Below are 288,358 nucleotides of genomic sequence, written 5' to 3' on the forward strand. Positions count from 1 at the left end.
GTTTCATATTGTGTATACTTTGTAATAAATTCTTATTTTATTATCATTCATTGTGTATGTGCTTACCTCAGACACAGTGACATATCGAGGAAAGTCCCGTCACCTGATGGGGGACTGGTGCTCTCTCTATTGTTTTAACCAATTTCTCTCTCTCTCTATATATATATATAGCTATATATATATATATATATATATATATATATATATTGTAAGGGATCTTCCCGGGGTAGGGTGTGTTTGGACACAGTTCACAGCAGACTTGGAATTTATAAAGCAGATCTTGGCGTTTATTCGTGGTACAAACAGTCCAGCAAACAAAATATACAGCAACACCGTGCTTTCTAAGTACAACAAAAATAAAAGTCCTAGCCCGGCTGGGCGCTTACTAATAGGTTCTGCTCACCTATCTGACACTTACAAACACAGCGTCTTTCGCCTGGATGTCGCAGGGTGAGTTTTAGCTCCAGCAGTGGCTGTGCTTACAGCTTCCTTCAACACACAGATTGTTCATTCCCTGGCTGAGAGCAACCACCTGCAGACCCTGCAGTGCCTTTAGCTTCCCAGGCTAATTAGGATCAAAGCTCACCTGATCCCAAACCCAGAACTGGATCGGGGGATGTGGAATGACAGGTCCCTCTACCAAACCTACCTGCCATTCCATATAAACCCAGGCCCGGCAAAATTAAATAACAATTCAGCAGCATATCGCTGCTGAGAAACTGAACCATCCTGGATTTACCATCTCACACTGTGTAGCAACCTAGGTGAGATGTACACCCCCTCGATCACTTCTCCAGTGACATGTCTACATATCCCCCCCCTCTTTTTCAGACCGGAGGGCTGAGCCTTTTGTCCCCACAGACAACTTACCCTTGACAATGCGTCAGCATTTGCCTGTAATTTCCCTGGCCTGTGTTCCACAGTGAAATTAAAGTTTTGTAGGGAGAGAAACCATCTAGTCACTCTTGCATTTCTCTCCTTGTTTAACTTCATCCATGTTAGGGGGGCATGGTCTGTCACCAACTTGAATTTCCTGCCTAGCAAGTAATACTTTAACGATTCTAGGGCCCACTTTACTGCCAAACACTCTCGCTCCACAATGGCATAATTTTTCTCGGCCGGGGTTAATTTTCTACTCAAGTACGTCACCGGATGCTCCTCACCATTCACTACTTGTGAGAGTACTGCACCTAAGCCTGTGCTAGAGGCATCTGTCTGGACCAGAAATTCTCGCCTGAAATCGGGGGTGACTAACACAGGTGGTTGGCACAAGGCAGACTTAAGGCTTTGGAAAGCCTCCTCGGCCTCTGGGGTCCACGTGACCATTGCTGTCTTTCCGCCCTTTGTCAAGTCAGTTAGCGGAGCAGCAACTGAGGCAAAGTTCGGCACAAATCTACGGTAATAACCCGTAATACCCAGGAAAGCTCTAACCTGTTTCCTTGTCAGGGGTCTAGGCCAATTCTGTATTGCCTCAATTTTATTTAGCTGTGGCCTAACCAATCCTCTTCCAACAATGTAGCCCAGATATTTGGCCTCTTCTAGGGCTAGAGCACACTTCTCGGCATTTATGGTCAACCCTGCATCACTTATGGCATCCAACACGGCCTGTACCTTACAGAGGTGACTTTCCCAATCAGGGCTAAAAATGACCACATCATCGAGGTAGGCGGCTGAGTAATCACGATGTGGTCGCAGAATCAAGTCCATCAACCTCTGGAAAGTTGCAGGCGCTCCATGTAACCCGAACGGCATCACTACATACTGGAATAGCCCATCAGGGGTGGAGAAAGCAGTTTTCTCTTTAGCCTCGTCAGAAAGTGGAATCTGCCAATAGCCCTTTGTGAGATCGAGGGTGGTTATGTACCTGGCGTTACCCAACTTCTCAATCAACTCATCTACCCTGGGCATAGGATACGCATCGAACTTGGAGATCTCATTCAACTTTCTGAAATCGTTACAGAACCTCCAAGTTCCATTGGGCTTTGGGATTAGCACAATTGGGCTGGACCATTCACTCTGTGACACCTCAATTACCCCCAGAGCAAGCATACGTTTTACCTCGGCAGATACGGCTTCCCTACGTGCCTCGGGTATCCTATAGGGCTTAAGGTTTACTCTGCTTCTAGGCTCAGTTTCAATGTGATGATGGATGAGGTGTGTATGCCCTGGGAGGTCAGAGAACTTGTTTTTGTTTTTCTGTAAAAATTCCTGAGCCTCCTGTTTCTGTGAAACTGATAGAGCATCACCTACCTTGACTGGAGGGATTGGTTGTGACAAATTATTAACAGTATTTGTCGCCCCCAAGGATTCCCTGTCTTTCCAGGGCTTGATCAAGTTTATGTGATAAACTTGGAAAGGCTTCCTTCTACCTGGTTGGTGCACCTTGTAGTTCACCTCACTGATCTTTTCAACAATTTCATAAGGACCTTGCCACTTCGCCAAGAATTTACTCTCAACAGTGGGGACTAGTATAAGGACCCTATCGCCTGGGTTGAATGTCCTGATTCTTGCGGACCGGTTGTAAATTCTACTTTGGGCCTCTTGAGCTCTCTGGAGGTGTTCCCTTACCAGGGGCATTACAGTGGCTATACGGTCCTGCATTTGTGCTACATGCTCAATAACACTCTTGTATGGGGTGGACTCATTCTCCCATGTCTCTTTTGCAATGTCTAGTAGACCCCTAGGGTGATGACCATAGACCAACTCGAATGGTGAGAACCCTGTGGACGCTTGGGGCACCTCCCTAATAGCAAACATGAGGTAGGGTAATAAATGATCCCAGTCACGACCATCTTTTGCCACCACTTTCTTCAACATATGTTTCAAAGTTTTATTAAATCTCTCCACCAATCCGTCCGTCTGGGGGTGGTACACAGAGGTACGGATGTGTGAGATTTTAAATAGTCTGCATAATTCCTTCATTACTTTCGACATAAATGGCGTACCTTGGTCAGTTAGGATTTCTTTGGGGATCCCAGTCCTAGAGAATATATAAAACAACTCACGTGCAATTGTTTTAGATGCAGTGTTTCTTAAGGGTACAGCCTCAGGATAGCGGGTCGCATAATCCAGGACTACCAAAATATACTGGTGTCCTCTAGCTGACTTTACAATGGGACCCACTAAATCCATGGCAATACGCTCAAAAGGCACCTCTATAATAGGGAGCGAAACCAAAGGACTGCGAAAATGTGACACTGGGGCACTAACCTGACATGTGGGGCACGACTCACAGTATTTTTTAATGTCATCATATATGGCCGGCCAAAAAAACCTCTGGAGAACCCTCTCTCGCGTTTTGTCAGTCCCCAAGTGTCCCCCAAGAACATGGTTATGTGCCATGTCAAGCACCTGACGCCGGTACGGCTTAGGTACCAGAAGCTGTTCCACAATCTCATCTTTAACCTTATTGACTCTATAGAAAAGATCATTAGTCACCGAAAAATGTGGAAATCTTTTTTCAGCATCTGGTTCCTGAGGTACCCCGTTCATAACAGCAACCTGCTCTCTCGCATTTTTGAGAGTGGGGTCCTGTAATTGTGCAGTCCCAAAATTATCGCTAGACACCTCTAAGTCTAGTATATTTTGCTCAGTGGGAGGAGCCTCCTCCTCCCCAGCCAGGACCTGCAAAGGAAAACAATCATTTTCATCCTGCACATTTTTATCATTCACAGTGGACAAGGCAACCCCCTTAGAGGTATCCTCACTCCTTTTGGGGATTTTTCTTTTTTCCCAAAGAGCCCAGAATAATGGAAAATCGCGCCCCAATATTACATTATGCATGAGGTTTTTAACCACACCCACTTCATATTGTACGGTGCCTTGTTCAGTCCCGACTTTAGCCAGCACTATAGGGTACACTTTTGTATCACCATGTATGCACACAACACTCATATGCTTTTTAGACTCTAAGTCCCCAGTCACCAGGCTAGCATGCACCAAGGTTACAAGGCTTCCTGAGTCCATTAACGCTTTAACAGGAAAGTCATTGATTGTGATGTTGCAGATTTGCGGTTCAGTCTCTAGTCCAGGAACTGCAGCACAAGATGGTTCCGCAAATAGCGACTGACGCCGGCTAGCGTCACACTCCATGGGTTCAGAGGTAAGAGGGCAATGGGCCGACACGTGTCCCGCCTCATGGCATCTCCAACACTGGATAGGGCCTGGTCTCTTTGGCAAGGAGTCCTTTTCAGAGCCCCTTAGCCACCCGGGACCATCACCAGTCTTTTGTCCCTGAGACACCACTTGAGCCCTTTTCCCTCTATCAGCACCCCTCCACACTCCCCCAATAGATGGAAGTCTCTTACCAGCTGACGGCACAGATCTGGCGCTCCGGGGAGGTGAAGATGCTGCAGGAACATCACGGAGGTAGTCCTCAGTCGCCTGGAACCTCTCCACAAGGTTGACAAGTTCGTTTGCGTTCTTAGGATCACCTTGTCCCACCCAGCGTTGCAGGTCAGTAGGAAGCGCTCGGAGGTAGCGATCCATCACGACCTTCTCTAGGATTTGTGCAGGAGTAGAAGTGTCTGGCTCCAACCACTTTCTTGCCAAATGGATTAGGTCATACATCTGGGACCTCGCTGATTTGTCCAGACTGTAGCTCCAGTTGCGTACCCTCCGGGCACGGACTGCAGTAGTAACTCCTAGTCGGGCAAGTATCTCCTCTTTTAGCCGAGTATAGTCCTTAACCTCTTGCTCACTGAGGTCATAGTAGGCCTTTTGGGGTTCACCTGTTAAATAGGGCGCAATTACCTCTGCCCACTCAGCGGCTGGTAACTTCTCTCGCTCAGCCACGCGCTCAAATACTGTTAGAAAGGCCTCAACATCGTCCTCAGCAGTCATCTTTTGCAGTGCTTTCTGCACAGTCCTTCTCCCAAAAAAAATCTCTGGAGCGGCTCCCATCACTATGGGTGGATTAGTAACCACAGGCGCCTCTCGCATTACTATCAGGTGCTCGATAAGTTGTTGTTGGCTTTGGCGCAAAGCTTGCAACTCTTCCTTATGCATCTGCTGTTGTTCAGCCATGGACTGTTCATGTCGTTTCTGTTGTTGCAAACTCACTTGCATAAACTGCTTCAGCATCTCCTCCATGTTGCTGGACTGTTCCTGGAGTGTCATTGCAGCTTTCACCCAAGACATAAGCAGCTGTAGCCAAGTCTGTCCACACCGTTGCCCCTAGCAACCGACTTTGCCCGCATTCGAACACCAATTGTAAGGGATCTTCCCGGGGTAGGGTGTGTTTGGACACAGTTCACAGCAGACTTGGAATTTATAAAGCAGATCTTGGCGTTTATTCGTGGTACAAACAGTCCAGCAAACAAAATATACAGCAACACCGTGCTTTCTAAGTACAACAAAAATAAAAGTCCTAGCCCGGCTGGGCGCTTACTAATAGGTTCTGCTCACCTATCTGACACTTACAAACACAGCGTCTTTCGCCTGGATGTCGCAGGGTGAGTTTTAGCTCCAGCAGTGGCTGTGCTTACAGCTTCCTTCAACACACAGATTGTTCATTCCCTGGCTGAGAGCAACCACCTGCAGACCCTGCAGTGCCTTTAGCTTCCCAGGCTAATTAGGATCAAAGCTCACCTGATCCCAAACCCAGAACTGGATCGGGGGATGTGGAATGACAGGTCCCTCTACCAAACCTACCTGCCATTCCATATAAACCCAGGCCCGGCAAAATTAAATAACAATTCAGCAGCATATCGCTGCTGAGAAACTGAACCATCCTGGATTTACCATCTCACACTGTGTAGCAACCTAGGTGAGATGTACACCCCCTCGATCACTTCTCCAGTGACATGTCTACAATATATATATATATATATATATATATATATATATATATATATATAAAAAAGGAGCAAAAATCTTCATCTTCCTTTTACCCATGCTGTGGTATGGGTAAACATTTTCTGAGAAGAGAACAGAATTATTCCCGCACTAGTCCTTGCAGATACAGTTGACATAAAAGTCCTTTCTCAGGAGGCAGCCTAGCATTGTAACCCTCTAACAGGAAATTACATGCAGCAGAGACCTCTGGCAGGATCAACAGGCATTGAATAGGATTTGCAAGGGGAATATGAAAGTAAAGCATACACATAGGAAGACCTTTTATACTGAACAACATATCAATTTCTAATAGTTCTAATTTATGTTTTGGATAGAGTGTGGGAGTTTAAAAACCCCTATCAAGTGCTTATTGCAATCTGTGTCCCATTGGGGAAATTTAGCCCTCTGTTCCTCTGATCATTGTCACCGGGACAGAAAATCATCAGAGAAATCCAAATTTCTTGTTGTCACCAACAGGAATCATCGACCTATTTAAGTGACAATTGACGGGCGATTTCTACTTATATGTGAAAAAAAAAAAACAAAAAAAAACATCAAAAGGTTTTAACTAGTCCTTATGGTTATTCAATTCTCAATGAATGGTCTTCTGTATATATCTATCTATCCATATATAATCAATCTCTCTCTCTCTCATATATATATATATATATATATATATATATATATATATATATATATATATCTCAGTAGAAACAAACACTATGATCCATCACAAAAGAACACAGGTAGGATAAGCTGACCTTCAAGCGGTATTAAACCCACGACCAAAAATGTATTATATTGCAGCTTACCAATCATTAGATGTGATGGCTGCTTCAGTTTTCTCTTTTTTTTTTTTTTTTTTTTTTTTTTTTTTTAAGCCTTTCCCCCCCCCCCCCCCCCCCCCCCTCTGTTTTCACTTCCCTCTGGTTGGTGATCTGGCCAGTAACACACCTCCTGTATTAGAGCGCCCCCACTCTGGATGAAGGAGCTGTAACCTTTGGACAATAGCATTATTATATGGGGGAATGGGAGTATTAGATGGACTGGGAGATTTAGATACACTAGTAAACTGAAGCCAAACTCCAGGTCATCACTTTATAAGTAGTTACAGCAACAGTTGTTTTTTTTTCTTTATGGGATAAAGGTTTTACATAAATAATAATACAAGCTGATTATTGTAAGCACCTCTGTCAGCGGTAAATAGTTTGTCTCCACACTCTAACTGCTACATTTGCAGGAGAGCATTTTCTATTGATAAAACAACAGACTTACTTGCAGGATCACCAGGTGAAAATGAAAGTCTAAAAAAAGAAAACAAATGCAGTCATCACATATGAATTGGTAAGCTGCAATATAGTAAATGTTTGATTTTGGGTTTAATATAGTGTTTTATAAAGTGCCTAATAGCCTTTTTGTTTAGGGGGATCAACTGTGCTGGAAAAAACTTGTCAAACCTGTCATGATTTAGCCCGCAGTTTTCCTGCCTGTGTATTCTGACCTCCTTGCTGCAGCGTTTCTCCTAGTCCTCTGATTCTTTCACATGTGTTGTTGGCTTCTGTGCTCACCTATGGGGGTCCCTGCTATTCTCTGGGTTTATATTTCCTTCCCTTCCATCACTTCCTGGCCCGTCTCCCAGTTTGCTTCCCTATATATACAGTACTGTGAAAAAGTAATTGCTGCTAAACCTAATAACTGGTTATGCCACCCTTGACGGCAACAACTGAAATCAAGCGTTTGCGATAACTGGCAATGAGTCTTTCACATCGCTGTGGAGGAATTTTGGCCCATCCTTTCTTTCAGAATTGTTTTATTTCAGCCACACTGGAGTGTTTTTGAGCATAAACGGCCTGTTTAAAAGTCACGCCACAGAAACTCAATCAGATTTAAAGTGTTTCTAAATCCACAACAGTAAAATCAGTCTGTATATGCAGCCAAGTATGCTTGTTATACTCAATGTGGAACCAAAGGGGTTAATCCTCTGCATTGTGTAAAAAAGGCTGTTTGATCTTGGCTTCTCTGATCCTCCCCTTCTTCAAGTGTCCCCAAACCATTTCCTGATAACAGTCTTTTGAGGCACTCTGCACATGCTCAGTTTGCTGTGTATTTCTAGAGATTAATTTTTTCTTGGGAGGGTGCATGTGATCGGCACAGGGCCAATCAGCACTGTCCAGAGGGTCAGGGGTCCTGCAGTTTCACAGGACAATCAGGGGAGAATGAAAAACATATACTACAAGCTTTAACCATTGCTCTGCTGGACCCTGATAGAAGTCACAAGACTGCTCTAACTGCTGATGAGAAAAGGTATTTAGCAGTTCATATACTGTATACTAAAAGTATTGCATTTCCATGTTCTGTGGGAGACCAGATATAGTGAATGTAGAGTCCTGGGTTGAGTAACACTTAAATGTCCAGACTTTGACTAGCCCTGTTAAAGCATTCACCCACTCTCCCCAGCCATAGTGCCTTGGATCAGGCTCAGTGGAATGGACTCTCCGTTGGACCTTCCAGAAATGGTACGCTACAGTGAACAAACCCAACACAATGTTGGGCAACTAAGAACATTTTCCTCCAAACATGCCCCAATTAGACATGCTAGCGTGTTCCCCACGCTAAGATAAGATATTACAGATTTGAATCTCCTTTGTTTCCTATCCAGAGAGGTACCAGGCATTGTTGCCCCTCTCACCTTTGTTGTTTGTTTTGACTATTGAGCCTTTGGTTGAGACTATACATTGCCATATTGATATTATAGGCTTGGAGGTAGCAGGTTCTTCCCATAAGATCTCACTTTTTGCTTCTGACATTTTTGTGTCTATTACTTCCCTCCATCTATCCTTGCCAAACCTCTTTCGATTCCTAGATATATTTGCCTCCCTTTCAGGCCTACATGTCAACCCTACCCTGTTAAGTCATGTCGGTAACCCTTTCAGCAACCACCAGAGACAAGCCTTTTTCTTCCACTTTATTGTATCTGGGTATCTGCTTTACGCCAACTTCCAAGGCTCTATACCTGGCTAACTACCCTCACCTACTTTGGAAATTGTCTTCCATGCTTGATTCGTGGTCTCATTTTTCCGCTGTTACAGTTCGGCAGAATTAATGCTGTCCGGATAATATAGCTTCCTAAGTTACTGTATGCCTTTCGAGTCCTTCTAGTTCCCATCCCCTCCCACATACTCCGAATATATCAGCAGAAAAACCTACACTTTAATTGGGGTTTCTCAGCCTCGTATACATAAACAGATACTCTTCACATGTAAAAACATCCGTCAGGTTGTCTGACCCTACCCTACAAGCTTACTATTTGGCGGCAAACATTGTCTATCTCTCACACTTGTACAACATTTCCCATTTACTGCATTGGGACTCCCTTAGATCTTATCGAGGTCCATCCAGTCCCGCTGGCCTCACTACCATGGCTCCCCCGACTTTCCAACCTAAATCCTTGAATCAGATTCTGACCTTTACTCTTAAGCTTTGGGACTCCCTTAAATACTCTGCTGGCTTAATCTCTTCACATTTACCCTTATTACCTTTACTCCGCTGTCCCTCATTTCCTCTAGGTCTTGATCATCTGACCCAATTTGACTGGTGGACCAATGATGGTTTTGATAATGTCCATTACCTTCTCACCCCCTATTCAGATACTTACCTTCTATACTTTCAGATCTTCCCATGATATTCCATTGTGAGAGCATTTTTACTTAGACACTTTGTTTTTAACTTCATCATACACAAACTCCACCTTATAGCTTGACGTCTTTTGAAAGAATCTGCAAATCATGCCCATACTCTTCGTGTATCGTCTTCCTGGTATGCTCCAATATTGTCTCTCGGAAGAAACCTCCGGTAACTATCAAAGCCAATATCAAAGTGAGTTAGGGGCTGTGCTTGATCCAGAGGACTGGCAGGTCATGGCACAGAATATTGCTAAATGTTCCAATAACATATTTATTTAGCAAAATGTGTACAAAATACCACACCCATGGTACTATACTCCAGCCTGATTTGCACACATTATTCCACAGTAAACAGTATTCTTCATTATGCTTTTGTGGTTATACCCAAACAGGAATGATGGTGCACATTTGGTGGACATGTCCAAGGGTGAGCAGACTGTGCATCAGGGTTTATGTGCTACTACGTACACTACTTCACTCCAATCTTAAAAACAAAAACTCACTTCATAAACAAATTGACTCTCCCTTCCACTCAGAATGCCAATTGGCTACACACCTCTTTACAGCTACTAAAATTAAAAAAGCTGGGCCTGGAAAAATCATACCCTTAGTTTCGAGGTGGTAAAATACTGCATGCATAACATTATGTTTAACGAATAGTTGACAGTGATCTTGGCTGATTCCCATAAGTTCCTTCGGACCTGACATCCCTGGATTGAGTATGCCCATACATCTAGATTTGATCACCTTCTTTTTACATATCTGATCCTATGCTTATCAAGATTCCATGGGACCTCTCCTATTCTTATTCCTTCCCCCCCCCCCCCTCTTTTGACTTTTCTTCCCCTCCTATTCTTTTTTTCATTGTCTGAGTTACGGTAAAGATATCCTTTGGTTTAGGCTGCCCATTTTATAGAATTAGTCTCTCCCCATTTATTTCTGCTGGATACTCTCGCCTGCCATTTACACCTGGGTCTTTACTTGAACACTTTGGGGGTTATTTACGAAAGGAAAATCCACTTTGCACTGCAAGTGCACTTGGAAGTAAAGTTGCTGTAGATCCGAGGGGGGACATGCAAGAAAATAAAAAAACAGCATTTTAGCTTTCACATGATTGGATGATAAAATCAGCAGAGCTTTCACTCATTTCAGATCTACCCCTTAGATTTAGGGCGACTGCACTTCCAAGTGCACTTTTAAGTGCACTTGCAGTGCAAAGTGGATTTGCCTTTTTTTGTGTTTTTAGCATTGAATTCTACTTAGCAACCTTTAGACCCCTTTCACACTGGGGCTCTTTAGCGTTAAAAAAAGTGCCTGTAAAGCGCTTGAAAGAAGCCTCATCTGCAATCCCAATGTGAAAGCCCAAGTGCTTTAAGAGCCCTTTCATAATGTCAGCGCCCAAAAAACGCTCGTAAAGTGCTGCTTAAACTAGCAGCGCTTTACCAGAGTTTTTCGAGCGCTATTGGGGCGCTTTTAACCCCTGCTAGTGGCCAAATAAAGGGTTAAAAGCACCCACAAAGCGCTGCTGCCAAAAGCGATTCCCATTGATTTCAAATGGGAAGGGGCACTTTAGGAGCGGTTTCACCGCTCCAAAAGCACTGCAAAGAAGCCGCTTGCAGGACTTTTTTTTTTTTTTTTCACACCCTACCAGCGCAGCGCCTCAGTGTGAAAGCACTCTGGCTTTCACATTGGGGTTGCAGTTGTGGCTTCTTTCAGGTGCTTTTTTTAAAGCTAAAGCGTCTGAAAAACGCCCCAGTGTGAAAGGGATCTCAGTGTGAAAGCACTCAGGCTTTCACATTGGGATTGCAGATGAGGCTTCTTTCAGGCGCTTGACAGGCGCTTTTTTTTAACGCTAAAGTGCCTGAAAAACGGCACAATGTGAAAGGGGTCTTAGTGTGCCCCACGTTTCCACCCAAAAACCTGCTTACATCAATGGAAGGTCCTCCCGCAGCTTGTCAACCTGTAAATGGGTCTCCTATTGAAGTGAATGGTGTTTAGGGAAAGCACTCTGGCTTTCACATTGGGATTGCAGTTGTGGCTTCTTTCAGGTGCTTTTTTTTAAAGCTAAAGCGCCTGAAAAACTCTCCAGTGTGAAAGGGATCTCAGTGTGAAAGCACTCGAGCTTTCACATTGAGGCGCTGTGCTGGCAGGGTGTCAAAAAAAGTCCTGCAAACAGCTTCTTTTCAGCGCTTTTGGAGCGGTGAATACAACGCTCCTAAAGTGCCCCTTCCCACTGAAGATAAGGCTTCTTTCAATCGCTTTACAGGCACTTTTTTTTATGCTAAAGTGCCTGAAAAACACCCCAGTGTGAAAGGGGTCTTAGATTGTGTGTTCATAAGTGGTTGTAAACCCCATTCATGAAATTTGACCTAAGCACATATACATGTAGTGTAAAACTTACCCCCCATTGTATTAGGATAATGCTGTAAATCAAGGCTTAAAGAGGAAGTAAACCTTAATGAGTTTACGTCCTCTTTGATTCCCTGCAAAGGCAAAGCATAATGGACTACTATGCATCGCATAGTATTTCATTATGTGTCACTTACCTGACACAGGAGCCAGCTGTCCCCTGTAGTTCTGAGCGTCTCCTGCGCTGTAAATCGCCGGAGCAACGATGACGTCACTCCCACGCATGCGCATGGGAGCCGACATTCGCGGCATATCACCGCAATCTGCGGCCTGCCCAGTGCGCCTGCGCGCCGCTGTCTTCGGGTAAATATCTCCTAAACCGTATAGGTTTAGAAGATATTTCTTGGACCTACAGGTAAGCCTTACGATAAAAAAACACCACAAGATACTAGCGCTTTAAAAGATACTGGTGTGTCCTTTTCAGTTCAGTCTGTATTGTTCATTAAAATAAATTCAAAACAGTTTTTATCAAAGCAAGATGTTTTTTTTTAAAAGTTATCTGAGAAAACAGTACTTGGAATTTGCTGAAAATCCAGAAAGGTTGCTTGCTGTCCTTAGAGGATAAGGGATGTATGTGCACAATCACCTGCGGCAGCTGCTTCTTTAGAGTGAAGTCATCTAATGAATAGGATACCAATAAAGGAATATATAGAAGAGCGCCAAATCAGTAAAAAATGCATTTAATTTATACAATCAAATAATATTTTTTATTTATTATTGATTGTATAAATAAATGCACTTTTTACTGATTTGGCACTCTTCTATATATTCCTTTACAGGTAAGCCTTAATCTAGGCTTACCTGTAGGTCAAAGTGGTTTGTAAGGGTTTACAACCACTTTAAACAGTGAGCACATGAGCTTATGTTGACGTTGAGAAGAAAATAAGAGATTATATATTACTTCTGGCTAGACAGGATTGACAACTATGACAAAACACGTGCACTGTACATTAGAAAGAGTCACAAACAAAATTAAATCTCCAACTTGTTATTTTACTGTACCTCCACCAAATTGCAGAACATAATAACATTCAAGTTATAGAGACTTGAATCAAGAGGTAAACATTTCACAATTAGGCTTTTCAACAAGACAGCGTGCAATGTGCACCAACCTATAAAGACCAATCAAAATTCTATGTTTACTGACCTGAAATGTAGGTTCACTGAAATGAGATAGGACTCTATTTGCAAGTCATTTAAGGAGAAGAACAATGTTAGAAGAGTTTAATAAATCTGGAAGCCTTACTTCTACGCTTGAATGGCATATTAGTTCATCATTGAACTGTATCCAATCCAAAAAGAAAAAATGTTATACATAAAGTTTACCAACCCATAGACATGGTGGCTTCTTTATTTTTCTGTTTTTGGGCTTTATTATTTTATTTCCACCAGGTGATCTGACCAGTAACATTTCCTCTTTTAGAGTGTATTCTATGGAGGAGCAACAGAGACACCCATTGGCAGCAGCATGGTATGGAGAGGGTAGTATTTGATAGACTTTTAGATAAAGTTGGTCTTCACATAAGTGACTAATAAATTAAAGCATAGATCCCGCTAATACTTTCTAATCAGTTGCAGAAACCTTTTTTTTTTTTACTGTTGTATAAAAGTTTTAACTAAATGAATAAAAGTTGGCGGTTGTAAACACCACTGTATGTTGCGTAGTTTGCCTCAACCCTCTAACTTACACTTTTTGTGTGGAAGTTAAGGTATAAAACTGGTCTATTACAGAAAGTTTAAAAATAAACTTATTAGCCAGATTATCAGGTTGGAAAAAAAAGAAGAAGCCTAAAGCGATATTAAACCCAAAATGTATTGTATTATAAATTATTATTGTATTAAAAACTTATATTGTAGCTTACCAATAATAAGTGGTGGCTACATTCATTTTCTTTTTTTAGGCCTTTCCCCTCTGCTTTCACCTGGTGATCTGGCCACTAACACACCTCCTGTATTAGAGCACCCCCACTCTGGGTGAAGGGGGCACCTTTGGACAGTAGTATTGTTAATATGAGGGGAGGGGTGTGTTAGATGTAGCAGCAGATTTAGATACAGTAATAAATGGAAGCTGAACTCCAACTTTATAAGCAGTTACAGCATAGAATTCACATAAATATATCTTTCCGCCTGTTGGCTCTTGTGATATAAGTGTCATCAATCCCAGGAGTCAATGGGCATCCTCCACAATACAAGTGTGCCACGCTTTGTACGCAATATGCATGGGTGGGATTGGGAGGTGCATGCTGGGAGGCCAGGAGCACTGTGTCCTGGAAGATAGGAGCGTGCTTGCTAAGGAGGCGACAATGAGTAATTTGCAAAACTATCCAACAAAAAAAAGTGAATTTACTATTAAAGTGGTTGTAAGCACACTCCACTATAAAGAAAAAAAAAAAGCTGCAAGACAAAGGCATAATGAGTTAGTATGCATAGCACATTAGATCGACGCCCCCGCAGCGGTCCCTGTACACTGGTCCGGCCGGTGACATCGCTCCCGGAGTTATTTCCAGATATCGCGAGCTACGGCACTGTGATTGGACAGGGCCGCAATGATGTTTCCCATGCGCATATGAGACGCCAGTAATGACACGTCAGCTGAAGCAGCGATACGAACGTGCCGTTGCTTCAGTGCACATGTGCCGATGACGTCAGCACATGCTGATACAGGGGATATCTCCTAAACCATGCAGGTTTAGGAGATATCCAGGGTAGCTACAGGTAAGCCTTATTAGAGTCTTACCTGTAGTAAAAAGTGGGTTGTAAGGGTTTACAATCACTTTAAAGCGGAGGTCCACCCTAAAATGGACCTCCGCTCATCGGAATCCCCCCCCCCTCCGGCGCCACAATCGGCACCTTTCAGGGGGGAGGGGGGTGCAGTTACCTGGATAATCCAGGTAACTGCACCCACTTCCGGGCTAGCTCTCTGCGGAACGGGACGTACGTTACGCCCCGTTCCGCAAGCGCCCGCCCCCTTCAGCAAGTGCCCCGCTGCCTGCTGGGAAACACACAGCTCCCAGAGGCAGCGGGGACCGTCCGGATTGCGCCGCGCGGCTCGCGCATGCGCAGTAGGGAACCGGGAAATGAAGCCGAAAGGCTCCATTTCCTGATTCCCATACCCAAGATGGCGGCGGGACCCGGCAGCCGAGCGAGCGATCGGCTTCGGGTGCCGACATCGCGGGCGCGCTGGACAGGTAAGTGTCACTATTTAAAAGTCAGCAGCTGCAGTATTTGTAGCTGCTGGCTTTAAAAAAAAAAAAAAAAAAAAAAAAACGCGGAGTCCCGGTGGACTCCCGCTTTAATGTCGGAATGTATTATATAATGTGACCATCGTGGGGTTTTTTTTTTTATTTTTTTTTTAAAAGGCTGCAATTTTGCTTTAATACCACTTTAAAATAGTAAATGACTGCAGCCACCACATGTAAGAATTAGTAAGCTGCAATATATTACTTTTGGATTTAGATACGCTTTAAGCACAACCCTGATGGAAATGGTCAGCATGGTGGACACATGACCAGCTGTTTAACTGAAATGTAGCTATAATAGATAACACACATTAATAAGGTCTGTGTAAGGCCAGCTTATAGAGAAACTGATGGTGGTTGTCCATCTGCAACATGAAAGAGAATGTGCTAATATACAGAGAAGATATACTAGTCCTTATAGTATAAAACTATGATACACCAGTATATGCCCATCTTTTTCAACACATCAGAGTAAAGAAAAGGACTGCAGAATCCAGAAAATAGTAAAATATTTTAAAGAGTCTGGAGTGATGAGCATCTGTGGACCTCATTCGAAATGAATGCTGATAGGTGGTGGCAGAACGTCTGAGGCACTGATGAATGTCACAGCTACTAGTCCGCAGTTTTTCATGGTGAAATGCTTCTGCTGTCCTCTTGGCATATACTTCAGAGTGAGCCAAGGGGAATTCACATTATTGGTCATATTTATCTTTCACAGTTCCTCGTAGTTGGTTTCTTTATTCATCAGTCATGTCTCCTCATCCTCCTCATCATCACCTCCCCTGAGTAACATCTCCATATCCGTGCTGAGAGACACTCTGTGTTCCTTGTGGCTGTCCTCTCCTGGGTAAGAAGACATCAGTACTTAAGAGCTAAAAATCAGTGCTAACACAGTGACAGTTCTAAAAAAAAAATTCCATGATGCCAAATTCGTTCATTAAAGCACACATTTTCATAAAAAGTTGAGATCATGCACTACAAATGTGTCCACAAGTCTGATAACTGCCCTTTCGTCACATCAACAGAAGGTACAGTGAAAATAACAAAACGTTTTCTTTCACCTGTAGTGTACAAACTTGGAAGCACTCACCTCTGAGCACTTCTAAAAGACCCCTGATGTCTCATGAAAGAGGAATGCACTATGTTATCACATAGGAAGCTTCGCAGCCCCCCTTGTGATAGCAATAAGGTTGTTAAATTAATGTTTAATAAAATAAATTGAAAAACTCGAAAACATTTTAAAGCCCCCTACTAGGGATGAGCTCAGGCGTGTTCGCATGGAACACGTGCAGAACCCGCCAGGGCGCTGCGCTAATCACAGGCAGTGAGACATTGCCCCGATGTGCGGCTGCAGAGATCGGGCAATGTCTCATTTCCTGTGATTAGTGCAGCGCTGCGCCAACTTCCTGGCGGGCTCTGCACGTGTTCCACACGAACACGCCTGAGCTCATCCCTACCCCCTACCATCACATACATTTTAATGGCTGCATGCATCAGGTGTGCACATGTAAAAAAATAAAAATAAAAAAACTGTTGTGTAACACATATTAAGCATCACCGTCAAGGTAAAGAAATAAAAATAAAAAATAGTTCTAGGGCGATAATTCAGGGTTAACACTAAACTGGTGAGCAGTAAAGGATTTTAAAGAGTTGCCTGTGGATAATTTTGGGTACTGCAGTACTTTTCCATTTCACGGGCACATGCAATTTTGAAAGCTGAAATATTTGATATCTATTTACTCAACATAATCTCCTCTTTTAAATGTTTTTAAAAAAATGGTGGATTATATTGTGTTTGCAAGCCCTAAAACAATTTTGAGTTATTTTTTAACCACTTTGGCTTCAGGATTATTTGTTTACATGTAAAAAAACAGTATTGATCTGGTGTTCACAGCAATACCTCACATGGGTGGAATGATCTCTGTTTGCGTGCATGATCGATGTGCGCATTCGCCTTTGTGGGTTAGCATGGGGGGACGGAGGCACTTTTTTATTATTAATTTAATTTTTACACTGTTGTTTTTTTTAATCACTTTTATTGATGTCATAAGGAATATAAACATCCTTTGTTACAGCAATAGGCATGTGACAGGTACTCCTTATAGAGGGATCTGCGGTCTATACTGTGAAACCCCAAATCCCTCCCCTGCCCTTAAAAGCAATCAAAACACCAAGATCGATGTTTTTGAATACTTCGATTTTTTTTTAAATGGCGTTGATTGTTTCTGAGTAAACTGGAAGGGATGTCATTGCTTCTGGGTTACTATCGTGAACAGCTGATTAAAGCCAAATCTAGACTAACATTTTATTATTTATTTATCACCAAACGATATGTCTGGCAGAAATCCAATACAGCTCACCATCCAAATAACACCATTCCTACAGTGGAGGTGGTAATATCTTGTTATGGGGGTGTTTCTCTGCAGAAGGGGCAATAGCACTTGTCAGGATAGAAGAAAAATGGGTGGGGTAAAATACCATTAAATTTTCGAGGAAAATCTGCTTCCCTCTCCCAGAACATTGTCAATGGGAAGAAGGTTTACCTCCCAACATGATAATAACCCAAAGCACACAGCAAAAATTACCATACAGTGATTGAAGGAGAAAGGGGTAAATGTTCTTGCATGACCCAGTCAGAGCCCAGACTTAAACCCCGTTTTGGGACGCTTTTGAAGTGCTTTTCAGGCGCTTCAGATTCATTTAAATGGAGAGGGCTGTTTTTGAGGTGCTATTTTTTTTTTTTTTAGCTCTCCAAACATGTTTCAAAGATGTGCATGCCAGATTTTTTTCGTGAGATTTTAAGGCGCTTGTTTAATACCAAAATGCTTGAAAAACTCCTCAGTGGTAAAGGGGTCTAAGTGATAAAGTGGATTTCAGAACATACCATGAAATCTTCCTGTAGCTCACAAAGGGGCTTTGAAAGTCTTTAACCTTTGGGTTATACTGCCAACCATAGGATGACTGGACAATGGCCAAAAAAAAGAATTGTATGCCAGCCCACGATAATTTCTTCGATGACCATCATGCATCAGTGTTGTAGGAAAGTGGTACAAAAATCTTATTTTATTTCTTTTCTATTGAGGGATACAGGAAGTCCTTAAAGTTCAGAACTCTGAACTGCTTGTAGCTCATATTGCCATCTGAATGCCTTACACATAAAGCTGGCAACAACCACCGGGTAGAATTTAGAGAATGTGTGAACAGAAGACCAGGTGGCAGTCTTGCAAATCTTGGAAACAATTGCTTGATGCCAAAAAGCTCAAGAAGCACTCAAGTGCAACTTGACAGGAAAGAGTGGAACCTGATCCTTGAGACCATACCCTTGATGATGGTCTGCCTGAACCACCTAGAGATTGTGAACCCTCATAGGATTCATCCAGGATGACAAAAAGGGAATCAGTCTTCCTGAAAGAAGCAGATGTTTAGAGGCAGACTCAAATGGTGGTTTCTGAAGCAAAGATAATAGTAGTTTCAGATCACATGGAGGCACAGGGAAACAGACTCCCGATTCCTCCCTGGGGAATGATCCTTGCCATCGCGAAGACGTCCTCTAGGACTAAACCAGTTGAGGGAGCCTATGCACTGACATCACTGTCTTAGGATCCTGGCAGTGACTCTGCATGTGCTGTTTTTTATTGCGTTTTGCTTTAAAGGAGTGATTGTTTGGCTTCAAACAATACTACACAATGGGATCATTTCATCTGCTTTGTCTTTGAAAGAGACAGCAAAACATTCTTTAGGTGTGGAAGTATCCGCTTGGCAACCAATAGAGAAAACACCATTCAGGAGCTGCTTGTATTCACAGTGGAGGAGAACCAACTGACTTGGGGGTGTTGGGGAATACATGAGAAGATCTGTCTGATTGAGCCTAGAATATTCTGGGCTAGTTAGAAAACAAAAAGAAACCCCCAGGATCATACTTTAAAGGCAAACCTATATTTTATTATACACATATAGAAGACATAAATATAGATATTTCCACATAAATGGACATGATTAAAAAAAAAAAAGTATTCACATCTTGTACAAAATATGGCCTACCATGGCCAATTGTATTCAAATAAATTTTACTGCGTAGTAGCGGATAAGCGAGCCCCTGTGCGTCAATGCATTTTGCTGATTTGCTTCCTCAGGACACACAGACAGATGACACAAGATGAAACAGGCCTCACTAAATGAACAAAAGAATATACAGCATATTTCAAAGATGTCTGTGTGTTACATGTATATAGTTAATATGCATCATAAAGAATGTATTTACTTCCATTTTAAAGAAAACCAGGGTTTCCTTGTACCTATAATATATGCTGAGACTGAGTCTTCCATAATTTCTATTATGTTAGCCCCTGACTGTTCACATGTAGCAATTTGGGATCGTGAGCAGAATATCGCCGTGATTCTGCCCGCCGTCTTGCCGAATTCCAAATAACACTGTAATGCTTGCAAAAATGTAGCACGTTTGTGTTCCATACATTTTTAGTGGCACCAAAACAGTGTGGTTTTGGATGCTTGTTGGGCAATAAATCGCGCAATGATCACAGCAAAACCACACCCCATTTTGGTGCCAGTAAAGAGGGTGATTAAATAGAACCACCCCTTGACCACTTCTGAATGAACATAGCACCTGCATCGTTGTCTACACATTGCTGTGACATCAATGCTTAGCTTCACAGTGCAGCAACCCGACATTTCAATTTTCACACCATTAAACTTGCCCATTGAAGTCACAGTCGCTGCAGTCAAACCAAATGCACAGAAAACCAGAGATTGTGGATGGATTACAGGAGATAACCAGAGAGTGCGGATGGACTACAGAAGATAAAACAGGAGATAACCAGAGATTACATGAGCTAACCAGAGAGTGGGGATGGACTACACCCCTCCCTGCTACTACAGCCTCCCTCAGTCCAAGCCGAGCCCGAAAGGCCTGGCCCAGCAGTGTAACCGCAGGCCAGCACAAAAGGTGGGTGAATCAGTGCCGTGTTTGGCAGCACACAATAATTACTACTTATGCTTTGGGGGGGTTTCAACCCCCCAACCCCCCATCTACATCCCTACTTTCCATAGAGGAATCGGTGGATAACTAGATGCAAAGGGAAGGTCTTCGTGGGGTTAAGAGTTTTAAATAATGTAAGACTGAAAATAGCACAGGTAGAAGCAACAGGCTGATTATTCTCTAGTTCCAGAGTGGTATGCACTACATCAATAATAGCTGAAATGGTCTCCTTTAATTTTGGTGTAATAGCAGAAGATGGCGACTCCTCAGGGATAAGCTCATAAATCAAAGGCTTGAGCCAATGAGAATCTCTGTAGCCGATTGTTAAAAAGCTGCCAAGTCTAGGGGAAAATCATATTATTTATATATATATTAAGGGCACCCAGTGACCTAAGTAAATAAGGCAGCTCCAGGTACGAGGCCTGACGGGCCTACTCACTAGGTGAGTTTTCAGAGACAGGGCAAGTAATGAGTTAATGTCAGTGACTTTGCACCTGGAAAATGTTCAGCTTTAAACTTTTACCAGAACAGAGCCTGGACTGCACCCAATGCAGAGCCCAAGGTCATTTTTCTGCAGCAGTCAGTCCAGCAGGGTATGGACTCAAAAGCAGGTCTGGGGACAACAATACTGGAAAGCTGAAATTGAAGAAACAAAGCTCCACCAGTAATGCAGAGAAAAGTCTTAAAGAAAAAAAAAAAAATAAATTGAAGAAGGAAAAAAGTGCTAGCAATAAAGGGCTGGGGACAACCACACCGGAAAGTTGAAATTGAAGTAACAAAGCTCCACCAATAATGCAGAGAAAAGTCTTAAAGAAAAAAAAAATTGAAGAAGGAAACAAGTGCTAGCAAAAAATAATTTTAAAAGCACAGCTGCAGAAAAGATGTTCATCCTCCCACAGCACTATAAAAAACCGAGCCATGCTGGTATTAGGAGGAGTTTTATTTAGGACTGGTGTACATTATTGTCCAATCCTCATGTAGGCAGCAGTATAACCCCAAGGAAAAGACTTTCTGGGTCCTTCAATGTACGGGAAAGACAGGCAGAGCAAACCTGTGCAACAATTTCTTTTTATTGCCAACCTCCCCAACAGTACATAATGACCCTTGACTGCCTACCCCAACTGCTTCATTCAGCTGCTAACAGTAAAGAACGATGACCTGTGCACAAATAACATACATACAGTGGGGAAAGTATTCAGACCCCCTTACATTTTTCACTCTTTGTTATATTGCAGCCATTTGCTAAAATCATTTAAGTTCATTTTTTCCCTCATTAATGTACACACAGCACCCCATATTGACAGAAAAACACAGAATTGTTGAAATTTTTGCAGATTTATTAAAAAAGAAAAACTGAAATATCACATGGTCCTAAGTATTCAGACCCTTTGCTCAGTATTTAGTAGAAGCCCCCTTTTGATCTAATACAGCCATGAGTCTTTTTGGGAAAGATGCAACAAGTTTTTCACACCTGGATTTGGGGATCCTCTGCCATTCCTCCTTGCAGATCCTCTCCAGTTCTGTCAGGTTGGATGGTAAACGTTGGTGGACAGACATTTTTAGGTATCACCAGAGATGCTCAATTTGGTTTAAGTCAGGGCTCTGGCTGGGCCATTCAAGAACAGTCACAGAGTTGTTGTGAAGCCACTCCTTTGTTATTTTAGCTGTGTGCTTAGGGTCATTGTCTTGTTGGAAGGTAAACCTTCGGCCCAGTCTGAGGTCCTGAGCACTCTGGAGAAGGTTTTAATCCAGGATATCCCTGTACTTGGCCACATTCATCTTTCCCTCAATTGCAACCGGTCGTCCTGTCCCTGCAGCTGAAAAACACCCCCACAGCCTGATGCTGCCACCACCATGCTTCACTGTTGGGACTATTGGTCAGGTAATGAGCAGAGCCTGGTTTTCTCCACACATACCGCTTACAATTAAGGCCAAAAAGTTATATCTAGGTCTTGTCAGACCAAAGAATCTTATTTCTCCCCATCTTGGAGTCCTTCAAGTGTTTTTTTTTTTTAGCAAACTCCATTTAGGCTTTAATGTGTCTTGCACTGAGGAGAGGTTTCCGTTGGGCCACTCTGTCATAAAGCCCAGACTGGTGGAGGGCTGCAGTGATGGTTGACATTCTACAACTTTCTCCCATCTCCCAACTGCATCTCTGGAGCTCAGCCACAGTGATCGTTGGATTCTTCTTTACCTCTCTCACCAAGGCTGTTCTCCCCCGACAGCTCAGTTTGGGACGGACGGCCAGCTCTAGGAAGGGTTCTGGTCGTCCCAAACATCTTCCATTTAAAGATCATGGAGGCCACTGTGCTCCTAGGAACATTAAGTGCATCAGAATTTTTTTTTGTAACCTTGGCCAGATCTGTGCCTTGCCACAATTCTGTCTCTGAGCTCTTCAGGCAGTTCCTTTGACCTCATGATTCTCATTTGCTCTGACATGCACTGTGAGCTGTAAGGTCTTATATAGACAGGTGTGTAGCTTTCCTAATCAAGTCCAATCAGTATAATCAAACACAGATGGACTCAAATGAAGGTGTAGAACCATCTCAAGGATGATCAGAAGAAATGGACAGCACCCGAGTTAAATATATGAGTGTCACAGCAAAGGGTCTGAATACTTAGGACCATGTCCTAATGTTGTCAACAATTCTGTGTTTTTCTGTCAATACAGGGTGTTGTGTGTACATTAATGAGGAAAAAAATGAACTTAAATGATTTTAACAAATGGCTGCAATATAACAAAGAGTGAAAAATGTAAGGGGATCTGAATACTTTCTGTCCCCACTGTATATGTGATATCACCATGAATGTCAGAAGGGGAATTTTGGTGGGTTTTTTTTTTTTTTTTTGCTGGTGGATCATCGTAATGGCAAGAAATATACAGCTAAAGTTGATACAAATATTATTATTTTTACTACTTTGGGCCAATTGTCTCTCAATAATACACAAAAAAAAAATCACCTGAATACACCAAGTAGTTGCAAAGATATATACAGTGTTTAGGCATTAGGATTTGCTTTAAAGGGCTCATATTTACCTTTTGAGTGTGTAGTTCTGAGAGCGACATGCAAAGTAATACCCGAAATACAGACTGCAAACCCCAACCAATTAAGCAGACTCATTTTATCACCCAACAGGTGTGTTGCCAACAGAAGTACACAGAGTTCCTGAAAATAAGAGAATAATCACCAGTTAAGATGCTACATGCAGCTGGTTTATTAGAAACCAAACATTTTTGTTGCTGGGGGTTCATAAACATTTCCAAGTAAGAAAATTGTTATTGAACTGGGACACGTCTAAGTCCTTTGTCACATTTTTGAAAAGATAAAATCAGATTGCCCTAAATGATATAAAGCTATCTGAAGTTGAGAACTCTGAACTTTCAACTGAAGGTCAGACTATTAAAACTTGTGCATACATTGTAAGGGACCACTCAGACCCTTTGATTACACTGACAATTGGATTTATGGGTTGGGGTAGTGCACCTATGATTATACATCAAGAACTCTCTCCACTGAAATATGCCGGACATTATTGGTATCAAGACATTTTAGTAATTAAAATACTGTACTTATTTAGAAATCATTAAAACCCATAAAAAGTATATTTGTAGGAGTCTTGATTTGTTTTTGTAGAGGCAAGAATCTCTATCCTTAAAATTTAGGCGCTTGAACAGAAATGGCCGCAGAGGCTCACGGGGTCTGGGAGGCTTAGCAGGTACTCTGTGAGCCCTCTCCACAGCAGACATTGGAGGAAATGATTCTCTCCCAGAGGCATTGCTAAGCCAGTTTTTAATAAAGGCAACAAGATTTTTCCCCTCTGTCTTCTCGGGAATACCCACCGGCCGGACGTTAATACATCTTAGGCCGCGTACACACGGGCGGATTGTCTGCCCAACTAAGTTCGTCAGACAATCCGACAGACAGTCCGTTCAACTTTTGAATGAACGGACTTGACCATACACGATGAACAGACAGTCCGCTGAAAGCTTGCGCGATGACGTGTACAGCACGTACGACGGGACTAGAAAAACGACGTCCAATACACTGCAATGCAACCTTCGGCCGTGTAAATCCTTTCTGAGCATGCGCCATACTTAGTCCGTCCAACTTGCCTACTCACGAGCGGACTGTCCGCTGAAACCAAGTTTGGACGGACAAAACCAAGTTTGGACAGACAAAATTACGGAAATTCCGAAAGACTAAGTCCGTCAGACTGTCCGCTGAAAAAGTCCGCTGAAGCCCACACACGAGCGGATTGTCCGCTGAAACACGGTCTAAGTTGGGCAGACAATCCGCCCGTGTGTACGCGGCCTTAGCCTGTTCTCCATGTATTCCAAATGGGTCGCATGGCCTTAAGGGATTGAACATGATGCACGTCATGCTGTAGTGGTGCCATCTCATCTTCCACATTGCCCATTCTATCCTCTAAGGCTACTCAGTTTTGGCATATCTTGTCTCACAAGATTAATCTCTATTTTAACCCTTTTTATTTCAAAGGTTAAATCAATGACTGCATTGCAGGATGTGACTGCAGTAAAGATATTTCTGTGTGGGTTCAGGGACAGGCGTACATGTTCAGCATATATGGCTGTAGGGTCTGAGTTATTCATTGTGTACAATGCAGGTGAATCTGCTGCGTCTTCAGGCCAGACAGCCTTTGGTTCGGTCAGCATAGAGGTAGAGTCACCAGGCTCCTCTGGTAAAGGGATTGCCTTAGCAGGGGTGTCCTTTACAGCGGATTTGGCAAAGAGCTTCAATGCTGAATCTCTGGCCGAAGTTAACGGCCAGCCGCCATCTTGCCCTGCATGGTCTGCTGTAGCCTGGAGCCTCTTTCCCTGCCGCAACATAATTTCCCGGGAGATGACGAGCCAGGAAGGGAGAGACAACACTGGAGATTGTGAGCAGGATATGTGAAGATCAAAGAAGCAGGCTCAGGAACAGATTGTCCGGATAATTATCAGGATCAATAGTGTAGAGAGTGCGCCACACATCCTACCTCGTGAGCTGCCAGCCACACCCCAGTGATTTGTTTAAACATACAGCATAAAAAAAAAAGTGCTGATACTTCAGTGGAGCAAGATGCTATAAATTTCAGAAAATAAATGCTCATCCTCCTTTTGGAGCAAGCATTTAGCATCCAAACTTGATGCTACCTGGACTCTGACTTTAGCATGGTGAATTTACTTCGGACACTAATCAATTACCTAAAGCACCTTGGTCTCAATACCAACCTAATTATATGCACCCAGCAGTGCATCTCTACTCAGTGGTTGAACACAAACTAACACATTTGAACGCAAGGCCCCTTTCACGCGTGCGGATCGTTCAGGTGCGCCTGTCAGTTTTTTTAAGCGGAGCTGAACGGACGCTCCATACAGGTCTATTGACCGACGGATGTGAGCGGTGACATGCGCTGACATCCGACCCGCTCTGATCTGCTAAAGTGTGACGAGTGGAAACCCCATTTTTCCATCCGTCTGGCAGATCGGATGAAAACGGACTCTACGGTCCGTCTTCATCCCATCGCCCATAAAGCAGAGCGACGCTCTGACAGGTACGTCCCTGCACAGTGTGCAGAGACGGACCTGTCATCTGCCTGCTCAGTGGGGATCGACGGTGCGGAGCAAAGGGGAGCCCGTACATGGACACATACGTGTAAAAGGGCCCTAACAAGGGGAATAATTCTAATAATTGGGAGATTTTATTCAGTTCTTTAGGAGACAGTTTTTTTTGAGGGGATGCCCATCTGTCCTATTAGTACCCCTGCATTTACTACTGTCATGGGTTTTTGGTTCCAATCTATGGCATGCTTAGGATTGCAAATTATATCATATCCTTTTTCATATGCTAAAGAAACATGCTATATGTTACCTCTGAAACACAGACTCCTCTTCGCTGCTCTGAAGTTTCAACACTTTTTATGTAAAGACAATAACATATGCCTTCTGTGCATGAAAGGTAAAATAGACACGTGACATTCAGATAATTACATAATGATAGTTAATCAGTGGCAATTTGAGACTAAGCTTTCAGGGACTTAAAGTTTAATTTCTGCCTAACCACAACTATTTTTAAATAATCCAATAGCTATAACTTAATAATTTATCAATCCTATGCAGAAAAGTTTTAAGTGCAAGGAGATTAGAGCAATCACATAAAACTAAAAAGTGCTGAATCTATGAAGACAGCAAATATCACTCAATATTGTTCATAAAATAGGAAATAACTGTTTAGTTAATACCAACTATACCTAAAGATAGAATTAGGTAACAAATATATATCAAAACAGTGAAGACACCATACATAATAATGAATTATCCTAATATGATGTGAACATTCAAAGAAAGGAGCAATGTGACATCCAATGACCAATTGCCTTAAAACATTAATAAAACATCAATATAAGTGAAAGAAATCATAACATTGAATATTAAAGTGTTCATAAAGTCCATGAAAAGTATCTATTTTCAAAATATTCCACGGTGATATGGTGACAGCATAAATCTCCAAAACGAACGTGAACCATGCACAACCTCCACCACAGATATTACTGCCGCTTACCGAAGGTGTATGGTTCCTTATTACAGAGAACCATGCAGAGCGGATGACTGATTCCCCCAGTCCAGGGTTTTCACAATGGATACAAAGGAACTCTGGAACCCGTTCGCCTCCAAATACACTCCCTCTCACCGGTTTACATAGAAAGTAATAAAACTCACAATAGTGTAAAACCTGAGTAAATTTTAATCGAATGTAAGAGACAAATGCGCACTTACAGAAATAATGTTTAAAACGATCGTTAAGCAAATCCGAGCCGGCCGGTCTCGATTCGCGCCCAATACTTCCGCAAACAAACAACGCGAGCTGGTGGCGTCAGGACGTCGCTCCTCCTCCCTACGCGTTTCGTCACTATGGGACGTGGTCACGGGGTACGGGCGGCATCCTGACGCACCGCTTAAATAATACAAACAATAAACCAAGCCTCAGTTTGACCCCGGAACTGAGACGGAAAACGCCATCTTGGTTTAGGGAAAAATAGCAATAACTAGTGCTGCCGAAAACGGCCATCATATTGAATAGATAGATTTAGCAAATAAATAAAAAATGCAAATTCGAAAGACTATGCAACAAAACAGGAAGCATACATACGATAAGAAAAGAAAAAATAAATAAATAAAAAATTGAAAAAAGTCAGCCCCCAAAGGCATATATATTAAAAATGAATATAAACTAATTGCCCATATGGTCACATTAAAGAGCCCATATAATACATTAAAAGAACCTTACAAGGGCTCCATATACAATTAATTAGATCGGGTAAGCCATCTAAATGTATTAACCACATGTGTGATCCACTCAATACCAAAGGCCAAAGAGTTCCAGGGTTCCTTTGTATCCATTGTGAAAACCCTGGACTGGGGGAATCAGTCATCCGCTCTGCATGGTTCTCTGTAATAAGGAACCATACACCTTCGGTAAGCGGCAGTAATATCTGTGGTGGAGGTTGTGCACGGTTCACGTTCGTTTTGGAGATTTATGCTGTCACCATATCACCGTGGAATATTTTGAAAATAGATACTTTTCATGGACTTTTTTTTTTTTTAACCAGAGTAGAGTTTATTGAGCATACATAAAAAAAAAGGACTACAGAGCAATACTCAAACATAAGTGGGGGGGGGGGGGGAAGGCGCAACAAGCGCCAAGCACCATGGAAAAGCAAAAAAAAACACACACATTCCATGTCAAGCAGGATAGCCTGGAAAATACAGTGTACATAATAGCATGACCATAGGTAATACACATATACATGTAACAGGGTCTCAAGGCGAATATATCAAGGGGAAATACTGCCCCCAACCACATACGATATTTATCCAGTGCAGCAATGAGGACTATTCATCCACTCATCCCAAATCTTATGAAATTTCATAGGGCAGCCTCGGTTAGCATAAATGAGTCTCTTATAGGGTAGCGTTTGGTTTACAGCTCTCAGCCACTGCTGGAGCGTTGGGGGATCCGGTCTGAGCCACAATCTGGCTATCTGCATCCTGGCAGCAAAAAGGGTCTCTTGTAGGAATATTCTAAGATATTTACTTTCATCTTGAAGGGGAAGGAGACCGAGTATACATTGTCTTGGGCAGAGCGTGAGGGGGGACCCCATATGGTCATGTAGGAACTGGACTATCTGAGCCCAATACCTCTGGACGGGAGGGCAAGTCCAGATAAGATGATAAAATGTACTGGCCTGATCACCACAGCGGGGACACGCAGGGTCAAATCCTTGTCTGTATTTAGATAACCGCCCAGGGGTGATGTAGGCCCGGTGAAGTACGTATAAATGCGTCAATCTATCCGACATTTTGGGGGACACCTCCACCGATACCGATAGTATCTCACCCCACTGCTCATCCTCCAGAGGGCCAACATCAACTTCCCATTTAGGTTTGAGACTATATGCGTGGGCCGTAACCCGAGGAGCAAGGAGGTGTGCATAAATAGTGGACGTAAGCTTATAGGAGTCGTTGCCAGTAACCAGGCCCGCCAAGGGGGTACATTCCAGAATCGGAGGCGAATTCCCAAATTGAGCCTGTAGGGCGTGGCGGACCTGAAGGTAACGGAAAAACACCTGATTCGGGAGGCCAAACTCATCTTTAAGTGCCTGGAAGGTCTTAATACCCTGAGGTGTGTAGAAGTGAGAGACATAGATAACCCCTTTACATATCCACAGTTTATAATCCGGGATTCCCAACAGCTCCGGGATATCGAGGTTATCCCAGAGAGGCGTATGTGCATGCAAGGGGGGTGCCCCGGACCTAGACCGCGCCACACCCCACAATCGGCAGTGGTGCGCAATCATGACACGCTGGCAGTTCGTAACAGGGCTAGCTCTATGTTTACAAAAAAGTATTTGAAAGGGGTGCGCAATGATATCCGCCACCGAGGTACACACCAGGAGGGAGTATCTCAGCTTGTCATGCATGTTCAGGTAATAAAAATGAGAGAGTTGGGAGGCCAGGTAGTACGTCTCTAGGTCGGGAAGCGCCGCGCCGCCAAGACGGACCGGACATTTGAGGGTCTGCCAGGCCAGCTTGTGCCTGGAAGAGCCCCAGACAAAGGAGTTAAGGATCGATTCCATATCACGGAATAATCGCGACGGTATACGGATTGGGGCATGCCAAAAGACGTACAGGAGTTTGGGGAGGAGAATCATTTTGAAAAGACCCAAGCGGCCCATGACCCCGAGAGGGAGCCTGGACCAAACCTGGGTCTTCCGTTTCAGCAGATGGAAAAGGGGCTCGAGGTTAAGATTAATGTAGTCTGTGAGGGAACGAGAGCAGTGAATGCCGAGGTACTTAATGCGGTCCGTGCGCTCGAGAGGCAAGGAGGCTTGCGTACACGTGGGGGCGGCGGGGTCGATAGGGAGAATTTGTGATTTTGACCAATTAATGCGTAGACCCGAAAAAACCCCAAAACGACCAACCACCTCCAAAACCGCCGCCAAGGAGGGGCCGGCATCCTCCAGATATAGCAACATGTCATCCGCATAGAGACTAAGTACCTCCGATAGTTGACCCTTGCGGAGACCGTGGATATCCGGGTGTGCTCTGATGGCCAGAGCCAAGGGCTCCACCGCCAGCGCGTACAGCATGGGTGAGATGGGACATCCCTGCCGGGTGCCCCTCTTCAAAGGGAAGGGACTGGAGATCTGACCATTGACGAGAACTCGGGCAGTGGGGGCCTGATAGAGAAGCTGTATCCAGCGCACAAATTTAGGGCCAAAGCCATAGCTGTGTAGGCACTTCCACAGGTACCCCCACTCCACCGAATCAAATGCCTTTGCGGCATCCAGACTAACAACCACCCTAGTACCCACGTTGTCATGGGAAGCCTGTAAATTCATAAACAGTCTGCGTAAGTTGAAGGCCGTGTTTTTGCGGGGCATAAAGCCGGTCTGATCAGTGTGTATGAGATGGAGTATCACCTTATTAAGCCTGAGGGCGAGGATTTTGGCCAAAATCTTCACGTCCAGCTGCAGGAGCGAGATGGGGCGGTAGGAGTCAGGGTAGAGAGGGTCCTTGCCAGGCTTAGGGATGAGGACAAGCAGCGCCTCACTCATGGAACGGGGGAGTACACCGGTTTCAAAAACATGAGCGTATAGCCGGCAGAGCTTAGGGAGTAGGGTCTCCTGAAATTGATTATAAAACTCCCTGGGGAGGCCGTCTGACCCCGGGGCCTTAGAAGGTGGCAAACATGCTATAGCCTCCGCTATGCAGTCCTCGGTAATGGGAGCCTCCAAAAGCTCCACCTGCGATTCGGAGAGGACAGGGAAATCCACCGTCTGCAGTAGGGCACGCAAGTCATCCAAGGAGCCAGAGGCCTCAGAAGTGTACAGGTCGGCAAAAAAGCGCCGAAACTCCTGGGCTACCTCCTGTGGATCCGACAGCGTGATTCCCGCCGCAGACACGAGCTGGACCACAACCGGGGGGCCATGGTCCAGGCGAGCCAAATAAGCCAGTAGACCCCCTGCCCTCTCCCCATATTCATAGACTTTTTGTTTGGTAAAGAAAATCTTTCTCCCCGCTCTATCCAGGTGTAGTTGGTCAGTAAGCCTAGACTGTAGTCTTAACTTAGAGGAGTTGGAGGGGGTGGGATGCGCCAAAAATGCGCCTTCCAGCTCCACCAGCAGCTCCTCAGCTTGCTGGATAGCGAGCCCCGAGGATTTCTTGAACTGGTTAATGCGTGTGGACATAAACATACGGGCATGCAATTTAAAAGCCTCCCAAACCAGCCCGAATGGTGCAGAGTCCGCATTTGTCTGAAAATAATGAATCCATTCCTTCTGGACAGCCTCCAAATCAGGGAGAGCCGTCAGCCAGAACGGGTTCAATCTCCACAAACGGGAAGCCGGTGTGGAGGGCAGGCGAAGCCGAGCCCAACACGGCGAATGATCAGACAAGACCCGAGTCCCAATCTCCGCCTCCAAAAGACACGGAAGCAGGGTAGGGGAACACAGAATCAGGTCTATCCTGGACATTGCATCATGTGCTGGCGTGAAACAGGAATACTCCCTGCGGGAGGGGTGTTTATACCTCCAAACGTCCGTCAGAGCAAATTCGGCTAAAAAGTTGCCGAACCTGGTCCGAACCGGGGGAGAGGAGGGGGCTTGGGAGCGGGTGAGTCTATCCAAGGCAGGGGACACCACAGAGTTAAAATCCCCCAACCATAGCGACGGCAACGTTGGGTGCCGCAACATAAAATTAACACCGTGCTGGAGGACCTCAAACTGGAAGGGTGGGGGAATGTAAAAAGCTAAGAGCAAAAATTCAAGACCCCCTGCCGTGATGTGCAGGAATAAATAGCGACCCCGCCTGTCAGAGCATAAATCATGAAGGCAAAACTGAACGGACTTGGCTACAAGTACAGCTACCCCGCTGGAATTACTAGTAAAGGGGGCATGGTACATCCACCCCACCCAAGGTTTTTTAAGGGATAGCTGTAACTGACCCGTGATATGTGTCTCGGTAAGTACCATGATATCAGCCCTCATCTGTTTAAGATGGGAGAGCACCGCAACCCTCTTTGATTTTTCCCGCAGGCCACGCACGTTCCACGTGACTACCTTAAGGGAAGCCATAACAACTGGAAGATGCAATTCAGGAATAAGGAGACATATGTTGGCCATAAAGACCCAGCCACCCCCATCGGGGAGCCCCCGCAAGGGAAAGCGGCTAAGGCTGACGCGCCACCACCACCCTGCGCAGGGGCTGCCCGTCTAGTAAATACCAGGGTCAGGGACAACCCCCGCAGCGGTGAAGGCACAGGGGCAAACACAAGGACAATTAGCAGACATGGATTAGAGAATACAAACATAAAAAGGGCATGGTGCATAAACATTGAACAAAAACTATAACTGGTAGAGTAGAGCAGAACAGCGCCTACACTGGACCGGCAAGGCAGGCAAAACACACAGTAGTCCAGTAGCCACATGGAAACTGAGGCCGGCCAGGGAAACACACTTTGGAGTGACAGGAGGGACCGCGCCCAGCCATCCCGGACCGCAGGAGGAAAATCCAGATCCGCAGAGCGAGAATGGCCAGACACACTCCCAAATGGGGGAAGGGGCGAACAAAAGTCAACTGTGCTGTGCAGCTGGGTAGGGGGACACGGCATGGGAAAGTCTCAGTCAATACCAGTGCCCATTTTCCCGGCTGCCAAAATGTCTAAGGAACGGTGGGACCCATGTTTAGCAAAACAAAAGGGGAGAACATGCGGCTGAAGCAGGGGCATGCAAATATTGATCAGGGGCACACGAGAAAGGCAGCCAGGGATCAAGGAGAGGGAGGGGGGCCAGCAAAACGGGGGAAGGTGGCAAAAGTGCAAAGTTACTCACTGCATGGGATGAAGCCGGCCATCATAAGGAGACATTACAGACAGGGCCCAGACACACGGAGGCCATCAGTCAAGCAGGGGTACCATCAGGGCGTTGTTCCAGCCAGGAAAGGGCAGCCGAGGGATCCTCAAAAAAGTGAGCTTTGCCGTCCCGCACTACACGGAGTCGTGCAGGGAACATCATAGCGTATACCAGATGGCGGGTGCGGAGCTGGCGCTTGACTTCCGTGAATTGAGCCCTCTTCTTCTGGATCTCCGCAGAGAAGTCTGGGAACACCGCTATACGCTTATCTTCATATGGGATGTTACCTTTCTCCCTGGTGAGGCGGAGAACCGCGTCCCGGTCGCGGTAATTGAGCATCTTCGCGATAAAAGTGCGTGGTGGAGCACCAGGAGGCGGGGGTCTAGAGGCCAGGCGGTGGGCACGCTCGACCGCAAAGGTAAGTGAGAAGGCCTCCCGACCAAAATTGGCGATCAGTAGACGCTCTAGGAATGCTGGGGGATCATTGCCTTCTGCCTTCTCAGGCAGCCCCACAAAACGAAGGTTGGAGCGTCTCATCCTGTTCTCGAGCTCGTCCTGCTTAGCTAGGACAGTGGATAGCTGATGCTGCAGTCTTTCGGTAGATATTTGGAGGGGGGGGATGTCATCCTCCACCTGGCCCAGCCTGCGCTCCGTCTCCCCGACCCTCTCGCGCAGCTTGTGCATGTCCTGGCGAATGAGGGAGATGTCAACCTTCACCTCCTCGATCCTGGAGGTGAGAGAGGTGCGGCAGAGGGTCACAGCCTCGAGGATGCGTGCCGTGTCGCCCGACGGAGGATTGTCAGCAGCCGGGCCCGGAGCGACGCCATCTTCCTCCACGAGGTCCGGGGCATCAGCACGGAACCTTCCCAGCTTCGCTAGGGCTCCCTGGGACTTTTTGGGCGGCGACATTCGGGCTCACGGTGCTCCCGGTGGAGGTAGCGCCGCTCTCCGGGTAAAGGATCCAAAGGGGTCCGCAAGGATAGAAGAACGGATAAAGGGCAGCCGGAGCTCACAGAAAGAGCGTCCTACTCCATGCCGCTGCAGGCCACGCCCCCCACTTTTCATGGACTTTATGAACACTTTAATATTCAATGTTATGATTTCTTTCACTTATATTGATGTTTTATTAATGTTTTAAGGCAATTGGTCATTGGATGTCACACTGCTCCTTTCTTTGAATGTTCACATCATATTAGGATAATTCATTATTATGTATGGTGTCTTCACTGTTTTGATATATATTTGTTACCTAATTCTATCTTCAGGTATAGTTGGTATTAACTAAACAGTTATTTCCTATTTTATGAACAATATTGAGTTATATTTGCTGTCTTCATAGATTCAGCACTTTTTAGTTTTATGTGATTGCTCAAATTTCCTTGCACTTAAAACTTTTCTGCATAGGATTGATAAATTATTAAGTTATAGCTATTGGAGTTTTTCACACAGGTGTATTTTTTGTTTAGTAACTTTTTTTAGCGCAACCCACCCTTTTTTCCTTTATGCCAAATGTAGTATAACATTTGGGTTGCTGCTTTTCCCTAGTTTTTTATTTGATAAGCGCGGTTTTTCCTCTTTTTTATTTTTAAATAATGTCTTACTACTCCTATCCTCCTTAACCTATGTAAAAAAAAAAAAAAAGTGTATGCTTCTTTTTTTTAGCCCACTCTGGTCCGGTCACATGATTCCTTGTGCCATTGAGTGACTGGCTGCAGGGGAGAGGAGTGAGCACTCAACAATGGCTAGGATTTCTTGGAGCTTTGACGTCACACCCATAAGCTCCCATGGCCCAGGCGATGTTGGCACTCTCTCTTCTCCTTTGCAGCTGCCCGATTACACCGACACAGGGGAGCCAGAGCTGTGTGATTATATGACCAGGGCAGGCTGAAAATAGGTCTGTATACAAATCTTTTTTACATAGGGTAAACGGGATAGGTAGCAGAAGGGGGAGGAAACATTTTTAGGACTAGTTATGGGTAGGCATGAATTCCACTTTAATTTTGATGTCATACTTCCAGTGTCTTGGTAACCCTTAAGTGCGACATTTTTCGATTAAGAAAGTTATTTTCATTATGTGGCAATGCTTTAATATAAGCATGTTAAAAGAGGCTCTGCCGTAAATTAGCCCATTTATTTTTCACAACTCTGCCCCGAGCTACATCACCAATCTTGTCTCCAAATATCACCCAAATCGTCCCCTCCGTTCTTCTCAAGACCTCCTACTCTCAAGCTCTCTCGTCTCCTCCTCCCATGCTCATCTCCAGGATTTCTCCAGAGCCTCTCCAATCCTCTGGAACTCGCTATCTCCACTAGTCCGGCTATCCCCTACTCTTGCTACCTTCAGGCGATCCCTGAAAACTCATCTATTCAGGGAAGCCTATCACGTCTCCACCTAATCTCCTACCACTTCCATCAGCTCATTCCCGACAGTTATAACCTTTTGTACCACCTGCCCCACCCTATTAGATTGTAAGCTCTTCTGAGCAGGGCCCTCTTAATCCGCTTGTATTTTATTGTATTGTAACTGTACTGTCTCCTTTTTATATTGTAAAGCGCTGTGTAAATTGCTGGCGCTATATAAATCCTGAATAATAGTAATAATTTTCAACAGAGCACACAATAATGACATGTTAGCAAGAACTGAGTTTGCTAGGTGCAGGATACCATTCAAAATAAATGACACCCCAACACGTATTATGCCATACATACACGTAGGTCTGAATGGGCCCTAAATATGTGTCCAATGTTATAAAATGATCGTACTCTGCACAAAACAATATACACCTAACTTTACCTTGAAAATACCAGCTATGGACAGGGTGAGACCAGATGTTTTTGAAACTAGTAGAAACTCTGAATATCCCAGACCAAATGCCAGGAGTCCACCCAACCCAAGTGTGCCGAAAAGTACAAGCGACTCATTAATGTCATGATAGCGGAACAACTGCTGTGACGTGGACATATGAAGACCTGCAGAAGAAAGATATATAAAAAGAAAACCCAGGTCAGCAAATAAGAACATAAGGCAATCACCGGAAAGCTGACCACACACACACATTACAATATGATTGCACAATCCGCTTTAACGGTGGTCATACAAGCTTTTTTTTTCCACCTGATCGATGTGTGATTCAATAAAAACAACTAAATCTGCAAACAATGGAATAATAGCCATAACTTCCTTCCCATTTATTGAGGCTCAATTTCATTTAGATTCAAATCAAACTGAGTCGATTGGTCAGGGCAGAAAACTATCAATTGTTTTGCATTGATTGGCAGCACTGTGATGCTTTGCCATCATACTTTGATCAATCAGATTATGAGATTACATGGTGGAAACATAGATGAGAGTGATGGTTTATGATAATAAAATTATGATCATATCTCATCTATTGATCAAAATTTACTTCCCCATATATGGCATATCAATAGAACGGTTTGTCGACTATAAAAGGATTACTCCTATCGAGAAAGAGATTGACCAGAAAAGAAATCGATCATTGATTGAAGTGTGTATTGGCCACTATTAGACTTAAAGTGTTTGTAACCCTAAAAAAATAAAAATAATAATAATATAATAACAACTTTAACCACTTTCAGACCGGACCATTTTGCTGGCTTAAGACCAGACCACTTTTTGCAATTCGGCACTGCATCGCTTTAACTGACAATTGCGCGGTCGTGCGACGTGGCTCCCAAACAAAATTGACGTCCTTTTTTCCCCACAAATAGAGCTTTCTTTTGGTGGTATTTGATCACCCCTGCAGTTTTTATTTTTTACGCTATAAACAAAAAAGTGTGACAATTTTGAAAAAAAAGCATTATTTTTTACTTTTTGCTATATTAAACATCCCCCCCCAAAAAAAAAAAAAAAAATATATATATATATATATATATATATATATATATATATATATATATATATATATATATATATAAAAATTCCCTCAGTTTAGGCCAATACATATTCTTCTGCATATTTTTGGTAAAAAAAAAAAAAAATAAAAAAAAAAAAAAAATCGCAATAAGCGATTGATTGGTTTGTGCAAAATTTATAGCGTTTACAAAATAGGGGATAGTTTTATGGCATTTTTATTAATAATTTTTTTTTTACTAGTAATGGCGGTGATCAGCGATGTTTATTGTGACTGCGACATTATGGCAGACACATCGGACATTTTTGACACATTTTTGGGACCACTGTCATTTATACAGCAATCAGTGCTATACAAATGCACGAATTCCTGTGTAAATTACACTGGCAGTGAAAGGGTTAACCAGGGGGTGGCAGTGTAGGGGTTAAGTGTGTCCTAGGGGCGTGTTACTAACTGTGGGGGGCTGGGCTGTGTGCTAGTGAACACTGATCTCTGCTCCAATCACAGGGAGCAGAGATCAGTGTCACTTGTTGCTAGGCAGAACGGGGAGATGCGGTTTACATCGTCATCTCCCCGTTCAGCCTCCCCGTGAGACGATCGCGGGTATGCCCATGGCGACCGAGTCCACAGCACCCGCGACCGGACTCCTGGGCATCCTGACTGGCACGCACGCACGCGATGGCAGGGCGGCAATTTCAACTGGACGTACCTGTACGCCAGCTTGCCTGCCCTTGCCATTCTGCCGACCTACATAGTCGTGCGCCGGTCGGGAACTGGTTAATTGTCACTAAACTACTCCAGTACTACTAATTCAAATACTCCTATTGACATCACACACCAACTACACCTAATGATGGTACTGTAGTTCTACTGCAATAGCAAAATCAACTGCATAAGTTAGCACATTCTCACCTTCAATACCCACAAACAAAGGGAACAGGCTGAGGAACATAAGAGGTTGTAAGTGAAACATGGTGTCTATGGGATTCTGTAAACCTGGGGGGGGGAATAATACACACAATAAATACACTTTACTGATTAGCTGACTATTCAATGCATCCTTTTCTCTGCAGAAAGTACCAAATTTACCTTAAAGTGGATGTAAACGCAAAATGTTTTATTTGTTTTGTCTGGCACAATATAGAGTATGGGATTTCAGATCATCTGTGCCCAGTCTTGCCACAAAGAGTTAATCCAGCTCTGAGCAATCCTCATATCTTTTTTCAGTGAAATAAAACAAACTGTGAAATCTTTGCCTGTTCTTCCCCCTTGCTGTGAGTGACAGGTGATTTACATATCTCGTGCACTGGCCTAAGACATGCATTATTTTTTAATTCCCTCCCACTCTTTTCTTCAGAAGCTCTGCAAGGATTGGCTGTTCCACACCTCAGCACGATTTGGCATGCTGAAGTCATGTTGGGACTTTTCTGGGTTTTGACTGGATGTTAGTGATCATAGCAGAAGTTCAGTGTAAGAAATACACAGGAGAAAATGCATGTTGATAAGGGGAGTGTAGAGGTGGGCGGGGAGTCTACTGACATCATGACTCCACCCACTGAGCCCTGGAAAACAGACCCACCCACAAAATCTGCAGTTTTTCGGGTCTCATAGCAGACAGAGGGGAGACATTTGACAGATAAATATACATGCAGGAGGCGTGTATATCCTTCTAGATAACCAATATTGCAGTCATTTAGAAAGGATGAGAGTGGGTTTACATCCAATTTAATTTCACTCCCCTTCCAGTACATACCTATTCTTTGCTCTTTAGTGGCTCTGTTCACCCACTGGGAAAGAAGAAAATGCCTAGTACTTATGGGTATTAAAGGGAACATGTGACTCACTCCATGTGAAAATACTGGTGCTTGAGGATAGGTCCAGTGCTGTCACGTTGAGGAGGTGGGGAATCCTCTGCTCTGGGTAAGCTCAAACTGCAGCAACTCAGTACTTACAAAGTGCTGTCTTTCTGCGTTCTTGACAGCTGAATGGAACAGTGGGGGAAGTGAGGTAAATGTACTGCTAATGAGTGCGGCATTTAAGTGAAGCATGAGCACAACACAGATTTACGTTAAGACCCCATTCACACCTGAGCGTTTTGTAGCTTGGAGCCTTGAAGTTACAAAACGCTGGAGGGGAAAAAAAAAAATCAATTATTCTCTATTTAGATGGTTCACATCTCCACTCCAAAACGCCTGGAGCCAGAAGATACAAAACGCCTGAAGCTTTAACAAGTTCCAGAACCTTTTTTTTTTTTTTTTTTTTTTTTTTTTAGGCAGATTTTGGCGTTTTTCTTCTTTTTACATTGGTGACCTTTTGCCCTGCACAAAATCGCTGCAAAACACGACGCAAAATTGAGGTAATATCACACGATTTTCTGCCTGAAAACGCTATGCTCAGGTGTGAATGGGGCCTAAAGCCTAACTTTAGGTTTTGGTGAACTTTAAATAGTAGTTTGAACCAAGCTGGTCCAAATAAACTATTTCCTTCACTACAGATCCACTGTACAGCCAAGCCTGCCAGATAACTGCTGCTCGATAAGTGCCAAAGGCTATACCCGACAGTGCTGATCATTGTATTCTGATGGCGGGGAAGTCTCTGGCTGTCAAAATACAATAGCTTAGTAGATGTGATTTCCCCATCCACCTTGATTATGTGGATGGGAATCAGGTCAGTTTTTTTCAGTCAACCTGCTGGTTGACCGAAAAAAAAACAACAGAATAATCTATGGGATGCTTAAAGCGGTAGTAAACTCGATATAAAAATGAAAAAATAAATTCCCCCTGCAAGGCAATATCATAATGTGCTAGTATACAACACATACTAGCACATTATGTGAAACATACCTTTAAACAAAGCCCTCCAGTGGGGAAGGATAAGCCACGATAACGAGCGGATGCACACACTCAGCAGCCAGTGGCTTAGCACAGACTAGAGCTGTGTGTGTATTCTTACTTAAATTTCGGTGTCCTTTGTGTATTTCTTCCAGATCTGTGCAGTAAGAAAGCATTAAACAACTAATGGACACTTTGGGGTCGATTTACTAAAGGCAAATATACTGGATAAATCTTCACATGCAAAGAAATAAAAAATAATAATATTATTTTTGCTTGTACATGATTGGATGATGGAAACCAGCAAAGCTTCCCCTCACATCTAGAGCAAATGCGCTTAATGTACACTGGGTTTTTTAAAGGTATTTAGTGCACACAAATTGGACTTACTGTACATTGTATCGTTGAGGAATATATTTAAAATTAGGGTTGCACCGACACCACTTTTTTAAGACCGTGTACAAGTACCAATACTTCCCCCCCCCCCCCTCCCCCCAAGTACTCACCAATACCGATAACTGACACTTTTTTTTAATGTCATGTTACAGTGGCACTAATATGCAACACTGATGGGCACTGATGAGGCATGGACTGTGTCAGTAGTTTTTTAAAAAAAAAAAAAAATTATTTTTACAAATAATTTTTTTAATTTTTTTTCCATTTTTTATATTTTTTTACAATGCTTTCTTTTTTGGGAGGGGACGGTATCAGTGGTGTTTTTTTTTTTTTTTTTACAATTTAACTTTTTTTTTTTTCTTGTTGAAAAAAAGTTTTTATTAAAGTTTGAACATATTTCTGCAGGTTATAAGGCGATACTGAACTAATGCATATAACAAAGTTATGTAGCTTGTGTACAAGTAAACACAACATGTCAGGAACTTATGCAGATTGAACAATGGACTCAGCAATTGGGTAGAAAACCTTCTGTCTATACTATTCATGAGATTCCACGCTGGGAGGGGGTTATGACTTTACGAGCCACCAGTGCATGTGTCAGCGGACGCAAGCCACCTATCCCAGATTTTGTTGTACTTATCTGCACAACCTCCGTTAATGTATTTGAACTTCTTGTAAGGAAGTGTCTTATATATATCTATTTTCCAGTCATTGAAGCTGGGGAGAATGGGTCTCATCCACTGTCTGGCTATAATTTTTTGGGCAGAAAACAGTGTTTAATGCCGAAATGCTTTAGTGAATTTGTCTATCTTAGAATCGGGGAATATCCCCAGTAGGCATTGTTTGGGGTTGAGGGTTAAAGGGGATCCCATGTCATCATGGAGGAAATCTGCTTCCATAGACTCCGAAGGACCGGACACGCCCAAATTAAATGGAAAAATGTCCGTCGCCTGATTACACATTGTACACGAGGTAGAAGACTGTTGCTTAAAGCGGGCGACTCTTAGGGGGGGGTAAAGATATGCTCGGTGCACAATATACAACTGGGTCAATCTGACGGAAAGTTTGGGGTATACATACAATTTAACTTTTAAATATTTATTACATTTCTTTGAGACAGGAAAAGGGACTAAGGACACAGATTCCCCAGTCCCTTTCTTTTCAGCCTCAGCTGCACTGGAGATGAATGGACAGGAGACGGAGGCTCCTGTTCATTCATAAACTGAAGCATCATAAACCATTTACGATGCTCAGTTATGAGTGGACAACAGTTAGTGATCATTCAGAAAAAGGAAGGAGCCAGTAAATTACATATTTATTGGCTCCTCCGTTCTCCATCCTGACAGATCTGAGACAAAGGAGGACACGGAGGGGGGCCCCCGGAATAGGGCACAGAGGGGGGGGCCCCCGGAATAGGACACAGAGGGGGGGGGCCCCGGAATAGGACACAGAGGGGGGGGGCCCCCGGAATAGGACACAGAGGGGGGGGCCCCCGGAATAGGACACAGAGGGGGGGCCCCCGGAATAGGACACAGAGGGGGGGCCCCGGAATAGGACACAGAGGGGGGGGCCCCCGGAATAGGACACAGGGGGGGGCCCCGGAATAGGACACAGAGGGGGGGGCCCCCGGAATAGGACACAGAGGGGGGGGCCCCCGGAATAGGACACAGAGGGGGGGGCCCCCGGAATAGGACACAGAGGGGGGGGCCCCGGAATAGGACACAGAGGGGGGGCCCGGAATAGGACAGAGGGGGGCCCCCGGAATAGGACACAGAGGGGGGGCCCCTGGAATAGGACACAGAGGGGGGGGCCCCCGGAATAGGACACAGAGGGGGGCCCTGGAATAGGACACAGAGGGGGGCCCTGGAATAGGACACAGAGGGGGGCCCAGGGGAGGACACAGAGGGGGACCCAGGGGAGGACACAGAGGGGGACCCAGGGGAGGACACAGAGGGGGACCCAGGGGAGGACACAGAGGGGGACCCAGGGGAGGACACAGAGGGGAATCCAGAGGGAGACAGGGACGGGGAGCAGAGGGGGACATGGAGGGGGTGATCGGTGCAGCGGTGGTGACAGTTACAATCACCGGTCCCCCTGTATAGCTTTCAAGAAAGCAGCTGAAAGCTGGGGAAGGGAGAGGAGGAGAAGCGTCTGCCAGCTGCTTTATTGAAAGCTACACGGGGGGAGTATGGTGATGGTAAATGGCTGCACTGATAATCTCCGAGGCTGACCAATTATCGTATTAGGCATCGCAGCATTTGCACGAGTACAAGTGCTCAGTATCGGTGCAACCCTAATTTTTCTTTTTTTTTATATGTATTCTTTATTAAATATTTGAAATACTTTGACAAATACAATAATAATTTTTGTTAAACATTCTTATTCTGTCTCACGTTTTAACATAAAATAGGAGGAGTAGAGAGAGCGTTTTACATAAAGCAAAGAGGCACAGTGAGTGATCGCAATTGTGGCGATTCATCTCTAAGCTCACCCCTATTTCCATTTAATTAATTTAGTTTCCTTATCCCTCCACCCTCCCTCCCTTACCAGTATCTACAAGGTTATCTTCCTACTACTGTTTTCCATATTCTAGTTATTTTTACTGTAGGATATTTATAGGTGCAACCCTAATTTAAATGAATATTTTTGTGCCCGAACTTCAGCTTGAAATTTTCAGAGGCCACCAAAAAGCAAAACAAAAAGGCTATTTATGATGGCCCAGCAAAAAGCTGCACTTATCTCATATGATATAAAAATATAATTGCTACATAAAAATTAACATACCTGTCAGCCATCACCCAGTACTTACCCAGCTCTGCCTTCTGCATGAGGATCTGGGTCAGAGTCCATCTGATCCCACCAAGACAGGAAGCAGCAAGTACCAAAATGAAACCCCTGGTGTCAAACTGCGTTGACTTGAATGTGAACATAAAAAGGCCTCCGGAAATGAGTAAGACCACCAGAATAAGGGCCGGTCTCTGCAGAAAGCAGGATTGATAACACAGGTTATAGTGCATAGGTCACACAGAAAGAGTTTACTATCCATTTACATTTTGCTGTGAATAATAACAGTATAGTTATACAAGTGTGTACACAGTACCAGTGGAAAGAACTACCAACATCTAAGGTAATCTGTATATTTGTCTTCTCAAATCTTTTAGGATTAAAGTCTTTTTAAAAAGAATGGAAAAATAAGTGTTATGGTATGTTGCCATATTGGATTAAACAAGTACTAACTTGAGTCTTCTGAAATAAAACTGCTTTTTTGGATCCGTGGAACCGATCCTATTCCTTTAGCAATATTAATGTGTTTCATCAAGCCGGAGAGCTTGTTTGTGTGAAATGTAGAAGTAAACATGGCTACATTTGCAAGGCATCAATCACAAAAATGTTGGCAGATTGGTGCTGTTGTGTTGCCTAAAGGTAATTTAGCTGTCATATGATAGCCAGATCCCTATGTATTCCCGTTCACTCCCTCTCCACCCTGCACATTCCTCCAGTGACTCACCAGTTCCTCTAACTTAAAGAGGAGGGAGAAGAAAAGGATGAAGAGAACTGCAGAGGACTTCGTCATGGTGTACCTGGTGGTAACAGAATAAAAAAAAACATAATAGCACTTGTACAAATATTGTTCTCTCTGATGATTAGTGTAGGTCTTACCAACTCACAGTGACACAGTGATGTACAGGAAGCTCCAATTAGAAAGTCCAATGTCCAGAGCAGTGGCCAAAGCTGAACATAAATAGCAATAGTTAAAATTCTGCCATGAGCCAACACTGTCAGGAACAAGTGTAATTTTCTATTTAAACTATATGTCGGAGTAAACTAAAAAAAAAAAAACAAAAAAAAAAAAACAAACATTTGCAATACATCTCTGCAATACCAAGGATATGTGTGTGAGCCGCTCCAGTTATATGGGAATGAGGTCCTGTGCCTACTACTATGAGTGCTGGCTGGGAAAGGAGCTTGTCTAAGCTCCAGGCAAAGGTAGAGAGAGTGACCTAAAAGTCCCAGGAGCCGTACATCAAGTCAAAACTTGCTGTATGATAGTGAATGAGTTTCAGCCTGGGCCCCCACCAGGCCATGACCCCAACACATTTCACTCCGGCCACCGGAGCTTACTCATGGGGACTCCCCCCCCCCATGAATAAACTCAAGTGGCCGGAGTGAAACACGGTGCGGGGCGTGGCCTGGCGGGGGTCCAGGCTGAAACTGCCATTCACCATCATACAGCAGGTCTTGACTTGATGTGCGGCTTCTGGGACACTTAGTCACATCTCTGCAATACATGCATAATGCTTTGACCCCTTAAAAACAATGCAAGTACAGAAAAATACCTGGTGATCCTTCCAGACAGGATCCAGTAAGCTCTTAAAGGATAAGTTCGCCTTTTGTAACATGTTACACCAATATTCAGAATGTAACATGTTACAAATGCACTGGCCCCTGCATTCCCCCCCCCCCCCCCCCCAGTGCCCATTTGGACAGCTAGTGGGGGATCTTATTTCCCCCGATAGAGGTCAACCGCCACCCGCCTGGCTGTGTCATCCAGTTACAGTGTTCTGTGAATGGGAAAAGTGCAAGTACCAACAGCCTTTGTGGCTGTCAGCTTGTAGTTCTCAAACTACTAGAGTTCTGTTGAGCGCTCTTGGTAGTTCATTGAGATTCCTGTCAGAGTGGAACTGCCTGACCCTATTGGAAGTACAGGCAGATCTGATCGTGGGTACAATGCTTTACAGGTCCCTAACAAAAAATAATAATAAATGTATATTTTTTAACCTGCAAAAAAATGTGCATTTATTTTTTTGTAAAAGTGAACTTCCATCAAAGGGTTTCCAATGCTGCACTACAGAACTCCACCTAGCCCTACCACCCCTACCCTCTCCAAAGGCATACATGGATTTCTTTGCCAGCAAAACAATGCTGCTGCTTTGACTCCCAAAAGCTTGCCCACACAATGGGGTTGATTTACTAAAGGCAAACAGGTTATTTACTTTTCAAGAGAAGCACTCTGCAGGGGAACTTTCCTCACAACTTAGTAATTGGATGATGTAAGTCAGCAGAGCTTCACCTCATTCACTCATTCAAGCTCTGGGGATACTTTCCTTGCAGTGTGTGACTGCACTTGCAAAGTGAACAGTCTATTTGCCTTTAAATCAACACCACTGTGTGCATGGAAAGGGCTCTTGAGTGAGTAATGTAGATCTGGGAGCTTTATTGCTTCTCTAGGAACTGAAAAAAGCACCCGCAGATTCCTCCTCCCAGCAGCTACTGGTGTAATGAAAGAATGAGGGGGGGGGGGGGGGGTGGGGGGTGGAGGGTGGGTTTAAACATTAAAGATCTGTACACAAAGGAGTCATGAATATCAGAAGCATTTGTGCAAGTAGCAGCCATAAGCTTGTGTTTGTTTTGTTCAGCCTGCTCCTGGCTGTCTGGATGGTTGGCACACCTAATCACTTTTACAGTGCATGTGGTGTGCCCACTCCCTTCTCTCCATGGTTCTAGGGCTCTCTTGCTCTTCCCTTGAGCCCAATACCACAAAAGACGGTTTTCAGGATGCCAGGTGGAAAGAGATTTAGGAACATCCATTCCTCAATTTCCCCTGCTGTTTATGAAGCCAGAAGTGCTCAGCTCAGAAGAAACAGAGAAAATGGGCACAGGTATACTTCTCTCTCTCTATATCTTTTTTGTAGAATACTTTGCGATAGCTCATTGAGCAAACTTATGTAAGAGGTGGGCTCATCAAAATATATTCACAGGTTACACCTTCAATGTTTCTTGAAACTTGATGTATTGTTATTATATTTTGATATACTATCTTTCCTATGTTTATAAGTATTGGAAACACGTAAATCTTTTTTGAATCTTCAATAAAAATAATTAGAAAAGAAACCACAAACTATAATATATGGTACTAAACAAAGGATAGAATGTTGCCTGTACCTGTAGGCGCCACTTTTTTGAGGTAGTCTGACCACGGTAGAATAACGCGTGCACGGCCGCTATAGCAGGTCATCAGTACTCGACTTACCGCTGACATAATGAAAATCATGAGCAGATGCACAAGAGTCATAAATAGAGGCAAGTGAAATCTCTGCAACAAAGAAAATAAAGGAAGTACGGAAACATGAATCATAACGCATATTTTGTTTTGTACAGTACACTCTAGTCAAACATGAAAATGTTGCATCTACACTGGCCCAGGATGCAGCCTGTCTGCTAAGTGACTAATGTTCAAGCTCTCACTCACCTTCGCAGTGCTCATTACACCCCTATAATTACCAATATTTTCTGAGTCAGCAATTTCCCTGGTTCTGAGCACCACCCTCTGCGGATTTCAGCGAGGATATTTGCACACGTTCAGAAGTATGGAACAAGAGCCTACAATTCCATCCAGGATCACATTGACAGTCTGAGGAATCTGGTTGATATGGATTTTAGAACAGAACTGTCTTCCAGGCATTTGGGAGATGGCAGAGACTGGAAGCATGTCTGCACAAATCCTACCAGCTTCTGGTAAACAGGCACTGCACATGCAACATTGGTGCGCATGTGCACACATCCGTCATGCCTGTGCAAAAAATGCAGCTTATTAACAAACTGCCTCCTGGAATAGCTGTGACGTAGCAATACCAAAAGGCAGCGGGGCCTGTCCTAGGACAAAACTCAGAAGAGAAGCAACATTTACCAAAAAAAGAAAAATATAAAAAATGTTTAGTATTTGCAAAAGGGGAGGTGACAAAGTAAGCGAATGCTTAGTGCCGCTTTAAACTCAAATTCTAGTTAATAAAAATCAATCAGTACAGTGCACAACAGCAATTGATTAAACACATGTCCAATATATCAATAGTACACAAAATACAAATATTCGTATTCTATTAAGGTTAATAAGCGACTTGAGTTCATAAACAAAATCCTGGTGCACTGTGAAGTGAATCATTTATAGATAGTGGGACATGAGATAGACTTGACCACGTGAGGCCACCATAACAGAGAGACAGGAGGCTTAGAAGTCTGCATTGTGGGTAATATTTATTGGCTAATTAAATTAAACCAATTACAGTGCAAGCTTTAGGGGGGGGGGGGGGTAAAGCTGTCCCCTTTTTATAACTGAAAAAGTGGGCAGTGTGCCTTGAATGCTTAAAGTAAAATCAGTTTAGTTGGCAAAGAAATAGTATCATCCTAAATCCAAACTTTTACTTTATGCAATTATATACATTTAGAAATGTCCTATAAACATATGTATGTCATTGCTAGTCTCAACGAGGCATAAAAATCTATAATCATTAAAATGGTTGTAAAGTCAGATTAGAATTACTGCCAACCCCTATAAAAATATCTTATTTCAGATGTTTTCTGAGTGGTCACATGGCCTCCAGCCGCTCTCCTCCCCCTGATCTAAGGGATACAGCTGACATCAGAAATCCCCCTCTGATGTCAGCTGGGAGGTCATGTGACTGCTGTGCTGTCCACTCAGCCCTTCCCACTGTAGTCCTCACATCAAGAGAGGAGTGTGACGGGAAGTCACATGACCACAAAGAGGAGATCGGAAAGAAGGTATTTAGCAGTGTCATTTTAAACAAACATTCAGGCCCCTTTCACACTTTTGGACAGTATGTCCGTATTTCATCCATCCATTTGCTATGGGATAGCGGGTGTCTGCGGATGAACATCCGCAGACACCCACTATTGTCCGCCTCCGCAATTGTACGATTCTGCAGACGGAGGAAAATCCTATTTTTCTATCCGTCTGCAGAGCGGATCGGATGAACACGGACAAACGGTCCGTGTTCATCCGATCCCCCATAGAGGAGAGCAGAGAGCTGACAGGGCGGTCCCTGCACAGTGTGCAGAGACCGCCCTGTCCGCCGCCGGCTCAGCGGGGACAATGGAACGATCCCCGCTGAGCAAGCGGATCATCACGGGGCGGATCATTACTGATCCGTCCCGTGTGAAAGGGGCCTAACACTGGAGTTGATTTACTAAAACTGAAAATTGCAAAATCTTGTGCCGCTCTGCAGAGAAACCAATCAGGCCCAAAAGGCCCCTTTTTTCTTTATTTTTTTTTTTTTTTTACAAAAAAAGGTTACAACCTCTTTAAAGCTACTTTTCAGCCTGGGGTTAAAAAAATAAATAAAATAAATCTAAACTATTATATATTCCCTTTAACATCTGTCTGAACTTTTACCATTCTTGGCATTTTTCCAAAATTAAAAATGCTCTTCTTTGTATCTCTGCTTGTCATGTTCATGAAATTTGAATTTGCTTTGCTGGCTGTTTTGCTTAGATGAAACTAAACAAAAAAATGGAAATGAGACATTTGACTGAAAAGTCAACAAAATATTCGGCTTCCTCACTGAAAGCTTTTACCTTCTCTTGTGAAAATCAGAAAATGTCTTCTTTTCAAATACAGCTCACCGCTCTGGTGAGGATTTAGATGGACTATGTCAGAGAATCTGGGAACACTAGATTCATAGTAGAATATGAAGAAATATAAAATGTTAAACCAGGTTCAAAATCTAAAATATATCGAAACCAAAAGATCAAAAACGTAATATTTTGCAGCTTACCAAACCTTACAATACATGTGGTGGCTGCATTTGTTTTATTTTTTTTGGCTTGGTACATTTTCTGTAAGTACAAAAAATACCTTTAAATCCCGTCAGAATACCAGTGTACGTGAAAATGCTCCCGATACCCAAAACCCCTACTTTGCGTGCGATTTGCATCCATACAAAATGAATGGACGCAAATCGCACTGCAACAAATTGCATGTGATTTAAACAGGAATGCGGTGCGATTCCTGTCTGAATAACATGTGGTTTTTCTGTACCACTCCCGTGTGAACCCAGCCTTGTCATAGTGATTTTGTGTGATTTCTGAGTTCACACAGGAGCAGTGCGGGAAACCTCCCTGTATGATGGGTTTCACCATCTCCGGCTCCCAATATGACTGTGGACATCTGCATTTTCCAGCTTGGGCTCCTCCTGCCTCTCCCATGGCCTGCATAGCCCTTACTGTCGGCACTGCAAGGAGAGGAGAGAAAGCCACGGGGATTTGAAATTCCCAGACCGGTCAAGTGGGTTTTCGGAAATTGACAGCGAGGGATTGCGGAAATGTGGTACTGCGGGACCAGGGAGATGAGGAGGGAGTTCAGTGGATGGTTGAAACCCCTGGAGGCTGGGGGGAGAGCTGCTGAAGATGGAGGAACAAAGCCATGGGAGAGACAGGAGGAGCCCAAGCCCGTCATGCAGGGAATGTTTCCCGCACTGCACCTGTGTGAATTCAGGCTCAAAATCACTATGACAAGCTTGGGTTCACACTAGGGCTGCAACTAACGATTATTTTCATAATCGATTAGTTGGCCAATTATTGTTTCGATTAATCGGTTAATAACCTTAAAAAAAAAAAAAAAAAAAAGTGGGTCAAATTGACGTTCCTTTTTTAACCACAGTGACAGGAAAATTTGGAAATAGAAAACTTCTTGGTTAAAGGAATTTTCAGACAGTGTATGTGGTTTTTGTTTAGAAATGAAGTGAAAATATCAAACAAAATTCTTCCATTCAGCGAATGTACAAAGATTTTTCATCTGAATATTCTCACCTGAAAATTGATCCGTGAGGCCAGCATAAGGCTCGGTACACACCTATGCAGTTTTTACTTTTGATCTGTTTCTGCAGCGATTTTTGCTGTGCGTTTTCATTTTTGCGCACGTGATTTTACTGCAATTTGCTTTTTTGGGCAGATTAAAAAACACAAATTGCTGCAAATATGCATTACATTCTTTTCTGCAGCTTCTCCATTGAAGTATATTGAAGTATATTGAACCAAAAAAGCACCGCTTTGCGTAAATGTCCCTTACCCTTTCCAAATATGCAGGCCCTGAAAAAAGCACAGATATGAACGTGTCCCATAGGAAACCACGTAAATGTGAACCAGGGCTAAGATGTTTAGTAACATAATGGGGTTAAAAAGACTAAAATTAGCCCTTTATAGTACAAAAAAGGATATAATCACTACTGGAAGGGGTTCATTTTTTATACTGTAGAACAGTGAAGGTAATATTTACAGTAGTGATTATATTGTTGTACTATAAAGGGCTCATTTTAATTATTTTTTAACCCCATTATGTTACTGGCCGATTAATCGATTATGAAAATAGTAATCGATTATGAAATTAAGCGATTAGTTGTTTCAGCCCTAGTTCACACAGGAGGGGCGCGGGAAGTCGAAAGTGGACAGGAATCGCACTGCATTCATTTTGTATGGATGCAAATTGCAACACAAAGTACCGGTACTTGTTATCAGCAAGTACTTTACTAAAAGTATCGGTACTATAAGAAAAGGGTATCGGTGCATTCCCTACCTGTGACATCCTATGCACTGACCTGAAAGTTCAAACAACTTTTTAGGTTTTCCCGGTTCTCTTCTGTGGACTACAAAACACCTCCTCTTTAGGGAATGGAGAGGGGGAGGTGTTCTGTGGTTATGCCATAGGGTGACAACACTGCTTTTCCACAAATACAGTACAGTGAGTGAATGTCATCATCCTAGGACAAGAATGTGTTACTGGTAGGACTACCAAATAAAAATCACGGTAAGCAAGCCTTAAAAAGGAACAAATGCAGCCACTACGTCTCAGGCCTTGTAAGTTGCAAAATATTACATTATTGTTTTGAGGGATTAGATACACTTTACATTGTGGAGGGAATCGGATCTCAATCCCTACTTGGTCCTTTACTGCCCTCATTGGCTGCCAAGTATTTATTTTCAACTTCAAGTCCATCCATGAAACCACATCTGAGGTTTACACTGGACCTGTATTAGATGTCTTGTTTAATGCAAGTCACATTTAAAGAGGAATTTCAGGTATGGATATTTTATACAGTTAAGTTGGTCTAGGTTGGACTAATGTACATAACTATGTATACACCATAACCTTGTCAATGCCCCTGGAAACTGGAGATCATTGAAGTAGACATGACTACTCCAGTGATGCTCCATGGCTTCTGGGTCCCGCGCTGAGCAGCTGCCCTCTTGTATTCTGAACACAGAAGTTGGAGAGCTTAGCATGGGTGCTATTCAGACAATGCTGATCCATAAAGACACTCATACAGTAAGGAATAAATACACATTTCCAAACACCAATAAAGCAATTCAATAAAGTTCAAGAACAAATATACTTACCGTATATACTCGAGTATAAGCCGAGATTTTCAGCCTCTTTTTTGAGGCTGAAAGTGCCCCCCTCGGCTTATACTCGAGTCATCGCTGTCTGCCTGCTCGATCAGCGTGTCGAGCAGACAGACAGCGGCCATTCTATAATTCAAAAGCCGCGCCTCCGGCTCCGCCTTCGCCTGTGATAGGCGGAACACTGAATTTCCCAGCAGCCTGTGTTCCGCCTATCACGGACATCGTCTCATCCTCGTACTACGGACGAGGATGAAAGGATGTCCGTGATAGGCGGAACACAGACTGCTGGGAAATTGTGTTCCGCCTATCACAGACAGGGAGGCGCGGCATTTGAACAGGGGAATGGGCGCCGACGAAGAGCGGTGATCCTGGGACGGGACCGGACGGAGGCTCGGCTCGGGACGGGACGGGACCGGACGGAGTCTCGGGACGGGACGGGACCGGACGGAGGCTCGGGACGGGACCGGACCGGACGGAGGCTCGGGACACAGGTAGGCTGGACACACAAGGCCACACACACACACACACACACACACACACACACACACACACGGATGGATGGACACACACACAGGGATGGATGGATGGATGGATGGACACACACACACACAGGGATGGATGGATGGATGGACACACACACACACAGGGATGGACACACACACAGGGATGGATGGATGGATGGACACACACACAGGGATGGATGGATGGATGGACACACACACACACACACAGGGATGGATGGATGGACACACACACAGGGATGGACAGGCATATCTCACCCTCGGCTTATACACGAGTCAATAGGTTTCCCAGTTTTTTGGGGGTAAATTGGGGGCCTCGGCTTATACTCGGGTCGGCCTATACTCGAGTATATACGGTATTATGCAATACAACAGGCACCTTTGTCTACTAAAATTACTAAACAGTTAAATAATAAATGTAAAGAAATAAGACATTTTGATGTTAAAGTTGACGTTTAGTTTTTTTTTTGTGTTAGTTATGTGTGTATCCCATTACCTTCAGGCAGCTGTCTCTGCTTTCATGGGCCCCCTTTGTTATGAGGCCCATAAAAAGCTCTGGGGCAACCAATTACCTTCAGAAGTCACATAATTAGTGAAATGATGTCCACCTGTGTGCAATCTAAGCGTCACATGACCTGTCATTACATAGACACACCTTTTTGAAAGGCCCCAGAGGCTGCAACACCTAAGCAAGAGGCACCACTAACCAAATACTGTCATGAAGACCAAGGAACTTTCCAAACAAGGGAAAATGTTGTTGAGAAGTACAAGTCAGGGTTTAGTTTTAAATAAATATCCAAATCTTTGATGATCCTTAGGAGCACCATCAAATCTATCATAACCAAATGTAAAGAACATGGCACAACAACAACAAACATGCCAAAAGAGGCAGCACAGAGACCTAAGGTAACCCTGGAGGAGCTGCAGAGTTCCACAGTAGAGACTGGAGTATCTGTACATAGGATGACAATAAGCTGTACGCTCCATAGAGTTGGGCTTTATGGCAGAGTGGCCAGAAGAAAGCCATTACTTTCAGCAAAAAACAAAATGGCACGTTTTGAGTTTGCGGAAAGGCATGTGGGAGACTCCTAAAATGTATGGAGGAAGGTGCTCTGGTCTGATAAGACCAAAATTGACCTTTTTGGCAATCAAAGAAAACGCTATGTCTGGCGCAAACCCAACACATCACCTAAAGTACACCATCCCCACAGTGAAACATGGTGGTGGCAGCATCATGCTGTGGGGATGTTTTTCAGCAGTTGGGAAACTGGTCAGAGTTGAGGGAAAGATGGATGGTGCTAAAAACAGGGATATTCAAGAGCAAAACCTGTACCACTCTGTGTGTGATTTGAGGCTAGGACGGAGGTTCACCTTTCAGCAGGACGATGACCCCAAACACACTGCTAAAGCAACACTTGAGTAGTTTAAGGGGAAACATGTAAATGTGTTGGAATGGCCTACCCAAAGCCCAGACCTCAATCCAATAGAAAATCTGTGGTCAGACTTAAAGATTGCTGTTCACAAGTGCAAACCATCCAACCTGAAGGAGCTGGAGAAGTTTTGCAAGGAGGAATGAGCAAAAATCTCAGTGGTAAGATGTGGCAAGCTTACAGAGCCTTATCCAAAGCGACTTGGAGCTGTGATAGCCGCAAAAGGTGGCTCTATAAAGTATTGACTTCAGGGGGGTGAATCTTTATGCACATTGACTTTTTCTGTTATTTTGTCTAATTTGTTGTTTGCTTCACAAAAAAATAAAAATAAAAATGATATACATATCTTCAAAGTCGTGGGCATGTTCTGTAAATTAAATGATGCAAATCCTCAAACAATCCATATTAATTGCAGGCTGTGAGGCAACAAAACACAAAAAATGCCAAGGGGTGAATACTTTTGCAAGGCACTGTAGAGGCAGTCTCCCCCCAAGCTTAGATCACTTCTGCCCTATACCTTCAGGGTCCAGAAACTTCTCCTTCAGCCATGTGAGCACCTCCAGCAGCCCTGATTTCCTGCCACTGGTAAACCGAGACACCTATGTAGATTATTTTGCATGTGGCCAGATATGTACTATGAGTTATATTAAAAAAAAAAAAAAAAAAAAAATTCAACTGCCCACTAGATGGCTCTTTAATTCCTTTTTACACACAAGCATTGGTATCGATGAGTGCTTGGCCGAAAAAATTGGTACGCATACTCACCGGAAAAAAGAAATAGGATTTTTAAAACAGCTTACCTGTAAAAATCCTTTTCTTGGAGTACATCATAGGACACAGAGTTTCAAGTAATTACTTGGTGGGTTATAGGCCTACCTTCAGGTGTTGACACTGGTATAACCAATACAGGAAGTTGACTCCCCTATATAACCCCTCCTCCTTCCAGGTGTACCTCAGTTTTTGTAGCCAAGCAATATAGTCTCACCCCATAAAACAGAGTGGCAGGAGCTCTGTGTTCTATGATGTACTCCAAGAAAAGGCTTTTACAGGTAAGCTGTTTTACAAATCCTATTTTCTTTATCGTACATCATAGGACACAGAGTCTCAAGCAATTACTTGGTGGGATGTCCCTTAGCAATGCTACTTGAGAGGAGGGAGACACAACCCGTAGGGTAACCCCCAGACCTGAGGACTTATACTGCTGTCTGCAGCACACTGCGCCCGAAGGCGATATCCTCATTCCATCTTACATCTATTTGATAAAATGTTGCTAATGTATGTACTAAAGACCAAGTTGCGGCCTTGCAGATCTGAGACATGGAGGCCTGGTGACGCACTGCCCAAGAAGCACCAACCGCTCTGGTGGAGTGCACCTTAACTTGAAAAGGGGGGAATCTTTCCCTCTAAACCATAAGTTTGAATTATAACTTGCCGAATCCACTTGGAGACAGTGGATTTCGACGCTGCCTGTCCCTTCTTAGGACCCTCTGGCAGAATGAATACGATGTCAGTCTTACGAATCTGAGCAGTTTTCTTCAAATAGATCTTCACTGCTCTCACTACATCAAGACAATGTAGAGATTTTTCTTCCCTGGAACCTGGTCTCGGAAAAAACGAAGGAAGGACAATATTTTCATTCAGATGAAAGCCTGAAACTACATTTGGCAAAAAGCCTGGAACGAGGGCGTAACACCACTCTGTCCTCATGAATAACCAAATATGGCTCTTTACAAGAGCAGCCAATTCTGACACCCTCCTTGCTGAAGGTATAGCAACTAAAAATACCAGCTTCCTTGTCAAAAGGACTAAAGGAATATGCTGTAATGGTTCAAATGGCTGTTTTTGTAACACCGACAAAACTAAGCCCTTGGGATCTAAAGGAGATCTAACTGGCGGATTTATCCGCAGCACTCCTTGCATGAAACCCCAGACTAAAGAATGCGTAGCAAGCGGTCTTTGAAACAAAATTGATAAGGCCGAGACTTGACCCTTAATAGTACTCAGGGTCAACTTCATCTCTACGCCTAACTGTAGAAAGGCAAGAACTCTGCCTATAATATATCTCAGAGTGTGCCAACCCTTGGATTCACACCATGAAACATAAGCTTCCCAGACTCTATAATATATAGCTCTAGAAACTGGCTTCCTAGCATTAATCAAAGTAGAGATAACTGACCTGGAAAGTACACGTTTCTTCAGAATGTGGGTCTCAATAGCCAAGCCGTTAAATTTACCGTTTGTAAAGTAGGATGAAATATAGGCCCCTGCGATAGCAGGTCTCGCCTTAGTGGAAGGGGCCAAGGACCCTCCACTGTCATCTTTACGATCTCCGCGAACCATGACCTTCTGGGCCATGCTGGTGCTATCAGAATCAGCTTGATCCTGGAAAGAAGCAGAGGCAGCAACCGGATTAGGGGGAAAAGCATAGATCAGTGAGAACTGATCCCAGGGGGTCACCAACGCATCTGTTCTGTATGCGAGTGGGTCCCTTGTCCTGGACACAAAGTTGACTATCTTTGTGTTGAATCTGGACGTTAGAAGGTCTACGTCCGGAGTCCCCCATTTTTGGCAAACAGCTCCAAACACTTTTGGATGAAGAGACCATTCCCCCGGGAATAGCTGCTGGCGACTTAGATAGTCCGCCTGCCAATTTTCTACTCCCGGAATGAAAACTGCCGATGGGCGGAAGAGAATGTTCCCTGCCTAAGTTAGAATCTGGTTCACCTCTCTCTGAGCTGAGAGACTTCTGGTGCCCCCTTGGTGATTGATATATGCCACAGCCGTGGCATTGTCGGATTGAATCCTGACAGGAAAATCCTTTAACCTGGAGGTCCAGGTCTATAGGGCCAGATATACTGCTCGAATCTCCAGGATATTGATGGGTAAGGTACCTTCAGTTCCTGACCATCGTCCCTGGACAGTCGTTTTCTCTAGTACTGCTCCCCAGCCTGAAAGGCTGGCATCTGTCGTCACTACCTTCCAGATAATTGGTCTGAAGGCTTTTCCCTTCAGCAAGTTCTGGGACAGTAACCGAGGCTCTGGGATACTCTTGGGGACAGCCGCATTGGCAAATCCAAAGTTTGATTCGTCTTGTTCCAAGCAGACAGGATACTGCTTTGAAACAGTCTCAAATGGAATTGGGTATATGGAACTGCTTCGAATGAAGCTACCATCTTCCCTAACAATCTCATGCAAAGGCGAATTGAAGGATTTTTTTCTCGACCTGATCATCCTCACTAGCTCCTGTATGGAGCTGATCTTTGCCGGCAAGAACGCAGAAACCTCTGGTGAGGAGGGAATATAGGGACATGCAGATATGCATCTCTGATGTCAATGGATGCCAGAAGTTCCCCTCCTTGTAGGATAGATACGACTGATTAAATTGACTCCATGCTAAAGGAGCAGATCCTCAGGAACTGATTTAGATTCCGTAGATCTAGAATTGGTCTGATATCTCCTTTCGGCTTTGGCACCGTAAATAGGTTTGAGTAAAAACCCAAACCTTGCTCTTCTTTGGGAATCTGCATGATCACCCCTTGAGCCAATAATCGGTCCAACGCTTGCAACATGGATTGCTTTTTGGTTGGATCCCTCGGAACGTTTGATCTGAGAAAACGGCCCGGTGGAAACTCTCAAAATTCTAGCTTGTATCCTAGAGATACAGTGGAGAGGGCCCATCTGTCCTGAATTTCCCTCTGCCAGACTTCTGAGAACTTCAGAAGTCTTCCCCCCACCTTGGTGAGGGGGGATGCCTCTTTATGATGAGGCCTTAGTATTCTGCTTTGCAGACTTGCAGCCCCAGGTCCTCCTCTGTGCCTGGGTCTGACCCTGGGATCTTCCCGTGGGGTCCGACGGCAAAGGCCGTCGCCCCTGCCTAGAGGAGGATACCCTTGGTGCTGGGGAAAAAGTCTGTTTAAACGAAGGACGTTTATATTTTCTTTTAACTGGTAAAAGAGTACTCTTTCCACTGGAAATAGTCTGAATGTATTTATCCAAGCTATCTCCAAAAAGGCGTTCTCCCTTAAAGGGGAACTCAGTTAGAAGATTTTTACAAGGCGTTTCAGCTGACCAACCCTTTAACCAAAGGGTCCTTCGCATGTGTACAAGTACAAGCGCCAGACGTGATGCCTGGTGAATAGAGTCCTTTATAGCATCTATGGCAAAGCACAATGCTTTAGGTAGCTCGGCCAACTCCTGAGCTTGTTGTGCAGGGAGCTCTTTGAGGGCATCTGTAAACTGGTCCTTTAAAGCGGGAGTCCGCCGGGACTCCGCGTTTTTTTTTTTTTTTAAAGCCAGCAGCTACAAATACTGCAGCTGCTGACTTTTAAAATAGTGACACTTACCTGTCCAGCGCGCCCGCGATGTCGGCACCCGAAGCCGATCTCTAGATCGGTACTCGGGTGCTGCCGCCGCCATCTTGGGTATGGGAATCAGGAAATGGAGCCTTTCGGCTCCATTTCCCGGTTCCCTACTGCGCATGCGCGAGTCGCGCTGCGCAATAAGGACAGTCCCCGCTGCCTCTGGGATCTGTGTGTTTCCCAGCAGGCAGCGGGGCACTTGCAGAAGGGGGCGGGCACTTGCGGAAAGGGGCGTAATCTACGCCCCTTTCCGCAGAGAGCTATCCCGGAAGTGGGTGCAGTTACCTGGATTATCCAGGTAACTGCACCCCCCTCCCCCCTGAAAGGGGCCAATTGTGGCGCCGGAGGGGGGGAGGATTCCGATGAGCGGAAGGTCCATTTTAGGGTGGACCTCCGCTTTAAGGACTGACAGATGCCTATGGCTGCTATTGCAGGCTGAGTTATGGTCCCTGCTAAGGAAAAGGAGGTTTTTAACAGACCTTCCAACTTTTTATCTGTTGGATCTTTAAGCATATGTGCATTGTCCACTGGACAAGTTAAACTTTTATTCACATTGGAAATCGCAGCATCTACTGCTGGAATTTTCCACCTTTTAGTGAATTTTTCCTCCATAGGATAGAGATTAGAGAATCTTTTAGGAGGGCTGCTTATCTGGATGATGCCATTCGGAATAAATTTTCAAGTAATGCGTGTACTGGAAACGCATGTAAAGCCTGAAAAGGTTTTAAGGATCCCAAAGAGGATACCGGACCTTCAGCTGACTCCGTTAGAGGTAACATGAAAGTAGAGCGAACCATCTCCGTAAGGCTCTGTACTTCAGTTTGTGAAGGTGAATTTCCAAGTACTGTTTCCTCTGAAGAGGAATAACCGGCTTGTTTTTCTTCCCGATCATCTGTGGGAAAGACCTTGTCATGTCCCTATAGTTCTTTAGGACCCTCCACCAACTGTAAACAGTCTAAGGAGGGGGATCTAGGACGTTTCCTATCCACCTGGATGGATGATGTGATTAAAGTCGCTAATCTTCCTTCTAAGCCCTGCAGGGCAGAGGAAAGTGCTTCTTCAGTCACAAACATGGGCTGAAGTGTGTGAAGTAGTTGCACCACCGCTAGCTTCCAATGACTCACCCTGGCTTGCCATATCTGATCTCTCTGAAGAGGAAGACAGTGTGGAGGCATGACTGGGGTTCCCAGCGCCTGAGGGTGACACCTTAAATTCCTTTACGTAGGTAGGTCTGGAAGACATAATGCTAAGTACAAAAGCAGAGGTACACACAATATTATCTGCTAAATAATTCATCCAAACAATGAATGCTAACAGTTCTTTTCCTGTACTGGAAATGCCTGCTTTACACCCTTACGCGCCCCGCACTAAATGTCTCTTAGTATAACAGACTCCTCTCCTTAGTGAACTCTGGCTGCGAAGGCTGAGTTTTCTTGTAGCAGAGTGCTTTAATGTGTGAGCCTCAGGTGGACCTGATTGGCGTTGACAGCGCTTCCCCCTCAGTAATCAACGCTGTATGGATAGACCTGTGTCTCTGTCAGGAAATGTTCCATCCGCTGATAATATCTGTCTTTTGGCGTGCAGTACTGTGGTCCACCAGCAGGTGTCTCCTGTCAGTTTTGAGCTGTCAGGAGAGCTTTTCCCTGCTGATGTTATATCATCTTTGGGCTGCAGTACTGGCGTCCCCCAGCGGATGGATCCTGGCAGTATGGAGCAGGCAGCACCTCCTGCAATCAGGTGTGACTTGAGGCCAATCACAGGCCTATAAATAGCTGGCAAGCACTCATATGTTTGCCCTGGTATTGTTCCTTGTAATCCTGAGCCTGATTCTGAACCTGTTTCTGCGCCCTGAACCTGTGACCCGTGGTTCTGATCCTGTTTCCTTGTCCTGGTCCCTACCCTGTCCCACCTGTTACCATTATCCCTGCCCTGCAGTCTGATCCGTCCTTCCTCTCCCTGTCCTGAGTTCCTTACCCCATCTGCTGATCTCCCCGTGTATGACCCTGGCCTGCCTATCGTTTACGATCCTGGTATTTCCCATTTATTGTACATATCTGTCTGTTGTTGTTTGGGGGTCTCTGTTGGTTGATTTATTGCACTGTGTGGTTGTATTTATATTATTTACTTTCCTTAATAAATCATTATATTTCACTTATACACGTTTGGGTTTCATCTGTTGCAGTCCACACAGTTCTGGTCTTATCTGATACATGACAGTCTCATACCTAGCGTCATGTGACCTACGACCAAGCCCCTCTGTGTCCTCCGGCAACCCCCCCATTCAGCTGGAATATGCTTAGCTCGTGCGCACGAGCGCGAGCGGCATACGGGTCTGTATTATGCAGACCTGAAGAGAGAGGGAACCCACGCTGCTTTGAAAACAACTGCCGGTTTTTGGCGCACCACAGCAGGCTAGGATACCTACCATAACTGTGAGTAATATATATAAAAAAAAAAAAAAAGACGCCAAACAACTCCTAAGGAGGAGAGGGGGAGTGGGAGGAAAGGGGTGTTCTGTCAGCATACTGCCTAAACTCTGCAGAAAAATCGCATAACTTTTTTTTTTTTTTTTACACCTTATCCTCGCTGCAGGATACTGCTGAAACAGCAGATGCAAAACTTCACCCATCACGGCGGGCTGCGTTAACACACGCTCAAAGACTGGGGCCCTTTTAAAAGGGGTTCCGCTCCTTTGAGCCTTGTACCCTCAAGACAGCTTTAGGAAATGTAGCAAGACCAAAAAGCGTCCTGGTTCCTAGGGTCCAGCTCTCAAAGAGAAGCATTACAGGCAAAACCTCGTTCTTGCATCGAGGTCCAGGTACCATCCTATGGCCTCAGTGGCGAGGATGGATCTGATTGTGGAGGTTTCTTTAAATCCAGCATAGATCCCTCCTGGAGCTCCTTAGAGCACATCTTCACTCGTGACCAACACCTTTAGACACTGGCGAAAAAACTGAGGTACTCCTGGAAGGAGGAGGGATTAGATAGGGGAGTCAACTTCCTGTATTGGTTATACCAGTGTCAACACCTGAAGGTAGGCCCATAACCCACCAAGTAATTACGTGAGACTCTGTGTCCTATGATGTACGATAAAGAAAAAAAACGGTATCGGTGCAACCCCAGTAAACATGGATATAAACATTAAGCAGTTCAGCTTGGTCACCAATCTGTGCCTAGTCCATTCTTGGACATTGAAGGAGTAGCCACACAGTAATAAGTTTATCACTGCTCTCTCCTCCTCCAAACATATTTGAACTATTAACTGATAGCATGGTGTGTATAAAGGTTTAGTATACTAGTTCAGAGTGCTGCCAACCGTTCTCCTGGTGTTACTGCGGCTGTGCAAGTTGATATCAGGAGATTCAGAATGGTATGGCAGTTCTATGTAAAAAAACATTTATTGATTTTTATCCCACCGATCTGCAGATGAAAAGAACAGAGATATAACATTGTAACAATAATGTAATGCTGCATCTCTGCATAGCACCCTAAACAGTGTTCACAAATCTGGAAATCTTCTTAATATGAATGCACAGCATTCCAGCCTATATCTCCCAATCCACTCCGGATATACTCTATGTCATGGGTGCTCAACATGTGGCCCTTCAGTTGTTGCGGAACTACAAGTTCCATCCCTTTGGGAGTCATGCTTGTAACTGCCAGCCTTGCAATGCCTAATGGGGCTTGTAGTTTCGCAGCAGCTGGAGGGCCACAGGTTGAGCACCCATGCTCTATGTCTATAGTGCCATGAAATAAAAAGAATGCCTGTGCTCTACAGAACTGGTCATATCAATTCTGCAAGTTGTTACGTATAGTTCCACCAAGTATGGGAAGCAAAGATGTACCTTTTCTGTAACATACAGCAGTGAAGAAGCTTTTTTTTTTTTAAGCTTTTAAGGAGATACATTTGTGGGTGCAGTTATGAAATTAAAAACAGGGCCTGGCTAGAAAGGAATCTTGCACATGTTGATCACTAAAAAGGACAGTGGATGTAAACCCAAAAATGTTTTTTTTAATTAAGACTCATATCAGAGGATGTCATTTCATCTGTGCCCAGTCTTGCCATAATAAGTTAATCCAGCTCTGTAGAATCCTCTTATCTTTCTTCAGTAAGATAAAAACAGACACACAGAGAAATAGGTGTCTGTTTCTTCCCCCTTGCTGTGAGTGACAGGTGATTTCCTTATTTAATGCACAAGTGTGAGAGAGGCATTCTGTGTACTTCACATCCCCCCTCCTTTCTTCTACAGCTCTCGCAGGATTGGCTGCTCCACACCTCAGCATGATTGGGCATGCTGAAGTCATGTGGTGACTTTCCTGGGTTATGACTACATGTTAGTGATCATGGGGCATAATCCACAAGACTAAGGATGAGCTCAGGCGTGTTCGCACAGCCCACGTGCAGAGACCACCAGGAAGTCGGCATTGTCCTACGCTAATCACAGGCAGTGAGACATTGTCCCGATGCACGGCTGCAGAGATCGGGAAATGTCTCACTGCCTGTGATTGGCACAGCGCCAACTTCCTGGCAGGCTCTGCACGTGGGCTGCGTGAACACACCTGAGCTCATCCTTACGCGAAACCAGAAGAAGTTCAATGTAAGAAATATCGATGTCTGGCCAAGGGGAGTGTAGAGGTGGGCGGGGAGTCTACTGAGATCACAACTCTACCCACCAAGCCCTGGACAACAGACCTGCCCCCAGAATCCACAGTATTGCAGGGTTCCAAACATATAATGGGGAGATATTTGACAGGTACATGCAGGAGGCATGTATATCCTTATAGATCAGCACCATGGAAGTAATTTATAAATAAGAGTGGGCATACACCCACTTTAAAAAGAATATGCAAGGAACACATAGGCTGGTTACAACAGTAACTCAGCTGAAAATCAGATTTCTCCATGCCAAGGGTAGGTTGAGGATCCCCATAGGAGTCCTAGACATCTATGAGCACCTGCAGGGAACCAAACCTCCCCCAACGAAAGGTTTCAAGCAATCTGTTTTTCTGGAGTTCTGCTTCATATTTCTATTAAAATAAAAGCCTCACCTTGAGCAGCCACTTGTTGTAGAAGGTGATCCCGATGGAAAAACAGTAGTAAAAAAGGACCAATCCCACTGTGAAGAGTATTTTCCATAGTATGGCCCAGCAAGGTAAACCCATATTGTCAGCCACACCAATACTTTGTTGCATTACAATGTATAGTGGCAAAATGAACCTATAAAACATAAAATACAGGGTTATGTCTGAAAAGTCACTCATTCATATTGCTACCTTCCTTGTATGATCTTAGATGAAAATCTTTCATTCTACTGGTTTCCCAGGGAGTAGACAGAAACCTTCAGGCTGAGTTTACACTACTGCAAATTGATGGCTCCCCGCATCCAATTTGCAATAGCAGGAGATTTTGACCGGCTCTCTATAGAGCCAGTTCACATATCTCCGCTGCGGCATGGTGCGAATTTGCACAGGAGTCCTGTGCGTCTTTTGGCCCATTTTAGATCTGAATCCAGACAAAAATTTGGGTTGTAATGAGACCTAAATTGGTGACCGGGGAAGCACCGGACCTCTGCTGTGAGCCACATGCGAAGATAGTGTGAACCCAACCTCAAACAGCTCTGAATGCCCCAGCAGCTTACATGCAAACAGCTAACCAGAGGCAGACACAGCCAGGAGAACACTGGCAGAGCAGAGAGCCAGTGACTGATATATACTAGCTCTCTGCTCATGCAGCACTAAGAGCTGAGCGATCAGTAGTGTTTGATCACTCAGTCTTAGAGGTGGCAGGGGACCAATGCAGCACCTACCTAGGCAAATATGATTAAAAAAAAAAAAAACAACCATGCCGTAACTTCTCTTTTAATGGGGTTGTATGGGTTTTTGGTTATTGTTAATAAATCTTACCTTAAAGTGGTTGTAAATTTCAGACAAGGAATATGAACAAAGCATATCCCTCTATAGTGTGTACTTGACTTCTGACAAGTTTTCCTGACACCAGGAGAAAAAAGGTGACTGGGGAGGGATCTCCAGTAGATTGACAGCCTCAGCTCTGTTCCTGTGTGCTGTGTGAAGGGGGTGTGCCCCTTCCCTCCGATCAGCTCCCAGAGCTCTCCAGAGTGTAATGTCAGCTCTCCGCTCCCTTTTTTTTCTAGCACCTCAGACAAGCTTTAAAATTCAGCAATTTTAATGACTGTAGAGGAAAGAGGACTGCAGATAGATGGGTACAACTTATGTAGGAAGATTTGTTTCATCTCTATGTATCACCTGAGGCAAGTCACTTTACTGGGTATCTGTAAGGGTTTACTACCACTTTAATCATACTCAGTCTGACCCCAGCTTTCTTAACTGCAGTATACTGTTCTGATTATCCCAGCTATTGCTGGATACTTATGCTCGGTATTCTAACAGGGGGGCCTCATTGACCAACTGATAAGCTCAGGAGGTTAGGCCAGACTCAGCATTTACAGGAATAATCAGTTTCTTCTCCTAACACCAATAATGGGGCACTATTCCTCCCACTGACATTACGATGGGTCGCCAGTCCTCCCACCAACACTAATGATGGGGTACTATTCCTACAACCAACAATGATGGGGGTGCTATTCCTCCTAATGCCAGTAATGATTAAAAACTATTCCTCCCACTGACACGAGTGATGGGGCACTATTCCTCCCACTGACCTATGATGGTGTACTATTCCTCCCAATGACACTAATGATGGGGCACTATTCCTACAACCAACAATGAAGGGGTCCTATTCTTCCTAATGTCAGCATTGATGGGGCGCTATTTCTCCCATCGACACCAAGGAGAGGGCACTATTCCTCTTACTGATCACAACACCGGGGAATTTGTTTTTTTACCCATATGACCACAAACCCCTGAGACATTTCATACTCCAAATATAACCAACACTGTGCCTCCTTGCACTGACAAACCCATCCTTGCGGCATTGTTCAGCACTCATTTATTCTGTGTTTTATTTGAACACAAGAGGAATTGATCTTGGGAATTGACCTTTTATTTCCCAGGTCAAGTTCTCCTGTATGAAATGTCTCTGTTCTTACATGCATTTAATTGCATAAACCAGGTTAAAGGGCCCCAGGATGCACGTATTTCTCCTTTATGTATGTGCAGTTAGACGGAATGCACCCAGACACCGCTGAATGTCTAAATGTGCCTTCAGGCATAGAAAAGAATTCCATGCTTCCAAATGCGTTTAGAAATTGGCTCCAACCGCTTCCCGCTCCCAAGCCCAACTCTTTAATTACGTGAGCTACAAGATGGGAATGATCCCGCCCACAGCTCATTGGAGTATAAAAGAGAGAGGAGCTCAGAGGATGGCTGGGCTTATCTCTGCTATCCACCAACCCTGCAAAATCTATTACTCCTACTAAGCACTGACTTGCAGCGTTTATTATTCCCACATATTGATTTGCAGGATTGATTACTCCCACCAATCATGGACTTACAGTGCTTATTACTCCCATAAATCAGTGACTTGGAGCATTTAAAACTCCTGCTAATTATCCATTTGCAGCGTTTATTATTCCCACCAATCACGGACTTGCAGGATTGATTACTCCCATCAATCATGAACTTACAGCGTTTATTTCTCCCACCAATCACTGACTTCCAGCGTTTATTACTCCCACCAATCACTGGCTTGCAGCGTTTATTACTCCCGCCAATCACTGACTTGGTTTTATTACACCCGCCAATCATTGGCTTGCCGCTTTAATTACTCCCACCAATCATCTGCTTGCAGCGTTTATTACTCCCGCCAATCACCAGCTTGCAGCGTTTATTACTCCCACCAATCAACGGCTTTCTGCGTTTATTACTCCTATCAATTGACTTGCTGTGTTTATTACTCCCGCCAATCACCAGCTTGCAGCCTTTATTACTCCCGCCAATCACCAGCTTGCAGCGTTTATTACTCCCGCCAATCACCAGCTTGTAGAGCTTATTACTCCCGCCAATCACCAGCTTATAGCGTTTATTACTCCCGCCAATCACCAGCTTGTAGCGTTTATTACTCCCGCCAATCACCAGCTTGTAGAGCTTATTAATCCCGCCAATCACCAGCTTGTAGCGTTTATTACTCCCGCCAATCACCAGCTTGTAGCGTTTATTACTCCCGCCAATCACCAGCTTGTAGCGTTTATTACTCCCGCCAATCACCAGCTTGCAGCGTTTATTACTCCCACCAATCAACGGCTTTCTGCGTTTATTACTCCTATCAATTGACTTGCTGTGTTTATTACTCCCGCCAATCACCAGCTTGCAGCCTTTATTACTCCCGCCAATCACCAGCTTGCAGCGTTTATTACTCCCGCCAATCACCAGCTTGCAGCATTTATTACTCCCGCCAATCATCGGCTTGCATCGTTTATTACTCCCGCCAATCATCGGCTTGCATCGTTTATTACTCCCGCCAATCAGTGGCTTGCAACGTTTATTACTCCGACCAATCAGTAGCTTGCAGTGTTTATTACTCCCATCAATCAGTAGCTTGCAGTGTTTATTAATCATCGGCTTGCAGCATTAATTACTCCTGCCAATCACCAGCTTGCAGCGTTTATTACTCCCACCAATCAACGGCTTTCTGCGTTTATTACTCCTATCAACTGACTTGCTGTGTTTATTACTCCTGCCAATCACCAGCTTGCAGCCTTTATTACTCCCGCCAATCATTGGCTTGCTGCGTTTATTACTCCCACCAATCACCGGCTTGTATCATTTATTACTCCCGCCAATCACCAGCTTGTAGCATTTATTACTCCCGCCAATCACCAGCTTGTAGCGTTTATTACTCCCGCCAATCACCAGCTTGTAGCGTTTATTACTCCCGCCAATCACCAGCTTGTAGCGTTTATTACTCCCACCAATCACCAGCTTGTAGCGTTTATTACTCCCGCCAATCACCAGCTTGTAGAGCTTATTACTCCCGCCAATCACCAGCTTGTAGCGTTTATTACTCCCGCCAATCACCAGCTTGTAGCGTTTATTACTCCCGCCAATCACCAGCTTGTAGCGTTTATTACTCCCGCCAATCACCAGCTTGTAGAGCTTATTACTCCCGCCAATCACCAGCTTGTAGCGTTTATTACTCCCGTCAATCACCAGCTTGCAGCGTTTATTACTCCCACCAATCAACGGCTTTCTGCGTTTATTACTCCTATCAATTGACTTGCTGTGTTTATTACTCCCGCCAATCACCAGCTTGCAGCATTTATTACTCCTGCCAATCACCAGCTTGCAGCGTTTATTACTCCCACCAATCAACGGCTTTCTGCGTTTATTACTCCTATCAATTGACTTGCTGTGTTTATTACTCCCGCCAATCACCAGCTTGCAGCATTTATTACTCCTGCCAATCACCAGCTTGCAGCCTTTATTACTCCCGCCAATCATTGACTTGCTGCGTTTATTAATCCTAGCAATTGACTTGCTGTGTTTATTACTCCCACCAATCACCGGCTTGTATCATTTATTACTCCCACCAATCACCAGCTTGTAGCGTTTATTACTCCCGTCAATCACCAGCTTGTAGCGTTTATTACTCCCGCCAATCACCAGCTTGTAGCATTTATTACTCCCGCCAATCACCAGCTTGTAGCGTTTATTACTCCCGCCAATCACCAGCTTGTAGCGTTTATTACTCCCGCCAATCACCAGCTTGTAGAGCTTATTACTCCCGCCAATCACCAGCTTGTAGTGTTTATTACTCCAGCCAATCACCAGCTTGTAGCGTTTATTACTCCAGCCAATCACCAGCTTGTAGCGTTTATTACTCCCGCCAGTCACATGCTTGTAGCGTTTATTACTCCCGCCAATCACCAGCTTGTAGCATTTAATTACTCCTGCCAATCACCAGCTTGTATCGTTTATTACTCCCGCCAATCACCAGCTTGTAGCATTTATTACTCCCGCCAATCATCAGCTTGTAGCATTTATTACTCCCACCAATCATTGACTTGCTGCGTTTATTAATCCTAGCAATTGACTTGCTGTGTTTATTACTCCCACCAATCACCGGCTTGTATCATTTATTACTCCCGCCAATCACCAGCTTGTAGCGTTTATTACTCCCGCCAATCACCAGCTTGTAGCGTTTATTACTCCCGCCAATCACCAGCTTGTAGCATTTATTACTCCCGCCAATCACCAGCTTGTAGCGTTTATTACTCCCGCCAATCACCAGCTTGTAGCGTTTATTACTCCCGCCAATCACCAGCTTGTAGCGTTTATTACTCCCGCCAATCACCAGCTTGTAGCGTTTATTACTCCCGCCAATCACCAGCTTGTAGAGCTTATTACTCCCGCCAATCACCAGCTTGTAGTGTTTATTACTCCAGCCAATCACCAGCTTGTAGCGTTTATTACTCCAGCCAATCACCAGCTTGTAGCGTTTATTACTCCCGCCAGTCACATGCTTGTATCGTTTATTACTCCCGCCAATCATCAGCTTGTAGCATTTATTACTCCCACCAATCACTGGCTTGCAGCGTTTATTACGCTCGCCAATCACTGGCTTGGTTTTATTACACCCACCAATCAATGGCTTGCAGCCTTAATTACTACCGCAAAAAAACCAAACCCATCCCCACATGTCAGGGTGGTAGGTGTTATCCTGGACTCTGAACTCTCCTTTCAGCCCCACATCCAATCACTTTCCAAAGCTTGCCACCTCAACCTCCGCAACATCTCTAACCACTTGAGACCCACGCTATAGCCGAATGACGGCTACAGCGCGGATCTCCTTTTCCGGGACTATGTCTATTGACTTAGTCCCGTGCACGAGCGGCCTGCGTGCCCCCTGAGGGGCGCGCTCTGTGATCGGCGAGTCTACGAGACTCGCCTGATCACCGATCCGTGCAAGGGGTCGATCCCGACCCCTTATCACGTGATCAGCTGTCAGCCAATGACAGCTGATCATGTGATATAACGGAGCCGGTAATCGGCTATTATTCCTCCTCGCGCTGACAACGCGAGGAGAAAAAAAAAAGGCTGATCACCGGCGGCCGTGATCGGGACATCAGTCCCGATCATGGCCAGCCCTGCCAGTGCCCACCTGCCCCCTGCCAGTACCCACCTGCCTAAATAAAAAATGTGTCCCCCCCTGTCAGTGCCACCCAGCAGTGCCCACAGTGCCACCCAGCAGTGCCCACAGTGCCACCCAGCAGTGCCCACAGTCTGCCTAAACAAAGGTGCTGCACCCCAGTGCCACATATCCGTGCCCAGCAGTGCCGCCCAGCAGTGCCACCTATCAGTGCCCAGCAGTCCCATCTATCAGTGGTACCTATCAGTGCCCCTTAGTGCCACCCATCCGTGCCATCTTATCTGTGCCCGTCTTTGCCCATCAGTGCCGCCTTATCTGTGCCCATCGGTGCCGCCTTATCTGTGCCTATTAGTGCCGCCTTAACTATGCCTATCAGTGCCCACCAGTGCAGCCTATCAGTGCCGCCTCATCAGCGCACTTCAATGAAGGAGAAAAATGACCTGTTTGCAAAATTTTATAACAAACTATTAAACATGATTTTTTTTTTTGCATCTTTTTTTGTTTGTTTAGCAAAAAATAAAACTCCCAGCTGTAATTAAATACCACCAAAAGAAAGCTCTATTTGTGGGAAAAAAATGATAAAAATTTCATTTGGGTACAGTGTTGTATGCCCGCGCAATTGTCATTCAAAGTGCATCAGCGCTGAAAGCTGAAAATTGGTCTGGGACTGAGGGGGGTTTAAGTGCCCAGTAAGCAAGTGGTTAAAGAGGAAGTAAACCCTGATGGGTTTACTTCCTCTTTTTTTCCCTGCAAAGGTAAAGCATAATGGACTACTATGCATCGCATAGTAGCTCATTATGTGTCACTTACCTGACACAGGAGCCAGCGAAGTCGCCGCTGATCCCTGTAGTCCGGCGCATCCATCTTGCTGGTGGCGTCTCGCAGCTCCGACCAATGACAGCGGCGAAGCCGCGATGACGTCACTCCCGCGCATGCGCACGGGAGTCGCGTCTCGCAGCTCCGCCTCTGCCATTCGGCGAAGCCGCGATGACGTCGATCCCGCGCATGCGCACGGGAGTCGACAAATTAGGCAAATCCATTCTTGGATTTGCCGCATTTAGTGCGCCTGCGCGACGCTGTCTACGGCGCATGCGCCGTAGACAGCGGTGCCCATTTTCGGGCAAATATCTCCTAAACCATATAGGTTTAGGAGATATTGCTTGGACCTACAGGTAAGCCTTAATCTAGGCTTGCCTGTAGGTCAAAGTGGTTTGAAGGGGTTTACTTCCTCTTTAAACTACGTCCCTTTCTAACCAATGAAACCACAAAGCTCCTGATTCACTCCCTGGTTATCTCTCGCCTTGACTACTGCAACTCCCTCCTCATTGGTTCACCTTTAAATAGACTATCCCCCTTTAGTCCATCATTAATGCTGCTGCCAGACTCATCCACCTTACAAACCGCACAGTGTCTGCTACTCCTCTCTGCCAATCCCTCCATTGGCTGCCACTTGCCCAACTAATTAAATTCAAAATACTAACACTTACTTAAAAAGCCATCCACAACTCTGCCCCCAGCTACATCACTAGCCTAGTCTCAAAATAGCTACCTAATCGCCCTCTTTGTTCCTCCCAAGACCTCCTGCCCTCTAGCTCCCTCATCATCTCCTCCCATACCCGCCTACAGGACTTCTCATGAGCCTCGCCCATCCTCTGGAGCTCACTACCCCAATCTGTCAGAATGTCTCCAAATTTATCCACTTTTAGGTGATCCCTAAAACTTTCCTCTTCAGAGAAGCCTATCCTGCCTCCATCTAACAACTTCACTAGTGTCTCCATTAGCTCATCCCCCACAGCTATTACCCTTTTGTATAACCTGACCCTCCCTTCTAGATTGTAAGCTCTAACGAGCAGGGCTCTCTGATTCCCCTTGTCTTGAATTGTAATGTCTACCCCAATGTTGTAAAGCGCTGTGTAAACTGTCGGGGGTATATAAATCCTGTATAATAATAATAATAATCACCAACTTGTTCATAATTTCTACTGATCACCAACCCGGGGCAATATATATTTTTTTCTCGTTACAGACACTGGCTACAGTCAGGTTCTATAATGTGGCCCTGTTGTTTATAAGGGGCCCCATTCTAGGAAATCTTTCTATTCTGGGTATAAACATCAGTAATGGATGTGAGATCACAGAGGGTCACTATCAGTACCCCACCCCCCATCACCACTCACACAACTTACCCACACTGTGTCCAGAGGTGTCACCGCAGGGAGACATGTGTCCTCCAACATCTGTCCAGTCCTGTCACCTGCACAGATCACACTGATTAGTAATACATTGATCAATGCACTCGCACCCCTCCTGCTGTATTGGACTGTGAGCTCTTGTTTATTACTGTATAGAGCCGGAGATTTGTACACAATGACCCGCATGTAGTCACAGCCTCAGGCTACACTTACAGACTGCAAGGTGTGTGCAACAGATGGGAGAGGTTCTGAGCCATGTCTCCTCACACCTAGTAATATGTCCGTGTACACCGACCTCACCGGACTACAACTATACTCCAAGTGTCCTCCCATTGTACCCTATCAGACCCCTGTACCTCCTCTACTCAGATCTTCAACAAGACGTGGCTCACCGCGCACAGCATGCTGGGAGGGTTCTCTGCTTCACATGCGAACGTCCTCATCCCGCCGCCATCTTGGTGGTGGCATGTGATGAATCTCATTCCAATTTATTACACTGACTGGCTGTTCTGTGTGTAGTACGACAGTAATGTTTTGCCTTACACGAAGACAAATGTACAATGTAAAGTCTAATATTACCTGTCAGCTATTAAAAGTAGCACAGGGTTGTCAAATGCCCCCTGTTTCTAGGGAAGGGTCCTGTGGTACACCATGTAATGGCTTACAACAGTCCTTAATTTGAAGGGACTGTCCCCATTTTGGAACTAAGTCCCTCATGATTTATCATATGTCCCCCTTACAGTACTGATGTAGAGATTTATATGAGAAAATAGACTATTTAAACCAAACTTGCTTATTTTGCACTAAACTTTTTAACTAGTTGAAATACAACTTCGACCCCTTTCACACTGAGGCAGTTTTCAGGTGTTTTAGCGCTAGAAATAGGGCCTGAAAATTGCCTCCCATGCCGCCCCGAATGTAAAAGCCCGACATTAGGAAATGTTCTGCAAGTAGCATCTCTTGGGTGGTTTAAAACGCCCCTGCCAATTGGAATGAATGAGCGGCGCTTCTGAAGCGCTGCAACATGGGCATTTTTAACCCCTTCTTTGGAGTTAAAGAGGGGGTTCCAGCCAAAAATGGAACTTCCTCTTTAAGTGAAGGTGACCCCCACATTTGGCATGTAATTTTTTATGGGGGGAGAGGAAACCCTCTTTTTAGAGAGTTCCAACTCCCATTTCCTCCCGGGGTACCACGGCGCCGGAAGTATGTTCACCTCTCCCCCCTCCCTCTCGGCAATCATCTAGAACACGTCACAGGTAAGGATGAGCTCAGGCGTGTTCGCAAATAGCACGTGCAGAGCCCACCAAGAAGTCGGCACTGCGGAGCACTAATCACAAGCAGTGAGACATTTCCCAAACTCTGCAGCCGCACATTCAGACAATGTCTCACTGCTTGTGATTAGCGCTCCGCAGTGCCGACTTCCTGGTGTGCTCTGCACGTGCTATTTGTGAACACGCCTGAGTTCATCCTTAGTCACAGGTCCCAGATGATTGCCCAGTCAGTCAGTGCACAGAGCAGCATCACTGGACCCTGGGACAGGTAAATGTCCAGGGCTCGAGTCCTACGGAAAACACATGGGAACGGCGTCCCTGCACTTTTTCACAGCAGGAATGCCGTTTCCTTTGCAGGGCTAGATCAGGAATGCAGTCCGCGGCGATCTACCCATCAACCGCCGACAGCTGGCGCCTGACGGGTAGATCGAGATGCATGCAGAGTAGCGCAGGAAGTGCAGAGTAGCGCAGGAAGCGTTTGTCTGTAGTAAGTTCTCTCTCATGTCACGCAGCGCTGTTCGCTCCCCGGTGGCTCCTCCTCTCTTCTCATCTATCTCCATTGGCTGTGAAATCATGTGGGATAGACAAGAAGAGAGGAAGGGCCGCCAGGGAGCAAGCAGCGCTACTCTGATCCCCTAATGTGCCCCCTGATGTGCTATGTTCCCCATTATATGCCATGTGCCCTGATGTGCCATAATGTGCCCTGATGTGCTATGTGCCCCATAATGTGCCCCTAGCCCTGATGTGCCCCGTGCTCTGATGTTCCCCATGCCATGATGTGCCCCGTGCCCATATGTGCTATGTGCCCTGATGTGCTATGTGCCCCATAATGTGCCCCAATGTGCCATGTGCCCTGATGTGCCATGTGGCCTGATGTGCCCCATGCCCTTAGGTGCCCCTTGCCCTGATGGGCCCCATGACCTGATGTGCCCTATAATGTGCCATGTGCCCTGATGTGCCATAATGTTCCCTGATGTGCTATGTGCTCCGTGTCCTGATGTGCCCCATGTCCTGATGTGCCCCATGCCCCATAATATGCCCTGATATGCCCCATAATGTGCCATGTCCCCTGATGTGCTCGATGTGCCCCGTGCCCCGATGTGCTATGTACCCTGATGGGTCCCATGACCTGATATGCCCCGTGCCCTGATATCCTATGCCCTGATGTGCCCCATGCGCTGATGTGCCCCGATGTCCTGTGCCATGATATACTGTGCCCTGATGTGTTGTGCCCTGTACTCTGATGTGTTATGCCCTGATGTGCCCTGTACGCTGATGTGTTGTGCCCTGGGCTGGTCTGGATGAAGTCCAGGGCCACATTTCTGTCACAGTCCAGCCCTGGAGCCGATCCTTCACTAAGCGGCGATGCGCAGCATCGCCACATAGTGAACGACGGTGTCCTCCCCGCCCTCAGTCCTCATCCTCCAGCAGCCACAGCTATACTATACAGGACTGTGCCTGCCAATCTGCAGCGCTAGATCCCCGCTGCAATACTGTCATTGGCTGCTAGAACCGCCATTGTCCTAACAACCAATGAGATCACCTGTGCATCCCGCCCTCATCAGCAAGTTCCCCCGCCCGGCTTTAGCCCCACTGCAGCATGTTCCCTCGTCAAGGACTTATCCAGGTACATGTTTTTCTACTTTGTGATGGCTGCTCTCTGGTGGAAGGAATAGTCCCCCATCATTGGTGTCAGTGGGAGGAATTGAACGAGGGAAAGAACATCACCCATTGTGGTGATTATTCTGTTAGTTTGACTTATTTTGTTTTTGTAAACTGGCACTTTACAATAAATGTTGCACTGTATTTTCTGTGAAATATTTGGTTGGGGAGTGTATCTTGGGTGGGAGTTCCCACACTTTTTTCCCCTGGACTTGACCCCTGTAAGTGTCCGATTATTAAAAGTCAGCAGCTGCAGTATTTGTAGCTGCTGACTTAAAATTTTTTATTTTTTTTGTCGGAGCCCCCTGAAAAATGCAGCTTAACCACGTCCCGACCAGCGCACAACGATGTACGTCGACAGAATGGCACGGGCAGGCATATTGGCGTACAGGTACGTCCAATATTCAATGCCGCCCTGCCATCGGCGCGCTCCCGCGCTGGTCGGGACCCCCGTGAGTCTGGTCGCGGGACCCGCGGACTCGATCGCCACGGGCATCCCCGCGATCGTCTCACGGAGCGGCCGAATGGAGGAAATGCCGAGTAAACAGCATTTCTCCATTCTGCCTAGCAACTAGTGACGCTGATCTCTGCTCCATGTGATTGGAGCAGAGATCAGTGTTCACTAAATGAAAGCCCAACCCCCCCACAGTTAGTAACACACCCCTAGGAACACTTAACCCCTACACTGCCACCCACTGGTTAACCCCTTTACTGCCAGTGTCATTTACACAGGAATCACTGCATTTATATAGCAGCGATTACTGTATAAATGACAATGGTCCCAAAAATGTGTCAAAAATGTCCGATGGGTCCCCCACAATGTCGCAGTCACAATAAAAATCGCTGATCGCCGCCATTACTAGTAAAAAAATAAAATAATAAAAAATGATTAATAAAAATGCTATAAAACTATCCCTATTTTGTAAACGCTATAACTTTTGCGCAAACCAATCAATAATCGCTTATTGCGTTTTTTTTTAACCAAAAATATGTAGAAGAATACGTATCAGCCTAAACTGAGGGAAAAAACATTTTTTTTATATATTTTTGGGGGATATTTATTATAACAAAAAGTAAAAAATAATGCGTTTTTTTTCAAAATTGTCGCTCTATTTTTGTTTATAGCGCAAAAAATAAAAACCGCAGGGGTGATCAAATACCACCAAAAGAAAGCTCTATTTGTGGGAAAAAAAAGACGTCAATTTTGTTTGGGAGCCACGTCGCACGACCGCGCAATTGTCAGTTAAAGAGACGCAGTGCCGAATCGCAAAAAGTGGTCTGGTCTTTGACCAGCAAATTGGTCCGGTCTGAAAGTGGTTAAACAGCAGTAAAGCGCAGATAAACGAGTGGTGCTTTACCGCTAATGCACGGCCGGCCCGAGTGTGAAAGGGCTCTAAGGCTGGGTTCACAGTGCAGCACGCTCCGGCTCACAGCAGGAGTCTGGTGCATCCCCATTCACCATTTCAGGTCCGATTTCAGTCTGAATTTTTGGTTGAAGTCGCAACTGAAATGGACCAAAAGACGCACAGGACTCCTGTGCAATTCGCACCAGCATTGCTCCGGAGATGTATGAACCAGCTCCATAGTGAGCTGATCACAATCTCCTGCTATGCAAATTGGTTGTGGATTTCTCTGCATCCAATTTGCAATAGTGTGAACCCAGCCTTAAGCCTTGTTCACACAGGCGTACTTAAAGCGGAGCTCCACCCAAAAGCGGAAGTCCTGCTTGTCTGCCCCCCCATCTCCGCTGCCACATTTGGCACCTTTTGGGGGGGAATGAGTACCTGGTTTTGACAGGTACCCACTCCCACTTCTCGGTGAGTCCACCGCGGCAAACTCAGCAGTAAGCTCGGCCCCCCTCCTCCTTCCCCAGCTGCCAAGCCATTCACAAAGTGTAGCGCGCTTGCGCAGTAGGGAACAGGCTGTGAAGCTGCAAGTCTGCCTTAGCCGAGGTGGCGGGCAGCACCTGAGAGCCGATTGAAAAATCAGCTCAGGTGAGGACATTGCTGGATTCATGGACAGGTAAGCATCCTAATATTAAAAGTCAGCAGCTACAGTATTTGTAGCTGCTGACTTTTATTTTTTTCTAAAGGAGTTTGAGATCCGCCTAAAGTGTGTGAGGACCCTGTTTGCACCAGTGGCAGCCGCTTCATTAGGAGTACCACCCCCTAATCCATGCCCCGCCACCTAATCTCATTGATTTCAATGTTTTTTTTTTTTTGAGGCTCTAATTGGCTTCTAAAAGGGTGGGCTTGAGGCGCAGAGCACTGCGCCTGATCCCATCCACTTGTGTGACAATGGTGAATTAAAGCGGAATTCCACCCAAAAATAAGTGCTGGTGACCCCCTGACATCCCACATTTGCCATGTCATTTTGTTGGGGGAGGAGCCGGTACCCTGTTTTTACAGGCACCCAGCTCCCACTTGCTCCCCTGGGAGATTGATCGATCGACCGATTGGAGGTTTGCTGACCCTCCCCCCAAAAAATGGAGCACCAGCCCCCACTGGTTTGCACACGTGGGGATGCACAGGGGTTCTGTGCACTCCAATTCATGCTATTTGGGGCGCAGTGGCTGCAAGGATACAGCCATTACTCCTAATTTGGCACCCTGTGTGCATTCTGGGTCGCTCAACAAGTATGCCTGTGTGAATGAGGTCTAAGGCAAAACATTTTCTTTTTTTTGATGGAGTGGTGGGTGGACAGAGCCACTGACAAATACATACAAATGCACAGATGTGTGATGACATGCATACAGCCTTAGCCCTTGTACACACGGTCGGAGATTCCGTCGGAATGTGTCCGATCGGAGCGTTTTGGCAGATATTCCGACTGTGTATGGTCTGCATCGGACTGTTTCCGTCGGATCAAATTTTCCAACTTGCCGGAAATATTTTCCGTCAAAATGCTCCGATCGGACATACTCCGATCATGTGTAGAGAATTCCGATCGGACAAAGTGCCACGCATGCTCAGATCAAATTCCTACATCAAAGCTATTGGCTACTAGCCTGAACGTAGTCCCATTGTAACGTAATTATGTCATCACGTTCTGAAAGATCGGATTTTCCGACAACTTTGTCTGACCGTGTGTATGCAACAGTTTCGGACAAGATCCGTCGGACAAAATCCAACGGACAAAATCCAACGGATTTGGTTGTCGAAATCTCCGACCGTGTGTACAAGGGCTTAGACTGTACTTGATTTGTATAGGTGGGTGTACACAAAGGCCTGTCACTTCTGGCTGCATAAACACATGCCTCTTCACACTGTTCAGATCCTCTGCGGCTCTCCCCCATATGAATGTAATCTAATGGTCCAGATCATCAGAAATAAAAGGGAGCCTAAATCCAAGATGTTGAGCTTCCACCTGGACAGGAATAGAACAAAAAATGGGAACACCTGTGACAAGCTATCTATTGGATAGTCTCTCACTTCCTGCTGACTCTACAGGACAGGAAGTGAAGACAAATCTCCCTAATGAGACACTGGTGTCCTGGGCCTCTCCAGGCCTTATGGTGACCTCCAGAGTTAGGGATAGCTGACATCCTTCTGTGTAGAGTGGGTTACGAGGCATGGTGGGTGCAATGCAAGGTAGATTAATGGGCGCCAGACACTTCTTGAATGCAAAGAGATTCATTGTCTCTTAAACAGAACTGTGGGACAGAGGGTTAGGGCCAGGGCACCCTTCAGTAGTTTCAATCTAATTAGCAGACTCCGAAACTTCTATAGGTAAACAACCATGCAGGGAAAGGCACTCCGGCCGGACACCACATCTGCCTTTGTAGGCACGCTGTCTCCTATGGCAACTCAGTTTCTAACAAAGATCGTAATGAACTCTTTCACTTCCTCCACAATTTCCTTTTTAAATCTTAACTCAACTGAGCTCCCAGTTTATCAGACCCACTGATCCACTGTCACTGAATCTCCTGAGCTCTACCAATCTTCTCAAGTATCTTCCTCACCCCCACGTCCCTGCTGGGTCCCTAGCTTGGCACTCAGAGATACTCTTCAACTTCACCCCGCTGGCCTGCTTGGTGCCTGGCTTCACACACAATAATCACCTGCATTGGCTGTGTCCCTGGCTTGACCTTTGAAGTTTCCCAATTCTTCACCATCCCCAGTTGGTGAGAATACTGCTCTGGTACTTGCTTCAGCTACTCGCAGTGGTCCCTGGTAATAAGGTGAGTGGTTCCTTAGTGGCGAAAGCTTCCCCTCTACCTCCGACCATGTAGGTTCTGCGGCCGGCAGAACCATTACTTCTGGTTGGATTGCAAGCTGCAATCCCAACCCTATGCTGCTCTATTGGTTCTGGATAGGTCCTCCGGTAGCCTAGCAGCCAGATGTCCCCGGGATAGGCCCCAGGCTCTGGCCTAGCAGCCTGGGGCAATATGACATATGTCCACCCAGACAGCTGTCCAGGTGGCATAGAACCCCCAATCACCTGACCTCACCCAAATAATTATGCTCTCCCAGCAGGCCAAGGGAGCTAAGAAAATGCCCTTGTCTTATCTAATTCCACCAGATACCCGGCCATCTAGTGACAGAAGAGAAAAGTACAGCAATTTCAGAATTAGGATGAAATCAATTGACCTCCTAACAATTGGCCAAGGCAACTTTCATTTGGCAGGTAAATTTACTAGCAACCCTGCCTAAACATCCGTTTTTTTACCTTCCTCTACGCTATCCAAAATTAAAAATAGTTTTGGCTTTAGATTTGCTTGAACTTTAAAAGGGTGTCAGTGAAACCCCAGTAAAATTAAAGTGAAACTTTAAGTAAAAAAAAAAAAAAAAGAGTTGGGGAACGGGCAGGATTTTTAATGCAGAAGAGACATATTATGGAATTGATTTATAAAAGGGAAAAGGACTGTGCACTTTGCAAAGTGCAGTTTCACTTTGCAAGTGCAGTTTCTTCATAGCTTAGAACAAAGCCTATTTCTGACAAGTTAAAACCTGTTTGTTTTTTTGATAGAAAATTACTTAGAACCCCCAAACATTATATTTTACAGATACCCTAGAGAATAAAATGTAGATTGTTGCTGTACTTTGTCACACCCTATTTGCGCAGCGGTCTTACAAATGCAATTTTTTGGGGAAAAAATACACTTTAAAAAAAAACAAAAAAAAAAAGTAAAGTTAGCCAATTTTTTTCTATGATGTGAAAGATAATGTTACGCCGAGTAAATTGATACCTAACATGTCATGCTTCAAAATTGTGCACGCTTGTGGAACGATGACAAACTCTGGTACTTATTAATCTCCATAGGTGATGTTTACAAATGTCTACAGGTTACCAGTTTAGAGTTACAGAGGAGATCTGTTGCTAGAATTATTGTTCTCGATCTAACGATTGTGGCGATACCTCACATGTGTAGTTTGAACACCGTTTACATATGTGGGCGTGACTTAGCAATAAAAAAAATATTTTTATTTTTCCCCCCAAAAAATTAGCCCTATTAAGGACGGAAATGACGTTTGACGTTGCTACGTTCCTCCAAGGACATAGAGTCAAGTGTGGGCCATCTTGCCCTCACTCTAATTCCTGCCCATCCATCCCGTGGATCGGATCATTTCCGACGCAACCCATGGCTCTGGTAAGCGGCAGAGACTAACGGGAAGCGGTGGGAGGGGGGCACCTTTCCCGCCGCCCATAAAAGTGATCTTGCGGTGAATCCGCTGTTGAGATAACTTTTATGTTAAAGCGAACCGCCCACCATTTAAAACAAATACCGGGGTTATGGCAGCAGATAGATAGGTATTTGAAGGCAAAGTAGCAACATATATCCACGGTGGGTGGTCCGTAAGTGGTTAGTAAATGAAGTAAAGCTTCACTTTGCAAAAAGTACCCAATCACATGCAAGGAAAATTTAAAAAAATACATTTTTGCTTGCACATGATTGGATCGTGGAAGTCAGCAAAGCTTTTGCTCATTTACTAAGCTCTGGCGCAACTGCTCTTGCAGCGTGCAACTGCAGTTTGCAAAGTGCACAGTGTAGTTGCCTTTAGTAAATCAACCCCTATGTCTCTTCTTAAGTAAAGTTTCTTTCCTACCTGTCTGCTGTTGTACATTGAGCTGCACATGGTGCAGCTCAGTGCACAATTTTGACAATGCTGAGCTGACTGAACTGCTGTGCATGTTTGGGAGTGACGTCAACTCAGTCCGGCCAATTAAAATGGTGAGATCGGTACACAGACCAAAGATGGCCTTGTCTGCCGAGAGGGGCTCTGAGGAAAAAGGTTTCACCTCTAAAACGCGCCAGGCGGCAGTGGCCCCCGTTATTTCCTCCGTGATCTCTGGAGTACATCATTTGCTCTAGACCAATTGCTGCTATTCGCGACTATTTACATTGCAAGATTGCTACAGATGTTTGTGAGTACTTTTCTTTTTATTCACTTTTAATAAAAATCCAAAGGATAATGGACAAGGCTGGTGCGCCCTTTTTTCCTTTTCTCTTTGACTGTTAGGATACCCCTATCCTTGAGGGCAGCAAGGCCTGTGACATATAATATGACGATACATAGACTGGTATAGTTTAACTTGTAAACGAAAAAAATATATACTGTGTCTCACAAAAGTGAGTACGCCCCTCACATTTTTGGAAATATTTTATTATATCTTTTCATGTGACAACACTGAAGAAATGACACTTTGCTACAATGTAAAGTAGTGAGTGTACAGCTTGTATAACAGTGTACATTTGCTGTACCCTCACAATAACTCAAGACACAGCCATTAATGTCTAAACCACTGGAAACAAAAGTGAGTACACCCCCCTAAGTGAAAATGTCCAAATTGGAAGTGTCAATATTTTGTGTGGCCACCATTATTTTCCAGCACTGCTTTAAAGAGGAAGTAAACCCTGATGGGTTTACTTCCTCTTTTTTTCCCTGCAAAGGTAAAGCATAATGGACTACTATGCATCGCATAGTAGCTCATTATGTGTCACTTACCTGACACAGGAGCCAGCGAAGTCGCCGCTGTCCCCTGTAGTCCGCCGCATCCATGTTGCTTGTGGCGTCTCGCAGCTCCGACGAATCACAGCGGCGCAACCGCGATGACGTCACTCCCGCGCATGCGCACGGGAGTCGCGCCTCGCAGCTCCGCCGCTGTCATACGGCGAAGCCGCGATGACGTCACTCCCGCGCATGCGCACGGGAGTCGACAAATTTGGCAAATCCATTCTTGGATTTGCCGCATTTAGTGCGCCTGCGCGCCGCTGTCTACGGCGCATGCGCCGTAGACAGCGGTGCCCATTTTCGGGCAAATATCTCCTAAACCATATAGATTTAGGAGATATTGCTTGGACCTACAGGTAAGCCTTAATCTAGGCTTACCTATAGGTCCAAGTTGTTTGGAAGGGTTTACTTCCTCTTTAACCCTCTTGGGCATGGAGTTCACCAGAGCTTCACAGGTTGCCACTGGAGTCCTCTTCCATTCCTGCATGATGACATCACGGAGCTGGTGGATGTTAGAGACCTTGCCCTCCTTCACCTTCCATTTGAGGATGTCCCACAGATGCTCAATAGGGTTTAGGTCTGGAGACATGCTTGGCCAGTCCATCACCTTTACCCTCAGCTTCTTTAGCAAAGCAGTGGTTGTCTTGGAAGCTTGTTTGGGGTCGTTATCATGTTGGAATACTGCCCTGCGGTAAAGTCTCCAAAGTGAGGGGATCATGCTCTGCTTCAGTATGTCACAGTACATGTTGGCATTCATGGTTCTCTTAATGAACTGTAGCTCCCCAGTGCTGGCAGCACACATGCAGTGCCAGACCATGACACTCCCACCACCATGCTTGACTGTTGGCAAGACACACTCGTCTTTGCACTCCTCACCTGGTTGCCACCACATACGCTTGACACCATCTGCACCAAATAAGTCTATCTTGGTCGCATCTGACCACAGGACATGGTTCCAGTAATCCATGTCTTTACTCTGCTTGTCTTCAGAAAACTGTTTGTGGACTTTCTTCTGCATGTGTGCGGTGTATGGTCTGAGCACTGACAGGCTGACCCCCCACCACTTCAACCTCTGCAGCAATGCTGGCAAGCACTCATACGTCTATTTCCCAAAGACAACGTCTGCATATGACACTGGGCACGTGCTGTCAACTTCTTTGGTCCACCATGGCGAGGTCTGTTCTGAGTGGAACCTGACCCGTTAAACCACTGTATGGTCTTGGCCACCGTACTGCAGCTCCGTTTCAGGGTCTTGGCAATCTTCTTATAGCCTAGGCCATCTTTATGTAGAGCAACAATTCTTTTTTTTTTCAGATCCTCAGAGAGTTCTTTGCCATGAGGTGCCATATTGAACTTCCAGTGACCAGTATGAGAGAGTGAGAACGATAACAAATTTAACACACCTGCTCCCCATTCACACCTGAGACCTTGTAACACTAGTGAGTCACATGACACCGGGGAGGAAAAATAGCTAATTGGACCCAATTTGGACATTTTCACTTAGGGGTGTACTCACTTTTGTTGCCAGCGGTTTAGACATTAATGGCTGGGTGTTGAATTATTTTAAGAGGACAGAAAATTTACACTGTTATACAAGCTCTACACTCACTACTTTACATTGTAGCAAAGTATAATTGCCACATGAACTGATATAATGAAATATTTACATATATATATATATATATATATATATATATATATATATATATATATATACACACAAGGGTTCTTCAAAAAGTTTCCCCACTTTTTTAAACTCTATTAAGTACTTGCCAACCACCCTCTAGTAGTTTTACTTATACAGGGCGGCCGCTGTGCGCAGGATCACACACACACATATATATATATATAATTATTATACAGGATTTATATAGCGCCAACAGTTTGCACAGCACTTTACAACATGAAGGAAGACAGTACACTTACAATCTGTCAGGGCTGGCTTAGCCCTTCCTCTTCTGGGCTGGCCGCTCAGCTGTCGGCTAATTGCCAGCTCTCTTCTCTCTCCATTGTTACCAGCTGTTTCCGATGATGCTCGTCTGACCTGCCTATATAAAGTATTTCAGCGCATTTCTCCATTGCCTTCACGTTTGGTCACATCACTAGGAACCATCTCCTGCGGTTGTTCCAGGACTGGCTTGCTACATCCCTCCTGGCTTCCATCCTGCTTGCAGTTGCTCACCTTGGATCCCTGATGTCTGGACTGGCTGATTACCCGATCTGGTTTATGAACTTTGGACTGGCTGACTACCCGATCTGGCTACTGGACTCTGGCTTGCTTGACTACGCTTTTTCCTATTTACCTTTTTATTTTTATTAATAAACAAGTGTGATTCATTTGTACTTCTGTTTTTGTTTCATGGTTCCTGACAGTACGTGAAGGCCATCAATTCAGAAGATACAGTCAATCCACTTGTTGATAATATTTTTTTCCAGATTGGATGAGCAAGATCACCGCATGGATCAGTTTGCCTTGGCGTTACAAACGCTCCTGAATCGCACGGCTCACCTGGAATCCCCCACGGTGGCTGCTCCGGTACAACCTGAGTCGCAGGCCATCCCTGCTGCTGCACCAGTCTCTGTGCAGGCACCCGCCTCGAGTAATACCTCTATAAGAGGTATGTCTGGTTCTGCTCCGCTTCCCCAGCGATTTGGGGGCAATCCAGTTCAATACAGAGGGTTTCTCAATCAGGTTGAGATATACTTCGAAATGCTGCCCCAGGCGTTTCCCACGGACAGAACCAAAGTAGGTTTTGTGATATCTTTGCTTTCTGAGAGAGCCTTGGCCTGGGCAAACCCTCTATGGGAGACGCAAAAACCTGTTGTCTTGAGTTACCCTCAGTTTGTGGCCTCCTTTAAAAGGGTTTTTGTCGTCCCGCATGCTCCGCTTCTGCTGCCAAGTGCCTCATATCCATCAAACAGAGTACGAGAACTGTTGCCGACTGCGCCATTGAATTCCGTACTCTGGCAGCAGAGGTTGCTTGGAACATGAGGTCCTCATGGCTGCTTTTTCTCTTAGTCTCTCGGATTCCATCAAGGATAAGATAGCAGCCCGAGATATACCCACTGAGCTGGAGAGCTTGATCTCGTTTGCCATCCTCATTGACTCCAGACTCAGAGAAAGACTTTCTCTTAAGGAGCGCTTGCGGAAGCCTCCTGTACATTTGCCTCCGAGCTTTGTAGTCCCACCCATGCCTCCCTCACCTCCCATGCCTCCTGGTACCGAGTCGGTCAGTGAAGATGAACCCATGCACCTGGGTTTTCACGTGTCTCTCTGCGGGTGAGAGAGCCTTTAGGAGGAGGGAGGGATTGTGCCTTTATTGTGGCCAGGCAGGTCACTTTTTGAAGTCTTGTCCTACCCGTCCAGGGAACGCCCAAACCTTGACGTCCTGTCATGGACAGACCTTAGGTGGCGTTGTTTCGTCCCCAGTTATCCAGAAGGATAAGCCCCTGGTTTTGGTCACCCTTTCTTGGGCTGAGTCGTCCATCGAGATACAGGCTCTAATCGACTCTGGGGCTGCAGGCCTGTTCATTGATGCTGCATTTGTTTCACAGCACTCGATTCCGCTGCAGCTGCGTGACACTCCACTTGCCATTGAGGCTCTTGACCGGAGACCTTTACAGCCTGACCATGTGACTCATGAGACGGTTCCTTTGTCCATGGCCGTAGGGGCTCTTCACCATGAGATAATCCAATTCCAAGTTATTTCCTCACCCAGATTTCCGCTGGTTATTGGTTATCCTTGGTTACAGAGGCACAACCCCTGTTTTGATTGGCTCCGTGCTGAGGTTCTCTCCTGGTCACCACAATGCAGTGAGACATGCTTTTCCTGAAGGTATCCAAGGTCCTGTGCACCGCTTCACTTCCCTCCCTGCCGGAGGAGTACCGTGATTTTGGCGATGCCTTTGATAAAGGTCAAGTCGGTAGTTTGCCTCCACAACGCCCTTATGATTGCACAATTGACCTTCAACCTGGCGCCATACCTCCTCGTGGCCGGGTTTACCCTTTGTCGGTCTTGGAGGATAAGGCCATGGAGGAGTATGTTGCTGACGCACTTTCTCGAGGTTTCATCCGCAAATCCTCGTCTCCTGCTGGTGCTGGTTTCTTCTTTGTGAAAAAGAAGAGCGGTGAACTGAGACCTTGTATAGATTATAGGGGTCTCATTCGTGTCACGATTAAGAATGCCTACCCGACTCCATTGATTACTGAGTTATTTGACCGCTTCAAGGGAGCAACGGTTTTCACGAAGCTTGACCTGAGAGGGGCATACAATCTCGTGCACATTAAGGAGGGCGACGAGTGGAACAGAACAGATATATATATATATATATATATATATATATATATATAATGGTGCGCTCTGATCAACTCCCTAATGTACAATCTGCAACAGAGAAAAAACAAGGATACTAATCCTAGGATTATTATGGGGAAATTAGTTGAACACCTTACTGTGCAAAAAATGCAATATTATATATAAAAAAAAAACAACAATATAAAAGGAATATATATAGGGTGCAAACAAATTTACGTACACTAACAAAGTGCACAAATTCCTAAATGTTCATGTGCAAATAAGCAATAACAGATCTCACTAATATTCAGTAAAAAAGTGCTGTTGTGCTGATTGCTGTTCCCCCTAACACCTGAACAGCAAAAAACTTGCAGTCCCAGAAATAACTTCAGGGAAGGGGTATTGTGCAAAATTACAATGGTGCCATATATAAACGGCTGCAAGAATTAATCTGAGCTGTGCAATTATCACAAATAATGTGCAAAATAAGCAATAAATATTTAAACATACAAAAAAGGGGGAAAAAAGTGCTATTGTGCTTACTGGCATTCAGCTTGCTTCCTGAATAACCCAAAATTTAACAGGTTTTAAGAGCATATAAAAATTAAACAAGTATCAAAAGCATATAAACAAATCCTATTTAAACATACTCCCAATCAGGTGGTAAGAAATACTACCTATTCATATGCTGGGTACTAATATCACTTATATAGTGCAGTCTCAGGTTCATAAAAGACATATAGTCCCAACACTATCATAAGATTGGTATATTTTCCAAACGCTTTGCACTAGAAGAGAGAGGAAAAAACTTTCCTGGACATCAACACTCATGACCGAATTACTCCAAATCCGATCCGATTATGACACTGAATAAAACAAAAAATAACCCAAGCCGATAGACAGCGCTTGAAAACAATCAGCTGGATACGGTGGTTTTCCAGACAGGCAACCTGGCTGTAATCTCAAAAGGTTCCGAACGTAACGTCACTGGCTCCACCCGACGCGTTGCATCATATGTCACATGACTTTATCAAGGGATAGCCTTGCGATCGTTCCTGCTGTTTATATATCACAAAACAGTTTGCCAGTTGCCATAGTGACTTAGATCTCATCAGCTTTAGCATCATTTTGTTCAGCGCTCAATGCATTTAAAATCAATTTTTCTTTAATACACCAATCATACAACACTAATAAAAAAACTTGTATATATAGAAAGCAATTATATAATAAAAAAACAGGATCACCATCACAAATAGTGTGATATTATTCAGGCTATGAACTTTCAGTTAGTAGCATTTCAGTGATGGTATGTATGTCTTATGCTATCGCCATCTAGTGGATGGTATGATCCTCACATTCCAAATATATTGAAAAGTACATATCTCAAAGTTAGTATATCTTCTACTGATGGGTAAGACTTAATACATCCAAAGTACAAACATAATAATCAGAAGAATATATTTAAACAATTCTGCATAAATGGACAATAATTAGAGAACGAATACTATCACCATAACTTGTTTCTACCATCCAATACCCATAGAGATAATACAAATCACAAAAATCTAAAATATTTGAATAAAATTCGTAAAAATCTGAAATAAAACAATTAAGGTCGAATTCGATGTTCAAACCTTTGGGGAAAAATGTGGCCAACTGAAATATCCACCTTGATTCACTTTTACTCACTTTGTTGCTACCTCTCCAATGGGGTTTGTATTTTTCTATTGCCCAGAACTTAAGGTGTGTGGGGTCCCTATTGTGATGTGTCGCAAAATGGCGTGATATGCTATGCTTAGGGAAACCACTCTTGATATTCTGGATATGTTCCCTTAAGCGTTTCCACATTGGGCGTTTTGTGCGACCCACATACTGGAAGGAACAGGTACACTGCAACACATATACTACTCCTTCAGTTCTACAGGATATAAAATCTTTAATATCATATTCATGGTTTGTACTTGTAGAGGAAAAACTTGTGCACTTATGACCATTAAAGTTTGTATTCTTACATGCAAAACACCTCTTACAAGGAAAGAAACCTTTCTCTGTAAAAAAAACTCAGCTCACCTGTTTTCTTCGGGGGATCTGGAACATTTTTAACCACTATGTCACGTAGTGTTGGTGCCCGTCTATAGATGAAACCTGGTTTTTCGGGTAATACCGTTGCCAGTTGTCTGTCTCCTCTTAGTAATGCCCAATGCTTCTTAATAATGTGTTCAATCTGCTTGTGTTGATTGTTATAATTCATTATGAGGGGGACTTCATCAAGCTTTCCTTTATCTTTCATTTTATCCTTTGTCAGCTGGTCCCTTGGCATCTTTAGAACTTCCTTAATTTGGTTCTCAATAAAAGCTTCATCATATCCCTTGGATATCATTTTTTTTCCTATCTTTTCCTGTTCTAGATAGATTACTTCACTCGTGCAATTTCTTCTGAGACGTACCATCTGACCCTTAGGTCTATTAATTAACCATGGTTCATGGTGGCAACTATCAATTGGTATGTAACTATTGCGCTCCACTGGTTTGATTTCGTATGTTAATTTGATATTTTTTTGATTATCATTCAAATTCTTAAAAAATTATTTTAGACTATCTTCACTACCTTTCCAGATTAAGATACAGTCATCTATGAAGCATCTGTACATAATGAGATCATCTGGGGGATTGGTGAAAATCACTTGTTCCTCCCATCTGGTCATGAATATATTAGCCACACTTGGTGCATATTTCGCACCAATCCCAATCCCATTTAACTGTCTATAGTAGTCTCCATTATTCCAGAAATAGTTGTGTTGTAACCCATAGGCCAAACATCTCAGGATAAACCTTCTTTGCTTTGATATTAAATTGCTAAATTCTTCCATGGCCCATTTCGCAGATTCTATTGCTTCCTCATGGTTTATTACTGTGTACAGTGATGAGACATATGCGGTTGCCATTAGGTAGTTACACTGTGGATTCAATTGTACTGTATTCAATATTTGGATCAGATGTTTAGTGTCTCTCAAGTATGCACGAGTTTGTGGTACCAAAGGTTGCATAAAATTATCCACATATTGACCTATCCTAGAGTTTATGGATTGGATACCATTAATTATGGGCCTACCTGGTGGTTGGGTAGGGTTTTTGTGTATCTTAGGAACCGCATAGATAACAGGAACCAGACACGTGTCAGGGATTAGGTATCTAGCTTCCTTTTTCATTAGAATTTTTTTCTCTTTTCCCCTCTCAATCAGATTGAACAGTTCATTTCTGTACTCCTTTGTTGGATTTCCTTTCAATTTGATATACGTACTTACCGGTATATCATTGTGTTGTTCCTGTAGTTCATTTGTATAATACTCTTTGGAGAGCACCACAATTGCTCCTCCCTTGTCAGCAGGTCGAATTATTATTTCTTTATTTTCCTCTAACTCTTTTATTCCCCTTTTGATAAACATAGGGTCCAATATTTTTTTCACTTTAAATTTTTCCAAATCCTGTATGACCATCCGGTTAAATACTTCAACATGTTCATTATTGGAGACTGGAGGGTTGAAAATTGACTTATTCCTCAAATTACTGTACTTTATTTGTCCTGATGATTCACTTCCATTCAGTCCGACAATTTTCTTCTGATTCAACATGTATTTTTTCACATTCAGTCTCCTCGTGAATCTTTGAATGTCTACAAACATGTTAAATTTATTTAAATTCCGTTTAGGCGCATATTTCAAACCTAGTGTTAAAATTTCATTAGTTGATAATTCAATACCACTAAGATTGTAGATCCCTTCACCAATTACTCTCTCTTTCTTTTTGGTCTTGCGTCCTCCCCTACATCCCCTCTGTTTGGACTTCTTGCACTTATCATTCTCTCGTGCCTTGGTGGGGTCCTCTCGCTGCGAGAGAATGAGAGAATGATAAGTGCAAGAAGTCTAAACAGAGGGGATGTAGGGGAGGACGCAAGACCAAAAAGAAACACTGCTTTGCACTTTATAGCACTTGTGCACCCTATTAGTTTATAGTATATATCTTTCATATATTTGCTGGAAGCTATAGTAGTAGCACTAAGATTAAGACCTGAAGTCTCCTTGCATATACAGTAGAATAGAACTGTATATGAGGGAATACATTCAGGTTTTCTAATAATTTATAGGAGGGTACATCACGTACACGTATAGTTCTACTTTTTCCAATTTTATTTACTTTTCTTTCCCTCTCCTTTCCGGGCTATTATCCTACTCATAATAATAAGTATACACACGGCTGACAATGTAGTGTGCGTACTATATAAGTATTGTTAAATAAAATTTGGTTATTTCATAGATAGAATAAGTAGTCTGGCACAGGTAGTGCCACTATCCCTATATCAACATTACAAACATTAATAGGGCTGTGATTACACACAGTGGGAGCCGATCAGCGAGTACCGCTGACTCGATGTCTGCCGGCACCCAACGATCACCAGCCACAGAGACAAAACAGCAATCTGCAGATTGCCGTTTTGACAGGAGGGAGGGTATGGATCACGTGTCTCTGCAAACCAGGGACTATGATCCATGTCTTCCCCTAGGACAGTGATGGCGAACCTTGGCACCCCTGATGTTTTAGAACTACATTTCCCATGATGCTCAAGGACTCTGCAGTGTGGTTGAGCATCATGGGAAATGTAGTTCCAAAACATCTGGAGTGCCAAGGTTCGCCATCACTGCCCTAGGAAAAGCACCTCCCACAGTGTAGAAAAACACTGGATAAGAACACAGTTAACCCATTGATCACCCCTGAAGTTAACCCCTTCCCAGCCAGTGTCATTAGTACAGTGACAGTGCATATTTTTGGCACGGATTACTGTATTACTGTCACTGGTCCCCAAAAAGTGTCAGTGTACGAATGTCCGACAGAATATCGCAGTCCCACTTTAAGTCACTGATCGGCACCATTACTAACAGAAAAAATTTAAATAGATAAAAATATACCATAGTTTGTAGACGCTATAACTTTTGCCCAAACCAATCAATGTACGCTTATTGGAATTTATTTTACCAAAAATATGTAGCAGAATACATATTGGCTTAAATTGATGAAGAAATTAAATTTTTTTTATTGGATATGTTTTATAGCAGAAAGTTTTTTTTTTTCCCAACATTGTCTTTTTTTGTTTATAGTAGCACAAAAAATACAAAAATGTAGAGGTGATCAAATACATCCAAAAGAAAGCTCTATTTGTGGGGAAAAAAGGACATACAAAAAGGACATACATTTTATTTAGATACAGTGACGCATGACTGCACAATTGTCAGTTAAGGTAACGCAGTGCAGCATACCAATATTGTGCAAACATTACAAAACTGTATCATAAAAATGGTGCAGAAAAAAGTCCACATCAGAGTGCTCTGTGCAGTCTGTGTGAAACAAATCCAAAACAAAAGTGCTTCAAAAAAAAAAAAACGCAGTTTGTGAATTTCACTACACACCGTGAACCTTGTGCACTCCCTGGGTACTCCCCGCACTCACCAGATATGGTTGACCTTTTGCACTAACAACAAGTGAGTCAAAGTACGCTTATAAATTCTCCTGGGAGATGTAATCCTAATATTAAGTGTATCTATCCCCTATCTCAAGCCAACAGAATCTATTCACTCCAGCACCTTATTCCTCTATCTATTCTTTATATCCCATTGGAACAATCTTAATCGGCCTCCTGGATCAATGTGTTCTGCACCATACAGACAGGCAACTATGTGGCAGCCTTAATGGCAGGGGTTCTGGTGGTGGAGTGGTACGATAAGCAAGATGTGGGTCATTGTACATGGTACTGCCGCATGAACTTCCTGGCAGAAAGTTTCCTGTGCAAAAAACTGAGCAATCAGGTTCCTGGATATATATGTGTGTGTGTGTGGTATGCACTTCATACGTGTACTTTGATTCACTTGCATAATTGTTGCTACGCATATTCCCTTAATCATGCATAATAATTCATACATGAATATAATAAATCATTCCTTGTGTAAACCTTCATGCATGCCTTATACTAATTAAGAATATGCAATTAAAAAACTTTTTTTCGTGCTCAGTGAATATGTATAATATATATGATCGTCCGTCTTAATGTACAAAATATAAGCCATGCAAACAAATAAAGTGAACAGGCAGAAAAAGTGCAATTATTTCAGGTGTCTTTTCAGTAAACTATATAATGCAATGTATATTGTGTAAAAAAGGCTATCCACAAATGCATGCCAGTGCTTCCTCAGGAGTACCCCTGAGGAAGTCACGTGACTGACAGTACGCGTTGGGTGGAGCTGCCAATACCGACGCAGCTACAGATCCCCCGCTGTCATCCAAAAACAGAAGCTGTTTTTCTTAAATTCTGTTTACAATGGAGGTATCCCCGATTTAAAGGGCCATATTGGAGGAAACAATCCAGAGTTCAGAGAGTACACAGGTGAAGGAGGAGAAGTACAGAGGAGTCTATTTCCAATTCCCCCAGTGTAGGGGAAAGCACAATTTGACTTGGGATAATAGGTCAAATGTGGAGGTGAGTACAATATTTGAATGGTAGTGGGAGTCACTGAAGCACTGGTGCACATTTGTGGATAACTTTTTGGCACAATATGAATTGCATTATATATTTGGACTGCTGAAAGGACACCTCAATAAATTCCACTTTACTGCCAGTTCACTTTATTTGTTTGCAGGGCTTATATATTGGACATTAAGACGGATGATCATATATATTATACATACATATTCACTGAGCATTAAGAAAAGTTTTTTGATTGCATATTCTTTATTAGTATAAGACATGTAATGAAGGTTCATTTTTGGTTGTACTGGGAAGACCAGTGTTCTGCTGTCTCTTCTCCCATAGTTCTCCGAGAACAGAGGGTAAGTAATTACTTAAAAAAAAGGAAAAAAAAAGTGTTCACAAATGTCTTGCCTTTTATTTCTATTTTAAACAAAATGTATTGCTTTACAAGAAGAGGATTCACATATACGTTAAAACTTATAGCAGTAGGGCACCTGCTGTTTTGCTTTTGGAAAAGGCAAACAGGAAGTGCTCATGTACGACACAGATTAGTCAATTTAAGAAGGTGCTCCTAACAACAACACGCTATGCGTATAAAAGACACCTGTTCACAGAATCTCTTTCTTCCATTCAAACCTTACCATCATGAGCAAGATCAAAGAGTTGTCAAAGGACGTCAGGGACAAGATTGTAGACCCGCACAAGGCTGGAATGGGCTACAAGACCATCAGCAAGAAGCTTGGTGAGAAGGAGACAATCGTTGGAGTGATTATTTGCAAATGGATGAAATACAAACCATCAATCGCCCAGTCTAATGTTCCATGCAAGATTTCACCTCATGGGGTAAGGATGATCATGAGAAAAGTGAGGGATCAGCCCAGAACTACACGGGAGGAGCTTGTGAATGATCTCAAGGCAGTTGGGACCACAGTCACTGAACAAACTATTGGTAATAATACACCGCCATGGATTGAAATGCTGCAGTGCCTGCAAGGTCCCCCTTCTCAAGAAGGCACATATTCAGGCCGGTAAATGATTCAGAGAAGGATGAGACCAAAATGTAACTCTTTGGCATTAACCCAACTCACCGTTTTGGAGGAAGAAAAATGCTGACTATGACCCTAATAACACCATCCCTACATTATGCGTTGGGGCCGTTTCTCTGCTAAAGGTACAGGATGACTTTGCCGTATTGAGGAGCCAAGGGACTGGGGCCACGTATTCTAAAATCTTGGATTAGAACCTCCTTCCTTCAGCCAGAACACTGAAGATGGGTCGTGGATGGGTCTTCCAGCATGACAATGAGCCAAAACATACCGCCATAGCAACAAAGGAGTGGCTCAAGAAGAAGCACATTAGGGTCATGGAGTGGCCTAGCCAGTCTCCAGCCCTTAATCCTATATAATCCGATGTAATGGCCACTAGAAAGACCACTTTCTGGGAAAAAGTCAACAAGGGAATTTCTCTGATATTCTCAAATGGTGGTTTCTGAAGCGCCGATAACACCAGATTCAGATCCTACGGGGGTAACGGTGGACACACCGGAGGAACAGAGTGAGATGCCAGGGATCGCTGTAAAAAGACAGCCAAGGCTGATATTTGTCCTTTAATGGTGCTCAAAGCCAACTTCTGGTCTGCTCCTCGCTATAGAAACAGCAGGATCCTGGAAATGGAATAGGTGCATGGACGCCATCCTTTCTCCTCACACATAGAGATGTATGCCTTCCAGGTACAATGATATATCTTCTGAGAAGAAGATTTCCGTGCTCTCAACATAGTTGAAATCACAGAGTCCGACGGGCCTCACTTTCTTAGCAACTGGCTCTCAACAGCCATGCTGTTAAAACCACGATGGTAAAGCAGGATGGAGAATCGCACCTTGAGACAGACGGTCTTCTCGCATCGGTAGTCGCCAGGGAGTGACTGCAACCAGGAATACTAGGTCAGCGTACCAGGGGCGCAGAGGCCAATCTGGGGCAATCAGAATTACTGGAATCCCCCCGGTCTCCACTTTGCGAACCAGACGTGGTAGTAGCTTTAGTGGAGGAAAGGCATAGATCAGTTGGTACTGACCCCATGCAGCCACCAGCGCCTCTGACGCGTCTGCCCAAGGATCTCTTGTCCTGGATACAAATCTCGGCACCTTCCGATTGAGATGGGAAGCCAGGCGATCCACGTCTGGTGTGCCCCATCGCAGGCACAGTAGCCCGAACTCCGGATGCAGCACCCATTCTCCTGGATCCAGCATCTGGCGACTTAGGTAGTTCGCCTACCAGTTCTCCACTCCGGGGATGTAAATGGCCAATAGGGCCGGTACATGTTGCTCTGCCCACTGCAGGATGTGAGCGACCTCCCGTGCTGCAGTCGAACTTCTTGTTCCTCCTTGATGATTGACATATGCCACCGCCATGGCGTTGTCTGACTGGATCCTGATCGGACGCCCTCGTAGTCTCATCAACTATGTGGAGAGGAAAAGCCTGATCACTCGGAGTTCAAGCACATTGATCGGCAACTTGGGTTCCTCACCCGACCAGAGACCCTGGGTCGACTGTACTCCCAGTACTCCACTCTAGCCGGTCAGGCTAGCATCTGTTGTGATCACAGTCCAATGTAGAGGTAGGAACAACTTCCTGGACCGGAGTGCCGGGACCTCAGCCACCAAAGCAGGGAGTCCCTGACTGACTCACCTGAATCTGCCGATCCTGGGATAACAGAGATATGTCCCATTTTGTCAATATCTCCTTCTGCAAGACTCTGGTGTGAATCTGGGTGCACGGTACCACCTCAAGGGAGGCCACCATGAGGCCTAGAACGCGCATGCAGAAATTCAGCGAGGACCACCTGCTGTTCAGCAATAGTTTTTCCGCGGCTCTGAGAGTCTGCAGTTTTGTCTGAAGGGAGAAAACTCTTGCTTCCATGGAGTCCAGCGGTAAGCCTAGGTACTCCAAGCGCTGAATAGGTATGAGCACCAACTGTTTTAGGTTCAACAGCCACCCAAATTCCTGCAGGGTTTGCATGGTGATCGCCACATCCTCCTTTAATTCTGAGACGAAAACTGCTCTCAGAAGGAGATCGTCCGGATAACCTACGATTGCGATCCCACGTTCTCTCAACAAAGTCAAATTGAGGCTATTAGGTCCAAGGTTGGACGTACCCCTTCCTTTCTGGGGACTACAAACAGATTGGAGTAGAACCCCTGGAACCTTTCCAACTCCGGAACAGGCACTATCACCCTGCGGCTGAGCGGGTCCCGTATTGCCCCCAATAGGGCCTCCCAGCGAGCCGGGAGTAAGGGTATGCTGGAGGGGAAGAATCTGTTTGGTGGCCAAGAGAGGAACTCTATCTTGTAGCCAGAGGAAATCAGTTCGCAGGCCCATTGGTCAGATAGTCGAGATGCCCACCGGGCTTGCAAACTCCCGAAGACAAAACTTCATGCGGTTGGCTCCCCGTCGGGGAATCGAACCCGGTCTCCCGCATGACAGGCGGGAATACTCTCCACTATACTAACGAGGAAGCACTTTTGCTCGCAGGCTTGTGGTTCCAGGGACGATTTTGTCCCTCAGAGGTCGTTCTGTTGGACTGGGAGTGTTTAGCCGAAGTCCCGGACGGACGAATAAACCTCTTGAGCGGGGCCCTTGCCTGCGGCGTGGCTTCTTCCTGGCCTGTGGGAGCAAGGTACTCTGCCCACCTGTGACATTCTTAATAATGTCATCCAACGAGGCTCAAAGAGCCGCTCACCAAGGAAGGGTAGATCCGTCAAGGCTTTTTTAGATGCCTGGTCCGCCGACCAGCATTTCAGCCAAATCAGGTACCTCAGCAGCACTGCTGACACTGAAGCCCTGGATAGCAGAAGAAGCGTATCCAGAGCCATGTCCCAAATGTACTTAAGACCGTGCACTAACTGGTCTGCTAGTTCCACGCAGACAGGAGTAGCCTGCTACTTCTCCAATTCGTGGCGCAAAAGTTTTGCCCATTCAGTAAGTGTCTGCGACACAAGTGCTGTGGTCAGTACTGGTCGTATTGCAGTTGCAGGAAGTTCGGGGGAAGAAACACCAGTTTCTGAAGCCATGCTGACCCACCCTGTCTGCCACCTGTTGGGGACTTAGGACAGGTGTATAGTCCCACCCTCCTAGCTGCTGCAGGTTGAGGACTCACCACCCTGACCGAGTTCTGCGCCGTTCAGTTAGTAGTGCCTGTGTCAGCTCCCAGGTGTCTGAGTGAAGAAACCGTGCAGTTCTGAGCCTCAGGGACCAGCGCTGGGCATAAAAACTGTGCTGGGCTACAACAAAATGGCCACCGGGCATCCAGTATAAAGGACATAATCACAGAGAAAATGGCTGTCGAACTACAGTAAAATGGTTCCTGACCATGCTTCTCATAATCACACCAAACATGGCTGCCAAACAACTGTACACAGAGAGGGACAGTGAAAAAAGACAGAGAAAATGGCGGCAGAACAGCGCTATGGTGATAAGCATGTGCAGACCTCCAGACACCCAGTGGGGAGACAACAGACACCTAGGGGGGCACAGTCACCCAGCGCAGCCCCCCACCCAAAATGAGAGCTCCCTAGGGGACCCCTAGCTATATGGCACACACACCAATCAGCAGCCCATGCAGCATCACCCATGGGGGGGCATAGGGACAGGGAGAGAAGAGAGGGAGGAGAGGGACCCCCAAATCGACCTCCCAGGGAATGCCCAGCCCCACCGAGGCAGGGAGAGCTGTACTTACCATCTGGACGAGCTGGGGACATTCCATCACAGACCTACTCCCAAAGAGTAGGGGGTGGCTGCTGGCCATGGCACACTGTGACTCAGCCATCGGTAGCCTGGTCATATGTGTGCCCCGGAGCATTGCGCTCACCAGCCACCCCTGGAGCCTGAGGGGCATGTTGTGGCCGACCCAGCACGTGGCTATGGTCTGCACATGCTCGATGGCCAGGCTGGGGAGACTACAAGGATAACGATATACAGCCTGTCACCCAGCCGGCTGTTGATAGTAGATCACAGGATCCAATCTTGTGCAAAAGGCAAACCTCTGCAAAAAATCCCAGGGTTCCTAGGTCCATCTCATTCACTAGGCAGAAAAAAAACTGAGGCTGTAGGAAGCAGACTGGGGGGGGGGTTGTTACTGAAGGGTTACGCTCCTTGGGCAGAACAAGAAGGTTCTGTTTTTGTACATGTTAACATGTTCTGCCTAGTCCTCTCCTGAAGGTGGCGTAACAACCCTATGGTCGAGAATAAAGGAGCTGTGTCAGTCAGTGAACGTAAGAGAAATCATGTTTTGCTTGGGGATCAAATACTTATTTTACTCACTGAACTGCAACTCAGTTTATAACATTTGTATCATGTGTTTTTTCTGGATTTTTGGTTGATATTCTATCATTTAAAATACACCTATGATAAAAAATTATAGACCCTTAATTTCCTTGTGGGTGGAACTTACAAAATCAGCAGGGGATCAAAATAATTATTTTCCCCACTGTATATGGTTTTGTCTGACACTTGTGGGACACAGGAAGTGTGGGCAGCAGTACTGATACATACAGTTGCATGTATAGTTCTTAAACATCGTGATGAGTATTTTGCACAATTGTTTGAAGTATAATTTAATAGTCTAGCTGTGGTAGTACTTTCCCCTATATTGCAGTGATTAGGTTTTATTCATCATTTCTCTGTCACACTCCAACATTTACCCCCACTTTGAATCCCTGAAAACAGAATTCAGTGTTCCAGTTCAGGTATCAATGATTAGAATCTTCTTAGGGAGCATGCAGGTGTAAATGGTTTTATTTAAACCTCAGACATCCAGGGTCTGGTGTTCTCTTTGCTATTGATAAATGTGATGTCATCATGCCAAGATCAATAGAGTTACTAAGAGGCAGTGGCGGCTGGTGCTCAAAAGTTTTTTGGGGGGGTGCAAACAAACAGAAAAATTATGAAAAAAACATCAATTGCAGCCTCACTGTGCCATCAATTGCAGTCTGCACTGTCAAATGCAGCCACTGTGCCCCATCAAACGCAGCCACTGTGCCCATCAAACGCAGCCACTGTGCCCATCATATGCAGCTTGTGACCATCATATGTAGCCTGTGTGCCCATCATATGTAGCATATGGGTGCACTGCAAACAGTTCCTGATCTGATCAGAAGGGCTGGGGGCACAGAGTTTTGCCCACCTCTCTAGAATTTGACATGTTGTGGCTGCAGTACCGTAAAGCAATGTACATATTATGGGTAAAAGACAAGGCCTCAAGAACTCTGGAAACCTCCATAGCTGGTTGCAGGTGAAGGTCAATGAGGCTCAGATGGCTGGGACTGGGAATTACCATAAATCACTGAAGGTTGGCAGCAGGAACTGACTGAAGTTTTTTTTGTTTGCCAGTGTCCAATCCTCCTGTTGCAGCAGCATAACCCGAAGTATAAAGACTCCCTGTGTCCCTCCCCTCGATGGATAAACTATTTCAAAGTGTTACTAAGCCCACAACAGTAATATACAGTCTGTATATGCAGTAAGGCATGCTTGTTATGCTCACCATGGAACCTAAGGGGTTAACCCTCTGTATTTTGTATAAAGTCTGTTTGAGCCTATCCTCTCTGATCCTCCCCTTCTTCCACTGTCCCCAATCCATCTCCTGATAGCACAGAGGCTTTGAAGTCACTCTGCACATGCCCAGTTTGGTGTATATTGGTAGAGAGTTGATTTTTTTCTTGGGAGGGTACATGTGATCAGCATAGGGCCTATTAGTACTGTGCAGACAGAGGGTCAGGAGTCATGCAGTCTCATAGGACAGTCAGAGTAGAATGAAAACTCCTCCTACAAGCTTTAAACAAAGTCCCAAAACTGCTATATACTGTTGATGAGAAAAAGCATTTAGCAGTTTATATTTATTAAAATAATTGCATTTTCATGTTCTTTGTACTGTGGGAGACCAGATATAGTGAATGCAGGGTACTGGGTTTAGTAACACTTTCTAAATGACAAAATACAAACACGCGGAAATACACCAGCAGCTTGTTATTTATTAGTAATATTACATATTATTTTGGATGTCAGCCTCATGTACCTCATTTCTTTTACATTCATATGCCCCTTCCTAATCATCATTTACAAAGGGCAAGAGTACCGTATCACAGAGATTGCTGTGTATATATATTCTTCTTGTCTCCAACAATCCCTATACTGTAAACTGTTTTTAGATACGATAGTGAGACATTACATATTTTTTTGCACCTAGACAAAAATACCTCTCTGGTAACAAGAAACAAGAAAATTCATTGTGCTTTTGAGCAGAGCACCGTACACACTGTTGGAATGAAGAGCTGCACTCCATGTTTTGAGTGGATGGTGGCGTGCAGCACTCTGATTGGAAAAGCATTCTAAACATTAAGGCAAAAATAGATTTACTGATTTAAACCCTACAGGGCCATCGACAATAGTATATGCAGCCTCCGCCTGTACCTATGCAGTACCTATTGAAAAGGTAAACCTTTAAAATGAGCCAGGAGGAAGAGGGTGCCTAGCAGGCAAGAACTGAAACCCAGAAGCCCTTGCCGCTCTTGTACTAAAGAGCTACTGCAGGGGTCATCCACAGCAGCTCTGCTGAAGACAGCCAATGGATGTGTGGGGGGGCGATCATCTGGGTTACACAAGCCCCTCCCCATTCCAGGACAGACCTTGGTCCATTACACAGCTGATTAATGAGAGGTCTTTTCCCATGTTAGTGGGTGTGCATGTCCTCCATGTAGATCTCCAGATCAGCCATAGTGGTAGACAAAATCATAACTGCTGGGCTCTTTGGGGATGGGAGGAGGCACCTCGGGGATTGGAATGTTTTCCAGGTCCAGCAGACGTAACTTCATCTCCATGCTGAGCAGAGTGTCCATGTCACTGCGGGTTAGCTCGCTGCTCATTTCCCTCCCCAACAAAGCATTCACACCATCAATCCAGATGCAGTACTACAGCAAAGAAAAAACAGAAATACTCAAGTTATTGTTGCTCAGGGAAACGTACTGTCCACATTGTTAGTGCCGGTCCACACAGGGGCAACCTGACTTACAGCGCGACTTTGCAAGGCGATTTGGAGGCGACTTTAGAGCGACTTTGCGCAATTTACAACGCAACTTAAAGTTGCCTCCAGGACAGGCGACTTTCGCTGTGGCCAATCACAGAATAATCAGCTCTGTGGGAGGGAGGGGATTTCCTGGGTAAACATTAGAGCTGCATGATTCTGGCCAAAATGAGAATCACAATTTTTTTGCTTATAAGAAAAAGATCACAAATCTCTCACGATTCTCGCAACGTAAAATCTTTCACATTATACAAAAAAAAGGGCTAAATTTACTGGTTATTTTTTTTTTTTATTCATTCAAGTAATTTTCTCCCAAAAAATTGCATTTGGGGGTTCCAAGTCATTTTCTAGCAAAAAAAATGATTTTAACTTGAAACCAACAAATGTCAGAAAAAGGTTTAGTGTTTAAACATTTTTCACTTACACACAAAGTCTATTCCATTGACAAATTACAATGTTTATACTTAAAGTGGGGTGCCCCCTAAAAAAAAAAAAAAAAAAATTAAAAGTCAGCAGCTACAAATACGGCAGCTGCTGACTTTTAATAATCGGACACTTACCTGTCCCAGGGTCCAGCGATGCGGGGGGACGAAGCCCCCCCCTCGTTCCCCGCTCCGCTCGCAGCGCCGGCATTCTTACTGTGGGCACCCGGCTGTGGCTTCACAGCCAGGCACCCACTGCGCATGCGTGAGCGGCGCCGCGTGCCGTGATATGCCGCACAGTCATCTGGGACACGTGACAGGTCCCAGATGACTGTGCGGCGCTGAGGGGAAGTGATAACACCAGACCGGGCAATGAAGGAGGCAGACTACGAGGGACCCCCCCCTAGCAACAGGCATTTAGAGGTGAGTAAAAAAATGTATCCAATTATTTTTTTATGAATTTTAAGCAATTTTTTTTTTTTGGTGGCAACACCACTTTAAGTTCAACTGGGATAAAGAATGTGACTTCAGAAGATTGCAATAATCATTCTTGATGATTAATTGTGCTGCTCTAGTAAACATGGGAAGTACCTGGGTAAATTATTTTCTTTTTCCTGTAAAGTCGCTTCAATATAGATGGAGATCCGACTTGGGGGAAACTTCCATTGAAATCAATGGGTACAAGTTGCCTAGACGTCGCCTTTAAGTAGTACAGGAACCTTTTCTGAAGTCGGAGCAACTTCAGTAGTGTACATTAAGACGGCTCTCATTCACTTCAATGGAATTTCTTATGTCCAGCAACTTGGGGCGACTTGAGGTCTGACAAGTCGGATCCCAAGTCGCTGTAGTGTGAACCGGTACTTATAGTTGCACAGCAAAAAAAATCTCCTGTACAATAGGTCACATGAAAGACACTGAATGCACTGTACACAAACTGTTTTGCTCATCCATCATGCAATGAGCCTAGGCTTATAGTTACAGTATGTGATCAGCACTGGAAAGTGCCCTGAGCACCATTTTTTTCCCAGGAAAGGAAAAGGACATTTGATGTCATATTTTATTAAAAGCAGCAGAATGACATAATTACCTCATATTTATTTGGTGCAATAAAGTTTAGAGTCTCATCTGGGTCGTACAGTATGGAAAAGGCCAATTCCAAAACTTCCTAAAACAGAAAAGAGAATGGAGTTTGCAAAAGGAAGAGTAAACAGTCTTAGCAACAAGACAAGGCTGGATGCTACATGTGGGAGTTTTTTGGCCAGGCTTTGGAAGGTACGTAAATGGACTACACCACTGATGGCAAACCTTGGCACCCCACATGTTTTGGAACTACATTTGCCACGATGCTCATGCACGTGTAGTTGACCATCATGGGAAATGTAGTTCCAAAACATCTGTGGTGCCAAGGTCCGCCATAACTGGCCTACACCTATAGCAAGGGCATTATCCAATTTTAGTAATAACTGCAGTTCGTTTTTCTCTATAGGCACGGCTTACCTTCATAGGAATTTTTTTGGTAAAAGGTGAACTAACCCTTAAGGCCTCATGCATTTAATGCTCTAGAACAGTCATTCTCAACCAGGGTTCCGTGGAACCCTGGGGTTCCTCCAAAGGTTGCTAGGGTTTCCTTGAGCTGTGGTCGATGAACCACCTATTTGATGATGCCTACATCTTTAAGGGTGCCATTCTTAACACAACTTAAAGGGGGACATTCTTCATATTCACCACCAATATTAGGAGCATTGTTCCTATTGAGCCCTGATGATTTGGTTTTAGTAAGGGTTCCTCGACACATGAAAATTATTTTTTGGGGTTCCTCTAGGGTTAAAAGGTTGAGAAAGCATGCTCTAGAAGCCAGCAGTGATATTGCAGCAAAAATGCCTGACGCTTGGAAGGCTTCATGTACACTGGTAGCTCCTGACCACAGCTGCCAGAAAACACAAAATGTGTCATAAAAGAAAACCGTGATTTTACTTTTGGCCCACAGTCAAAACGTTCCTATCCTGAACACGATTCTCCCACTTTCAGGAGAGGGAGGTTTAACCTCACCTAAACAAGGCAGCTCCTAAACTCTGCAAAAAGTCTATGTGTACATTGACACATTGGCATTTATGGAGTTGCGTTTAGGAGCTTTGTAAAAACAAAACAAAAAAAAGAAAACATCAAAAGCTCCTGAAACTCAAGTTTAGGAAATGCCGGGAGCCAGAGCCATAGATAGGGGGGGTACCACTAGTCCTTCTGTAAGAGGCCCGGGCCAGCAGGGGGTGCCAGGCTGAAGGGTGAATCTGATGTGGGCAGGGAGGGTAATCAGTGCAGCGGGGGAGGGCAATTACTGGAACTAATCCTCTGCATGCTTCTCTCTGCGGCAGCTGAAAGCTGGCTCTGCCTCCTCTCCCTCCTATTGGTTTTCAGCTGCTGCAGAGAGAGCAATACAAAGGATTGGTTCCAGTAATTGCCCCCCCCCCCCCCTCGGCTACACCAATTAGCCTCCCTATGCACCATATGTTTCCCCCTGCTGCCCCATTCCCCGTGTGCCCCCTACAGTGTTTCCGGCTTCCCTCCTCTGCTACCCACCAGCAGCTGCAAGCACACAATAGGCTCTGTCAAGATTGAGAGTGGGGGAAGGGTCCGGCAAATAAGTCATATTTATCAGCCCCTTCTTATCCTGAATGAACACAATGCGTGAGTGGTCATTAATAACTGAATCATTGGCTGTATGGGGCTCTGTGTCAGGTCGTCTATATGGGACCCCATGGTTTCTAATAGAAGCCCTGCCAGGAGCAGCCAGTGTACAAGGAGCCTTAAAGTGGTTGTAAAGCCCCCCCAATACTTACTTGAGCCCCCTCTCAATCCAGCAATGTCAACGAGAGTTTTGCCTCTCCAGTGACTCACACTCCTGATTGGCCATTGGCTCCCAATGCTGTCAATCACAGCCAGTGAGCCAATCAGAGGACGGAGGGAGACAGGAAATAACTGCTTGCTGTGTGGGCACCTGGCAGGAGGGAGAAGCCAGGAGCGCCAGCATGGGACCCGAGAAGAGGAGGATCCGGGCTGCTCTATGCAAAACCATTACACAAAGCAGGTAAGTATAAAAAAAATGTATTTAAAAAAACAAGCCTTTAATATAGCTTTAATGCATCTAAAGCTTTTACAAGCTTTTAGGAGCTTTCACAGGCATTAAGCTCTTAAGTGTTAACTAATTTCATAATTTATTCTGGCCATCAAAATGAATTAATGCTCAAGCGTGCCTAGAGTTTAGGTACGTTTAGCAGCTTTTAGTAGCGTCAAGTGCCTTTTTCTACCCAAACTCTGCTGCTCCTGGACGCACTGTCAGTGTTTTTTTTTTCCTGTTTCTTAACTCTCCTGCTACTAAATACTGCTAAAAGCCGACGTGTGGACTCATAGGCTAAAATGGAGGGGCATTTATAGGTGAAGCAGCCAGATGCCCTAACAGCAGCTGTAGAAACATCCAGTGTGCTTGAGGCCTTAACCTAAAAATAATTTTTAATCTTTCTCGCAAGCACTGCTTCTCTCTTCATTAAGGCCTGGTTCACACTTATGCAATTTCAGATGGGTTGCACTGAATTGCATGACAATGGAAATAACATTGCTTTGAGTGGTGCCTGTTTAGATCAATGCATTGCAGTGCGATTTGGGAAAGGGTGCTGTGCTACTTTGGGTGCGATTTACAGTGTGACTTGGCACAACAAAATATGCAAACCACATCCACAATGCAACCCAAGTTGCACTACATAATCGCACAGCAAATCCTGGCAAAGTCACATTGCAATAGTGTGAACCGAGCCTAAAAGATACAATTAAGTTTGTGTTATTTTATCCTTTTGTTCCATACAGATTACGCACAGCAACTTTTGAAAATGCAAGACAGAAATGAAGGCACACAGCAAAGATAAAAAGTTATGAAAAAGTGGAATAAATTGTAATTATTAATAAGACGATGAAAACAGTTTTCATATATTTTGCAGACAGAGAGCAAACAAAAGGTGACTTGGGGGTCTGAGGAGTCTCCAGTGACCTTGTTCTGCTTCAGTGCACTCTTCTCCTTCATATGAGGACAGTCTTTTCCTGTAAGCACGGCCTTGATATCAGCAACAGGGACTAGAAGAAACACAGAAGGATTGATTGCATTATGGGAACATGTGGTTTTATTTAAATCTGAGCTTCAAACAAATCAGTAAATACATAGCTAAAACACTGTACATAAATGGAAATAGGTTTAGCTGCAAAAAAAGGTTTGCAATTCTGCTCAGCCACTTTAATGATCCAGACTACCTGCCAGATAGCACAGCCAGGCCTTAGTCCTTTTTCCACACTACATTGCATTTAAACATCACAACCTGGTCCAGGACCCAACTCAATCAGTAACTGGACAATTAAGGAAAGGCAGCACATTGATGAAGTCATTCCTATGGCCTTCCTCCATTGTGCTATGTTTGACTAGAAGCACTGTGTAAAGCATTGGAGCCTTGAGTGGCTCAGAGTGCAGACCCTCCTTCTCCTAGTGACCTAGTCTAATCTGAGAAAGGCATTACAGGGGACTGACATTTAAGTCATTGTAAAGGTAAATAAAAACAATAAAAACAATAAAAACACACAAACATGTCTATTATACTTTTAAACAGGAAACTCTATACGAACCTCCTGTTCTCGGGTCCCCCGCCGATGCACCTGGCCCCTTCTCTCTGTCCAGTGCAGGCGCAGGTCCATTGACACAGACAGCATTGTGTACATTTGCTGTCCCCTCAAAATAGCTCAACACACAGCCATTAATGTCTAAACCGCTGGCAACAAAAGTGAGTACATCCCTAAGTGAAAATGTCCAAATTGGGCCCAAAGTGTCAATATTTTGTGTGGCCACCATTATATTTTACAGCAATACCTTAACCCTCTTGGGCATGGAGTTCACCAGAGCTTCACAGGTTGCCACTAGAGTCCTCTTCTACTCCTCCATGATGACATCAAGGAGCTGGTGGAGGTTAGAGACCTTACGCTCCTCCACCTCCCATTTGAGGAATCTTCCACAGATGCTCAATAAAGGGGCTGGAGTTTGGGTCGTTATGCTGGAATACTGCCCTGCAGCCCAGTCTCCGAAGGGAGGGCATCATGCTTTGCTTCACTATGTCACAGTACATGTTGGCATTCATGGTTCCCTCAGTGAACTGTAGCCCCACAGTGCTGGCAGCACACATGCAGCCGAAGACTATGACACTCCCATCACCATGCTTGACACCATCTGAACCAAAAAAGTTTATCTTGGTCTCATCAGACCACAGGACATGGTTCCAGTAATCCATGTCCTTAGTCTGCTTCTCTTCAGCAAACTGTTTGCGGGCTTTCTTGCGCATAATCTTTAGAAGAGGCTTCCTTCTGGGACGACAGCCATGCAGACCAATTTTATACAGTGTGCGGCGTATGGTCTGAGCACTGACAGGCTGACCCCCCACCTGTTCAACCTCTGCAGCAATACTGGCAGCACTCATACGTCTATTTCCCAAATACAACCTCTGCATATGACACTGAGCATGTGCACTCAACTTCTTTGGTCGGCCATGGCGAGGCCTGTTCTGAGTGGAACCTGTCCTGTTAAAACGCTGTATGGTCTTGGCCCCCATGCTGCAGCTCAGTTACAGGGTCTTGGCAATCTTCTTATAGCCTAGGCCATCTTTATGTAAAGCAACATTTATTTTTTTCAGATTCTCAGAGCATTCTTTGCCAAGAGGTGCCAAATTGAACTTCCAGTGACCAGCATGAGAGAGTGAGAGCGATCACACCATATTTAACACACCTGCTCCCCATTCACACCTGAGACCTTGTAACACTAACGAGTCACGTGACACCATGGAGGGAAAATGGCTAATTGGGCCCAATTTGGACATTTTTTACTTAGGGGTTTATTCACTTTTGTTGCCAGCGGTTTAGACATTAATGGCTGTGTGAGTTATTTTGAGGGGACAGCAAATTTACACTATTATACAAGCTGTACACTCACTACTTTACATTGTAGCAAAGTGTCATTTCTTCAGTGTTGTTACATGAAAAGATATAATAAAATATTTACAAAAATGTAAGGGGTGTACTCACTTTTGTGAGATTTTATATATATATATATATATATATATATATATATATATATATATATATATATATATATACACATACATACATACACACACAGCTTGCTAATGTTCAAAGTGCTGGTTTGCTAATGTGCAGAGTGCAATAAACCAAAGTTACCAGATAAAAATGAATTGTTCATGGCTGATATCAGTTACCGCAATTGTATTTTGACCAATCCCAGAAAAAAGGACAGAAAGTATAAGGTCATATGTCAAATTCTTACTCTTCTCTTGCAGGGACTCGTATGGAACTTCTCCTTGTGCATTCTCCTCCAGGTCACCATAGTGCAAAACTTTGTGGTTAAGAGCCAGGCGGCAGAACCAAAACCTTTCTGCAAAACATGAAGCCATACCCATGGATTCAGGCGATTTAACACTGGGGTCCAATAATTCACATAAGATCTGAAGTCATACACTATGTTCCTAATCCGAATTACCTTGTCTTCTTCGATTGCCAATCTTACGGAAGCTGCTTCCTTCACACAGGCGGTTCAGCCGTTGCTGCTTAATTAATTCCAATATCTCAGGTTGAATTTTCTCACGCAATTCACTAAAAAAATAATTAAAGGCGTATCAAACAAAAACACACTGGAGCGTGAGTAATCCCACTGGACCAGCCAACAATGACCACAAATAGATGTATTTTTCATAACAATGTGACCATCAAGGTTAATGTCAATCAAAAAATGTATTTAAAAAGTCTACTCCTTATAGCATAAAAGTGCTCTCGCAAAAGTGCAAATAAAGTGCTTTACAGTATCATACAGCGTCCATCCTTCATCTGTGTTGCAAATAGTGCTTAAAAGTAGAAAACACTCCCTCAATTGGAACAGACTCACCGATTAGAAGTGATCTCTTACAACAATAAAAACATCAATAAGCACTTGCTTTTAAACATATGCATCACAGGGTTGTTTAATGGCAACAGACCTTGAGAAATGAAGCTATGCCAGAGACTGCTGGAAGATACTGCAGTACACACCACAAGATGGCTTCTTTTTTTGTTCAGCCACCAGGCTGATCCGATTCCCCCATCAAAGTGGATGGGTGAATCCTCCCTGCTGTGCTATTGTAGTATGACAGAGGCACTTGTTGCTGTCAGAATACATTGCTTAGTGGCTGCAGCTGGTTGGCTTCAACTGCTAATCCATGGAAAATCTTCAAACACGTTCCTTCGACAGACGTTGGTTAAACAAATCAACTACAGTCGAGTGGGGGCAGCCCACACACTGAATGAAACTGGTATGGTCCCTGCTGGACTGGCCAAATTTCGATCAGTGTATGTCCAGCTTAACTTTACTACCTAGTAACCCAAAGGCCTAAAACAAGCATGCACCCAGTTAAGTCTAAACTTAAACCCATCCCGTGACTTACTAAGCTATGCCAGATTCACAACTAAGGGAGAGCATAAGCGAGTTTGGACATGAGTCCATACCCACCCATAGCTATCCCGCCAGGAGGCTGACACTGCCAACAGCCAATCATAAATGGCGTAGGCATTTCCCATCATGCAGCAGCAGGTGTACATGCTCTTTGTATAAGTGTGGCTGCAGGGTAAGGAATGCCTCTGCCGATTATGATTGGCCATCCACAGTGAGACAGCTGGTGGGACAGCTCAGGCGGGTTCAGACTCATGTCCGAACTTCCCTGAGCTCATCCCTGGTCACTGTTTTATCATTATACCTCTAAGCTACATACACAATAGGTGGAGACTGAAAGTCATCCTGGCTCATCCTCTCAGACTGACGGAGCCTCAAGATTTCCGTGTAGCTCAGACCGCGTAGTTTGTTCTTCAGTTGCTCCAGAGAGTTTGGTCTGGAGGGCAAAGCACGGGTAATCTGCTCCCTTACCACCTGCATCACCTGAAATAAAAGAGCAAAAGTGGAGTCTGAATTAAACAGAGTTGATGTTGAATGGAGGAGGGTACAAGCAATGTCATGTTGTAACAGAATTATCGGCACATTATGAGCCCCTAAAGGCAAACCTACTATTTTGTACTGCATGGCTATATGATGAAAACATATGGGAATAAATAGAAAACAAAAATAATTGGACCTGCCAATTTCCCCGCATTCAATTCACATGACATGTGATTGTGACCGGTTCTCAATGGAGCCGGTTCACACATGTCCGAGACGGCCGCTGTTTGGATTGAAAAAGGGCTGTGTTTGGATTTGGTTCAGGTGCGATTTCAGGCAAAAATTCAGACATGTATAGCACCTGAACCAGTGAACAGACATGTACCGCGCCCCAGGCACGAACTTGTGGCTGCACATGATCAAGACGAAAAAGCAGTTCCAAGTTTATACAACTTCTATCATCAACTCCTGGAATATATCGCTACAACTGGGCTGAAAATGGACTCAAACATTCCCTCAACTACAAGTGGATAGTTAAGATACGTTAGTTAAAATTGATGCTCTCCTCTTTTTTTGTTTGGCTGAGTGCCTGTGGCTGGGATATTTCAACAGTCTGTACTGAGCAGACCCTTGAGACCCAACATCATTTTCAGACATTTATGAAGACTAGGTAAATGTTCCTTCTAATTGCAAACATGGCCCTTCATTTGCTCCACATATTTTGCTTCTTTATCCTTTAAAAAGGCGTTTTTCTTTTTTTATACTTATTACTGTTTATGTTTTATGGACAGTGGTATAATATGAACCATTGGTCATTTATTTTTATTTTTTTGCCTTTGTGGGAAATTCTATGGTGATCTGTGTGTCTCAACAGTTTGAGCCTCTTTGGAAATGCAATGACTTTAGTGATCTATGGTCTTGTAAGTTTATGGTCACCATCCAAAATGTTTCTTTTTATTTTTACTTTATGTATATGTTCTATACATAACATATACACTTATATCATAGATTTAACCACTGTGATATATCCCTCTGATGAAGATTTGTGTCAAGAATTGAAACATGTTGGGGTGTTTACATACATGCATACGTCTAGGCAGGGGCGGACTGATCATTTGGCTACTCGGGTACTGCCCGAGGGCCCCGGGCCACTAGGGGGCCCCATCAGGGTTGCCAGCCTCAGTAAAACCAGGGACAGTATGTAAAAATCTGTGTTTTTTTTTTTTTTTACATCTGTCTCTGAAAAGTGCCTTACCGAGAACCTTTTGGTCTAAAAATCCTGAGATTATAGCTGCCCCACCTCTCCAGTACCTTCTCAGCCAATAGAAACATGTCTGTGTATACTGTGTGTACATGTATGTGTATACTGTGTGATTGTATACTATGTGTGTATACTGTGTGGCCCCATAATCTCTGATTGCCTGGGGGGCCCATAATCTCCTATTGCCCGGGGGCCCCATGAGTTGTCAGTCCGCCCCTGCATATAGGCGTTTCATGGTGGTTTAAATACATGACTATGGACCTATTTACGCTATGTTTTTATGATTATTATATGAACTTTTTTTAAGAGTTGTAATAAACATTGATGTTTTATACTATTTTAGCTTCAACATGTTTTGGTGCCTTAAAAATCACAATATTTGCATTTTTTATCTCTTAATTATTCAAATTGTGGGATGTGGCACTAATTTTAACTAGATAGGTCAACTTATTGATACAGGTTCTTGTTACTCTTTTAAAAGCCTTACTTCTGTCCTGAGGAATAAATCAAAGTCGAAATGATGCTCTGATGTTTCCACCACTATTACACGGATCATACCTGATGGGCCTCAGCTCCTACTTCTGTTGTTTTAACTGTGGACACTCAGACACATATCTGTTCCAAGCCTTCTGGCTATGTCCCAAGATCAAACAATTTTGGATCTTAGTAGTACACTACACCATTTTACACCTTGTAAATGATATACCTTTAACCCTATACTGGGCAGTTTTCAGGATAATTTGGAAATTTTCCTGGAGTCAAGATCTCCGAAGGTAGCAAACAATCGCTCACCATTATATCTCTCAAGGCAAAGAAAGAAATGGATTTATTCAGACCCCCTTCTGCTATCTCTTTGCTTAAAGCTAAACTGTTTTATGTATTTTATATAGAATGGGTGGACACACAACAATCATTAGCACAATGGTATAAAACCAGACTACTAGACAATGATCCCCCCCAAACTGAGACCCCCACTTTCTATCTAAATGACACCCTGCAATTTATTAACCAAGGTCTTCCTCCATATACTGCCAGGTATAAAAGACTGACCGCCACCCACCTAATGTCCAATATTTAACGTTTAACACTGGATTATGTATCGCCAGTTCGACCTTTAAAGCAGAACTTCACTCTCTCAGCCTCAACCAATATTGACTATCTTTAATCCGTATGCTGCTAGCATTAGTAAATAGATAAGAAAGTAGATCATATCTACTTGTTTGAAGAAACATAAAAAAAAAATTTAAATTACTTTCTGGTTTCTTGCCTAGCCAAATTATGTTATACATTCAAGGAGTTTTCAGGAGGGGAGGAGGGACTTTCTCAGATAAGCAAACCCTCCTGCCTGTATACCTGAGCTAAAGGCAGATGGATTCCAGGAAGTAAATGACACATGAATCATCTGTCCTTACTCAAGATGCCCAAGAAATGTTAGGATGTGTTTTTTCAAAGTGATTTCTTTGACTCTCAGCATTTACCCAAAACATTAGTTTTGGTTGGACTGGTTCTTTAAATTTGCTTTCTAAAGTCTGGCAGATTTTGCTTAAAGTGGTTGTACAGCCTCAAGGTTTTTTACCTTAATGCAAGAAGGTGAAAAACGTTCTATACTGCAGCTACCCCCTTTTACTTACCTGAGCCTGCTCCGATCCAGTGATGTGCACAAGCGCAGCGGCTCTAGCCACCGTCACTTTCCTCATTGGACAGATTGAAAGCAGCAGAAGTCATTGGCTCCTGCTGCTGTCAATTAAATCTTGTGACACATGGGGGGGGGGACTTTGTCAATGGACGCAGCAGCGGGACTTGGGAGTGAGCAAAGGAAAGCAGCTTTCCTGATGAAGGGGAGGAGGCTGGAGCTCCGGCGAAGAGGATATGGGCTGCTCAGTGCAAAACGATTGCACAGAGCAGGTAAGTATAGGCATGTTTGTTATTTTTATTTTTTGTAAAACAAAAGGTTTACGAACAATTTAATAAAAATGATCTTTCCCTTCATACAGCCCAGTACCTTGTTAAAGTCTTCAGCAGTAGCTCTCATCTCCTTCCACGTTTTGTTAACCAACTGAATGCAGATACAAAAGAATTCTTCAAATGCCCTCTCATGAGTAAAGAACATGGGGTGGTAATCGTTACGGCCTTCATTAGCTACACAACAGAAAGATAGGTCTCTAAATACAGTCAGAGGAGTGAGCATCCAGCATGGTAATAAATGGGGAATGTTACTAGTGAATGTCATTATACAGTGCCTTTCAAAAGTATTCACCCCCCTTGACTTTTTACTTAATTTGTTACATTACAGCCTTTACTTCAATGTTTTTTAAAGTGAATTATATGTGATGGATCAGAACACAATAGTCTAAGTTGGTGAAGTAAAATTGGAAAAATAGATACATAAAACTATATTTCAGAAATGAAAAACTGATAATTGGTGTGTATGTATTCACCCCCTTTGTTATGAAGCCCATAAATGGCTCTGGTGCAACCAATTACCTTCAGAAGTCACATAATTAGTGAAATAATGTCCACCTGTGTGCAATCTAAATGTCACATGACCTGTCATTACATATAAACACCTTGAAAGGCCCCAGAGGCTGCAACACCTAAGCAAGAGGCATCACTAACCAAACACTGCCACCAATGAACTCTCCAAACAAGTAAGGGACAATGTTGTTGAGAAGTACAAGTCAGAGTTAGGTTATAAAAAAAATATACAAATCTTTGATGATCCCTAGGAGTACCATCAAATCTATCTTAATCAAATGGAAAGAACATGGCACAACAAACCTGCCAAGAGAGGGCCGCACACCAAAACTCATGGACCGGGCAAGGAGGGCATTAATCAGAGAGGCAGCACAGAGACCTAAGGCAACCCTGGAGGAGCTGCAGAGTTCCACAGCAGAGACTGGAGTATCTGTACATAGGACCACAATAAGCCATACGCTCCATAGAGTTGGGCTTTATAGCAGAGTGGCCAGAAGAAAGCCATTACTTTCAGCAAAAAACAAAATGGCACATTTTGAGTTTGGGAAAAGGCACGTGGGAGACTCCCAAAATGTATGGATGTATACTTTTTGGCCATCAAAGAAAACACTATGTCAGGCGCAAACCCAACACATCACATCACCCAAAGAACACCATGGTGAAACATGGTGGTAGCCGCATCATGCTGTGGGGATGTTTTTCAGCAGATTAGACTGGGAAACTGGTCAGAGATGAGGGAAAGATGGATGGTGCTAAATACAGGGATATTCTTGAGCAAAACCTGTACCACTCTGTGTGTGATTTGAGGCTAGGATGGAGGTTCACCTTCCAGCATGACAATGACCCCAAACACACTGCTAAAGCAACACTTAAGTGGTTTAAGGGGAAACATTTAAATGTGTTGGAATGGCCTAGTCAAAGCCCAGACCTCAATCCAATAGAAAATCTGTGGTCAGACTTAAAGATTGCTGTTCACAAGCGCAAACCTTCCAACTTGAAGGAGCTGGAACAGTTTTGCAATTAGGAATGGGCAAAAATCCCAGTGGTAAGATGTGACAAGCTCATAGAGACTTATCCAAAGCCACTTGGAGCTGTGATAGCAGAAAAAGGTGCCTCTCCAAAGTATTGACTTTAGGGGGGTGAATAGTTATACACATTGACTTTTTCTGTTATTTTGTCCTATTTGATGTTTGCTTTACAATAAAAAAAAATCTTCAAAGTTATGGGCATGTTCTGTAAATTAAATGATGCAAATCCTCAAACAATCCATGTTAATTCGGGTTGTGAGGCAACAAAACACGAAAAATGCCAAGGGGGTGAATACTTTTGCATGGCACTGTACTTAGCATGGTAATAAATGGGAAATGTTACCAGCGAATGTCATTATACTTAGCATGGTAATAAATGGGGAATGTTACTAGCGAACGTCATTATAGTTAGCATGGCAATAAATGGGAAATGTTACTAGCGAATGTCATTATACTTAGCCTGGTAATAAATGGGAAATGTTACTAGCGAATGTCATTATACTTAGCCTGGTAATAAATGGGCAACGTTACTAGAGAATGTCATACTTAGCATGGCAATAAATGGGGAATGTTACTAGCGAATGTCATTATACTTAGCATGGTAATAAATGGGAAATGTTACTAGCGAATGTCATTATGCTTAGCCTGGTAATAAATGGGCAATGTTACTAGCGAATGTCATTATACTTAGCCTGGTAATAAATGGGCAACATTACTAGAGAATTTCATTATACTTAGCATGGCAATAAATGGGGAATGTTACTAGCGAATGTCATTATACTTAGCATGGCAATAAATGGGAAATGTTACTAGCGAATGTCATTATACTTAGCCTGGTAATAAATGGGCAACGTTACTAGAGAATGTCATACTTAGCATGGCAATAAATGGGGAATGTTACTAGCGAATGTCATTATACTTAGCATGGTAATAAATGGGAAATGTTACTAGCGAATGTCATTATACTTAGCATGGCAATAAATGGGGAATGTTACTAGCGAATGTCATTATACTTAGCATGGCAATAAATGGGAAATGTTACTAGCGAATGTCATTATACTTAGCCTGGTAATAAATGGGCAACGTTACTAGAGAATGTCATACTTAGCATGGCAATAAATGGGGAATGTTACTAGCGAATGTCATTATACTTAGCATGGTAATAAATGGGAAATGTTACTAGCGAATGTCATTATGCTTAGCCTGGTAATAAATGGGCAATGTTACTAGCGAATGTCATTATACTTAGCCTGGTAATAAATGGGCAACATTACTAGAGAATTTCATTATACTTAGCATGGCAATAAATGGGGAATGTTACTAGCGAATGTGATTATACTTAGCATGATAATAAATCGGAAATGTTACTAGCGAATGTGATTATACTTAGCATGGTAATAAATGGGGAATGTTACTAGCGAACGTCATTATACTTAGCATGGTAATAAATGGGAAATGTTACTAGCGAATGTCATTATACTTAGCATGGTAATAAATGGGAAATGTTACCAGCGAATGTCATTATACTTAGCCTGGTAATAAATGGGCAACGTTACTAGAGAATGTCATACTTAGCATGGCAATAAATGGGGAATGTTACTAGCGAATGTCATTATACTTAGCATGGTAATAAATGGGAAATGTTACTAGCGAATGTCATTATACTTAGCATGGCAATAAATGGGGAATGTTACTAGCGAATGTCATTATACTTAGCATGGCAATAAATGGGAAATGTTACTAGCGAATGTCATTATACTTAGCCTGGTAATAAATGGGCAACGTTACTAGAGAATGTCATACTTAGCATGGCAATAAATGGGGAATGTTACTAGCGAATGTCATTATACTTAGCATGGTAATAAATGGGAAATGTTACTAGCGAATGTCATTATGCTTAGCCTGGTAATAAATGGGCAATGTTACTAGCGAATGTCATTATACTTAGCCTGGTAATAAATGGGCAACATTACTAGAGAATTTCATTATACTTAGCATGGCAATAAATGGGGAATGTTACTAGCGAATGTGATTATACTTAGCATGATAATAAATCGGAAATGTTACTAGCGAATGTGATTATACTTAGCATGGTAATAAATGGGGAATGTTACTAGCGAACGTCATTATACTTAGCATGGTAATAAATGGGAAATGTTACTAGCGAATGTCATTATACTTAGCATGGTAATAAATGGGAAATGTTACCAGCGAATGTCATTATACTTAGCCTGGTAATAAATGGGCAACGTTACTAGAGAATGTCATACTTAGCATGGCAATAAATGGGGAATGTTACTAGCGAATGTCATTATACTTAGCATGGTAATAAATGGGGAATGTTACTAGCGAATGTCATTATACTTAGCATGGTAATAAATGGGAAATGTTACTAGCGAATGTCATTATACTTAGCATGATAATAAATGGGTAAAGTTATTAGCGAATGTCATTACAGTTAGCATGGCAATAAATGGGGAACGTTATTAGCGAATCTCATTATACTTAGCATGGTAATAAATGGGAAATGTTACTAGCGATTGTCATTATACTTACGCAATTCTCCAACCTGAAGTATCTCGCATAACATCTTAGTCAGTTCAATGGCGCTGCGTCCAAATGGACATTCATGCTTATCTTCCCTACTGCTATTCTCCAACACAATCTGCAGAACACCAAAGTGCAACAAGAAGAACATTTTATGGCTCACACAGTGAACAGAAACAGACAAGAGAAATTCACTCAAATTAAAAATGTAGAATACAAGTGAGCAGCAAACAAAAATTGTTGGAAAAATAGAATGCGTCAGAATTATGAATATTGTGTAATATCCCATATGTATTATGGACTTAATATGCCCCATATTTGGGAAGGGTAGGCCCCATAGGAGATGGTGCATTGACTGGGTGGTGGTGAGGAGGTCTACAATCCAGTTGTTTCTGACAGATGGATGGAAAGACGCAGGGAGGGTTAGAGGTTTATTGAACTTGCTGGTTGTGAAATATGCAGCAGACTTTGGGGAATGTGGCCAAAGATAGTATTGTACATTGTAGGTAAGACAGACAGCATAGGAATATTATACGATATGGGAATTTGCAGAGCTCATCACAATGTTGTATCTCATGAGAGATCGAGACAAGGGTTTAAAGTAAAACTAAACCCAACAAAAAATGAAAACACTACAGCTTACAATCCCTAGATGTGGTGGCAGCATTACATTTCCTTTTACAGGCTTTTTTCCTTTATTGTCACCTGGCAGTAACACACGTCCCGTCCGAGAGCAACGACAGTAACCCACTATACTGTGTCTACGGAAGAACAGTATTTTTGCATTTCTATCAGAATGAACAGCTATTTCTGTACTTGCAGAAAATGTTCTTAGTCTGAAATAGAAAAAGAATGCACTCACCACATCTAGGGATTGGTAAACTGCAATATATAAAATTTTTGTTCTTGGATTTGATATACCGTATTTATCGGTGTATAACACTTTATTACCCTGAAAACAGAGGGTAAATTGTGCCTGCATGTTATACACCGGTTGGTCATCGGGCGGTCACCCATTGGGAGGGTGTCAGGCCTCCCTGCCTCTCCTGGCCCTGGGAGTGTGCTGCCAGCATACTTTAAACTTCAGAAAACATTACTGCCAGCCCTTTCTAATATACTGGTCCTCCTGTGTATGTAAATCTAAGCCTCTAAAATCCCTCTATTACCGCTGCTCGTTCTGGCCGCTCTCCTCCTCCCGCTCCACCTCCTTCTCAAGTATAGCTTTTGATTGAAGGAGGATAGCGGTCATGTGACCATCAATGAAAGACAGGAGAGCAGTCACATGACCGGATCCCCGGTGTTAATGGAGGTATTTAGAAGCTTTGATTTACAATGAGTGACACAGGAGGAGTGGTGTATGAGTATGAGTGTACTATGGGGGGGGGGGTCTGTGTACTATGTGGTGGGCTGTGTGTTATGCAGGGGGTCTGTGTGTTATGCAGGGGGTCTGTGTGTTATGCAGGGGGTCTGTGTGTTTTGCAGGGGGTCTGTGTGTTTTGCAGGGGGTCTGTGTGTTTTGCAGGGGGTCTGTGTGTTTTGCAGGGGGTCTGTGTGTTTTGCAGGGGGCTTAGTGTACCATGCAGGTTAACTCTTAAAGTTAAAGTACCTGTTATACGCCTGTGCGTGTTATACGCCTGTGCGTGTTATACGCCTGTGCGTGTTATACGCCGATAAATATGGTACTTTAAATTGCATTGTGTTGGCGTTTGAGGAAGCAAAAGCTACCGAAACCGAGTGGTGTTAGTAGATGGAGAGCATTGCAATCTTGAAAAAAAGATAGCCTTGCACTACATCTGACCTATACTACAGAGAAAGCAGGCAGAGAAGCAAAGAAGATGCTCACTATTCTTGGTTACAGCATGCTCTGTACACTGTAGAGGCTGTTCCCATGTTTCTATGGTACATTAACGGGGACAGGAAGAAATAAACTGGCCACGTATCTGTAAAGATTTCAGCTGCGGACTCCATTTTTATGTGGAGTGGAGGAATAAATGTAGGTTCTGTCCCACGTACAGGCATATTAGGGCAGGTACCAGCAGCCTGTAGACCCTTGAGTAAGGATCCTGAATCAAGTTGGGAAGTGCATGGGTTATGAATGACTTGAATAGCTGAAAATGAAATGACACCAGACTACTTCGGTTATCAGCATAATGGAAAAAGGCAGAATGGAAAAGCAGACCGAGTTCACAACCTCCTGGCTGCAAGTGGCAAATATAATAAAAGTTTACCGACACATTTAGGATCTGCAGGTTCATTTTGAAAACAACCTTCCTGAAAACTATTTAAAAGGAGAAAAGTTCCTCTACTGTGAAGACAGAACTGGCAGGGCTGTAACAAGACTCACCCGTACGTAGGTGTCCTGGTGGAATTTTGCCAGGTACAGCATATTGTCAAGAGCCAGCATACCCGGGGGTGTCTGAATGAAATCCAGAGCTGGGTTCACATGATTCTGAAAGAGAAAGATTTTATGTTATAGCTCCATAATCTAGTTCTATCAGCACTGCAGATCAGTGACCAAATCAGGGATGATCTGTGTTTATCGGGTGTTTACCACTCATTTACTTTGCAGGAAGAACCATCTACCTACTAAGAACAAAAAAGGGTTTAACTTAAACCCTTACCAGTTGCTTGCACATTCACTTATGGAGTTTATCCTCAATGACTGGTATCAGTAAAGCCTAAATAAAAGTATCCACACAATGATGGATTGTGGGGACATTGCATCTATAATACATGGGTACTGATACATACAAGCTATGGGAGACAGACTATGCTTGTTTAAAGCGGAACTTCCGTGATTTTTTTCATCTTTCCATCTATTAAATCTTCAGCCTATGCTTATGACAACCAGCACAGCTCACTCTCGTGAGAGTTTGTCAGGAAGGGAGTGGGGATGAGCCTCACTGTGCCCCATCAAATTCAGCCTCACCGTGCCCCATCAAATTCAGCCTCACTGTGCCCCATCATATGCAGCCTCACTGTGCCCCATCATATGCAGCCTCACTCTGCCCCATCATATGCAGCCTCACTCTGCCCCATCATATGCAGCCTCACTCTGCCCCATCATATGCAGCCTCAACGTGCCCCATCATATGCAGCCTCAACGTGCCCCATCATATGCAGCCTCAACGTGCCCCATCATATGCAGCCTCAACGTGCCCCATCATATGCAGCCTCAACGTGCCCCATCATATGCAGCCTCAACGTGCCCCATCATATGCAGCCTCAACGTGCCCCATCATATGCAGCCTCAACGTGCCCCATCATATGCAGCCTCAACGTGCCCCATCATATGCAGCCTCACCGTGCCCCATCATATGCAGCCTCACCGTGCCCCATCATATGCAGCCTCACCGTGCCCCATCATATGCAGCCTCACTCTGCCTCATCAAATGCCGCCTCATCAAATGCCGCCTCACTCTGCCCCATCATATGCAGCCTCATTGTGCCCCATCATACGCAGCCTCCTAATGCCCCATCATATGCAGCCTCATTGTGCCCCATCATACGCAGCCTCATTATGCCCCATCATATGAAGTCTCACTGTGCCCCATCAAATGCAGCCTCACTGTGCCCCATCATACGCAGCCTCACCCTGCCCTATCAAATGCAGCCTCACCGTGCCCCCATCAAATGTAGCCTCACTTACCTTACAGGCAGCTACGATCAGGCTTTGCGTTTCACAGAGCTGCCGATGTCACTGGAACAGGGAAACCGGAAGTAACCTCTTAACTTGAACAACAAAGCTCCCGCCTGTAGTAATACTGCTTTGGAATGCGTCGCAAAGCAGGTCAAATTTCTGCAAATGAAGCGCCTCGTCTGCAATCTCATGATTGCATTGACGTGGAGCTTCCCATAGTGCACTATGTCCGGCACCCGATCACAGTGCACTTAAAGAACATTTTTTTTACTTTGTGACTGCTTTAGGGGGCAGCACCCGTGCGCCCCCTATGGATGGGCCGCCACTGCTGATGTCACAAGAGCAACTCATCAGAGCCTTCCATGTAACTCTATGTAATTGCTCCCTCACTGGCTTTAAACACTGCCGATTCTTCCTCAACTGCAACGGGGTAGAGAGGGAAAAACATGTCACTGGCCACGCTAGCGAGGGAGCAATTCTAAAGAGACTGGCAAGCAGTCTTTTATCGATCCTTATGATAAAAGCCTGCCTGCCAGGGTTAAGATCACTTGTGTGACATCAACAATCCGGCAGCTCAGAACTGAATTAAATTCATGCCTATCCATTTCACAAGGGCCACGGGATAAAACTGAATTATACTTTCTAATGTGCCTATTCTGTGAAGTCAAATTTATTTCCTATATTGAACCTAGAACGGAATGGGCAAGCAGCTACTATTTCTGCATACTATTATTCATACTGTTACTATGGCAATAGTCTAAGAATGATAAAATGTTAAATGTTAACATATGTCCGCAGGAATAAGACTTGCAGGTAAAATGAAATGCAATGATGTACAACTCAACACTAAACGCACATACTTTGTAATAATTACAGAATTATTTTGTAAACCTGTCAAAAGAACATGAATAATAAACACACACACACACACACACACACACACACACACACACACACACACACACACACACACACACACATATATATGAAACTAAGAACTAAGGAAAGGTTCCTAGTGCATTGCAATAAAAATTGTGATTAATACCAGCACCAGTAACGTATGCCCCAATCACTCTTATAGGGCATTCACCTACTAAGCTGCCACATTAACGAGTCATTACCCATAAGCACTTTCACTTATTCGAGAGGGTAATTTGCATACATTTCACAAGGAGCGCTGCCTGAAGTCATACGACCTATACATTTCCCCACGCTCTGGGATTAAAAAAATAAATAAAATACCCAAGCAGTGCCCCCTCTACCCCTGCTCTGCTTATTAAAATAAATGTTAAGGGCAGAAGGTATTTTTACCTAAGGCCCCTTTCACAATGGGGCGGTGCGGGCGCCGGAGGTAAGACAGCGCTATTTTTAGCTGCGCTTTACCGTTCTTTTATCAGTGGTATTCGTCCGCTAAGCAGGGGCGGATTTACCCCCCTGCTAGTGGGCGTGAAAGGGTTAAAACCACCACAAAGCGCTGCATTCATTTCGATGGGCAGGAGTGTTGAAGGAGTGATATACACACCGCTCCAAAGATGCTGCTAGCAGGACTTTTTTTACCGTCCTGCCAGCACACCGCTCCAAGTGTGACAGCCCTCAGGCTTTCACACTGGAGTGTGATGAGTGGCTCTTTCAGGACGCTATTTTTAGCGCTGTAGCGCCTGCAAAACGCCTCAGTGTGAAAAGTGTCTTACTGAATTCAAAAAGTAAAAAACCTTCTTTGTGCAGCATTACCCCCCCCCCCCCCCCGCAAATACATTCTCAAGACCGATCTCAATCCAGCGATGTGCATGAGAGCCAAGGCTCTCTCGCTCCTCACTGGCTCATATACAGCAGCAACAACTGCTGTCAATCAGAGAGTGACGAGGGAGCAAGGGTAGGGACGAGGCCCACTCTGTGTGTCCTATAGACACAGAGCAGGGCTTGGGAGCGAGCATGCACAAATGCCCCCATAGCAAGCAACTTGCTATAGGGGCACTCAGCGGGTGGGTGGAGCTAGGAGCACAAGTGGGGGGGACCCAAGAAAGAGGAGGATTGGAGCTGCTCTGTGCAAAACCACTTCACACAAACAGGTAAGTGTAACACGTATGTTACTTTAATAAAATAAAATAACAACCTTACAATCACTTTAAGTCTAGGAGTTGAGAAATAAGCTTATTCCTCACTCCCTGGGCAGCCAGCAATTTCCTGCTTGCGCCAACGAGTTGTGGATGGGATTAAACTGCATTGTAACGGGCAATGTCCTGCATTTTACATGATGACGTCACAATGTGACCACCAGCCACAGCACACAAGAGGAAAGGCTTTGATGGATCAGCCTCCCAGGGTGTTGAAAGATTGCTGGGGCAAGGAGGAAGCAAATATTATAGCTTATTCCTCCACCCCAACACTTAATGAGAATCTAATTCTTGTAAGAGAAATCCTGACGTTCAGCTTTAAAGAAGATGCAACTCCTAAATGAACGATACCGAGTTTGGTAACCACTTGCCTACCAGGCCAATTCTGACATTTCTCTCCTACATGTAAAAAGCATATTTTTTTGCTATAAAATTACATAGAACCCCAAAACATTATATATATATTTTTTTTTTAGCAAAGACCCTAGAGAATACAATGGCAGCCGTGCAACTGCACGGTATTTGCGCAGCAATTTTACGCTTTTTTTGGGGAAAAAAAAAAGCTGTTTTGTGCTTAAAAAACAAAACAAAAAAAACAGTAAAGTTAGGCCATTTTTTTTCCATTATGTAAAAGATGAAGTTATGCCGAGTAAATAGATACCAAACATGTCACGCTTCAAAATTGCACACACTTGTGGAATGGCGCCAAACTTTGGTACTTAAAAATCCCCATAGGTGACGCTTTAAAATGTTTTGCGTTACAGAGGAGGTATGGGGCTAGAATTATTGCGGTTGCTCGTTCTTGGCGATATCTCACATGTGTGATTGGAACACCGTTTTCATATGTGGGCAGGACTTGCGTATGCATTTGCTTCTGAGTACGAACACACGGGGACAGGGGCGCATTCAAATTTATTTATTTTTTTATTGCTATTTTTTTTTTTTTTTAGTTTGACACGTTTAAAAAAAAAAATTTTTATTTGATCACTTTTATTCCTATTACAAGAAATGTAAACATCCCTTGTAATAGGAATATGGCACGATCGGTCCTCTTTACAATGAGATAAGGGGTCAATATGACCTCACATCTCACCTCTAGGCTGGGAAGCATGAAATTAAAAAAACAAATAAAACGATCTCGGCTTCCCAGCCGAGGTGGCACCGTTTGTCTGAATACAGAGGCTGGGAGTGATATCATAACACCGCGCCCGGCCTTCCGAAAGATCATAGAGACTCTATGGAAATCTCTATGGTCACCACCCAGGGCCCGCGGATCCTGACTCCGACTCACCGATGGAAGTGGTGAGTCGGTAGAAGCACCGGAGGGTGGTGAGAGGGGACTCCACGCCCGGCCTCTGCATTCAAACAAACTGTGCCACCTCAGCTGGGAAGCAGAGATCGTTTTACTGTAAGAACGATCAAGTGGCGGAACAGCCGCTATGATCATTCTTATGGTGTAGGGAATACACACAGCCTCAAGAACTTGTATACGCCAGTGACCACCGCCTTCATGCCGGACCACCTACATTAATATTAATGATATGCTCTGCCAGTCCACATATCTTGTAAGTGTTTTTAACCCTTTTTGGGGAAATGAAACAGCTTTTAATTCTACACTTAGAGGCGCATTTCCTTTGTTTTTCTGTTTCATATCCCCTATTTTGTAGACGTTATAACTTTTGCACAAACCAATCACTATACACTTATTGGGATTTTTATTATCAAAAATATGTAGAATACGTATCGGCCTAAACTGAGGAAAAAAAATATATTTTTGGGGTATATTTATTATAGCAAAAAGTAAACGAAAACAGAGCACCATCACCACCTACCTACCTAACCTGCACTAACAGCATGGAGCACCATCACCACCTACCTACCTACCCTGCACTGCACTGCCAGCACAGAGCACCATCACTACCTACCTACCTACCCTGCACTGCCACCTTCTACTACACAGCACCATCACTACCTACCTACCCTGCTCTGCCACCTTTTACTACACAGCACCATCACTACTTACCTATTCTGCACTGCCTCCTACTACACAGCACCATCACTACCTACCTACCCTGTTACCTTCTACTACACAGCACCATCACTACCTACCTACCCTGCTACCTTCTACTACAAAGCACCATAACTACCTACCTACCCTGCACTGCTACCTTCTACTACATAGCATCATCACTACCTACCTACCCAACCAGCACTGCTACAAAAACTGCAGAGGTGATCAAATACCACTAAAAGAAAGCTTTGTTTGTGAGGGGAAAAAAGGATGTGAATTTTGTTTGGGTGCAACACCGCATGACCACACATTTGTCAGTTAAAGTGACGCAGTGCCAAATCGCAAAAAGTGCTCTGGTCAGGAAGGGGATTCACATCTACATTAAATGACAAGAAAACGTGGACACTATTAGCCAAATCTATTAGCCAAATCTTAATATATACACAGGGCTACAATTTTACCTGTCTAAATCTAGCCATCTATAAATAAAGAATGTGAGGGAAGGTTTGTACACTGAAAGCTTTGTGTAAACGTAGGCCGCAAACTCACAGTGAAGCCCAGCATCTTGTAGTCCTTGCTGTACATGGCCTTGCGCTTTTCTGTCCCAGTGCCTGACACTCCGCTCCCATCGGTCTCTGCATCAAATGCAATTCTTCTTAATTCAAATATGATGTCTCTCTGGGCCTGAAAATGTTGAAAAAGCATTGGTTATATAAGAGACTTTCTGGCAGTAACCCATAATACAGAAGTAAACAATAGGTTCTTCATCCTCCAGGACTGCACATACCTACCTTCTTATTGCCTCACAGCTGCTTCAGTTAGACACCAGCAGCAAACAGAAATACCTGATACTTCTGGGTATGGGAAGCATGTGACTTACCACATGACAGTGAAGTTATGTCATGACAGAGGAATGTTCATCAGGCACCCAGCACTGTCCCATGGGACAGGGAACAGTCCTTGGCCTTGTGTAAGTGTTATGTAATTCGGGTCCTGTAACTTGCATTTGGTTTCTTCTCTCTTTACCCTAAGCAATGTGCTGTAGAGGAGGGCAGCAGTTAAGTACACCCATTTCTTTGCCCTGAATGGCCAAACCACAGGTTTACAGAGCCTTGAAAAAGTATTCATACCCCTTGACATTTTCCACATTTTGTCATGTTACAACCAAAAACGTAAATGTATTTTATTGAGATTTTATGTGATAGACCAACACAAAGTGGCACATAATTGTGAAGTGGAAGGAAAATGATAAATGGGTTTCAAAAGGTTTTACAAATAAATATGTGAAAAGTGTGGCGTTCATTTGTATACAGCCCTCCCGGGTCAATACTTTGTAGAACCACCTTTAACTGCAATTACAGCTGCAAGTCTTTTCATAATGTCTCTACCATCTAGAGAGTGACATTTTTGCCCATTCTTCTTTGCAAAATAGCTCAAGCTCTGTCAGATTGGATGGAGAGTGTCTGTAAACAACAATTTTCATGACTTGCCACAGATTCTCAATTGGATTTAGGTCTGGACTCTGACGGGGCCTTTCTAACACATGAATATGCTTTGACCTACCCCATTTAATTGTGGGTCGGGCTGTATGTTTAGGGTTGTTGTACTGCTGGAAGGTGAACCTCTGCCCCAGTCTCAAGTCTTTTCATCTAAGATTGTATTTGGCTCTGTCCATCTTCCAATCAACTCTGACCAGCTTCCCTGTCCCTGCTGAAGAAAAGAATCCCCACACAATGATGCTGCCACCACCATGTTTCACAGTGGGGATGGTGTGTTTAGGGCAGTGATTCTCAACTAGGGTTCCTCCAGAGGTTGCTAGGGGTTCCTTCAGCATTGGGAAATTTCTGCCTCTCAGATAAGTTCCCACCAACACCATTGATCTTTTTAACTATCTGTAAGGAGGTAATGCTTCCCAATGACCAGAAGTGTAAGGACCAATTTTCCGACTGACCATCACACTAATGTATCATGAGTTGTAGACTTCTAATTTTTAGCAGGGGTTTCCCCGAGACCGCAAGACTATTTCAAGGGTTCCTCTGTGTTGAAAAGGTTGAGAAAGACTGGTCTAGGGTGATGTGCAGTGTTAGTTTTACACCACACATAGCGTTTTGCTTTTAGGTCAAAAGGTTCAATTTCGGTCTCATCTGACCGGAGTTCCTTCTTCCACATGTTTGCTGTGTCCTCCACATGGCTTCTCACAAACTGCAAACAGGATTTCTTATGGCTTTCTTTCAACAATGGATTTCTTCTTGCCACTCTTCCATAAAGGCCAGATTTGTGTAGTGCACGAATAATAGTTGTCCTATGGACAGATTCTCCCACCTAAGCTGTGGATCTCTGGGCCTCTTGGCAGCTTCTCTGATTAAAGCGGAGGTCCACCCTAAAATGGACCTCCGCTCATCGGAATCCCCCCCCCCTCCGGCGCCACAATCGGCACCTTTCAGGGGGGAGGGGGGTGCAGTTACCTGGATAATCCAGGTAACTGCACCCACTTCCGGGCTAGCTCTCTGCGGAAAGGGGCGTACGTTACGCCCCTTTCCGCAAGCGCCCGCCCCCTTCAGCAAGTGCCCCGCTGCCTGCTGGGAAACACACAGCTCCCAGAGGCAGCGGGGACGTCCGGATTGTGCCGCGCGGCTCGCGCATGTGCAGTAGGGAACCGGGAAATGAAGCCGAAAGGCTCCATTTCCTGATTCCCATACCCAAGATGGCGGCGGCAGGACCCGCCAGACGAGCGAGCGATCGGCTTCGGGTGCCGACATCGCGGGCGCGCTGGACAGGTAAGTGTCACTATTTAAAAGTCAGCAGCTGCAGTATTTGTAGCTGCTGGCTTTAAAAAAAAAAAAAAAAAAACGCGGAGTCCCGGTGGACTCCCGCTTTAATGCTCTAATTGCCCGGCCTGTCAGTTTAGGGGGACGGCCATGTCTTGGTAGGTTTGCAGTTGTGCCATACTCTTTACATTTTCAGATGATGGACTGAACAGTGCTCCGTGAGATGTTCAAAACTTGGGATTTTTCTTATAACCTAACCCTGCTTTAAAGTTCTCCACAACTTTATCCCTGACCTGTCTGGTGTGTTCCTTGGCCTTCATGATGCTGTTTGTTCACTAAGGTTCCCTATCAAACCTCTGAGGGCTTCACAGAACAGCTGTAATCATACTGAGATTAAATCACACACAAGTGGACTCTATATACGAATTAGGTGACTTCTGAAGGCAATTGGTTGCACTAGATACTAGTTAGGGGTATCAGAGTAAAGGGGCTGAATACAAATGCACGCCACACTTTTCAGATATTTGTATAAAAAAAAAGGGAAAACCATTTATCATTTTCCTTCCACTTCACAATTATGTGCCACTTTGTGTTGGTCTATCACATAAAATCCCAATAAAATACATTTACCTTTTTGATTTTAACATGACAAAATGTGGAAAATTTCAAGGGGTTTGAATACTTTTTCAAGGCACTATACTTTAAGGCTGAACTCCAGACAGATATAAAAGACTACAAATTAATTCTACCCTGCAGTAACAGAGGAGGAAAGAGTCCTGTAAGGCTCGGTTCACACCTAAACCGGCTGCGGATCGCACAGCAACGCTGTCTGTTCCTGTCCCCTTTTTCAGGGAAGAATCAGGGCAGAATTTTTGCCTGAATTCGGCCCTGAAATGGAGCCAAAGTCGCACAGTGCAGTGCGCTCCGCAGACGCCCTGGAGACATATAAATCAGGCTACATAGAGAGCCGGTCATATTCTCCTGCTATACGAATTGGATGCGGAGAAACCCACATCCAATTTGCATAGTTGTGAACCCAGCTTAAGTGTTTTTTTTGCTAAAGGCTTAGTTCACCTCTACCGAAACCCCCCCCCATGTCTGTATATAAAAAGAAACTCTGCAGCTTTGACCAAGTAAATAATGTCTTTGCTATAGGTAAAGGTTACTTGTATACTTCCTGAGGCCTGTCTAGTATGCGGTGGGGGGGGGTATACAATTGCTTTAATGCGTTCAGCAACAAGCAAGAAAAATAAACATTACTGCCTACATATACTGCAAGTGTGCAAAGGCCTTTAGTCTCTCAAAGCTGATCTGAGCAATGGCAGTCAACATATGAAGTCAAATATTAAAGCGGTAGTAAACACCATTTGGACACTTGTACTTACAGGCAAGCTTATAATAAAGCTCACATGTAGGGACAAGGAAATCTCCTAAATGTGCACCATTTAGGGGATATTTGTTGTTTCTGCAAGTGATGACATCACCAGCACATGCGCTCTGAAAGGATGGCATCCTCCATGCTGTCCCTTCAGAGCTCTGTGCCAAAGCTGTGACCCACATGCGTTTGCACGAAAGAAATAATCATCACGGTTTGGCCATTCAAACAGCCTGAGGCCGCAAACCCTAAAGGAAGAGTGAAGATGGAAGCCCTGTCAGCGATAACAACGCGCCACTGGAGGGATTCGTTTTAAAGCGGAGTTCCGCTTAAAAAAAAAAAAAATTTAAGTCAGCAGCTGCAGCGCCGGCATTGTCACTGTGGGCACCCCCAGCTGTGGCTTCACAGCCAGGCATTTGCGAGCTGCATGACCTGCTGACGTGTCTCAGATGATTGCCGAGAGGGAGGGGGGAGAGGTGAACTGACTTCCGGCTCCACTGAGCCCCGGGAGGAAGTGGGAGCTGGAACCCTCTTTTTAGAGGGTTTCCGCTCCCCCCAAACAAATGACATGCCAAATGTGACATGTCGGGGGGGTCACCTTCCCTTAAAGCGTAAGTTACATTTTTGGGTGGAACTCCGCTTTAAGGTAAGTCTTTCATAATGTGCTAGTACATTATGATATTACCCCGCAGGAGGATTTTTTTTTTTTCTTGAGTGAAAATTTACTACCACTTTAAGTGGGCTTTCAGTTTGTATTTTTACAAGGGACAGGTTTTTCTGAATCCAGGTCTCAACTATAAAAAGATTCTGATAATAAGGACTTCTTGTTATCCAGAGAAACTAATCAGATCTTTCCTTTTTAACCTGTAGGTGGAAATAAGAGGTAGAATCTGTGTGACTGTTTTAGGCCCCTTTCACAACAGTGGACCGATCAGGTCCGCATGAAAAATGGACAGACGGACCCAATCGGACCACCCGTTGTTCTCTGTGGGGTGGTAGATGTCAGCGGATGTGTCCGCTGTCACCAGCCGGCATCCCACCCGGTCCACTAAAAACAGACGAATGAGGACCCGTTCCCCATCCGTCGTCCGGCGGATCGGATGACAAGTCCGTTTCCATCAGACAGCCTCATAGAGAACAGCAGGCTGCGTCCGTGTCTGCTCTGCATAGCGAAGCGGACACAGACCTGTCATCCATCTCCTCAGAGGGGATCAGCAGAGAGATCCCCCCGCTAAACAGGAGGATATGCTTTGAGGGATTCCACTATGTCTGAAAGGGGCCTTAATCAGACATTTCCAAATCTACATCCTGTTCTCAGTCGCATGAGTTTAGAGATTAATTTATGGATTTGTTTGTCACCTGGTCATTGGGGTCCATTTTGGTCATCATCCGCTCTTCTAAGAGGTTAAAGGTTAGTACTTGGAGAACATAGAGCTGATGTGCCATCTCTGTTTTAATGGGCCGATTTCCTCGTATAATATGCTGTGGAAACAGGATAGAGGCATTATTATATCATAGGGAGAAACATTACCTTAGTAGATAAGTGAGACACTGAAACAGCCTATATTTTAAAGTGGACCTGTCATTTCAATTAAAGACCCATTGCAGTGAACCTTATATGCTGCAGATACATTGACTAGAGCACTTTTGGAGGTGTCACTGAATTTACAAGGGTTGAAATGAAGCTTCAATCTCTGTACTAATTCTGCCATGCCAACCATACCCTATAAATGCACCTGTAACTTAAAAAAAATAAAAAAAAATAAAAAGAGCCAAGTCAGCTTTATGACCAAAATGCAGACCCTAGGGGTCTCCGTAGATATACCCACGCATCATCAGGAGCACCGAAAACCTGAAACTCTCATATTCAAATGACAACTTTTTTTTGTGATGTTATGAATCTGCAAACCCCTCTCGCACCTTCCTGTTAGTGACCAAGGCTACCTATTACAGGTATTGACGGAAGAAGTGATAGATGTATTTTGCTTCCATGCCCAGAGCAGGGGCTACAATGGGGAAATGTGCTAAGTAAAGTAGAGCTGCGTGATTTTTGTCTAAAATGAGAATCAAGTTTTTTTCCTAGAATAAGGATCATGATTCTCGAGGTGTAACATCTTCTTTCACATTATACAAAAAAATTCGTCTAACTTTACTGTTTTTTTTTAAATTCATTAAAGTGTATTTGTTTTTTAAAAGATTGCGTTTGAAAGACCGCTGCGCAAATACGGTGTGACATAAAATATTGCAACAACCACCATTTTATTCTATAGGGTCTCTGCAAAAAAAAAAATCATGTTTGAGTGTTCCAATTAATTTTCTAGCAGAAAATGATTTTTACTTTTAAGTAACAAACGTCAGAAAAGGTTTGGTCTTTAAATGGTTAAACTTCCTTCATTTACACTCTGGAGTTCTTTCCTTTGAAGAAAAAAGATAGTTTGTTTCTACGTATTTGTGTGTTGTGATAACACTTGGCAGGCTACCTGGATTTTTATTTATATTTTTCCCAGCTGTGAGGACTCTCTGCACTTGTTAGAAAGAATCGTGACATGCTGTTTGAAGATCGGGAAGGGAAAAAGATTGCGATTTTGATTCTTAACGATTAATCGTGTAGCTCTAATGTATAGCATGTATGACTTATAGTGATGTCATGTGACGCTGGACTGTGGACTGTAAACTGTACAAATGAAAACCTGGAAAAGGGAAAAAGGTGGAACAGCAGCAATGCCTGCAACTCTGCCTCAATGCAACCCATTGTTTTCATAGAACATGTGAAGAGTATAAAGCTGCAGCTGGTTATAATAAATCTGATACCTGACAGTTCCAAAATAGGTTAAAATCTTTATCAGTGAAAGCACCAGTTACAGCATCAGCATCCCACAACCTCTACTATATACATTATAATACATTATATTGTTTTCATGATTCCTGAGCAGAGCCAGGACCAGGCCTATTTTTCAAACTTGTTGTTTACAAGTTAAAATCATTTTTTATTTTTTTTGCTAGAAAATTACTTAGAACCCCACCAAACATTATTTTTTTTTTTTCAGACACCCTAGAGAAAAAAAAATGTTGGTTGCAATACTTTATGTCACACCGTATTTGCGCAGCGGTCTTACAAACGCAATTTCTTTGGAAAAAACACACTTTTTTAAATTAAAAAAATAAGAAAAACAGTCAAGTTAGCCCAATTTTTTTCATATTGTGAAAGATAATGTTACGCCAAGTAAATTGATATCCAACATGTCACACTTCAAAATTGCGCCCGCTCGTGGAATGGCGACAAACTTTGACACTTAAAAATCTCCATAGGCGACGTTTAAAAATGGCTACAGGTTACCAGTTTTGAGTTACAGAGGAGGTCTTCTGCTAGAATTATTGCTCTCGGTCTAACGATTGCTGCAATACCTCACATGTGTGGTTTGAACGCGATTTACATATGCGAGTATGACTTGCGTATGCGTTCGTGTCTGCACGTGAGCCCGTCGGGACGGGCGTTTAAATTTTATTTATTTTTTTCTTATTTATTTAAGTACCGACGTTTAACGATGGCAGATGGTCCGGAAGTAGTTAAAAGAGACGAATGGTTAAAGCTTTTTTTGTACATACTTCTTCTATGGATCACAGAAGTGCAGTTTGTTCGTCAGCCGCTTTTAGCTGATGCCACTCAGCTGGTTCAGGCTCGAGAAAGATCCCAACTATATGGTCGGGATCCACCCAGATGCCTGGTCTGGCACCTGGCTCACCCTCTCCCGCCCCCTCCAAAGCCCAGCGCTGGAGGGAAGAGCACAGTGCCGCTGACTGACAGACGGTTCTCTGCTCATAGCAGAAGGGGAGGACTGAGCGATCAATGGTGTTTGATCGCTCAGTTCTCACTGCAGATTCATTGCGTGACAGATGTAGCATCGGATCAATGCTGCAACCTCCTAGGTGAGTATAAATGATTTTTTTTTTAAATCCTGAACTTTTCTTTTAATAAACCACCGGTTCATTTTAAAGGAACCTACAGGCTTTACAGAATGTTAATCTGACCACTAACAGTTGAATTAAGAATGAAGAACCTTCCTTGATGTCTGAAAATTCTCAAAGGAAGAAGTAATATCGGCCTGGATGAATTTCAATGGTCAATCGCAATTTTCCCCAGAGACAGACCAACATCCTAAGTTCTGCCCCTCCTCTATCTAAAGGCACAACCAATAGTTTGTAATAATGACTTTTTGACAATCTATCGTGCATTTACAGCCAGCCACCATGTAGTGTCTGTAGACATCTTTACCTTTAACAATGAGAAAAGCAGCCTCATTTACTGACACAGAGCATACCCAATGAAATTTGCTGACGCTGCAGAAATTGTCCAGTCAAACATAAGTAATGCTCAGTCGTTACTCGTCTTTTACTTACATTGAGTATGATCGATCGGAGGTGCTTCTGTACAAATATGTTTGCCATCTCCTGTATGAGAAAGAGAGTACAATTATGTGCGAGTCACATAATGCAGCAAAAAAGGATAACGCAAGAAGAGGAGGAAAGCTAGGAATAACTGAGGAAGAGAATCACTACATAAGGAGGAGCAGTCCAAGTGTGAGAAACAGGAGGAGGACAACAGAAACTCCCAAACTAGGCCCTCCCATGGTACTCACACTAACGGGAAGATCCAAGATATTCTGAGGCTTCTCCTGAGTGCACAATGCACACAAACAGAAGCAAAGATGGGAGTTAATAGCAGACAGAAACCAGCAGGACTCAAGGGGTTAGTCAAACAAGAACAAATACGCAAGGACACAACGTTACACACCGCGGCCTAATGTAAAGTGAGTTGGATGTGAGGTACACACCTGGCGCTTGTCCTCAGGAGCTTTCAAAAACAGTGCATTGATGAGAGCAATGGCGTAAGTCTGGATTTCCTGATTACAACTGAAAAACACAAGGAAGAGATTGCACAATGTTTAGTTAGGAAAAGCACGTGAAGATGTTTTAAATTCCAAGCTGCAAAATAAATCTGAAATTCTATTGGTTGTTATGGTGATCACTTTCAGTTACCATCTGTGTAAAAAACGTGGAAAACGTGGGGCATCTAAACAGAGTGGACATAGGCACTTGTAGAGTTCTTGTACTCCTTTCCCCCTGAAGAAGACCTCTGTTAATGGTCGAAATGCGTCAGTGTTTACAAGAATAACTATATATACCTATATAATGCTATGTTGTTCATGTACCTGTACGGTTGTATTACCATGATGTATGCACAATGGCCTCACTCATATAGCTCATTTTAACATTGTTTCATGCAATTGTATGTTAATACTTTTTCAATAAAAATGTATATATTATTTTTCTATTCCAATTCCAATTTTTGTCTGCAACACAAAACCCTGTGGGGACATTTCTTTCCAATTTAGGCGCTGATAGGCTCATTTGGCTTTTTGAGAGCTAAAGCCCTATAGTTTGTCAGTACATGTATAGCTATGGCTAAACTTAGGTCTGCCTTTAAAAGTAACTCTCTCAATGACCATATTGTGTACAATACAGAATCAGCATTGTATGTGTGACATCAACAGCCCACGCACATAATTACTTCCAGTTTGTAGATAATCAGACTGGAGGTTATTAAGACCTACTTTAACTTGGTGTACAGAGATGGGCAGAATGCCTGTCCCTGTACACAGTGTAGAAGAACGGCATATTTGCTGCTGCAACCCTCTCCCTGTCACTGGTTGTTAGCCACCCAGGCCAATTCTGACACTTCTACATATAAAAATCATTGTTTTTTTTCTAGAAAATAAATTACTCGGAACCCCCAAACAGTATATATATTTTTTAGCCCTTAGAGACCCTAGAGAATAAAATGGCAGTCACTGCAATTTTTTATGTCACAAGGTATTTGCGCAGCAATTTTTCAAACGCGATTTTTGTGGGAAGAAAATCACTTTCATGAATTATCCCAATTGGCGCCAAACTTCGGCACTCGCCATTGGCTACACTTTGAAAATGTGCTAGAAATATTGCCCTCGCTCTAACAATCGCAGCAATACATCACATGTGTGGTTTGAATGCTGTTTACATATGCAGGCGCAGCCTATGCATGCGTTCGCTTTTGCGTTCAAGCAAAAGGGGGCGGGGGCGCTTTAAACTTTTTTTTATAATTTTTTTTATTTTTTTTTATTTACACTTTTCCTTAAATTTGTTATTTTTTGACAACTGTAAACATTCCTTGTAATAGAAATAGGGCATGACAGGTCCTCTTTACAGAGAGATCTGGGTCCCCAGATCCCTCCTCTACGCTGAAAAGCTTGAGAGCTGGGGAAAAAACAAAAACACAAGTTAGGCTTCCAGCAAAAAAAGAAAAAACGCCAGTGCCGCTAAAACTAGCGGCGCTTTACTGCTAATGCACCCCTGCCCTAGTGTGAAAGTAGCCTTATGCTCTGTACACACGAGCAGAAATTCCGCCAGCAATAAAAAAAAACTGATTCCCTTCAAACAGGCGAAGAGTGAAGACTTACACTTGCAGGTGACAAATGAGCTGACCCACTGTGATTTCCTCAGCTATTTTATGGTAGAGAGCCTGGCTGTTTAGCACCATACTTTCTAGGATTGCCAGCGATCTCTGGAGAATGGAGACATCCACTGATGGCTGAGACACGTATCCAGCAATCTAAGGAAAACAGAAGGGTCAGAATAGTTAGTGGACGCACCTGGAATTCTATATAGTCAGATAATTAGATCTGTTCATTTCTAGATTACTAGGTCTCTTCCAATTTTATAGAGGTCTTGCTACAGGCAGTCCCGGGTTACAAACAAGACAGGTCCTGTAGGTTTGTTCTTAAATCGGAGGTCCGGACGTTTTCTTTTTTTTTTTTTTAAGTCAGCAAGTACAAACACTGTAGCTGCTGACTTTTAATAAGGGCACTTACCTGTCCAGCGAGCCCGCGATGTCAGCCCCCCGAGGCCAATCCATCCATCGGATCGGGTACAGGCACCGCCATCCTAACTCAGGGAAACAGGCAGTGAAGCCTTGCGGTTTCACTGCCCATTTCCTACTGCGCATGCGAGAGTCGCGTGGCGCTTTGTGAATGGCCCTGTGGTTTTCTAGGACACACACATGTCCCAGAAGACAACGGGGCAGCTCACCGAAGACGAGGAAGTGAAGGAGCAGCGCCGCGGAATAGGAAGAGCCAGATTAGGAAGAGCCAGATTCTACAAAAAAATATTTAAAAAATGTGAAATATTTTTTTTTTTTTAACTTACCAGAAATGCCTGTTGCTAGGCAGTCTTGCCTAGCAACAAGCATTTCTGGTAAGTTAAAAAAAAAACATTTTTTTAAATATGTTTTTGTAGAATGTTAATGTAATTTTTAATTTTAGGGTGGACCTCCACTTTAAAGTGTTACTAAACCCACAACAGTAAAATCAGTGTGTCTATGCAGTAAAGCATGTTTATTATACTCACTGCGGAACCTAAGGGGTTAATCCTCTGCCGTGTGTCAAAAAGTTGCTTGATCCTGTATGCACAGATCCTCCTCTTCTTGCATTGCCCTCCCCATAAAATGTCCAGATAAGACAGAGTTAGTGGAGTCACTCTGCACATGCTCAGTTTGGTGTGTATTGCTGAAGCTTTAATTTTCTTGGGAGGGTGCATGTGATCAGCATAGGGCCAATCAGTACTGTCCAGATAGAGGGTCAGAGGTCCTGCATCATGATAGGACAGCCAGTGCAATATGAAAACTCCTCCTACAAGCTTTAACCATGCACTGACAGAAGTCACAATACTGCTATATACTGCTGATAAGAAATGGTGTTTAGTAGTTTATATTTACCAAAGATTTGCATTTCTATGTTCTGTGTGCTGTGGGGTATAGTGAAGGCAGGTTCCTGGGTTTAGTAACACTTCAAGTTGAATTTGTATGTAAGTTAGAACAGGTAAATCTTTTAAGTGTAACTCCAGCCCAAAAAATATTTTCAAGTTTTGGATAGAATAAGGAAGGGTTAACTGGCCACGTAGTGATGAAGGATTACTGACAGGTCCACCAGACAGTAGGTGGCAGCAAGATGGCCAGCGGGTGGTTTCTGAGACCAGCGTGATGTCACACTACCTCCATTCTCAAGTATAAGTTTTATGTAAGTCGGATGTTTGTAATTCGGGGACTGAGGGCGTCCATGGACGTCCTCCCGAGCAAGAGCTCTGTGATCACAGAGTCTGAGACTTGGCTAATCACAGATACAAGTAAGGGGCCTGGCCCCTTACCACCTGATCAGCTGTCAGCCATTGACAGCTGATCACGTGATGTAAACATCAGCGTGAGGGGGGGAAAAAACCCTGATCGCCAGGCTTCTATCAGAGGGACATAGGTCTCTCACTCAGAAAGCCGTGGCTGTGCCCACCAGTGTCACCTGCCAGTGCCCACTGTGCCACCTATCAGTGCCCAATGGTGCCACCTACCGGTGCCCACCAGTGCTGCCAATCAATGGCCATCATTGTCTAATAATCAGTGCCACCCATCAGTGCTCATCAGTGCCGCCTCATCAGTGCTTATTGGTGCCGATCAGCGCGGCCTATCAGTGCCGATCAGCGCGGCCTATCAGTGCCGATCAGTGCAGCCTCATCAGCGCACATCAGTGAAGAAGAAAAATTACCTGTTTTCAACATTTTATAACAAACTATGAATTTTTTTTTTTTTTTAATCTCTGTCACTTTTTGTTTTATTTAGCAAAAAATAAAAAACCCAGCAGCAAGTAAATACCACCAAAAGAAAGCTCTATCTGTGGAAAAACAATGATTCAAATTTAATTTGGGTAAACTGTAGCATGACCGTGGAATTGTCATTCAAAGAGTGACAGCACTGAAAGCTGGTCTGGGCAGAAAGTGGGTTTAACTGTCCAGTAAGCAAGCGATTAATCTGTTTCAAGTGTGTTTTGCATTCCCAAAGCCCATCAACTAATGCCGCAATACACATTGCCCACCATATTCAAAAGAGATTGTGCACCACTGACCTGCTTTATGAAGGTGAGTGACACCATGTCCCAGGAGACAATACCATGGTCCATTAACTCCAGGAAGGCTGTCAGTGTGAAAGCCAGCATCTCACTGTAACTGCAAGGAAAGGAGAAAACCCTCTAATCACTGTTCTACCATATCAGTACAACAAATACAAAAGACATTCAATACTATCACCTTCTCCTACTGTCTTTTGCAGAAATTTACAGGAGCTTGATACAAGGACATATTCAAATACGTATACTAGTTCTATATAAAATATGCTTTTTTTTCAACAAATATATAACTGTATCTAATTGCGTTTTAGATCTGCCTGGAGTTCAGCTTTAATTCATGGTTAAAAAAATGGAAGCACAAACCCTAAAGAAAATGTTTTATGTTTGTTAAATTTACCATTGAGAATGTTTTGTTATATCTGTTTGATAAGGCAAAAAAAAAAAAAAAAAACTGTTGATCATGCCAGAAATTTAGAGCTGTTCTGTATTTATGTTTGTTTGGTTGTGTGTATGCGAAAAAAAAAAAAATGACAATAAAAACTATTGTTTAAAAAGAAAAAAAAAAAAAGGATGTTCTGTATCTGTGCACACTTCCTGTGTTATCACAAGGAGTCTAATGAGCCCTCCTAGTTCTCATTCTGAACTACAGAATAATGAGCAGTCTCGTTATGTCTGTTAAATTTACCTTTGAAAATGTTTTGATATATAGGTTTGATAAGAGCAAAACAAATAAAAAATAACAGTTGATCATGTCAGAAATTGAGAGCTGTTCTGTATCCTGTGCACACTTCCTACATTATTGCAACTTGTGGATGTACAGATACACATATCAATCCTTTTTGCCACCTTATGATCTCCCTTTATTTACCTGGTGCCTTAAAGTGGGGTGCCCCCTAAAAAAAAAAAAAAAAATCAAAGTCAGCAGCTACAAATACTGCAGCTGCTGACTTTTAATAATCGGACACTCACCTGTCCCAGGGACCAGCGATGCGGGGGAACGAAACCCTCCATGATACGCCGCACAGTCTTCTGGGACACGGGACAGGTCCCAAATGACTGTGCGGCGCCGAGGGGGAAGTGATGTCACCAGCCCGGGCAATGAAGAAGGCAGACTACGAGGGACCCCCTAGCAACGGGCATTTAGAGGTTAGTAAAACTTTTTTTTTTTTTTTTAATGAATTTTAAGCAATTTTTTTTTTTTGGCAACACCACTTTAAAAAGGAACTGTAGTCTGCTCAGATAATGTGTAATAAAAACATATTTACCATTCTGAAGCTTTCCTCCAACCACTTTGCATATTATTTTATATATACTGTCATTCTTTACTTGCCAAATATGCTGCAGAAATCTCCCTCCACTGAGTTTGGCTGCATCCATTTTAACTGTGGGCAGCTGAAGCTGCTTTCTGTTCACTTCCTGGTTTTACGCAGACACACAGAGGCACGCCTCCAGCTCTCATTGGCCTTCTTATGACTCCTCCCTCTTCCCTCCCTGGCAAACTCTCAGGAGAGTGATAGAGAGAGAGAGCTGTGCATGACATCATAAGCCTAGGCTTTTTACCAGACAAGAAACAGGAAGTGGGCTGTATAAGGTTTTTACTGGCATAAAAAAATATGTTTTACTATCCAAAAGGTAAAACAAGGGAAGAAGACTTAATAGATGGAAAGTTGAAAAAATTACTGAAGTTCCACTTTAACTGACTACCCTCCTTGGGATTAGGCCATTATGATATGATGACATTTTTTGACCTGATGCTGGCTGTTACATAGTAGTTGAGGTTTAAAAAAAGACACAAACACAAGTCCAACCTATGTGTGTGATTATATGTCAGTATTACATAGTATACCCCTGTATGTTGCAGTCGTTCAGGTGTTTATCTAATAGTTTTTTTAAACTATTGATGCCCCCCCCCCCGCTGAGACCACCGCCTGTGGAAGGGAATTCCACATCCTTGCCACTCTCACAGTAAAGAACCCTCTACGTAGTTTAAGGTTAAACCTCTTTTATTCAAATTTTAATGAGTGGCCATATGTCTTGTTAAACTCCCTTCTGCAAAAAAGTTTTATCCCTATTGTGGGGTCACCAGTACGGTATTTGTATAATGAAATCATATCCCCTCTCAAGCTTCTCTTCTCCAGAGAGAATAAGTTCAGTGCTCGCAACCTTTCCTCATAACCAACATCCTCCAGACCCTTTATTAGCTTTGTTGCCCTTCTCTGTACTCGCTCCATTTCCAGTACATCCTTCCTGAGGACTGGTGCCCAGAAATGGACAGCATACTCCAGGTGCAGCCAGACCAGAGTCTTGTAGAGCGGGAGAATTATCGTTTTATCTCTGGAGTTGATCCCCTTTTTAATGCATGTTAGCTTTGTTAGCAGCAGCTTGGCATTGCATGCAATTGCTGAGCCTATCATCTATTAGGACCCCCAGGTCCTTTTCCATCCTTGATTCCCCCAGAGGTTCTCCCCCCAATGTATAGATTGCATTCATATTTTGGCCACCCAAATGTATTATTTTTCATTTTTCTACATTAAAACTAATTTGCCATGTAGTTGCCCACCCCATTAATTTGTTCAGATCTTTTTGCAAGGTTTCCACATCCTGTGGAGAAGTTATTGCCCTGCTTAGCTTAGTATCGTCCACAAATACAGAGATTGAACTGTTTGCCCCATCCTCCAGGTCATTTATGAACAAATTAATTAGGATTGGTCCCAGGACAGAACCTTGGAGGACCCCACTACCCACCCCTGACCATTCCGAGTACTCCCCATTTGTCACCACCCTCTGAACTCGCCCTTGTAGCCAGTTTTCAATCCATATACTCACCCTATGGTTCATGCCAACAGACCTTATTTTGTACAGTAAAAGTTTATGGGGAACTGTGTCAAATGCTTTTGCAAAATCCAGATATACCACGTCTACGGGCCTTCCTATATCTAGATGTCAACTTACCTCCTCATAGAAGGTTAATACATTGGTTTGGCAAGAGCGATTCTTTATGAATCCATGCTGATTACTGCTAATGATACTGTTCTCATTACTAAAATCTTGTATATAGTCCCTTATCATCCCCTCCAAGAGCTTGCATACTATTGATGTTAGGCTAACTGGTCAGTGAAGTTTTGGTTACTGAAGCCCCCCCCCCCAATTCCCTCATGAAGACTGAGGAGAAGAATAAATTCAATACCTTTGCCATCTCCCTATCCTTTGTAACCAGATGTCCTTGTCAATTCTTTATGGGGCCAATATGGTCTGTCCTCCCTTTTTACTGTTTATATACGAAAAGAATTTCCTGGGATTTGTTTTTCTTTCCTCTGCTATTTGTCTTTCGTGTTATCTTATCCACCCTAATTGCATTCCTTATAAAGTCTGAATGCTGATGATGATCCTTTAACATTGTATTTTTTGAAGGCCCTTTCCTTTGCTTTTTTATGCATTTTTACATTGGAGTTAAGCCATCCAGGACTTTTGTTTGCTCTTTTAAATTTATTACTCAATGGGATGCATTGGCTAGAGCCCTTATTTAATATGCTCCTAAAGCAAACCCATCTCTCCTCCGTGTTCTTTGTTTCTACGATTACATCCCAGTTTATGCCTTCTAGCAAGGTCCGTAGTTTAGGGAAGTTGGCTCTTTTGAAATTCAGTGTCTTTGCATTCTCCTTATGTTTCCTATTTGTGTGATTTATACGGAAGCCAATTGACCTGTGATCATTGTTTCCTAAATTGCCCAGCATTTACACATCTGTGATCAGGTCTGTATTGTTGGTAATCAGTAGATTCGTTAACGTTTTCTTTCTAGTTGGTATGTCTACCATGTGAACCATGAAATTATCCTGCAAGACATTTAGGAACTGGTGAGCATCAGATGAATGGGCGGTTCCCTCCTCCCAGGAAATGTCTGGATAATTAAAATCCCCCATTATGATAACACTTCCCATCCTTGTTGCCAATCCAAATTGTGATAGGAGATCTGTCTCCCCTTCCTCCCTCAGGTTAGGGGACCTATAGCATACTCCCAGTATTATTTTCCCCTTAGCTTCATACCTTTGGAGCTCTACCCATAAGGATTCCACACACTCCCTAGCTCCCTTAGTGATGTAATCTCTTAAGCCCCATACACACTATCAGATTTTCTGCTGAGTTTTTCCTTCAAATTTACCAAAACCATATAATATGAGGTCAAACCTTAGGAGTTTCAATGTGTATGTAATCAGGCAGGCGTTTGTACTACATGGTTATGGTAAATCTGAAGGAAAAACTCAGCAGAAAATCTGATAGTGTGTATGGGGCTTTACATTCACTTGTACACTATTCTTGATATATAAGCATACCCCTCGCCCTTTTTTGCCCTCTCTATCCCAGCGATAAAGGACTTTCCCCTGAATGGTTGCCAGCCAATCACGGGAGCTGTTGAACCAGGTCTCTGAAATTCCCACAAAATCCAAATCTTTCTCGTACAATGGTGTCTCTAGTTCCCCCATCTTGTCCGCCAGGCTCCTGGCATTGGTGAACATGCCACATAGTTTAGACCATTCGCATACTATTCTCTTATTGGGTGTTCTGAGATTGCAACTAGGACTTTTTACAATTTGGGTTTATGCGCTTTAGTCAACTTACTACTAATGTCCCCAATACTACCCTCTGGACTATGTTCCGCGCTGACTATCTCTACCTCTGGCCCCCCCCCCCGTCGCCTAGTTTAAAAACCCCTCTAACTTTATTGCCATCTTAACTCCCAGCTGACCCCTGGTGGATGTCGTCCTTGGTCTTGCTCCTAGGGTTACATGCAAGTCTTCACCCCTGTTTATTGTTGTTAATGACTTCAAATGAAAATCGGTTATTGGATGTAAAACTAATATGTATTTTTTCAAGCTTGGTCCCTCACTCATGAAAAGGCCCTGATGAGCCAATTGCGAAACGCGTCAATCCTTTTTCTTTGATGGCTATGTTATGAAATTGTATGTTGATTTATCCACGTTTTACATTGTTATGAGCGTTGTGACCTTATACTAGGTTATCTGCATGGTATTTTTACCCTTTTAAAAACAAATTTCATATAATAAAAGTATTTGTGATTTTAAAAAGTTGTAGTTCCCCTGGTACCAGTAAAGTCAGTTTTTTCTTTCGGTTTGATGCAAATATTTTAGGACATAGTACACTATTGGCAGCGTTTCTTTTATAATGTTATTGCAAAGAGTCTAATTAACCCCCCTAGTTCTCATAATGGACTACAGAATAATGAGGAGAGTGGAAAGGTTTGAGTAGCATAGCAAAACACAACTAAGTGAAGCGGACATCATTCAGTTCACACAAACAGCCACAAAAGTACTTGGTAGCAGGCTACATTTCTGGCAGATCAATTGGTATTTTTCTGTACTCTCAGGGTCCTAGAAGGGGTAAAACATGGGAAAATTGTATATATTTTAAAGATATACAGCTTTTTTTTTTTTCCGCCCTAACACATACTTTAAGACACAAAAGTCCTAAAAAGTTTTGGGAAAATGTGGTACTGACTGTGATAGAAGCTTTGTGCCACCTTCAACCAATCGGGTAAGGATAGTGACTCCATCCATATTGATGAATTCAGTTGCAAAAGTAGTGTCTGCAGACAGCTTAGCCAGTTCCTTCATTGCCTCCAGCCTGGAGTCCATACTGGAGCACTGAATCCGCTCCAGTAGCTGTCGTGCTGCGCGGGACTGTCAAGAAAGTTAAACCATATTTAAAGTGATATTTAAGGTTGCTTTTTTTATATAAAATAATAAACGTCATACTTACCTGCTCAGTGCAATGGTTTTTCAAAGCAGCCCCAATCCTCTTCTTCTGGGGTCCCCCATTGGTGCTGCTGGCCCCTATTCTTTGTGTCCTCTAAAAAGGAATCAGCTTTCTATGGGGGCACTCATGCGGGCTCGCTCCCAAGCTGCCTTGTCTGCATCCACTGACACAGACCGGGCAGCTCAGCCCGCCCGCTCCTTGTCACAGCATTTGATTGACAGTAGCGGTAACAATCTGCCCAGAGAGGAGGGAGAGAGCTGGGAGAGCCTCATGCACAACACTGGATTGTGAATGGGCTCAAGTATGGGGGGGGGGTCTATTACACAGATAGTCTTTTTACCTTAATGCATAGAAAAGGTAAAAAAAAAAAAAACCTTTAGGCTGAGATCGCACTGGTACTATCACAGACATTGCATGTGATGCGCACAGCAATGCGATGAGAATCACATGCAATGTCTGTGCAATGCGAATTTAGCCATACAATCTACATGGCTGAAATCTCATCGCACTCGCATCAAAATGCCCTTTTTTGTTCCGCACTGGAATCAGCTCGCATGGATGTTCACAACCATGTGATCAAATTCTTGTACCATTTCACAATTCGCACTCCGATCCGATTTGGGAATATCATTAGAGAGTAACTGCAGTCTGCTCACATAATTTTTAATAAAAACATCTTTGCCATTCTGAAGCTTCCCTTCAACCACTTTGCATATTGTTTTATATATACTGTGATTCTTTCCAAATATGCTTCAGAAATCTCCCACCACACACAGAAGAACACCTACAGCTCTGCAGCTCTCATTGCCCCCCCCCCCCTTATGACTCACCCCCCTTCCCTTCCTGGAAAACTCTCACGAGAGTGAGAGATACAGCAGTGCATGATGTCATAAGCCTAGGCTAATGACTAGACAAGACACAGGAAGTGGGCTGTATAATGTATTTACTGGCAGAAAAAAAAAGTTTTACTATCCAAAGTTAAAACAACAAGGGCAGAAGATTTAATAGATGGAAAGATGAAAAAATGACTGAAGGTCCGCTTTAAGTTTACACCCACAGCAGTTCACAGATGTCAGTGTGAACTGACTGCGATTCAGGTGCAATGCAGGAACCCGCACAGGAATCGCAGGGTTTCCCGCATGGCACCAGTGTGAACCCAGCCTTAGGCTTCAGGACCAATTTAACCGCAAAGTCAAAGCAAAGACAAGCTTACAGAAGAACATTAGCTCCCAGCAAGAGAAAAGGTGCTCTATCAACAATGCGCCAATTTAAAGGGGTGATGGGAGAGAGGCTTGTATTACCCAAGATCAAGAGTTCAGAGCAAAGCTTTTCTAATGTAAATTAAAAAAAAATGAAGGTGAAATCTATTCAGTTACTGCAAATGAAATGGGTACTCTTCCTTTACTACAGATGTAATAGGAGAAGAATTGTGTCTGTGTGACTATAGTGAGATATAGGAATATAAATTCCAGCTATGGCTTTATTTTCTCAAGCGCACCACTGACAATGAATGAAACCAGCCGATTGGTTACTACGGAAATATCGTCTTTCTTGTAATTCTATAGCAATCATATATCATTATTCATAAATCCACAATGCTGAGAAGAACAAAGGTAATGTATTACTTACAGGGGACACAGCCAAACGTAATATGGTGCCATTCTTTATGTCGCATCGTGTCTGCAAAAGAAAAAAACAAACACACTTATAAACTCATAACGCTATTTATTTAATAATGGCTGCATAGTGGTTGGCTTGCTTACCTGCTCAGTTATGTACAGTTGGGGGCCATCTGCATAACGGAATGCATAATACTCAGAGTTAGGTAAGGACCACCTAAAACAAAGAAAAAAAAGTCCCATTTTTCTCTTCTGTATGATGTCACAGTGAGCAGCCTGACACCATTAATGGAAGTATGGCCTATGTCAAGTATTTTTCCTATAAATTGAGAATGTAGAATACCAATAACTACAAGCGATGTTCCAGCCCCATTTTTTTTTTTTTTTTTAAGTCAGTAGTTACAATACAAACAATGTAGCTGCTGACTTAACAAGGACACTTACCTGTCAAGTGAGTCCATGATGTCAGCCCCCCAAGGCCGATCCGTCCATCGGATTAGGTGCAGGCGTCGCCATTTCAACTAAGTGAGCCTTGCGGCTTCACTGCCAGTTTCCAACTGTACATGGGCGAGTCGCATGGCGGTTTGTGAATGGCCAGCTTGTCTTCCGGGACACACACAGGTCCCAGAAGACAACGGGGGGGGGGGGGGGGGGGGTGCTCTGTCCTGGGCCAAAAAGGTACTAGAGAAAGAAAAACATTTTTTTTTTAAATATCCAAAAACAAGGGGTGGAGAGGTGCTCTTTCGCTTAAGACCACCTTTCAAAATTGGGTGGAACTCCGCTTTAATAAAAATAGGATTTTTGTACTCCTTGAAAAAAAAAAAATACCCTGCTTGAAGCCCACTGAGGGGGACACAGGAATTAACCACTTGAGCTCCGGAAGGTTTACCCCCCTTCATGACCAGGCCATTTTTCACGATACAGCACTGTGTTAATTTAACTGACAGTTGTGCGGTCATGCAGCGCTGTACTGAAATAAAATGTATGTCCCTTTTTCCCACAAATGGAGCTTTCTTTTGGTGGCATCTGATCACCACTGTATTTTTTTACACTATAAACAAAAGACGGCCGACAATTTTGAAAAAAAAATAAAAAAAAAATGTTACTTTCTGCTATAAAACATATCCAATAAAAAAAAAAAAAATGTCTACATTAATTTAGACCAATATGTATTCTGCTACATATTTTTATTAAAACAAAATCCCAATAAGTGTATATTGATTGGTTTGCACAAAAGTTATAGCGTCTACAAACTATGGGATATATTTTTATGGACGTTTTATTGATTTACTTATTTTTTTACTAGTGATGGCGACAATCAACGACTTATCGCGGAATTGGAATATTGCGGACACTGACACTTTTTTGGGAATCAGTGACACGAATACTGTGATCAGTGCTAAAAATATGCACTGTCACTATACTAATGACACTGGCCGGGAAGGGGTTAACATCAGGAGCAATCAACGGGTTAACTGTGTGCCTAGCCAGTGTTTATGTACAAAGTGGGAGGTGCTTTTACTAGGGAGGAGACATGGATCCTTGTCCCTGATTTCAGGCTCATGGTTAGGAGTGTGGTTACATTAGTTATTATGTGATGTCATTCTCTATATGTACAGGGTATATTAGTAATTAACCTTATTTTATATGTCACTGTAATAACTGTACCTCAGTTCTTTTTTACATTTATTTTTAATAAAATAAGAAAAATACTATTAATACTTTTCTAGTTCTTTTACTTGGGTGCCTATAAAGTTCATTCCTTGTAGTATTTCAATTTCTAATTAAACTATTTTCGGGACGACGGCACCCTATTACTAGTACTTTCATAGTGTCACCCTATGTTAAAGTACTCTTTTGAGAATTAAATTATATTTACCTTCTCCCCATGTTGATGAGGACAAGGGCCTCTTCCCCACAACCATGACCAGTGGTTGTGGGGGGGTCTGCGGTTGGGGCACCCAGATCCCCCACCCTCCTTCATGTGAATGAGTATAAGGTTTATATTACCCCTACTCATTCATTAAAAAAGTGTAAAAAGTAAATAAAAAGCACAACACAAGTTTTGGACAAGTCCACCGCCACTGTGGACCCGAAAAAACCCCCCCAAAAAAACCTGCGGTCCCAACCAAGGCACCCACTGTCCATCGGCTCCGTGGTCTAACAGTTCTTAATAAACAAATAATAATTATTAATAATAATGAATAAGCATGAAATTCTGGTTTGGGGTCCGTGGTGGCTGCAGGAGTCGTGATTGATGATGGAGCTACAGTGGGGGAAATGTTTTTTGATTTTTTTAATAAAGGACTTGTTAGTATGTACTCATTCACAAAGGGTGTGTTGAATTTAAGGGTCATCTTGTTAAAGGGGGCTTCCAGATTCCAATAAGCTCCCCGCCTGCTGACCCCCCACAACCACCGGCCAGGGTTGTGGGGAAGAGACTCTTGTCACCATCAACATGGGGACAACTTGTGTTGGGGTACCTCAAGGCACCCTCCCATGTTGGGGGGGGTTGGGTGTTCGCCCCCTCTTTCCTGGCCTGCCAGGCTGCATGCTCGGATAAGGGTCTGGTATGGATTTGGGGGATCCCACACAGTTTTTTTTTTTCATTTTGGCATTGGGTTCCCCTTAAAACTCATACCCAAAGGGTCTAGAATGGATGGGGGGGGGGGGGTTGTTACCTCACGCCATTTTTTTCACATATTTATATATCCGGCAACAGCAATGTTTTTTTTACATTCAGCTGTCAGCAGCCAAACTCTGTTGACAGCTGATGACTCATCCGTGTTTAAGTATGCCAGCTTCCCGGCCTGTTTGTAAACAACCAGCTACTGGTTGTTAAGGATGTCGGCAGCCTCCAGTTAAATAAATAAAGAAAGAAAAACCTCTGCTAAACACTGGACACCGGCGTTTAGCAGAGTTTAGGAGCTGTCAGCGGTTTTCCTGCCAAAATGCTGATTCTCCAGAATGCGCTGGCAGAGAGCTTTTTTTTCTGCCACTAATCTCTCCTACCAAAAAGCCTATGTGTGCATGAAAATGTAGGATAACAGCGCAAAACAGCAGCTGTCAAAATGCCCAGTGTGCATGAGGTCTTATTCTTAACTGTTATCATGTCAGAGTCACTTAATGTTGTGTATGTACATTTGAGCTTGAGCTATTGAGTTCTGTAAAGTTGTTTTTTTCCAGCACAGGAGTTTAAAAATAGGCAAGTAAACACGCGAAGAGGTGTCAGGAGGAGCATAATCTGATACTGTACAGTTGTATGCAAAAGTTTAAGAACCCCTGACAATTTCCATGATTGTCATTTATAAATATTTTGTTTGAATTAGCAATTATATAAAGAAGCTCTATAAAAACACTATACATAATAGGTCCCTCAGACATCTGATTTGAAAGGAACTTGCATTTCAAAATGAACACAAAGTGTATAGAAATGTGGCATTCCAATAACACAGCACATGAGTTACTATAGAACTATACCGGCTAGCGAGCTGGTAACCCAGTTATGTTGTCGCTGTCTTTGCCTTTGAGGCTTAGCAACATTGAACAAGCACCACAAAAAAAGACATATCTGAACTGAAATCAATTGTGTGCTGAATGACCTTTCAAATAGCTAAACAGCATTAACCTACTGTTTGCTGGACTAAACCTGACAGTTAAAGTGCATCTAAACAAAAATGTTATATATTGCAGTTTACAGTCCTCAGATGTGGTGGCTACATTAGTTTCAATCTTTTAAAAAGATTGTAAAGTCAATTTTTTTTTTTTATTAAAAAGAACAAACATGTTATGCTCCCCTCCTCTGTTGCAGTGGATTTGCACAGAGCAGCCCCAATCCTCCTCTTCTCGGGTCCCTCTTCGGCTCTCCTGGCCCCTCCTTCCTGTTGGGTGCCCCTAAAGCAATCAGCTTGCTATAGGGGCACCTGAGCCGAGTCACAGCTCCCTGTGTCCATTCAGACACAGAGCTGTGGCCCGGCCCCGCCCCTTTTCTATTATCATTGGCTGACTGACTTTGATTGACAGCAGTGGGAGCCAATGGCGCTTCGCTGCTGTTTCAGCCAATGAGGAGGAGAGTCTGGAAGGCCAAAAGATTCCTACAACATCGCTGGAGCTAGAGGGACTTCAGGTAAGTTTTAGGGGGGCTGACGGGGGCTGCTGCACACAGAAGGCTTTTTATCTTCATGCAAAGAAAGCATGAAGATAAAAAACCTTTACTTTATAAGCTTTTTTCGCTAATTTACCCCTGGGAAGTCATACTTAATGAACTAAAATAACAAACAACGTTATGGCCTTCCCAGCTATTTTGTGTGAACTACACAGCAATGCCCCTCTATGTAATGGAGAATAGAAGAGGAGGAGAGGTTTGTAGTCCAAATCAGGAGAGCAACCTAAGGTAAGTATATATTTTTTTAAATTTATTAATATTTTTTATTTTATTTATTGATATTTTTTATAGTATTTATTGTTTTTTTTTATTTTTTATGGTTGAACTAGATGGACTTGTGTCTTTTTTCAATCTAACTATGTAACACTATGACAGGAATGATGTTACTGGCAGGATCACAAGTGAAAATAAGGAAAAGGGGCCTGAAAAAAGAAAACGAATACAGCCACTACATCTAAAACCTGGTAAACTGTCATTTCATGATGGCACTATCGTTTGCTCTCACAGCCGTGTTTGTTTTTCGAAAAACGTGTTTGAACAAATTTTCGTATAGTGTATGGCCAACATAAGGCTATTTGCCGAAACATGTAAGCTGTTCTGATCTTCACTATTCTGTCGCTAAATAAAGAATTTGATAGGATTGTGCAATATGCCGGCTCTCCTTATCTATCTGTTTTTGGGTCTAGATACGCTTTAACCATTAAAGACAGAAATCTAGTAGAGGCCACTGTTGGCTTTGTGGTTGGAGGCTCTCCAGCAGTCGCCCTCATCCTGACTTCACTAGGTAGAGAGTCACAGACATAGAACAAGCATGCAGGCAGTGATGTCCAAAAGGTTTGCATGCCCATCCTGTTTTTCTGGGTCAGTTGCTTATTTGGAATCGTGAAGCCTACATCCTTAAGCCTAGTACACATGGGCCAAATGTCAAACGACATTGGCCGGTTAAAAAAAAAAATGCCCGACATCCGGCTTGCGCGCATGCTGGAAAACCAGCAGCCGATCAGCGGTCTCGGCCAACGGCTTGGAGCGCAAACCAGAGTGTTCTGGCGGGGGGGGCTGTACCCCTGTCAGAAGACAATAGCAAAGCAGGGAGAACGCTGTACTAACATTGGCTTGTTAGTACAGCGCCTCCGATCTGAGCTGTGAGGCATTACTCATTCAACCCAGCAAAAAACGAGTGGTGTGTACAAGGCTTTAGAAACAAGCCAACAAAGGCAGCTTCCATATTTATAACTTTTCATGTTCTCTCTGAGAGGTTAATTAGAAGCATTTGATTAGGTTACATCAGTAAATCACAAACAATGAAAAAAAAACAAACGACAGAACAAGATGTTAAAAAATACTGTTTATTTTAAAGCCATACTTGTGGGTGGATCTCAAGAGCACTTCTACCCTTTCCTCCCATGCATAAGCTCGTCAACGCCGACTGCATACATTCGTTTAAACATTGTGACTTACAATTCAGCCGCCTCAAATAACACAAAGTACTAAAGAGCATCTTTTTACTGGGGTAGTTGTTTAAGTTTTTTCACATCTGCATTTTTTTGCTAGAAATTACTTGAAGCCCCCAAACAATTATATATTTATTGAAAGCAGAGACCACGGAGAATAAAATCATTTGCATAACTATCTACTCAAATGCAAATTTTCAGAAAATTATACACTAAAATGTATACGCGAAAATAAACAATACTAAACCCATTCTTGGTAAAATATAAAAGATAGGGTAGCATCAAGTAAATAGAAACCCAAAACGTCAAGCCATAAAAGCATGTGTATGTGTGTGTGTGTATATATATATATATATATATATATATTTTTTTTTTTTTTAATCTTGGTGCAGCCCCCCCCTTTGTCCACCAATGCAGCCCCCCCTTTGTCCACCAATGCAGCCCCCCCTTTGTCCACCAATGCAGCCCCCCCTTTGTCCACCAATGCAGCCCCCCCTTTGTCCACCAATGCAGCCCCCCCTTGTCCACCAATGCAGCCCCCCCTTTGTCCACCAATGCAGCCCCCCCTTTGTCCACCAATGCAGCCCCCCCTTTGTCCACCAATGCAGCCCCCCCTTTGTCCACCAATGCAGCCCCCCCTTTGTCCACCAATGCAGCCCCCCCTTTGTCCACCAATGCAGCCCCCCCCTTTGTCCACCATGCAGGGGAACAAAGGAGAGGAAGAGAATTGCCGGCCAGATGATCAGAGCGCTGAAGAACATCACTGGAACAGCTTTCATTTCAATAGCAGTGTGTTCCTTGCGCTCAGCGTCACATACAGCCCCGCCCCCCTGCCGGGGAACTTTGATACACGTCCCGGGATTGGAAGGGTGATCTGTCTATCAAAGTCCGGGGACCAGGGGGTGGGGCTGTGTGCGACAGCGTGTTCGGGGAACACTCTGCTATTGACATGAAAGCTGCTAGGGATGTTCCTCGCGCTCTGATAATCCGGCCACCTGCTCTCCTCTCTTCCCCTCTGTGAGCACTGGGAAAAGGACTCCCATACCACCCGCCTGTAGGCTGTGCTCGCCCCACCGATCCTAGGCAGCCCTTCCTCGCCAGCCCTCAAAATCCACTTGCAAAATGCGAGCAGGCAAGTGGAATTTTTGAGGGCTATGTGTATAATATATACACACACACAATTTATAGGGCAAAAAAAGATATAGTAATTTGGTCAGCTAATAAAGGCTATAAAAAACAAAAAAAAAAAAAAACACGACTAGGAGAGTGAAAGAGTTGAAAGAGAGTGGTGAATTGATCTCCCTTCTGAAAGAGAATGTTTACAATGAATACTGCATTCTAACAACAATTGATGTGAATGCATTATAGAATAGCATTGATCAGAAGCTTGCCTTAGAAGCAGTAAAATGGTTCTTAGAAAAGAAAAGAAATTTAACCACTTCAGATCCGCGCTATTGCCAAATGACGGCATTAGCGCGGACCTACATTTTCAGGACTACGTCTATTGACGTCGTCCTGGTTACGAGCGGCCTGCGCGCCCCCTGAGGGGCGCGCGCGGCGCGCTCTGTGATCGGCGAGTCCGTGAGACTCGCCTGATCACCGATCCGTGTAAGGGGTCGATCCCGACCCCTTATCACGTGATCAGCTGTCAGCCAATGACAGCTGATCATGTGATAGAACGGAGCCGGTAATCGGCTATTATTCCTCCTCGCGCTGACAGCGCGAGGAGAGAAAAAAAAAGCCGATCACCGGCGGCCGTGATCGGGACATCAGTCCCGATCACGGCCATCAATACAAGGGACCACCTGCCACCTGCCTGTGCCCACCTGCCTCCCGCAGTGCCATCCTGAAGTAAAATAAAAGAAAAAGTAAGTGCCCCCCGTCAGTGCCCATAGTGCCCACAGTGCCACCCACAGTGCCACCCACAGTGCCACCCACAGTGCCACCCCACAGTGCCACCCAATCTGCCTCAAAGGTGCTGCACCCCAGTGCCGCCCATCAGTGCCCAGCAGTGCCGCCCATCAGTGCCCAGCAGTGCCGCCCATCAGTGCCCAGCAGTGCCACCTATCAGAGCCACCTATCAGTGCCACCTATCAGTGCCCATCAGTCCCATCTATCTGTGGTACCTATCAGTGCCCATCCGTGCCACCCATCCGTGCCACTTATCCGTGCCACCCATCCGTGCCATCTTATCTGTGCCCATCTTTGCCCATCAGTGCCGCCTTATCTGTGCCCATCGGTGCCGCCTTATCTGTGCCTATTAGTGCCGCCTTAACTATGCCTATCAGTGCCCACCAGTGCAGCCCATCAGTGCCCACCAATGCAGCCCATCAGTGCCCACCAATGCAGCCCATCAGTGCCCACCAATGCAGCCCATCAGTGCCGCCTAATCAGCGCACTTCAATGAAGGAGAAAAATGACCCGTTTGCAAAATTTTATAACAAACTATTAAAACATGATTTTTTTTTTTTTTGCATCTTTTTTTGTTTGTTTAGCAAAAAATAAAACTCCGAGCTGTAACTAAATACCACCAAAAGAAAGCTCTATTTGTGGGAAAAAAATGATAAAAATTTCATTTGGGTACAGTGTTGTATGCCCGCGCAATTGTCACTCAAAGTGCATCAGCGCTGAAAGCTGAAAATTGGTCTGGGACTGAGGGGGGTTTAAGTGCCCAGTAAGCAAGTGGTTAAAACAGAAGGAAATAGGATTTATCATGAAAGCATTCAAATTGGCAAAGCAGAATGATTATTTTTCGTATGAAAATCGATATTTTTAACTGAAAGGTGTAGCTATGGGCAAAGATAGGCCCAGTGTCGCAGACTTGGTGATGGCAAAATGGGAAGAAGAATTATGTGGCCACAGTTAACATTGTACAGGAATTATATAGATGATATAGTTATTGTCTGGGAAGGAACAAGGAGAGAGGAAAGACACTTAGTGCTCTGGATTGAGACAAGTACACACTATAGAGGGATGTGCTCTGTAGGTGCTGTAGCAGCACCTACAGAGCAGGTAAGTATGACATGTTTGTTATTTAAAAAAAATAAAATGTTTGCTTTTAGAATCACTTTAAACGCTGTAGGATGTAGCACGTTGCGAAAGCATGTAGCACTCCATGCAATATATATTTGGAGGTTAGTTCATTTATAAAATTGTTTCATAAAGCACTGTGGTGCTTTATGATTTAAAGTACAACTAAAGGCAAACCTTTTTTTTTTTTTTTTTTGAATAGCTTAAGGGAGGGTTACAACTCATATCAATTTTTTTTTCACAATCTGTGTCCCATTGCGGAGCTTTTCCTTCATTTGCTGTCCCAAAACCAAACAGGAAGTGAGAGGAAATCCCTGCAAATGAAGGGATTTATTTGGGGGTCACCAGAACTAGTGTCCCCATTGGAAGATCTCCCCTCTATGGCTTTTCTGGGGACAGTTTTTTTTTTACTTTCAATGATAATGGTAAACAGGACAAATGGAAAGGGGGAATCTCCCTAATGAGGGCACAGGCAGCATTAACTTGTTCAGACCCACGCTATAGCCGAACAACGGCTACAGCGGGGAACCTACTTTGCTGGGAGGACGTGTATTGACGTCCTCCCATGCCCGAGCGACCTGCTCGGAAAATTGGTCTGGGCAGGGGGGGGGGGGGGGGGTTGGTTTAAGTGTCCAGTAATCAAGTGGTTAAAAACTGACACGTTTTCTAATCCCTCTCCACTTAAAAAAATAAAAAAAAAAAATGCTTTTAGTTATACTTTAATTACTAAACTCCAGTTTTCATTTATAAAAGTGTGCATTTTCCTTTTAAATATAAAACAATACTGAGATGTCTAAAGAAACAGCTTAAAATTCTTAGATGATCCCATTGGTAGACTTACCCATCGCAGACCTCCTTGATGATCGATGCCAGTGGCCGTTTCTGTAAAAAAAAGTTTGAATGTGAGAGAAGATTAAAACACAGTAATACAGAAGACAAGACTTCAAGAGGCCTGACAATTATGTCATGCTCGTTTTTCCTGTGTGGTATACAATTGTATGCGGTTTTGAATAATTTATATTCATTTATTTGTTGTTTATCATGCTGTCTTCGGGAAGAATGAAAAGTCAGCGATTCTATAATCACCAGCTAGATCTATATAAGAATTTTGCAACTGAGACACAGGCTACATTCATACCTCTGCAATATACAGTGAGGGGAAAAAGTATTTGATCCCATGCCGATTTTGTACGTTTGATCACTGACAAAGAAATGATCAGTCTATCATTTTAATGGTAGGTTTATTTTAACAGTGAGAGACAGAATAACAGAAATATCCAGAAAACGCATTTCAAAAAAATGTATAAATTGATTTGCATTTTAATGAGTGAAATAAATATTTCATCCCCATCAATCAGCAAGATTTCTGGCTCCCAGGTGTCTTCTATACAGGTATCGAGCTAAGATTATCTCTTAAAGGATATGCTCCTAATTTCAGCTTGTTACCTGTATAAAAGACACCTGTCCACAGAAGCAATCATTCAGATTCCAGTCTCTCCACCATGGCCAAGACCAAAGAGCTGTCCAAGGATGTCAGGGACAAGATTGTATACCTACACAAGGCTGAAATGGTCTACAAGACCATCATCAAGCAGCTTGGTGAGAGGGTGACAACAGTTGGTGCAATTATTTGCAAAAGAAAGAAACACAAAATTAACGGTCAACCTCCCTCAGTCTGGGGCTCCATGCAAGATCTCACCTCGTTGAGTTTCAACTATCATGAGAATGGTGAGGAATCAGCCCAGAACTACATGGGCAGCTGGAACCATAGTCAGCAAGAAAACAATTGGTAACACACTACGCCATGAAGGGATGAAATCCTGCAGTGCCAGCAAGGTCCCCCTGCTAAAGGAAGCACATGTACAGGCCCGTCTGACATTTGCTAATAAATATCTGAATGATTCAGAGGAGAATTGGGTGAAAGTGTTGTGGTCAGATGAGACCAAAATCAAGCTTTTTGGCATTAACTCAACTTGCCATGTTTGGAGGAGGAGGAATGCTGCCTATGACCCCAAGAACACCATCCCCACCGTCAAACATGGAGGTGGAAACATTATGCTTTGGGGGTGTTTTTCTGCCAAGGGGACAGGACAACTTCACCGCATCACAGGGACGATGGATGGGGCCATGTACCATCAGATCTTGTGTGAAAACCTCCTTTCCTTAGCCAGGGAATTGAAAATGGATCGTGGATGGGTATTCCAGCATGACAATGACCCAAAAGTGTGGCTCAAGAAGAGACACGTTAAAGTCCCGGAGTGGCCTAGCCAGTCTCCAAACCTTAATCCAATAGAATATATGTGGAGGGAGCTCAAAGTTCGAGATACCAAATGTCAGCCTCGAAACCTTAATGACTTGGAGATGATCTGCAAAGAGGAGTGGGACAAAATCCCTCCTGAGATGTGTGCAAACCTGGTGGACAACTACAAGAAAAGTCTTACCTCTGTGATTGCCAAGAAAGGTTTTGCCACCAAGTACTAAGTCATGTTTTTTGCGAAAGGGATCAAATACTTATTTCACTCATTAAAATGCAAATTAATTTATAACTTTTTTGAAATGTGTTTTTCTGGATATATTTTTTTTGTTATTCTGTTTCTCACTGTTAAAATAAACCTACCATTAAAATTATAGGCTGATCATTTCTTTGTAAGTGGGCAAACAAAATGAGCAGGGTATCAAATACTTTTTTCCCTCACTGCAATTATGTGTGTTAGAAAAAAAATATATTGTATCTGGGCAGTTTTCAGCCAAATGCACTTTCCATAGCAATGAATGGTAATGTCTGTTACATGCACTGCATTACAAGTATTGTGAATTTTGAAAATTGTGAATGTAAATGTAATGCCGCGTACACACGGGCGGACTGTATGGCCTACTTAGTCCCCTGAAACACATTTTAGCGGACAGTCCGCTCGTGTGTGGGCTTCAGCGGACTTTTTCAGCGTGCAGTCCGGCGTACTAAGTATTTCGGATTTTTCAAAATACTGTCCGTCGTACTCGCATTTCGGCGGACAATCCGCCCGTGTGTATGCCAGTCCGCCATACTTTTGAAATGAGCGGACTTTTCCCGCCCGGAGAAAAGTCCGCTCATTTCGAGCGGGTATCCAGGTAGGCGGGGCCCGCGAAGGAGACGTCGCTGGCCCCGCCGCCTGGTATGGACTTAAAGGGGAACCCCAACGCCGAAAAAAATCGGCGTGGGCCCCCCCCCCCAAGTCCACAACAGACCCTTGTCCGAGCACGCTACCTGGCCGGCCAGGAAAGGGGGGCGAGCGAGCGCCCCCCTCCTAAACCGTACCAGGCCGCGTGCCCTCAACATGGGGGGTGCCTTGGGGAAGGGGGGGGGCGCGCGGCCCCTCCACCCCAAAGCACCTTGTCCCCATGTTGATGAGGACAAGGGCCTCTTCCCGACAACCCTGGCCGTTGGTTGTCGGGGTCTGCGGGCGGGGGGCTTATCGGAATCCGGGAGCCCCCTTTAATAAGGGGGCCCCCGGATACCGGCCCCCCACCCTATGTGAATGAGTATGGGGTACAATGTACCCCTACCCATTCACCTGTAAAATAAAAGTACAAAAAAAACACAACACACGAGATAAAATACTTTATTGCACAGCTCCGGGGGTCTTCGGTCTTCGGGGGTCTTCTCGCCGGACTCCTCCGCTATCTTCTTGTAGCTCTTTTGCTAGCGGAGGAGTCCGGCTTTCTTCCTCTCCGCCGGCCTCTTCTCCCGACTTCGGGGGTCTTGTCCCCCTCTTCGGTTCTTCTGCTGGGCCACCGCGCCTTCTTATAGCTCTTTTACAGGCGGTGGCCTGGTCTTCTGTCGCCGCCGCCGCCGCCTTCCGTTCTTCTTCTTCTTCTCCAGGAGATGTTGCCTCGACGATCTCTCCGGCCGGAATGCCAGGGACGCACTGCGCGGCCACTTATATAGGGACAAGGGGCGGTGTCACATGGCTTTATGTCACATGGGTTGATCACATGGGTTGATGTCACATGGGGACTATGACATCGTAAGGGGGCGGGGTCACCATGTGACACCAACCCATGTGACATAAAGCCATGTGACACCGCCCCATTGTCCCTATATAAGTGGCCGCGCAGTGCGTCCCTGGCATTCCGGCCGGAGAGATCGTCGAGGCAACATCTCCTGGAGAAGAAGAAGAAGAACGGAAGGCGGCGGCGGCGACAGAAGACCGGGCCACCGCCTGTAAAAGAGCTATAAGAAGGCGCGGTGGCCCGGCAGAAGAACCGAAGAGGGGGAAAAGACCCCCGAAGTTGGGAGAAGAGGCCGGCGGCGAGGAAGAAAGCCGGACTCCTCCGCTAGCAAAAGAGCTACAAGAAGATAGCGGAGGAGTCCGGCGAGAAGACCCCCGAAGACGGAAGACCCCCGGAGCTGTGCAATAAAGTATTTTATCTCGTGTGTTGTGTTTTTTTTTTGTACTTTTATTTTACAGGTGAATGGGTAGGGGTACATTGTACCTCATACTCATTCACATAGGGTGGGGGGCCGGTATCCGGGGGCCCCCATATTAAAGGGGGCTCCCGGATTCCGATAAGCCCCCCGCCCGCAGACCCCGACAACCAACGGCCAGGGTTGTCGGGAAGAGGCCCTTGTCCTCATCAACATGGGGACAAGGTGCTTTGGGGTGGGGGGGCCGCACGGCCCGCCTTCCCCAAGGCACCCCCCCATGTTGAGGGCACGCGGCCTGGTACGGTTTAGGAGGGGGGGCGCTCGCTCGCCCCCCTTTCCTGGCCGGCCGGGTAGCGTGCTCGGACAAGGGTCTGTTGTGGACTTGGGGGGCACCCCCACGCCGATTTTTTTCGGCGTTGGGGTTCCCCTTTAAGTCCATACCAGGCGGCGGGGCCAGCGACGTCTCCTTCGCGGGCCCCGCCTACCTGGAGACGCGCTCGAAATGAGCGGACTTTCCGCCGCGTGTGTGGGCGAGTCCGTTCATTTCAAAAGTAGGGCGGATAGTATGGCGGACTTAGTACGCCATATTAGTCCGCTCAAAAAGTGGTGTGTGTGGTCAAGTCCGTTCATTCGAAAGTATGACGGACTGTCCGTCGGATTGTATGACGGACTAAGTAGGCCATACAATCCGCCCGTGTGTACGCGGCTTAAGCCTTACAGTCCTCTGAAAGACTGGGAGCTGAGGGTGTGCCAAGCCAACTAATCACTTGCCCAAAATGTAGAAAAAGATTGCAAGCGTTTGGCTGTGGCTAATGCCGCGTACACACGAGCGGACTGTATGGCGTACTTAGTCCGTCGAAACACATTTCAGCGGACAATCCGCTCGTGTGTGGGCTTCAGCGGACTTTTTCAGCATGCAGTCCGGAGTACTAAGAATTTAGTTTTTTTCGAAATTCTGTCCGTCGTACTTTAGTTTCAGCGGACAGTACGGTCGTCAGTATGCTAGTTCGACGGACTAAGAATGGCGCATGCCCAGAAAGGATTTACACGGCGGAAGGGTGCTTTGCTGTGTCTTGGACTTCCTATTTCTAGTCCCGTCGTACGTGCTGTACACGTCATCGCGCAAGCTTTCGACGGACTGTTTGTGCATCCGTGTGTGGTCAAGTCCATTCAGTGGAAAGTACGACGGACTGTCCGTCGGATTGTATGACGAACTAAGTACGCCATACAATCCGCTCGGTGTACGCGGCATTAGAATTTATGGGTATGGAAAATTGTCAGCCATTTGTTATAGAGGCAATATCGTGGTGGTCAAAAGGGGTGCTAATGGGTGCTTCTTGGCTTGAACCTTAGTCATGCTCTGAGAGTCCATTCACACAGGGGCAACGTTGGAATCCACCTTGAAGTCGCCCCAAGTTGCCTCAAGCCATGCAACATGATAAAATCAATGTAAGTGAATGAGAGCCGTCTCCCTCCGACTTCAGAAAAGGTTCCTGTACTACTTCAATCCAACTTCTAGGCAACTTGTACCTATTGATTTCAATGGAAGTTGCCTCCAAGTCTGATCCCCTGTTTTAACTGAAGAAACTTTCCAGGAAGTAAAAATAGTTTTCTAGGCAAACCCCTCCCTCCCACAGAGCGTATTATTATGTGATTGGCCACTGGCAAAGTCCCCTGTCCTGGAGGAAACTTCAATTTGCCTTGTAAGTTGCCTCAAGTTGTGCTGTGATCCATACTCAAGTTGTGTTCAAGTTGCCTCCCAAAGTCTCGCTGGAAGTCCATGTGTGAATGGACTCTTAGGCCCGCCAGTTTGCCCCCGCTGGGAAAATACAATGGCTCCATGGGAGAGATTCCCCTGTCAACATCATCTGTGTTGATGGGGGAATCAAGTGAAATTTGCAAAAAATATAAACATTTATACAAAGGGGTCCAGAAATTAAATTTCTGTGTAATTAAATGGAATAATACAAGGGGAAAAGTATTGCACACGCTAACTGAAATTTATTTAATACTTGGCACAAAATCCTTTGTTGGTAATGACGGCCTCAAGATGCCTCCTGTATGGAGAAACTAGTCGCAGTGCATTGCTCAGGTGTGATTTTGGTCCATTCTTCCACATAGTCTTCAAATCTTGAAGGTCCGGTGGGCCTCCTCTATGAACTCTGATCCTTCGTTCTTTCCATAGATTTTCTATTGGATTCAAGTCAGGTGATTGGCTGGGCCGTTCTAGCAGCTTTATTTTCTTTCTTTGAAACCAATTGAGTTTCCTTGGCTTTGTGTTTGGGATCATGGTCTTACTGAAATGTCCTTCCTCGTTTTATCTTCATCATCCTGCTAGATGGCAGCAGATTTATATCAAGAATGTCTTGGTACATTTTTCCATTGATCCTCCCTTCAATTACATGAAGTTTGTCAGTACCGTATGCTGAAAAAAAAGCCCCACATCATGATGTACCCACCTCCAAACCTCACTGTTGGTATGGGGGTGTTTTTGGGGTGATGTGCAGTGCCATTTGACCTTCAAACATGGTGTGTATTACGTCATCCAAAGAGTTCAATTTTGGTCTCATCTGACCAGACTATATTCTCCCAGTATTTCAAAGGCTTGTCTAAATGTTGTGCAGCAAAATTTAAATGAGCTTCAACATGCTTTTTCTTTAGCAATGGAGTCTTGTGTGGTGAACATACAGGCCATGGCGGTTGAATGTATTACTTATGGTTTTCTTTGAAAGAATTGTACCTGCTAATTCCAAGTCTTCCTGAAGCTCTCCACAAGTGGTCCTTGGCTCTTGGACAACTCTTCTGATAATTCTTTTCCCTCCTCTGTCAGAAATTTTGTGAGGAGCACTTGGTCGTGCCCGGTTTATGGGGAAATTATGTTCTTTTCACTTCTGGATTATGGCCCCAACAGTGCTCACTGGAACATTCAGACGTTTAGAAATCCTTCTGTAACCAATGCCATAAGTATGTTTTGCAACAATAAGGTTGCAAAGTCTTGAGAGAGCTCCTTGCTTTTACCCATCAAAAGATGTTTCTTGTGTGACAACTTTTTATAGGCCATCAGTTGAGACTGAACCAGTGAATATTAATTTGCACTGACAGTGCTTTTTAATTATTGATAGATTTCAGCTTTCCAAGCCTTTTTGCACCTCCCTTTCTTCATTTACTTTTTCCTTGTGTCATTCTATTTTATTATACATAACTTAATTCCTTATTTGTTTTGGTTTCTTTGTATGTATGGATTGCATGAGTGGTTACCGACATGTGGTGAAAATTTCATGACAATAGCATGATAGAAATATATTTACCTAGAAAAATGTTAAAGTGTTCAATACTTTTTACCCGCTGGTTACTCTCCTCATACTAAGCAGTAATCACCTTCCTATCCCAACTAGTATATGTCACGCTACCCACCTCCAGCCAGTGGTGGTAACCCACCCCCATCCCATAGTGGTCAGGCACAACCCCTGCCCCATCCAGTGATGGTCATCTTCCTTGCCCCAATCCAGTGGTGGTCACCACTCAATCCCCCCCATGCCCCACCCCAACCAGTGCCCATCAACCTACCTGCCCCTAGTGAGTAGTGTTCACCCATCTCCATCCAGCGGTAGTCACCCCCCTGCCATTATCCATGCTGGACACATCCCCCCCAGCCAGTGGTGTTCACCCTCCCTGGCCAGTTGTGGTCAACCCCCCTGCCCCCATCCAGTGGCGACGACCCCCTTCACACTCATCCAGTGGTGGTCACTCCTTTTGCCCTCTTCCAGGGGTAATTATTATTTAGCCCAAGGCTCTTACCTGGTCAATTTCAATCAGTTGGGCATTAGCACCAGGCCACTCAATGGCTACTTTCACAATGTCCAGCGGTGGAGGCATTTCCTCCGGTGGCTCTTCTGTCCAGCCTGCCCGCTGGATCACTCACAGAGCTCTACCTTTAAAAACAAAGAAAAAAATGTGATTATTTATCAGAAATAAAGCAGAACTACACTGCATCTGAGCACCACAAACCAAAAAATTTGATTTAATTCATTTTTAATATTCAAAGAAAACTCCCCCATTCATCCATCTATGTATCCATGCTATATTTTGCAGAGAAATCCCTTTGAAAAAACATCCCCTAGCATTTCTGGCCGCGGCCATCTTAAGTAAGGGCAGATGGTTCCTGTAGCAATTACTTCATGGAATCCATATGCCCTTAGCTCAGGCATACAAGCAGGAGGGTGTGCTTAGCTGGGAAAAACCCTCCTCCTTCTGAGGATGTATAAGGCCGCGTACACACGCGGGGACTGTTCGCCCAACTTTGTCCGTCAAACAGTTTCGGCAAACAGTCCGCTCAAAATTAGCATGGACGGACATGGCCACACACGACGTACGAACAGTTTGCTGAAACCGTGCGCGATGACGTGAACGGCACGTACGACGGGACGAAAAATACGACGTCCTATACACTGCATTATAACTTTCGGCGTGTAAAGCCTTTCTGAGCATGCGCGGAACTTAGTTTGTCGAACAAGCCTACACACGAGGGAACTGTTCGCTGAAACAAGGTTTCAGCGGACAGTTTTTCGGAAATTCCGAAAAACCTTGTTCAGCGGACTGTTCGCTGAAACTGTCCGCTGAAAGCCCACACACGAGCGGACTGTTTGCCGAAACACTGTTCAGCGGACAAAGTTGGGCGAACAGTCCCCGCGTGTGTACGCGGCCTAAAAGTGTTTAAAACAAGTTGATATTATATACTTTCTTATCTATTTACCAATGCTAGCAGCATAAGTATTAAAAATAATCAATGTTGATTAAGAAAGGAAAGTTCCACTTTAAAGACCACCACCATTATTGTCATAGACTGGTCCATGAAACGCTGAGCCAACCAGTCTCAGTGTGATGACTGTTAGGGATAGACATTACAGGCCTATGGTTCGAGTTTATAAGGCTTAACCACAGAAGGATTTGCCCGCTTAATGACCATATACATATACACACACATACACACACCGTATTTATTGGCGTATAACACACATCGGCGTAGAACACGCACCCCAAGTTTAGGAGAGAAGTTTAAGGAAAAAAACGCAGCTAAGCGCGGCATGTAAAAATGGCAAAAAAATTCTGTTTTGTCGCGTTTGCGTTTAGACGCATTTAAAAAAAAAAAGAGATTTCAAATTTTTAAAATTGTCACTTTTTTTTGTTTAACCACATAAGGACTGTACATATATGTCGGTAATTTGAAGAGGGATATCTCGGTAACGGCAGCAGCTGCTTCCACAACCAAGATATCCCTCTTTACAGGAGGCGGTCCCGTTTATGATAATGCTGGTCTCCATGGCAGGTTCGCCGCGAGATCATTGTTATCGGCGGCGGGAGAGGTGCCACCCCCCTCCCGCCGCTCTCCCATGGCCTCTGCCGCTTACCGGAGCCGTCGGTAGTGGCGGAGGCGTTTCGGGTCCTTTCATCTACTGGGTATGGAGACGAGTGAGGCTAAGACGGCCCCCACTCGTCTCTATACCATAGGAGGGCGAAAGCGACATCAAAACATCACTTCCCCCCATACCTCTTAAAGGTAAATTTTTTTCAATGTCATTTTTTCAAATGACATTTTATTTTTATTTTTTTTATTGCATTTAAGTTCAAATATGAGATCTGAGGACTTTTTGACCCCAGATCTCATATTTAAGAGGAACTGTCATGCTTTTTTCTATTACAAGGGAATAAAAGTGATCAATTTTTTTTTTTTAAACAGTGTAAAAATAAATAAAATCAAGTAAAATAAATAAGAAAAAAAAAATTTTTTTTTAAAAACACCCTGTCCCGACGAGCTTGCGTGTAGAAGCGAACGCATATGAGTAGCGTCCGCATATGAAAACGATAGTCAAACCACACATGTGAGGTATTGCCGCGATCGGCGGAGCGAGAACAATAATTCTAGCCCTAGAACTTCTCTGTAACGCAAAACATGCAACCTATATAATTTTTTAAATGTCGCCTATAAAGATTTTTGAGGGTAAAAGTTTGATGCCATTCCACAAGCGGGCGCATTTTTGAAGCATGACATGTTGGGTATCAATTTACTCGGCGTAACATTATCTTTCACAATATAAAATAAAATTGGGATAATTTTACTGTTGTCTTATTTTTTTATTAAAAAAAGTGAATTTTTCCCCCAAAAAAGTGCGCTTGTAAGACAGCTGTGCAAATACGGTGTGAAAAAAAGTATTGCAATGACCGCCATTTTATTCTCTAGGGTGTTAGGAAAAAAAAAACAATATATAATGTTTGTGGGTTCTAAGTAATTTTCTAGCAAAAAAAAAACTGTTTTAAACGTGTAAACACCGAGTCTGAAACAGAGGCCTGGTCCTTAAGTGGTTAAAGAGCAAAAAATAAAAACCGCAGAGGTGATTAAATACCACTAAAAGAATGCTCTATTTGTGGGGAAAAAAGGACGTCAATTTTGTTTTGGTGTAACGTTACAATTGTCAATTAAAGCAACGTAGTGCCGAATCTCAAAAAAGTGCTCTGGTCAGGGAGGGGGTAAAATCTTCCGAGGCTGAAGCGGTTGAACACTATCACAAACTGATATTATTTATTATTTATTTCAATCGGATTTCTTTAATACGTATTTAAAAACATATTGAAAAGTCTACACATTCCCTTTAAGGCATATGCAAGCATTTCTGGCCAGTTGTGCCTCGGGATCTCATCCAAAAATATTGGCACACACAGCTCCCTTTGAGCTTTACCGATTAATTGCTTTACAAGAAATGCTGAACTGAAATATAACATCATGTCATCAATCTATGATTAAATAGATCAACATAAATAAGAACACTTCCCTGCAGGTTTTCCATAAAAAAAATGATGTCAATATTCAAAGGAAACCTATAAAAACAGTCAATTCAAAAGCAGGGCTTTTTTTTAACCACTTCAGCCCCGGAAAAATGTACCCCCTTCCTGACCAGAGCACTTTTTGCGATTCGGCACTGCGTCGCTTTAACTGACAATTGGGCAGTCGTGCGACGTGACTCCCAAGCAAAATTGACGTCCTTGTTTTCCCACAAATAGAGCTTTCTTTTGGTGGTATTTGATCACCCCTGCAGTTTTTATTTTTTGTGCTATAAACAAAATAGTGCGATAATTTTGGGGAAAAAAAACGCATTATTTTTTTTACTTTTTGCTATAATAAATATCCCCCAAAAATATATATAAAAAATATTTTTTTCCTCAGTTTAGGCCGATACGTATTCTTCTACATATTTTTGGTAAAAAAAAAAAAAAAATTATTATTATTAAAGATTATTGTTTGGTTTGTGCAAAAGTTATAGCGTTTACAAAATAGGGGATAGTTTTCTGGCATTTTTATAAAAAAAATTTTTTAATGGCGGCGATCAGCGATTTTTATCGTGGCTGCGACATTATGGCGGACACATCGGACATTTTTGGGACCATTGTAATTGTAATTGTAATACAGCAATCAGTGCTATATAAATGCATGGATTTCTGTGTAAATGACACTGGCAGTGGGGGGGGGGTTAACCTGGATGTGGCAGTGTAGGGGTTAAGTGTGTCCTAGGGGCGTTTTGCTAACTGTGGGGGCCGTGGCTGTGTTGTGCACATCACTGATCTCTGCTCCAATCACAGGGAGCAGAGACCAGTGTCACTTGTTGCTAGGCAGAATGGGGAGATGCTTGTTTACTATAGCATCTCCCTGTTCTTCCTCTCCGTGAGGCGATTGTGGGTATCCCCGCAGAGATCGAGTCCGCGGGACCTGCGTCCGGTCTCACGGAGCTTCCCGCCGGGCGGGCGCCCCCGCCGCCTCTTAAAGGGCAATGTACAGGTACGTGATTTTGCCTGTACGTGCCCTTCTTCCGACATATATTGGCGTGAGGCGGTCGGGAAGCGGTTAAGCAGGAACGTGGCGGAACGCAGTTCCAGCACCGAATGCATGTAATGGCAAAGGAGGCTGGGGTGTGCTGGATGGTTTATAACAATTGTGCAGCGCTAGTGAAAAAAATTCTGCAAGGCTACAGAATTCAAAAATGATATAAATAATGGTGTTGGTGCTCATATTCTATAAATCTATGAACAGAAATAATAATCATATATACAGTAATAATGTCCGTAAAAAGAGTCCATATAGTGCAAAAACTGAAAAGTTGTGATCAGATATTATAAGACTGGATCTGATAGGAAAATAGTAGTCCTTTAACCACCATAGTAGCCCTTAACAACCGCCCTCGGAAGGATTTACCCCCTTCCTGACCAGAGCACTTTTTGCGATTCGGCACTGTGTCGCTTTAACTGACAATTGCGCTGTCGTGCGACATTACAAAATAACAAAATTTACGTCCTTTTTTCCCACAAATAGAACTTTCTTTTTGTGGTATTTGATCACCTCTGTGGCTTTTATTTTTTGCGCTATAAACAAAAAAAAGAACGACAATTTTGAAAAAAAAAAAAGCAATAATATTTACTTTTTGCTATAATAAATATCCCAAATATATTTAAAAAAAACTATTTTTTTCCTCAGTTTAGACCGATATGTATTCTTCTACATATTTTTGGCAAAAAAAAAAAAAATCAAAATAAGTATATATTGATTGGATTGTACAAAACTTATAGCATCTACAAAATAGGGGATAGATTTAACGTATTTTTATTATTAATATTTTTTTTTTTTATTAGTAATGGCGGCGACATTATGGCGGACACAAATCGAACACTTTTGACACTATTTTGGGACCAGTGACATTTATACAGCGATCAGCGCTATAAAAATGCACTGATTACTGTGTAAATGACACTGGCAGGGAAGGGGTTAAACACTAGGGGGTAATCAAGGGGTTAAGTGTGTCCTAGTGAGTAATTGTAACTGTGGGGGGGATGGGCTCACTACAGCATGACAGCGATCACTGCTCCCGATGACAGAGAGCAGTAGATCTCTGTCATGTTGCTAGGCAGAACAGGGAAATGCCTTGTTTACCTCCCCATTCTGCCGCTTTGTGACACGATCGCGGGACTCCACCAGACTTCCGAGTCCGCAGGATCCACGGGCACGGTCATGCAGTACGCGGCTGGCATTGCGCCCACTAGCCCCGCAAATTAAAGGGGACGTACAGGTACGCCCATTTGCCCACCGCTGCCATTGTGCCGATGTATATCGGCGTGTGGCGGGTCGGCAAGTGGTTAAGACATAAAGAGATGTGAAAGACAGCCACCACCAATTGCAGGAAGGCTTACCGGAACAAATGGACCCAAATGGGCATATGACCAATGAGTTGCCTTGGCCATAGCGTTACAAACGCTCCTGAATCGCACGGCTCACCTGGAATCCCCCACAGTGGCTGCTCCAGTACAACCTGAGTCGCAGGCCGTCCCTGCTGCTGCGCCAGTCTCTGTGCAGGCACCTGCCTCGAGTATTACCTCGTTAAGAGGTAGGTCTGGTTCTGCTCCGCTTCCCAAGCTATTTGGGGGCGATCCAGTTCAATGCAGAGGGTTTCTCAATCAGGTTGAGATATACTTCGAGATGCTGCCCCAGGCGTTTCCCACAGACAGAAGCAAATCTAAGAGAGCCTTGTCCTGGGCTAACCCTCTATGGGAGACGCAAAAACCTGTTGCCTTGAGTTACAGCACGGACCTGCATTGCCGGGACTACGTCTATTGACGTCGCCCCGTGCACTAGCGGCCTGTGCGCCCCCTGAAGGGCGGGTGCGGCGCGCTCTGTGATCAGCGAGTCTATCAGACTCGCTAGATCACAGATCAGAGTAAGGGGTCAATCCCGACCCCCTACCACGTGATCAGCTGTCAGCCAATGACAGCTGATCATGTGATGTCAACACAGCCGGTAAGCTATTTTTTATCCTTGCGCGAGGAGAAAAAAAAAAAGCCAATTAGCGGCGGCAGGGAGAGGGACATCAGTCCTAATCATTGCGAGCTGCCGCCAGCTCCTCAGTGCCCATCTGTGCCCCTTACAAGTGCAACCTAGCAGTAGGCAACCTACCAGCGCCCACAATCAGTGCCTCAAGAACAGTGCTGCACATCAGTGTCACCTACCAGTGCCCATCAGTGTCATCTACCAGTGCGACCTATCAGTGGTACCTATCCGTGCCATCCATCCGTGCCACCCATCAGTGCCATCTTATCAGTGGCCATCAGTGCCGCCTTTACCGGGAGTGCATCTATTGATGTCCTCCCATGCCAAGCGGCCTGTGAACCCCCTGCAGGGCATGTGCGGTACGCTCTGTGATCAGCAAGTCTATGAGCGTCACCTACCAGTGCCCATCAGTGCCATCTATCAGTGGTTACCTATCAGTGCCCATCAGTGCCACCCATTAGTGCCACCTTAGTGGCCATCAGTGCCACCTTATCTGTCCCCATCAGTGCCACCTTATCTGTGCCTATCAGTGCCGCCTTAACTGTGCCTATTAGTGCCCATCGGTGCAGCCTATCAGTGCCTATCAATGAAGCAGAAAAATTACCTGTTTGCAAAATTTTATAACAAACTATTAAACATGATTTTTTTTTCAAAAATTTTCCATCTTTTTTTTTTTTTGTTTAGCAAAAAATAAAAACCCCAGCTGTGATTAAATACCACCAAAAGGAATCTCTATTTGTGGGGGAAAAAATGATAAAAACTTAATTTGGGTACAGTGTTGCATGACCGCGCAATTGTCATTCAAAGTGCATCAGCGCTGAAAATTGGTCTGGGCAGGAGGGGGGTTTAAGTGCCCAGTTAGCAAGAGGTTAAACAAGTGTGATTTAACTGTACTTCTGTCTCGGTCTGATTTCATGGTTTCGGACAGCTGTATAGCAAAACATGGCCTGGTCATGAAGGGGGGGGTAAAACCTTTCGGAGATCAAGTGGCTTAAACAATGTTTGCTAGATTTGACCAGAATCTCAAAATGCTTCTTCGTTTGTCAAACAACGATCGATGTAACTGGTCAACACTCACCTCCAGGCAATGCTGAGCTAGTCATTATTTTCCAGCAAATGCTTTTTAGAATTACGGTTTTTCGTGAAATTTTAATAGATAGCGTACATACAATTGCAGAACTCAAATGCATCCATTTGACATTGCCCCAAAATTCTCCAGCGTGCTTTTAGAGACGCAGCCAAGAGGGAAGCTGCAGATGGATCCTATTAGCCCACATAATAGAGACTGATGCACTTCAAAGCAACACTTGATGCACGTCGCTCCTATAAAAAGCTGCAGCTTCAATAGGAGTGTATTAAAAGCATAGAAAGCACTCTAGCATGAGCTCTTTTGTATGGGGAAGGATGGGAGAAGTGTGTTTTCATACTCACAGATGCGCCATTTAAACGGCGAAAAGTCAAGAGTTCTTGAAGGAGAGCTCTCACAATACAGCGATATTGAACCATTTATATCCGTGCTACAAATCTCCAGCTTCAGCCACGGCTCACCGAGCCAAATCGCAGCTTTCCTTCATCAACACTTCCCTAAAGTGAACCTGAACTCAAAAAAAATAAAGATTCGCTGTTACAAAAAACGCCATAAAAACACATATGTGTTTTTGATGCGTTTATACAGTGTTTTCGGTGCGTTCTGTACCGTGAAAAAAGGATGGTACTGAAAAACGCTACCACGGGAGCATTTTTGCTACATTTTTGAAAGCGTTTTCCAGGAGGAGGTGCGTTTTTTTTATCACACAAAACATGCACCAAAATGCAGCATGCAGGGTTTTTAAAAAAACGCAGCTGACCTGTGTGAAGAGTTCCATAGGATTTAATGGGCATGCATTTTTCTTCCACTTTTAGGGCCAGTTCACACTGTGGAAACACAGTCCGGATGCGTTCCCGATGCTTTTCTGAATTTGCTTTTTTGATGCGGTCCGATGCATTTTTTTTCCCCCTCTTTTTTTCTAAGGGCTTGTTCACACTTGACTAAAGTTCTAACGCTCAATAAACGCTCCTATAGCGTTTATATGGCATTAGTATGGGCGTCAATGAGCTTTAGTATGGGCTACAGCTGCACAATTAATCGCCAAGAATCATTATCGCGATCTTGACTAAAGTGTTTCACAATTCTTTCCATGCAAATAATTCTCTCTGCTCTTCTTCTGAAGCCACAGCCTTCAAAAGAAAGGAAGCAAAAAACTGGGCAGTCTGCCAAGAATCAAAACATTCTTTATCAGTTGAACTTAAGTATAAACATTGTAACAATTTGTCAATGGAATAGACTTTGTGTGTAATGGCCCGTAAACACGATCCGAATATCGTACGAAAACGGTCGTCCGAGGAAGGATCGTACAATTTTTGGATTGTGTGTACACAACTTTCGACAGCCGATCACGACCGTTCATCCGATATTATTCGATCGGACATGCGTGGAAATTTTCCTTTAGATTTTAGTTTAGTCAGTATGGTTGTCGTCCGAAAATACAATAGAAATACATTACAACACATGACATCACTTCCGATTATTTTTTTCTATCGTACGAGAATTTTCGCGACTTTATTTAGCTATTCAATTTCTACTTGCGATTATTAACCGAAAACGGTTGTACGATATTCGGATCGTGTGTACGGGGCATAAGTGAAAAAAGTTTAACCACCTAAACACCAAACCTTTTTTCTGACATTTGTTGGTTTCAAGTTAAAATATTTTTTATTTTTTGCTAGAAAATTACTTGGAACCCCCAAACATTATCTATATATTTTTTTAGTAGACACCCTAGAGAATAAAATGGTGGTTGTTGCAATATTTACGCAGTGGTCTTTCAAATGCAATTTTTTTTTTTTAATTACTTTAATGAATAAAAACAAACAAAAAAAAAAAAACAACCAGTAAAGTTAGCCCTTTTTTTTTTTTTTTTTTTGTATAGTGTGAATGATTTTACATTGCGAGAATCGTGAGTGAATCGTGATCTTTTTATTCTAAGCAAAAAAATTGTGATTCTCATTTTGGCCAGAATCATGCAGCTCTAGTATGGGCATTAGACAGGCGTTTTACAAGCTTTAATGAAGCGTAAAAAATGTTTACCAAATGCCCTATGGGCAGTTTTGAAGCGTTTGACAAGCGTTAAAACTGCTCCACAAACACCTATTCCATTACAGTAAGGGTGTTCCACTGAGGGTGGGCGTCGGCAGTAAGGGGCCACAAAAATCGTATTTTTATCTTTACCGTAGTTTTAGCAGCGCTTTTCGCCAATAGCAGGGCACTTTTAACCCCCCCTAGTGCCCGAAAAAAGGGTTAAAAGCACCCGCAAAGTGCCACTGCCAAAGCGCTTTGCGGGTGCTTTGGCAGCGCCGGCCATAGATTTCAATGGCAGGGGCATTTTAGGAGCCATGTATACACGGCTCCAGCAACACCCCAAAGAGGCTGCTTGCAGGACTTTTTTTCCCGTCCTGCAAGCGCACCGCTCCAGCCTGGAAGCACTCGGGCTTTCACTTTGGGGTGGCAGGGGAGGCATTTTTCAGGCGCTTTACAGGCGCCATTTTTAGCCTTTTAGTGCCTAAAAAACGCCTCAGTGTTAAAGTAGCCTAATCTAACCAATCTTAATGCCCTGCAACCGCCCCTCAACTGCCTGCCAGAGCATTTGCGAGGCGTTACCATAGACTTAAATAGGAGGCGTTGAAAGGCTTCAAACGCCTCCTGATGCCGCGTACACACAGTTGGACTTTCCGGCAGAAAAGATCAGATAGAATCATTTCATCGGATATTCCGATCGTGTGTGGGCTTCATCGGACCGTTATGTTTTTTTTTCAAAAATTCTGACGGACCTAGAAATAGAAAGTTTTTAATCTTTCCGACGGAATCAATTCCTATCCGGAAAACCGTTCGTCTGCATGCTGGTCCGACGGACCAAAAACGACGCAAGGGCAGCTATTGGCTATTGAACTTCCTTTTTCTAGTCCCATCATACGTCATTGCGTTCTAAACAAACGGATTTTGGTGTGATCGTGTGTAGGCAAGTCCGTTTCAGCGGAACTCTGTCGGAAAGACCAGAAAAACCGGTTGTATGTACGCGCCATTACTCAACATGAGGCTTCAATTTTGAATCAACACAACGCTGACGCTTAGTGATTTTTTTTTTTTTTAACGCAATCTGTGTCTCATTGCATAGATTTCCCTTCACTTCCTGCCCCATAGCCAAACAGGAAGTGAAAAGAAATCTCTGCAAATTAAGGGGCTCCCCAGGTCACCAGAACTAGTGTCCCCATTGGAAGATTTGCCCTCTATTACTTTTCTGGGCACAACCCAAAATTTGGGGTTTTCTTTTACTTTCACCGTCAATGATAATGGTAAAGAGGGTAGAGAGGGTGACTCTCCCTAACAGCGGGCACAGACAGTGTTCTAATTCCTTTGCCCTCTATCCAAAACTTAAAAAAAAAGTTTTGCCTTTAGTTACGCTTTAACAGTGTGTTTCAGTGCATTTTTGATGCGTTTCACCACGTTACAGTACAGTCCAGTGCAGAAAAAAATGCAGCATGTTCTACTAAAACTTATCTTAGCCCACGGTCCAATGATCTTTTGTCCTGCCAGTTGCGACAAACAGTTCACTGAACCCAATTTGTATGCAGGTCAATGTCATTACATGATATAGGCGCTGCTAGAAATAATCGCCAACACTACTGCTCGGAAAATCAGAGGACTGGGATACCAGCTGTCACTGGGCTGCATATTATGTTACATTTTAGTGGGTGTTTAGAACATTAAAGTGTTACTAAACCCAGGACCCTGGATTCATTATATCTGGTCTCCCGCAGTACACAGAACATGGAAATGCAATTAGTTTAGTAAATATAAACTGCTAAATACCTTTTCTCATCAGGGGTATATAGCAGTCTTGTGACTTCTATCAGTGTCTGGTTTGTAGGAGTTTTAATTCTCCCCTGACTGTCCTATGAGGCTGCAGAACCCCTGACGCTCTGTCTGGACAGTGCTGATTGGTCCTGTGCTGATCGCATGCTTCCTTTCAAGGAAAAAAAAAAACTCTAGCAATACACAACAAACTAAGCATGTGCAGAATGACTCCAAAGGCTCTGTCTGATCAGAAAATGGATTGGGGGACAGTAAAAGGGGAGGATCAGAGAAGACAGAATCAAGCAGCCATTTTACACAATGCAGAGGATACACTCCTTAGGCTGAGTTCATACTGGCATTAAAAGCAGGCATATGAGAGGCGTTAAAAAGGTCCCTCAAAGGCCTTTGCACAAGATACAATAGACAGCACATAGTGCTGTACACACTAAGCTTTACGTCAAAATTGAAGCCTCATGTCGAGTCAGGAGGCGTTTGAAGCCTTTCCATGCCTCCCATTCAAGTCTATGGTAATGCCCGCAAATCCTCTGGCGGGCAGTTGCGGAGCGGTTGTAGGGTGTTAAGATTCGTTCATTTCCTGTAATGGAATAGGCATTTGTGGAGCAGTTTTAATGCTTGTCACACTTCAAAACTGCCCATAGGGTGTTTGGGGAGCATTTTCAACTCCTCATTAATGCTTGTAAAACGCCTGTCTAATGCCCATACTAAAACTCATTGACGCCCGTCTAATGCCCATACTAAAACTCATTGACGCCCGTCTAATGCCCATACTAAAACTCATTGACGCCCGTCTAATGCCCATACTAAAACTCATTGACGCCCGTCTAATGCCCATACTAACGCCATATAAACGCTGTAGGCAAGAGTGAACAAGCATGCTTTACTGCATAGACACACTGATTTTACTGTTGTGGGTTTAGGAACACTTTAAGCCAGCCATATATGATTTAAAATTTTAATTTTTTTAAAATGTAAATTTTGATCCATGTATGGTTTAGCTGGTTGTACAGGAGTCGATCGATCCTTTGTGAGCCTTTGGAGTCATTCTGCACATGCTCAGTTTGGTGTATTGCTAGAGAGGTTGTTTTTCTCTTGGGAGAAAGCATGTGATCAGCACAGGGCCAATCAGCACTGTTCAGACAGGGGGTCAGGGGTCCTGCGGCCTCATAGGACAATCAGAGTAAAACACAAATTCCTCCTACAATCTTTAACCAGACACTGATAGAAGTCACAAGACTGATATATACTGCTGATGAGAAAAGGTACTTAGCAGTTTATATTTACTAAAATTATTGCATTTCCATGTTCTGTGTACTGTGGGAGACCAGATATAGTGAATGCAGGGTCCTGGGTTTAGTAACACTTTAAATACTGACATTTTCAATTCAAATTGTAATTTTGTAACTGCCAGTAAAAATTTGGCTCTGCCAGTAAATTTTGGCTGTTGTGTCAGTAAATTTCAATCTGGTAGGTTGCAAACACTGCTGTCCACTAGTAGCTTACACTCTAAGGTCCCTATTTCTAATGCATACATACAAATACTAGAGCTAACTTAAAAGGGTTGTAAACCCTCATGTTTTTTCACCTTAATGCATCCTATAAAAAAAATATCCTGGCAGTGACCAGCCCCCCAGCCCCCCCGTTTTACTTACCTGAGCCCTGGAACTTGATCCACAGGGACATGCTGTTTTTCTGCCTGGGGTTCTCGGCCCTTGATTGGATAGATTGATAGCAGTGCAGCCATTGGCTCCCGCTGCTGTCAATCAAATCCAATGACGTGGGTGCCGGGAGGCGGGGCCGAGTCCTGCATTTGGCCTTTATGGACGCCGAATGGTGGACTCAGGAGTGCCCCCGCAAGGTAACCCCCCCGGAAGAGTGCTTCTCCCAGGTGGTTATCTGATGTGGGGAGGAGCTGCGAGACATGCCGAGGGACCCCAGAAGAGCAGGTACGGGGCCAATCTGTGCAAAACGAGCTGCACAGTGTAGGTAAGTATGATACGCTTGTTATTGTTTTTTTTTTTTTTTTTTTTTTAAACAAACCCTTACAATCACTTTAAACAGGATCCATATAAGCTAACAGCATGTCTTTGGAGTGTGGGAGGAAACCAAAGAACTCGGAGGAAACCCACACAAGCACATGAAAGCTTTATGCATGTAGTGTCCTGACTGCAGGGAAAACATTCAAGCTCCATGCAAATAGTGATGAGTGAGATAGACTGAGCGACAGCCGAGTTTGCTGGGGCCGCTGACATCACACCCAATATGGCAGTGGCCAGCAGCGCCCTCAGCATTTTTGAATGTCATATAAGGGAGGGTTTTACTGGAAACTTATCAGCGTTAAAGTGTTATTAAACCCAGGACCCTGCATTCACTATATCTGGTCTCCCACAGTACATAGAATATAAACGGCTAAATACCTTTTATCATCAGCGGTATATAGCAGTCTTGTGACTTCTATCAGTGTTTGTTAAAGCTTGTAGGAGGAGTTTTCATATTGCACTGGCTGTCCTATAAGGATGCAGACCCTTGACTCTTTGTCTGAACAGTGCCGATTGGCCCTGTGCTGATCACATGCACTCTCCTAAGAAAAAAAAACTCTAGCAATACACACCACACTGAGCATGTGCAGCCTGACTCCATTTACTCTGTCTTATCCAGACATGTTTTGGGAGCAATGCAAAAGGGGGAGGATTTATGCATACAGGATCAAACAGCCTTTTCACACAATGCGGAAGATTAACCCCTTAGGTTCCACAGTGGGTAGAACAAGCATGCTTTACTGCATATAGGGACTTAGTTTACCGTTGTGGGTTTAGTAACACATTAGGTTAAATGCACATATAATCCTATGGCAATATTTTTGTAGAAATTAATGTTCTAGAAACAAGGTCTGTTTAACCACTTCCCGCCCGGCCGTCATTCTGCTATAGGTGGTTCTGTTATCCTGACTGGGCATCATATGACGTCCAGCAGGTTAACATGGCTGTGCGCAGCATGGAGATCGGAGGTGTTGTGTGTCAGTCTGACACATTGCATCTCCGATCGTGGTATGTAGCCTCTGACGGAGGCTCCTTACCACGTGATCAGCTGATCGCGTGAACCAGGAAGGGCCAGTAAATGGCTTTCCTCGGTTCACACGGACAGGGAGAGATGATCGGCGGCTCTTTCTGTCAAAGGGGGGGTCTGTGCTGATAATCAACACATTGATTATCAGCACAGCCCCATCAGATGTGCCACCACAGCTGCAAATAAGTGCCCATCAGCTGCCAGTCAGTGCCCCATTAAAAAACAGATATCAGTGACAATCAGTGCCCACCACAGTGCAAATCAGTGCCCAGCAGTAACACCTGTCAGTGCCTCTTCAGTTCTGCCCATCAGTACCACCTGTCAGCACCAATCAGTACCGCCTGTCAGTGGCCATCACAGCCGCCTGTCAGTGGCCATCACAGCCGCCTGTCAGTGGCCATCAGTGCCACCCGTCAGTGCCCACCAGTACCCTCTATCAGTGCCGCCTATTGGTGCCCATCAGTTCTACATATCAGTGCCTCCTCATCTGTGCCCGTCAGTGCCGTCTCATAAGTGCCCGTCAGTGAAGGAGAAAACTAAATTTTATAACCGAAAACAAAGAAGAAAAAAAAATTCCCAAAAATGTTGGTCTTTTTTAGTTTGTTTAGCAAAAAATAAAAACCCCAGTGGTGATCAAATACCACCAAAAGAAAGCTCTATTTGTGGGAAGAAAATTATAAAAATGTAGTTTGGGTACAGTGTTGTATGACTGCGCAATTGTCATTCAAAGTGCGACAGCGCTGAAAGCTGAAAATCTTCCTGGGCAGGAAGGGGCAATAGTGCCCGGTATTGAAGTGGTTAAAGTGGCAGTAAAGTCTTATTTTTTATTTGGTCCTACAAGTAAGCTTATAGTAAGTCTTACTTGTAAGTACCATGAATATCTCCTAAACTTGCGCTGTTTAGAAGGTATTCACATTGGCTCCAGACAATGATGTCTCTGTGTGTGCCCTGGATGCAGAGCGTGCCGTGCCACAATAGATTCCTGTGTGCATTCAAATGTCCGAAAAACAAGAAACCGGATACTAGCTCATTATGAAATACTTACCTTAGAACGAGTTCCTTGCATCACATCCAGATCAACGCAGAGGGAGCTGACATTTTCTCCTCTGCGTTTCTTCCGGGCTCATGGCTGTGAGTGGCCGGAGCCACAATTACGTCACTCCCGCGCATGCAACGCTGCTCATGCGCCGCTAATGTCAGCGGCTGCATGCAGGGTGAATATCTCCTAAACAGTATAGGTTTAGGAGATATTAATTTAACCTATAGATACGCCTTATTATAGGCTTACCTTTAGGAAAAAAATAAAAAAAGGGGTATACAACCACTTTAATGCATTCCAGTGCGTTTTTTTGTTGCATTTTGCCATATTCCAGATGTGTTCCGTGCAGAAATAAATGCAGCATGTTATACTTTCTCTATGACATTGGAACGCACTGGTGTGAACTAAGCTGTTGGAATCCATTTTAACTACTGTCCATGCATTTTTGGTGGATTAAAACTGCACTGGACTGTATATGGTGTGAACTGGCCCTGAATGTATGCAATCCATACTAGCACATTATGCCATAAACTTGCGGGGAGGGGGGGGGCATTAAAAAAAAAAAAAAAAAAAAATCTCAACTATAGTGTTAACTACCGCTTTACTGCGTGAACCATCCAAACTTATGGATGAAGTCATCCGATTTCTGTAGAACACACAGAAGTGTCTCCAGGTTTCCATGGTTTCCAAGATTATTCATATAGCTTCTTGTCTATACTTATGCTCTTACTAATAAAGCTTGAAAGCCTATATTATCCACAAATGACACAACGAAGGCGGGATAACGGGTTTCCGTTATTACAATACATTTACTTGTACACCTACACATGCTATTTTCAGAAAGCAAAAGATCAAAGTCTAGTATAAGGCCTGGACTGATCAGACGGGTTCTCCCTTAAAAGGGAAAAAAATCTCTGTTTTTGAGTATTGTTTTTCAGCAATTACTGTATTATTTTCCTGAATTTTTTTTTTTTTTTTAAATGCTACCATATTTTTTTTTTAAAGCAGAACACCAACTAAAAATAAAAATATAAATGTAGCCCCACTAAAAGATAAAATGGTAAAAAAAAAGAGCCTTTGCTGTAAAATTTATTTTCAAACTAGAGATTTCCCCTGCAGTACTTTTTTCTGCCACTAGATATCAGTCTTCAGGCAAGCATCATTCAACACAGTTCCTCTATGCACAGTCCTGGTCCCGCCTCTGCCTGTGACTGGACAGTGAAAGGAGAAGCAGCACAGTGATGAGTTCATGTTTATGTCACTCTGATTTTTCCTCTATTCAGACTCCATTCATACCTATTGTCTTTTTCTTCTGTGCTGTGTCCTCCTCTCACACTCCAGCTCTGCTGTACAAGAACTGCTAGAGGCTGTTACCAGGTCATATTCAGGTACTTACATTACCTATATATAAAAATACATCTAATGATATAGTTACTATTACAGAACTGCATTAAAAATTGTGCCTTTAAAGCTCAACTTCTTTTTTTCAAACAGTCTCCCTGGAGATCTAAAAAAAAATGAACCAGTTGCTATCCGCGTTATAGCTGAATGACGACTACAGTGTGGTTGGCTAGTTCTGGGAGGCCATCATATATGCTGGGTGTGGGTGGTGTGCTCTGTGATCATAGTGTCTGGAGGACACTGCTGATCACAGATTGAGGTATAGCGCCAATCAGCGCCTCTTTACCACGTGATCACCTATGTCCAATCACAGCTGATCATGGATGTAAAACGAAGCCGGGTATCGGCACTCCTTTCCTCATGCTGACAGCACAAGGAGAGGAGAGGTGAGCTGATAACAAGCTTCTATAAAAGGGACATGTACACGGATAATAAGTACAGTCCAAACAGTGGCCACCCATTCTGCCAATAAGTGCCGCCAATAAGTGCCATCAGTGCCGCCCATCCGTGTACATCAGTGAAGCCTCAGGTAGGAGAGGAGAAGAGAGGAGAGACGATAACTGGTTTCTATGAAAGGGACATGTACATTGATAATCAGGGCACTGAGTATCAGTGCAGTTCAAACAGTGCTCACCAGTGCTGCCAATCAGTGCCACAGATCAATGCTACCTATCAGTACCACCTATCGGCGCCTCCCATCAGTGCCACCTATCGGTGTCGCCCATCAGTTTAGCCTAGCAGTGCCCATCGTTGAAGCCTAGCAGTGCCCATCGTTGAAGCCTAGCAATGTCCATCGTTGAAGCCTAGCAATGTCCATCGTTGAAGCCTAGCAATGTCCATCATTGAAGCCTAGCAGTGCCCATCATTGAAGCCTAGCAGTGCCCATCATTGAAGCCTAGCAGTGCCCATCATTGAAGCCTAGCAGTGCCCATCAGTGACGCTTCTTTTCCTCATGCTGACAGCATGAGGAGAGGAGAGCCGATAACCGCCTTCTATAAAAGGGACATGTACACTGCCAGTGTCACCTATCAGTGCCACCTATCCGTGCAGCCTATCAGTACCCATCATTGAAGTCTCATCAGCGTACATCAATGAAGGAGAAAAGGGGGTATAAGTGCCCAGTAAGCAAGTGGTTAAACACAGAGGACTGAGGACATTTAGGAGTACAGATTATCCTGGTATCCTAGACCCATCCTATCAGATGTACCACTACAGCACCCCACACACACTGTGTATATTGATGCAGAAACTGGTGCAGGCATCATGTCAGAGCTGATATTTGCATCGTCTGTTGCTGTGAGAAAATCAGAAGTGGAGGAGGGTACTGCGCACCATGCGATTGGCTTAAACCCATAGCGAAAAGACAAGTATTTATAGTTGAAAAAAAAAAAGGGATGTGTGAATCAAGAGGAGTTTGGATGCCGCTTAGGCGATAATGACTTTTGTATAGTTCCTCCGCCAGAACCTGAAGGCCAGGCAGAGAGCTTTGGCACATCTGCGTTTGTGCCATAATGGGATTGATGGGGGGCTAGTGGGTAAAGGATTGCCACTAAAGTGGGGGCTGAAGATCATCTGTAATACAGACATTTGCAGCTGCAAATTTCTGTATGTCAGACAATGCAATCAGCACCTTTGCTGGGAAAAAATGATTAAGACACCTACTAAGTACGGTATATTGTCAACAAGTAAAATGCACAGTGTACTCTCCACAAACCTGCATTGATATAGGAGGAGTAAAGTGCAACCACAACATTGTAGTACTAAAGAGGGCAGCGACTCTAAAGCATGGTGCCAGTAAACTAGAATTTGCAGAAAGGAAACTAACCAAAGCCTCCATTTTTTTTCTTTCAGAAAATACTTTTTTTTTAAATTTCCTACATAAAATGGAACATATTTGCATAGCGTATCATATACTATGATAGTCTTTTTTTTTTTTTCGCTCAGTCAATGGACTGATGAAAAACAAAAAAAAAACAAAAAAAAAAAAAAACTGATTCCCCTATCCACATTATACAGTTCAGATGGACGAATCTCCCCCTGTAGTTACAGGATTTTAACAACTGACCCTGCTGGCTGTCAAAATACTCAAAATAGTGGCTGCATCCGGATTGGATGCAGCTGCTGTCAGCTGACACTTTTCCACCAAAAGGATGTTGGATGGGAGCATTTTTGCACACTACATAGCCAGCTTTACACTTTATATATGGTTTGCTTTCTATAAAGATAATACCAGGCTTATTTTTTGCATGTTTTTCTGCAAAACTCTTATTTTTAGGACCAGTTCACACCACATGCAGTCCAGGGCTGCATCAAAAATGCATGGATAGTAGGTGATATGGTTTTCAATGGCATAGTTCACACCAGTGCTTGCAGTTTAAAAATAAAAAATAAATAAAAAAAAGAGAACGTGCTGCATTTTTCCTGCACTGGACTGTACTGGAATGCTGTAAAAACACACTGGATTGCATCACAAAAGCACTGGAACACACAGGTCCTTATTTAACCACTTGCTTATGGGGCACTTAAACCTCCCCTCCTATCCAGATCAATTTTCAGCTTTCAGTGCTGTCGCACTTTGAATGACCATTGCGGTCATACAACACTGTACCCAAATTAAATTTTTATCATTTTTTTTTTTTGAGGTGGCAGTGATGGGCACCGATAGGTGGCAGTGATGGACACTGATCGGTTACGCTGATAGGCAGCACTTCTATGTGGCACTGATTGACACCACTGGTGGGCATTGATAGGTGGCACTTGTTGGCATAGATAGGTGGCATTTAAGATGTCCCTTTAAGCTGAGACGGTGATTGGCTTTTTTTTTTCTCCTCCTGTCAGCATGAGGAGAAAAAAAAAAGGATCACCAAGCTTTTGTTTTGATCATGTGATCAGCTGTCAGCTGTTGGCTGACAGCTGATCACAGGGTAAGGGGCCGGGACCTCAGTGACTCTGTGATCGAGCGCAGGGAGCGTGCACGGGGGGTGGTCATATGACGGGAATTCACATTCGGCCATAGCGCGGATGTCAGGTGGTTACGGTAAAGTACTAGTTCACACCAGACGCAGTTCCGTTCAGTTCCATGCGCTTTTTTTCTGAACAAAATGCATGCACACTATTTCCATGTATTCCAATGGCTCTAGTGCACACCATCCAGTCATGTTCCGGTAAATTTCTGCACCCAAAACTGACTGCATGGTGTGAACTAGAGCCATTGGAAAACATGGAAAACACTGCATGCATTTTTAGTGCAGAAAAAAGCACACGGAACTGATTGGAATTGCATCTGGTGTGAACTGGCCCTAAGAAAAAAGAAGGGGGAACGCACTGGACTGCATCAAAAACGCATCAAAACCACACTGGAATGCATAAAAACCGCACATGCAGAAAACCATCTTGAACGCATCCAGACTGCATTTCTATGGTGTGACCTGGCCCTTAATGATTAAAACTGCTGATACAGGCTCACGCTATAATTGTAGATCCTCCAAATCAGTGCACGAGCCAATCAGATTGTAGGAAATGAAAAATAAGTACAAATACGACTTCTTCACACACATATATTTGGGACCAGAAACACGATTATGCGGGTCTTACTGCATTAACAAAAAATATTGAAATAAATATATAAAACCCATCATAATGAGAAATACCAGGGGGCAATGCCGCCTCTGTGTACTGCTCTGTTTGCATGGCTTGCTCATGCCAATCAAACATTGAATGCTGCCTCATTATGTCTTCCAGCGCCAAAGTCCCCACAGTGCTAAATGGCTGTACAGCATTTTTAATAAGAGCTTGGCGACTGCTAATCCCTTATGACATTTATGTATAAGTAATAAAATTGGCGGACAAACAGATTAGAGAGTTGACACCCGATTATTAATATAGGGATGGTCCTTAATTGAATACTGAACTTAAATATGCTTATGTTTGGCCTTCCACAGTTCCTCCCTCCCCTTTCATTAACATGCTAACATTTTTTTTTTTTAAATCAAAACTTTCCATTTTTATATTATACCTTATTTTAGACCCAGTGATATCATCATCACCGGGTCTCTGTGCTCTTCTATGCAATGCAGGCAGATCATGGCTGGTGGAAGGGGGGGAGAGAGAATGCTGCATATAACTTCCTGCAAACATCGCAGCACTCTGCCTTAGTACAGCTTTTAAAGCAGAGTTCCTCCCAAAAGTGGAACTTCTGCTTTAAAGTGGAGGGCCACCCAAAAAAAAATAGCATTAATAGAATAAAAAAAAAATATATATATATTTTCACTTACCTGAAATGCTGTTGCTAGGCAGTCTTCCTAATCTGCCTCTTCCTATTCCGCCGCGCTTCTTCCTCTTCGGCGAGCGGCTCCATTGCCTTCTGGGACATGTGCGTGTTCCAGAAAACAATGGGGCCATTCGCAAAGCGTCGCGCATGCGCAGTAGGAAATGGGCAGTGAAGCCGCAAGGCTCCACTACCCGTTTCCCTTCGATAGGATGGAGGCGCCGGGAAGCCAATCCGATGGATGGATCGGCCTCGGGAGGCCGACATCGCGGGATCGTTGGACAGGTAAGTGTCCTTATTAAAAGTCAGCAGCTACAGTGTTTGTTGCTGCTGACTTAAAAAATAATAATAGCGGCCGGAACACCCCTTTAAGCACTCCTCGCCCCCTTACATGCCACATCTGCCATGTCATTTTTTTTTGCAGGGGGGGGGACTTTTTAGAGGGACTTCCTGTCCCACTTCCTCCTTCTGTTTCTCAGCCACCTAGGCAACTCCTCCTCTCGGCTCTCTTACCCGTGAACACGGGTGGCCTGCAGACATCGCGCCTGCCGGCCACGTGCATCGGGGTCCCCCGCCATGCAGCGGGTGCTCACGCCTGCTATGGCTCTTAACAGCTTCAGCCCTGGAAGATTTTACCCCCTTCCTGACCAGAGCACTTTTTGCGATTCGGCACTGCGTCGCTTTAACTGACAATTGCAGGGTCTCACGACGTTGCACCCAAACAAAATTGATGTCCTTTCCCCCCCCCCACAAATAGAGCTTTCTTTTGTTGGTATTTGATCACCCCAGCAGGTTTTTATTTTTTGTGCTATAAACAAAAAAAGAGCGTCAATTTTGAAAAAAAAAATACATTTTTTTACTTTTTGCTATAATAAATATCCCCCAAAAATATATAAAAATAACTAACTAACTATCTTTTCCACAGTTTAGGCTGATATGTATTCTTCTACATATTTTTGGTTAAAAAAAAAAAAACGCAATAAGCGATAGCGTCTACAAAATAGCTGATAGTTTTATGGCATTTTTATTATTAATTTTTTGTTATTTTTTTATTAGTAATGGTGGCGATCTGCAATTTTTATTGGGACTGCAACATTATGACGGACACATCGGATCACTTTTGACACTATTTTGGGAGCACTGTCATTTATACAGCGATCGGTGCTATAAAAATGCACCGATTACAGTAAAAATGTCACTGGCAAAGAAGGGGTTAAACACTAGGGGGCAATCAAGGGGTTAAGTGTGTCTTAGCCCACGTACACACGGTCGGAGATTTTGCCAACCAAATCCGTCGGATTTTGCCCGTCGGATTTAGTCCGACAGATTGTGTCCGAAACTGTTGCATACACACGGTCGGGCCAAGTTGGCGAAAAATCCGATCTTTCAGAACGTGATGACGTAATTTCTTTACGATGGGACTACATTCAGGCTAGTAGCCAATAGCTTTGATGTAGGAATTTGATCTGAGCATGTGTGGCACTTGGTCCGATGAAAATGCTCTACACATGATCGGATTACGTCCGACCGGCCCAGTTGGTCGGGAAATATTTCCAACATGTTGGAAAATTGGGTCGAACGGAGATTCGGACGGAATCAGTCCGATGCATACCACACACAGTCTGATTATCTGACGTCACGGTCCGATAGGACACATTCCGACAGATTCTCCGACCGTGTGTACAAGGGCTTAGGGAGTGATTCTAACTGTGGGGGGATGGGCTACAACTCACATGACAGTGATCACTGCTCCGGATTACAGAGAGCAGTGATCTCTGTCATGACACAAGGCAGAACGGGGAAATGCCTTGTTCACATAGGCACATCCCTGTTCTGCGGGGACCGGCGAACATCGAGTCCGTGGGTCCAGCGGGCATGGTCACTCTGTACGCAGCGGGCACGCGCCTGCTAACCCCGCCAATAAAGGGGACTTACAGGTACGCCCCATTTGCCCACCGCTGCCATTGTGCCGACGTATATCGGTGTGCAGTGTTTGGCAAGTAAGGATGAGCTCCGGCGTGTTCGCATGGTCCACATGCAGAGCCCGCCAGGAAGTCGGCGCAGCGCTGCGCTAATCACAGGCAGTGAGACATTTCCCAGATGCGCGGCTGCAGAGATTGGGCAACGTCTCACTGCCTGTGATTAGCGCTGCGCCGACTTCTTGTGGAGTATGCGAACACGCCGGAGCTCATCCCTATTGGCAAGCGGTTAAAGGAGCCGACGTACAGCTACAGCGATTTGCAGGAACGAGCCGACCTGCCGCCGTATAATGACGGCGGCTGATCGGCAAGTGGTTATTTTTATATATTAGGTATGTTATTCACCAGTAATAGAGAAATCCTAATTCCTGAAACTACTGTGCATCTTCAATGTGATATCAGACACTTTATAGTATCGTCCCCTGGCAGCTACATAGAAAGGATATGTAGAGAGGTGGAGGAGCTGGGCCAGCACAGACTCGGTTTGGAAGCACATTGCAATCCATAAAAATTGTTTATGGAAAGGAAAAAAAAAAAAAAACACTACAAGTTAGCATTTCAAATCTTTGCTTTTTCTGTGCTAACCTGCAGATTTTTAAGTAGTATATTTATACTGCATAACATGGGAGGACCAGAATAATACTGGAGCACCTCCTATTTCACAATGACAGGTCCAATTATTACAAATGATCTTTTTACTGCACAATATTTGTGTACCAACTGTAGAGCGCTGCAATAAAAAAGGTAAAAAGAGGAAATGATTTTGCCGATTTATGGTGCATACAGCGATAAAGCAATTCTCTCGTCTTATCACACATGAGATAAAAGCTCCCGATCAATGCATTGCACTGGAAGTACCATCCTTATGGGTGCAATTCGATTAAATACTACCGAATTGTTAAGCGATTGTTATCATAGGAGACCGAGTTGGAGGCGAGTACGGTCATGGTATGCACAGCTAGGCATGCAGGATCACTAAAGCAGACTACACACGAGTAGACATTTGTTTGACATTCTTCATTGTTATGCCGCGTACACACGGTCAGAATTTCCGACGGGAAACGTTTGATGTGAGCTTGTTGTCGGAAAGTCTGACCACGTGTATGCTGCATTGAACATTTGCTGTTGGATTTTCCACACACAAATGTTTGAGAGCAGGTTCTCAAATTTTCCGACGACAAAGTCCGATCGTGTGTACACAAGTCCGTCGCGCAAAACTTCACGCATGCTCTGAATCAAGCAGAAGGCTATCGAACTTCCTTTTTCTCGGCTTGTTGTACGTGTTGTACGTCACCGCGTTCTTGACGTTCGGAATTTCCGACAACATTTGTGTGACCGTGTGTATGCAAGAAAAGTTTGAGCCAATATCCTTTGGAAAAAATTCCACAGTTTTGTTGTTGGAATGTCCGATCGTCTGTTCACGGCATAAGAAGGCATGTTCCCTTTTCGAATTATTAGTGGAGCCAAATCGGCGTTCGTCGTCAGCCGTAGCGACGGGAAGGTTCCAAGCAGCAAGATGGAAAATGTTTCTCGAATTAACTAATTTGTGTTCAGTAAATTCCATTCATTACAAAACCAAATCCCCCAGCCGCTGTAGACGTATGTCGGGCGCTTTAAGAGCTGTGGGAGGCACGCGCCTGCGTCGCGACACCGGAGCCGTTGCGCGTGGCCATGATCGCTCCACAGAGAGCTAGAAAGGGTATCTGTTAATGTAACCAGACAGATACTTGTTCTGACAGGGGAGGGAGGACAGAAGAGAGAGAAGAAAGGAGTGAAGAGAGAGAAAAGCGAGAGAGAGGAGAGAGAAGAGAAGAGAGAAGAGAAGAGAGAAGAGAAGAGAAGAGAAGAGAAGAGAAGAGAAGAAGAGAAGAAGAGAAGAAGAGAGAAGAGAGAAGAGAGAAGAGAAGAGAAAAGAAAACAAGAGAGAGAAGAGAGAAGAGAGAGGAGAGAGGAGAGAGGAGAGAGAAGAGAGAGGAGAGAGAGGAGAGAGAAGAGAGAGAAGAGAGAGAAGAGAGAGGAAAGGAGAGGAAGAGAAGAGGAGAGGAAGAGAGGGAGGGAGAGAGGGAGAGGGAGAGGGAGAGGGAGAGGGAGAGGGGGAGGGGGAGAGGGAGGGGGAGGGGGAGGGGGAGGGGGAGGGGGAGAGGGAGAGGGAGAGGGAGAGGGAGAGGGAGAGGGAGAGGGAGAGGGAGAGGGAGAGGGAGAGGGAGAGGGAGAGGGAGAGGGAGAGAGAGAGAGAGAGAGAGAGAGAGAGAGAGAGAGAGAGAGATCTGCTGTTCTTAGTGATCAGGAACAGCAATATGTCTCCTCCTCTGACCCGCTGTTGACACACTGACAGTCCCATTCACTTTAATGGGACAGCTGGTGATGCGGCAGTGACACAGCAAGGCGAGGGACGTGACGGCAGCAGGTGAGTGGATGCCCGCTAACAGGCGCTGTCATGAAGGATCTGAAATGACAGGTGCTCTTTAAATGTAAGGACTTATTTTTGCTGGTAGTTAGAATATTTAAGATTTGCAAACAAAATGAAGGTTTCCTATTTAGAATAATAAGCTGTCAGGTTAGTAAAACAGCGATAACAGAAACGATCCAATCATACAGTTTGTAGTGTACATAGATTTGCAAAACAAATAAAAACAAAGTTCAGGAATATTCCTTTATCTCATAGTTACTGTGAAATTGTGTGAATGTATCAATGCAGTGCATGTCATCTCCGCTTCCAGAGCTTGGATTCACTGAATGAGTTTACCAAAAATCTAAATATTGCAGAATATATAGACTTATACTACATAACTAAGCTCCATTTCATGCTGAATAAAGTAAAATTATTAATATCCTAAAATAGAAAACCATCTTTAGATAGATTCGTACTACAAAAGCATTTTACTAAAAATAATTTAATAAAAAAAAAAAAAAAAAAATCAGATTTAAATCAAGAAAATCTGATATATATAATTTTTTTTTTAAATCATCGATTTTTATCCTTCCTTTTTATTCCCCCCTCCAGAATAGTGAGGAGCTCAGGCATGTTTGGATCGTAGTGTCCTAGAACCCAACCCACCTGAGCACACCTGCCTGCAAACTGTCACCAGAACTGGACCAATCATTTGCAGCTGGGGCTTTCCCTGGCGGGGCATTCCTGCTGGGCCTTTATGATTGGACCAGTACAGGTGACATGTTCCTGGTGAGCTCAGGTGGGTTCAGACGAGGATCCGAACACGCCGGCGCTCATGAGCATATGGTCAGTAGGAGTGAAGAATTTCTGAGCATTCTCTATCTGCAACCATGAGAAAGCACTGGGGGCCTGAACAGGACTTCCTCTGCCTGAACAGTGGATCATATCAGATGAAGATAGGACTTTATTACTTCCTGTTATGTGTTATCTTTTCAGTAATGTCATATCATATATACATCAGGCTTCTAAAAGGAACTGGACTCTGTTTAAAGTATTTAACCACATCAATACCGGGCACTTTTGCCCTCTTCCTTCCCCGACCATCTTTCAGCTTTCTGCACTGTCGCTGTTTAAATGACAATTGTGCGGTCATGCTAAGCTGTACCCAAATGTTTTTTTTTAATCATTTTATTTGCACAAATAGAGCTTTCTTTTGGTGTTATTTATTCACGACTACGTTTTTAATTTTTTGCGATATAAGCGAAAAAAGAGTGGAAATTTTGAAAAAAAAAAACAATATTTTCTTCTTTCTATTTAAAAAGAAATGCAATAAAATAAATTTTTTCATAAATTTAAGCCAAACTGTATTCTGCTACATGTTTTTGGTAAAAAAAATTCCGTTAAGTGTATAATAATTGATTTGTGTGATCACAGACATATGTACGCAAATGATCATGTACAGATGTGTGCAGATAATCATTGGGACATGTGATGTTAGTGGGACATATGTGGGAGACAGGTGTTTTTATTATTTGGGGACATGTCTTTTGGGGACATGTGTGTTTTACATTGTGTGGTGACACTAGGTTGGTGATCAGTGAGTAAAAAGCTGTAAAAAACAGCTCATACTCCCTGATCACCAGCCAGCTGCAGCGATCCCCTCTCCTCTCCTCACCGACAACTTCTGTATGAGGAGAGGAGAGCCGATCGTCTTGCAACCGGGTCTGTGTTTATATCACATGACGGCTGTGATTGGACACGGCCGTCATGTGATCAAGACGGCCAATCACAGAGCCCTCCTGCCGATTGGAGATGCGCCGTGTCGGGGTGACATGAGCGCATTGGGATTGGCATTCTCAATTCATTGGATATCTTTTTATATCCCTTTCCTATTTTATACAGTTCAACTACCTTTTCCCGCAGATCCTTTGACAATTCTTTTGCTTTCCCCGTGTCTCAGAATCCAGAAATATGCAAGAGTCTGTCAGGAGTCCAGAAATGCATTGACCTTTTATATACACACTAGTTACAAATTTGTGTGCATGTTATCAGGCCAAAATCACCAGGGTATGTAAACTTTTGATCAGGGTCATTTGGGTTGTTTCTGTTGTCATTATGATTTAAAAAGAGTAAACACAGTTGATTGATAATAAATGGCTTCAGCCAAACACTAACCATGAGTGAGGCTCGGTTCACACAGGGGCGACTTGTCCAGGCGACTTTGCCGCCTGACAAGTAGCGCCCCCCGTTCTGTACTACGGAACTGTTCTAATAGGAGCGACTCGAGTTGCTCCGACTTAGAAAAAAGGTTCCTGTACTACTTTTGCGGCGACTTCGGGCGACTTGCATTGACTTCTATACAGAAGTCGTTTTGCAAGTTGCCGCTGAGGTCGCGGCAGGTCGCGGCGCTGCAAGTCGTGCTGCGTACTGTGTGAACCGAGCCTAAAAGAAAAGTTTTTGTGTTATTCATATTCTCTGAAAAATAGCCAAGAAATCATAAATTCTGCCAGGGTATGTAAACTTATGGGCACAAGTGTGTGTGTATATGTACATATACACACACACACACACACACACACACACACACACACACACTATATTACCAAAAGTATTGGGACACCTGCCTATCTATATATATATATATATATATATATATATATATATATATATATATATATATATATATATATATATATATATATATATATATATATATATATATATATATATATATATATATATATATATATATTACATATATACACACACAAACACAAACACAAACTTTAATGACATCCCAGTCTTAGTCCGTAGGGTTCAATATTGAGCTGGCCCATCCTTTGCAGATATAACAGCGTCAACACTTCTGGGAAGGCTGTCCATAAGGTTTAGGAGTGTCTATGGGAATGTTTGACCATTCTTCCAGAAACGCATTTGTGAGGTCAGGCACTGATGTTGGACGAGGATCTAATTCACCACAAAAGGTGTTCTATCAGGTTGAGGTCAGGACTCTGTGGCCAGTCAAGTTCCTCCACCCTAAACTCGCTCATCCATGTCTTTATGGACCTTGCTTTGTGCACTGGTGCGCAGTCATGTTGGAACAGGAAGGGGCCATCCCCAAACTGTTCCCACAAAGTTGGGAGCATGAAATTGTCCAAAATGTCTTGGTATGCTGACGTCTTAAGGCCCTTTTCACACTTTAATATCCGTTTTCACGGACTCCGCTTGCTTAGCAGGGATCGCTCCGTTGATCACCGCTGAGCCGGCGGATGACAGGCCCATCTCTGCACACTGTACAGAGACAGACCCGTCAGATCCGCTATGGGGGATCGGATGAAAACAGATGGTCAAACATTCCCATAGACACACTCCTAAACCTTGTGGTCACCCTTCCCAGAAGAGTTGAAGCTGTTATAACTGCAAAGGATGGGCCAGCTCAATATTGAACCCTACGGACTAAGACTGGGATGCCATTAAAGTTCACGTGCGTGTAAAGGCAGGCGTCCCAATACTTTTGGTAATATAGTGTATATATGAATGGCAATCTTCAGATGACATTTTACTACTAAAGACGACTACAGCGTGGGCCCTAATTGCCGAGAGCGAGTCCATGGACGTCCTCCCAAGCAAGCGATGTCTGCGCATCCCTTGCGAGGTGTGCTCTGTGATCACTGAGTCTATGAGACTCGGCTGATCACAGATCAGAGTAAGGTGTCGATCCCGGCCCCTTACCACGTGATCAGCTGTCATTGGCTGATCACGTGATGTAAACAGAAGATCGGTAATCTGTATTTTAGACGATCACTGGCTTCTGTCAGAGGGACATCAGTCCCTCACTCAGAAAGCCGTAGCTACTTTTTCTGTGCCCACCAGTGTCAGCTACCAGTGCCCACTGTGCCACCTATCAGTACCCACTATCAACGCCCACCAGTGCTGCCAATCAATGCCCAATGTCTTATAATCAGTGCCACATATCAGTGCTGCCTATCAGTGTCACCTACCAGTGCCACCCATCAGTGCCAACCATCAATGCCACCTCATCAATGCTTATCAGTGCCCATTAGTGCCGCCTTGTCAGTGCCTATCAGTGAACATCAGCACTGCCCATCAGTGCCCATCAATGAAGGAGAAAAATGACCAGTTTTCAAAATTTTATAACAAACTATGAAACAGTTTTTTGTTTTTTTTCAAAATTTTAGATCGTTTTTGGTTTTATTTAGCAAAAATAAAAAAACAAGCAGCAATTAAATACCACCAAAAGAAATCTGTTTCTGTGTGAAAAAAAAAAAAGATTAATTTGGGCACAGCGCAGCATGACCGCGCAAATGTCATTCAAAGAGTGACAGCGCTGAAAGCTGCAAATTGGCCTGGGCAGGAGGGGGATTTAAGTGCCCGGTAAGCAAGAGGTTAAAGCAGCTGAGCACCAACCTAACCATACACAGATGGAAAGAGATCATGGTCATCATATGAGAACACGAGTCTCCATGTAATCTGGATAAGGAAACTGCATGTGGAGAAGTTAGAAATCCAAATTTAGATGTACAAGGTAATTCTTTACCAGTTCTCCTTTTTAACAAAGAATGAATTTAAACACAACAGACAATAGGAGAGTCTGACAAACCTTTATAATGTATTCTCTAAGCTACAATAGAAATGCTGTTTCCATGGCAACAAGACAAATCAAGCTATGGGGACAGAGGGACATGACTGATCAAAGGGGGACATGTATGTCCTACTCTGACCTGTCCTTCCTTCACCATCAATAATTCCATTGCCCAAGGCACATGGTGGAAGTGACCTTTTCTACGCCATTTCGGTCAAATTGCGTAAAAATTCGGTATTTTTGGGTAACTGGTAAGATTAGAGACAACCTCAAAATTCAGGTCTCTGACAGAAGTCATATTGGGTTTCCCAATAATATTTCTATGGCCTCCATGATATGACTGGGGTATTAGCCCAGTTCATAAGTAAAGAGTGGCTGAAAAGCACAAACCCCAACTTACCTACATTAAAGCGGAGCTCCACCCTAAAGTGGAACTTCCGCTCATTGGAACCCCCCCCCCCCGGTGCCACAATTGCCACCTTTCAGGGGGGAGGGGGGTGCAGATACCTGTATTATCTGCACCCACTTCTGGGCATAGATAGCCGCAGAATCTGTGGGTATTTAAGCCACTTCTTGTCACCCCCCCCCACTGTCTGCTGGGAAAGACACGGGTCCCAGAGACAGCAGGGACCGTCCGTATCGCACAGCGTGACTCGCGCCTGCGCAGTAGGGAACCGGGAAGTGGAGCCGCAACCCTTCACTTCCTGATTCCCATACAAAAGATGGCGGCGGCAGCACGCGAGAGCCGATCAACAGATCGGCTTCGGGTGCCAACATCGCTGGTGCGCTGGGCAGGTAAGTGTCCATATTTTAAAAGTCAGCAGCTGCAGTATTTGTAGCTGCTGACTTTAACAAAAAAAAAACAAAAAACGGCAACTCTGCTTTAACCACTTCAGCCCCGGAAGATTTGGCTGCTGAATGACCAGGCCATTTTTTTGCGATTGCGTCCTTTAACTGACAATTGTGCGGTCGTGCGACGTTGTACTCAAACAAAATTGATGTCCTTTTGTTATGACAAATAAATCTTTTTTTTTTGTGGTATTTGATCACCTCTGCGGTTTTTATTTTTTGTGCTATAAACAAAAAAAGAGCAACAATTTTGAAAAAAAAAACTTGTACTTTTTGCTATAATAAATATCCCCATTTTTTTTTTTTAAAAAAAAAGCTAATTTTCTTCTCAGTTTAAGCAGATATAAAAATCGCAATAAGCGTATATTGATCGATTTGTGCAAAATAGGGGATAGATTTAGCCATTTTTATTATTATTATTATTATATTTTTTACTAGTAATGGCGGCAATCTGCGTTCCTCATCGAGACTGCGACATTATGACAGACACAAGGGACACATTTTTGGGTCGACTGACAATTATATAGCGATCAGTGCTATAAAAATGTACTGATTACTGTATAAATGTCACTGGCAGGGAAGGGGTTAACACTAGGGGCGATCAAGGGGTTAAATGTGTTCCCTCATGTGTGTTCCAACTGTAGGGGGGGGACTGACTATAGGAGATGACAGATCGTTGTTCCTAGCTATTAGGAACTCACAATCTGCCTCGCCTCTCCTCACAGAACAGGGATTTGTGTGTTTACACACACACACACACACACACACACACACACACACACACACACACACACACGCGTCCCTGTTCTGCCTCTCATGCATGTGATCACCGCGACCGTCGGTCACGAGCATCGTCGCCCCTGCAGTGCAGCGGGTGCGCGCGGCTGCTATCCCGCTTAAAGTAGCCGACATACAGCTATGATGGTTCACGGGAACGTGGCGACCTGCCGCAGTTTAATGGCAGCGGCTGGTCAGCAAGTGGTTAAAGTGTAAAAATAAAAGGAAATAAATAATAAAATGAATAAGAAAAAAAAAAGGAAAAATTTTTAAACGCGCCCCGTCCTGCCAAGCTCGCGTGCAGAAGCGAGCGCATACGTGAGTAGCGCCTGCATATGAAAACAGTGTTCAAACCACACATGTGAGGTATCGCCGCAATCGGTAGAGCGAGAGCAATAATTCTTGTACTAGACCTCCTCTGTAACTCCAAACATGCAACCTGTAGGTTTTGCTTTGTTTTTAAACGTCCCCTATGGAGATTTTTAAGGGTAAAAGTTTGTCCCCATTCCACGAGCGGGTGCAATTTTGAAGCATGACATGTTAGGTATCAATTTACTCAGTGTAACATTGCAACGACCGCCATTTTATTCTCTAGGGTCTTAGAAAAAAAATGTATACAGGTTGGGGGGTTCTAAGTAATTTTCTAGCAAAACAACCTGTTTTTAACTTGTAAACAACACATCTCAAAAAGAGGCTCGGTCCTTAAGTGGTTAAAAGTAATGACAGATACAGATAGGTATTCATGTGATATCTTCTAATATTAACTAAAGATGCAGTTTCCGCCATGGGTCTCATTTGCTGTTACGCAACATGGCCAGAAGATCAGATCAGACGCTTGCATGGCTGCAACCTCTGGTGTGAGACAAAGACCTTCAGTAATGGTGAACCTTGGCACCCAGATGTTTTGGAACTTCATTTCCCATGATGCTCATGCACTCTGCACTGTAGGTGAGCATCATGGGAAATGTAGTTCAAAAACATCTGAGGTGCCAAGGTTCACCATCACTGTTATAAGTTTTGGCTGTGGTATATAGCTCTTGAATGTAAGAAGACGACCCCCAAGCCAACTCCTTTCACAATATGACCCCTCAAGGACTTGGTCATCAGTTAACCACTTAAGGACCGCCGTATTGCCATTGTACGTCAGCACAATGGCACAGGCAGGCACAATCACGTACATCTACGTGATTGCCTTCCAGCGGGTGGGGGGTCCGATCGGACCCCCTCCCGCTGTTTACGGCGGTCCGATTCGGTCCAGGAGCGCTCCGTGATGAGGGGATGGCCGTTGGTTTTCGGCCACCCCCTCTGGATCGCTCCTGGCCAATGAGAAGCTTCCTCCCCTGTGTATTGTTTACACAGGAAGGAGGAAGTGATGTCATTCTCCTCGGGGCGGTCTTTTTGACCGGACTACGAGGAGAAGAGTAAAAGTAAGTGTGCACCAACACTACACTGACATGTAGGTACACACAGGCACACAAACCCCCCCGATTTTTATAGCGCTAGGTACCCCGATATACTACCCAATAATGGTTTTAACCCCCTGATTGCCGCTAGTTAACCCTTTCACCCCCTTTTGCCAGTGTCACTAAGCGATCATTTTTCTGATCGCTGCATGTGTCGCTAGGTAGCTAGTTATTTTTTTAGGTTCACCGCCAGGTTTTTATATCGCTAGGTACCCCGATATACTACCCAATAATGGTTTTAACCCCCTGATTGCCGCTAGTTAACCCTTTCACCCCCTTTTGCCAGTGTCACTAAGCGATAATTTTTCTGAACGCTGCATCAGTGTCGCTAGGTAGCTAGTTATTTTTTTAGGTTCACCGCCAGGTTTTTATAGCGCTAGGTACCCCGATATACTACCCAATAATGGTTTTAACCCCCTGATTGCTGCTAGTTAACCCTTTCACCCCCTTTTACCAGCGATCACAGTATAAGTGTCACTGGTGACGCTGGTTAGCCAGTTAGTTATTTAGGTTCCCCGTCAGGTTTTTATATAGCGCCAGGGACCCCCATATACTACCTAATAAAAATTTGAACCCCCTGATTGCCCCTAGTTAACCCTTTCACCACTGATCACCGTATAAGTGTTACGGGTGACTCTGGTTAGTTTGTTTTTTATAGCATTTTATATTCAAATCCGGAAGGCAGTGCTTGGTTTTCGGGGTCCCGTACGTGGCTAGGCTCCCAAAAAGTCCCCCACATGTGGTATCCCCGTACTCGGGAGAAGCAGCAGAATTTATTTTGGGGTGTAATTTGACTTCTGCCCATAGCATGTGTGAGCAATATATCATTTAGTGACAACTTTGTGCAAAAAAAAAAAAAGTTTGTAATATTCCCGCAACTTTTGGCAAAATATAAAATATTCCATGGACTCAACATGCCTCTCAGTAAATAGCTTGGGGTGTCTACTTTCCAAAATGGGGTCATTTGGGGGGGTTTTGTGCTATTTTGGCATTTTATGGCCTTCGAAACTGTGATAGGTAGTGAGGAGTTAAATCAAAAATTTGCACCCTTAGAAATCCTGAAGGTGGTGATTGGTTTTCGGGGTGCCGTGCACGACTAGACTCCCAAAAAGTCCCACACATGTGGTATCCCCGTACTCGGGAGAAGCAGCAGAATGTATTTTGGGGTGTCATTTCACATATGCCCATAGCATGTGTGAGCAATATATCATTTAGTGACAACTTGGTGCAAAAAAAAAAAAGTTTGTAATATTCCCGCAACTTGTGGCAAAATATAAAATATTCCATGGACTCAACATGCCTCTCAGTAAATAGCTTGGGGTGTCTACTTTCCAAAATGGGGTCATTTTGGGGGGTTTTGTGCTATTTTGGCATTTTATGGCCTTCGAAACTGTGATAGGTAGTGAGGAGTTAAATCAAAAATTTGCACCCTTAGAAATCCTGAAGGTGGTGATTGGTTTTCGGGGTGCCGTGCGCGACTAGACTCCCAAAAAGTCCCACACACGTGGTATCCCCATACTCGGGAGAAGTAGCGGAATATATTTTGGGGTGCAATTCCACATATAACCATGGCATGTGTGAGCAATATATCATTTAGTGACAACTTTTTGTAAAAAAAATTTTTTTTTTTTTTTTGTCATTATTCAATCCCTTAGGACAAAAAAAATAAATATTCAATGGGCTCAACATACCCATCAGCAATTTCCTTGGGGTGTCTACTTTCCAAAATGGGGTCATTTGGGGGGGATTTGTACTGCCCTGCCATTTTAGCACCTCAAGAAATGAGATCGGCAGTCATAAATTAAAAGCTGTGTAAATTCCAGAAAATGTACTCTAGTTTGTAGACGCTATAACTTTTGCGCAAACCAAAAAATATACGCTTATTGACATTTTTTTTACTAAAGACATGTGGCTGAATAAATTTTGCCCTCAATGTATGACTAAAATTTAGTTTATTCGATTTTTCTTATAACAAAAAGAAGAAAATATCTTTTTTTTTCAAAATTTTCGCTCTTTTTCCATTTATATCGCAAAAAAAAAAAAACGCAGAGGCAATCAAATACCATCAAAAGAAAGCTCTATTTGTGGGAAGAAAAGGACGCAAATTTCGTTTGGGTGCAATATTGCATGACCGCGCAATTACCAGTTAAAGCAGCGCAGTGCGAAATTGCAAAAAGACCTCTGGTCCTTAAGGTGTTTATTGGTCCGGAGCTGAAGTGGTTAACAATAACATTCCTTTGGCATAAGATAAACCTATGCTTATGTCCTTATATGGCCTCCTTAGGATATTAGAGGAATTATTAAATATTTGTGATGCCAACCTTAATAAGGAATATGAACAATGCAATTTCCCTAAGGCCCCTTATACACTGGGGCGTTGTGGGTGCCGGTGGTAAAATGGCACTATTTTTCGTGCCGCTTTACCGTCGTTTTAGCAGCGGTATTCGCCCACTATCGGGGTGGTTTTACCCCCCTGTTAGCGGCTGAGAAAGGGTTAAACCCACTGCAAAGCGCTGCTGCAGTGGCGCTTTGCAAGCGGTATAGCCGCGCTGCCCCATTCATTTCAATGGGCAGGAGCGGTGTGTATACAAAGATGCTGCTAGCAGGACTTTTTTTACCGTCCTGCCAGCGCACTGCTCCAATGTGAAAGTGAGTGCGAGAAGTGGCTCTTTCGGGGCGCTTTGCAGGCCCTTTTTTTAGTGCTATAGCGCCTGAAAAGCACCCCAGTGTAAAAGGGGTCTAACAACAGTGCACCCCCTGGCTCACAAATATCATACAGTAATGTCTCCAATCATACATAAAGGCAACATGTCCGAAAGCACGGCATCGGAAGGAAACGGACAGGCGGGCTATTCCCATCTGATTGCCCCACAGAGGAGAGCGGGACTGTGTCCGGGTCCCCTCTGCATAGCGGAGCAGACACAGACCAGTCATCCGCCTGCTCAGCGGGGATCAGTGCAGAGATCCGGCACTGAGCAAGCGGAAGCCCAGCCAATGAAAAAGAACTCCACACCATAATCCCGCCTCCACCAAATGAATTGGACCAGTGCACAAAGCAAGCTCCATAAAGACCTTGAGCAAGTTTGGGGTGGAGGAACTTGACTGGCCTACACCTTAACCCGATTGAACACCTTTGGGATGAATTAGAGTGCAGACTGTGAGGCAGGCCTTCTCGTCCGACCTCCGTGCTTCTGGAAGAATGGTCAAACATCACCATACACACACTCCTAAACCTTGTGGACAGCCTTCCCAGAAGACTTGAAGCTGTTATAGCTGCAAAGGGTGGGACAACCCAATATTAAACCCTACAGACTAAGTCTGGGATGCCATTAAAATTTCATGTGCGTCTAAAAGGCAGGTGTCACAATACTTTTGACACTATAGTGTATATATATTTTCATACATACACATATGATGGACAGCAAGTGGTTAATGTAATAAAAACCTTATTTCTATGTATAGCTTGGAATGTAATTGTACAAGTACACAGAACAGCCTCATTAGCTTGATATAGACGTCTCTTCCTATTTAGTAACACATCACAGCGATTTTAACCGGCTCATCCTCTGATCTGACCACAAGGCTATCACACAGGATATGTTAGACTGAAAACAAGATTCCTCGATATCTCGAAATATATAAAAACACCTAAAATGCTCTTCGTACCCGGGGACAATGTGATCTACATTGCCAAGTAGGGCTGCAACTAATGATTATTTTCATAATCGATTAGTTGTCCGATTATTGTTTCGATTGATCAATTAATCGGTTAATAACCTTAAAAAAAAGTGTGGTGTATAATTTAATTAATATGTAAAGTTTAAAAAAAGGCAATTTATTCTTAAATATCTCTATGCAGTAGTTCATATAAATAACCAAATATATGGTTAGGGAGCAAAATATCTAATCTACTCTGAGAATAACAGACAGAAGAGATCTACTGTATATATACTAGAGGGGATATATACTGTATACTTCTCCCCTAGTCAGTTCCACCCCTCCACAGTTAGAATCACTCCCTAGGTAACACATTTAGCCCCTTTATCGCCCCCTAGTGTTAACTCCTTCACTGTCAGTGACATTTATACAGTAATCAGTGCATATTTATAGCACTGATCACTGTATAAATGTCAATGGTCCCAAAATATTGTCAAAAGTGTCCGATCTATCCGCCGCAATGTCACAGTCAGGATAAATCGCAGATCACCGCCATTATTAGTATAAAAAAAAATCAATAACCGAATTTGTAGGCACTATAACTTTTGCGCAAACCAATCAACAGACGCTTATTACGATTTTGTTTTCCCCAAAATATGTAGAAGAATACATATCGGCCTAAACTAAACTTTTTTAATTTGGGATGTTTATAGCAAAAAAGTAAAAAATAGTGTTTTTTTTTTTTCAAACTTTTTGCTCTTTTTTTTGTTTAAAAAAAAAATAAAAAATAAACCCCAGGAGGTGACCAAATACCACCAAAAGAAAGCTCTATTTGTGAGGGTAAAAAAATGATAAAAATTTCATTTAAGTACAGTGTTATATGACCGCGCAATTTTCATTCAAAATGTTACAGCGCTGAAAGCTGAAAATTGGCCTGGGCAGGAAGGGGGTGAAAATGCCCAGAACTGAAGTAGTTAACATGGATTTCACCTTCTCATATATTCTCATGCAATCCAAGAAGCTAATGAATAAGTAACACTATCCACACTAGATGCCTTATAAACCGAGACCACCACCAGCCAATAGAAGTTCTCCCTTTATATACCGTTGATTTTCATTCTTGGATTCATTATGTCATGTCAGTATGTCACATGACGTCGCCAGGATATCAAGCCGCTGCGCGCCCCCGGGGGCGCTCATCACAGCAATCGTTGTTGCGGTGTGTCAGTCTGACATACTGCATCTTCGATCTAGGCAAAGAGCCTCTGATGGAAACTGTTTCCCACATGATCAGCCGTGACAAATCGCAGCTGATCATGATGTAAACAGGAAGAGCCGTTTGTCGGCTGACAGGTGTGAGTAGAGGAGAGCCGATCGCTGCTCTCCTGATGGGGGGGGGGGGGTCTGTGCTGATTGATTATCAGCGCAGCCCACCCTCGAATGCCTGTCCAAGACCACCAGGATGCCACAAGGGCCACTAGGGATGGCCATCTAGACCCCCAGGTAAATGCCAATCAGTGCCCAGGCAGCTTCCAATCAGTGCCCAGGCAGCTTCCAATCAGTGCCCAGGCAGCTTCCAATCAGTGCCCAGGCAGCTGCCAATCAGTGCCATTGTTTACCAGTGCCAGTGATGCCTATCAGTGAAATCCAGTGCTAGCCATCAGTGCTCATCAATTAGAGTTGGGCGATTAAAAAAAAAAAAAACAAAAAAAAAAAAAAAAAAAACGGATTCACGATTCTAAATCGAGTTTTTTTTTTGATGGACACCGCGCCGGTCCTGAGGAGCTGCGGGCAGGAGTTTTTAGGCGAAGCCGCGGCCTCACCTAAAAACTCCTACCTGCAGCACCTCAGGACCGGCGCGGTGTCAGCGCTGGTCCTGGTGAAAAAAAAAATTTGATTTGCTGAAATTTTGAATAGATTTGACCTCTCAATTTGATTCAGGATTTAAATTGATTTTTTTCCCCAGCCCTACCTTCAATGCCGCCTATCAGTGCCATCTATCAGTGCCACCCATAAGTACTCATCAGTGCAGCCTTTCAGTGCCCATCAATGTCGCCTATAAGTGCCTACCAGTGCCACCTATGAGTGCCCATCAATGCCCATCAGTGCCACCAGTGAAGGAAAGGAAAAAAAGAGCAAATGGCAAATACAGTGCTTACTATGTGCCACATCCGAAATTCATAATAAAAAGAAAAGGGTTCCCTAAATGGACTTTATAGGCAAAAAATGGTTTGTATGAGACAATATCAAAATAGTATAGTAATACAGTGCCTTGCGAAAGTATTCGGCCCCCTTGAACTTTTCAACCTTTTGCCACATTTCAGGCTTCAAATATAAAGATATAAAATTTTAATTTTTTGTGAAGAATCACCAACAAGTGGGACACAATTGTGAATCCAAAGGGTGTAAGGAGGCTCCATCATACAAATGCTATATATGGTGATATTAAGGCCCCTTTCACACCGAGGCGTTTTTTAGGCGCTACAGCACTAAAAATAGCTCCTGTATAGCGCCTGAATAAAACCGACCGCTTTCACACTGGAGCGGTGTGCTAGCAGGATGGAAAAAAAAAAGTCCTACTAGCAGCATCTTTGGAGCGGTGTGTATTCACCGCTCCTACCCATTGAAATCAATGGGGCAGCGTGGCTACACTGCCGGCAAAGGCGCCGCTGCAGGGGTGCTTTGCGGGCGGTTTTAACCCTTTTTCGGCCTCTAGTGGGGGTTAAAACCACCCTATCAGCTGAATATCGCTACTAAAACGACGGTAAAGCGGCGCCGACACCCACATTGCCCCAGTGTGAAAGGGGCCTAACTGACTGTGTTCAGTAAATCAATGTTTCATTTCTATTTTTAATTTTTACATTTATATATATATATTTTGTTATCATGTTTAAATCTTAATAAATATTTTCTATTGCTATACTATTTTGATATTGTCTCATACAAACTGTTTGTTGCCCATAAAGCCCATTTACAGCCCGTTCACACCTGAACGTTTTGTAGCCCTACGCCTGAAGCTACAAAACGCTGGAGGGGAAAAAATCCATTATTCTCAATGGAGATGGTTCACATCTCCACTCCATGTCGCCTGAAGCCCTACGCCTGAAGCTCAAACAAGTTCCGGACCCTTTTTTGTTGCGCGAATTGGGCTGATTTGGACGTTTTCATTCCCATAGAAACTAATGGAAACGCTTGATTTGAGCGTTTAGCGCGACAACGAGCGTTTCTACGGGCGTTTTGACGCTGTATCTGCTCAAGAAAAAATAAGCAGATGAAAAATATTTTTCCTATTGGCTGAAAAAAAACGGCGAAGTTAAAAAACGCTCGTTGTCGCGCGTTGTAGTGTGACAAAACGCTTGTTGTCACGCGACAAAACGCCGGTAAAAACGTTCAAACACGCTACGCTCAGGTGTGAATGCAGCCTCCCTTTTCTTTTCATCAGTGAAGGAAAAAATTTACTTATTTACAACATTTTTAACAAAAACAAATAAATGTATTTTTTTTTTTTCAAAAATGTTGGTCTATTTTTATTCGTTTAGCATAAAATAAAAAACCGCAGAGGTGATCAAATACCACCAAAAGAAAGCTCTATGTGTGGGAACAAAATGATAACAATTTAGTTTGGGTACAGTGTTGTATGACGGCGCAATTGTCATTTAAAAAGTGACAGCGCTGAAAGCTGAAATTCGGCCTGGGCAGGAAGGTGCGAAAGTGCCCGGTATTGAAGGGGTTAATGCGTTCTACCTGTGCCAGGTTGTGAACTTCCCCATTTCTTTTGTTTTTCTGGTAATGCAAAACCAGCTGGTAGCAAATCAAATGCAAGTCAGAAGAAGATCAACTGGATTCTGAACGATTCAAACTGATGCCATCTACACCATCCCAGCGCCCCTCAGACAGACCTTAAAAGTATGATGTGGCAATGCAGACAAATGGCATGTTTCAAATTTGAAGTGTCAATTTTCATGTGTCACTATGATTGGCAGCGACACGGTACAGACAGTGCAGCTTAGGAGTTGTGGCTTGGAGCCCACAAGCAAACGCAGCCCTATGAGCGTGCATCTTGTGGTGGCAATCAATCTGTTCCTTGCCTGGCAGTATTGGAGCATTTACATATGCCCTCTGGCTGCGTGCATTGTGTGCGTCTTTCCAGACGCTGACACTTACCGACTGCCCATGACTGCCCTTTCTCAAAAAGGAAATAACAAATACATGAATAGATTTCCGTACCAACTGATTTTGACATTTATAAGCTTCCAATAAATATAAAAAGTGCTGATGACAGAAGGTATGCCAACTCATACTAGAAATAGATGGAGGAGATAATCAGACCTTCTCATCTGTGCCGATCACATACAGAACTGCGGAAATATCTTAAAATGAAAGATCAGGTAAGATAAGCGATGCGGCACAATTCTTCTGACCAACACCAACAATTGGCCACTATTCCTCCCACTGACACCAATAATGGGGCACTATTCCTCCCACTGACACCAATGATGGGGCACTATTCCTCCCACTGACACCAATAATGGGGCACTATTCCTCCCACTGACACCATTGAAGGGGCACTATTCTTCCTACTGACACCATTGATGGGGCACTATTCCTCCCACTGACACCATTGATGGGGCACTATTCTTCCTACTGACACCATTGATGGGGCACTATTCCTCCCACTGACCCCAATAATGGGGCACTATTCTTCCTACTGACACCACTGATGGGGCACTATTCCTCCCACTGACACCATTGATGGGGCACTATTCTTCCTACTGACACCATTGATGGGGCACTATTCTTCCTACTGACACCATTGATGGGGCACTATTCCTCCCACTGACACCAATAATGGGGCACTATTCCTCCCACTGACACCAATAATAGGGCACTATTCCTCCCACTGACACCAATAATGGGGCACTATTCTTCCTACCAACACCATTGATGGGGCACTATTCCTCTCACTGACACCAACAATGGGACACTATTACTCCCATTAATACCAATGATGGGGCACTATTCCTCCCATTAATACCAACGATGGGGCACTATTTCTCCCATTAATACCAACAATGGGGCACTATTCCTCCCATTAATACCAACAATGGGGCACTATTCCTCCCATTGACACCAATGCTGGGGCACTATTCCTCCCATTGACACCAATGCTGGGGCACTAGTCTGCCAATGCCAATCACACCAATGATAAGGCACTATTCATCCTATTGACACCAGCGATGGGGGCACTATTCCTCCCATTGACACCAATGATGGGGCACTATTCCTCCCATTGACACCAAGGATGGGGTACTATTCCTCCCATTGACACAAATGATGGGGCACTATTCCTCTAACCGACACCAATGATGGGGCACTATTCCTCCCATTCACACCAATGATGGGGCACTATTCCTCCCATTCACACCAATGATGGGGCACTATTCCTTCCACTAACACCAGTGATGGGTCCACTATTACTCCCACTGACAACAACAGGGCGCTATTCCTCCCATTGACATCAATGCTGGGGCCCTATTCCTCCTACTGACACCAATGATGGAGCACTAGTCCTCCTACTGAAACCAATGATAGGGCACTATTCCTCCTATTGACACAAATGCTGGGGCACTATTCCTCCCATTGACACCAATGATGGGGCACTATTCCTCCCATTGACACCAATGATGGGGCACTATTCCTCCCATTGACACCAATGATGGGGCACTATTCCTCCCATTGACACCAATGATGGGGCACTATTCCTCCCATTGACACCAATGATGGGGCACTATTCCTCCCATTGACACCAATGATGGGGCACTATTCCTCCCATTGACACCAATGATGGGGCACTATTCCTCCCATTGACACCAATGATGGGGCACTATTCCTCCCATTGACACCAATGATGGGGCACTATTCCTCCCATTGACACCAATGATGGGGCACTATTCCTCCCATTGACACCAAATGCTGGGGCACTATTCCTCCCATTGACACCAAATGCTGGGGCACTATTTCTCCTACTGACACCAATGATGGGGCACTATTCCTCTAACCGACACCAATGATGGGGCATTATTCTGCCTACTGACACCAACGATAAGGGACTATTCATCCTATTGACACCAGCGATGGGGCACTTTTCCTCCCATTGACACTAATGATAGGACACTATTCATCCCATTGACATGCCCGATGGGCATACACAGGGCTGGAAAATCTGATGAAAAGCTCCCATCGGACTGTTTCCATCTGAAATTCTGGCTGTGTGTATGTAGAACGTTGCCAAGTTCTTGGATCAGCAAATGAACTTCACAGAGGGAGTCCTGGAAGTGATGTGATCACAAAAATCCCAACGCATTTCGGAAAAGTGGGGGGGGAATAAATGTAAACATATTAATTTCCTTCCTCAGGGGTCAGAGAGAAGCAAACTGTTCTATGTATAAATAATATCCAATAGGAATAATACACAGACCAAGCAAGAAGAGAGACGGGGCCTCCAAACTTAAAACCATTTTGTATCGCAATAAAAGGCACAGAGTTCAATCATATTGAATGATGAATCGGAAGATTAATAAACTTAAAAAAAAAAAAAAATGAGACTGGGAAAAACCCAGATCTCCGTTTTCCCATATATGTGGTATTGAGATGACTAATGCCCACAGCCCTGAGCGGCAGATCAAAGCTCCCAAGAAACCGCGTCAGCGCAGCGCCAATCTTATTTGACAAGTCAGATATGTGACCAGATCCTGGCTGCGCAGCGGGCTGTGGGCATTAGTCACCGCAATACCATATATGGGAAAACAGAGATCTGGGTTTTTCCCCGTCTCATTTTCTTTTTGAAATGCATTAATCTTCACATTCATCATTCAATAAGATTGAACTCTGTGCCTTTTATTGCGATACAAAAATGGTTTTAAGGTTAGAGACCCCGGCTATCGTCATGCTTGGTCTGTGTATTATTTCTATTGGATATTATTGTTACTTATAACAGTTTGCTTCTCTCTGACCCCTGAGGAAGATAAATTAATATGTTTGCCCCCTCCCCCCCCCCCCGAAAATCAATCCGAAACGTGTTGGGGTTTTTTGTGATCACATCACTTCCAGGACTCCCTCTGTGAAGTTCATTTGCTGATCCAAGAACTTGGCAACGTTCTATGCATCAATGTTCTATTAAATGATTTTAGGGATATTTACAGTGTTTGTTATTATTTTGGAATAAAATTGTTTACTTTTATATATACTGTTGTTATCTATCCCTTACTTATACTCCCACCCGCAAAAATCCCCCCCAAGGGCATTCTTTTTCCACTATTCCTCCCACTGACACCAATGTTGGGGCACTATTCCTCCCATTGACACCAATGTTGGGGCACTATTCCTTCCATTGACACCAATGATGGGGCACTATTCCTCCCACTGACACCAATGCTGGGGCACTATTCCTCCCACTGACACCAATGCTGGGGCACTATTCCTCCCACTGACACCAATGCTGGGGCACTATTCCTCCCACTGACACCAATGCTGGGGCACTATTCCTCCCACTGACACCAATGCTGGGGCACTATTCCTCCCACTGACACCAATGCTGGGGCACTATTCCTCCCATTGACACCAATGATGGGGCACTATTCCTTCCATTGACACCAATGATGGGGCACTATTCCTTCCATTGACACCAATGATGGGGCACTATTCCTCCCATTGACACCAATGCTGGGGCACTATTCCTCCCACTGACACCAATGCTGGGGCACTATTCCTCCCACTGACACCAATGCTGGGGCACTATTCCTCCCACTGACACCAATGTTGGGGCACTATTCCTCCCATTGACACCAATGTTGGGGCACTATTCCTCCCACTGACACCAATGGTGGCGCACTATTCCTCCCACTGACACCAATGCTGGGGCACTATTCCTCCCACTGACACCAATGTCGGGACACTATTCCTCCCACTGACACCAATGGTGGCGCACTATTCCTCGCACTGACACCAATGCTGGGGCACTATTCCTCCCACTGACACCAATGTCGGGACACTATTCCTCCCACTGAAACCAATGGTGGCGCACTATTCCTCCCACTGACACCAATGCTGGGGCACTATTCCTCCCACTGACACCAATGCTGGGGCACTATTCCTCCCACTGACACCAATGCTGGGGAGCTATTTCTCCTACCGACACCAGTGATGGGGCACTACTCCTCTAACCGACACCAATTATGAGGCACTACTCCTCTAACTGACACCAATGATGGGGCACTATTCTGCCTACTGACACCAACGATAAGGCACTATTCCTCCAATTGACACCAATGAAGGTGCACTATTCCTCCCATTGACACTAATGATGGGGCACTATTCCTCCCATTGACACCAATGACGGGGCACTATTCTACCTACTGACAAAAATTATGGGGCACTATTCCTCTAAACGACACTCTTGATGGGGTACTATTCCTCCCATTGATACCAATGATGGGGTACTATTCCTCCCATTGATACCAATGATGGGGTACTATACCTCCCATTGATACCAATGATGGGGCACTATTCCTCCCATTGATACCAATGGTGGCGCGCTATTCCTCCCACTGATACCAGCGATGATGGGGCACAATTCCTTCTACAGACACCAACAATGGGACACTATTTCTTCCACTGACACCAATGATGGGGCTCTATTTTTCCCACTATCTACAGACACCTTTACAGAACACGCAAGGCCATGATGGGTGAATAAAAACTACAATGAATTCATGCGGAGCCTGACATTTGTTGACTTCAGGCTATCAGAACAGCAACTACAGGATTCCATAATTTCATCCATTTTTCTCAGGTGTCATCTGGTAGCTGGCATGGGTCCACTAGAGCTACAGGAGGGTTGAGTAGCAACTTTTTTTGCCAAAATATTGCCATTTCTAGTCTTTTTAGACCTTTTCATTATTATATCACAGACAATAGCCGCTACACTGCTCCACCACATGTTGCCATTGTATGATAAAGGCATGTGGTTGGAAAGTCCTTCTCACTGCTGTGTGTAACTGTCAGTCATCTGGGAGGGTAATGCGGTGCAGGGCATGGACCCTGGACACTATTTTTCCAGTGTTTTCACTCTGAATGGACAGCGGACACACAGAGGAACTATAGAGGCTGGCTCTAATCCAATAAATACTGCAGCATGAATTGCACAAGAGTACATGGTAATAATCAGCAAACAGCATAACCGACAACTGAAAAGTCTCTACAACTGGGCCAGACAAATCCCAGGGACCAGGTATGGAATAAAATAATAAAAAAAAAATAAAAAAAAAAAATTAAAAATTAAATTAAATTAAATTAAATTAAATTAAAAAAAAACGCTCCTGCCGTTGGTGAGAAATTCAATTCTTATTAACAAATAAACTGGGTGGTACAGCCACCATCTCTAATCTTTTTTATGGATAATATACAGGTACATCTGAGATGCATTTACTTGTATAAAAAAATAAAAAAATAAGTAAAATTACTAAATGACCTTGAAACTGAATTCCAGGCATTCAGCTAAACACACAGGTATACCCTGTTAGACTTGCCAGTAATTGTTTTTTCTAGGAGTCTTCCAGGACGGCAACCTGAGAAATGGTTGGTTACTCGCTCTACAGGAAACAAAACAGAACAGGGAAAATCCCTTCCAACCCCCTTGTTTCTTAGTTGAGATGAAAATAAGACTTTCCTTCATCAGTGAAAAGGTGGCCAACAGGACATAAATCACCTAATAAATCAAGGAGGGAAGTAGACTTGCCGTGCTTGAAGACTTCTAAAAAATACCATTACTGGTAAGTCTAACAGGGAACTTCCCCAATCTTCTTCTAGGACAGCAACCTTAGAGGAAAAAACAAACACTTACCTACCTCAGCTGGTCCAGACTCTGCCGGTCCAGACTATGGACCCAGATTTATGGACCTTCAGCTGGTTCAGCCTCTCATCAAGCCACTGAGAGCCTGAGCCAGCCGCTCCCACCCCCTGCACATCCCTGCTCTCTAATGAGCACTGAAGGGGCAGAGCAGAGAGTCGGTGACTCAGTCAGCGTTCTTCGACCACTCAGTTCTCAGTCTTAGAGGGAGTGGGGAACAGATACAACATCAAACCAATGCTATATTGACCTAGGTGAGTGTCATTTTTTTTTTTAACCACTTCCTGCCCTGGCTATTGTCAAATGACGGCTGGACGGGACCTTCGTCGTTCCAGGTGGACCACCTATGGCATCTTCTCAGAATGGGCTGAGCTGCAGCATGATCTGTCACCGGCTGCATCCACCGGACACAGCAGATGACAAATCACTGTACTGGGTCGCTACCGGTACCATGTAATTCCTGTGACCAATCATGACAATTGTAAACAATAGATGACTTCTCTTCATGTCATTCATTGTGTACAATTGTGTTGCTAGTTGTGACTGGTCAAAGTGATCACATGGTACAGACAGGGCAAATCACAGCCCATCTGTACCACGTAATTAGCTGTGGCCAATCACAGCTAATCACAATACACACTGAATGAATCCATTTCATACCATGAAAATGGTTGCTTATAACAGTGAAATTCACTGGTATGAGCAATCATAATGTGTATTTAAAAATATATAAAAATAAAAAAAACCCTGATCAGTTTATTTTTTTATTTTTTGTTTTTACATACTGTCATTAGATAGTGTCCCCGATCACCGCCACACCAGTTAGATCATGATGCTGTACTACATTGTTAAAAAAACTACAACTTCTAAAAGCTCGCCATGCTTCTTACTAAATACTTTGGACTGTCTACTTTCCAAAAAGGGGTCATTTGGGCATTTAGGGGATAGTTGTACTGTCCTGGCATACTGTCGGGCCTCAAGAAATGAGATAGGCTATCAGGAAGGATTGATCAATTTTCATATTATATTATATATTACACACACACAGTGCCTTGAAAAAGTATTCACCCCCTTGGCTTTTTACCTATTTTGTTACATTACAGCCTTTAGTTCAATGTTTTTTTTTTTTATCTGAATTATATGTGATGGATCAGAACACAATAGTCTAAGTTAGTGAAGTAAAAATAGAGAAATATATACATAAAACTATTTTTCAGAAATAAAAAACTCATAATAATTGGCGTGTGCGTATGTATTCACCTTCTTTGTTATTAAGCCCATAAAAAGCTCTGGTGCAATCAATTACCTTCAGAAGTCACATAATTAGTGAAATGATGTCCACTTGTGTGCAATCTAAGTGCCACATGATCTGTCATTACATATACACACCTTTTTGAAAGGCCCCAGAGGCTGCAACACCTAAGCAAAAGGCACCACTAACCAAACACTGCCATGAAGGCCAAGGAACTCTCCAAACAAGTAAGGGACAATGTTGTTGAGAAGTACAAGTCAGGGTTAGGTTTTAAAAAAATATCCAAATCTTTGATGATCCCTAGGAGCACCATCAGATCTGTCATAACCAAAGAACGGAAAGAACATGGCACTGCAGCAAACCTGCCAAGAGACGGCCGCACACCAAAACTCAGACTGGGCAAGGAGGACATTAATCAGAGAGGCATCAGAGGAATCAGAGAGGCAGCACAGAGACCTAAGGTAACCCTGGAGGAGCTGCAGAGTTCCACAGCAGAGACTGGAATATCTGTACGTAGGACGACAATAAGCCGTACGCTCCATAGAGTGGCCAGAAGAAAGCTTTTACTTTCAGCAAAAAACAAAATGGCATGTTTTGAGGATGCAAAAGGGCATGTGGGAGACTCCCAAAATGTATGGAGGAAGGTGCTCTGGTCTGATGAGACTAACATTTAACTTTCTGGCCATTAAAGAAAATGCTATGTCTGGTGCAAACCCAACACATCACATCATCCAAAGAACACCATCCCCACAGTGAAATCTGGTGGTGGCAGCATCATGCTGTGGGGATGTTTTTCAGCAGTCGAGAAACTGGTCAGAGATGATGGAAAGATGGATGGTGCTAAATACAGGGATATTCAAGAGCAAAACCTGTACCACTCTGTGTGATTTGAGTCTAGGAGGAAGGTAGCAGCAGGATAAAGACCCCAAACACACTGCTAAAGCAACACTTGAGTGGTTTAAGGGGAAACATAAATGTGTTGGAATGGCCTAGTCAAAGTCCAGACCTCAATCCAATAGAAAATCTGCGGTCAGACTTAAAGATTGCTGTTCACAAGAGCAAGCCATCCAACTTGAAGGAGCTGGAGCAGTATTGTGAGGAGGAATGGGCAAAAATCTCAGTGGTAAGATGTGGAAAGCTCATAGAGACTTATCCAAAGCGACTTGGAGCTGTGATAGCCGCAAAAGGTGACTCTACAAAGTATTGACTTTAAGGGGGTGAATAGTTATGCACATTGACTTTTTCTGTTATTTTGTCCTATTTGTTGTTTGCTTCACAATAAATAATAATTGTGGGTATGTTCTGTAAATTAAATGATGCAAATCCTCAAACAATCCGTGTGATTTCCAGGTTGTGAGGCAACAAAACACGAAAAATGGCAAGGGGGTGAATACTTTTGCAAGGCACTGTGTATAATATATATATATATATATGAAGGGGAAGGTGACACAAGTGGGGGACAGTAATGAAGGTGACAAAAGTGGTGGACAGTAATGAAGGAGAAGGTGACACAAGTGGGGGACAGTAATGAAAGAGAAGGTGACACAAGTGGGGGACAGTAATGAAGGCGACAAAAGTGGTGGACAGTAATGAAGGAGAAGGTGACACAAGTGGGGGACAGTAATGAAGGTGACACAAGTGGGGGACAGTAATGAAGGAGAAGGTGACACAAGTGGGGGACAGTAATGAAGGAGAAGGTGACACAAGTGGGGGACAGTAATGAAGGAGAAGGTGACACAAGTGGGGGACAGTAATGAAGGAGAAGGTGACAAAAGTGGGGGACAGTAATGAAGGAGAAGGTGACACAAGTGGGGGACAGTAATGAAGGTGACACAAGTGGGGGACAGTAATGAAGGAGAAGGTGACACAAGTGGGGGACAGTAATGAAGGAGAAGGTGACACAAGTGGGGGACAGTAATGAAGGAGAAGGTGACACAAGTGGGGGACAGTAATGAAGGAGAAGGTGACACAAGTGGGGGACAGTAATGAAGGAGAAGGTGACACAAGTGGGGGACAGTAATGAAGCAGGTGACACAAGTGGGGGACAGTAATGAAGAAGAAGGTGACACAAGTGGGGGACAGTAATAAAGAAGATAGTAATTATTACAAATCTGTCTGTAATGTAACAACAAACGTGTCACTGTATTAAACAAGGTTAGGACTGTATGATATGTAAAATACAGGTCTGTAAGCAACACCATATTTTTTGGCAGTGCCCCTCCCTAGACTAGACTCTGGATTCGCCCCTGGGGGGACCCACATACCTGCAGTCAGACAGGGCACAGTTAGCTGAGCAAGAGCAGAGGAGAACTTTTTACAAAGAAACATAAACTCTGATGGTCTTTGCAACGGAGTTCCCCCGAAACGGACTTGCCTACACACGATCACACCAAAGTCCATTCGGTTAGAATGCAATGACGTACGACGGGACTAGAGAAGGAAGTTCAATAGCCAATAGCTGCCCTTGCATCGTTTTTGGTCCGTCAGAATAGCATACAGACGAACAGTTTTCCCGATAGGCATTGATTCCGTCAGAAAGATTTAAAACATGTTCTATTTCTGGGTCTGTCAGAATTTTTGAAAAAAAAAGTCAGATGAAACCCACACACAATCGGAATATCCAATGAAATGATTCCGCCTGACCTTTTCTGCCGGAAAGTCCGGTTGTGTGTATGCGCCATAAGAGTACTTCCGATCCAGCTGGGCTGCTGCCGAGGGCAACACATCCTCTTCTGCGGTGAAATCACCCCCCCCCCCACCCCCGTTGTCTTCTGCAACCCATGTGCATCCCAGAAGACAAGTTGGCCATTCACAAAGCGCCACACGACTCTCGCAGTCGGAAACTGGCAGTGAAGCCAAAGCTCCACGTCCAGTTTCCCTTAGTTGGAATGGCGGCGCCTGTAACCGATCTGATGGACGGATCGGCCTCGGGAGGGGCGACATCGTGGGCTCCCTAGACAGGTAAGTGTCCTTATTAAAAGTCAGCAGCTACAGTGTTTGCAGCTACTGACTTAAAAAAAAAAAAAAAAAAAAAAAAAAAACATTTTTTTTCAGCTGGACCTCTGCTTTAAAATTTGTGTATTTCATGTCTGCCTGAAGTTCAGCTTTAACTGACCTCACAAGCCCATACACACTAGTCATTTCCTGGTGGTGAATCATTGATTTTAATAACGATTTGCTATTGATTTCACTGGAAGGTCCATGACACTTTCTCCCGATAACCTGCTGCCAATCGCAGTGTCGGCAGATGTGACCTCTATAGATTCAGTATTATACCGAGTGTGAATCTTACCAGCAAATATGGTAGTCAGTGAATGTATGTAATAGACTCGCCAGCTTTCATAGACATTTTTCGCTTCAGATGAAAGATCAACTCACAAATGCCCAGTGATAAAATAATCGGCAATGCCAACCCTTTATATTGTCTGTACTCTCCTATAGCCCTATTTCTAACAACTGTCCCCACCCGATAGTACGAGAATGCAACTTCTGTCTTCTCAGACAAGTGGGAAGTGAAAATGTTGAGTGGAAGAACGTGCCGAGAACAAGAAGGACGGAGCGCAAGCATTGTCCCCCTCCCCGATCGCACAGCTCTGTTGTGGTTTTGAAGTCCATTGTGATGTATGAATATGCAGTGCAAGTAATAAGAACATAACTATTGTCAGTGAGATGATGGATCACAGAGCGCGAGGTCGGCCACATGCAATACGTACCGTGGGCTTTGAGTACATGGAAGGAAATTGTTATTACTCAGTGTGAAACCTCAGCGTCCCTCTGTTTAACGCTTCACATACCACTACAGAATAGTGAAGGATCTACAACAGACTTTTTACCCCAGATGAACCCTTGAAATTATCTTAAGGTCCCAGGGAAAAACTGGTAGTAGCGCTGCATGATTAATCATTAAAGAATCAAGATGGCGATTCAACCCAACCCCCCACCCCCCACCCCGCACGATCTTAAAACAGCATTTCTTCTATTCAGTGTAGAGTAAAATAAACATGCCACTGCCTTCTATGTGAACTGACCCTGGCCTATTTTTTGACCATGCCTCTGCCTACCGTTTAGACTGCTTCCACGGGAACTGACCCTGGCCTGTTAAGCTGCACGATTCTGGGCAAAATAAGAATCACAATTTTTTTCGAATAAAAAGATCACGATTCTCGCAACATAAAATCTTTCACATTATACAAGAAAAAAAAAAAAAATGGGTTAACTTTACTGGTTCGTTTTTTTTTTTTTTTATTCATTAACCACTTGCCAACCAGGCACAAACACCCACTTCCTCCCAAGCCATTTTTCAGCTTTCAGCGCTGTCGCATTTTGAATGACAATTGCGCAGTCAAGCAAAGCTCTACCCAAATGACATTTTTAATATTTTTTCCCCACAAATAGAGTTTTCTTTTGGTGGTATTTGATCACCTCTGCGGTTTTTATTTCTTGAGCTATAAACAAAAGAAGAGTGACAAGTTTTAAAAAAAAAACAATATGTTTTTACTTTTTGCTATAAGTATCCAATTTTTTATTTTATTTTTTTTAAACAGTTTTTTTCCTCAGTTTAGGCCGATACGTATTCTTCTACATATTTTTAGTAAAAACTAAAATGTAATATCCCGCTTAAAGGAGCCAACGTACAGTTACGACGGCTCGCGGAAACGTGCCGACCTGCCGCCGTATAATGGCGGCTGCTGGTCGGCAAGTGGTTAAACAAACAAAAAAAAATAAAAACTGAGAGACTTTAGTATCACTTTAAAATAAGGTGAACATGAACTGCTGCTGGGCTGGCAGTAAAGTAAACCGGACTTTCATTCTGCATGGGCAAGTCATAGGTTCACCTAAAAGTATTCACAAACATAACATGAACATTAATGATTTCCTGGGATGGATTTTCCTGGCCACCCCAGACAGGACTGGTGGTGGCAAGGGTGTATATACTGGGCATAATCCATGCGATGAGAACTGTTTATGCCATGAGCAAAAGTGCTGCCTTATATCTATGTGCACCTGCACAAAATATAATTGGTCATTTAATCAGGGTCAGCTATGTGCTCTGTCTTAAAACAGAATGCTGACATATGTAGAAAAAATTATCCGCAAAAACGCTGATTAATTCAGTTGACACGTTTCAGCCTATAAGGCCTTAGTCGTTATGACTAAGGCCTTATAGGCTGAAACGCGTCAAGTGATTTAATCAGTGTTTGTTCACTGTGGCTATTCAATAAAATGAAGACATTTTAAGAGCAACAACCAGAGTGCAGATCGTTTTTCCTACATTACTCTACTCAACCAGCGAGTATGGATCGAGCACCTGGGAGCTCTACTATGTGGTGTATGGGTAGTAGCACTGACTTCTCTGTTTATAGAATGCTGACATATCCTGGCCTCGCTGATCTATTACGGCAGTCATTTTTGCTTTTATGTGCCACGCATCACATTTGGAGATGGTCCATATTTTTTTTTTTCTCACTGTCAAAATCTATCACATTTGATTGCTCAGCTATGCCCTGAAGAGATACACAAAAATCAGAGCTGCCTAATTAGCTAAATGTTTCAGACGGGGGTGCACAGCCTGACAATCTGTTCAGTGTACAGTCTGATCTGCCACTTGTCTCCTAACCGCAATCATGTCTAAGCTTTTTAACTCTTCAAGAACTGGTGGATCTTTCCAGCTAAGGATCGTATTGGAAGTTTCAGAGAATTTGTAACCACAATGAGAAGAATGAATTAAATTAGGAAACCGAACAGTCAGTGTTCAGAGGTCAGCGCTCCATCATACAAGGACACATGCAATATTATGTATTAAAATTGAGTTTCATATAAGTTGTGTCTTTTATTTTTATTTTTTAAAGTGGAGCTCCAGTCTCAAATGAAAATTAAAAGTAGCTGATGACTTTTAACCACTTCAGTTCCATGAGGTTCTACTCCCTTCCTGACCAGGCCATTTTTTCGCGATACGGCACTGCGTTGCTTTAACCGTCAACTGCGCCTAAACAGAATTTATGTACTTTTTCCCACAAATAGAGCTTTCTTTTGGTGGTATTTGATCACCTCTGCGGTTTTTATTTGTGTTTTTTTTTTAAACCAAAAAAATAAAGACAGACAATTAAAAAAAAAAAAACGTATTTATGTATATGTATATATGTATATATATATATATATATATATATATATATATATATATATATATATATATATATATATATATATATATATATATATATATATATATATATATATATATATATATATATACACACACATCTTAGAGTGTAATCTCTTCTGAGCAGGGCCCTCTTAATCCTCTTGTATTTTATTGTATTGTAAATGTATTGTCTCCTTTTTATATTGTAAAGCGCTGCGTAAACTGTTGGCGCTATGTAAATCCTGTGTATGTATATGTAGATGCCTCATCATTGGTTTTAGTGGAAGAAATAGTGCCCTATTAATATCGGTGGGAGTAATAGAACCCCATCCTTGGTGTGAGTGGGAGGAATAGTGCCCCATCCTTGGTGTCAGTGGGAGGAATAGTGCCCCATCCTTGGTGTCAGTGGGAGGAATAGTGCCCCATCCTTGGTGTCAGTGGGAGGAATAGTGCCCCATCCTTGGTGTCAGTTGTGGATCGAATAGTGCCCCAAGGGCCGGATAGAGGCAAGCAAAGGGCCACATTCGGCCCCAGGGCCGCAGTTTGGAGACCACTGGTTTAGACCAATATGTATTCTGCTACATGTTTTTGGTAAAAAAAAAACAAAAAAAAACTACCAATAAGTGTTTAAATGGTTTGCACAAAGGGTATAGCCTCTACAAACTATGGGATAGATTTATGGACTTTTTATTGAATTTTTTTATTGTTTTTACTATTAATGGCGGCGTTCAGCTATTTTTAGCAGGACTGCAACATTGCGACAGATTAATCTGACATTTAGCCCAAGTTCACACTGACAGCAGAAACGAAATGGTGCAAGTTCAGCTGAAGTTCATTCCCACATGACAGTACCGACTTTGGGGGGCGATTTCAGAGACATCTGTGTGTGTTGCTGCAGAGATGTCAACGGAAATCGCACCCTGAAGTCGCCAAAAGTAGTACAATCATTTTGGGAATCAGTGTGGTGCCACACCGATACGGACGGTGCCATTGCCAGCAATTGCCTCCAATTTAGCATTTGATTTGACCTGTCAAGGAGCATGCACAATCGCTGCACCGTGAACCGGGGCTAATCGCCCCCCCCCCCCCCAGAGATTTTGCACTTAAGGGCTGCCCTGCCGCAGTATATGTATGTGGGGCTGTCCTTAAGCGGTTAATAAATAGCCACTTACCTCTCCCACGATCCAATGGTGTGCTCACCCCAGCCCTTTCAGTCACAGAGGAGGTCTTGCTCTAGAATCCTCTCTCTCCCTCTAGTGATCGCGGCGATATCTCACATGTGTGGTTTGAACACCATTTACATTTGTGGGTGCGAATTACGTTTGCGTTCGCTTCTGCGCGTGAGCACAGAGTGACAGGGTGCTTTATCATTTTTTCTTTTTTTTCCTTATTTATCTTTACACTGTCCCTTTACATTTTTTATTTTTGATCACTTTTATTGCTGTCACAAGGAATGTAAACATTGCGACCATAATAGGCATGTGACAGGTACTATTTGCAGATAAAATGCCAAGTTTTTAAATCTGGCACTTTTAAGTCTTCAGTAAACCAGAAGTGATGTCATGACGTCGCTTCCAGGTCACTAGACCCGAGACCCCATCAAAGCCGTTTCCGACCTAGATCGGGTCTCCGGCCAGCCAGCGGACGTACTGGCTGGTGGCTCGGGCCTCCCAATGAGACGGGGGAGCCCGGGCGAGCCACGGAAGGCAGCAGGGGTTTACGTCCCCTCCTGCTCCTTGTAATAACAGCCGAGTGGCTGATTAGTCGCATCGGTTGTTATTACAAAAAAGAAGTATTGAAGGGAACAGCTCTGGAATTAGGGTGGGAATTGCAGCAAAAGCCACTTTCACTAGGCTACGCATTTTATTTTTTTTGGCTGAAGGTCTGAGTTCTGCTTTCAGCGCTTTGAGACATCATCCTGAAACAAGTACACGCATCAGACGCCCTGACTTATTTTCTGATCTGCTTGCTTGTTCCTGTTCAGTCACTCAGAAAATATTAAACCCAAAGCCAGCCAGGCAACTCATTTTCAGAAGGGCGGTCAGCGACATCTTACCCATGACTCACGGCACAGATTCCCCATCTTAGACTCGGTTTCCACTAGTGCGACTTATTATGCGACTTGGGACTGCAAAGTCGCATGACAAGTCCTTCCCCATGATTTCCAATGAGTACCTTTCATATCTGTGCGACGTCAAAGTAGTCCCTACACTACTTTGAAGCGACTTGAGGTCCACAGACCTCAAGAATACACAGGCATTGCTTCAAGTCATGGCAAAAAAAAAATTGCTGTAAAATTGCGGCAAAAAAATGCGGCAAAATCGTGCGACTTTGGGGTTGCAATAGTGGAAACCAAGCCTTAGGCCCCTTTCACACTGGGGCGTTTTTTGGGATAAAAAGAGCGCCTGTAAAGCGCCTGAAGAACACCTCCCCTGCAGTCCCAGTGCGAAAGAGTGCCAGAGTGTCCAATGCAGCTAAGGATTTTGCAGCTGTGGTGACAATTCTGCACATGTTCAGTTTTCAGTGATTTTCCATGCTAAGCATTTCCTCCCTATCACATCTGTGCAGCCCATATTACTATAGAGTCACACATGTGGACGTATACACAGTGGTAAATGACATCTCCACTCCCTCCCTCCTACTTAATGCCTAATAACCAGCTAAACACAATGGGGGTGGGATATTGCATTTAGATTAATGGAGGCTTCACCTCCCTCGTACTCTAATGCCGTGTACACACGGCCGGACTTTGATAGCAAAGGTCCAATGGAACAAATCGGTCTGACAATTCGATTGTGTGTGGGATTCATCAGAACTTTGCTGTTGAAAAATCAGACGGACTTTAGATTTAGAACATGTTTCAAATCTTTTCGATGGACTCGAGTCCGGTCGCAAAAACAGTTAGTCTGTATGCTAGTCCTTATTCTAGTCCGGTCGTACGTCATCACGTTCAAATCCGTCTGACTTTGGTGCGATTGTGTTTGGCCAAGTCCGTTCGTTCGGAAAGCCCGTCAAAGTCCGTCGGGAAGACCGTCGGACCTAGTCTGCCGGAAAGTCCGGTCGTGTGTATGCGGCATTAGACACAGGCTGGAGGGGTGTGACACACCCTGTGACTGGCAGGAATCTGCCCATACAATGTTATTGGCAAAAAATGATTAAGATTTGATTTCAAATATATAGTTGTATGACAATTTAAAACAGTTTATTGAAATTAAATAATTATTTTTTACTCTGTATCACAAAGGCTGTTTTTTTTTTTTTTTAACATGTGACCAGCAGAAGAGGACTAGAAGCTCCTCCTGCTTATGTTTCCCTGCAGACAGGCTGGGAAAGAGCCAGGTCATGTGACCACTGTAAATCAATTAGGAAAAAAAAATATTTTTGTTAAAATAATTACAGTGCCAATTTTTTTTTTTTGTTTGTTAAAATAAATTACAGTGCCATCATACATAAACAGCGATAGAAGAGACAATGTAAATTAAACAGTGTGCGTTTAGTATCACTTGAAAGTCATTTGCTGCAAACAATAAAAGCCATTTATAAAATGGGTTTCCACATTAGTTCAGTTTAAAGTGGACTTCTAAAATAATAACCTAAAAGAGATGGGAAAAACAAAACCTATTTAAGAAATTATTTTGCTGAAAAAAAAATGTTGTTTCAGGCTCCCTCTAGTAAGTACTGTTTACATATAGTTACATAGTAGGTGAGGTTGAAAAAAGTCCATCAAGTCCAACCTATGTGTGTGATTATATGTCAGTATTACATTGTATATCCCTGTATGTTGCGGTCGTTCAGGTGCTTATCTAATAGTTTCTTGAAGCTATCGATGCCCCCTGCTGAGCCCACCGCCTGTGGAAGGGAATTCCACATCCTTGCCACTCTTACAGTAAAGAACCCTCTACGTAGTTTAAGGTTAAACCTCTTTTCTTCTAATTTCAATGAGTGGCCACGAGTCTTGTTAAACTCCCTTCTGCGGAAAAGTTTTATCCCTATTTTTCCCTATTGTGGGGTTACCAGTACGATATTTATAAATTTGAAATCATATCCCCTCTCAAGCGTCTCTTCTCCAGAGAGAATAAGTTCAGTGCTCGCAACCTTTCCTCATAACTAATATCCTCCAGACCCTTTATTGTTGCCCTTCTCTGGACTCTCTCCAGTTCCAGCACATCCTTCCTGACTTATGGTCCTTTCACACGGGCGGTCCGCCCGACGGGCTCCGCTTTACTCGGCGGGGGGGGGGGGGAAATCGATCCGCTGATCCTCGCTGAGCAGGCGGATGACAGGTCCATCTCCGCACACTGTGCTGACACCGACCCGTCAGAGCCCCGCTCTCCTCTATTTTATCTGATCGCACCCGCCAGATGGATGGAAAATAGGTTACAAAGCATTGGAGAGGTGATTCCAATCACATACAGTATACACCAAACTGATTAGATTATACCAGAAAGACTTATTCTGCAAACCTGAGATCAACACTCACTGCATAATCAATCAATTAAAATGTCCAACTTATCTGATCTTTTAAAAAAAAAAACATTTTAACTACAGTGTATCTCTAATAGCCACATGAGTTATAATAGCCACTCTGTAGTGTGTACTTGTCTCAATTAAGAGCACCAAGTGTCATTTATGTCTTCTGCTTCCTTCCTCTAGCAGCATAATTCACTCCTGACAAGTTTTCTTGACACCAAAAGAAAAAGGTGACAGGGGAGGGAGCTCCAACTGATTGACAGGCTCACCCGGGGGGGGGGGGGGGGGGGGGGGTGCAAGGATTTTAAACACCATAGGCGAAAGCTAATTTTGCTGCCACGCTGGCTCCACCCCCTTTGCCCTGCCCATGTATACCCCACCTTTTTAATGAACTGCCCATCAAATGCAACCTTACCACGCCCATCAATGCAGCCTATGAGCGCCCATCAAATGCAGCCTCCCCAGCGCCCATCAAATGTAGCCTCCCCAGCGCCCATCAAATGCAGCCTTGCCTGCGCCCATCAAATGCAGCCTTGCCTGCGCCCATCAAATGCAGCCTCACCTGCGCCCATCAAATGCAGCCTCACCTGCGCCCATCAAATGCAGCCTCACCAGCGCCCATCAAATGCAGCCTCACCTGCGCCCATCAAATGCAGCCTCACCTGCACCCATCAAATGCAGCCTCACCAGCGCCCATCAAATGCAGCGCTGGGGCGCCCATCAAATGCAGCCTCCCCAGCGCCCATCAAATGCAGCCTCCCCAGCGCCCATCAAATGCAGCCTCCCCAGCACTCATCAAATGCAACCTCACCAGCGCCCATCAAATGCAGCCTCACCAGCGCCCATCAAATGTAACCTACCAGCGCCCAATAATGCAGCCTCACCAGCACCCATCAAATGCAACCTCACTAGCGCCCATCAAATCTAACCTACCAGCACCCATCAAATGTAACCTACCAGTGCCCAATAATGCAGCCTACAAATGCCCATCAATGAATGTTTGCTTGCTTCCATATATTCAGGAGTCAGGACACAGTCACAGTCCTCCGCTGCCACTGTGCCTCTGACACTATGTGCTATCAGAACAGCGGCTGCCTGCTAATGCTGAGACTTAGTTGTTCGCTGCAAAGAGAAAAGAGTAGGAACACCAGTGGCTGGGCGCTCTAGGCAGCAGTGTGGCCTGTAGCACCAGCCCTGCCTCCAATCATCTTTCAGAGTTCTCCTCACTGAGGTCTGCAGAGTGTAACTTCAGCTCCCCACCCCCTTTTTTCTGAGCGCCCAAACCAGCTTATAAGTTCTGGACTTTCAAGGGATGTAGAGAAGAGAAGACTGCAGATAAACAGGTACAACTTATTTAGGAGGATTTGTTTCCTCTCTGTGTATCACCTGAGGTCAGACACTTCCCTGGGTATAAGTAGGGGTTTACAACCACTTTAAAGTTAGAACTAAAGGTAAAACCTTTTTTTAATTCATTTTGGATACAGTAAGAGAGGGTTAAAGTGGTTGTAAACCCTTACAAACCACTTTGACCTATACAGGTAAGCCTAGATTAAGGCTTACCTGTGGGTCCAAGAAATATGTCCCAAACCTATACGGTTTAGGAGATATTTGCCCGAAGACGGGCACCGCTATCTACGGCGCATGCGCAGATGCACTGAGCGGGGCATCGTCGATGACGAAGATGCTGTGCAATGCCGCGCGTCTCGGCTCCCGTGCGCATGCGCGGGAGTGACGTCATTGCTGCTCCGGCGAATCACAGCGCCGGAGCAGCGAGACCCACGGAGACCCACCTAGAAGATGGACGCTCGGAACTACAGGGGACAGCGGTGACATCGCTGGCTCCTGTGTCAGGTAAGTGACACATAATGGACTACTATGCGATGCATAGTAGTCCATTATGCTTTGCAGGGAACGAAAGAGGAAGTAAACTCATCAGGGTTTACTTCCTCTTTAAGCCCTCCAAAGAGAGATCCAAATTTGTCCGGTTCACCGGTAACCACCCAAATTTTGATTCATCTATGGGCAGGCTGGTTATACAAAAATGGATCCATTGATTGACTTCAGTACAACCAGTCTGTTGGGTTGTTTTCATCTGATCACTGTCGTCGGCTATAACCGCCGGCAGTAATCATTGCATTCTGCCGGTGGGGAAGGCTCCCTGCTGGTAGAACACAATAGTGCTGCTATAGTCAGTGTTGATGGGGGGAAATCAAACAATCTTCTGTCCTTCAACCCATGATTGAAGGAAAGAAAATGAGTTAATATATGGCCTGCCTTAGAACCCATCGGTTTTTGGTGCCATCTGTGTCCTATTGGGGAGAATTCCCTTCACTTCCTGTCCCATAGCCAAAACAGGAAGTGAGAGAAAATCCCTCCAAAGTGAGGGGGACCTCCGATTGTCATCAGGGTTACCAGAATTAGTGCCCTCATTGGATGACTTCCCTTCTATTCTGTTCTGGGCACAAGCCAAAATTCGGGCTTTTCATTCGCTTTTGGTGATAACGATAAATAAGACAAATACAGAGGGTGAAACTCCTTCCGGGCGACCATCTGCTTTAATCCTGCAAAACAAGGAGCCACCGCGCCGCATCGCAGCTGCAGGGCGGATTGCAGTGCAGCCCCATTAACTTGAATGGGTTCAGTCTGGTTGTCAAACGTGACAAAAGGTATAATATATGCCACAGCATGTGTACAACCTCCTCTAGCCACTGTATTGGGTTAAGGTAGGTGGTCAGCAGGAGGTAAAAACAAAGCTCAAACGCCTCGTTTTTTTACCACCATGTGTAAACAAGCCTTAATAAAGTTAAAAAATAAAAAATAAAAAATAAAAAAAAGGGAAGAAAGGTAAACAATGCTACGTGTTCAAACAAGACATTGCACTGCCCCTACACAGCGTAAATCAGTGTGCATGCGTTTCAGCATGAAGGAGTCCTTATGTCCGGCTGCTATAGGTGCTCACAATACACAACTCTGAAGGAGATTGTACAATCAGATTGTAAAGTGTATGAGCAGCTTTACAATCCATAATCTCATCACGGTCTGGTAATTGTGTGTGTGTGTGTGTATGTATGTACACACATATATATATATATATATATATATATATATATATATATATATATATATATATATATATATATATATATATATATATATATATATATATATATACACACACACACACACACACACACACACGATTATTCAAGGAGGTGATACAAAGTGCAACCATTCTGTACAAACTGCCTTTATCTATAGAAAGCAGACCCCATTTTACTAGTCATATAGGATTAGAATGGATTCCGATTGGCTGCTACTTCCACTTCTCCAATCACTGCCGGCATCCAAGGGATTGCTTGACATTGATCCAGGAACTGTATGCATGGATGCGCACACACACTACATTACCAAAAGTATTGGGACGCCTGCCTTTACATACACATGAACTTTAACCTCTTGCTTACTGGGCACTTAAACCCCCCCTTGCCCAGAGCAATTTTTAGCTTTCATCGCTGACACAATTTGAATGACAATTACGCGGTCATGCTATACTGTACTCAAATTAAATTTTTAGCATTTTTTTCACACAAATTGAGCTTTCTTTGGATGCTAAACAAACAAAAAAAAGACAAGTTTTTAAAAAAAACAAAAAAAAACAAACACATTTCATAGTTTGTTATAAAATTTTGCAAATGGGTAATCTTTCTCCTTCATTGTTATTCGCTGATGAGGCTGCACTGATAGGCACAGATAAGGCGACACTGATGGGCACTGATAAGACGGCACTGATGGCCATTGATAAGACAGCACTGATAGGACAGCATTGATGGATGGCACAGGTAGGTGGCGCTGATGGGCACAGATAAGGCGACACTGATGGGCACTGCTGAGACAGCACTGATGGCCATTGATAAGACAGCACTGATGGGCACTGGTAGGTGGTATTAATAGGCAGCACTGGTGATGAGGCACTGATTGGTAACATTTATAGGTGACACTGTGAGCACTGATGGGTGGTACTGTGGGCACTGGAAGGTGGCACAGAAGCCTCTGCAGAGCCTCTCCACGATCGGGACTGAGGTCCCTCTCACAGCCGCCGGTGATCGTCTTTTTTTTTTTCTCAAGCAACCAGCGTGAGGAGAAGAATAGCCGATTACCGGCTCTGTTTACATCACATGATCAGCTGTCATTGGCTGACAGCTGATCACGTGATAAGGGGTCGGGATCGACCCCTTACTCCAATCTGTGATCAGCCTGCAGGGGGCGCGCAGGCCGCTCGAGCACGGGAGAATGCCTATGGACGCCCTCCCGGCAAATTAGGTCTGCGCTGTAGACGTCTTTCTGCTATAGAGTGGAAAAGAGGTGGTTAATGACATTCCAGTCTTAAGCCTCGTACACGCGATCAGATTTACAGACGACCGTTTGTCATTTTTTTTGTTGCATGCTAGTCTCATGTTGAAAGTGAAGAGGTTACTAACCATACGAAAATGTTCATACAACAGAATACAACTTCATTAGTCATGTGTTGAATAGTTTTGTATGTATTCCTTTTGTTTCTGAGCATGCGTAGTCTTGCTCTTACGATTTTATTTATTATAAAAAATTTAAACGAAAATCGGATGTTGAGTTCACATCCAACAAAAATGTTGTAGTCTGCACATCCAGCTTTTAATCGGATGAAAATCTAGAATGGGCTGTCAAAAGCACCGTACCAATGATAGCACCGTACCAACGATCCGAAAAGCGGCAGATCGTTCATCGGACGAAATTTTACTTCTGATTTTCGTATCATGTCTACGGGCCTTTAGTCTGCAGGGTTCAATATTGAGTTGCCCTCCCTTTGCATCTATAACAACTTCAACTCTTCACGCGTTTTCCGCTCCAATTCATCCTAAAGGTGTTCTATCAGTTTGAGATCAGGACTCTGTGCAGGCCAGTCAAGTTCCTTCAACCCCAACATCCATGTCTTTATGGACCTTGCTTTGTGCACTGGTGTGCAGTCATTTGGGAACAGGAAGGGGCCATCCCAAAACTGTTCCCACAAAGCTGGGAGAATTAAATTGTCCAAAATGTCTTGGTATGCTGACAGCTTAAGAGTTCCCTTCATTGGAACTAAGTGGCCAAGCTCAACCCCTGAAAAACAACCACACACCATAATTCCCCCCCTCGGACCAGTGCTCAAAGTAAGGTCCATAAAGACATGGATGAGCGAGTTTGGAGGTGGAGGAACTTGTCTGGCCTGCACAGTCCTGACCTCAACCCAATAGAACACCTTTGGGATGAATGAGTGGAGACTGCGAGCCAGGCCTTCTCATCCAACATCAACGCCTGACCTCACAAAAGCGCTTCTGGAAGAATGGTCAAACATTCCCATAGACACACTCCTAAACCTTGTGGAGCCTTCACTGAAGAGTTGAAGCTGTTATAGCTGCAAAGGGTAGGCCAACACAATATTGAACCCTACGGACTAAGACTGGTCATACACCAGGGCTCGACAAACCCCAGGCGCCAGGTCGCCAATGCAACCAGAAATCGCGACCTGGCGCCTAAGCTGCCACCAGCCGACTCGCTATCGATGCCCCAGACATGCAGCAGCATTAACACTGACTGCCGTCCTCCTCCCTCCTCCACACTCTGCAGCACCGCGCTGTGTGTGAAACTGACACGCAATGGAGAGAGGAGGATCTGTCAGCCTGATGTCGGGGTGGGCGGGACCCGGCCGGGGTGGGGGCGGGACCCAGCAAGCTATCAAACACCAGCCAATGGGATCTGGGCGGGCCGCTACGTGTATGTGGCCCGCCCCTTTTCTTAAGCAGCCCAATCGTTGGCTGGTGTTTGATAGCTGCTGAGTCCCGCCCACCCCGGCGGGTCCCGCCCACCCAGGCTGAAATCTGACATATCCACCTCTCTGTTACTTGTCAGTTTCACACCCCGGCAGGGTCCTGCCAGCTCCTCTGTTACATTTCAGTAACAGAGTGCTCTGTGTGAAACCTGCCAGTGCCACCTGCCACCAATCAGTGCCAACCAGTGCCACCTCCAATCAATACCACCTGCAACCAACCAGTGTCACCTGCCAGCGCCAACCAGTGCCACCTGCCATCGCCAACCAGTGCCACCGCCAATCAATGCCACCTGCCACCAACCAGTGCCACCGCCAACCAGTGCCACCTGCCAGCGCCAACCAGTGCCACCGCCAATCAATACCACCTGCCACCAACCAGTGCCACCTGCCAACCAGTGCCACCGCCAATCAGTGCCACCTGCCAACACCAACCAGTGCCACCGCCAATCAGTGCCATCTGCCAGTGACAACTAGTGCCATCGCCAACCAGGGCCACCTGCCATCGCCAACCAGTGTCACCTGCCATCACCAAACCAGTGTCACCTGCCATCACCAAACCAGTGTCACCTGCCAATGCCAACTAGTGTCACCTGTCGGTGCCATCTGGCAGTTCCACGTACCTTCCAGTGGCAACCAGTGCCACCTGGCAGTGCCAGCCAGTTCCATCTGTTGCCAGCCTTACTCTTTCTGGTCAGCCCATACCCCTGATGTAACAGCGTTTCAATGGAGTTATTGACTGGGTGCTCCATTGTGAGTTAGGGATAGGGGGTGAAAATGAGTGGCCTTACCCCGGGAGCTGAAAAAAAAACTGGCTCCTAACTTTTTTAACTGGCTCCTAAATTCAAAGCAAATTTGTCAACCCCTGTCATACACTATACAATTTCCTTTAGATTTACCTTCAACCACATAGTGCAAGAGCCTATCTAAGTGCATCAAAGTTGAAAGTGTTTTGATTTGACCTCATATTATATGGGTTTGGTAAATCTAAAGGAAAGTTGTACAAGAAAATTGTATAATGTATGGCCAGCCTAAGACTAGAATGCCATTAGTGTGGGTTTAATGTATGCGTCCCAATACTTTTGGTAATACAGTGTATGTAAACTATTGTCTCAGAAACAATGGAGTGCAGTTATACTTTTTTTTTTTTTTTATTTGCACTAACATATCGTTTTTCAGGACAAGGTTTCGGGGGAAAGTCCCCTTCAAGGACAATAGTAAAGTATTGTCTGGCATGCTGGAAGATTTTGTGATCAATCAATTTAAATCTCCTAATATACCCGTTAGGCACATAAATCCCAACAATGAACTTTTCTTTTTTGCTCCCTTTTGTTATATCTGTTCATTAAGTGCGAAAAAAAAAAAAAAAAGTTAATCCTGCCAGAGATCCAATGAGCTGATAGCTTCCTGTGTGCTCTGCTAATTATTATGAGCCCTGCTCTGTTCTGTGGACTACAGAACACCTCCCTGATGTTTTGGAGAAAAGCAGAAAAGTATTCTATAGTCCTAACACACTTCCTTTACCATTTATTTTTCCATTTCATGCTGAATAAAGCAAATTATTAATGCATCTTAAATAGAAAACTATCGTTAGATAGATTTTTTACTCCAAAGGCATTTTATTAAAATAAATTTGATAAAAATAAAAATCTGATTTTAAATTAAAAAAATCTAATTTAAATAATAATAAAAAAAAAAAAAACGATTTTGTTTTATTTTATTTTTGTTTAATTAATTTATTTTGTATCCACACTGGCTGAAAATAAATAAATAAATAATAAAAAAAAAAAATAAAAAAAAAAAAAACACAAAATGGAAAAGGAATGCGCTCACCACATCTAAGGGCTCATGCACACAGGACGTTTTTACAGCTGCGGTTAGGGGTGTCAAACTTTTTTTTTTTTTTTTTTTTTTTTAACTGCCTCTAAACGCCCCTCAATGTTAGCCTATGTGTCCATGCACACATAAACTGTCAGAGGTGTTTGGAGACATAAGCGTTTAGGGGCAGTAGAAGAGGGAAAAAAAAAAAAAACAACAGCCAGTGCATCCAGGAGCAGAGGCTGATGAGCTGTAAAAACGATTCTATAGGGAGTGGGAGTGTAGGGAGTGTTTTTATTGTAAAAAAAAAGGCAAAAAAAATTTAAAAAACGCCCATAAATGCTATTCAAACACGTGACTAACAGCACATTTTTAACACTACCTTTTCCTGGCAGCAGCACTTGCATTTTTTAACCACTTGCTTACTGGGCACTTAAACCCCCCTCCTGCCCAGACCAATTTTCAGATTTCAGCGCTGACGCACTTTGAATGACAATTGCGCGGGCATACAACACTGCACCCAAATGACATGTTTATCATTTTTTTCCCACAAATAGAGCTTTCTTTTGGTGGTATTTAAATCACAGCTGGGATTTTTATTTTTTGCTGAACAAACAAAAAAAGATGGAAAATCTTGGAGAAAAAAAAAATTATGTTTAATAGTTATAAAATTTTGCAAACAGGTAATTTTTCTGCTTCATTGATATGCGCTGATGAGGCAGCACTGATAGGCACAGTTAAGGTGCCATTGATGGGGACAGATAAGTCGGTACTGATGGGCACAGATAAGGCGGCACGGATGGGCACTGATAGGTACCAATGATAGATGGCACTGATGTGCAGCACTGTTCTTCAGGCACTGACAGATGGCACTGGTAGGCGGCACTGTGGCCTACTGCTAGGTAGCACTTGTAGGGGGCACGGGTGGGCACTGAGGAACTGGAGAAAGCTCGCAGTGATCGGGTCCCTCTCACTGCTGTCGGTGATCGGCTTTTTTTTTTTTTCTCCTCGCACTGCAAGGCCCCTTTCACACTGGGGCGGTGCGGGCGTCGGCGGTAAAGCGCCGCTATTTTTAGCGCACTTTACCGTCATTTTAGCAGCGGTATGTGGCCGCTAGTGGGGTGGTTTTACCCCCCGCTAGTGGCCGAAAAAGGGGTTAAAACCGCCCGCAAAGCGCCGCTGTAGCGGCGCTTTGCCGGCGGTATAGCCATGCTGCCCCACTGATTTCAATGGGTAGGAGCAGTTTAGGAGCGGTAAATACACCGCGCCTTCACCACTCCAAAGATGCTGCTAGCAGGAATTTTCTCACCATCCTGCCAGCGCACAGCTCCAGCGTGAAAGCCCTCCGCCTTTCACACTGGAGTGAAAGGGGCCGGTTTTTTCAGGCGCTATTTTTAGCGCTGTAGCACCTGAAAACCGCCCCAGTGTGAAAGGGGCCTAAGCGCAAGGAGAAAAAATAGCTGATTACTGGCTGTGTTGACATCATGTGATCAGCTGTCATTGGCTGACAGCTGATCACGTGGTAAGGGGTCGGGATCGAGCCCTTACTCTGATCTGTGATCCAGTGAGTCTCATAGACTCGCCAATCACAGAGCGCACCCCTCAGTATTGCACTGATCTGCTGAGAACACCAACCAGCCCTAGGCTAGTAACGTGGTAACTGTTATCTATTATTTATACATGGAACCGTTGGATGATCTGGAGTCGGGACATCTGGAGTCAGGACATCTGTTTTGCCTCAGGCAATGAAAAGGTTAACTGTCATCAGCCATGAGATGATCAAATATGGGAACACTTCACTCCTGATCTATAGGGGGATGGGGATATAACCCTTTCATGACTAAGTCTATTTTTGGCATTTGGTGTTTACAAGCTAGAAAATCACGTAGAACCCCCAAACATTAATATATATATATATATATATATATATATATATATATATATATATATATATATATATATATATATATATATATATATATATATATATATATATATATATATATATATATATATATATATATATATATATATATACACACAGAGAATCTAGAGAATAAAACGGCGATTGTTGCAATATTTTATGTCACACGGTATTTGTGCAGCGCTGTTTTAAACGCAACTTTTTGGGAAAAAAAAAAAACAGTAAAGTTAGCCCAATTTCTTTGTATAATGTGAAAGATGTTACGCCAAGTAAACAGATACCAAACACGTCACGCTTTATAATTGCACGCCCTCGTGGAATGACGACAAACGACGGTACCTAAAAAACTCCATAGGTGACGCTTTAAATTTTTTTGACGGTTACCAGGTTAGAGTTACAGAGGAGGTCTAATGCTAGAATTATTGTTCTCGCTCTGACGATCGCAGCGATAACTCACATGTGTGATTTAAACACAGTTTACATATGCGGGCGCAACTTCCGTATGCATTTTCTTTACTACACGAGCTCGCAGAGACGGGGGTGCTTTAAAAAAAAAAATTCTTCTTATTTATTTTCTTTATTTAAATATTAATAAATAGTTTAAAAAAAAAAATGTGATCATTTTTATTGCTGTCACAAGGAATGTAAACGTCCCTTGTGACAGCGATAGGTGGCGACAGGTATTCTAAAAGACCTCCAATCCCTCCTTTGCACTTCAAAGTATTCAGATCACGTTTTCGCCGTTCTGCGGGCAACATCCTGGTATAACCCCCCGAAAGCCGAGGACGCACATCTGCGTACGGTCGGCAGCAAGGGGTTAAACATGGAGGTTTATCTCAGCCTTTATTTTTTTTTAATACGATGCTCCAAGCCTGGCACACCTATTTTTGGGAAGTTTCTCCCAGTCTTCTTTGGAGGACCTCCCAAGCTCCATCAGATTGGACGGGGAGCGTTGGTGTACAGCCATTTCCAGATCTCTCCAGAGATGTTCAGTCTGGGCTCTGGCTGGACCACTCAAGGACGTGCACAGAGTTGTCCTGTAGCCACTCCTTTATTATCCTGGCTGTTTTTCTCAGAGTCATTGTCCTGCTGGAAGATGAACCTTCACCCCAGTCCGAGGTACAGAGCGCTCTGGAGCAGGTTTTCATCAAGGATGTCTCTATACATTGCTGCATTCATCTTTCCCTCGATCCTGACTAGTCTCCCAGTTCCTGCCGCTAAAAAACATTCCCACAGCATGATGCTACCACCATGCTTCACTGTAGGGGTGGTATTGCCCAGGTGATAGCGGTGCCTGGTTTCCTCCAGACACAATGCTTTCTATTCAGGCCAAAGAGTTCAATCCTTGTTTCATCAGACCGGAGAATTTTGTTTCTCATGGTCTGAGAGTTATTCAGGGGACTTTTGGCAAACTCCAGGCGGGCTGTCATGTGCCTTTGACTGGCCGCTCTACTACACAGCCCCGATTGGTGGAGTGTTGGTGAACGGGCACCAAATTCTGGCCACACATCATACAATCCGATTGTACAATCTCCTTTAGGCCCGTTTCACATCTATGGCATTTTTTGTTCTTTTTTTGCATTTTGCAGATTTGCACTATAGAACGTGTTCCATAGGAAACCATGTTAACCACTTGCTTACTGGGCACCTAAACCCCCCTTCTGCCCAGACCAATTTTCAGCTTTCAGCGCTGACGCACTTTGAATGACAATTGCGCGGTCATACAACACTGTACCCAAAACTACATTTTTAGCATTTTTCCCCCCCAAATAGAGCTTTCTTTTGGTGGTATTTAATCACAGCTGGGTTTTTATTTTTTGCGAAACAAACAAAAAAGTTGAAAAAAAAAAAATCACATTTCATAGTTTGTTATAAAATTTTCCAAACAAGTAATTTTTCTCCTTCATTGATATGTGCTGATGAGGTGGCACTGGTGGGCACTGATAAGATGGCACTGATGGGTTGCAACAATAGGCAGAGATAAGGCGGCACTGATGGGCCTTGATGGGTTGCACTGATTGGCTGCACTGATAGGCACAGATAAGGCACCACTGATGGGTGCAGATAAGGCAGCACTGATGGGCACAGATGGGTTGCACTGATAGGTGTTACTGATAGGCTGTAACGATAGCCACTAGTAAGATGGCACTGATAGGCACAGATAAAGCAGCACTGATAGGTGGCACTGATGGGCACAGATAAGGCGCCACTGATAAGACGGCACTGATGGGTGGCACTGGTAGGGGACACTGATGGGCAGCACCGATCGGTAGCACTGGCAGGTGGCACAGATGAGCTGGCAGCAGCTCTCCTTGATCAGGACGGATGTCCCTCTGACAGCAGCCAGTGATTGGCTTTTTTTTTCTCATCCTGCTATCAGTGAGAGGAGAAATAATATCCGATTACCGGCTCTGTTTACATCACATGATCAGCTGTCATTGGCTGACAGTTGATCAGGTGGTAAGGGGGTCGGGACTGACCCCTTACTCCGATCAGCCGAATCTCATAGACTCGCTGATCACAGGGCACGCAGGTCGCTCGAGCCACGGAGGACATCTATCGGTGCCCCCCTGGCAAAGTAGATCCGCACTGTAGCCGTCATTGGACTATAGTGCGGATCTGAAGAAGTTAAATGGACTGCAGTGCAGATCTGCAAAATGCATAAAGCACTAAAGACGCACAGGAAGGAGTCAGACCTCAGGCCGGGTCCACACTGGTGAGATGTACATACAGAATGTGATTCGCACTGCTTTCTTGTTCACATGCGATGCCGCTACGGTGCGATTTCAGCCATGCAGTTTGTATGTTTATAATCGCATCCGTCACCAAAAATGGTGCCAGAGCCTTTTTATTTCTTCTGCAATCGCATCGCATGGGTGATTCCATTCTGGCAATCGCATTGTGCGATCGGTTTTGGGGGGACGTTAAGATAACAATGACGCTGCAGATCGCATGGATGCAACCGGAGCACGGGAAACACACAATATTCGCTGCATCTCCAGCATCACATAAGTGTGACTCTGCCTAAGATCTACCCTCACCTGGGCACCACCTACCTGATGGGACACCGACTGAGAAGAACTTATCTGCCGTACCTCAGAAAAGCGATCTGCATTAGGATCGTTTTTCAGGGGGCAGCAAGGAGGTGTCACGGCACCACCGATTGTAACCCCCTAATTACCGCACCAATCTGCCACGATGCCATGCATTGTGGCGTTTTGGGGCGCTCCCCGGCTTATGTAGATGGGATGACAGGAGCGATCGGTTTTTTGCAAAGTTGCCCCATCTGCTGTCTATGCAGCTTAAGCGGGGGGAGGGGGGGCACTAAAAATTTGGTGTGGCTTTTTAATGCCCCCCCCCCCCCCTTAAACATAGTCCATTAGGACTGCCCCCCTCCTCCATAGATTGTACGATCAGATCGTATGGTGTATGGCCAGCTTTCTCCCCGTCCGATCACAGTACGATTCCTCCATACAGGGACTCATCCCGAACACATGGATCTTGGGGATCCACAGACCGGATCCCGGGGCGGTAGATCGGTGCCCGAGGATCCCCGCACTCCTCCTCTGATCGCCGTTATTGTCCTCAGACGTAGATCTACAGAACGATGATGCGGTCCGGATCCGCCCCTCTCCCCACAATCCGGGACATCCCCGCCACCCGCTGCAGGTAACCCGGATCCCCCCCAAGTCTGATCCCCCCCAGGCCTCCCTTACCTCTTCCCGGCTCCGCCGCTCCCTTCAGTCCCGTTGCCGTGGTAACGCCCTGGAGGCGGGCTCTCCCTGGACACTGCGCTCATTGATGCAGCTCTGCTGTCACTCAGCGGCGCAGGCTGGACTGCGAGTGGAAGGCGGGGCGGGGCTCGGCCGGACCGTCCACTCTCATTGGCTACAGTCTCCGTCACCTAGGCCTGGAGTTAGTCCAGGAGTCTGACTTTTTTTTTTTTGTTAAAGTGACAGAGCAGAGGGGCTCGCCGACCCACAATTCACCGCGGCGGGAGAGCCAGCCAGACTGGTCCCAGCAGGAATGAATGAATGGGGGGCAGTGACTGTATGAGCTGGGAGCACAGGATGGCCCGGGGACTGTCACTTATCCTGGCCTGTAGCACTGCAAACTTTCAGGAGTATTTATATGTATGTGCATATATATATATATATGGGGGTGTATACCATTCCAAATCACACCTTTGAGTGCATTCACACGTTCGCGTATCGATTTTGTTGAGCGATTTCGTGGGTCGCACATAGAGAAGCCCGTACACTTCATGGGATTTTTGTCTCCCCCAAAAAAAGAAGCTCATGCTCCTTTTTTGGGAGACAAACGTTGCACTTTTTGTAAATTTGCCTTTTGTTGCGTCACACGACGATCGCAGCAGAACCGCATCATTAACCACTTGAGCTCCGGAAGGTTTTACCCCCCCCTTCATGACCAGGCCATTCTTTACAATAGGTCACTGCGTTACCTTGACTGACAATTGTGCTGTCGTGCGACGCTGTACCCAAATTAAAGTTCTATTTTTTTTCACATAAATAGAGCTTTTTATTTTTTTTGTGCTATTTGATCACCTCTGATTTTTTTTATATATATATATATATATATATATATATATATATATATATATATTTTATATTTTTATATATTAAATTATATTTATTTATTATATAAACGAAAAAGACACAATTTTGAAAAAAAAAACAAAAAAAAAATTTTTATTTTTTTACTTTCTGCTATTAACTACTACAATACTGGGCACTTTCGCCCCCCTTCCTTCCCAGCCCAATTTTCAGCTTTCAGCGCTCTCCCACTTTCAATGACAAATGCGCAATCATGCTACGCTGTACATAAATGTGTTTTTATCATTTTGTTTGCACAAATAGAGCTTTCTTTTGGTGGTATTTATTTACAACTCAGTTTTTTATTTTTTGCAATATAAGTGAAAAAAGAGCGGAAATTTGGAAAAAAAACAATATTTTCTTCTTTCTATTTTAAAAGAAATCTAATAAAATCGAATTTTGTCATAAATTGAAGCCAAAATGTATTCTGCTACATGTTTTTGTTAAAAAAAAAAATTACGCTAAGTGTATAATAATTGGTTCGTGTGATCAGATGTACGCAGATGATCATGCACAGATGTGCACAGGTGATCACGGACATATGTGTGCGGATAATCACTGGGACATGTGATTTTACTGGGACATATGTGGGGGACATGTGAAAACAGCTCATACTCACTGATCACCAGCCGGCTGCAGCGATCCGCTCTCCTCACCGACAACTACTGTGTGACGAGAGGAGAGCCAATTGCCTAACAACCAGCTCTGTGTTTACATCACATGACGGCTGTGATTGGACACGGCCGTCATGTGATCAGGAGGGCCAATCACAGAGCCCTCCTGCCGATCGGAGATGCGGCGTGTCCGGGTGAAATGAGCACATCGGGATCGCGCCGAAAGCACGGGCACGCACGCGATCCCCCTCCTTCTGAGGGACGTTCCTGAAGTGGTTAAACATCCAATAAAAAACAAATCTCTTAATAAAGTTTGGCCAAAATGTATTCCGCTACATGTCTTTAGTAAAAATAAAAAATAAATACCAATAAGTGTATATTGATTGGTTTGTGTGAAAGGTTTAGCAGCCCTCAAAATTTCCACTCGCCTGCTCACATTTGGCGAGTGGAAATTAGTTGAGGGCGAGCGTGGAGTGGGGCCAGACTGGGCTGACAGTTTCCTGGCTGTTCGCTTCTGGCAAGAGCAGTGTGCCCTTTTTTACAGGGCATCAGAGCAGCCCAGGGCACAATTGCCTCCCAGCCCACTGGGTCACAATGATGCCCTGTAAAAAAAACGAAAAAAAAAAACATCAAAGCAATCAGCCAGGAAACTGTCAGGAGCAGTGCCGACCGGTGTTGTAAAATTTCCTGCGACTTATGAAAACAGCTCACCCCGTCACTTCCGGTGCAGCTCCGTCACTGAAACAGCTGACGGCGGGCCTTTACCGCGCATGCGCCAATTCCCTGACATTAACAGAGCATGCGCAGTATATTTATTTTCACGGTGGAGAAAAATTCTAGACTCAAGTGGGCGGAGACTTCACTTCACTGGTCAAGAAAAATGATGGCTTCAAGCTGTTATTAGCGCATGCGCGGGATATTTGTTCAGCGGTCGACAAAAATTATGGACTCAAGCGGGCGGAGAGTTGCTGGGAGGGAGAGATAGAGCGGAGCTTGGAGAGGGGGGCGGAGCTTGGAGAGGGGGCAGGGGGCCCCATGCATAGCACTGACTACATATACAGTACATTGTTCTGCCAATAAATACGCCTCACTGTGCCCCACAAACGCCGCCTCACTGTGCCCAGAAATCGCCACCTCACTGTGCCCAAAAAATGCCGCCTCACTGTGCCCCGCAAACGCCGCCTCATTGTGCCCAGAAATCGCCACCTCACTGCGCCCAACAATGCCGCCTCACTGTGCCCCGCAAACGCCGCCTCATTGTGCCCAGAAATCGCCGCCTCACTGCGACCAGAAATCGCCGCCTCACTGCACCCAGCAAACGCCACCTCACTGCGCCCAGAAATCGCCGCCTCACTGTGCCCAGCAAACACCACCTCACTGCGCCCAAAAATCGCCACCTCACTGCGCCCAGCAAACGCCTCACTGCGCCCAAAATGCCGTCTCACTGCGCCCAGCAAACGCCTCACTGAGCCCAAAAAATGCCACCTCACTGTGACCAGCAAATGCCTCACTGTGCCCAAAAAATGCCCCTCACTGTGCCCAGCAAACCCCACCTCACTGTGCCCAACAAACGCCACCTCACCATGCCCAGAAAATGCCTCACTGTGCCCAGCAAACACCTCACTGCACCCAAAAAATGCCGCCTCACTGTGCCCAGCAAACGCCTCACTGTGCCCAGCGAACACCGCCTCACCGTGCCCAGCAAACGCTGGCTCACTATGCCCATCAAACGCAACAACTGTGCCCATAAATTGCCACCACTGTGCTATCAAACACAGCCACTGTACCCATCAATTGCTGCCAGATTGTCAAGCCGTAGCTGTGCTCCCTGGGGATATGCTGATCACCCATCTGCGCTGCTGGAGGGAGCCCAGACGGGCATAAATGAGGGACCTGCATGTCATGGTAAGTGAGACCATCCCATATCCCACTCCATCTTTCCCGAGAACAGGGACCCCCAGGAGAGGGAACCCCTTCCCCCCCTCTGAGGACAGGGACCCCCTCCCCCTAAGACAGAGACCCCCCTCCTCCCCCCTGAGGACAGGGAAACCTTCTCTCCCCTGAGGACACGGGGCCCCCTTCTCCCCTGGGGACAGGGACCCCCTTCTCTCCTGAGGAAAGGGGCCCCCTTCTCTCCTGAGGACAGGGGTCCCCTTCTCTCCTGGGGACAGGGACCCCCTTCTCTCCTGGGGACAGGAACCCCCTTCTCTCCTTGGGACAGGGACCCCCTTCTCTCTTGGGGACAGGGACCCCCTTCTCTCTTGGGGACAAGAACCCCCTTCTCTCTTGGGGGTTCTAGATTAGAAAGGATGGAGGCCCAGAGACAAGTCCAGAGTACACAGAGGATACATGGGATAGATTAGAAGGGATGGAGGCCCAGGGACATGTCCAGAGTACACAGAGGATACATGGGATAGATTAGAAGGGATGGAGGCCCAGGGACATGTCCAGAGTACACAGAGGATACATGGGGTAGATTAGAAGGGATGGAGGCACAGAGACATGTCCAGAGAACACAGAGGATACATGGGATAGATTAGAAGGGATGGAGACCCAGGGACATGTCCAGAGTACACAGAGGATGCACGGGATAGATTAGAAGGGATGGAGGCCCAGAGACATGTCCAGAGTACACAGAGGATACATGGGTTAGATTAGAAAGGATGGAGGCCCAGAGACAAGTCCAGAGTACACAGAGGATACATGGGATAGATTAGAAGGGATGGAGGCCCAGGGACATGTCCAGAGTACACAGAGGATACATGGGATAGATTAGAAGGGATGGAGGCCCAGGGACATGTCCAGAGTACACAGAGGATACATGGGTTAGATTAGAAGGGATGGAGGCCCAGGGACATGTCCAGAGTACACAGAGGATGCACGGGATAGATTAGAAGGGATGGAGGCCCAGAGACATGTCCAGAGTACACAGAGGATATATGGATTAGATTAGAAAGGATGGAGGCCCAGAGAGAAGTCCAGAGTACACAGAGGATACATGGGATAGATTAGAAGGGATGGAGGCCCAGAGACATGTCCAGAGTACACAGAGGATACATGGGTTAGATTAGAAGGGATGGAGGCCCAGGGACATGTCCAGAGTACACAGAGGATACATGGGATAGATTAGAAGGGATGGAGACCCAGGGACATGTCCAGAGTACACAGAGGATACATGGGATAGATTAGAAAGGATGGAGGTCCAGAGACATGTCCAGAGTACACAGAGGATACATGGGTTAGATTAGAAAGGATGGAGGTCCAGAGACATGTCCAGAGTACACAGAGGATGCACAGGATAGATTAGAAGGGATGGAGACCCAGGGACATGTCCAGAGTACACAGAGGATACATGGGATAGATTAGAAGGGATGGAGGCCTCCTCTGTTTTCTCTGGGCCTCCATACCTTCTAATCTATCCCGTGCATCCTCTGTGTACTCTGGACATGTCCCTGGGCCTCCATCCTTTCTAATCTAACCCATGTATCCTCTGTGTACTCTGGACATGTCCCTGGGCCTCCATCCCTTCTAATCTATCCCGTGTATCCTCTGTATACTCTGGACATGTCCCTGGGCCTCCATCCCTTCTAATATAGCCCATGTATCCTCTGTGTACTCTGGACATGTCCCTGGGCCTCCATCCCTTCTAATCTAACAGGGGGAATTCTGCGAACCCTGATGCAAAGGGCAATGCTGCAGACCCTGATGTAAGTGGGATCTCTGATGTAAATGGGAATGCAGTGGACTCTGATATAAGGTGGTCTCTGGTGACCAGAGAACCCCTTACATCAGAGTTCCTCCTTAGATCATGCCCTGTAGCATTTTCCTATGCCTTGGGGAAAAATCCTGCTGACTGTGATGTAAAGGGGAATGCCGGGAAATGTTATGTGGGGGGGGGGGGGAACTCTGGTGACCATAGACCACCTTCCACAGAGTGAATACACTAGGGGGGGTGTTACTGAGATGATGGGAAACCTTTATATCAGTGCCCTCTTGTCACTGACCTCCTCTCCAGTTCAGTGTGCAGGGCTCAGTTAGATGGCTCCAGGTTGGTGGTTCTGGTTTTTATTCTATAGTCTCTTCTCTACAGTCCATACACATCTGACTCCTCGCGTAATCCCAATCCTGGCGGTGCTCTCACTCTTGATTCCTCTCCAGACTCCCCTTAAGAGACTGCAGACACGTTAAAAGACAAGAGATAGTCACAGATTGCAGACAGGACACAGGAGGTGGCTAGAGGCTACAGACATGGTACAAGAAGTGGTCGGAACATGTGCACAGGATACAGGAGGCAGTCAGTGGATGTGGAAATGGTACAGGTGGTGGTCAGAGTATGCAGACATGTAGGGGGAGCAAACAGAGGGGTTCCCCGTGTAAGTCTTGGACACAGAGGGATCAGTCATGTAGGGGGATCACACAGTGGGGTGAAGTCCTTATAAGAGCTGTCACAGGAGGGCCCTCACACAGTACACATGGCAGGCAGGGCAGTGAGGTTGGCGCACACAGGGTGATCAGGTTCCTGTTCCTAGGGGAGGTGGGGTCCTGATCCCCAGGGCAGATGGGATCCCTAGGTGAGATGAATTCCCTGTTCCCAGGGGAGATGGAGTTCCTGTCCCCAGGAGAGAAGGGGATCCCTGTCCCCAAGAGAGAAGGGGGTTCTTGTCCCCAAGAGAGAAGGGGGTCCCTGTCCCCAAGAGAGAAGGGGGTCCCTGTCCCAAGGAGAGAAGGGGGTTCCTGTCCCCAGGAGAGAAGGGGGTCCCTGTCCCCAGGAGAGAAGGGGACCCCTGTCCTCAGGAGAGAAGGGGGCCCCTGTCCTCAGGAGAGAAGGGGGCCCCTTTCCTCAGGAGAGAAGGGGGTCCCTGTCCCCAGGGGAGAAGGGGGCCCCGTGTTCTCAGGGGGAGAAGGGTTCCCTGTCCTCAGGGGGGAGGAGGGGGGTCTCTGTCTTAGGGGGAGGGGGTCCCTGTCCTCAGAGGGGGGAAGGGGTTCCCTCTCCTGGGGGTCCCTGTTCTCGGGAAAGATGGAGTGGGATATGGGATGGTCTCACTTACCATGACATGCAGGTCCCTCATTTATGCCCGTCTGGGCTCCCTCCAGCAGCACAGATGGGTGATCAGCATATCCCCAGGGAGCACAGCTACGGCTTGACAATCTGGCAGCAATTGATGGGTACAGTGGCTGTGTTTGATAGCACAGTGGTGGCAATTTATGGGCACAGATGTTGCGTTTGATGGGCATAGTGAGCCAGCGTTTGCTGGGCACAGTGAGGCGGTGTTCGCTGGGCACAGTGAGGCGTTTGCTGGGCACAGTGAGGCGGCATTTTTTGGGTGCAGTGAGGCGTTTGCTGGGCACAGTGAGGCATTTTCTGGGCATGGTGAGGTGGCGTTTGTTGGGCACAGTGAGGTGGCGTTTGCTGGGCACAGTGAGGGGCATTTTTTGGGCACAGTGAGGCATTTGCTGGTCACAGTGAGGTGGCATTTTTTGGGCTCAGTGAGGCATTTGCTGGGCGCAGTGAGACAGCATTTTTGGGCGCAGTGAGGCGTTTGCTGGGCGCAGTGAGGTGGCGATTTTTGGGCGCAGTGAGGTGGCGTTTGCTGGGCACAGTGAGGCGGCGATTTCTGGGCGCAGTGAGGTGGCGTTTGCTGGGTGCAGTGAGGCGGCGATTTCTGGTCGCAGTGAGGCGGCGATTTCTGGGCACAATGAGGCGGCGTTTGCGGGGCACAGTGAGGCGGCATTGTTGGGCGCAGTGAGGTGGCGATTTCTGGGCACAATGAGGCGGCGTTTGCGGGGCACAGTGAGGCGGCATTTTTTGGGCACAGTGAGGTGGCGATTTCTGGGCACAGTGAGGCGGCGTTTGTGGGGCACAGTGAGGCGTATTTATTGGCAGAACAATGTACTGTATATGTAGTCAGTGCTATGCATGGGGCCCCCTGCCCCCTCTCCAAGCTCCGCCCCCCTCTCCAAGCTCCGCTCTATCTGTGTACTCTGGACATGTCCCTGGGTCTCCATCCCTTCTAATCTATCCCATGTATCTTCTGTGTACTCTGGACATGTCTGTAGGTCTCCATCCTTTCTAATCTATCCCGTGCATCCCCTGTGTACTCTGGGCCTCCATCCTTTCTAATCTAACCCATGTATCCTCTGTGTACTCTGGACATGTCCCTGGGTCTCCATCCCTTCTAATCTATCCCATGTATCCTCTGTGTACTCTGGACATGTCCCTGGGCCTCCATCCCTTCTAATCTATCCTGTGCATCCTCTGTGTACTCTGGACATGTCTCTGGGCCTCCATCCCTTCTAATCTAACCCATGTATCCTCTGTGTACTCTGGACATGTCCCTGGGCCTCCATCCCTTCTAATCTATCCCGTGCATCCTCTGTGTACTCTGGACATGTCTCTGGGCCTCCATCCTTTCTAACCTAACCCATGTATCCTCTGTGTACTCTGGACATGTCTCTGGGCCTCCATCCCTTCTAATCTATCCTGTGCATCCTCTGTGTACTCTGGACATGTCTCTGGGCCTCCATCCTTTATAATCTAACCCATGTATCCTCTGTGTACTCTGGACTTGTCTCTGGGCCTCCATCCTTTCTAATCTAACCAATGTATCCTTTGTGTACTCTGGACATGTCCCTGGGCCTCCATCCCTTCTAATCTAACCCATGTATCCTCTGTGTACTCTGGACATGTCCCTGGGCCTCCATCCCTTCTAATCTATCCCATGTATACTCTGTGTACTCTGGACATGTCCCTGGGCCTCCATCCCTTCTAATCTATCCCGTGCATCCTCTGTGTACTCTGGACATGTCCCTGGGTCTCCATCCCTTCTAATCTATCCCATGTATCCTCTGTGTACTCTGGACATGTCTGTAGGTCTCCATCCTTTCTAATTTATCCCGTGCATCCTCTGTGTACTCTGGGCCTCCATCCTTTCTAATCTAACCCATGTATCCTCTGTGTACTCTGGACATGTCCCTGAGTCTCCATCCCTTCTAATCTATCCCATGTATCCTCTGTGTACTCTGGACATGTCCCTGGGCCTCCATCCCTTCTAATATATCCTGTGCATCCTCTGTGTACTCTGGACATGTCTCTGGGCCTCCATCCCTTCTAATCTATCCCATGTATCCTCTGTGTACTCTGGACTTCTCTCTGGGCCTCCATCCTTTCTAATCTAATCCATATATCCTCTGTGTACTCTGGACATGTCTCTGGGCCTCCATCCCTTCTAATCTATCCCGTGCATCCTATCCCATGTATCCTCTGTGTACTCTGGACATGTCTCTGGGCCTCCATCCCTTCTAATCTATCCTGTGCATCCTCTGTGTACTCTGGACATGTCTCTGGGCCTCCATCTCTTCTAATCTATCCCGTGCATCCTCTGTGTACTCTGGACATGTCCCTAGGTCTCCATCCCTTCTAATCTATCCAATTTATCCTCTGTGTACTCTGGACATGTCCCTGGGCCTCCATCCCTTCTAATCTATCCCATGTATCCTCTGTGTACTCTGGACATGTCCTTGGGCCTCCATCTCTTCTAATCTATCCCGTGCATCCTCTGTGTACTCTGGACATGTCCCTAGGTCTCCATCCCTTCTAATCTATCCAATTTATCCTCTGTGTACTCTGGACATGTCCCTGGGCCTCCATCCCTTCTAATCTATCCCATGTATCCTCTGTGTACTCTGGACATGTCTGTAGGTCTCCATCCTTTCTAATCTATCCCGTGCATCCCCTGTGTACTCTGGACATGTCCCTGGGCCTCCATCCTTTCTAATCTAACCCATGTATCCTCTGTGTACTCTGGACATGTCTCTGGGCCTCCATCCTTTCTAATCTAACCCATGCATCCTCTGTGTACTCTGGACATGTCTCTGGGCCTCCATCCCTTCTAATCTATCCCATGTATCCTCTGTGTACTCTGGACATGTCTGTAGGTCTCCATCCTTTCTAATCTATCCCGTGCATCCCCTGTGTACTCTGGACATGTCTCTGGGCCTCCATCCTTTCTAATCTAACCCATGTATCCCCTGTGTACTCTGGACATGTCTCTGGGCCTCCATCCTTTCTAATCTAACCCATGTATCCTCTGTGTACTCTGGACATGTCCCTGGGTCTCCATCCCTTCTAATCTATCCCATGTATCCTCTGTGTACTCTGGACATGTCCCTGGGTCTCCATCACTTCTAAACTATCCTGTGCATCCTCTGTGTACTCTGGACATGTCTCTGGGCCTCCATCCCTTCTAATCTACCCCATGTATCCTCTGTGTACTCTGGACATGTCCCTGGGCCTCCATCCCTTCTAATCTATCCCATGTATCCTCTGTGTACTCTGGACTTGTCTCTGGGCCTCCATCCATTCTAATCTAACCCATGTATCCTCTGTGTACTCTGGACATGTCTCTGGGCCTCCATCCCTTCTAATATATCCCATGTATACTCTGTGTACTCTGGACATGTCCCTGGGCCTCTATCCCTTCTAATCTATCCCGTGCATCCTCTGTGTACTCTGGACATGTCCCTGGGTCTCCATCCCTTCTAATCTATCCCATGTATCTTCTGGGTACTCTGGACATGTCTGTAGGTCTCCATCCCTTCTAATCTATCCCGTGCATCCCCTGTGTACTCTGGGCCTCCATCCTTTCTAATCTAACCCGTGTATCCTCTGTGTACTCTGGACATGTCCCTGGGTCTACATCCCTTCTAATCTATCCCATGTATCCTCTGTGTACTCTGGACATGTCCCTGGGCCTCCATCCCTTCTAATCTATCCTGTGCATCCTCTGTGTACTCTGGACATGTCTCTGGGCCTCCATCCCTTCTAATCTAACCCATGTATCCTCTGTGTACTCTGGACATGTCCCTGGGCCTCCATCCCTTCTAATCTGTGTACTCTGGACATGTCTCTGGGCCTCCATCCCTTCTAATCTAACCCATGTATCCTCTGTGTACTCTGGACATGTCCCTGGGTCTCCATCCCTTCTAATCTATCCCGTGCATCCTCTGTGTACTCTGGACATGTCTCTGGGCCTCCATCCTTTCTAATCTAACCAATGTATCCTTTGTGTACTCTGGACATGTCTCTGGGCCTCCATGCCTTCTAATCTATCCCGTGCATCCTCTGTGTACTCTGGACATGTCCCTGGCCCTCCATCCCTTCTAATCTATCCAGTGCATCCTCTGTGTACTTTGGACATGTCCCTGGGTCTCCATCCCTTCTAATCTATCCCATGTATCCTCTGTGTACTCTGGACATGTCTCTGGGCCTCCATCCTTTCTAATCTATCCCATGTATCCTCTGTGTACTCTGGACCTGTCTCTGGGCCTCCATCCCTTCTAATCTATTCAGTGCATCCTCTGTGTACTCTGGACATGTCCCTGGGTCTCCGTCCTTTCTAATCTATCCCATGTATCCTCTGTGTACTCTGGACATGTCTCTGGGCCTCCATCCCTTCTAATCTATCCCGTGCATCCTCTGTGTACTCTGGACATGTCTCTGGGCCTCCCTCCTTTCTAATCTAACCTATGTATCCTATGTGTACTCTGGACATGTCTCTGGGCCTCTATCCTTTCTAATCTAACCCATGTATCCTCTGTGTACTCTGGACATGTCCCTGGGTCTCCATCCCTTCTAATCTATCCCATGTATCCTTTGTGTACTCTGGACATGTCTCTGTGCCTCCATCTTTTTTAATCTAACCCATGTATCCTCTGTGTACTCTGGACATGTCTCTGGGCCTCCATCCCTTCTAATCTAACAGGGGGAACTCTGGGAATCCTGATGCAAAGGGCAATGCTGCAGACCCTGATGTAAGTGGGAACTCTGATGTAAATGGGAATGCAGTGGACTCTGATATAAGGTGGTCTCTGGTGACCAGAGCACCCCTTACATCATAGTTCCTCCTTAGATCATGCTCTGTAGCATTTTCCTTTGCCTTGGGGAAGAATCCTGCGGACTCTGATGTAAAGGGGAATGCCAGGAAATGTTATGTGGGGGGGGGGCAACTCTGGTGACCAGAGACCACCTTCCGCAGAGTGAATACACTGGGGGGGGGGGGGGGGTGTTACTGAGATGATGGGAAACCTTTATATCAGTGCCCTCTTGTCACTGATCTCCTCTCCAGTTCAGCGTGCAGGGCTCAGTTAGACGGCTCCAGGTTGGTGGTTCTGGTTTTTATTCTATAGTCTCTTCTCCACAGTCCATACACATCTGACTCCTCGCGTAATCCCAATTCTGGCGGTGCTCTCACTCTTGATTCCTCTCCAGACTCCCCCTAAGAGACTACAGACACGTTAAAAGACAAGAGATAGTCAGAAATTGCAGACAGGACACAGGAGGTGGCTAGAGGCTACAGACATGGTACAAGAGGTGGTCGGAACATGTGCACAGGATACAGGAGGCAGTCAGTGGATGTGGAAATGGTACAGGTAGTGGTCAGAGTATGCAGACATGTAGGGGGAGCAAACAGAGGGGTTCCCCGTGTAGGTTTTGGACACAGAGGGATCAGTCATGTAGGGGGATCACACAGTGGGGTGAAGTCCTTATAAGAGCTGTCACAGGAGGGCCCTCACACAGTACACATGGCAGGCAGGGCAGTGAGGTTGGCGCACACAGGGTGATCAGGTTCCTGTTCTTAGGGGAGGTGGGGTCCTGATCCCCAGGGCAGATGGGGTCCCTAGGTGAGATGAAGTCCCCGTTCCCAGGGGAGATGGAGTTCCTGTCCCCAGGAGAGAAGGGGGTCCCTGTCCCCAAGAGAGAAGGGGGTCCCTGTACTCAGGAGAGAAGGGAGCCCCTGTCCTCAGGAGAGAAGAGGGTCCCTGTCCCCAGGAGAGAAGGGGGCCCCTGTCCTCAGGGGGGAGAATGTTTCCCTGTCCTCAGGGGGTCTCTGTCTTGGGGGGAGGGGGTCCCTGTCCTCAGAGGGGGGGAAGGGGTTCCCTCTCCTGGGGGGGGGGGGGGGTTGGAAGGGGGTCCCTGTTCTCGGGAAAGATGGAGTGGGATATGGGATGGTCTCACTTACCATGACATGCATGTCCCTCATTTATGCCCGTCTGGGCTCCCTCCAGCAGCACAGATGGGTGATCAGCATATCCCCAGGGAGCACAGCTATGGCTTGACAATCTGGCAGCAATTGATGGGTACAGTGGCTGTGTTTGATAGCACAGTGGTGGCAATTTATGGGCACAGTGGTTGCGTTTGATGGGCACAGTGAGCCAGCGTTTGCTGGGCACAGTGAGGCGGTGTTCGCTAGGCACAGTGAGGCATTTGCTGGGCACAGTGAGGCGGCATTTTTTGGGCGCAGTGAGGCATTTGCTGGGCACAGTGAGGCATTTTCTGGGCATGGTAAGGTGGCGTTTGTTGGGCACAGTGAGGTGGCGTTTGCTGGGCACAGTGAGGGGCATTTTTTGGGCACAGTGAGGCATTTGCTGGTCACAGTGAGGCGGCATTTTTTGGGCACAGTGAGGCGTTTGCTGGGCGCAGTGAGGTGGCGATTTCTGGGTGCAGTGAGGTGGCGTTTGCTGGGCATAGTGAGGCGGCAATTTCTGGGCGCAGTGAGGTGGCGTTTGTTGGGCGCAGTGAGGCGGCGATTTCTGGTCACAGTGAGGCGGCGATTTCTGGGCATAGTGAGATGGCGATTTCTGGGCACAGTGAGGCGGCATTTTTTGGGCGCAGTGAGGTGGCGATTTCTGGACACAATGAGGCGGCGTTTGCGGGGCACAGTGAGGTAGCATTTTTGGGGCGCAGTGAGGTGGCGATTTCTGGGCACAATGAGGCGGCGTTTGCGGGGGACAGTGAGGCGGCATTTTTTGGGCACAGTGAGATGGCGATTTCTGGGCACAGTGAGGCGGCGTTTGTGGGGCACAGTGAGGCGTATTTATTGGCAGAACAATGTACTGTATATGTAGTCAGTGCTATGCACGGGGCCCCGCCCCCTCTCCAAGCTCCGCCCCCCTCTCCAAGCTCTGCTCTATCTCTCCCTCCCAGCAAGTCTCCGCCTGCTTGAGTCCATAATTTTTGTCGACCGCTGAACAAATATCCCGCGCATGCGCTAATAATAGCTTAAAGCCATAATTTTTCTTGACCAGTGAACAAAATCGTGGGGTGGGGTAAGCGGGGCTGCTGCTGACGTTCTAACCATCTGTTCCGCTCCACCCACCCACCCGCAAGTCTCCGCCCACTTGAGTCTAGAATCTTTCTCCACCGTGAAAATAAATATACTGTACATGCGCTGTCAATGTCAGGGAATTGGCGCATGCGCGGTAAAGGCCCGCCGTCAGCTGTTTCAGTGACGGAGCTGCACCGGAAGTGACGGGGTGAGCGGTTTCGCAGGAAATTTTACAACACCGGATCACACAGAGCGGGGATCTGCCACTGTGTCACAGCTTGGATATGCAACGCTGGCCGCTGTCAAGTTTATGATAGACAGCACACTAGTCAATGCCGGTCTAGTAGGCGGGACTTTATTTGACAGCGACCAGCGTGTCATATCCAAGCTGTGTCAAAGTGGGAGATCCCCGCTCTGTGTAATCCGGCCGGCTCTCCTCCCAATTCCTCCCTGTGATCTTTACTGCATTGGTGGGCACTGATGAGGAGACAATGGTGAGCAGTGATAGGCAATGACAAGGCTGCGCTGATGAGGTGGCACTAATGGGCACTGATGAGACTGCACCGATGGGCAATGATGAGGCAGCACTGATGGGCGGCACTGATGAAGCGGCAATGATGTGCTTATGTGTGTACTCTGTGCTGTTTTTACTGGGGATCTAGTTATTTTCTGGTTATTTTCGGCCCTTCTCGCCTATTTTCGGCTTTCCGAAAGCCGCTGAGAACGGCCAAAAATACCTGAAAGTCGCCGAGAAGGTTAGGAACGGTGGGGGATCAGCGTATAACACGCATCCCCGATTTTAATGGGAAAAAGTGTGTGTTATACGCCATTAAATACGGTAGATCCCTTATCACTGAACACAACTCTGTGCTGCTTACACTGACAGCTGTGTTCGGGAAAGATTGGAGCAGATCACTGGGTGGCGGCGGGCAATTATTGGCAGGCAACCAGTGATTGGCATGTGCTGTGACAAATCACAGCACAGCTGGGCCGGCAGGTGTGTGCACCCCATCCCTGGAAAAGCAGAATCACGTGTGCATACACACATATACATACATACATACACACACACACACACTATATATATATATCTATATACACACACACACACACACACACATACATATACATGATTCTGTGCAGCCAGCCCACACTGTAGCAATAACACTACAGTACACGGTCAGCAAGTGGTTACGGAATAATGACACTCGAAAGCGCGTCGCACATTTTGCTACGTGTTGAGATTAAGGCAGAATCGCAAGATTTGAACAGGGCCTCAAAGCTTTTTCAGATTGGGAGAAGAAATAACTGTGTTTTGAAATGCAGAGGGTATAGTTTTGTGCACATCTAAACACAACACTATTGCAATGAGCCTGAATACACAAATACGCAAATGTGCAACACATTCAGGCTGAGTTCACGCTGGTGCGATGCTGGAAACCCTTGCGATTCCTATGCGGGTTCCTGCATCTCTCCCGATTTACAGGCGGTTCACACTGACCATCTGCAATCCATTGTGGGTGTCAAAGTTAATGACCCTCCCCACAAATCGGTTCGCAGATCAGAGTGCGAACTGTGAAATGGTACAGGAATCGGATCTCATGGGTGTCACACCCACGAGATCCGAATCCAGTGCGGACCAAAAAAAGGCTCCTGTACCATTCTGGTGCAAATGCAATGCGATTTTAGCCATACAGTTTGCATGGTTGAATGCACAGTGATGTAAACAGAAATGTGGTGTGAACCCAGCCTCAGCCACACACAAAAATAAAAGTAGGACATAGCTGGGTTCAGGGTCGCACAAATCTGCAGATTTGAAGCATGTACGTGTATAAATGCATGTAAGTGCACACATACATGCATAAGCAATTAGAAGAAAGGTACGCGCCTAAACCCTGTTACGCATCTAAACACAAATACTTTAGGTGCATAAATTACGCGGGATCTTCTTCTAGCTCTACCAGCAAGAACCTGCGTTCCGGGCACAAAATACACATTTGGTCATGTGAATAAAATCCTAAAATTGCATGCGTTGTAACATGCATTTTTCTGAACCTCAAGCACACATATTGTGTGCCATTTATTGAATCTAATTTACAGAGATGCAGCAGAGCATGTGACAAATGAATGAGCTTGAAAGCTGGTTAGAAAACGCTACCCTAGTGGGGGGTCATCCATTGCACTGTAGAATTGGCATGATGAATAGGGTAATATACTGTACTTTAGATGTGCACTGCCGAAAAATTAATTCGTTTTAGTTTCATTGTTTTTTTTTGGGGTCATTTGTTATGATCTCAATTCGTAAATTCAAAAATACGTAAATTCGAAAAGCTGAAAACAGGAAAGAAAATCCAAAAATTCAAAAGAATAACTAACAATAACTATTAAATTATAGGTATTGGAATACAAATTTATTCAAAGTTACGAATTATCCAAAATAACGAATGCTGCAGCTAAACAAATAGAACGGAACAAATTAATAATAATTAATAAAAAAAAGTATTATTATTATTGTTATTTATTATTATTATTTTGTTACGCTCCATTCGTTTAGATACAGCATTCGTTATTTCGGATCATTTGTAACTTTGGATAAATTCGGATTTGTTACGTTCACTAACAGCCAAGTTTGAAAGGAAATCTGAATATCTATAATTTAATAGTTAAGTTATTATTAGTTAGTTATTTCAGATTTTCATGGTTTCGAATTTCGGAATTTTTTAATTTTCGAATTTACTAATTTTTGAACTTACAAATATTCAGAAAAATTAATTAAACGCTTTCCGACCGCCTCACTTCGGCAGAAGGGCACGTACAGGCAAAATCACGTACCTTTACGAGGCAGCGGTGGCGCGCTCATGTGCAGCTCCGTGAATCCGGCCGCGGGTCCCGCAGACTCGATCACCGCGGGGATACCTGCGATTGCCTCGCTGAGAGGAGGAACAGGGAGATGCCGTTGTAAACAGCATCTCCCCGTTCTGCCTAGCAACAAGTGACACTGATCTCTGCTCCCTGTGATTGGAGCAGAGATTAGTGATCTGTAAAACATAGCCACGCCCCCCAGTTAGCAACATGCCCCTAGGACACACTTATCCCCTACACTGTCACCTAGTGGTTAACCCCTTCACTGCCAGTGTCATTTACACAGGAATCAGTGCATTTGTATAGCATTGATTGCTGTATAAATGACAATGGTCACAAAAATGTGTCAAAAATGTCAGATGTGTCTGCCATAATGTCGCAGTAACGATAAAAATTGCTGATCGCCACCATTTAAAAAAATTAAATAAAAATTTATAAAAATGCCATAAAACCATCCCCTATTTTGTAAACGCTATAACTTTTGCGCAAACCAATCAATAATTCGCTTATTGAGAATTCTTTTGCCAAAAATATATAGAAGAATACGTATCGGCCTAAACTGAGAGAATTTTTTTATATATATATATATATTTTTGGGGGATATTTATTATAGCAAAAAGTAAAAAATAAAGCGTTTTTTTTTACATTTACGCTTTTTTTGTTTATAGCACAAAAAAAAAAAACGCAGGGGTGATCAAATACCACCAAAAACCCGAAAACCCAAGCACTGCCTTCAGGATTTCTAAGGGTGTAAATGTTTGATTTGATTTTACTCCTCACTACCTATCACAGATACGGAGGCCCTGAAATGTCCAGATAGCACAACCCCCCCCCAATTACACCATGTTCCTTCCCACTGCTTAGAAAAGCAGTCTAGAGGCTAATTATCCACTAGGATTGCTTTTACATGAAAGCCGACCGCTGGCTGAAAATAGAAGAGAGAATGATAGATATAGAACAATAGTGAGCAGACAGTAGAGGGACACATAAGAGAGAACAATAGAGAGAGGAGAGAAAATACAACCACAACTATTTTTGGATTTTTTATTTTAAATATTTTTTGTGTGCTTTTTTTCACTTTTATAAAAAACTGTAAAAAAAAAAACTATAAACTGAATGTTGCAGATTAGGGTCTCTCAAAATGTGATGGCCATCACATCTTTTGAGACCCTGAGACCCTGTGTAAGTGTGCCTAGGACTGTGTGGTGCTGTACCCTATGCTAAAACTCCCACTGGTGTGTGGTAGTGTTTGAAACATTCACCAATGCAGAGACCAAGTTGGTCAGGACAGGGGAGACAATAAAAGTGGGTGTCATGCCTAAATCTGCGTTTGCTGCAGACACGACATCTTTTTGGGGGGTTTCTTTGGGTAGGGGTATCAGGGAGGACAAAAGGAAAATGCCTCTGATGCAGCCTGCTCACTGCATTTGGATTGGGAAGTTGGGCAAAAGCACCGTCTGGAAACAGAAGGGCTCTGACAATCTCTTCCTGGAATTTAAGGAAGGATCCAGTCCGTCTTGAAGCTTTGTATAGCACATAAGCGTTCAGCAAAGCCAATTGAAATAAATAGACAGACGCTTTTTTTGCACCAGCTTCTGGCTTACCAGGCAATTAGGTACGATGCCAACAACTGGTCGTTGAGGTCCACCCCTCCCATGTTAAGGTTGTATTCGTGGACATAGAGGGGTTTCTCCACAACACCAGTCGCCGTAGGAATTTGGACTGCCGTGTCTGCATGAATCGAGGACAGAATGAAAACATTCCGTGAATCCCTCCACTTCACTGCTAACAAATTATTACACCTCAAGCAGGCTCTCTCCCCCAGTCTAAGTCGGGATTCTACAAGCCGTTGGGGGAAGCCCCGGCAATTAGATTGCACGGTGCCACATGCACAAATTCCATAATCAAAAAGGTGACAAAAAGCCTCTTCACTAGTGTACCTTTGATTTTACATTTTGGGCTCTAAATTTACTGGTACAGTTATGTGTTTTGTAAGTGACAGTGATCGATTGATACTGCACTTGAGTGGGCTGGGTGGAGGGGCTAAACTAGCAGTTATCTGGGCTGATCCCGCTAACACTGCGTTTTTGGGAACCCTAAACTGCTGGGGATGCTAGTATAGATCTGATCGGATCTTGATCTGTTCAGACACTATACTAAGGGAGGCGTAGCTCATCTATGTGGTCTTTTCTTAAACTTTCCAGTATCTTCCCAACTATAGAAGTTAAACTAACATGTCTATAGTTATTTGGTAAAGACTTTGATCCTTTTTTAAATATAGGCACCACACTGGCCCTACGCCAATCCAGTGGTACTATTCCAGTCATTAACGAGTCCTTAAAAATAAGATAAAATGGCTTTGAAATTACAGAGCTCAATTCTTGTAGGATCTGTGGGTGGATGCCATCTGGTCCAGGTGCTTTATCCACCTTTATTCTGCCTAAATATTTCTGGACCATATCACTTTTGAGCCATTGTGGATCATTTGGGGCTGTATCACTACCATTCCTATTATGGACATGAGCCCCCCCATGCGCCTTTGTATACATAGAGCTGAAAAAGGTATTTAATACATTTGCCTTCTCTTTGTCCCCAGTCACGCACTCTAGATTATTTTGTAAAGGGCCTACATGCTCAGATCTGACCTTTTTACTATTAACCACTTGCTTACTGGGCACTTAAACACCCTTCCTGCCCAGACCAATTTTCAGCTTTCGGTGCTCTCACACTTTGAATGACAATTACTCAGTCATGCAACACTGTACCCAAATGAATTTTGTGTCCTTTTTTTCCCACAAATAGAGCTTTCTTTTGGTGGTATTTGATCACCTCTGGGATTTTTATTTTTTGCGCTATAAATGAAAAAAGACCGAAAATTTTGAAAAAAAACGCATATTTCTTTGTTTCTGTGACAGAATTATGCAAATTATTAATTTTTCTTCATAAATTTTGGCCACAATTTATACTGCTACATATCTTTGGTAAAAATAACCCAAATTAGTGGATATTATTTGGTCTTTGTGAAAGTTAGAGAGTCTACAAGCTGTGGTGCGAATCGCACAAAATTGATCACATCTGATGTACTGGTGGCCTATCTCGCTTCTTGTGACCCGAACAAGTCAGGAAAGTACAAATACCCCCCAAATGACCCCTTTTTGGAAAGTAGACATTCCAAGATATTTAGTAAGAGGCATGGTGAGCTTTTTGATGTTGTCATTTTTTTCCCACAATTCTTTGCAAAATGAAGATTTTTCATTTTCTTTATTTTTCTCCACAAAATTGTCATTGTAATAGGTTATTTCTCTCACGTGGCATGTGTATACCACAAATGACACCCCCCAAAAAATTCTGCTACTCCTCCTGAGTATTACAATACCACATGTGTGGGACTTTTTCACAGCCTGGCCACATAGAGAGGCCCAACATGCAGGGAGCGCCATCACGTGTTCTAGAAGCATAAATTACACATCTAACTTGTTGACTATTTATTACACTTTTGAAGCACCAGGACAATGACACGTGACACTGATGACAGATGGCACTGATACGTGGCAATGATGACACTTATACGTGGCACTGATGACAGATGACACTAATATGTGGCACTGATGACACGTGGCACTAATACCTGGCACTGATGACACGTGGCACTAATACGTGGCACTGATGACACGTGGCACTAATATGTGGCACTGATGACACGTGGCACTAATACGTGGCACTGATGACATGTGGCACTAATACGTGGCACTAATACGTGCCACCGGTGACAGATGGCACTAATACGTGGCACCAATGACGCGTGACACTGATGACAGATGGCACTGATAAGTGGCATTGATGACACGTGACACTGACAACAGATGGCACGTGACACTGACAGGTGGCACTGATGACAAATGGCACTGATACGTGGCACTGATGACAGATGGCACTAATACGTGGCACTGATGACAGATGGCACTATGTGGCACTAATAACACGTGGCACTGATGACAGATGCCACTTATACGTGGCACTGATGACAGATGGCACTGGGGACAAATGGCACTGACAACAGGTGGCACTGGGGACAGATAGCACTGCGGGCAGGTGGCACTGGGGTGGGGTGGATTGCACTGGGGTGGATGGCACTGGGGTGGATGGCACTGGGGCGGATGGCACTGGGGCAGGATGGCACTGGGGCAGGATGGCACTGGGGGAGATGGCACTGGGGCAGGATGGCACTGGGGGGGGGCATGGCACTGGGGGGGGCATGGCACTGGGGGGGGTGGCACTGGGGGAGGATGGCTCTGGGGGAGGATGGCACTTTTTTTTAAACTTTTTTTTTTACTTTTTTTTTTTTTTTTTTCTTTTCTACACTGACGGCTGCTGCAGCCGTTCTTCTCTCCCCTCTCATACGCTGTCTGTGTGAGGAGGGAGAGCGGCGCTGAGAGATGATCTCATATGTTTACATATGAGATCATCTCCCATTGGACACGCCGATCACGCTGTAAACGGCCGCTGTGATTGGCCGTTTACAGCGATCTGTGTTTGCCTGTCCCCGGGGGACACGGCAAACACAGAACTTCCGCGATGCTCGCCCGCGGCGGCGCGCATTGCGGAAGTAAACACCAGGCCGTCCAGGGACGGCCAGGCGAGGGAAGCCGCCCGCCCTAAGGCCGTCATTCGGCTATAGGGCGGGCGGGAAGCGGTTAATGTATTTGAAGAATTTTTGGGAGTTTGTCCTACTATCTTTCGCAATCTGTCGTTCATTTTTGACTTTTTGCATCCTTGATTTTCCTTTTACATATTCTGTTATAATCTTTGTAACATTTAAACAATGATTGTTTTCCTTCATTTTTTATATTTTTTAAAAGCCCTTTTCTTATTATTTATAGCTTTTTTTAACTTTGACCGTGAGCCACATTAAAATTTTAACCTTTTAAACTTATTGCCCATGGGAATATACTTTGCAGTGAGTTCACATACAGTCTTTTTGAAGAATTCCCATTTCTGTGTTCATCAATGTCAATATTCCCTCCCAGTCTAAGTCTTGGAAAGCCGCCCTCATCCTTGGAAAATTTGCTCTCTTAATGTCAAGTGTTTTTATTTTTCCCATATGTGTTTGTTGCTTACAGCTAACATTAAATGAAATCATGATATGATCAATGCTACCCAGATGTTCCTTTATATGAACATGGTTTGAGATTACCAGGTCCAGCAGAGCGTCATTCCTAGTTGGGGCCTCAAACATCAACTAGGTCCTTTCTGCATGCTGTACAGTAGATACACTCCATACAGAAGCTCTGGTGTTGTAAAAATGTGTTCAATCTCCTTAGATTTATGATCAAGCAAAATTTGACAGAAGATTCCTGCACGACAAACATGTGAGAATAAAATACTCAGCAGAGCTGTTCTGATGGAACTAGGATGATCACTTCGTGGTCCGCCAGATTTCATATACTGCCCAATAGCCCTTCTGCCCTCTGACGGTCCCTGAGTAGGTGGGTCAAAATACAATGTTGAGGGAGAGAAGCTCTAACAGATAACCCCCTCTTAGTAGTTGTAGGATGTAAGGACTCTCGGAAATAATCTCCCATTGTCATGTGGACTCCTTACTGGGGACTTTAGGGCTTGAAAAGAGAATGCCCTTTGCCCTTCTGCCTATTTTTCTCCCCCTTTTTTTCTTCCCTTTTTCTGCAGAGCACTAAAGTACCTGGTCTAGGCCGGGGTAAAAAAGTAGGTAGCCCTTAGGGCAACCTACAAAGACGGAACCTGGACATGTGGTCTTCCTCCCATGACTTGACCCAAATAGCCCTCCTTGCTAAGTTGAGGAGGGCCACTGACTTAGCCGTGGTCCTGGCGGTTTCAACTCCGGGATCTGCCAGATACGCCACCGCCTTACTAATAATTTCCATGGAGTAAATTACCTCTTTAGACCTAGTCCCTCTTGTGACATGGTCAGAAACTGGAGGGAGTACCACAGTTTTGTACAAAGCAATACACATGTATACCAAGAAGGGATGGACCTCTGTGTCCCATAATGTACTTCAAAGAAAAGAATTTTACAGGCAAGTTGTTATAAAAATCCTATTTTCTTATCGCACATCATGGGACACAGAACCATAGTAGTTACTATGTGGGATGTCCCATAGCAATGACAACTGAAGGATGGGAGACACAACAAAGTAGGGCACCAAGAGACTAGAGGACTCATACTACAACCTGCAGTACTGTCAGGAAGGGCATGCCAGCACCCAAGATGGCTGCCGAAGAAGACGACCTGTTACCTCTTCATGTCAGGAAGGGCATGCCAGCACCCAAGATGGCTGCAGAAGAAGATGACCTATTACCACTGCCCCTGTCAGGATGCCATTGGTGTGCACGCACCATGTGACAGCTTTGTCCGCCCAAACAGGCTATTTAAACTCAGCCAGTTTCCAGGCTCAGTGATGTCTGCTCTACAGCGTTCCCTGTGTAACCTGCAATTAGCTACCTGACTTCTGTTCCTATTGTGACCTGGCTTGCTTCCTGACGTTCCTGTTTCCTGCCTGCATCCGACCCCGGCTTGTCCCCCACTCCGCACCTGCCTGCTCCTTCTGCCACTCCGCTGCCAGCCTGTTGACGACCCAGCTTGTAATCTGATTCTGCTTCTGCTTCAGCCCCTGTTCCTGACGTGCCCGTTGTGTATGACCCGGCCTGCCTGTACTTGCCTTCTCTTCAGCCTTGAGGGTGCCACCATCCCTTCTGCTGCACCTGCACTCCTGCCTGTGGGGATCAGTTGTCTACTTGTTCCAGCTACCTGCCTACCACTGCTCTGGGATTTCTACAGACACCTCTACAGCCCGGCCGAGTGCTCCGATCCAGCTCCAGGTTCAGCGATCCCACCAGGCACTCGTGCGACTCTGCATCTCGGTGCTTCCTGTCAGCTCTATCAGGGGCTCCAAGTCAGAGTTGTAAGAGAGGCCGTCCTCTGCATATCAGGCTCCATCACCAGGTACGTGACAAGTACACTGCACCCAAAGGCGATGTCCTCATGCCTTTTACATCCACTTGATAGAATCTGGTAAATGTATGGACTGAAGACCAAGTTGCGGTCTTGCAGATTTAAGCCATGAAGGCTTGGTGATGCACTGCCCAAGAAGCACTAACAGCTCTAGAGGAGTGTGCTTTAATATGAAAAGGAGGAATTTACCTCTTTAAACCATAAGTTTGAACAATCATTTGACAAATCCATTTATAAATAGTAGATTTCGATGCTGCTTGTCCTCTTTTAGGACCATCTGGCAACACAAACAAAACATTTGTTTACAAATCTGAGCGGTCACATTCAATAGACCTTGACTGCTCTCAGCACATCAAGAAAGTGTAGTGACCTTTCTTCCACAGAAACAAAGTTCTGGGAAAAAAATGAAGGGAGAACAATATCCTGGTTTAAATGAAAATCAGATACTACCTTTGGTAAGAATTAAGGATGAGGCCGCAATACAGCCTCATCCTTATGAACAACCTATACAGCACAGCTCCTTACAAGAAAGAGCAGCCAACACTGATACTTTTCCTGCAGAAGATATGGCAACCAAGAAAATTATTTTTCCCCCCGTAAAGAGGGCCAAGGGAATATCTCGTACTGGCTCCAAAAAAAGGCTGCATCTATCAGCCTACAGGACTAAAATTAAGTCCCAAGGGTTCAGGGGTGACCAAACTGGAGGATTAATCTGAGTTACCCCCTGAGTAAAGTTACGAACCAGAGTGAGGGAAGCAAGTGGTTGATAAAAAGAAAGACCAATAAGGCCGACATCTGGCCATCGATAATACAAGGCCAGCTTAATTTCTAACCCTATCAGTAGGAATTCAAGGATCCTACTTATGACATATTTCCTGGGGTGCCAACCCCTGGATTTACACCAGGAGACATATGCCTTCCAGATTCTTGACTCTGGAGGCCGGCCTCCTAGCATTTAACCAAAGCAGAACTAACTGCCCACGATCTTACAGAATGTGGGTCTCAATAGCCAAACTGCAAAATTTAGCATTTGTAAGGTAGGATTGAATACTAGACCTTGCGAGAGAAGGTCTGGCCATAGTGGTAGGGTCAAAGGGTCCCCCACCGCCATCTTTACAATCTCGGCAAACCAAGATCCTTGACACAAAGTTCCACATCTGGAACTCCCCATTTTCTGGCATATCAACAGAAACATCCGAAGGGACCATTCTCCTAGGAACAATTGCTGGCAACTCAAGCAGTCCCCTTGCCATTTCACAATTCCTGGAATGAAAATTGCTAATTGGAAAGGAATGTTGTTTTTTGCCAAGATAGCATATGATTCACCTCTTTCGGCGCCGCACGACTTCTCATGCCCCCTTGGTGACTGATAAAAGCCACAGCTGTGGTACTGTTGGATTGGATCCTAATAGGACAATGCCGTAGTTTGAACGTCCAGGCCTCGAGGACCAGGCGTACTGCCTGAATCTCTAGAATATTGATAGACAAGGTCATCACTGATTTGGACCATTTCCCTAGGACAGATGGTTCTCAGCCCAGAAGGCTGGCGTCTGTTACCACCTTCCAGGTAACTGGTAGAAAGGATTTCTTCTTTTGAAGATTCTTGGATATCAACCACCAATTGGGGCTCTGACGCACATTGCAGGATAAACGCATTGGGAAGCCCAGAGCTTGGGCCTTCTTGTTCCCAGTTGACAGGATACTGTTTTGCAGCAGTCTTAAATGAAACCACACATATGGAACGGCCTTGAAAGCCACCATCTTTCCCAACAAATTCATGTAAAGCCAAATAGAAGGATTCTTCTTTGACTTAAGTAACTTAATCAGTTCCCCTATGGAACTGATCCGTTCCTGGAGAAAAAAACATCCTCTTCTGAGCTGTATCAATGATCACCCCAGGTACTGCAATCTCCTTGATGGATTTAGGGAGGATTTGTCTAGGTTGAGAATCCAACCTAGGTATTCCAGGTAGCCGACTGTGGTGACCAAAGTTTGGATTAAGCGGGCTATGGAATTGATCTATGAAGAGAGGATCTAAGTAGGCTAGTATTGTTATACCTTGAGCCCTTACCCTGGCTAAAGGAGGAGCCAGCAGGACCTTTATAAACACTTGAGGTGGAGTAGCTAGGCCGAAAGGCAGAGCTACAAACTGAAAATGAAGATTTTCTACCTTGAAGTATAAATTTCTGGTTTACTTTTTATATGCTTTACAAAAATATATACAAACAGATATGTACCCACATTTGGACCATCAACATTTTCTTATAACTTTTCTATTGGTTCTTTAATTACTCCATTCCCTTTCTTTCCCTTCTTCCTCCCCCTCCCCATCCACCCTTTACTATCCTATAGTGTATTTTAGTAGACTATTTCAGGGAGCTACCTACTTTCCCCCTGCTCTTTACCTTATATGGGGTAACCCATCCTCTCCATCCAGGGTTTCCACATTCTTACAAATTCCTTATACTTCCCTCTTTTTGTGTATACTACCTTTTCCCTCCATACCGTTTCTGTTATTGTGTTGATCCATTCTTTTACTGAGGGGGGTTTCTCTGCTTGCCACCTCTGGGCTATTATTTTCCTGGCCTGGAAGAGGCACCTTATCACTACTTTGGTTATATTTGGTGTACCACATATTTCCGCGCCCAATCCCAGAATACACAACCTTGGGTCCATTTCTAACTTAATATTGGATATTATATTTAAGGTATTGATAACTCCGGTCCAATATCGGAATAATTTCGGATATCTCCATACCATATGTAGCACATTCCCTGTATCCTGACATCTTGGACAGTTGCCATTAATTCTCTGCCAAAACTGGAATAGTCTCTTAGGGGTGTAATATGCTCTGTATTTTAGCATCAGACCTGAGATTTTCTGTGCAGGGGATACCGATACCAAGTGCCCCTCACTAATACCTTCCTCCATTGCTCTTCCGTAATTTCCCCTAGATCTTCTTCCCATTTTCCCTACTCTTGAGGAGTTATGGTCCTTCAATACTTCCACTACATATATATGGGTATTGTGACAGAACCTATCCCCCACTCCAATTGAGTGCTTCCGTCAGTATATCCCGCTTCCTCCAATCTGACCATCAGAGAGATATATTCTCATAGCTGCATTGAATACAAGTCTAGCCAAAAATAGCTTGTAGAATCTTGAATGCTTTATTGGACAGAATACAGCCTTTTATACACATTTTACACAAGGGGGTAGATAACGAGGTAGGGCTGCTCATGGATACTCCCCCCTCCCTTATAGCAACAACTTAAAGGACAATTACACAATTAACATTAATTAACCCAGCACTTAAGGCAGCCTAGGTGACCAGACAGTCTGTCTCCGGAGGTCAATGTAATCAGCTCTTTCAAGGATTGTGTATTCAGAATTAACAACCTAAGAATAGTCTTTACATATATCCTGGGAGATACTGTGGATAAATATTACTTACTTACATTTTAAGTAATCCAAGATATATTTTCTCACTCACCCTGTACCAGGATGGCACAGGGTGACTTGAACATAAGAGTTGTATGGGGAGATGAAACATGGGTTTCCCAACCTTTCCAAGGGATTCTGTGTTCCATGTGCCCTCCCGTCACAGGTATATTTCCGATATAAATCCCTTTTTCCTACTCAGACTAAATATTTTTTGAAGTATAGGGTTTTTATTCCATTCCAGCCCTTGTTTATCAAACTGAACATTCAAGGCATGTCTGACTTGTGGTTACCAATTCTTGAAGGTTCCTGTTATTCCAGAGTGGAGTATACTCTGTCACACCTTCTTGACCACTCAGCAGCTTCACAGCTTTCCACACCCTTGTGACTAACTTTACTGTGGGGTTTCTATTAATAAAAGAGTTTGCCTCTAATACCTCTATCAGAGTCTTATGGGGCGCCTCTGATGTCATTAATCCCCCCTCTTCTTGATCTTTACTGTCCCATAAATGTTGTAATTGTGCTGCCAAAAAGTAACTGTGCATGCGATACTGCCATACCCCCCTCCCTCAATGGTAATTGTAGTATTTGCAATCTTATCCTGGCCTGACCTCCTTTCCAAATCAATTCCCTAAACAGTGTATCTATTTTTTAAACCATTTCTTGTCAATCCATATCGGAGAGTTATGTAGTAAATATAATAATTGTGGCAGCCACAGCATTTTAATAAGATTGCATCTCCCTGCCACTGATAAGGTGTCAAAACCATGAATCAAGCAGAGACAGAAGTACAATTAATGCTGCGTACACACGTATCAGACTATCCGGCGGACAAACCGCCGGACTGTCCGCCGGACTTTCCGAACGAGCTACCTGCCACACACGATACTTTTGCGGCAGACTAGGTCCCACGGACTAAGTCCGCCGGACTATCCGCCGTACTTTTGAAATGAATGCACTCGCCCACACACACGGAGGAAAGTCTGTTCATTTTGACCGCGGCTCCAGGTAGCCGGGACCAGCGAAGGAAGCGTCGCTGGCCCCGTCACCTGGTATGGAGTTAAAGGGGAATCTCTATGCCGAAAAAACGCAGTGGGGGTCCCCCCTAGGTCCATATCAGACCCTTATCCGAGCACGCTACACGGCCGGCCAGGAAAGGGGGTGGGGATGAGCGAGCGCTCTCCCTCCTGAGCCGTACCAGGCCGGATGATGTCCCCGCCCATTATGATGACACAGTGCCAGCATCTTCTGGGACTGTGACATCATAATGGGTGGGGACATCATCCGGCGAGTCCCTATATAAGTCGTCGCACACCGCATGCCTGTCATTATGACCAGAGACAGCGATGAGGCAACAGCTCAAGAAAATAGGAAGAGAAGAGAAGAACACAAGGCGGTGGTGACAGAAGACCGAAGAGGGGGACAAGACCCCCGAAGTCGGAAGAAGAGGGCGGCGGCGAAGAAGAAAGCTGGGCCCCTCCGCTAGTAAAAGAGCTAGCAGAAGATAGCGAAGGAGTCCGGCGAGAAGACCCCCGAAGACGGAAGAAGACCCCCGGAGCTGTGCAATAAACTATTTTAACCCTTGTGTGTTGTGTTTTTTTTAATTTTTTTCACAGGTGAATGGGTAGGAGTACATTGTACCCCATACTCATTCACATAGGGTGGGGGGCCGGGATCCGGGGGCCCCCTTATTAAAAGGGGCTCACGGATTCCGATAAGCCCCCCGCCCGCAGACCCCGACAACCAACGGCCAGGGTTGTCGGGAAGAGGCCCTTGTCCTCATCAACATGGGGACAAGGTGCTTCGGGGTGGGGGGCCACGCGCCCCCCCTTCCCCAAGGCACCCCCCCATGTTGAGGGCACGCGGCCTGGTACGGCTCAGGAGGGGGGGGGCGCTCGCTCGTCCCCACCACTTTTCCTGGCCGTCCGGGTAGCGTGCTCAGATAAGGGTCAGACATGGACCCAGGGGGGGACCCCCACGCCATTTTTTGGCATAGGGATTCCCCTTTAACTCCATACCAGGTGACGGGATCAGCGACTCCTCCTTTGCTGGTCCCGGCTACCTGGAGCCACGCTCAAAATGAGCGGATTTTTCTCCGGGCAGGAAAAGTCTGTTCATTTCAAAAGTACGGTGGACTAGCACACACACGGCTGTATTGTCTGCCCGACTAGCACACACACGGATCTTTGGGAGGTTTGGTCACACACATCCTCGTAGGCGGAGTGTGCTTGAATTGTATTTGATACCCCTCCCTGATTATCTAAAGGATAAAAGCATTCGGGGTAATTCTTTCCCACTGTGGGAGGAAATGCCCCAGTCTTCCCCCCACGGGAACCAAGTCACTGGGACTTAGTGGTTTTCTTAGAAGAGGAAAACAGATTGCCTTTCTGTTTTCCTCCGTCCACTGTTTCTTAGGAGCTGACCCCTTAATGGTCTGTCCTTGCAACTGTCCCTGTCTTTGGGGATGAAAAAAGCGTTTTCCTGGTGCTATTTTAGTTTTAACTGGGAAGGCCTTCTTCTTGTGGGATCCAGAACCTTTTGTGATCCAGAACCTTTTGTGATCCAGAAACTTTTGTGGGATCCAGAACCTTTTCTAGATCATGCCCAAACAGGAGGTCTCCTTCAAAAGAGATACCCACATAACATCACCTTTGAAGCTGGGTCCCCTGACCAGGATTTTAGCCATAGTGCCCTGCAAGATGAATTCACAAGAGCAGCGGTCCTTGCTGAAAGCTTGAACGACTCTGCAGAAGCGTCTGCCATATAACCTGCTGCTTTGTGCAGCATATGAAGGGAATCCAAGATTTCCTTCCTAGAGGTCCCGCTTTCTAAATGCACTTGCAATTGTTCCAGCCAGACCTCCAGGTTGTGAGCCACTATTGTTGTGGCCATAGCAGGCTTTAAATTGGTCATGGCGACTTCCCATGACCTTTTTAACAGCACCTCCATCCTTTTGCCCATGGGTTCCTTGAGGGCCCCCATGTCCTTTAGTAAAAAAAATTTCAATAAGCGTATATTTATTGGTTTGCGCAAAAGTTATAGCGTCTACAAACTAGAGTAAATTTTCTGGAATTTACACAGCTTTTAATTTATGACTACCTATCTCATTTCTTGAGGTGCTAAAATGGCAGGGCAGTACAAGCCCACCCCCCCAATGACCCCATTTTGGAAAGTAGACACCCCAAGGAAATTTCTGAGAGGCATGTTGAGCCCACTGAATATTTTTTTTGTCTCAAGTGATTGAATAATGACAAAAAAAATTTTTTTTTTACAAAAAGTTGTCACTAAATTATATATTACTCACACGTGCCATGGTTATATGTGGAATTGCACCCCAAAATAAATTTTGCTGCTTCTCCTCAGTATGGGGATACCACATGTGTGGGACTTTTTGGGAGCCTAGCCGTGTACGGCACCCCGAAAATCAATCACCGCCTTCAGGATTTCTAAAGGTGAAAATTTTTGATTTCACTCTTCACTATCACAGTTTTGAAGGCCATAAAATGCCAAAATAGCAAACCCCCCCCCCCCCCCCCCAATGACCCCATTTTGGAAAGTAGACACCCCAAGCTATTTGCTGAGAGGCATGTTGAGTCCATGGAATATTTTATATTTTGTCACAAGTTGCGGGAATATCACAAGCTTTTTTTTTGTTGCACTAAATGATATATTGACAAACAAGATATTTGGGGGGCACACCCTAAAAAAAGATGGTGCTGCCATAAGACCATACAACAGAACAAAAATATTACAGTGCACACATGCAAAACTAATGCTGCGTACACACGACCGGACTTTTTGACAGCAAAGGTCAGACAATTCGATTTTGTGTGGGCTCCATCAGACCTTTGCTTGCCAAAAATATGGCGGGCTTTAGAAATATATAAAAAAATTTCCACCGGAACTCCGCCGGACCGAGAAATCAGTTCGTGTGTATGCTAGTCCGACGGACAAAGACCGACACTAGGGCAGCTATTGGCTACTGGCTATGAACTTTCTTATTCTAATCCAGTCATACGTCATCACGTTCAAATCCGTCGGACTTTGGTGTCATTGTGTGTGGCCAAGTCCGTTCATTCGGAAAGTCAGTCGGAACTCCGCCGAAAGTCAGTCGGAAAGACCGTCGGACCTAGTCCCTCAAAGTCCGGTCGTATGTATGCGCCATAACATTTATCTCCAGCAAGGCTTTTTAAAAACACCTAGACATTTTCAAAATACATTATCAAAAAATATGGGGATTTGGTCACACCATATTGCTATATGGTGCTTAAGCCCACTTACTGCGACAAAGTACCCCATGATTAGTGGGTCCTACACTATCCATAGATTGGGAGATCCTGCTTCTCTGAACCATGGGAGCTATACTCCTCTATATGGGAGAACATGAGGTCTCCACCATAACACATGTTAGTTTTGCATGTGTGCGCTGTAATATTTTTGTTCTAAATGATATATTGCTCACACATGCCATATGCATATGTGAAATTACATCCCAACATACATTCTGCGGCTTCTCATGAGTACGGGGATACCACATGTGTGGGACTTTTTGGGAGCCTAGCCACGTACGGGACCCTGAAAACCAAGCACTGCCTTCAGGATTTCTAAGGGCATTCATTTTTTATTTCACTCCTCACTACCTATCACAGTTCCGAAGGCCATAAAATGCCAAAATAGCACAAAACTCCCCCAAATTACCCCATTTTTGAAAGTAGACACCCCAAGCTATTTGCTGAGAGTCGTGTTGAGTATTTTACAGCTCTCATTTGTTTTTGAAAATGAAGAAAGTAAAGAAAAAAACATTTTTTTTTTCAAATTTCAAAACTTTGTGACAAAAAGCAAGATCTGCAAAATACTCACCATACCTCTCAGCAAATAGCTTGGGGTGTCTACTTTCCAAAATGGGATCATTTGGGGGGGGGGGGGGGGGTTGTGCCATCTGGGCATTCCATGGCCTCTGAAACTGTGATTGGCAGTAAGGAGTGAAATAAAAAATGTACACCCTAAGCCTTTGTACACACGGTCGGAGATTCCGATGGAATGTGTCCATTCGGACCGTTTTGTCAGATATTCCGACTGTGTGTGGACTCCATTGGACTGTTTCCATCGGAATATCCGACGGACCAAGTTTTCCAACTTGCCGGTAAAATTTTCAGACAAAATGCTCCGATCGGACATACTCTGATCATGTGTAGCCTACTCTGAAGGACAAAGTGCCACGCATGCTCAGATCAAATTCCTAGACCAAAGCTATTGGCTACTAGCCTGAACGAAGTCCCGTCGTAACAAAATAACGTCATCACGTTATGTACAGTCGGATTTTCCGACAACTTAGTCCGACCGTGTGTATGCAACATCACTTCCGGACCTCTTCCGAAATTAATCCGTCGGAATTACTCAGACGGATTTGGTTGTCGGGAATCTCCGACCGTGTGTACAAGGGCTTAGAAAGCCTGAAGCCCGGTGCTTGGTTTTTGGGGTCCCGTACATGGCTAGGCTCCCAAAAAGTCTCACACATGTGGTATCCCCATACTCAGGAGAAGCAACAGAATGTATTTTGGGGTGTAATTCCACATATGCCCATGGCATGTTTGAGCAATATATCATTTAGTGACAACTTTGTGCAAAAAAAAAAAAATATATAAAATATTCCATGGACTCGACATGCCTCTCAGCGAATACTTTCCAAAATGGGGTCATCTGGGGGGGGATTTTGAACTGTCCTGGCATTTTATGCACAACATTTAGAAGCTTATGTCACACATCACGCACTTTTCTAACCACTTGAAGACAAAGCCCTTTCTGACACGGTTTACATGAAAACATTTTTTTTTGCAGGAAAATTGCGTTGAACCCCCAAACATTATATATTTTTTTAAAGCAAAGGCCCTACAGATTAAAATGGTGGGTATTGCATTTTTTTTCCTCACAGTATTTGCGCAGCGATTTTTCAAACGCATTATTTTTGTGAAAAAATACACTTTTTTTAAATTTTAATGCACTAAAACACACTATATTGCCCAAATGTTTGACAAAATAAAAAAAAGATGATCTTAGGCCAAGTACATGGATACCAAACATGACATGCTTTAAAATTGCGTACAAACGCGCAGTGGCGACAAACTACATACATTTTTAAAAGCCTTTAAAAGCAATTACAGGTTACCACATTTGATTTACAGAAGAGGTCTACTGCTAAAATTACTGCCCTCGATCTGACCTTCGCGGTGATACCTCACATGCATGGTGCAATTGCTGTTTACATAAGACGCCAGAGCGACGCTTGCATTCGCCTTTGCGCAAGAGCAGGGGGGACAGGGGTGCTTTTTATTTTTTTGCTTTTTTTTTATTTTTAAACAGTTCCTTCCATTTTTTTTTTTTTTTTTTTTTTTTGTCATTTTTATTGTTATCGTAGGGAATGTAAATATTCCCTATGATAGCAATAGGTAGTGACAGGTACTCTTTTGTAAAAAATTGGGGTCTATTAGACCCTAGATCTTTCCTCTGCCCTCAAATCATCTGACCACACCGTTCGGTGTGATACAATGCTTTCCCATGGGCGCTGTTTATATCCGTGAAGGGGGCATTCCCTCCCACTGCTTGTAAAAGCAGTCTAGAGGCCAGTTAGCCGCTAAGATTGCTTTTACATGAAAGCCGATCACTGGCTGAAAAATAGGATTTTTATAACAGCTTACCTGTAAAATCCTTTTCTTTTGAGGTACATCATGGGACACAGAGACTCAGTAATTACTGATGGGTTATAGGGTATTACTAGGTGATTGGACACTGGCACACCCTAGACAGGAAGTTCAATCCCCTATATAACCCCTCCTCCTACTGGAGGTAGCTCAGTTTTGTAGCAAAGCAATATAAGTGTATTAGAAGAGGGGAGGGACCTCTGTGTCCTGTGATGTACCTCAAAAGAAAAGGATTTTACAGGTAAGCTGTTATAAAAATCCTATTTTCTGTCTTGTACATCACGGGACACAGAGACTCAGTAATTACTGATGGGATGTCCCAGAGCAATGCTATCTGAGGGGAAGGGGACCACACAACATAGGGTGTAATCAGACCTGAGGACCCTGTACCGCTGCCTGCAGCACACTACCCCCAAATGCGATGTCCTCATGCCTTCTCACATCCACCTGATAAAATTTGGTGAATGTATGGACTGATCACCAGGTTGCGGCCTTGCAGATTTGAACCATGGAGGCCTGGTGATGCACCGCCCACGAAGCACTAATAGCCCTATTAGTGCACCTTGATCTGAAAAGGCGGAATCTTTTGCTTCAAACCATAAGCTTGAACAATTACTTGTCTAATCCATTTAGCAATGGTAGATTTCGATGCTGCCTGTCCTCTCTTAGGACCCTCTGGTAATACGAACAAAACATCTGTTTTGCGAACCTGAGCAGTCGCTTCCAGATAGGCTTTGACTGCTCTCACTACATCCAAAGAATGTAGTGACTTCTCTTCCATAGAACAGGGATTTGGAAAGGAAGGCAGAACAATATCTTGGTTTAGATGAAAACCTGAGACCACCTTCGGTAGAAAACTAGGATGAGGGCGTAACACCACTCTATCCTTGTGCATTAGAAGATACGGTTCTTTACAAGAGAGGGCCGCTAATTCTGGCAGAAGAAATGGCCACCAGAAAATTTAATTTCCTTGTCAACAGAACTAAGGGAACTTGATGTATCGGTTCAAAAGGCTGCTTCTGTAAAGCTAACAGAACCAAATTCAAATCCCAGGGGTTCAAAGGCGCCCTAACTGGAGGATTAAGGCGCGTTATCCCTGGTATAAAGCTTCGGACCAAAGAATGTGAAGCAAGTGGACGTTGAAACAGAACCGATAAGGCCGAGACTTGGCCCTTGATGGTACTCCATGCCAGTTTCATCTCTAACCCATTTTTCAGAAATTCTAGGATTCTGCTTACGACATATTTTCTGGTGTACCAACCCCTGGATTCACACCAGGAGACATATGCTTTCCAGACTCTATGATAAATCATTCTGGAAGCTGACTTTCTTGCATTAATCAAGGTAGATATCACAGGGCCTGAAAGCAAACGATTCTTCAGAATGTGGGTTTCAATAGCCAAACCGTTAAATTTAGCGTTTGTAAGGTAGGATGGAATACCGGTCCCTGGGATAGCAGGTCTGGATGGGACGGTAGGGTCCAAGGAGAGCCTACCGCCATCTTCACTATTTCTGCATACCAAGCTCTTCTGGGCCACGCTGGGGCCACCAGAAGCACTGACTTCTTTTCCTGCCTGATCCTGCAAAGAAATCTTGGCAGTAGCAGAATAGGAGGGAACGCATAAATCAGAGAGAACTGATGCCATGGAGTTACCAACGCATCTGTCCCGCATGCAAGAGGATCCCTCATTCTTGACACAAAGTTGTCGACCTTGTTGTTGAACCTCTGAAGACGTAATCACAAAACGCGCCAGGGCGTGGTCATGCGAATTGTATGGTCGGCAACAGCAAACGAACACCCGGGACACTACCAGCAGGCAGTTCAAAGGAAAAGATCGGCCGGCGGTGAGACGTTTGTGGTGCATTGTTGACATGATTTTAAGTCTATTTGATTTTTATTTGATGTAAGTGCATTATGTAAAAATGGGGGAAAAGTCTTTTTAATAAAGGGTATAACACTATACCAGTCCCCTCGTATTTTTACATGCCCACGCATAATGAGGAGATCATGTTAGAGAGTGGTGGAGAAAGGGAGGATTGAAGCTATTGCTACACTGAAAAATCCAGTTTATACAGGCTCTATTGCAGTGGTGCTCTGGTAAGCAGCCATCTATGTGGGTACACACGTTGGTGGAAACGGTGACGATGTAGGACAGGCACCCAATATTCATGGAACACATCTTCAGGGGGAAAGATATCACCCTACCTTTATGTTTCTCCACTTGAAGGACTCTTTTGCATTCGGCTTAATGCGTTTATTGTTGTAAAAATGTTTAGCATGGTTGATATGAGATTGGCTTAATACGAGCAGTCGGGTTGCATTTTATCTAATGGTTGAAGGAATCATTCAGATCGCATATTAGAGCGCTGTTAGTGTTTGACTCATACGGTCGGCCACATTGTATAGCATTGTTGTTGAACCTGGACGCAAAGAGATCTACATCCGGAACCCCCCATCTTTGGCATATGACCAAGAAGACCAAGTCGGGGTGAAGAGACCATTCCCCTGGGACTAACTGCTGGAGGCTCAAGTAGTCCACCTGCCAGTTCTCTACCCCCAGAATGAAGACTGTCGATATGCATGGCACCTTTCTTTCTGCCCAGATGAAGATCTGTCTTACTCCTTCCTAAGCTGCACGACTCTTGGGACCCCTTTGGTGATTGATATAAGCCACTGCTGTGGCATTGTCAGACTGGATCCTGACAGGGCAACCCTGCAACCTGAGTCTTCAGGTTGATGGGTAAGGCCCTCTCGGTCTTGGACCATCTCCCTTGGACAGTCGACTGTTCCAGGACTGCCCCCAACCTAGAAGACTGGCATCTGTTACCACTATCCAGGTAACTGGTAAAAAGGATTTTCCTTTCTGCAGATTTTCGGGTATCAACCGCCAGCTGAGGCTCCGACTCGTTGTAGGGGACAGATGCATCAGAAAATCTAACGCCTGAACCTTCTTGTTCCAGGCCGATAGGATACTGTTTTGCAGTAGCCTGGAATGAGACTGAGCGTAGGGAACTGTTTCGAATGAAGCCACCATCTTCCCCAACAACCTCATACAAAGATGAATAGAAGGACCCTTCTTTGCCCTGACTACCTGAATCAGTTCTCTTATAGCACTGATCTTTGCTTGGGGTAGGAATACCCTCTGTTGGGCTGTATCTATGACCAGACCCAAATACTCTAGTCTTCTTACTGGTTTTAAAGAAGACTTCTCCAAGTTGAGGACCCAACCTAGGCATTCCAGGTGGTTGATCGTGGTGACCAAATTTTGATAAAGGCGGGCTACCGACCGGTCTATCAAGAGCAAGTCGTCTAGGTATGCTATTATTGTTATACCTTGGGCTTTTAATCTGGCCAGAGGAGGGGCCAAGATCTTTGTAAACACCCGAGGTGCAGTAGCTAGCCCAAAAGGCAGAGCTACGAACTGAAAGTAGCGTTTTTCTATTACGAAAAGCAGGAATTTTTGATGAGCAGGGAAAATAGGTACATGCAGGTACGCATCCTTGAAGTCTATTGATGCCAGAAGTTCTCCTCCTTGTAGGATGGAGACTACCGATCGGATCGATTCCATGCGAAAGGACCGTATCTCTAGAAATCGGTTTAGATCTTTGAGATCTAGAATGGGTCTGATATCTCCGTTTGGCTTTGGTACCGTGAAAAGGTTTGAATAAAACCCCATTCCCTGCTCTTGCATGGGAACTACCATGTAAACTTTTTGCGACAATAGTTGCTCCAACGCTAGAAGGAGAGACTTTTTTTTCTATGGGTCTCTGGGTACATTTGATCTGAGGAAACGAGAAGGGAATTCTCAGAATTCTAGTTTGTAACCTTGCGTTATTGTGGAGACCAGCCATTTGTCCCAAAATTCCTCCTGCCAGAGCCCTGAGAACTTCAGTAGTCTTCCCCCCCACTCGAGTGAGCGGGGGCGCCCCTTCATAAGGAGGTCTTAGCGTTTTGTCTTGAAGACCTTCTCCCCCAGGACTTCTTTTGTCCCTGGGGTTGACTCAGAGTTTTAACCTTAGAGCCTGACAGAGGAGGCCGTCATGACTGCCTGGAGGCTGATGACCCTGGCACTGGAGAAAGCGCCCGTTTAAAGGAGGGACGTTTACTCCTTTTCTTGACTGGTAACAGGGTGCTTTTCCCACTAGAGATCCTTTGGATATAATTGTCCAAATCCTCTCCAAACAGTTTTGCACCACGAAAGGGAAATCTCACCAGGAGTTTCGTACATGGTGATTCGGCTGACCAATTTTTCAGCCACAAGATTCTACGCATGTGTACCAATCCAAGCGTAAGGCGAGAGATCTGAACGATAGAATCTCTGATAGCATCAACAGCAAAACACAAAGCCGCTGGTAGATTAGCTAACCCCCGGACTTGCTGTTCAGGTAAAGCTTTAAGCACCTGTTTAACATGGTCTTTCAAATATTGACAGACTCCAATTGCTGCCATTGCAGGTTGAGCTACTGAACCTGCCAAGGAGAAAACATTTTTTAATAGGAATTCCATTTTCTTATCAGTTGGATCCCTAAGCATCTGAGCATTGTCAACAGGACAAATCAGGCTTTTGTTTACGGAGGAAATGGCGGCGTCAACTGCCGGTATACCCCACATCTTAGTAAATTTTTCCTCCATAGGAGAAAGTGTAGAAAACTTTTAGGAGGAAAAAATTTTTTATTTGGGTGATCCCACTCAGAATAGATAAGCCTTTCCAGCAAACCATGAACAGGAAAGGCATGTGCAGTTTGAGGAGGTTTCAGTGAACCCAGAGAGGAAGTGGGTTCTTTAACTGACTCAGGTACGGGTAACTTAAACGTGGCACGGACCAATCCAGCAAGAATTTGCAACAACATCCTCTCATCCTGAGAAGCTGAAGAGGGCTCTTCTCCACTATATTCCTCAGAAGTGGAATCATCCGTCTCCTCCCGATCCTCGGAGGGGGATTCCTCTCCTTTATCCCAGAGTTCCTCACTGTGAGGGTCCTGTGTGACAGAGGGGGGCCTAGTGCGTTTTCTTCCACTGAGTGAGGATGCGATTAAGGCCGCTAATCTTTCCTCCTGTCAGCTCTGTGTCCCTCCATAAGCTCCCGTGATGTACGAGAAAAATATTGATACCAAGATGATACCTAAACCCGCAGGCATCATTCTGGTATACCAGTATGTTGCTGGTCCTTGTTGGACATACAGTATATTGTAATCTTTTTTTTCATGCAGCCTGTTGGCTGAACGAAAAAAAAGTTGATCGGTGGGTATGCCCACTATTAGAATACCTCCCTTCATCCACCCACTTCTAATGATGGGCATACATGCACCATTTATATATGCCGAAGCATGGGGGCATCCTCCCGCAAAAAAGTTATGCTGCGTACACACGGTCGAACTTTTCCACGGGCAAGACTTCCGTCGGAATTTCGACCGTATGTACGCAGTATTAGGAGCAAAATCGCTCCTCCGCCTCTGCTGCCCCCATGTTTCGGCATATATGTTCTTTTTTTTTTTTTAACTGTGGTGGTGAAATCACCTCCTACAGCACTGGAGTCACAGCTTTATGTATTGTGGGAGCAAACGCTGTTGCTGCCAAGACAAATCCACACTGCAGCTGAATGGCGCACCTGAAACCGTTTATGGTTAAGGAAAAAACCTCCTGTGTAATGTACACAGGGGCTGAAGTGCCAACAGCAGTTGCAGCCCCTGACCCCGATGGCTCTCCCTGGCCAGCCTCCCCGGGTCCTGCAGGGGAGGGAGTCCTCAGAGCCTTAAGGGGACCCCTTGGAGCCCCTATTTTTCGGGGTACTTGTACCTCTTCTACCCATAGCACAAAGCAACAAAAGGTAGAGGTACCACAAAAAAAATGCACTGACTGCTGAGCCCTGTAGTTCAGCAACTGCCACTGCTTCCAAGACTCAGCCTGGTGCTGTAAATGCTGCCTGGGAATGCCTGTGTCTTCCACACTCACATGCGCCTGTCAGTTCTGTGTCCCTCCATAAGCTGTGTGCATCTGAAAAAAGAGTGCACTTTAAAGCCTCTGTAGCCTAGTGCTCCAACCCCCCCTCCTCCGACCACTTCTGCCCCCCCGTTTGTTTTTTTAAAATGAGCATTTCCCGCGTGAGCAGAGGCTCCAACCCTGCTGGCAAGCATGGAGGGGAGGCTGGGACAGAGGAGAGGGAAGGTCCTGGACAGACGACTAAAAGAAAAACTGTTTATCTGGGTGCTCTCACTGAGATTATATAAGCTTTCTTAGCCATGAATGGATAGAAAAAGCATGAACAGTTTGGGGGGCTTTTAGTGAACCCAAGCAGAAGTGGGCTCAACGACTGACTGCGTTACTGGCAGTAAAAATGTGGAGTGGACCAATTCAGTGAGTGTCTATAAACAACCTTTCCTGCAAGCTTGATACTTCGCATCAGGTTCTTCGGAAGAGGAGACATCAGCCTTTTCCTGGTCCTGGTGCTAGAGAGAAATTCACCATCCCTCGCTCCTTGTTCCTCAGTATGAGGGTCCCGAGCAATGGACGGGGACCTGTTACGCTTAGTCCCACTCTGAGATGCAATTAAAGCATCAAACTTTTACTTCAAGCTTAAAATGGTTGAAGAAAAAACCTCCTAGTAATATACGCAGGGCCTGCAGTGTGTAAGAGCAGCTGCAACACTTGCCCCTCCTGATGGCTCACTGTGACCAGCCATATTACTTTCAGGGGAGGATGCCACCTTACTGGGATGGATCTAGGATTCCATGTGACTAAATAAGTCTTTCTAGAGTCCTTTATTGAGGTGTTTTTACCCCCCCCCCCCCCCTCTGCCATAGCCCGATGCACTAAGCAGAGGTACTACCAGAAGGAATGCATCCACTGCTTGAGAAACAGTTCAGCTCTATCACTTCTATTAATGCTCAGCTAGATGCAGTAATATAATGTGTCAAATATGTCCCTCCTGCAGCATAAATAACACAATGGTGCTTTAAATACCAGACCTTTTCACACTGGACATTGGAGGAACCTTCAGGAGCCGGGGATCCTCGAGGAAACCCACAATCCTGGACCTGTGATAGCATCCCGCCAGGAAAACGCTATGACCTTACTACCAAAAAGTACTAGATCCCGGGGTCCAGCTCTCTAAAAAGAGAAACGTTACAGACAAAACCTTGTTTCTTCTGACACAAGGCCTGGGTACCATTCGATTCAGCCAAAAAGACACTGAATGGATCCGGTCTGCATGGCTAGCCCCAGCAAGGATTGCTCCAGTGGAGCTCAGCACAGCACATCTTCACTTGTGACCAACACCTTAGACACTAGCGAAAAAACTGAGGTACTCCCACCAGTGGGAGGGATTATATAGGGAGTGCACTTTTTAATTTAGGGCGTGCCAGTGTCCATCACCTGAAGGTGGCCTATAACCCACATAGTAACTACTATGGCTCTGTGTCCCGTGATGTACGATAAGAAACAAACGTTCACTGTACCAGGGAAACACAGTCAAGAACTGAGGTTGAGTTGAGCTGCATCTTGATATAGAGCGGTCATTTACCCCGTAGAGTCCTGACCTGCTTACAAACACATATACATACTAGGGCCAATTTGTAGACAGGACCAGATTAACCTACCGGCATGTCTTTTGGAGTGTGGGAGGATACCGGAGTACCCGGAGGAAACCCACGCAGGCACAGGAAGAACATGCAAACTCCAGGCAGATGGTGTTGTGGTCAGGATTTGAACCAGTGACCCTATTGCTGCTAGGTGAAAGTTCTAATCACTACACCAAGGTGCAGGGGAGGGGAAGGGCGGGGGTTTTAACCTTTGTCTGTTAATTGCGCTTTCTGTCAGGTGGGACTAGTCATCTCTCAGGTGTGCCATCCTGGAAGATGACTGGAGAAATCATTATTAAGCAGATACAAACATAGCATAGCCAGCTGGAAGCAATGCTGTAGGTCCATATGCTGTGCAGCCCTCAATTTCCACTCGCCTGCTCGCATTAGGCAAGTGGAAATAAGCTGAGGGCAAGTGTGGAACCGAATCGGAGGTGGTAGGGCAGGCAGTTTGGTCCCCCAGAGCCCCGCCCCACCACACTCCAACCCCCCCCCCCCCCGACTTTTCCACGCTCCTCCTCATAGGTTTTAAAGCGGAGGTTCACACAAAAATGGACCCCCCCGCTTTTTGGAACCCTTCCCCCCTCCGGTGTCATATTTGGCACCTTTGAGGGGGGTGCAGATACCCGTCTAAGACTTCCGGGCATAGACACGGGAGTCTACGCCACTTCATATCCCCCCGCTGTCTGCTGGGACACACACGGGTCTCAGAGATAGAGCTTCTCCCCCCCCCCCGATTAAGCCCTCCGCCACTCCTAATGCTGTGCTGGCAGTCTCCCAACTCTGCACGGTACACACAGCTTGGGCGCAGTCACACAGCTACGATGCGCACAGTGTATAGCTGGCTACTGCAACTGAGCTGCTTTTCTGACCATGGAATTCCACAGATCAGAACTAAACACAGTAGCCAGCTATACAATGTGCACATGGAGGATACTTTGTGTGTAAGGGAATTGGATTTCAGCTCCAGTGTGTGCGGTGTGGGATCAGGTGATCTTAGTGCCTGTGCTCAGGCTGTGTACAATGCACGGATGGGAGACAGAGCTCTGCCTAGTGCATGGTCAGTAGTGACCCCCTGTATTGTGCCCCCCCACTGCACTGTGCCCTCCTGCCCACTCTATACTGTGCCCTGCTGCCCCCCCCATACTATGCCTTCCTTCCCCCTGGTACTGTGACCCCCCCAGCCAACCCTGTACCCTCCTATCGCCCTGGAACTGTGCCCTCCTAACTGCCCTGCACCCTCCTTCCACGCCCCATCCTGTGCACTCCTGTTCTACCTGTACGGTGCAATCCTACCCGCCCCACACTGTGCCCTTATACCCACTTCACCCTGTGCTCTCCTGCTCAACTTCTACTGTGTGCTCCTACCCGCCTCACACTGTGCCCTCCTGCCCAACCTGTACTGTGCCCTCCTACTGGCCCTGAACCCTCCTACCCAACCTGTACTGTGCCCTCCAACCCAACCTGTTATATCATTTTAATCCTATCACGGGCAAATGAGATTACTTTTCTAATGAACCCAACCTGTACTTCTGTGCCCTCCTGCCCAACCTGTACTGCTGTGCCCTCCTGCTCAACCTGTACTACTGTGTCCCCCTGCTCAACCTGTACTACTGTGTCCCCCTGCTCAACCTGTACTACTGTGTCCCCCTGCTCAACCTGTACTACTGTGTCCCCCTGCTCAACCTGTACTACTGTGTCCCCCTGCTCAACCTGTACTACTGTGCCCTCCTGCCCAACCTGTACTTCTGTGCCCCCCTGCCCAACCTGTACTGCTGTGCCCCCCAGCCCATCCTGTACTGCTGTGCCCTCCTGCCCAACCTGTTGGGTCATTTTAATCCTGCCACGGGCAAATGAGATTACTTTTCTGATGAACCCAAGAACTGAAGAGTCTTTAGTCTCAGCCTCTGAACCTTTTTCATTAGGCTCAGTCTCCTTTAAATCCTCCTCGATAGGCTGAGATTCCAGTTCATCAATCTGTTGCTGCAGCCATTGTTGTCGTTGCTGTCGTTCCCGTTGCTGTTAACACAAAAAACATAAATCAATTCCTGTATAAACAAAACAGACAGCTGGTAAAGAAATAAAAGTAAATGACAAACTATAAATGCCAATACTTACAAAGCAGCAGAAGCCGACTGTAGCTAAGATCAGGATGAGCAGTGCCAAGAAAGCCGCTAGATAATACCAAGTTACCTGGTATTCTGAATAACTAGTGATGAATATTCCTGCTCCCACGGTTAACCTTTTAACCATAACTGAAAAAAATAAAAACAAGTTTAAATGAAATGGTTTCTAAAAATTATTATTCATAACAGCCATTTTCAGAAATATATAGGAATGACAGAAATACAGGGCATTGCATTTAAGACATTTTTCATCTTTTTCTACCTTTTTCTTTTAAATAAGACATGTTTTGTGCATTAAAATTATTTTGAGCCTTCGTGAGCCGTACAGTGATTAATAACTATCTTGGTGAGAAATAGGGGAAGCCTTATAAATAAGAAATGACTGAACAGCCACATGTTTTAGATTGTAAGCTCTAATGAGCAGGGCATTCTGATTCCTCTTGTACCAAATTGTAATGTAACTGTAATGTCTGCCCTCATGTTGTAAAGCGCTGAGAAAACTGTTGGCGCTATATAAAACCTGTATAATAATAATAATAATAATAATAATAATAACAGTGATGTGTGAAATCATAGCTTTACAAGGAAACCCGTTTCCTGTTTCTGACTTCCACCACATTATAGGATACAGTGGTGACTTGCAGGTGGGTGGAAGAAACCATTGAGAACGTCAGAGGACCCAGGAGATCATCATTCCCAGAAATACCAGTTTCTCATCAGACAATTAAGGATTTACAATGTTTTTATACAGTTACATCTACTTTGCCAGATTAATTTTTGCAACATGCTCGCTTTAACGAGAATTCAAGAGAAGGCAAAATGTATTTTGAGAAAACAAGTCTAAAATGGAAAAGGAGAGTTATACATAAATCTATAGCAATATAAAATGTATAAACAGATAAATTTACACTTACCATTAACAATTTCTGTTGTAGTTGCTATCTGGTCTGGAGAAGGTTCTTCTGTTAAGAAAAAAAAGAAAAAACAAAAAGGATTAGAACATCAAAAACATGTAAAGTGCATTAACCATAGAGACAACTGTCACTTAAAGTCAGAATTCTATCCATTAAGATAAAAAAAAAAAAAACACCTTCTGTGTGTAGTAGCCCCCCTAATACTTACCTGAGTCCGATCTCTGCCCAGCGATGTGTACAAGTGCCTCGGCCGTCCAGGATTGGTTGAGATAAAGCAGCGGCGCCATTGGCTCCCGCTGCCGTCAAGGTCAGTTAGCCAATCGGGGGGAGAGGGGCGGGGCCGAACCGCAGCTCTGTGTCTGAATGGACACAGGGAGCTGTGGCTTGGCTCAGCGGCCCCCCCGTAGCAAGCTGCTTGCTGTGGGGGGCACTTAACAGGAGGAAGGGGCCATGAGCACCGAAGAGGGACCCAAGAAGAGGAGGATCTGGGCTGCTCCAGGCAAAACCATTTCACAGCGTAGGTAAATATTACATTTTTTTTGTTTCTTTAAAAATAATAAACTTTAGTATCACTTTAAACCCCATACACACGGGCCGAATGTTGGGCGGAATCGGTCAGTTCGATAGAAACTGGCCGACACTCAGCCCGTATGTGCTGCAGCCAGTCTAACAGAAGCCGGGCCATTAAGCTGACTTTTGATGAAGAGGAAAGACCATAAAAAAGGCCTGCTAATCGGCTCCCGGTCAGCGCTCTCATCCAATGGGCGATATCCCCCCCCACCACAACTCAATAGGACAGCAGGGGAGATCACTGTACTAGTGTGTACTAGGCATTAGGGACTCATTTTGAAAAGCACTGAGCAGAGAGAACTCCAACGGTCTTTGCCCTCTATACTCTGATTTTTTTTTTTTGAATAGACAGGATGCAGCGTGAGAAGTGCAGTGCAGTATTTAAAAAAAAAGAAAAAGGGGGGGGGGAAGAAGGAGTAGATAGGGATATCGGCTCTTTTTTTTTATTTTTTATTAATGAGCCCTTAAAGACCGGGCCTCTTTTTCAGACTCTGTGTTTACAAGTTAAAAACACTTTTGCTAGAAAATTACTTAGTACCCCCAAACATACATTTTTTTTCCCTCTAACACCCTAGAGAATAAAATGGGGGTCATTGCAATACTTTTATCACACCGTATTTGCACAGCGGTGTCTTACAAGCACACTTTTTTTGAAAAAAAAAATCACTTTTTTGAATAAAAAAAATAAGACAACAGTAAAGTTTGCCCAATTTTTTTTTAATATTGTGAAAGATAATGTTACACCAAGTAAATTGATACCCAACATATCACGCTTCAAAATTGCACCCGTTCGTGGATAGGGGACAAACTTTTACCCTTAAAAATCTCCATAGGGGACATTTAAAAAAAATAAAAACCCTACAGGTTGCATGTTCTGAGTTACAGAGGAGGTCAAGGGCTAGAATTATTGCTCTCTCTCTAACGATCATGGCGATATATCACATGTGTCGTTTGACCACCGTTTTCATATGCGGGCGCTACTCACATATGCATTCGCTTCTGCGCACAAGCTCGCCGGGATGCTTTAAAAAAAAATGGGTGTTTTTTTCTTATTTATTTTATTAGATTTTATTTCTACACTGTTTTGTAAAAAAAAAAAAAGAAAAAAGAAAAAAAATGTGGCTCGCTTTTATTCCTATTACAAGGATAGTAAACATCCCTTGTAATAGAAAAAAGCATGACAGGTCCTCTTAAATATGAGATCTGGGGTCAAAAAGTCCTCAGATCTCATATTTGGACTTAAATGCAATAAAAGAAAAAAAAAAAAAGAAGAAGTTTTGTAATTTGAAAAAAAAAAAAAAGTGCCTTTAAGAGGTATGGGCAGAAGTGACGTTTTGACGTTGTTCCGCCCTGCTATGGTATGGAGACGGGTGGGGGCCATCTTAGACTCACTCATTTCCATACCCAGCCACCGATAGGACCCAATTGCCTCCGCCGCTGCCGACGGCTCTGGTAAGTGGCGGAGGGCGCGGGAGAGCAGTGAGAAGGGGTGACCCCCTCTTCACCAGTGATCTTGCGGCGAATCCGCCGCAGAGACCACTATTATCATAAACAGGACCGCCAGCTCAAAAGATGAATACCTCGGTTGTGGCAGCAGCTGCTGCCATTACCGAGATATCCATCTTTAAACTGCCAACTTATATGTACATGAGCCAGTCGGTAAATGGTTAAGATTGGTCCATTTCATCCTGTACAAATATACATAGTAAATAAAGATATAGTTACACAAACCTATAGCAGGCAGTATATAGTCCTCAAACATGCCTGTTTCTGGTTCCTTCTCAACAGCAAAGAACTTCTTAATTTTGGAAAAAAATCTTGACTCTGTAGAAGAATAGAAAAAATATTAAAAATGGGTAAACTGCATTTAGTAGAAAGACAAGATTCAGTGACAACGACATCTGTCATATCCTTTTATCTGTATGAGCTAGCTATATATGTTCTATCCCCACCACCCTGATTTAATAGGGCTTTGTAAACCTACGTTCTTAGATTCCTATTTTGCCATTCAGGTGCGACTTACAAGGGCAATTGTAAATACCAAACCTTTTATTGTATTCAATAAGCTACTATAGCAGTGATGGCGAACCTTGGTGCCCCAGATGTTTTGGAACTACATTTCCCATGATGCTCCTGCACTCTGAAGTGTAGTTGAGCATCATGAGAATTCATGGGAAATGTAGTTTCAAAACATCTGGAGTGCCAAGGTTCGCCATCACTGTACTATAGTAATCTATCGCTAGGCAGACAGCTACTATATTGCTATGGGGGATATAACCTTGTACTAGAAGGACCATACTCTATATCTGGTTACATTTAATATTTGTATGTATACGCTGGTCCAATAGGAATGTATACTGTTCATCTCTACAATACGTACACATTTCCCCATGTTTTATCCCTTTAAAACGCCCTGCAAGTACAGAATATCTGCTAATCTGCCAGAAATGCACTCTGCTCTTAATGTCCTGTTTTGGCTGACAACACATAGCATTCTGTGAACCAAAAGGAGACAGCCCTGCTTAACTGTCTTTTGCCGAACTGCTGAATCCCTCCTATTCCCCTCATTTCCACAATATTAGAGACTAATTGTTCTGTATTCCAAGATAATAACTTGGAGTTATCCTTACGGTAACACAGAAAGTGTGCACAAGACATGTGCAAAGGCCAGTTATAAGTGGGGGCAGTTGCCATTTGTTTGTACTTTTGGAAATCTGGTGGGGGGGGGGGGTCACACTGGACACCTTTGCTGGCACTGCAATATATGCTGGGTGTCCAGTGTGCTCCTGTGCCATAAAAGAGGGGTGAGCTCCCTCCAGGCCCACCTGCCCTAAGCCTATCCATTATAATGCATGTGCTTTTACTATAGAGGCTCTCAATATTTAGAGTTAGGACTGCAGGTAATACTGGGGTGCCATGAAGTGACTCTACAACTTACAAATGTATTTGCAAATGTGTGCAAATGAAACCCCTGTCTTTAACGCATATTGTTAGACAGGATAATTTGGTTGGTTGCAGGCTGGTTGGTAACCTGAGCTAGGAATTTTCTTTGGTTTAGATTTATATGTGTCGCCCTTCCATGTGCTCCTTGTTGCAAAGGCCAGTGGCCATGTGTTTGTAAAGGATACAGAACAGTTGTGAATTCCTGACATGACCACATTATGACAGACTCGCCCGCCTGTTGACCCTCCTCCAGCAATGACAGAAAAGTACTCTCCCTTGCTGCCCCATGTCATTCTGCTTGCTAGGGCCACCAGAATTCTTGGCTTTCCTATTCTACCATTGCTCGGCCATTTCTGATGTAATGTCTGGGCTTGCCCGCAGGAGTTACATTATTCCTGACACTAGGATGTAGACATGTGCAGAGTAAAATATTTCGTTTCGGAATTTCGTTTTCGTCCGAAAACTTAATTTATTTAGTTACTCCCGAAATTCGTTTTTATTTATTTCGTTTTTCGTTCAAAAATTGCATTCGTCCGAAAATCCACATGAATTACGGTCGAATCTGTCTTGGAAGGCTTATGGTGTCTGTCGAATGTATAAAGAAGATTCGACGGAGCTAACTATATAGCATACTTTAGAACCCTATTAAAGTCTATGGGACTCCAACGTTCAAAATCTAAAGTGCTAATTTTAAAGGCTAATTTGCAAGTTACTGTCCTAAAAAGTGTTTGGGGACCCGGGTCCTGCCCCAGGGGACATGTATCAATGCAAAAAAAAGTTTTAAAAACGGCCATTTTTTCGGGAGCAGTTATTTTAATAATGATTAAAGTGAAACAATAAAAGTGTAATATTCCTTTAAATTTCGTAGGGGGGGGTTGTCTATAGTGTGCCTGTGAAGGGGCGCATGTTTCCCGTGCTTAGAACGGTCCCAGCACAAAGTGTCATTTATGCAGGAAAAAAAGTCCTTTAAAATCACTCGCAGCTATTATGAATTGTCGGCTCCGTAATACAGAGAACACTCATTGAAAGTCATTGATAAAAAAATAAATAAATAAAAAAGCGTGGGGGTCCCCCAAATTCAATTACCAGGCCCTTCAGGTCTGGTATGGATATTAAGGGGAACCCTGCCTCAAATTTAAGAAAAAATTTGACGTGGGGTTCCCCCTAAATATCCATAACCAGACCCTTCAGGTCTGGTATGGATATTAAGGGGAACCCCGCGTCAAATTTTAAAAAAATTGACGTGGGGTTCCCCCTAAAAATCCATACCAGACCCTTTATCCGAGCACACAACCTGGCAGGCCGCAGGAAAAGAGGGGGGGACGAGAGAGCGGCCCCCCCTCCCTCCTGAACCGTACCAGGCCAAATGCTTGGTCCGTGACCCCTCAAAGCACCTTGTCCCCATGTTGATGAGGACAAGGGACTCATCCCCACAACCCTGGCCGGTGGTTGTGGAGGTCTGCGGGCGGGGGGCTTATCAGAATCTGGAAGCCCCCTTTAACAAGGGGACCCCCAGATCCCGGCCCCCCCCTGTTTGAAATGGTAAGGGGGTACAAAAGTACCCCTACCATTTCACAAAGAAAGTGTAAAAAATGGTTAAATAAAACAAACACACTTTTGAAAAATTCCTTTATTAAAAAAAAAAAAAAAAAAAAAGATTCCAGCGGCGGTAATCCACTCTTGCTATCCAGCGACGGACGATCATCTCTCCAGCGATGTCTCATCTCATCCAGCGCAGCGATCCTCCATCCTTCTTCTGTCTCCTCCACGGAGACACTGCAGGCATTCCGGCGGCTGACGTTTCTTATATACGGAGGGCGGGGCCACCCGTCACCTGACCCCGCCCCCCTCTGACGCAAGGGGAAACCCGGGGTTCCCCGTGACGTATGGGTGACCCCGCCCCCCTCTGATGTAACGGAAACCTGCCTGTGTTACATCAGAGGGGTGCGGGTCACCCCTACGTCACAGGGAACCCCGGGTTTCCCCTTGCGTCAGAGGGGGGCGGGGTCAGGTGACGGGTGGCCCCGCCCTCCGTATATAAGAAACGTCAGCCGCCGGAATGCCTGCAGTGTCTCCGTGGAGGAGACAGAAGAAGGATGGATCACTGCGCTGGATGAGATGAGACATCGCTGGAGAGATGATCGTCCGTCGCTGGATAGCAAGAGTGGATTACCGCCGCTGGAATCTTTTTTTTATTTTTTTATTTTTAATAAAGGAATTTTTCAAAAGTGTGTTTGTTTTATTTAACCATTTTTTACACTTTCTTTGTGAAATGGTAGGGGTACTTTTGTACCCCCTTACCATTTCAAACAGGGGGGGGGGCGGGATCTGGGGGTCCCCTTGTTAAAGGGGGCTTCCAGATTCTGATAAGCCCCCCGCCCGCAGACCTCCACAACCACCAGCCAGGGTTGTGGGGATGAGGCCCTTGTCCTCATCAACATGGGGACAAGGTGCTTTGAGGGGTCACAGACCCCCAAAGCATCCTCCCAATGTTGAGGGCATGTGGCCTGGTACGGTTCAGGAGGGAGGGGGGGGCGCTCTCTCGTCCCCCCCTCTTTTCCTGCGGCCTGCCAGGTTGTGTGCTCGGATAAAGGGTCTGGTATGGATTTTTAGGGGGAACCCCACGTCAATTTTTTTTTTAATTTGATGCGGGGTTCCCCTTAATATCCATACCAGACCTGAAGGGTCTGGTTATGGATATTTAGGGGGAACCCCACGTCAAATTTTTTCTTAAATTTGAGGCAGGGTTCCCCTTAATATCCATACCAGACCTGAAGGGCCTGGTAATTGAATTTGGGGGACCCCCACGCTTTTTTTTAAATTTATTTATTTATTTTTTTATCAATGACTTTCAATGAGTGTTCTCTGTATTACGGAGCCGACAATTCATAATAGCTGCGAGTGATTTTAAAGGACTTTTTTTCCTGCATAAATGACACTTTGTGCAGGGACAATTCTAAGCACGGGAAACATGCGCCCCTTCACAGGCATACTATAGACAACCCCCCCCCCCCCTACGAAATTTAAAGGAATATTACACTTTTATTGTTTCACTTTAATCATTATTAAAATCACTGCTCCCGAAAAAACGGCCGTTTTTAAAACTTTTTTTTGCATTGATACATGTCCCCTGGGGCAGGACCCGGGTCCCCAAACACTTTTTAGGACAGTAACTTGCAGAATCTTTTCTCTCTGTCAAATCTTTTTTCTCTGTCGAATATTTTCTCTATATAATCTTGGACTAATAGAGGTAAGGTTAAGCACATTTGACCACAGGTTCTATAGACACAGATTGTTGTCAGAGTCATGTCGAATCTCCTATTCTATATCGAACTGTTGTAACAATGAAAACGAAAATAAAGCATTTATTTATGTCGGATCTTTCGTTTTTCGTATTTTGTGCTTTCGTTATCGTTTGTCAAAACGAAAACGAAAATAGCTGAAATTCGGACGAAAATGCATTCGGACGAAAACGAATGCACATGTCTACTAGGATGCATTCCCTGCATCTTACACATGCCGAAATAATGCTGGAGTGTGATTTGCACTGCACATGCCCCACAAGCAGTGTACATTATTAGGGTTGCACCGATACTAGTATCCGTGGCGATACCGAATATTTGCACAAGTATCGGTACTCGTGCAAATGCACCGATACCTGAAACCGATACCTTCAGGCTTGGTTTTTGTATATTTATTTGTCTTCAGATCAAAGGATGAACAAATGTTCCTCTGTTTAATCCCTTATTAACCCTTAATTTACTCGAATCAGCCTTAACTCCCTATTCTCCTCCATTTAATCATTTTCCTGTTTTTTTTCTTCTTTTGTTCACGTCCATTTTATAAACGATAATTAAAACTTTTATTTTTGTTATTGTAAATAACTTTTCAATGCTTTGTACCATTGCTGACAGCTGAAGTTAAAACAAAACAGTTGCAGTAAGTATCGGTAATTGGTATCGGTGAGTACTAAAAAAATAAAAAAAATAAAAATGTATCCGTGCATCCCTATACATTAATTAAAACAATGCCAGGTGAGAGAAAGAGGGTTTTAATTTAGCAAAAATTTCCAGCAAAGTTTCTTCTGCTAAGAAAAAACGCTAACCTCCTAGCTGTGTTTTTATTTTTAATTATAGTGGCACATTAAGTTGATTTGTTTTTATTTATTTTTATCCTGCATGTATATTTTGTACAGTCTACGGTTAACCCATATGCTGCATGTCCTACACTGCAGAGTGCATGAGCATCTTGGGAAATGTAGTTCCAAAACATCTGGGGTGCCAAATTTCACCATCACTGCCCTATACTATCTCTCTGCTAGCATTAATGAGCAGAGTCTCAATGTTATGTGCATTCATGGGCATTTCAGAGAATGGGCTCAGTTCACAAAGCTAAAGCCCCAGAAATAAGGATCCTTATTTTAAAAAAGTGACAGGGGAGAGCCAATGAGATTTGAAAATAAAGTCAAATGGGCAAAAATAAAGATCCTTATCTTTATGTTATAGCTTTGTGAATTGATGCAAATGTAACGTTATTTTAGCCTTACTCTTTTTCTGAAGATCCTTCTCTCTAGATATTTGGGGATCATCTTCTGATTTGTCTATAAAAGAAATAACAGACATTAGAATGAGGCACAGAAAATAAATAAATAATAATAATAATATATATATATATATATATATATATATATATATATATATATATATACACACACACACACAGTAGAACTACATAACAAATGTGGTAAACAATGACCATCATTAGGAGGTTAAATAAACGTGACCATTAACTGGAGGGGTCAAATAAACACAGCCAATGACCATTAGGCTAGGTTCACACATGGGCCGCGGTTCGTGCAGGCATGTGAGCCCAGTCATTTGAATGGCTTCCATGTCCCAAGACACACAGGAAAGAAGTCCCTGCACTATTTTTATTTATTTTTTTAAATCAGAGAAAGTTTATTAAATAACAAAAACATATAAGTACAACTTGCAGCTTACATCTCAAGCATAGATTCTTGTCACAGCACATAAACTTATTCATCTCTACAAAAGGAATATTCAAGCATTTATTTCACAACTTCTCACGCCATATCGTCCCAACCACCTTAGATATTGACACCGTATATCCTGGCTGTGCCTCGATTCACCCATAAAAAATTGCCTACAGTAGGTGTCTAACAGTTAGTGCCCCCCCCCCCCCCCCACTCAAATCTCACTTCCCCTGCTTTTATCTCAGCAGTCTGTCCATGACCAGATCAACCGGAGAAAGGCCGAGAGTATCCAACCAGAGTGCCCAGAGTTTATCAAACTTTTCCGGTCGCCCTCTATGTTGAAAGATATACTTTTCCATCCTAATGGTGTCCCCCATTTGGGCAATCCACTCCCCCAGTGCCGGAGGCTCAGTCGCTTGTCAATGTCGAAGAATCATCTTTCGTGCTTTGAACAGGGCCCTGGCCACGGCCTGTCTACTATTGTCCCCCATGGAAACGTCGTCTAGGATCCCGAGTAGACACGATTTTGGGTCTGAGGGTATGGTAGTCTGAAACACTCTGTTAATAGTGTCCAGTACCCCTGTCCAGAATAAGTGCAGTTTGGGGCATCTCCACAGCAGGTGGATCAAATCCCCGTGGTCTCTCGCGCACCTGGGGCAGCCTGAGTCCTGTCACACCCCCATCCTAAACAGTCTGTCAGGTGTGTAGTGTACTCTGAGCCCAATATATAATTGAGATAGCCGCTGGGCCACATTTACCGAACAATATTGTACTGCCTGTAGTGCCTCCTCCCATTGCTCATCCTCAAATGTACCGAAATCCCTCTTCCGTTTATTTAGTGCCGTCTGTGGAAAGCCTCCGAGGCAGGCAGTAAGGACCATAGAGTAAGTTCTAGAGATAAAGCCCTGGAACTGTGATACGTTAGCCATAGATCGGAAGATCGGGGTCGGTGAAAGAGTCCACGGGGTCCCCCCAGCCTGCGCCTTCACTGCATGTTGCAGTTGTAGGTAGTAGAAGAGTATGGACTGTGGGAGGTGAAATCTCTCCCTCAAATCGGGGAAGGGAGTCAGCCTCCTCGCTGTAAAAATGTGTCCCAAATGCGCAACCCCATGTGGCGCTCCACCGAGCGCCACAAACCAGCAATAATAGCTCCTCATAGTGCCTATTCTCCCATATTGGGCTGTACTCAGTGAAGCCCTCCACCTCCTGCAGTTGTCGAAGTTTATTCCAGATTTTCTGCATAAGAGCGTAAGTGGGCAATCGTTTGTTTGATTTTGCGTAAGCCAAGGCCTCCATACCCGAGGGTACATCGCCATGGCCGGAACCAGAGACATCTTAAGACGGGACCAAATTTTGGTTTTGTTTTGAATTCTATGGTATAGTGGGGTCAGGTTAAGGGAAATATAGTCAAGTGGTTCTGACGTGACCTGTATACCCAAGTACTATATACCCGTGGACACCGGCACGTCATGTATTATCCGACCTCCACTGTCCGGTTTGGCATCCAGCAGCAGCAGGGAGGATTTGGTCCAATTTATGGTCAGTCCCGAATAAACTCCAAACTTTCCTATTGTTTCCATAGCCTCCCGCAGGGAATCAGATGCGTCTCCCAGGAGTAGCATGGTATCGTCTGCGTATAACATGATTTTTTCCTGGAACCTCCCATACTGGAAGCCTCGCACCCTCAGATTTGCTCTAATCAAGGATGCCATGGGTTTGATGGCAACGGCAAAAAGGAGGGACGACAGTGGGCACCCTTGCTGAGTGCCCCTATGCAGGGTAAATGGGGCAGAAATGTGTCCCGCCTCTTTGATGGTTGCCCGAGGTGAGCAGTATAGTAGCTTCACCCATGACAGGAACCCTTCACCGAAGCCAAACTTACCCATGACAGCCCATAAGTATTCCCACTCCACACTGTCAAACGCCTTGTGGGCGTCCAGAGAGAGCAAGGCCCTGTCGCCCACATTCTCCCCCTGTGTTTGAAGGTTTAGGTAAAGTCTACGGAGATTAATGGCAGTGGACTTTTGTACTGCCCTTAGTATGTCTGCTAGGGAGGGCTGAACTGCTTCCTCTCCCTCATCCTCCTCCTCCATGTCAGGAAGTCTCTGGCTGGGGGACGCTGCAGGACCCTGTGCGTGACTCCCCTCCTCATGCTGAGTGTGGAACACAGCAGGGGTGGCAGGCATGTCCTCCCCACTCCCCTGGGCCGTCTGGGGCACTATTTTCTGGGCATAGTATAGCATGTCCCTCGGGGGGTCTTTCGCTGTACTTTTAGGGGTCTTAGGGGCCTTACCAGCTTCTTTATTCTTCTCCGTGCCTCGTGCATGCTGTGAGAGGTGCCGTGGCACCATGATGGAAATCCGGCGTCCCGGCCTCCGCATGTCTTCGGGTCAGCATGATCTCCGCAAACCTTGGCAGTGACTCCAGGCACATCAGCGGGGACTCCTGCGCAGGGTTCAACCAGATTTCGGGTGTTGTAGCAGGCTGGGAAGAGGATCGTTGAAGGATCAGTGCGGGAGCTCCGTGATGCACGTCCTCTCACATGCCGTTCTCAGCCACGCCCCCGCACTATTTTTTTTAAATCGCACCCCACACAGGAACCTCATTTCCCAGTAGAGTTGTAATTTCCAGTCTGGGCAGCGTGCCATTAGGATTAATGGCACCCACCCACAGGTCCCACGTTTCTCTGTTTGGGTGGTTACGGCTGTCAGTATTTGTGCGGGTCCCACAGCAGCACCACCCACACAGATGTGAACCTAGCCTTAATGGGGGTGAAAAGGTTAAAAAAAAAAGAAAGGGGACCACAAATTTGTGGAAGGTTAAACAAATATAACCACTGACAATCAATTGGGGGGGTTAAAAATAACTGTCAGTGACCATCAATGGGGGGGGGTTAAATAAGTACTGTCATTTACCACTGATGGAAGGGATTAAATAAATATCGCCAATGCCCATCAATGAGGGCGGTTAAATAAACACTGCCATTGACCACCAATAAGGGGGGAGGAGTTGAAAATTCATTGCCAACAACCACCAGTGAGGGGGGTTAAAGAAAACCACAGCAACTAATCACCAATGGGGGTGGGATGTCAATTAACACACTAACCAAGTACCAATGTTAGGGTTTACTATTGCATCCACTGACAACACTGGGGGTTATTATTGTGTTCATGGAAACATTGCTGGGGGGTTTTGCCACTAATAATGGTGCTTATTGTGCTCCAACTCTCTCTTCAGTCTACACTACGGTACATATAGACACACACACACACACACACACACACACACACACAGTAATACAATTTTATATATGACAATTTAATGCTTACCATATGATGATCCATTTTCTTTGTCTTCAGTAGTAGACATGGTCTCCTCAGTGACTTCCTTAGGCATAGACGGGATGCCACTGGGTAAATCTCCTGCCTTAGCAGCAGGCATCCTTTTTGCCAGTTTACTTGGAACTGTAAAAAAAAAAACACTGTGAGTATACCTAATAACAAAGGTAAAGTATAACTGAAGGCAATTTTTGTTGTAGTTTGGAAAGAATGGAGAGGGATTAGTGCACCTGCCAGGATTGTACAGTTTTCTGTGCCCCCCATTGGGAAGATTCACCTTCTCTATTTGCCCCGTTTACCATTGTCACAAAAAAAAAAAAAAAAATCCAAATTTTGGATTGTCCCCAGACTGGTAATAGAGGGGAAATCTTCCAATGGGGACACTAGCAATGGTAAAAAACAGGGATTCCCTCACTTTGGAGGGATTTTATCATTTCCTGTTGTGGCTATAGGAGAGGAAGTTAGTGGGAATCTTCCCAATGGAACACAGATGGCACAGAAACCTGACACTACAGCAACATGCATCTTTTCACACAGGAAGGAGCATAAACGCAGGTAAACGCAAAAGAACGTGCATAAATGCATAGGTAAAACATTTGCATACAAAATATAGAAAAAAAAATGATGCCAAAAAACAAAACAAAGTGCAGTGTTTGTAAATGCACTACAAACTTATATTGCATATTGCAG

At 44.5% G+C, this 288,358-nt stretch overlaps 2 protein-coding genes across 6 annotated transcripts; both read right to left on the minus strand.

The window, feature by feature from the left end:
- Window positions 1-12,899: 12,899 nt before the first annotated feature.
- Window positions 12,900-70,896, minus strand: SLC35H1 (solute carrier family 35 member H1). 4 transcript variants are annotated; one of them, XM_077459204.1, is made up of 11 exons: window positions 70,794-70,886; window positions 70,432-70,499; window positions 62,230-62,398; window positions 45,622-45,772; window positions 43,347-43,410; window positions 43,187-43,259; window positions 42,488-42,656; window positions 37,364-37,447; window positions 35,371-35,546; window positions 23,200-23,329; window positions 12,900-16,009 (listed from the first exon to the last, which is right to left on the minus strand). In XM_077459204.1, exons 3-11 carry the CDS (start codon window positions 62,371-62,373, stop codon window positions 15,915-15,917), a joined length of 1,086 nt encoding a protein of 361 aa, XP_077315330.1. In that variant the 5' UTR covers window positions 62,374-62,398; window positions 70,432-70,499; window positions 70,794-70,886; the 3' UTR covers window positions 12,900-15,914. The 4 variants fall into 4 exon arrangements, with proteins under 4 accessions (XP_077315330.1, XP_077315331.1, XP_077315333.1 ...); XM_077459205.1 differs by lacking the exon at window positions 70,794-70,886 and adding an exon at window positions 70,651-70,783; XM_077459206.1 differs by lacking the exon at window positions 12,900-16,009 and adding an exon at window positions 19,087-19,337 and having other exon boundaries at window positions 70,794-70,896.
- A 27,242-nt stretch (window positions 70,897-98,138) lies between these two features.
- ELMO2 (engulfment and cell motility 2) lies at window positions 98,139-231,746 on the minus strand. 2 transcript variants are annotated; one of them, XM_077459208.1, is made up of 22 exons: window positions 231,603-231,746; window positions 160,066-160,199; window positions 152,704-152,744; window positions 143,361-143,433; window positions 143,227-143,277; window positions 141,340-141,521; window positions 135,826-135,925; window positions 133,339-133,490; window positions 131,677-131,755; window positions 131,482-131,517; window positions 131,243-131,293; window positions 128,204-128,326; window positions 123,251-123,385; window positions 117,281-117,385; window positions 114,946-115,054; window positions 110,889-111,025; window positions 107,465-107,628; window positions 106,204-106,316; window positions 105,991-106,098; window positions 103,666-103,748; window positions 100,717-100,794; window positions 98,139-99,094 (listed from the first exon to the last, which is right to left on the minus strand). In XM_077459208.1, the coding sequence occupies exons 2-22, from the start codon at window positions 160,141-160,143 to the stop codon at window positions 98,894-98,896; spliced, it is 2,199 nt and encodes a 732-aa protein (XP_077315334.1). In that variant the 5' UTR covers window positions 160,144-160,199; window positions 231,603-231,746; the 3' UTR covers window positions 98,139-98,893. The 2 variants fall into 2 exon arrangements, with proteins under 2 accessions (XP_077315334.1, XP_077315335.1); XM_077459209.1 differs by lacking the exon at window positions 131,482-131,517.
- Between the last annotated feature and the right edge of the window lie 56,612 nt (window positions 231,747-288,358).

This window comes from Lithobates pipiens, unplaced genomic scaffold, assembly GCF_037356315.1.
Source record: "Lithobates pipiens isolate NorthernLeopardFrog02 unplaced genomic scaffold, aLitPip1_a1.2 Scaffold_28, whole genome shotgun sequence".
NCBI classification, from domain to species: domain Eukaryota; kingdom Metazoa; phylum Chordata; class Amphibia; order Anura; family Ranidae; genus Lithobates; species Lithobates pipiens.

Bases quoted from the DNA above. Each gene is read 5' to 3' on its own strand.
- SLC35H1 (XM_077459204.1), bottom strand. From the start codon at position 62,373: ATGCAACAAAGTATTGGTGTGGCTGACAATATGGGTTTACCTTGCTGG. The intron at 45,773-62,229 runs GTGAGGCTTTTA...TCTTTGTTGCAG, and splicing joins ACAACAAGTGGCTGCTCAAG to AGATTTCACTTGCCTCTATT. The intron at 16,010-23,199 runs GTAAATATGAGC...CTTCTTACCCAG, and splicing joins CAGAACTACACACTCAAAAG to GAGAGGACAGCCACAAGGAA.
- ELMO2 (XM_077459208.1), bottom strand. From the start codon at position 160,143: ATGCCTCCACCGCTGGACATTGTGAAAGTAGCCATTGAGTGGCCTGGT. The intron at 141,522-143,226 runs GTAAGTAATACA...CTTTCTTGACAG, and splicing joins TACGTTTGGCTGTGTCCCCT to TCCCGCGCAGCACGACAGCT. The intron at 135,926-141,339 runs GTCAGTACCACA...CTTTCCTTGCAG, and splicing joins GGCACAAAGCTTCTATCACA to TTACAGTGAGATGCTGGCTT.